Source organism: Moschus berezovskii, chromosome 14 (assembly GCF_049115385.1).
Source record: "Moschus berezovskii isolate FMDL1 chromosome 14, NW_MosBer_1.0, whole genome shotgun sequence".
Classification (NCBI taxonomy): domain Eukaryota; kingdom Metazoa; phylum Chordata; class Mammalia; order Artiodactyla; family Moschidae; genus Moschus; species Moschus berezovskii.
The window spans coordinates 88,455,660-88,737,242 of NC_142473.1; the positions used below are offsets into that span (position 1 = coordinate 88,455,660).

The 281,583-nt window shown below is 48.0% G+C and overlaps 8 protein-coding genes across 20 annotated transcripts; 6 read left to right on the forward strand and 2 right to left on the reverse strand.

The window, feature by feature from the left end:
- The first annotated feature begins 15,761 nt into the window (after nucleotides 1-15,761).
- Nucleotides 15,762-60,476, forward strand: MS4A13 (membrane spanning 4-domains A13). Of its 3 annotated transcripts, XM_055424203.2 has the most exons (7): nucleotides 15,762-16,018; nucleotides 19,588-19,709; nucleotides 20,870-21,010; nucleotides 24,636-24,692; nucleotides 25,954-26,073; nucleotides 38,357-38,452; nucleotides 43,108-45,604. In XM_055424203.2, the coding sequence occupies exons 2-7, from the start codon at nucleotides 19,653-19,655 to the stop codon at nucleotides 43,165-43,167; spliced, it is 531 nt and encodes a 176-aa protein (XP_055280178.1). In that variant the 5' UTR covers nucleotides 15,762-16,018; nucleotides 19,588-19,652; the 3' UTR covers nucleotides 43,168-45,604. The 3 variants fall into 3 exon arrangements, with proteins under 3 accessions (XP_055280178.1, XP_055280177.1, XP_088699485.1); XM_055424202.2 differs by lacking the exons at nucleotides 25,954-26,073; nucleotides 43,108-45,604 and adding an exon at nucleotides 59,219-60,476; XM_088843359.1 differs by lacking the exons at nucleotides 15,762-16,018; nucleotides 25,954-26,073; nucleotides 43,108-45,604 and adding an exon at nucleotides 59,219-60,476 and having other exon boundaries at nucleotides 16,190-19,709.
- A 10,283-nt stretch (nucleotides 60,477-70,759) lies between these two features.
- Nucleotides 70,760-93,217, forward strand: LOC148775790 (membrane-spanning 4-domains subfamily A member 12-like). The gene is made up of 4 exons (XM_088843598.1): nucleotides 70,760-70,891; nucleotides 78,386-78,442; nucleotides 86,931-87,047; nucleotides 93,110-93,217. The coding sequence occupies exons 1-4, from the start codon at nucleotides 70,760-70,762 to the stop codon at nucleotides 93,215-93,217; spliced, it is 414 nt and encodes a 137-aa protein (XP_088699724.1).
- Nucleotides 93,218-105,676: 12,459 nt separating this feature from the next.
- Nucleotides 105,677-136,774, forward strand: LOC148775791 (membrane-spanning 4-domains subfamily A member 12-like). Its single transcript, XM_088843434.1, has 8 exons — nucleotides 105,677-105,724; nucleotides 106,816-106,959; nucleotides 110,947-111,003; nucleotides 116,470-116,582; nucleotides 117,780-117,786; nucleotides 127,412-127,529; nucleotides 136,475-136,564; nucleotides 136,653-136,774. Exons 1-8 carry the CDS (start codon nucleotides 105,677-105,679, stop codon nucleotides 136,772-136,774), a joined length of 699 nt encoding a protein of 232 aa, XP_088699560.1.
- A 2,222-nt stretch (nucleotides 136,775-138,996) lies between these two features.
- On the reverse strand, nucleotides 138,997-198,391 carry NCAPD3 (non-SMC condensin II complex subunit D3). 3 transcript variants are annotated; one of them, XM_055424207.2, is made up of 34 exons: nucleotides 197,800-198,391; nucleotides 196,731-196,885; nucleotides 192,618-192,780; nucleotides 191,088-191,272; nucleotides 190,362-190,529; nucleotides 190,194-190,255; nucleotides 189,932-190,019; nucleotides 187,810-187,943; nucleotides 185,630-185,702; nucleotides 184,776-184,901; nucleotides 184,396-184,648; nucleotides 183,968-184,024; nucleotides 183,623-183,712; nucleotides 173,179-173,252; nucleotides 172,521-172,655; nucleotides 171,554-171,774; nucleotides 165,281-165,472; nucleotides 164,868-164,965; nucleotides 164,665-164,780; nucleotides 157,088-157,195; nucleotides 154,899-155,013; nucleotides 154,703-154,813; nucleotides 153,779-154,017; nucleotides 153,607-153,686; nucleotides 146,833-146,970; nucleotides 146,555-146,688; nucleotides 145,938-146,137; nucleotides 144,440-144,550; nucleotides 142,900-143,022; nucleotides 142,314-142,450; nucleotides 142,071-142,192; nucleotides 141,120-141,218; nucleotides 139,513-139,681; nucleotides 138,997-139,436 (listed from the first exon to the last, which is right to left on the reverse strand). In XM_055424207.2, exons 1-34 carry the CDS (start codon nucleotides 197,861-197,863, stop codon nucleotides 139,331-139,333), a joined length of 4,446 nt encoding a protein of 1,481 aa, XP_055280182.2. In that variant the 5' UTR covers nucleotides 197,864-198,391; the 3' UTR covers nucleotides 138,997-139,330. The 3 variants fall into 3 exon arrangements, with proteins under 3 accessions (XP_055280182.2, XP_055280181.2, XP_055280183.2); XM_055424206.2 differs by having other exon boundaries at nucleotides 173,179-173,255; XM_055424208.2 differs by lacking the exon at nucleotides 197,800-198,391 and having other exon boundaries at nucleotides 173,179-173,255; nucleotides 192,618-192,867; nucleotides 196,731-196,868.
- A 151-nt stretch (nucleotides 198,392-198,542) lies between these two features.
- Nucleotides 198,543-213,655, forward strand: VPS26B (VPS26 retromer complex component B). Its single transcript, XM_055424209.2, has 6 exons — nucleotides 198,543-198,962; nucleotides 206,024-206,180; nucleotides 208,682-208,846; nucleotides 210,429-210,604; nucleotides 211,635-211,777; nucleotides 212,138-213,655. Exons 1-6 carry the CDS (start codon nucleotides 198,740-198,742, stop codon nucleotides 212,282-212,284), a joined length of 1,011 nt encoding a protein of 336 aa, XP_055280184.1. The 5' UTR covers nucleotides 198,543-198,739; the 3' UTR covers nucleotides 212,285-213,655.
- Nucleotides 213,656-213,983: 328 nt separating this feature from the next.
- Nucleotides 213,984-218,486, reverse strand: THYN1 (thymocyte nuclear protein 1). Its single transcript, XM_055424210.2, has 7 exons — nucleotides 218,327-218,486; nucleotides 216,983-217,164; nucleotides 216,072-216,140; nucleotides 215,641-215,733; nucleotides 215,103-215,198; nucleotides 214,675-214,825; nucleotides 213,984-214,172 (listed from the first exon to the last, which is right to left on the reverse strand). Exons 1-7 carry the CDS (start codon nucleotides 218,358-218,360, stop codon nucleotides 214,126-214,128), a joined length of 672 nt encoding a protein of 223 aa, XP_055280185.2. The 5' UTR covers nucleotides 218,361-218,486; the 3' UTR covers nucleotides 213,984-214,125.
- Nucleotides 218,487-218,636: 150 nt separating this feature from the next.
- ACAD8 (acyl-CoA dehydrogenase family member 8) lies at nucleotides 218,637-234,198 on the forward strand. 9 transcript variants are annotated; one of them, XM_088843362.1, is made up of 12 exons: nucleotides 218,639-218,828; nucleotides 222,638-222,738; nucleotides 223,138-223,307; nucleotides 223,809-223,969; nucleotides 224,239-224,315; nucleotides 224,617-224,754; nucleotides 227,805-227,940; nucleotides 228,022-228,119; nucleotides 231,384-231,536; nucleotides 231,703-231,805; nucleotides 233,463-233,538; nucleotides 233,777-234,198. In XM_088843362.1, the coding sequence occupies exons 1-11, from the start codon at nucleotides 218,720-218,722 to the stop codon at nucleotides 233,513-233,515; spliced, it is 1,299 nt and encodes a 432-aa protein (XP_088699488.1). In that variant the 5' UTR covers nucleotides 218,639-218,719; the 3' UTR covers nucleotides 233,516-233,538; nucleotides 233,777-234,198. The 9 variants fall into 9 exon arrangements, with proteins under 9 accessions (XP_088699486.1, XP_088699488.1, XP_088699487.1 ...); XM_088843364.1 differs by lacking the exon at nucleotides 233,777-234,198 and adding an exon at nucleotides 219,755-221,540 and having other exon boundaries at nucleotides 218,694-218,828; nucleotides 233,376-233,511; XM_088843365.1 differs by lacking the exon at nucleotides 233,777-234,198 and adding an exon at nucleotides 219,779-221,540 and having other exon boundaries at nucleotides 218,697-218,828; nucleotides 233,376-233,511.
- Nucleotides 234,199-243,594: 9,396 nt separating this feature from the next.
- LOC129553754 (beta-galactosidase-1-like protein 2) lies at nucleotides 243,595-276,721 on the forward strand. The gene is made up of 21 exons (XM_088843599.1): nucleotides 243,595-243,677; nucleotides 244,582-244,680; nucleotides 244,767-244,964; nucleotides 251,132-251,200; nucleotides 253,592-253,687; nucleotides 255,037-255,145; nucleotides 258,112-258,204; nucleotides 259,090-259,171; nucleotides 259,801-259,865; nucleotides 266,989-267,073; nucleotides 268,711-268,848; nucleotides 269,780-269,860; nucleotides 270,299-270,405; nucleotides 270,918-271,067; nucleotides 272,683-272,751; nucleotides 273,128-273,215; nucleotides 274,839-274,926; nucleotides 275,250-275,361; nucleotides 275,764-275,880; nucleotides 275,983-276,046; nucleotides 276,501-276,721. Exons 1-21 carry the CDS (start codon nucleotides 243,595-243,597, stop codon nucleotides 276,506-276,508), a joined length of 2,001 nt encoding a protein of 666 aa, XP_088699725.1. The 3' UTR covers nucleotides 276,509-276,721.
- The last annotated feature ends 4,862 nt before the right edge of the window (nucleotides 276,722-281,583 follow it).

Below are 281,583 nucleotides of genomic sequence, written 5' to 3' on the forward strand. Positions count from 1 at the left end.
GGCTTCCCAGGTAGCTCCGTGGTAATCGGCCTGTCAAGTCAAGAGATGCAGGTTCGATCCCTGGGTTAGGAAGATCACCTGGAGAATGAAATAGTCACTTCAGTATTCTTGCCTGGGAAGTCCCTTGGACAGAGGAGCCTTGCAGGGGTCACAAAAGAGTTGGTTACGACTTAACGACCGAATAACAACAAAATAAGGACCTACTGAATAGCACAGGGAACTCTGCTTGATACTCCATAATGACCCATATGGGAAAAGAACTTTTAAAAGAGTGAATATATGTATAACTTATTCACTGTGCTGTACAGCAGAAACACGACTTTGTAAATCACCTATATTCCAACAAAAATTTAAGGATAAAAATACAGTGTTTAAATAAACTTTATTCTTTAAGAGCTCAGTGAAATCACCTCTGACACAGCTTCCATCAGCGATACTGACGGCTCGAGGCACAGGAGTCAGAACAAAAGTAAGTGTCTCTTCATATTCTACACTACTTTCTTCCAAATATTCCAGAGATCAGCACCAAGCACTTCGGCTTTGATTCTGTTGGCTCCAAACTTTGTTCCAATCACCACTTTCAGGAAACCGTCTTCTCTGCATCTTCTGGAGTCCTGTCCCCAGGCCAACCAGGAAGGCCCACGTGTCTTCCACGGGTCCCACAACCTCCCCAAGGACAGCGCCCCCGCCCGCGGCTGTCCGTAATGACTCTGCCGCCGTGCTGGCATCTGCCCTGGTCCCTTCTCCCACGCCTCGGAACCCAAGCCGTGATGGTTCTTTCCCCACATCTAAGCAAATGAGGAAAGTTTTTTTAGTCTTCCCCATACATCAAACACTGCACAGAGTGTTTCACATACATATGTGCATGTGCCCTTCACAATGGCCCTTTCTTTTGTCTAGAAGATGCTATTTCCCTGTTTCAAACACAAGTTGACTAAAGCACAGAGGTTAACAATCCACCCAGGGTCTCCTGTAGTGAGAGGCGGAGTAGAAGTCTGAGCCAGCGTGTAGATTCCATCACGCTGTTAACCTCTATGGGCTTTGCCTCCATTTCTCTTTTTCAAACACCATCTTTGATCCTTACATTTACATCCTCACATCTGCCTAAGTTTGTTCTGTGGTTGGTTGGGTTTTTTTGTTGTTGTTGTTTGTTTGCTTTTTATTTTGAAATGATTTTACATTCACATAGAAGTTGCTAACATAGTACAAAATCTCCTGGGTACCCTTCTTCCAGTTTCCCTGATATCTGTATCTTACATAATCATAATACAGTTACCAAAACCACAATTCTGCTATCCCCCAAAATACTCCCTTGATAATACAGAATGCTTCTATAACCGCAATGAAATCCCCTCGGATTACCCCCTTCGTAGTTGCGGCCCCGTATCTGACCTCTGGCAAGCACCGTCATGCATCTCCTCACTTTAAGAATAGCCAAGGGACTTCCCTGGTGGTCCAGTGCTTAAGACTCTGCAACCCTAGTGCAGGGGGTCCCTCGTCAGAGAACTAGATCTCCCACGCCACACTAGATCTCCTGTGTGCCACACTAAGGCCCTGTGTGCAGGAAGGGAGGACAGAAGAAAGGAATGGGAGGGGGAGGGAGGAAGGAAAAGGAAAGAAAGGATAATCAGCAGATAGAACTGTACAGTGTGTAACCTTCTGAGACTGGCTTTGTTCTCTCAACCTAGTGCCCTTGCGATCCATCACGCTATCTGTAGATCGCTGTTACTTTCGATTGCTGTGTAGTATTCCACTGAGTGAGTACACAGTTTGTCTACTTGCCACTATAATTCTTTTCCAGACGCCTCTGCTTCTACTTGAATAATCTAGTGATTCTCAAAATATGGTGGGAGGCCTTTCTTAAACTGGATATGATTGCCAAAAATGCAATTATGGACCCCACTTAAGACCCATTCTATCTGCGTGTCTGTGAGTAAGGCCTAGGGTTACAATATCTTCAACAAATATCTATTTGTTGAAGTTCAAATACTTCAACAGAGCATAATTCTGGTTACTTTTCAGTTGCATTAAGTTCAAACCAATGTTCAGTTCAGTTCAGCCGCTTGCAACCCCATGAACCGCAGCACGCCAGGCCTCCCTGTCCATCACCAACTCCCGGAGTTCACTCAAACTCATGTCCATTGAGTTGGTGATGCCATCCAGCCATCTCATCCATTGTCGTCCCCTTCTCCTCCTTCCAGCAGTCTTTCCCAGCATCAGGGTCTTTTCCAGTGAGTCAGCTCTTCACATCATGTGGCCAAGATATTGGAGTTTCAGCTTCAACACTAGTCCTTCCAATGAACACCCAGGACTGAACTCCTTTAGAATGGACTGGTTGGTTCTCCTTACAAGGGACTCTCAAGAGTCTTCTCTAACACCACAGTTCAAAAGCATCAATCCTTCAGTGCTTAGCTTTCTTTATAGTCCAACTCTCACATCCATACATGACTACTGGTGTAGTGACCATTTAAATTAGGAGTGGTGATGGTTAACTGGTCTTCTAATTATAAACCATTCTCCAGAGGCAATTAGTTTCAGACCCTTGGCTAATGAGAATAATAAAAATCAGAATTTGTCTTGAAAATGAGTGGCTTATTACATAGCATGGTCATATTAGAAATGGAACCCACTGGTGACATGGAATGTATTAGCATTTTAGGAACATCCTCTGCCCCCGCATGTACAGGATGTAAGTATCTCACAGCGTCTATAGCCTTTACCCTTATGTGCTGAACTAATGCCAAGTCTTCTGCCCACCCATGAACTTGGAAGACTGATGACAAGACCTTACCTTGGAAGACTTGGCTTGCCTGCTCAGTTGAGACTTTCACACACAACAGCAGGAAGAGGGGCATCTAAAGAGCATAGAACCTCTGGCTGTGATGCGCACCTTCCGTCATGGTCACGCGTCACAGCCCAGGGCAGCACTTAACACCAAGCTGGGCCTCCGTAAATATTCAGTGGGTTTTAAAATGTTCTCTGTTCTTTTGTACTTTCCTTGTGCTGACTAGGGTCACAAAACCAGTTAGTCCTTAATTCAAGGTCTTCAGTAAACAAACCTTTTTTTTTTTTTCTCTTTTTATGAATTGTGCTTTTGGTATCTAATCTGAGAATTCTCCACTAACCCTAGATTCTTAAGGTCTGTGCCTGTGTTTTGAAAACATAAATTTACAGTAAATTTATTTTTAAAGTAATATGTTATACACATTTACAGTTTTACATTACAGTCTATGACTAATTTTCAGTTACATTTTTATATAAGGTGTGAGACTTAGGTTTGAGCCTTTCCTTTTTTTAATATATGTTGCCACTAGAATTCCCTGGTGGCTCAGACGGTAAAGAATCTGCCTGCAATGTGGGAGACCTGGGTTTGATCCCTCGGTTGGAAAGATCCCCTGGCGGAGGAAACGGCAAGCCACTCCAGTGTTCTTGCCTGGGGAACCGCATGGACAGAGGAGCCTGGTGGGCTGCAGTCAGACACGACCGAGCGAATGAGACTGTCACTTTCACTTTCAGGTGCCTCTTGCTCCAGCGCCTTTTGTTTAACAGGCTACCTTTCCTCCGCCGAGTTGCTCTTGCACCTTCATGAAATCTTAGGGATACCTGTGTGCTTCTGCAGCTGGGTTCTCCATTCTGCTCCACTGACCTATGTGTCCCCCTCCAACACCACACCGTCCTCGTCACTGTACCTACAGGAGAAAAGCCGCTCTGTCATGTCCAGCTCTTTGCGACCCCATGTACTGTAGCCTTGTCAGGCTCCACTGTTCATGGAATTCTCCAGGAAAGAACACTGGAGTGGGTGGCCATTCCCTTCTCCAAGGGGATCTTCCTGATCCAGGGATCAAACTGGGTCTCCTGCATCGCAGGCAGATTCTTTACCACCTGAGCCACCAGGGAAGTCCTGTAGCTACATCAGTTCAGTTCAGTCACTCAGTCATGTCCGACTCTTTGCGACCCCATGAACTGCAGCACAACAGGCCTCCCTGTCCATCACCAACTCCCGGAGTTCACTCAGACTCATGTCCATCGAGTCAGTGATGCCATCCAACCATCTCATCCTCTGCCCTCCCCTTCTCCTCCTGCCTTCAATGTTTCCCAGCATCAGGGTCTTTTCTAACGAGTCAGTTTTTTGCATCAGGTGGCCAAAGTATTGGAGCTTCAGCTTCAGCATCAGTCCTGCCAATGAATATTCAGGACTGACTTCCTGTAGCTACACAGTGAACCTTAACACTGCACAGAGAGTGTCCTTCTACTTTATTCTTTTATAGGATTGTTTCAGGTGTTCTTTATCCGGTGCCATTCCACAGAAATTTTAGAGTAAGTCTGTGCCTGTTTAACAAAAACCTCCTTGGGATTTTGGTAGGAATTTTATTAAACCTTTCTGTCACTTTGGGTAGCATCAACATCCTCACCATATCATGTTGCTTTTAAAGCACTTTCTCCTCAACTTCCGCAACAGTTCACCCTTCTTGTCTCTCCTTTGCTGCTGACTTTATCCTGTCTCTCAGGTTCATCTTCCTCTGCCTAGACATTAAATATTCGACAAACACTTCCTTTAGGTTCAAGTCACTTGACCCACAGACACATACTGTCCAAGCAATATTATGCGATCCCCAACTATCTGTCGCTCTCTAGAGATGCACAGTGCTGGGAGGAGAAAAGGCACACGTTTTCTCTTGCCTCTCCAAGATTTCAAGGTAACTTCTTGGTACCTCATAAAAAGAATTAAAAGTGTCCTTGCTCAAAACAGGCAAGGAATTTAAAGGGGATTAAAAAAAAAAAAAAAAAAAGGCAAAGATTAACCATGAAGGACATCTGGTGGTGGAATCTGTCACCATCCTGTCAAGGTTGCGTCTCTGGACCACACAGGCCACTAGAGGGCACGACTCAGGCGTAGCTGCCATGCAGAATTCCCAGTCTTGGGGAAAGCTCCATCAGGGAAGCCCTGCGCCTTCATTCATTCTGGAGCGCCCTCTGCCTCTGTCTGACGCCACTTTTCCTCCTTGGCTCACGGGAGCCTGCAGACCCAGTGAGACCCGGCTCCCTGCAGGTGCCCTGCTTCAAGACAGCCTGGCACCTGCGGACACAGAGCCAGGAGCCCTGACACATAGTCCCTAACTGTGACCTCAATCAGATTGCTTCCACGCTTCAACACACTGTCCCCGTGTTCAAAGCGGCAGTTACACTTATTACGGGGTTTTCATGAGAATAAATAATGGAGCTGAATGTAAGACAGATAGCGTCAGACAAACAGCATGTGATGTTATTTCTAAACTAATTTGTGTGTGTGTGTGTGAAGTTGTTCAGGGATGTCTGGCTTTTTGTGACCCCGTGGACTGTAGCCCGCCAGGCTCCTCTGTCCATGGGATTCTCCAGGCAAGAACACTGGAGAGGGTTGCCATTCCCTTCTCTAGTATCAAATACACTACCGTCCTTTGACCACTAGAGACTGAGGTTTAGAATCTGCCTTCATTCCACATACTTTCTCCGCGCCCGAGGCATCTTTTGCCTCCTCCTCCCCTTATTCTTGGCCAGTTTATATCACTGGGCCTTGGTTTCTTTACTGAGACCTCCAGCCCCAAGAGACCAATCCCTCACCATGTCCCTTCCCAGGAAACTGGGTCTGGCTCCCTGTGCTTCTGGTTACAAGACGGAGTCTGCCTGCAAACATGGAGCCATCACGCCTGAATAGGCTGGCACCCCTCAAACCACAGGACGCAGGCCAGTGCTGGAGCCCTCTTTAAAAAACAAACAAAAATCAGTGAGAAGATAAATACAGGAAAAAAAAGACGGTAAAGCATTTAGTGATTCTCACCTCACTGGATAAGGTGCAGGCCCTTCTGGTTATTTTCAAACCTGCGTATGTAGCTGCATGTGGTGTGGTCACGTGGATCGTGCCCTGCAGGCACACGGCACGGCATCTCTTACAGGAGCCATAGCACTCTTCCGGTTGTTTCTGAGGAATCAAGTGGGCACAGATCAACGCACTTCTCCTCCATTAACTGGTGAAGTAAGTAATGTGGCCGCCCCAGGTCTTAGTTGCCGTGCTCGGCTGGGCAGTGACTCAGGGGCTCGGTTGCCACGTGGCAGTTACGATCTTGGTTCCCCGACAAGGGATCAAATCCACATCCCCTGCACTGTAAGGCAGATTCTTAACCACTGGACCATGAGGGAAGTCCTAGGTTAATGTACTTCTAAAATGATCATTCAGTGACAAAGACGCCAGTGAAATACTATGTATAATCACAACAGTGATCTGGCAAGAAAAATTAAACGCAACCACCATCTACTGGTTTGAGAAATGGAGCCGGAGTTGACTGAGAAATTCATATGACTGATGTAAAAGACATGAGAATACTTGAAATCCTGCTGAATATTCATTGCAAAAAGTGTGTTATGTTTTCGATAAAAAGAAAGTATCTCTTTTAAAAAGGCGTGTTAGTCTTTGATTTGAGAATGAATATTCACAAAACATAACTCAGCAGTTCATGAATCAGCATCTTAATTTCCTTCTAGAAAACAAAGGGATGTGACTGGTGGAGGAAGTCAAGTCCAATGCTGTAAAGAATCATATTGCATAGGGACCTGGAATGTTAGGTCCATGAATCAAGGTAAATTAGAAATGGTCAAACAGGAGATGGCAAGAGTGAACATTGACATTTTAGAAATCAGTGAACTAAAATGGACCAGAATGGACGAATTTAATTCAGATGACCATTATAACTACAACTGTGGGCAAGAATCCGTTAGAAGAAATGGAGTAGCCCTCATAGTCAACAAAAGAGTCCAAAATGTAGTACTCGGGTGCAATCTCAAAAACAACAGAATTATCTCTGTTCATTTCCAAGGCAAATCATTTAATATCACAGTAATCCAAGTCTATGCCCCAACCATTAATGCAGAAGAAGCTGAAGTTGAATGGTTCTATGAAGACCAACAAGACCTTCTAGAATTAACACACAAAAAAGATGTCCTTTTCATCATAGGGGACTGTAATACAAAAATAGGAAGTTAAGAGATCCCTGGAGTAACATGAAAGTTTGGCCTTGAAGTACAAAACAAAGAAGGGCCAAGGCTAACAGAGTTTTGCCAAGAACACACTGGTCATAGCAAACACCCTCTTCCAACAACAAAAGTAAAGACTCTACACATGGACATCACCAGATGGTCAATACCGAAATCAGATTGATTATATTCTTTGCAGCCAAAGATGGAGAAGCTCTATACAGTCAGCAAAAACAAGACCAGGAGCTGACTGTGGCTCAGATCATGAACTTTTTCTTGTAAAATTCAGTCTTAAATTGAAGAAGTAGGGAAAACCAATACACCATTCAGATATGAGTTAAATAAAATCTTTTACGATTATACACTGGAGTGACAAACAGATTCATGGAATTAGAGCTGACAGAGTGCCTGAAGAATTATGGATGGAAGTTGGTAAAATTGTACAGGAGGCTGTGATCAAGACCATCCCCAAGAAAAAGAAATGCAAAAAGACAAAATGGTTGTCTGAGGAGACCTTACAAAGATCCGAAAAAGAGAGAGAAGCAAAAGGCAAAGGAGGAAAGGAAAGCCATATCCACCTGAATGCAGTGTTCCAAAGAACAGCAAGGAGTGATAAGAAAGCCTTCCTCAGTGATCCATGCAAAGAAATAGAGAAAAACAATAGAATGGGAAAGACTAGAGATCTCTTCAAGAAAATCAGAGATACCAAGGGAACATTTCGTGCAAAGAGGGTAAAATGAAAGACTGAAACAGTATGAACCTAACAGAAGCAGAAGAGATTAAGACATGGCAAGAATACACAGACGTATACAAAAGAGATCTTTATGACCCAATAACCACAACGGCGGGATGACTCATGGAGAGCCAGACATTGTGGAGTGCGAGGTCAGCTCGGCCTTAGGAAGCATCACTATGAACAAACCTAGTGGAGGTGATGGAATTCCAGTTGAGCTATTTCAAATCCTGAAAGATGATGCTGTGGAAGTCAGTCAAGCAGTCACTTCAGTCACTCAGTCGTGTCTGACTCTTTGCAACCCCATGGACTGCAGCGCGCCAGGCCTCCCTGTCCATCACCAACTCCCAGAGTTCACTCAGACTCATGCCCATTGAGCTGGTGATGCCATCCAACCATCTCATCCTCTGTCGTCCCCGTCTCCTCCTGCCCTCAATCTTTCCCAGCATCAGAGTTTTTTCCAATGAGTCAATTATTTGTATCAGGTGGCCAAATTACTGGAGGTTCAGCTTCAACATCAGTCCTTTCAATTAATATTCAGGACTGATTTCCTTTAGGATGGACTGGTTGGATCTCCTAACAGTCCAAGGGACTCTCAAGAGTCTTCTCCAACACCACAGTTCAAAACCACCAATTCTTCGGTGCTCAGACTTCTTTACAGTCCAACTCTCACATCCATACATGATTATAAAAAACCATAACTTGACTAGACAGACCTTTGTTGGCAAAGTAATGTCTATGCTTTTTAAAATGCTGTCTAGGTTGGTCATAACTTTTCTTCCAAGGAGTAAGCGTCTGTTAATTTCATGGCTGCAGTCACCATCTACAGTGATTTTGAAGCCCCAAAAAATAAAGTCAGCCACTGTTTTCACTATTTCTCCAACTATTTGCCATGAAGTGATGGGATGGATGTCCTGATCTTTGTTTTCTGAATGTTGAGCTTTAAGTCAATTGCACTCAATATGCCAGAAAATTTGGAAAACTTGGCAGCTGCCAAAGGACTGGAAAAGGTCAATTTTCATTCCAATCCCAAAGAAAGACATTGACAAAGAATGTTCAAACTAGCGCACAATTGCACTCATCTCACATGCCAGCCAAAAATGCTCAAAATTATCAAGCTAGGCTTCAACAGTACGTGAACCATAAACTTCCAGATGTTCAAGCTGGATTTAGAAAAGGCTGAGGAACCAGAGGTCAAGTTGCCACCATCCGTTGGATCACAGGAAAAGCAAGAGAGTTCCAGAAAAAACATCTATTTCTGCTTTACTGTCTACGCCAAAGCCTTTGACTGTGTGGGCCAAAACAAACTGAAGAAAACCCTTAAAGACAGGGGAATAGCAGACCACCTTACTGCCTCCTGAGAAATGTGTATGCAGGTCAAGAAGCAACAGTTAGAACCAGACAACGGACTGGTTCAAAATCGGGAAAGGAGTACGTCAAGGCCATATATTGTCACCCTGATTATTTAACTTACATGCAGAGTACATCATGAGAAGTGCTGGGCTGGATGAAGCACAAGCTGGAATCAAGATTGCTGGGAGAAATATCAATAAACTCAGATATGCAAATGACACCTGCCTTATGGCAGAAAGCAAAGAAGAACTAAAGAGCCTCTTGATGAAAGTGAAAGAGGAGCATCAAAACGTTGGCTTAAAGCTCAACATCTAGAAAACTAAGATCATGGAATCTAGTCCCATCACTTCATGGCAAGTCGATGGGGAAATAATGGAAACAGTGAGAGACTTTATTTTCTTGGGCTCCAAAATCACTGCAGATGGTGACTGCAGCCATGAAATTAAAAGACACTTTACTCCCTGGGAGAAAATCCATGACCAACCTAGACAGCATATTAAAAAGCAGAGACATTATTTTGCCAACAAAGATCTGTCTAGTCAAGGCTATAGTTAATCCAGTAGTCATGTAAGGATGTGAGAGTTGGACTATGAAGAAAGCTGAGTGCCAAAGAACTGATGCTTTTGAACTGTGGTGTTGGAGAAGACTCTTGAGAGTCCTTTGAACTGCAAGGAGATCCAACCAGTCCATCCTAAAGGAGGTCAGTCCTGGGTGTTCATTGGAAGGACTAATGCTGAAGCTGAAGCTCCAATACTTTGGCCACCTGATGCGAAGAACTGATTCATTAGAAAAGATCCTGATGCTGGGAAAGATTGAAGTGGGAGGAGAAGGGGATGACAGAGGATGAGATGGTTAGATGGCATCACCAATTTGATGGACGTGAGCTTGTGCAAACTCTGGGAGTTGGTGATGGACAGAGGAGCCTGGCATGCTGCAGTCATTGGGTCACAAAGAGTCGGCCAGGTCTAGCAACTGAACTGAGCTGAATGCAAATATAAGGAATCGAGAAAAACGGTGCTGATGAAGCTATCTGCAGGACAGCAGCAGAGATGCAGATACAGAGGACAGACTTGTGGGCACAGCGGGGGCGCAGAGGGCGGGACAAATGGAGACAGCAGCACTGACACATTCCCATCGCCGAAGGGAGACAGAGAACCAGTGAGAATCTGATGCTGATGCAGGGGCTCAACCTGGTGCTCTGGGGCAACCTGGAGCTGGGTGACGCGGGAGGTTCAGGAGGGGGGACATACGTGTACCCCTGGTTGAGCCATGTGGATGTGCGGTAGACAGCAACACAGCTTGCAAAGCAATTATCCTCCAATTTAAAATAAATAACATGTAAAAACCCAGAAAAAAAAAAAGAAATACCACATGATCCAGGAATTCCAAGCCTGGGCATATACCCCCCCACAAACAAACAACCCAAAACACTAAACTGAAAGGATACATGTGACAGCTTATGGTGAACGGGGCTGAGTTTGTGGTCTCTGAAAGAGAAACTTTCACTCCAGAGCCAAAGACGCGGCCTCTGTCGCTCAGAGCTTTGTAAAGCAGCGATTTCATTAAAGTGAAAGTAACAGAAAAACTTTCCAGCCCAAAGCACTTGAAACAGGTCGTTGGGAAAGGAGGTAGAAGTGCACTTGCCTGACTAGTTTGAGCAGAATGTTTTATACTTTCCAATTAGCTGATAAGAAGAGACAAAAAGAACACCTCAAGGTTGTGAAAGTTTTACCAGACCTTTTCCCACAACATATAATTAGAGATAATATCAGCATAAGATAAGCCAGAAACGGCTCTGGGCACATGAGAAAGCAGTGATTTGGAAAACGGACTCCCAGGCAAGACGTGTTACAATTATAATCATTAACATGAAGCCTAAGAAAAGCATTTTCCATGAGTAAGATACATCATGTTTAAAGAAAGGCCAGTTTTCAAATGAAATAGTTGTTTAAAATGAGCACAGAGCCTAGGAAAACATGCCCTATGTGACCAAGGCAAAGGAAGGTTGAAGAAAAAGAATGCTGCCTCCTCCTCCTTAGGGGGCCATGCACTCCCCATCAACCTGCCTCAGCTTTAGCTCACTCACATGCACCCCAGTGTTCACAGCAGCACGATTTACAGTAGCCAGGACAAGGAAGCAACCTAAACATTCATCAACAGATGAACGTATAAGGAAGATATGGTATATATCTACAATGAAATACTCCGCCATGAAAACCAAACTTGCAGCAACACGCATGGACTTGGAGAGTGTTATGCTAAGTGAAATAAGACAAAGAAAGATAAATACTATATGACATGTACAGTATTGAAAGATAAATACATCATTTACACATGGAATTGAAAAAATACAACGAAACTAGTAAATGGAATCAAAAGGAAGCAAACTCACAGATATAGAGAACAAACTGCTGGTTACCAGTGTTGGGGGGGTGGGGGTGTCACAAAATACCTGTGCGGGAATGAGAGGTCCAAACTGCTGGGCATAAGACGGGCTCAAGGATGTGTGACAAAACAAGGGGGCCAGAGCCATAACCGTGTACTGACCGTAAAGGGAAAGTGACCTTTAAAACTGTACACACATGAAAACTTTTTATAAAAGTATACTTAAGCCAGAAAACAACAACAACAAAAGAATTACCTTTCTAAAATCCATAAATGTATCTTCAGTTCAGTTCAGTCACTCAGTCGTGTCCGACTCTTTGCGACCCCATGAATCACAGCATGCCAGGCCTCCCTGTCCATCACCAACTCCCAGAGTTCACTCAAACTCATGTCCATCGAGTCGGTGATGCCATCCAGCCATCTCATTCTCTGTCATCCCCTTCTCCTCCTGCCCCCAATCCCTCCCAGCATCAGAGTCTTTTCCAGTGAGTCAATTCATCGCATGAGGTGGCCAAAGTATTGGAGTTTCAGTTTTAGCATCAGTCCTTCCAATGAACACCCAGGATTGATCTCCTCTAGAATGGACTGGTTGGATCTCCTTGCAGTCCAAGGGACTCTCAAGAGTCTTCTTCAGCACCACAGTTCAAAAGCATCGATTCATCGGCAATCAGCTTTCTTCACAGTCCAACTCTCACATCCATATATCATTCCTTCATGCCAGGCCTACACAACATTCCAGGAAACTCTTTTTCCCAGAGCGTGGGATGGATTTATCTCCCTGGAGAAAGGGTATTCTCCTTATTTGTGCACAGACTATAACCAGGCTCCTGCTCTGTAAGAAGGATTGAAGAAAACACAAGACTATCTGAACAACTTCAGGACTTGGAGCTTGGGGAAGAACTTGGAGGCAATATTTGGGGCCAAGTGGCCTCCTCCCAGAGAAGCAACAGCAAGCTGGAGCAGCCTAAGACACGGACAGAATGTGGGTGCCCCGAACATGCAGCAAAGGCTCAAAAGAGGCCTGATATGCTAGAGAACAATGCGGAAATTCTGGGGACTCCCAGAAATACTTTGCAAGTGGGGATGTGCAAAGGGCTGAGGTGTACCTGGCAGCTTTGTTCATCTGACAGTCTTAAATAGGACTGTGTGTGTGTGTCAGTTTGCTGTGACCAGTGCGTTCTCTTGGCAAAACTCTGCTAGACTTGTCCTGCTTCATTTTGTACTCCAAGGCCAAATTTGCCTGTTCCTCCAGACCAGAAAACAAACTGCTCATAGCAAACACCCTCTTCCAAAAACACAAGAGAAGACTCTACACAGGGACATCACCAGATGGTCAATACCGAAATCAGATAACCATGATGGTGTGATCACCCACCCAATGCCAGACATCCTGGAATGCGAAGTCAAGTGGGCCTTAGGAAGCATCGCTACAAACAAAGCTAGTGGAGGTGATAAAATTCCAGTTGAGCTATTTCACATCCTGAAAGATGATGCTGTGAAAGTGCTGCACTCAATATGACAGCAAATTTGGAAAACTCAGCAGTGGCCACAGGACTGGAAAAGGTCCATTTTCATTCCAATCCCAAAGAAAGGCAATGCCAAAGAATGCTCAAACTACCACACAATTGCACTCATCTCACACGCTGGTAAAGTCATGCTCAAAATTCTCCAAGCCAGGCTTCAGCAATACGTGAACCGTGAACTTCCAGATGTTCAGCTGGATTTAGAAAAGGCAGAGAAACCAGAGATCAAATAGTCAACATATGTTGGATCACAGAAAAAGCAAGAGAGTTCCAGAAAAAAATATATTTCTGCTTTATTGACTCTTCCAAAACCTTTGACTGTGTGGATTAAAACAAACTGGAAAATTTTGAAAGAGATGGAAATACCAGACCATGTGACCTGCCTCTTGAGAAATCTGTAAGCAGGTCAGGAAGCAACAGTTAGAACTGGACATGGAACAAGAGACTGGTTCCAAATTGGCAAAGGAGCACGTCACGGCTGTATATTGTCACCCTGCTTACTTAACTTATATGCAGAGGACATCATGAGAAACGCTGGGCTGGATGAAGCATAAGCTGGAATCAAGACTGCTGAGAGAAATATCAATAATCTGAGATATGCAGATGACACCTGTCTTATGGGAGAAAGCGAAGAAGAACTAAAGAGCCTCTTGATGAAAGTGAAAGAGGGGAGTCAGAACGTTGGCTTAAAGCTCAACATTCAGAAAACTAAGATCACGGCATCTGGTCCCATCACTTCATGGCAAACAGATAGTGAAACAGTGGAAACAGTGTAGGACTTTATTTTTTTTTTGGCTCTAATAACTGCAGATGGTGATTACAGCCATGAAATCAAAAGACGCTTACTCCTTGGAAGGAAAGTTATGACATACCTAGACAGCATATTAAAAAGCAGAGACATTACTCTGTCAACAAAGGTTCATCTAGTCAAGGCTGTGGTTTTTCCAGTGGTCATGTATGGATGTGAAAGTTGGACTATAAAGAAAGCTGAACTCCGAAGAATTGATGCTTTTGAACTGCGGTGTTGGAGAAGACTCTTGAGAATCCCTTGGACAGCAAGGAGATCCAACCAGTCCATCCTAAAGGAGGTCAGTCCTGGGTGTTCATTGGAAGGACTGATGTTGAAGCTGAAACTCCAATACTTTGGCCACATGATGCGAAAGGCTGACTCATTTGAAAAGACCCTGATGCTGGGAAAGATTAAGGGCAGGAAGAGAAGGGGATAACAGAGGATGAGATTGTTGGATGGCATCACCAACTCAATGGACATGGATTTGGGTGGACTCTGGGAGTTGGTGATGGACAGGGAGGCCTGGTGTGCTGTGGTTCATGGGGTCACAAAGAGTTGGACATGACTGAGCGACTGAACTGAACTAAAAATACCCTCAATGACATACCGACCAAAAGAAAATGTAAAGGTTTTAGGAAATGGCTGCAATATGTTTTTCTTTTAAATGAGGAGACTTTAGAGTCACAATGTAAGAAAGCCAGCCATGGGTGAAAGGGAAAGTTATTGAGTTTATAATCAATTTTCAGGCTATACAATAATCATAAAAGATCTTACCAGCTTTAAGACATACCTTTTGAGGTTTGGCAAAGAGTACTAGTGGCACTTAACAATTTCTGTGTAAAAGAAAAGTCAGTTTCTCTTTCTGACTGTTTTGCTCACTGGCTGTATCTTTCACTAAATATTTACACCCCAAACCTGAATTTTAACTTCCAAAATGCCAAGATAAACTTTCCTGGATTATATCACAGTTCTTAACATTCAGAAGTTGCAGGCCATCTGCTCTCCAGGTATTCTAATGCCTCGGTAAGTCCTAATGGTTTCATAACAGGGTTATTTGTACTTGTCAGTTAATTCAAGATGACTGCCCTTTTTCTTTCCACTTCCTCATCCACCTTTCCAGAAGTTCTCTATTTTCGAGCTGCTACCCCCTACTTCTTCACGTGGTGGTAGTCAGTCACTCAGTCGTGTCCGACTCTTGGGACCCCACGGACTGTAGTCCACCAGGCTTCTCTGTGCACGCGATTCTCGACAAGAATACTGGAGTGGGTCGCCATTTCCTTCTCCAACTTCTTTACGTGTCTCTTCATAGACACTGTTTTAAGTACTGCCCACACAGAGAGAGCTGATGCCAGGAATAACCTGAAAGCTAAAGTCACCTCAGCCAGTCAATCAAAGAGCGTTTCCAGTGTCTCCCTAAATATTCTCTCAATGGAATTTCCTTCTTTAGCTACTTACATTTCATGAGTCAGTGCCTCAGCTATTCACCTTTTTCAATATGTTTGTGACCAAAATTATTATTTGACACGAGAGCAGGTGAAAGACGGGCTTTTCCTCAGAGATTCTGGTTGTACATATGAGATGTACATATGAGAAACACCGCAGAAGGGAGAGGGTCACAAACGGAGGCGTGGAGAAGCCCTCTCTGGAGAAGCCCTCCCTCGAGGAGCAGCCCTCCCTGGAGGAGCAGCCCTCCCTGGAGGAGATGCCCTCCGTGGAGGAGACGCCGTCACTGAAGCAGCAGCCCTCCCGGGAGGAGACGCCCTCACTGGGGGAGACGCCCTCCATGGAGGAGCAGCCCTCCCTGCAGGAGCAGCCCTCCCTGGAAGAGACGCCGTCAGTGGAGCAGCAGCCCTCCCGGGGAGTACCGAGAGGCAGTTCAGCAGCCAGCACGTGGCCGGCCGGCGCCGGGGAGTCTGCGCGTGCGCCGTCCCCGCCCGCGCGCGGCTCTCGAGCAGGCGCAGGAGGGCCCAGGGCCCGCGCAGCTACCGTTGGAGCCCCGCGCCGCCTGCGGAGCCTGAGGGCCGGCGGGGTCCCGGGCCCCTCCATCTTCGCAGGATGCCGACTCGGAGGGGTCTGCGGACCTGGCGCTGAGGGCGCGGCTGGCGGAGACCCGCCCGCAGAGCCGGGCCAGGGCGCTGGCGGGAGGACCCGTCTGGACGGCCGCTCCGGAGCAGGGTGGCCTGGGCCGCGCCGGCCGGGCGAAAGGACCGTGAGCACGGGCAATGCGGGGTAATGAGGCCGCCCTGCTTCTGAGCCGGTCCCGCGTCAAAGGCCCGCGTTAAAGGCCCGGAGAGGCCGGGGCGGGCGTTAAAGGCCCCGCGTTAAAGGCCGGGGACGGGCGTTAAAGGCCCCGCGTCAAAGGCCCGCGGCGGCCGGGGCGGGCGTTAAAGGCCCCGCGTTAAAGGCCGGGGCGGGCGTTAAAGGCCCCGCGTTAAAGGCCGGGGGCAGTCGTCCGCGCCGCCCCTCGCGTGTCCGCTCCCCGCCGTCTGGTCCGCGGCGCACGCCCTCCGCGCCCGCAGGGCCCGTCTCTGCTTCGTCCGTTTCACTGTAGCCGCTTTACGACGTGTGTCAGGTTCACGTGAAGGAGCCACTGCCCTTCGTGCCCTTTGCTGGAACGTGACTCCGCTTCCTCTGTTTTGTGTGCGGTGGCAGCTGTCTGTCCGTCCTGCACTCCTCACCTAACCTTCTCGCGCCCTTTCCCCCCGCCCCCATGTCTGTGACTTTGTTTTGTAAATAAGTTGATTTGTGTTATTTTCTTTAAGATTCCCCTGCTGCTGCTGCTAAGTCACTTCAGTCGTATCCGATTCTTTGTGACCCCATAGACGGCAGCCCACCAGGCTCCCCCGTCCCTGGGATTCTCCAGGCAAGAACACTGGAGTGGGTTGCCATTTCCTTCTCCAATGTGTGAAAGTGAAAAGTGAAAGCGAAGTCACTCGGTCGTGTCCGACTCGTAGCGACCCTATGGACTGCAGCCTACCAGGCTCCTCCGTCCATGGGATTTGAAGTGATATATATGTCTTTCTTTATCTGACTTGCTTAACTTAGACCGGTAATCTCTAGGGCTTCCATGTTGCTGAAGATGCATTTTATTATTATTTTTATGGGTGAGTACTATTCCACTGCATATATATACATATATATGTGTGTGTATAACATCTTCTTTATCCATTTTTTTGTTGATGAACACTTAGATTGTTTCCATGTCTTGGCTACTGTAAATAGTGCTGCTATGAACATCTTTATGCATTAGTTTTTTCTCCAGATACATGCCAAGGAATGGGATTGCTGGATCATATGATATCTCTGTTCTTAGTTTTTTAAGGGAAGTTTAGACTGTTCTAATAGTGGCTGCACCAGTTTACATTCCCACCAACAGTGTAACAGGGCTCCCTCTGGAACTGAGTTTCTCCACACCCTCTCCAACATCTATTATTTGTAGATTTTTTGATGATGGTCATTCTGACTGGAAGGAGGTGATTAATATCTCATTGTAGCTTATTTAATAAAGTCTGCAGGACTGGCCCTGGACAGACAGCAATGAATTCCTGGACTTCTGGGAGCTCACACTGACCTTGGGAACCAGTCCTGAAAATCAAAAGTGAAGACTACACGGTGATAGGAAGTATGCACAGAATGTTAGGGAATCAAGAAGAAGATTATCTTAACAGACTCATGAAGCAGAGGAGGCTTCCCAGAGAATATTGCTGCCACCACTGTTAGGGCTCAAACTAAGGGAGTGGCCAGGATGAGGCTGAGAAGGTGGGCAGAGAGCAATTCATGAAGAGCTGTATGAGCCCTGCCAAAGAATTTGAACTTTCTTCTGAAGACCGTTAGGAGGTGCAGCCCTGCTCAAGGCACTGAAGATGGAGAAATGGTTTCACCACATGAGCTCTCTGTAACTGTTCCAGAATCTCTGTGTAGCACTCATTTAAGGGGTGAGGATGGGGTTGAGAATAATGGCTAGGGGCTTTCCCATAGCTGCTGTTTGGTGATGGGTCACCAGAAGACTGAAATGAATAAGTCATTAATTTGCTCTTTATATTCTGCTTTTAGTTTTTGACTGGGTTCTAGAGTAACCACATATCGAATTTTTTCTTTAATTTCTAACCATCATGTATTGCAGGACTACATTGCAGCATTTCTTACCCCTTCCTTCGGTCAGTTAAGCTGAGGATGTTTAACACACGTAATGTTTTTCTTGGTATTTTAATGAATCCTTCATTTGGAGTGGTTTTGGCGGGACCTGATTGTAGTTATAATGATGCTAAATGTTCTGTTCCCCGAGTCACTCACGGTGCTTCCACTGTGAGCTGAGAAAAGACTTTTTTCTATACAGTCAAAAAGGATTCCTATTTTTATTACCTTTCTTTTATCTAAAATGTGGCAAATAACAGCAGTCTAGATATGACTTTTCATTACTCTATACATGAATTCTATAATTCTTTGTCTTTAAGCATGATAGTGATTGATCTTCATTGCCTATAGGCCTATACTCTTTAACATTTCTCAAAAGTGACATTTTAATATATAAAGCTTAGTAGCCGTAATTCACTTATTAAAATATTATTTTCTCTATTTGCTCTCAGAGTTCTTGTATTCTTACCTAGCTTTTTCTGTTTCTGTACTTTATAGAATTAAGAGACATTCAGGAAATCAAATTTAGAAACCAGAGTTTCATTAAAATAATCAATTCATGAGGTTTTAAGGGTACAGGGAATGACAGATCATTTAATCAAGCTCTTCTTTCATTTCTGGAAGGTCCAAGGAAAGTTTTGAGATCATCTGTTAGGTGATCACCTGAGTGGCTAAGTGACATAACTCATGTTTTTGACCTAAGTATGCCATGTTAGAAGATATTAAGCAGTGTTATTCCAGATGTTCAAGTGGGTGAAATCTCAGAAGGAGATGCATTTAGCCAGGTTTTTAATGTTCATATGAGTAAGAAAGTGATTTAAGCACAAGGGGAAGCTGCAGGAATAATAGTAAGAGCGTTTAGGATTGTGGAAGCAACTTTAATCAGTTGTCTGATGGAAGAAATATCCATCTTATAGAAATAAGAACTAGGTAGCAAATATATGTCAGAGAAAATAGTCACAAGCCCATGATGAATTTAAGTCCAAGAATTTGGTTATAAAAATTCAAACATGGCATTATGAGTTACATTCAATTTATTATGAATTGCAAATGAACTATTAAAAGCTTTACTAAGATCCTCTAGTACTCGTCCTATTCCCTGCTGCTGCTAAGTCGCTTCAGTCATGTCCGATTCTGTGCAACCCCATAGACGGCAGCCCACCAGGCTCCCCCGTCCCTGGGATTCTCTAGGCAAGATCACTGGAGTGGGTTGCCATTTCCTTCTCCAATGCATGGAAGTAAGAAGTGAAAGTGAAGTCGCTCAGTCAAGTCCAACTCTCAGCAACCCCATGGACTGCAGCCTACCAGACTCCTCTGTCCATGGGATTGTCCAGGCAATAGTACTGGAGTGGGTGGTCATTGCCTTCTCCAGTCCTATTCCCTAAGGTTTTCTTTATACTTCATAATCCAGAGATGCTGTTCACCACTCAGAAAAAATATGTGTAATATTTTATATATCAAAATTTTTAGTCAAAGGGAGGCTTTTCAATTCTGGAGACCTAACTCAAAACAGGTGAATGCAAATTCCTTCTAAAAAAGCAAGGAGAGAAGAAAGTGATTGCTTCAGAGTTTGGGAAAGTAATTGCAAAACAGTAAGAAAAGAAGTGACCTTAAGTATTTTCTTTTGAGCAAAGTTTGTATTTGTGTTTTGTACTGTTTTGTAGAAATTTCCTACTAGAGATATCACCAGAGATTAGAGACATAATCATCTAGAGGAAATGCTGGTAGTATGGCTGTATGTGCATGTTGTTCAAAAGTCTCTGCAGCAGATTCTCTTGTTGTAGCGGTAAGTAAGACTTACTTTAACTAAATTCAAGATCATGCACTATTTCTATTTAGTAATGGTGAAGAATCTGCCTGCAATGCAGAAGACCAAAATCTCAAGGATTTGAGATCTAGTAAAGGATTTTCTCCCAGTCAAATCCTAAGAATCTTTGAAAATGATGTTCTTCCAAATCTGATGCAGAGGAAACCTTGAAGTCTGACTGTAAATGCATAAGATTGTTATCCCCCAAAAGTGGGTTTTCTATGCAAAAATTTTTCTCTAAAACACATCTTTAATATTAATCAGTTGCATTTATGTGCTTCATAGATCACTTGCTTTACAAAGAAACAAAGAACTGAAACTACCAAACTTAAAACATTAAATAGCTTCCTATTAATATTAGGAATATTAGCTCCTTTAACATTAACCAGCTGCATTATGTGTTTCCTAGATCACGTGCTTTGCAAAGAACTGAAACGACCAAACTTAAAACATAAAATAGCTTCCTATTAAAGTTTATATGGAAGTGAAAGTTTATATGAAAGTGAAAATAGTGTAGCCTCTGAAATTTTTAAAGAGTGATTAAAAATGTGATTTAGTATTTGAAATATTAAGTTTACATATAAATTCAGAAATTTACTGGTACATATTTACTAGGATTATAATGCCTTTTTACAAACTGAAGTTGAGTAATAATTCTCCCCGACCTTAACCTATCCCCTATCCAACAGAAAAACCTTGGGCAAGTAAGTCTGCTTTGGGTATTCTTTGTATCTCTGTGTTGACTCTACCTCATCTCAGCATGCTTCTGAAAAAGATCCATATCAAGTGTGCCTTGAATGAAAAGAAGTACCCTCAGTATTCTCCTGACATGTCATTACTTGATAGAGAGGATATCCAGCAGTAGAGTCAGATTGTCATCTTTCTTATGGGAGAATTCACCAGAATTCCTATTGAACAGTCTGATGCTCCAAGTATGGCTCATTCCTGTTGGGTAAACCTCAGTACTTCCTGGTTAGGGCCCTCTTTTTAGACTAACCAATCCAGGAATTTCATGGTTACAGGCATTTCTATTTCATTACCATCTTTTGTAAAAACTTTGATTTTTTTTTATAGTTAACACTTATTGGAATTGTTATAAATTACATGGTTTCAATACTAATGGCATTCTCTTCCCATAGGCTATCCAGATTATGATTGGCATCTTTTGTGTTTTCATGTGGTATCTCCTAATGATTTTATATATGGGACAAATTAAAGGAGTCTTTGGGACATACGAACCTATAACTTACAAAACAGGATGTTCTTTGTGGGGAATTATTGTGAGTAGAATACATTTTTTATTTAATCATTCAGTAAATAATATTAATGCCACTAGCAGAACATAGGAAGAGTTTCTGAAGTTTTCAGGAGAGTTAAGTAAGTAAATCCCACATTGATAACTCCAAGTCAGATCCCCCTTTTTTTTTCACCAGTGCTGTTATAAGAGATATTGTTCTAGGACTGCATGTGCGATGACAGCCATAGGCTGGATTGTCCTTAGATGTGTTAACATATCTGTACAGTTACAGAATTGTAAGCATAATCTCCCATTAGTGTGGTTAATTTTCATGTTGGGGGCTTTGCCTTAAGGTCCTCACACAATGAGTCTATATTCACACATTTTTTTAAATTTGTCATCACCTGCACTCTTCTGTGGTTTCCTATAGCCATAAAGTAATAGGAAAGTCTGGAGAGTGTGACATCCTGGAAGTCAAATAAACAAATAGGGAAAGACCAAATATATTAATTCTGTTATGTTGTCCAATCAGAGAAGGGCTGAGAATTGACCATTGGATTTAGCGATATGAAGGCCAATGATAAGCTTGAGAAATAGTTTCAGTGGAAGGTGGGGCAAAAGCCTAACTGGAATTGATGTAAAAAATAATGAAAGGAGAGGAATTAGAGACAGCAAATATAGACAGTTAGTTTAAGGGTTTCGGTGTAATGTGGTGTAGAGTAATGAGGCTCTTGAGGGAAGCTTGAGTCAGGGGAGGGTTAGCCGACCTGCTTCAGTGAGTTGTCCCGTGTCTTTTGCTGAGGGAGCCGAACCAGAAGAAAGTTGGTGATACGTGAGGTAAGTGACGGGGAGATTATTAGAATCATGGACTTACACATAAGAAACGAGTGCCTTTTAATCCACAAACAGGAGCAGAGATAGTTCTCCTCTAGCAGTGGTTCTCAGCTAGAGTTGATGTTTCCCCTCAGAGGACATTTGGTGGTAACATTTTTCGTTTTCATAGCTAAGGGGTATACATCCAGTGGGCAAATCAAGGATGCTGCTGAACATCCCTGAAAAGGACAGCCCCCAACAAAGGGTTATCCACCTTTAATGCAAATAGTGTCAAGGCAGGTAACAGGAAGGAAGGTAGAAGAACAGAGAAAAAGGACAGCTTTCAGGCCATTGGGTACTAGGAGCTTGTGGAACTTTCCTTCTGATGGCTTCAACTGTTTCAGTAAATTAGAAAGCAGGATCATGCTCTAAGAGTGTGAATGGAGAAGGGATTGGTTAGTTGAGGTGAGAGAAGAGAATGAGGAAATGGTCACCTGGGAAAAGTGAGAATGTGCATGGATTGTGGAAAAGTAGTCTGACTTCCGTGCGGCATTAAAGACTCAAGCTTTTGGAACATGATTACATAGTGAGATGCATCAAGATAGTTACGTACATCTGTCTCAGGTCATGTTCAGCCGCATGGGTGCAGGCATGTAATAAGAAGAACTGTGTTGAATCAAGATTTTGGCCTATTCAAGAATCCCAGGGAGGGGGGAGCCTGGTGGGCTTCCGTCTGTGGGGTCACACAGAGTCTGACAGGACTGAAGTGACTTAGCAGCAGCATAAACTGTGATCAAGAAAGGTACAGAGGAGTTGAGAATGTAAAAAAGTGACCATTTTTAATAGCTGGTCATAGAATTTAAACTGGTAAAGGAGAGAATGTAACAAAGAAGTAAGGGGCACAGATTATAGATCCACATGGGGTCAGTGGATTGTTGGAATCGTAAAACTGCAGGGCATGAGTTGGTGGACAAAGTGGGATAATTAACATGGAGATTTGAAAGGTGTTACTATTCCCAGGTGGCGCTAGTGGTAAAGAATCCACCTGCCAGTGTAAGGGATGCGGGTTGGATCACTGGTTTGGGAAGATCCTCTGGAGGAGGGCATGGCAACTCACTCCAGTATTCTTGGATTCTCCTGGAGAATCCCTATGGACAAAGGAGCCTAGCGGGCTGCAGTCCATGGGGTCGCAAAGAGCTGGACACGACTGAGTGACTAAGCACGCAGAAAGAAAAGGGTGACCAAGGTGGGGGATCAGTAGATGACTTCAGCCAGAAGGGACAGTGGGCGATAGCATCTGATGACATCTGACTCAAAGCTGGAGGAGAGAGCATGGTTGGAAGGAACAAGGGAACCGCTTACCCGTGCTCAGAACCGATGATGGAAGGGCAGTAGGAGCTCAGATGCCACCATTTGATAGGGTTGTAAAGGAGCAAGCCGCCTTGAGGAGAGCCTCTGCTTTTGTGTGTTGGCTTACAGATGTCAAAGCATTGCTTTGGAAAACAGTAGGAGAAAAACAGTGAATTTGCAGGTAAAATCCAGATAAATGATTGCTGTCCTTCAGTGTTTCTAATCATCATGTTTTAAAAAATCGTAGTTATCACCTATATTAAGTTATCTAAAATTTCAATTAAGTATAGTTTAATTCAAAATTTCTCATTTAGGTCATAAACTTTGAAAGGCCTTTGGTAAAGCACATCGTTTGGTAATCTAGTTAGCACTAGTTTAAAATTCACAAGGGGTTTTCACTTTGTATTCTGAACTAGTTGTTACCTGTACTTTGTCTTCTTGGAAATCTGAATTTTGCTACAGAATGAAGTGCTGAGTATGTGCACTTAAGTGATCCTCCAGTAGTTAGTAAACCTCAAGTGTGGGCTTCCTGTATATGGGGTATAGGATGAATACTGTTTTTCTACAAATTAACCTTTAACTTAGATCTTTGTCAAAGTCATTAAAACAGATAAGACAAAAGGAATATTTCAAAGGGATTGTGCAGCCCACTTTCAAACAATATGGCATAACTTTACACTCCTGGGAAATAGACAAAGTGGCCTGGTATGAAATAATGGAAATTATTTTTAGAAAATAAAGGCAAAAATAGGAATAACATCTGTTACCTTAATAATGGCTACAATCTCAGATATATTTTGTACAAACACAAGTTGGAATATAGATTCATGGACTACTTTTTCACATCTGATATATACACAGTAATCGTAACCAGTAATAGCGTCTCAGTCAGAAGTGCAGCATGAGGAGTAAGAACTGAATGAGTTTAGAAAGCATGTGCAGATGCAAGCAGACATGGTCCCTGACTCAGGACGGCAGGTTCTACGTCCCACCGCCTGGGTTACGCACATTTCCCCTATACGTTTCCTCAGGACGGCATGTTCTACGTCCCACTGTCTGGGTTATGCACACATCCCCTATACGTTTCCTCAGGACGGCACGTTCTACGTCCCACCGTCTGGGTTACGCACATTTCCCCTATACGTTTCCTCAGGACGGCACGTTCTACGTCCCACCGCCTGGGTTATGCACATTTCCCCTATACGTTTCCTCAGGACGGCACGTTCTACGTCCCACCGCCTGGGTTACGCACACATCCCCTATACGTTTCCCCAGGACGGCACGTTCTACGTCCCACCGTCTGGGTTACGCACATTTCCCCTATACGTTTCTTCATTACTGTAGATGCAAACGTGCCCTAACTCCTTCTCCTGAAACTTATTTATATTATTCTACTCTGACTATTCTAAAAATCATTGACTTAGAAGAGCGCATTGTTTAAAATATATTTTAAGTTTTCTGAGCATTATCAATGAGTATTTATAAATATATGTTTTTATATTCAGTTTATCACTTCAGGAGTCTCCATAATAAGAGTAACAAGGCATCCATCTCACCGCCAGGTAAGTTAAAATGTTTAGTGTACCCTAGAAATCACTTGTCACAAAGCTAAGTAGGTTTTAATGAAAACATAGTGGGCATCTAAACAATAAAGGAATCTACCCTATCTGTAAAATAAATGAAGGAGTTAAATGAAAATCTAGGACATATAATTTAATGTAGACAGATATGCTATATTAGAGTCATATTATATAAAGGTTTCTAAGTTTAAATATAGAGGATTTTGTTTTTTTGATTTGGTGTTGCACCTTTTTTTAACCTTATATGAATTGTACTGTTAGAAAAAAAATTAATAGAACTCAATGAGTTTATAAATAGACATAATACTGTTGTAAAACTTCATTTTCCTAACTCTAATTTGGGAACACAACTGTATCTTGTAACAAAATAGAAAATATTTTCAAAATAAAGATCCATTTATATTATAGGTAGAAAGATATTGGGAAGGAAAATAATCTTAGAATCTCAGAGCTAAAAGATACCTTGCTGCTGCTGCTGCTAAGTCACTTCAGTCGTGTCCAACTCTGTGCGACCCCATGGACGGCAGCCCACCAGGCTCCCTCATCCCTGGGATTCTCCAGGCAAGAACACTGGAGTGGGTTGCCATTTCCTTCTCCAATGTGTGAAAGTGAAAAGTGAAAGTGAAGTCGCTCAGTCGTGTCCGACCCTTAGTGACCCCACGGACTGCAGCCTACCAGGCTCCTCCATCCATGGGATTTTCTAGGCAAGAGTACTGGAGTGGCTTGCCATTGCCTTTTCCGGAAAGATACCTTAGAGATGAATTAATCTACTCTTGTGATTGTAGAGATAAAAAACTAATATCTGAACATGTTGATGGATTTCCATAGAGAATTAAAACCCTGGATTAAAATTCATTGAATCTTATTCGGCCTGTTTCTACAAGCAGTTATTTTTCATCTTTTTTCTCTTTTTTTCTTTTTGATGTGGAACTCCTTTTGTTCAAATCATATATTATAACGCTTTCTTCCAAATGACTCAGAAGATTATAAAATATAATATTTTTGAGCCCAAATGGAAGATTTACGCTTATTAGTATGAAGATGTTTTGATATTTACTCCAAATTAATCAGGTTTCATATAAACCAGAGAAGGGTTTCACTCTAATGGCAAGCATACCAACACTTCTAAAGCTTCAGAAGCTAGATCAAAGTTTTAACTAGATTTCCTTTTTCAGTAATACAAACTATTTAACAAAATTGTTTATTCTGAGTATAATAAATTTACTCTATATCTTCTTTTTAGCTTACCTGTGCTATGCTTATGAACATCTTAAGCATAATTGTCACAATTATTTCAATGGTCCTAACAGTAGTTGAGTTGTCTACTTTTGAGTCTGTATCATACAGGAATTACGGACAAGCGGTAAGTGACCAATTCTGTGGGAACATCTTAATTTCAAAATTATTCTTTTCAGAGGTTTTAAGACCTTCGGTTCCGTTCCGTCGCTCAGTCGTGTCCGACTCTACGTGACCCCGTGGATTGTAGCCTACCAGGCTTCTCCGTCCATGGGATTCTCCAGGCAAGAATACTGGAGTGGGTTACCATTTCCTTCTCCAGGGGATCTTCCCGACCCAGGGATCGAACCCAGGTCTCCCGCATTGGGGGCAGACGCTTTAACCTCTGAGCCACCAGGGAAGCCCTTAGGAGGTAAAATAAAGCTTTAATTCATATCCATGAAATTCTTTGATTTAGTAGTAAGCTCTCGACTGAAAGTCTTAATTAAAAAATTACTCTAAACATAATTTTTTGTAAATACTAGCGCAAAGAGTCGGACACGACTGAGCGACTGAACTGAACTGAACTGAATGGGATGTTTGAATTCCTGACATGCCCAATGAAAATTAAGTAAAAATTTTGAGACTTAAGTGATATACACACACACACGTGTTAGGATGTTTCTCTTAAAGAAGAAAAGTATAATCCAAGACTTAAAACCTTTCCCAAAATCAGCAAAAGAATTCTGCTATTGATGCATATTGTTGGAATTGTATAAAGCTACTCATTTCTAGTTTAATGTAGATATTTTTATTTATAGTCTGTTTTTTGTATCTTACATGAATTTTACTTTAGGCCCTCAAATGCCAAATGTGCATGAATCTGCATTGCTTCCATTTAATTAACTGTCTCATCACATACTTTGTACTAGAGAAATAACCGTATAAAGAGTCGGACACGACTGAGCAACTGAACTGAACTGAACATTCTCCAATGAATGTGAATATCTTTACTGATACTATAATAGATTTATTTCAGTTGTGTTGACTTTAGATTCAGAATCACAGAGTATTAGTGCTGCAAAAGACTTTAGTAATAATCATAGAAATATTCTATTTAAAATGAGAACATTGGAGTGGAGCTCCTTTGTAATTTAACAATGGGACAAAACAGATAACAATTTGGAAATTTTAATTTAAGATAATCTGAGTAGAAGGCTCATTACAGATAAGGGATAAACTTCCTCCTCCCCAATATACCCTCTCTCCATACCCGCAGTATATCGTCAAGGAAGAATGGAGGAATCAGGTGAAAGAATCCAAACATGGAATACAAAAGTCTCGAAGACAGTGAGACAGTGAGAGGAGACACAGTAACACCTCCACGTAGATTGTCAGTCAAGCGTGCATTAGATTTCCCCTGAAAACTGTAAGGAAATTTCCACTGGCCCGGGAAATCCAAACGTATGAATCTTCCATTCTAACTTCAGGGGCAGAGATGGGGCAGGGATAGAATTGGTAAGTGTAGGATTGTTTCGGGTTATTTCAACTTACGCCTCCTACTCATAAGCTTAAATCTTAGTTTAAGATATGGCATAATTGCCAAGACTAAGAGAATCCGCCTTCAATACTGGAGACCTGGGTTCGATCCCTGGGTTGGGAAGATCCCCTGGAGAAGGGAACGGCTACCCACTCCAGTGTTCTGGCCTGGAGAATTCCATGGACTGTATAGTCCATGGGGTTGAAAGGAATCGGACACGATGAGTGACTTTCACTCACTCACTCACTACCATTTGCGAACAATATTACAAACTGTTGTATACCGAATTTATCTGACATGAACTCAATACTAATGATCAGTTTCACAATCTCCCAAACATAAAAATTTCAATTTTATTTGCTGTGATTAATTACACAAAATGAACTTATATACAGTATCTTTTCCTAGAAGCATTATAGAATTATATACCTACATTTTCATGGAAAAGAAATGCAAAAAAGCAAAATGGCTGTCTGAGGAGGCCTTACAAATAGCTGTGAAAAGAAGAGAAGTGAAAAGCAGAGGAGAAAAGGAAAAATATAAGCATCTGAGTGCACAGTTCCAAAGAATAGCAAGGAGAGATAAGAAAGCCTTCCTCAACGATCAATGCGAAGAAATAGAGGAAAACAATAGAATGGGAAAGACTAGAGATCTCTCCTAGAAAATTAGAGATACCAAGGCAACATTTCATACAAAGATGGGCTCGATAAAGGACAGAAATGGTATGGACCCAACAGAAGAAGAAGATATTAAGAAGAGGTGGCAAGAATACACAGAAGAACTGTACAAAAAAAGATCTTCATGACCCAGATAATCACGATGGTGTGATCACTCACCTAGAGCCAGACATCCTGGAATGTGAAGTCAAGTGGGCCTTAGAAAGCATCACTATGAACAAAGCTAGTGGAGGTGATGGAATTCCAGTTGAACTATTTCAAATCCTAAAAGATGATGCTGTGAAAGTGCTGCATTCAATATGCCGGCAAATTTGGAAAACTCAGCAGTGGCCACAGGACTGGAAAAGGTCAGTTTTCATTCCAATCCCAAAGAAAGGGAATGCCAAAGAATGCTCAAACTACCGCACAATTGCACTCATCTCACACGCTACTAAAGGAATGCTCAAAATTCTTCAAGCCAGGCTTCAGCAATATGTGAACCGTGAGCTTCCAGATGTTCAAGCTGGTTTTAAGAAAAGGCAGAGGAACCAGAGATAAAATTGCCAACATCCACTGGCTCTTCGAAAAAGCAAGAGACTTCTAGAAACACATCTGTTTCTGCTTTATTGACTATGCCAAAGCCTTTGACTGTGTGGATCACAATAAACTGTGGAAAATTCTTCAAGAGATGGGAATACCAGACCACATGACCTGCCTCTTGAGAAACCTATATGCAGGTCAGGAAGAAACAGTTAGAACTGGACATGGAACAACAGACTGGTTCCAAATAGGAAAAGGAGTACATCAAGGCTGTATATTGTCACCCTGCTTATTTAACTTATATGCATGAGAAACACTGGGCTGGAAGAAGCTCAAGCTGGAATTAAGATTGCTGGGAGAAATATCAATAACCTCAGATATGCAGATGACACCACCCTTATGGCAGAAAGTGAAGAGGAACTAAAAAGTCTCTTGATGAAAGGGAAAGAGGAGAGTGAAAAGTTGGCTTAAAGTTCAACATTCAGAAAACTAAGATCATGGCATCCGGTGCCATCACTTCATGGTAAATAGATGGGGAAACAGTGGAAACAGTGTCAGACTTTATTTTTTGGGGTTCCAAAATCACTGCAGATGGTGATTGCAGCCAGGAAATTAAAAGACACTTACTCCTTGGAAGAAAGTCATGACTAACCTAGACAGCATATTAAAAAGCAGAGATACTACTTTGCCAACAAAGGTCCATCTAGTCAAGGGTATGGTTTTTCCAGTAGTCATGTACAGATGTAAGAGTTGGACTATAAAGAAAGCTGAGCGCCAAAGAATTGATGCTTTTGAACTGTGTTGTTGGAGAAGACCCTTGAGAGTCCATTGGACTGCAAGGAGATCCAACCAGTCCATCCTAATGGAGATCAGTCCTGGGTGTTCATTGGAAGGACAGATGTTGAAGTTGAAATTCCAATACTTTGGCCACCTATGCGAAGAGCTGACTCATTTGAAAAGACCCTGACTCTGGGAAAGATTGAAGGCAGGAGGAGATGGGGACAACGGAGGATGAGATTGTTGGATGGAATCACCGACTCACTGGACATGGATTTGGGTGGACTCCGGAAGTTGGTGATGGTAAGGGAGGCCTGGCATGCCGTGGTTCATGGGGTCCCAAAGACTTGGACACAACTGAGTGACTGAATTGAACTGAACTGAACTGAACATTTTCTAAGGCAGCCAACATTTCACAAGATTTTCTAAATGCCAGCTCTTCTCACATAAACCAGTGGCTTGACTAGGTTCACACATTCAACAAGTTATCAGTGTTCTCATGTAGGTTCAGCTGTCCCCAAAAGTTCATGCCTCTGAAAAATACTTCTTGTACGATAAATCCAAAACCAATAAACTGCCTTTATTCAGAGACTGCCTCTCATACTCACTGTGTGTAACCCCTTGAACAAGTTTAACTTCCCTGTTCCTTGATGTGTGAGTGGAGAAAATGCTATCACATACCTGTTAGTTAACTGCTCAGTCTCCCCCAGACGCCAAGCCTGTTGTTCTAATGTTCTAATGACTTTTCTAAACTTGGATTTGTTTCTGTTGCCATCATCTCAAACTCTTCATACATAAAATTGAAAATATTTTTCTCCTCAAAAATACTGTATTGCAAGACTCCCTTATTTTGATATCCTAGTGTCAGAACCTTAAAATAAACCTCACCCGTAGCTTTACACTGTCTTCCCAGTTACCAACTACTGTGTATCATTTACTTAAATTTTTATTAATTAATGATCACTTGGTTGAGACAAGAAATACAACCCAAATTGACTTCCAGAAAAGGGACACTTACTGACTTAAGCTGAATTTAGAGGCTTAAATCATATGTTGAGAACTCAGTTATGCTTCCTGTTGTTTTTCTCAGATACACAACTTTCCACTTTTAGAAGACTTTGTCTGAAATTAAGAAGTGAGGGCAAAATTACTTTCTACAGTCTTGCCAGCTAATAGGTTACAAGTACTTTCCAGCTAAAATGCTATGACTATGTTTCTGTCAATAAAATTAGAATTCTTTACTTTGCTATTTCAAACCCACTACAGCCTCTTCTTTATTTTCCTGTTAATATCATCTTTAATGAACACTTTACTTCTGTTAAACTTGTTTTATAATTTTCTCAAAAAATGTTATGTTCATTCTTGCATTTAGTTTTTGCTCACATTATCAAAATGTAGGTCATATGATATATAGTTTGGGTTTATTTTTTAATGTCTCCATTTGTTAATTATTTTTGTCCCAATTTATGTTATTAAATTCTGTCTTAAACAAAATAGGTTACAGATAAACAAGTGAATTAGAGTTGCAGGGGCTACTGCTTTCCTCCATTTTCCTTGTCCTTATTTCAGATGCCCTCACTCTTTATGAAGCCTTACTAGATGTGAATGACTTTAAGATGAGTCTCCTATCCCCTGTAATTACTGATCGAGTTTTTAGTCCATTTTGACATCTTTAACCTTATCATATATAACCTTATATTATCCTTCTGTATTTTCTGTTGGAATATAAACTGAGAAATCAGGAATTTTGTCATTTCATTCTTACCATCTAACGGCTGCTACCCAGTAATTTCTTGCATATAAAAGGTATTAAATAAACCCAGAAAAAGCGAAGGGGAAAGGTGAAGGAATTGAAGGAGAGAGAATTGTGACGTTATTTTATCTAGATCGGTATTTCATTCTTGTCTTTTCACAGCCAGCACAAGCACTATGTTTATTTTCAGGCTTAGTACCAAATCATTCATCCTCATATGTAGCCGAAAGTATCTTTCCAGTAGCAACAAAAGGGATCTGCTCTATTTATCTCAGAAATCACAGTCACCTTATACTTCTAAGTGAAATGTTCTCTTTTTGAATTTACTCATTCTTCTATCTATGGGAAAGACTGAAGGCAGGAGGAGAAGGGGATGACAGAGGATGAGATAGTTGGATGGCATCACTGACTCGATGGACATGATTTTGGGCAAGGTCTGGGAGTTGGTGATGGGTAGGGAAGCCTGACATGCTGCAGTCCATGGGGTCGCAAAGAATCAGACATGATTGAGCAGCTGAACTGAACTGATTCTTCTGTCTGATACTCTAGAAATTTCTATGTGAGATTTTTTACACATATAAATTTAAGTGTTTGTAATAATAGCTGTTTTAGTAATGAGAATTGCTTGATGTTCAGTAAAATCTCTTGGTAGTCTTATCATTGGAGACATGCGCCACGTCTTGTTGACTGATGAGTTTGGATAGTGAGCTGTACCAAAGACTGTAGTGAATAGACTCAGAGTGAAGAGCTGCGAGAGTTGAGACAAGACTGCGGAGTGACGAAGATGAAGAATTAAAGCTGTGGGTGACTGGCCGGGGCAGCGAGAGCTGGGAGAGTGAACCGGACGCACAGGAGTAGGAACGCCTAGGGAAACCAGATAGTGAAAGAAGCTTGCTTATTCTGCTGTTTCCCTTCTTTTCCTTGACTGTCATATTAGGAGCTCCTTCTATGAACATATCTGCACTTACTAAAGATAATAATGCAAGTAAAGCCATTGCATCCACTAGGCTTTTCTGTGACTTGAGCAAAGTGCCAGTCTTGTGCTTCCTCTCTGCTTCTTGAGGTTTGCCCAGATTCTTAGCCAAGAAAACCACAAGAGGACGGAGCACTTCTCTGGTGCTGCGACTTGGCTCAAGACTAGATCTCACTGCAGATCTCTGCCCTTCCTACACATTTAAACACAGTTTTCAAGATCTGTTAGGTATCTTAAAACTTTAAACTTGAAGGAGACAAGACGGCAGAGGAGAAGGAACTTGAGCTCACTTCCTCTCAAAAGCACACCAAAATCACTACTGAACAACTATGGATAAAAAAAAGACTAATGCCTACTAAAAAAGATACTCTGCATCCAAAGACATACGGAAGAAACCTCAACTAGACAGTAGGAGGGGCATACTCATGATGTAATCAGAGCTCACACCTCCACGGTGAGCAGCCCACAGACTGGAGAATATATCACAAGTTCTCCACCGGAGTCAGAGCTCTAGGCCTCATATCAGGCTAACCAGCCTAGAGGAGGAGGAGCCCTCAGAGTATTTGGCTTTCAAGCCCAGCAGGGCTGCTTACAGGAGCTTCACTGGACTGGGGAAAACAGAGTCCTCTCTGGGGGGAACACGCAAGGCCTTGCAAGCACCAGGACCCAGGACAAAAGCAATGATTTCCTAGAAACCTGGGTCAGACCTACATGCTGGTCTTAACAGGTCTCCTAGGGAAGCAAGGAGTAGCTGTTCCCTCAGGTCATAAAAGTGGGTGGCAGACATCTCGAAGTGTTCATCTGTATGAACTCTCCTTGAGGCAGACATCTTGCTTGGGTCTTTAGCACCAAGACCTGGCCCCACTAAACAGCCTGTAGGCTCCAGTGCTGGCAAACCTCTGGCCAAACAGCTAAGTAGGCTGACACATAATCCCAGGCTTCCTAAAGACATTCTGAGCCCGTAGCCCTTTGACACAGTCCTACACAGAGGGCCAAAACTTAGCTCCACCAACCAGTGGGTAGACACCAACTCATCCTGCCAGGAAGGCTGCATGAGCCTGTAAACCAGCTTAACCCACCAAAGGGCAGACACCAGAAGCAAGGAAACTGTTTCCACAGCCTGCAGAAATGAGTCCACAAACAGATCAGAAACTATCTTGGGACCAGCTGGTCCCTTGCCCTTGGATGATGAGAGAGGGATGTTCTTCTGGGATACATAAACTGTCCCCTACAGAGGATCTCGAAGATTGAGGAATGTAGCCTACCACGTTCATAAAAACAAAAGAAGTTTAAACAAATTGAGACGGCCAAGGAACATGTTCCAGATGAAAAACAAAACCTCAGAAGAACAACTAAGTGAAGTGTAGATGGGCAGCCTACCCAAGAAAATTCAAAATAGTGATTGTGAAAATGATTCAGGAACTCAGGAAAAGAACGCACGCACAGAGGGAAAAGCTTTTAACAAAGAGTTAGAAAACACAAAGAACAACCAAAAATGGTTGAAGAATACAATAACTGAAATGAAAAATATAAGAAATCAAAAGCAAAATAAATGAGGCAAAAGAATGGATCAGTGAGCTGGAAGACAGAGTAGTAGAAATCAGTGCCATAGAAAAGAAGAAAAAAATGAAAAAAAATGAGGACATGCTAACATAGCTCTGAGACAACATCAAATGCACCAACATTTGCATTATAGGGGTCCCATCAAAGAAAGAAAGGGCCTGAGAAAATACTCTGAAAAATTCCCCAAACTGGGAAAGAGAACTGTCACCCAAGACCAGGAAGGGCGGAGTCCCAAGGAGGAACATGCCAAGACACATAGTAATCAAATTGACAAAAAGTAAAGAGAAGATATTAAAAGCCACAAATTATACACAAGGGAATCCCCATAAAGCTATCAACTGAGCAGGACACGATATTTTTTAAGTGATGAAAGGGAAAAACCTACAACCAGGAATACTCTACCCAGCAAGCCTCATGTTAAGATTTGAGGATGGAGATATCAAAAACTTTACAGAAAACCAAAAGTAAAAGAATTCAACACTGCCAAACCAATTTTTGCAACAAATGCTCAAGGAATCTGTCCAGGCAGAAAAGAAAAGGCCACAACTGGAAACAAGAAAATTACAAAATGGGGAAGTTCATGGTAAAGTCAAACATAGAGTAAAGGTAGGAAACAATCCACACACAAATATGGTATCAAAACCAGTAACTGTAAGAGGAAGAAAGTATTAATACAAATGAAGGATATTTAACACGCATTGGGAATAAAGAGATCAGCAACTTCAACCATGTATAATGTAAGCAGATTAAATGATCCTAACCAAAAGAAATAGACTGGCTGAATGGATGAAAAACAAGATCCATAGATAAGCTGTCTGTAAGAGACCCACTGACCTAGAGACACACGCAGACTGAAAGTGAGAGGATGAAAAAGGGGATTGCCTGCCAGCGGGCATCAAAGGAAAGCTGGAGTAGCCATACTTCCATCAGTCAAAGTAGACTTTAAAATGAAGTATTCTGAGAGACAAGGGCACTACATAATGATCAAGGGGTCAGTCCAAGCAGATATAATTGTAAATATGTTTGCACCCAACATAGAGCAAGCACCTCAACATATAAGGCAAGTGTAAACAGACATAAAAGGAGAAATTGACTGTAACACAGTGATAACGGGGGACTTAATACCCTACTTTCATCAGTGGACAGAGCATCTAGACAGAAAACCAATAAGGAAACACAGGCTTTAAAATGACACATTAGGCCAGATGGACTTAATTGATATTTACACAGTATTCCACTCAAAGGCAGGAGAATACACATTCTTTTCAAGTACACATGGAATATTCTTCAGGAAAGATCATACGCTGGGCCACAAAGCAAGCCTCGGTAAATTTAAGAAAACCGAAATCATATCAATCAACCATCTATTCCAGCTATAAGGTTAGAAATAAGCTACAAGAAGAAACAGAACCAGACATAGAGCAACGTGGTGGTTAAAGTTTGGAAAGGAGTATGACAAGGCTGTGTATTGTCACCCTGCTTATCTAACTCACATGAAGACTACATCATGTGAAATGTCAGGCTGAATGAACCCCAAGCTGGAATCAGGATTGCTGGGAGAAGTATCAACAACCTCAGACATGCAGATGTTTCCACCCTTATGGCAGAAAGTGGAGAGAAACTAAAGAGCCTCCTGATGAGGGTGGAAGAGGAGAGTGAAAAAGCTGGCTCAAAGCTCAACATTCAGAAAACTAAGATCGTGGCATCCAGTCCCATCACTTCATGGCAAATAGAAGGGGGGAAAGTGGAAGTAGTGACAGACTTGATTTTCTTGGTCTCCAAAATCACTGCAGATGGTGACTGCAGCCATGAAATTAAAAGATGCTTGCTCTTGGGAAGGAAAGCTATGACAAACCTAGGCAGTATATTAAAAAGCAGAGACATCACTTTGCTGACCAAGATCTGTATAGCTAAAGCTCTGGGTATCCCAGTAGTCAGGTACAGATGTGAGAGCTGGACCATAAAGAACTGAGAGTCTGTTGGACTGCACGGCAGTCCAACCAGTCAGCCCTAAAAGAAATCACCCCGAATATTCATTGGAAGGACTGATGCTAAAGGTGAGGACCCAGTACTTTGGCCACCTGATGCAAACAGCCGACTCTGGGAAAGATGGAAAGCACAAGGAGAAGGGGATGTCAGAGGAGAGATGGTTAGATGGCATCACAGAGCTCAGTGGACATAAACTTGAGCAAACTCTGGGAGACAGTGAAGGATAGGAGCATGGCTTGTGGTCCATGGGGTCACAGAGAGTCAGACATGACTTCGAGACTGAACAACAAGAAAAAACTGCAAAAAACACAAATGTGGCAGCTAAACAACACTCTGTTGAATAACCAGTAGATCACCGAAGAAATAAAAATACCTAAGACACAAATGAAAACAAAATCATGATAATCCAGAAAACCTATGGGACAAAGCAAAAGTAGTTAAAGAGGGAAGCTCATAGTGAAACAAGATTGCCTCAGGAAATGAGAAGAATCTCAAACAACTAACCTTATGCCTAAAGCAACTAGAGAAAGAAGAGCAAATAAAAACCAAAGGTAGTAGAAGGGAGGAAATCATAAACATCAGAGCAGAAATAAATGAAGTAGAGACTAAGAAAGCAATAGAAAAGATCCATGAAAAGATCCATGCAAAGCTAGTTCTTTGAAAATATAACCAAAATAATTGATAAAGCTTTAGCCAAACACAACAAGAAAAAAAGGGAGAGGGCCCAAATCAATAAAATTAAAAAGAAGTTACAACTGATACCACAGACATACAGAGGCCCATAAGAGACTACTGCAAGCGACTATATGCCAATAAAATGGACAACCAAGAAGAAATGGACAAATTCTTAGAAAGGCGCAATCCCCCAAGACTGAAAGAAAAATAGAAAATATGAACAGACCAGTTAAAAGAACTGAAATTGATTCTGTGATTTAAAAACTTGCAATAACCAGTCGTCCAAGACCAGACGACTTCACAAGTGAATTCTGACATTTAGAGAAGAGTTAACACCTAGTCCTCTGAAACTATTACAAAAATTGCAGGGGAAGGAACGCTTTCAAACTCATTCTATGAGGCCATCATCACCCTGATACCAAATCCAGACAAAGAGACCACAGAAAAGAAAATTACAGGCCAGTATGACTGATGAAACTAGATGCAAAAATCCTCAACAAAATACTAGCAAACCAAATCCAACAATACATTAAGCAGATCATACACCATGATCAAGTGGAATTTGTCGCAAGGATGCAAGGATTTTTGAATATCTGCAAATCAATCAGTATAAGACAGTACATTTAAAAATTGAAGAGGAAAAATTGTATGATCATCTCAAAGATGCAAATGAAGTTATTTAAAAAGCAGACATAGACTTAGAGACATCAGAAAAAAACTTTGACTGCCGAGGTACCAAAGGGAGGAGTGCAGAATAAATTAGGGGTTTGGGGTTGATATGTATTCACTGCTGTACGTAAAGCAGGTGACCAACAGGGACCTGCTGTGTAGCATGGCAACTATTCAGTATTTGTGATAACCTATAAGGGAAAGAAGCTGAAGAAGAATACATATATATGTACATCATTTCCCAGGGTGCTGGTGGTAAAGAATCTGCCTGCCAGTGCAGGAGTTGCAAAACATGGGTTCAATCCTTGGGTTAGGAAGATCCCCTAGAGTAGGAAATGGCAACCGGCTCCAGTATACTTGCCTGGAAAATTCCATGGAGGGAGGAGCCTGGCAGGCTGCAGTCCATGGAGTTGCATAGAGTCGGACACCACTGAGCACACACGTGTAGTACATCAGTTCAGTTCAGTTCAGTCGCTCATTCGTGTCCGGCTCTTTGCGACCCCATGAATCACAGCATGCCAGGCCTCCCTGTCCATCACCAGCTCCCGGAGTTCACTCAAACTCATGTCCATCGAGTCGGTGATGCCATCCAGCCATCTCATCCTTTGCCATCCCCTTCTCCTGCTGCCCTCAATCCCTCCCAGCTTCAGAGTCTTTTCCAGTGTGTCAGCTCTCCGCATCACGTGGCCAAAGTATTGGAGTTTCAACTTCAACATCCGTCCTTCCAATGAACACCCAGGACTGACCTCCTTTAGGATGGACTGGTTGGATCTCCTTGCAGTCCAAGGGACTCTCAAGAGTCTTCTCCAGCACCACAGTTCAAAAGCATCAATTCTTCGGCGATCAGCTTTCTTTATAGTCCAACTCTCACATCCATACATGACCACTGAAAAACCATAGCCTTGACTAGACAGACCTTTGTTCGCAAAGTAATGTCTCTGGTTTTTAATATGCTGTCTAGGTTGGTCATACCTTTCCTTCCAAGGAGTAAGCGTCTTTTAATTTCATGGCTGCAGTCACCATCTGCAGTGATTTTGGAGCCCAAAAAAATAAGGTCAGCCACAGTTTCCACTGTTTCTCCATCTGTTTCCCATGAAGTGATGGGACCAGCTGCCATGATCTTAGTTTTCTGAATGTTGAGCTTCAAGCCAGCTCTGACTCTCCTCTTGTGTGTATAATTGAATCACTGCTGTACACCTCAAACTACCACAACATTGTAAATTAACTTCAGTCAAAATTTTTCTAAGTTTTTAAAAAGATAATAATGCAAAATGTCTCTCTATTTTCTGATTTCAGAAACTTGGGAGAGAAATTTCACGTGTTTTACTGAGCTTCTACCCATTGGAATTGTCTGTTGCATTCACATACACAATCTTCGGCTGTGTTGGCTTGGTAAGTGTTTTATCTAACTTGCTGGCAAAACTAGAGATGTAATTTCTAGTAAGTACACTTTATAAGGAGATAAAGTGTTCTGATATAATGTTTGATACTAATAAAAATAAAATAATATTTCACTTTCTATTTTTATCTGTTTATAAAATTAGAAAAATAATACATGAAACAGTATTAAAAGAAAAACAAGATCAAGCCAGTTAATCCTAAAGGAAATCAGTTCTGAATACTCACTGGAAGGACTGATGCTGAATCTGAAGCTCTAATACTCTGGCCACCTGATGCAAAGAGGTGACTCATTGGAAAAGACCCAGATGCTGGGAAAGCTCAAGGGCAGGAAGAGAAGGGGGTAGCAGAAGATGAGATGGTTGGACGGCGTCACTGACTCACTGGACATGAGTTTGAGCAATGGTGGTGAAGGACAAGGAAGTCTGGTGTGCTACGACAGTCCATGGGGTCACAAAGAGTCAGACATGACTTAGTGACTAAACAACAACACAACAAATTGAGAAGTGTTTATTTAAAAAAACTTACTAAACCTCGGGTAAGAGCAGTGGATGTCTGTGACAGTTTAACTTGGGGCTGCTCCAGTTGCTTACAACTTGCTCCCTCAACTCCAGGTTCCATTTTGCAGAAATTTACCTGGGTGAGTCAGACTGTGAGGACCAGCAGTCTCACTGCTGCAGAGGACTGGTTTTATTTGGAGTAGAGCAAAGAAATTTTTATGACTAAGGGTATTATTAAAACAATGGTGATCTCAGTTGCAAACAATCTGGAAAAGCCAATCTAACACCTGGCCTAACTAAGATTACAATACTATTGGGGCAAGAAAGTGACAACCAGCCAGACCTGAAGATGCACAATTCAGTTCAGTTACTCAGTTGTGTCCGACTCTTTGAGACCCCATGGACTGCAGCATGCCAGGCCTCCCTGTCCATCACCAACTCCCACAGTTTATTCAAACTCATGTCCATTGAGTCAGTGATGCCGTCCAACCATCTCATCCTCTGTCGTCCTCTTCTCTTCCCACCTTCAATCTTTCCCAGCATCAGGGTCTTTTCCGATGAGTCAGTTCTTCGCATCAGGTGGCCAAAGTATTGAAGTTTCAGCTTCAGCATCAGTCCTTCTAATGAATATTCAGGACTGACATCCTTTCTGAAATGAAAAACCCAAGGGCAAATCTGAGTCAACAGAAGACAAAATCTGCAAACATGATAGAACAGTATAGATCATCCAGTCTGAAGAACTGAAAAAAAATAAACAGCTTCAGAGATTTTGGGGGGACCCCATCTACTGCACTCACATATGCATAATAATAATACCGGAAAGGCGGGAATGAGGGAAAAAATTGAAAAATAATGGCCCCAAATTTCCCACATTTGAGGGAAAATATTATTCTGTCTATCTAAGACACAGGTTCAACCCCTGGGTTGGGAAGATCCCCTGGAGAAGGAAACGGCAATCCATTCCAATATTCTTGCCTGGAGAACCCCCATGGACAGAGAAGCCTGGCAGGCTATAGTTCATAGGATTATAGAGTCAGACACAACTGAAGCCACTTAGCATGCATCCATCTAAGAGGCTGAGTGATCTTAGAATAAACACAAAGAGATGCAATCCTAGATGCTTCAGAAATAAACTAATAAAGTCTTGAAAGCAGCAAGAAAAAATGACTTCATGTGCAGTGTAAGTGTAATCCATAATAAGATTAACTGCTAACTCATGGAGAAGGAAATGGCAACCCACTCCGCTGTTCTTGCCTGGAGAATCCCAGGGACGGGGGAGCCTGGTGGGCTTCTGTCTGTGGGGTCGCACAGAGTCGGACACGACTGAAGCGACTTAGCAGTAGCAGCAACTCATGAAAAACAATGGAGGCCTTAAAACAGTAGGAAAGCATATTACAGTGTGGGAAGGAAAAAACAGTCAAGCGTGAATTCTATGTCCTTTAAAACTATCCTTCAGAAATGACTGTGAAATAAAGACATACAGATGGACAGTGACTGTGAATGTGTGGCTAGAGAACTTCCTTACAAGAAACGCCAGAGGAAGCTCTTAAGACCGAAAGGAAATAATACCAGGTGGAGCTCAAATACACATGAAGAAATAGCATCAGTAAAGGTAATTATGCAGATAACTGTTTAAACAGTAGTCTAAATATGTCATTTGTTCTTTCTTAACTAACTTGAAAGACAATTGCATAAGTCACATTGAGCTCACCCAGTTAATCCAAGATAATCTCCTTATTTTTAATTCATGTTTATTATCAACATTAATTCCATTTGTCCCAGCTACTCAGTTTTACTTAATAACATGAAAGCAGCCATGGACAGTGTTTAAATGAATAGATATGGTTTGTTTCAATGAAACTTTATAAAACAGGTAATGGATCAGATTTGGTTTATGTGCTATAGCTTGCCAACCGTTGGTCTATAGATATATATTTTTTCATTTTTTATATGAAATTTTAAAAGAGATAAGATTATAAAAGCAAGAATTATAACACAATATCATTGGTTGCACAACATGTGCTCGTGTCTGACACTTTGCAACCCTGTGGACTATAGCCCTCCAGGCTTGTCTATCCATGGAATTTTCCGGGCAAGAATGTTGAAGTGGGTTGTCATTTCCTTCTCCATGTCGCGTATGTAGATGTAATGCATGTGGCAATAATAGCACAAAGGAAGGGGAAGGAATATAGCCACATTAGAATACAGTTTCTGTGTTTTCCTGGGATTAAACTAGCATCCATCTGAAGCAGATGGTGATAAGGTAAAATGCATGCTGTAACCCCTGACCAATGACTAAGAAAATTCCCAGAATTATAGTAAAATAAAATTAACAAATTAAAGCAATGCATCAGTTCAGTTCAGTTCAGTCACTCAGTCGTGTCCGACTCTCTACGACCCCATGAATCACAGCACGCCAGGCCTCCCTGTCCATCACCAACTCCCGCAGTTCACTCAAACTCACCTCCATCGAGTCGGTGATGCCATCCAGCCATCTCATTCTCTGTCGTCCCCGTCTCCTCCTACCCCAATCCCTCCCAGCATCAGAGTCTTTTCCAGTGAGTCAACTCGTCGCATGAGGTGGCCAAAGTATTGCAGTTCCAGCTTTAGCATCAGTCCTTCCAATGAACACCCAGGATTGATCTCCTTTAGAATGGACTGGTTGGATTTCCTTGCAGTCCAAGGGACTCTCAAGAGTCTTCTCCAGCACCACAGTTCAAAAGCATCAATTCTTCGGCGATCAGCTTTCTTCACAGTCCAACTCTCACATTCATACATGACCACGGGAAAAACCATAGCCTTGACTAGACGGACCTTTGTTGGCAAAGTAATGTCTCTGCTCTTTAATATGCTATCTAGGCTGGTCATAACTTTCCTTCCATGGAGCAAGCGTCTTTTAATTTCCTGGCTGCAATCAGCATCTGAAGTGATTTTGGAGCCCAAAAAAATAAAGTCTGACACTGTTTCCACTGTTTCCCCATCTATTTCCCATGAAGTGATGGGACCAGATGCCATGATCTTCGTTTTCTGAATGTTGAGCTTCAAGCCAACCTTTTCACTCTCCTCTTTCACTTTCATCAAAAGGCCTTTGAGTTCCTCTTCACTTTCTGCCATAAGGGTGGTGTCATCTGATGCATAGAAAGTATTTTATTTCGAAAAACAAGTAAAGGAGGACTATAAAACCCATGAGACATATAGAAAATACACAGCAAGCAGTCAGACATAAATCCAACCATTTCAATAACAACATTAAAATAAAACTACAATGAGATATTAAGTACCTAACAGAATGACTAAATTTCAGAGTACAGTTTTAAGTGATGGTAATGACTGTGTATAAATGAAATTTCTCACTCCTAGTTGGAGTATAAATTACTGCAACAACTTTGAAAATCTTTGGGGCATTATTTACTGAAGTTTAAGATATGCATACCCTATCGGTAACTCATTATGTACCCAACAGAAATGTGTGTACACATGTAGCAAGACAAACTTCTTGTGAAAAAGGTAAACATATATATAAGTATTATGCATAATGGTCCTGAAGTGGAAATGCATTCAGTGAATGGTGAATATATTGAGAATAAAATTCTACATGGTGATTAAAATGAGGAATAACTACACTTAATAACATAGATCAATCTCATATAATATCTTGACTATTAAAAGGTAAATTCAAAAGAATGCATACTTTTTTATTCTACTCGCAGAATATTTGAAATCAGGCAAAACTAAAGCTAAACTGTAATGTTTAGAGGGAGGGCTGGAAGCTATTGGTAAAATTAGAAAGAAAAGAAAGGATGGATTACCTGTAAGTGAAAAGGGCATTAGTTTCAGAGGAAAGGAATGGGTAATAATCGGGAATGTCATGACAGGGTGACTTTTGGAGTGCTGGCATTTGTTGATGTTATAGAAGACCATGAATATTTTATTTCAGAAGTCTGGGAGTATACCAAAAGTTATATGTGATTCAGTAGCAATTAAGAGAGTGGGTTGAGATAGAGATGAAACCAAAAGAGGACAAATGGCACTTTAACATTTTGTTCTATAAACATCACTATTGCTTGTATTTTTAAAAAACTCAGTATTTACTACATGTATGATTTTAGGAATCATAATGTGATATTTAAGATGTTAATTTTTTTTCAGTGTCGCAAAAATGAAGATATTCAGACAGCTGTCACAGAGGAAGTTGAGGATGCTTTTTAGAAACCTTCGAAATGTGAGAATTTTCCTGGCGCTCTTACCTGATGTAGGCCCTAATGATATATCTGTGTGACAAAGCTGCTACAAAGTCCACAGATTTTGTGCAAAAGAAAACATGAAACGAGTTGAATTTTCCTTTTCAGTATTCAAGAAAGTTCTTTGCACATATTTTTGTAGGCTCCAATTGGAAAGCTAAATTAAATACAATAGTATCACAAGGAAAAATTTACTTTCTAGGTACACTCAACTCTTCCTAATTGAGCTTTTGTAAGAGACCATTAAAATGATTTGCAATTGTCTCTAGAGCACAAGCTACACAGACTTAGAGCTTGATATTGTATAACTCTCAGGGAAATTTTAAATAGCTTAAGATTCCGATTCTCTGCGTAAAGAGTACATTTCAGTCTGAGTTCTTCTACCTGAGCTAGCTACCTGAACAAAGTACAAATCAAAAGGCATCCAGTCCAGTCCCTTCATTGATGCTCCTCTCCTCATTAAAATTCCTTTCTGCCCTAGAAGTCTCTGCTGTCTTTCTTCCTTTTTGTTCCCCCTTGCTTATTTCTTTTCATTGTTTGGATCACCTGTTCAATTGCTCTTCGAAGCAACAGGCTACTCTTCCATACTAAGGAAAATTTCCCAAGGATCTGTTGTGACTTCAGAGTCATTCTTCCTTCAGATATGGAAAAGAACTTCAGAAAGCCTTGCTCAGCAATATTAATCATGCCAGTGAGTATATGTAGCTCTCTTTTAAATGTGCTGCTGTTTTTTTTGTTTGTTTTCCACCTTGTCTCTCAAGAAGTTTCATCGATGGTTATCTAATAATACAAATGAAGATTCTGTTGTTCTAAGAATTTTAGTGCTTATCTTACACACATTAATTGAGTGATTACAATGTACCAACAGATACATTAAACTTTGTAGTATCAAAAATTAAAGAGGAACCTCATCACAAAGAGTTTTTATTTTAAGGAAGGAAACAAACAGTTAACAAATCAATACTGTAGTGTGACATATTATTAACATAAGTATGAGAAAAACATAAGAAAAAAGATAATGATTCTTTTATTGGGAAGTAGGAAGGAATAAAGTTGAAGAACATGACCTCTGAGCAGGGGATTAATCATAGTTTACCAAGCAGATTGAAAGGTGACAGACATTTGAAGTGAAAAGATTAGCTCATGCAAAAAAAAAAGAGAGATGTGAAAAAGATCACAGCATATTCTAATAGCTGAAATAAGTATGTATCATTAAAACATAATGACAGGGAGAAATAGGTGAAGAGTAGAAGTTGAAAGAGTAGGAAGAGACCAGATGACAGAGTCAGACTACCGAAGATGTACAACTGAAGTGTTGGAGTGTGTCTTGACGATAAGACAGTGCAAAAGCACTGCAGAGTTTTTAAGGAGGAAATAATAAGCTTGAGACTACACCTGAGAAAAAAGTAGTCAATGGAGATGCATTAAACAGGGGGATTTTGGTAAGAACAAGCAGACTCTGGGTACGAGTAATGGATAATTACTGCAATGACTCAAACTAAGCAGAGAATAAAGGACAAGTTTTAGTTTTGTTGACTGATTAAAAATAAGGTTAAGGGGAAAAATAATCTAAAATGACCCTCAGTTTTTGCATAAAAAATGCAGAAGACACAGCAGGATTGGATAAAGTGATAAGTTCCATTTTGGATAGTTGTGTTTGAGATTGATATGAGATATTAAAAGTGGTGATGTCTCTTGGGCGGTTGAAAATACACAATTGGAGGCTGGGGAAAAGGTTAGCTAGCTATATAGAAGGAGAATGATTTTGATGGAAATATGGAAATAGGGTTTCCATTTCCAGCAGTTAAAAACTTAGTTCTTGAAGTCCAAGCCTCCTACAAAGAATAAACAGAAGCAAGCCAACATTTTAAAACATCATCTGTTTGAAGGTACTGGAAATTTAGGACTTAAGGAGGCTGGGATTTAAGGAACCAAGATTCCAGAATTGAAACCAAGAGATAATACAGACTTTTAGCATAGCTTTTCCTGCAGATGCATTTTCTGAATTGTAAACAACAGATAAGTGTTAAGAAACTTAAGAGCTTCTCATATTCTTAAAGAATTATGAAAGCAATAATTGGAATTCATGCCCACCAGAAGCTCACAGACACCCAGGACTTCCTATCATGATCCTTGTAAAAGCTATATCCTATTTATGGCTGAGTAATATTCCACTGTATATTAGCTCATATATGTGGAATCTAGAAGAACAGTACTGATAAACCTATTTACAGAGAGGAAATGGAGACTCGGATGTAGAGAACTGTCTGATGGACACAGCGAAGGAAGGAGTGGGTAGGACAAATTGAGAGAGCAGCGTTGACACAGACACACTATCATGTGTAAAACAGAACTAGCAGGAAACTGCTGTGTAAAACGGGCGCAGTCTGGTGCTCGGTGGTTACTTAGAGGGTGGAATGGTGGGGGAGCGGGGAGACTCAAGAGGGAGGGGACATCGGTATAATTAGACTGATTCTCACTGATGTACGGCAGAGATCACCACAACATTGTAAAGCAGTTATTCTCACATTTTTTAAAAAAAGTTAAATTTGCAAAAAAACACAAAAAAGAACTATATCCTGACAGTAAAGGTGAACAAAAATGAGCCATCCCTCTCATAGACTGATGCTCAGTTCAATTGCAGATTGTATGAAAATGAGCTTCCCCAAATCTAACATTTTACCAAAGCAAATATAAATCATTTCAAGAGGAAGACAGCCTTATCCAAAGCATCAAGTTATCACTACAGCTTTTTCATACCCAATGTCTGGAATTCAATCAAAGGAAAACAAGAATTAATTGAAATCCAATAAAAAAATACAGACCCACAATAGATCGAACATCAAAACTATAAAACCTTAAATGACAAGATTTCAGCAGAGAAATGAAAATATAAAAAATGGAAATGAGAAATAGCACTACAACTGAAATTAATATATAAATATATGAATGTAACAGCAATATGTGAACCGTGAACCCCCAGATGTTCAAGCAGGTTTTAGAAAAGGCAGAGGCACCAGAGATCAAATTGCCAACATCCGCTGGATCATGGAGAAAGCAAGAGAGTTCCAGAAGAACATCTATTTCTGCTTCATTGACTATGCCAAAGCCTTTGACTGTGTGGATCACAATAAACTGTGGAAAATTCTGAAAGAGATGGGAATCCCAGACCACCTGACCTGCCTCTTGAGAAACCTGTATGCAGGTCAGGAAGCAACAGTCAGAACTGTACATGGAACAACAGACTGGTTCCAAATAGGAAAAGGAGTACGTCAAAGCTGTATATTGTCACCTTGCTTATTTAACTTATATGCAGAGTACATCATGAGGAACGCTGGGCTGGAAGAAGCACAAGCTGGAATCAAGATTGCTGGGAGAAATATCAATAATCTCAGATATGCAGATGACACTACCCTTATGGCAGAAAGTGAAGAGGAACTCAAAAGCCTCTTGATGAAAGTGAAAGAGGAGAGTGAAAAGGTTGGCTTGAAGCTCAACATTCAGAAAACAAAGATCATGGCATCTGGTCCCATCACTTCATGGGAAATAGATGGAAAAACAGTGGAAACCGTGTCAGACTTTATTTTTTTGGGCTCCAAAATCACTGCAGATGCTGATTGCAGCCATGAAATTAAAAGACGCTTACTCCTTGGAAGGAAAGTTATGACCAACCTTGATAATATATTAAAAAGCAGAGATATTACTTTGCCAACAAAGGTCCATCTAGTCAAGACTATGGTTTTTCCCGTGGTCATGTATGGATGTGAGAGTTGGACTGTGAAGAAAGCTGATTGCCGAAGAATTGATGCTTTTGAACTGTGGTGCTGGAGAAGACTCTTGAGAGTCCCTTGTACTGCAAGGTGATCCAACCAGTCCATTCTGAGGGAGATCGATCCTGGGTGTTCATTGGAAGGACTGATGCTAAAGCTGAAACTGAAATACTTTGGCCACCTCATCCGATGAGTTGTCTCACTGGAAAAGACTCTGATGCTGGGAAAGGTTGGGGGCGGGAGGAGAAGGGGACGACGGAGAATGAGATGTCTGGATGGCATCACCGACTCTGTGGACATGAGTTTGAGTGAACTCCGGGAGTTGGTGATGGACAGTGAGGCCTGGCGTGCTGTGATTCATGGGGTCGCGGAGAGTCGGACACGACTGAGCGACTGAACTGAACAGCAAGTAGATATAACTGACAAGAAATTAGTAAGCTGGAAGAAAAAGCAAAAGGAAAAATAAAACTGAAGCATTGATAAAATGTTGGAAAATGCAATAATGGACAAGGTATGAGACATGATACTGGTGAAAAGTCCAATAGCATGTCTTTGGAAGTAGAGAAGGAGAGTAGAGATAAGAGAGAACAAGTAATTATATCTTGGGAATTTTCCCATTTATTTTTTAAAATGACTAGCTATAGATTCAAGAAGAGTTACAATCTTAAGCTAAGTAAATATATAGAAACCCACATCTAAGTACAGTATAGTAAAACTGCATAAAACCAGCCACAAAGAGAAAAGTCGTAAAAGTAGACAAGGTAAAAAGACATTTTACCTTCAAAGAACAATGATAAAAAGAATGATGGCTGACTTGTTAGCCAAAAGCCTTCAACACTGAATTAAAATTTCAGTAAGTGTTCTTTAGACAAATGGGTAATGTCTCAGATGGAAAGCTGAATAGGCAGAAGAGGAAAAGATGCACAAACTTAAAAGGATCGGATTGGGAGGGAGAGAGGAGGAGGCTCAGGATGGGGAGCATGTGTACACCCGGGTCGGACTCATGTCAGTGTATGGCAAAGCCAGTACAATATTGTAAAGTGATTAGCCTCCAATTAAATAAACTAAAAAGAAAAGAGAAAAAAGGATAAATGTCTAAGTAAATATAGTGACCATATAAATGGTCATTGCTCGGCATACTAAAATATCTTTAAAGAGAGTGAAATAGCCCAAGGCAGCTGATAAATGGAGCTAAAGTGTTATAAGGTTTTGCCTTGTCTGTAAAGCAGTAAAGAACTAATTTACAATAGCCCTTAATAAATTGAGGTGCATGTCATAACATCTAAGGCAAACACTGAAAGAATAATAAAAGACTATAATAACCAAATAAAATTAAATAAAAATATGTGAAAAATTCAAAAGAAGGCAAGAAAAGAAACAGAAGAGAGGTAAACAAAGTAGTTTTAGAGAAAATATTAAGGCAAGAAAGACTAAGATGTAAAGGGAATTCAATCGAAAGTGTCACTCTATTAGGGAGATATAATTCTATATCTGTATGTGAGTAATATTAAAATACATGAAACAAGTTGAAAGAGCTAAAGTACTCATCCCTGATTATACTGGAAAATTTAGCAACTTTTCTCAATAACTGATGGAATAAGCAGACAAAAATCATTAAAATGTTGAAGATGTTAGTAAGACATAACACTACTCACACCTGAATGGCAAAAAAAATTTAGCAGTGATAATACCAAGTCTAAGGGAGATCGATCCTGGGTGTTCATTGGAAGGACTGATGCTAAAGCTGAAACTGCAATACTTTGGCCACCTCATGCGACGAGTTGACTCACTGGAAAAGACTCTGATGCTGGGAAGGGTTGGGGGTGGGAGGAGAAGGGGACGACAGAGAATGAGATGGCTGGATGGCATCACCGACTCTGTGGACATGAGTTTGAGTGAACTCCGGGAGTTGGTGATGGACAGGGAGGCCTGGCGTGCTGTGATTCATGGGGTCGCGGAGAGTTGGACACGACTGAGCGACTGAACTGAACTGAACTGAATACCAAGTCTTTGGAATCATGTGTAGAATCTGTAATTTACATACCCTCCTGGTAGAATTATATAAATTGCTTAAACCACTTTGGATACCAATTTGAGAATATCCAATGTGGAAACTTCATTCCTAGATTCACAGTGTAAAAGTTAGCATATATGCTCTTCACAAAAGACAAGAATATTCATAGAATAGTCCTAGAATCTGTATTCCAAACCCCAGCTGGAAAAAAAAAATCTAAAATTCCAAATCCAAGTGCTCATCAGTGGTAGAATAATTTCACTAAATAAATTTAGTGTTGAGCAAAAGTATCAAGCATGAAGTATTACATACTTTATGATTCAATTTGTTTAATGATTAAAAACCAACAAAATACCTACTGGAAGTCAAGATTGTGGTAACTTTTCAGAAGAAAATATGGAAATTAAACAACATAATTCTAAATAATTTCCACGTTAAAGAGGATGACTCAAGGGAATTTTTTAAAATGTTTCACAGCAACCCTCTCCAGTATTCTTGCCTGGAGAATCCCGTAGACAGAGGAGCATAGCGGGCTCCAGTCCAGTGGGTCACAAAGAGTCGAACATGACTGAAGTGACTTAGCATGCATGCAAACAGCATGATAATGAAAAGGCAATGTACCGAATTTATTGTGATACAGCGAAGACAGTGAAACTCATAGCATTTAATGTTTACATTAGAAAATAGGAAATGCCTTAAATCAGTCTAACCTGTGAACTCAAGAAACAAAAAAAAGGAACCAGAAGCAAGCAGAAGCAACCAGAAAAATCAATAAAACTGAAAACAGAAAACTAGAAAAATCAAAACCAGAAAAAAAAAAACTTAATTCTTGAAAAGATTAATGATGAAACTGACTAAACTTTAGGAAGACTAAGGAAGAGAAGAAACACATTACTAACATGAGGTATGAAATGAGAGACATCAGACATCAAAAGGATGGTAAGGAGTCCCAAAGAAAGCAAACTCAACCTATGAAGGCTGCATCAACCAGACACATGCTTACCTACACTTTGCAGATTTGGACAAACACGTCCTGATCTTAGTGGCCTATGACTGCTTCATGGCCATCCGGAAGCCCCAGTACCTGGTCACCTGAACTCTAGCTCTGTAGACTGCTGGTTCTGGTGTTTGGAATCATGAGAGCCCTGTATTCCCTGATACAGAGATGAATGGTATTGCAGCCGTCCCCCCATATAGACTTGAAAATCCCCCATTTTTTCTGTAAATCAAACAGATGACACGTTTCATAATCACATGGTGATATTTTTTGAAGCTGTAGTACTCCTGGGTGCTGATCTCTCAATTGGGATCCTTTACTCGTACTCTTAAGTTTCCACCATGTGTAGAATATCATCTGTTCAAGGGAAATATAAAGCATTTTCCACCTGTGGTGAGGGGAAGTGATGGTAAGGGAACACTACAAACAACTCTATGCATAAATTTGACAATTTACTTGAAATGGATCAATTCCTTGACAAGTGCAAGCTACCACAACTTGCTAAAATGAAATAGAACTTTTAAATATTCCTATAGATATTTTTCAAATCTGATTTATACTTTAAAACTACCTGCAAATAATTTTCCAAGCCTACTTTTCACTGGAGAATTCTATGGAATATTTTAAGAAAAAGATCCTACATAATCTCTTCCTGAAAATAGAACAGGCAAAACACTGTCACCATGATGGAAAACAATAAAAAAGCAATATCAAAAGAAGAAAATTACAGGCCATATCCTTCATGAGGGATGGGGAGGGAGGGGGGAGGGGAGTTCAAGATGGGGAACACATGTACACCCAGGGCAGATTCATGTCAATGTATGGCAAAGCCAATACAATAATGTAGAAAAAAAATAAAAAGAATGCAAAAAAAAATTCTTAATAAATTTGCCATTAGCAAATATAGTAACTTGAATGGATCCCAAGAGCATTACTCTGAGTGAAAGCCAATCTTAAAAAGGTCACGTATTGTATCATTCCACATTTTTTTTTGTTTTTGGACTTCCCTGGTTGCTGAGACGGTAAAGAATTGGCTTGCAATGCGAAAGACCTGGGTTTGATCCCTGGGTTGGGATGATCCCCTGGAGGAGGGCATGGCAACCCACTCCAGTATTCTTGCGTGGAGAATCCCCATGGAGAAAGGAGCCTGGCAAGCTACAGTTTTTGGGGTTGCAAAGAATCAGACCCAACTAAGCACAGCACAGCACAGCACATACAGTTGACCCTTGAATAATACAACTTTGAACTGCATAGATCCACTTATACATGGATTTTTTTTTCAATAAATGCTACAGTACCGCATGACCTGTGGTTAGTTGAATTCATGGATGCAGAGCCACAAAGAGAGTCAACTGTGTGATTTGAACATCTGTGGATTTTGGTGTCCCTGGTGGGTCCTGAAACCAGTCCCTGACGTTGTTCAAGGGTCTACTGTATAAGTATTCTTGAATGACAAACACGGAGATGCAGGAAATAGATTACTGATTTAAGGATGGTGGAGCTGGGTGTGACTGCAAAGGAGCAGCATGAGGGCCATCTTTGTGGTAATGGAATAGTTCTGTATCTTGATTACTTTAGACATCACATGACTCTGCAGGCATCCCCCAGTTTTTAAAAGTTCACTTTATGTTCACTTTTATGAAAGACTTACACTAGAACCTGTTTTCACCTAATTGAAAGAAATCTGAAGAGTGTTTTCTATTTTATGAAAGGGAAAAAAAAAGGCAAAAAGCAAAAATAGCATCCAGTGTTTATTTTGCAGCAAGCTTTTATAGAGGCAGCAAGTGCTTCAAGCAGCAAGAGTGGTACTGCCAAGCTCCTTGTCCAGAACTACACTCAGCATCTCAGCATCAAGTCACCATAGCTTTGAATTGTGTCTCTGAGCATTTGTGCTTTATCTAGATTTATTTTGTGCATCTGTTAGTAAGATGTATCCTAAGGTAACTGAGTCTTCACTTGACGCCGTTTCAGCTTTCAAAAGGTTTCACAGGAACACTCTGCTTTCAGGTGGCAGAGGAAATCTGTACACACCTGATAAAATGGCACAGGACTATACTCACACATAGTCCCAACATGAAATGCCTGGTTTGAATATTGTACTGCACTACATAAGACGCAACCACTGGGGACACTGGGTAAAGACCACATGGGACCTGTCTGCACTGTGTAAGCCTTGTAGAAGTTAAACACAGGAAAGGTGTGGGTTGTGATACCACAGAGCCAGTGAGTGATTCTCAAGAGATACTACATCTTCTTTATTAAACTGGGTGAAGGCTACATGGATTTTCAATTTGCCTAATTCATCTAACTGTATACTTGATATGGATGGCCTCTGGTGTATTTAATTCAGCCCAATTATTTTTAAGGGCTTCGCTGGTGACTCAGACAGTAAAGAATCTGCCTGCAATGCAGGAGACCCGAGTTTGGTCCTTCAGTTGGGAAGATCCCCTGAAGAAGGAAGTGGCAACCCACTCCAGTATTGTTGCCTGGAGAATTCTATGGACAGAGGAGCCCGGGGGGTACAGTCCATGGGGTCACAAAGAGTTGAGCATGATTGAGGCGACTAACAGTTTCAGTTGTTTTTAAAAGTATGAGGATGGATGAAACCAAACAGGTTGAAAGTATTGAGTGAACAGTTAAGAGTACTAAGGGAAGAACTCTGAAAAAAACTAAGATCATGACCAGCAAGAAGAGGCAGCAGAATCTGGGAAGTAGTCTTAGGGGAAAAAAAGAAAATTAAGGAATTATAGTATCAGGAAACCAAGGGAGTTCCAAGATAGGGATTCAAGTTAGTCAAATAAGTCAGTAATGGAAATGGCAAATAATAGTCTCAGTACTTATATCTTGGGCCAAATTGCAGGAAGTTAAAAATACTTAACAGGATATTAAAATGTAGACACTAGAGCATATGTTAATGTATGCGATTTATGCTGTTAGGGGAAAGTTAAGTTTGCATACAGGCCAAGAGAAAGAATATAGAGAGAACTGATAAGTGGTACATTGCACAATGATCACAAATTCTTCACATCCCTATTTGCATGCTCCTCTGAAGTGTGACTTTGAAGTTCCTGAATATATTGAACATTATTAACAGATCTCAAGGCAAAAATAGACATCAATGAAATTAATAGCAATAATGGATAGATTATCCAGACAGAAAGGCAGTAAGGAAATAATGCACTTGAACTATACTTTAGAACAGTTGAACCTAACATATATACAGAAGATCATATCCAACAGCAGCAGAATACATATATTTCAAGGGGACATAGAATATTTTCCAGGATAGATCATATACTGGGTCAAAAAAACTAGTCTTCACAAACTTAAGAAGATTGAAACATACCAAATATGTTTTCTAATCACAATGGTATAAAACTACAAAGAAATTGAGGAAAGCTGGAAATTTTACAAAAGAAGAAAAAATTCTTCTGAACAAAATGTCAAGAAATCAAAAAATATTTTGAGAGAAATAGAAGTGTAAATGCAACATGTTAAAATGGATGCAGTGAAATCTGTTGTAAGAGGGAAGTTTATAGAAATGAATGCCTACATTAAAAAGATCTCAAAGAAAAAAGAAAGAAAGTGAAGTTGTTCAGTCGTGTCCGACTCTTTGCGACCCAGTGGACTGTAGCCTACCAGGCTCCTCCGTTCATGGGATTCTCCAGACAAGAGTACTGGAGTGGGTTGCCATTTCCTTCTCCAGGGATCTTCCCAACCCAGGGATCGAACCCGGGTCTCCCGCATTGAAGGCAGACGCTTTAACCTCTGAGCCACCAGGGAAGTCCAAAAGATCTCAAGTACACGTCTAATTTTACAACTCAAGGACAGAAAAAGAACAAACTAAACCCAAAGTTAATAAAAAGAATATAGTAAAGATTAGAGCAGAAATAAATAAGAGGCTAGAAAAGATGAACAAGACTAAGATTTTTGAAAAAACTGACAATTTTTCTTAGCCTTAGCTGAACTAAGAAAAAAATAGATGCTTCAAATTAATAAAATTATAAAAAGAGACATTGCAGCTAATACCAATTATAAAAGATTAAAGAGAATACTATGAACAATCACATGCCAACAAATTAGATAGCTTAGAAGAAATGGATAAAGTCCCAGAAACCTACAGATTACTAAGACTGAATCATGAAGTAATAGAATATCTGAGCAGACCAGTAACAGGCAAGGACGTTGAATCAGTAATCAAAAATCTCCCAAAAAACCAAAAATCTCAGGACCAGATAGCTTCATTGATGAATTCTACCCTGTAGCTCGGACGTAAAGAATCTGCCTGCAATGCAGGAGACCTGGGTTCGATCCCTGGGTTGGAAAGATCCTCTGGAGAAGGGAATGCCAACCCACGCCAGTATTCTGGCCTGGAGAATGCCATGGACAGAGGAACCTGGCGGCCGCAGTCCATGGGGTCACAGAGTCGGACAGGACAGAGTGACACTACTGCCACTACCCCACAGTTAATTTCCATGCCAACTGTTTTTAAGGCTCCTGTCACAGACGCACACTTACGAACAATCCAAAGGCAATACTAGGGTCCAGCAGAGAGAGCATATCTTTTCTTCAAGGGAGTATGGGGGCTAGGAATTTATGAGAAAAATTCTGGCACCTGGGAACATTGGAACTGAAGGAAGGAAGGGCTGAGGGTTGGGACTTTGGGCAGCAAGAGGGGATTAGGAACCAGGTGATAAAAGAGGCCTACTTTTAGGCAGTGCCTGTGTGTCTGGATCAAGCCACAGTTCCCGCAGATAATCACTATTTCTAATCCTAGGTTCTCACGGGAATAGACTAATAGTAGTCCCAAGTCTGAGATTCATTCATATAAAAGCACAAATAAAGAATACTAGGCTATCCATTCCAGTGTTCTTGGGCTTCCCTTGTGGCTCAGCTGGTAAAGAATCTGCCTGCAATGTGGGAGACCTGGGTTTGATCCCTGGGTTGGGAAGATCCCCTGGAGAAGGGAAAGGCTACCCACTCCAGTATTCTGGCCTGGAGAATTCCATGGACTATATAGTCCATGGGGTCGCAAAGAGTCGGGAGTGACTTTCACTTTCACTTCAAAGCACAGTGATTTGATAGAAGATAGGATGTAAAAACAGAGTTCACATTTTGTGAAGAAATAAAATTATGAGTTTTAGTCTAGAAGAATAAGATATCACACTCACCATGATAGGCCTAAGACTTTTCAGTTTTACTCATAACAAATGTGCCAGATAACAGGGATAGTCATCAATAAAGATGATAGTATCTAGAATATGAAAAAACTTCCCAGAGAGACAATTCTATAGAAGAAACCAATAAGGGAAAAGAAAACACACAGATAATTTGACCGTAATGCCTCAGTTTTATTAATCAACCAACCAGACTATCTGAACTGACATTAAGCTCACACATTTTAAGAAAACAAAATGTTTTCAGTCATTAAAAATTATGAGCCAGCCCCTGAAATTGAGTGAAAAAGGAAAATAATGCTACACACACATACACACACACACACACACACACAAGTTCTAATCTCTGATAATGGTATCTCCCTACTTACTAGACTTAATCAGATTCATTCAAAACTAGAGATTTGATCAAAATGAGTTCATATTCAACGGCTACTTGACCTGCTCTGACCAAAGGAAGAAGGCATGGCATATTTGTAGCATGGGAAGTAGTTTGATACATGAACCACGGTGTCCATGGAGAGAAGGTGGGAAGTGAGGCTGTACGGTCGACAAGGGGAAAATGTGATTTGAATGACACGCGAAGGCGCTGGAATCCCAGCCGGTCCATGATGGAGCGCTGTGGAAACAGACGTCTGGTTAGTTCCTGCAGTGGGAATGTGAAGACTGTAGTTGAGGTGGCTGCTGTACTAAAAATGGTATATCTAGGTTAGACAGTTACTGCAGTTTTCTAGAGGAGAGATGATACATATTACAGCTAGAATATGGGAGATGAAGACAAGGAGCAAAAAGTTCACGATGTATATGAAAGAAAAAAATCGAAAGAATTTGGAGATTGGTTATATTTGCAAGTGATACCAGTGCTGGGGCTTGGGAGTTAGCTGGAATCGATGGGAAAGAAAAGGTTTATCATGGGCAGATGATGCATTCAGACTGTATCGTTTTTTATCTGAGGTGTTTTTGGAAAATCTGTGTAGAAGCATTTATTAGGAAGTTGGAAATATGAGACTAGGAATTCAGTAGAGAATTTAGATGGTAATTCAGCTTTGGAAGTTATTTATAGGATTATGGTGCACTCCACATATGCAAATGGCATTTCTAATCAAGAAAGCAAGATGGGGAACAGATGTACACCCAGGGCAGATTCATGTCAATATATGGCAAAACCAATACAATCATGTAAAGTAATTAGCCGCCAATTAAAATAAATAAATTGAAAGAAAGAAAACCCAGATTCAGCAATCAAATGTCCACAAGAAACCAGGTATGAAATGTTTCAAAGTAATGACCAGATGGTCTCTTAGAGGATCCAGACTTCATCGAATGGCCTTAAAATCCGAGACAAAGGTCTTTTCTAATTATGATTTTTGACAAGAGTAAAAATGGAAGAGATCCTAAGGAAGAATTTCACTTAAGGCCAAAATATAAGGCCATGGAAAGGAGTCCACAAAGAGTCCTAGGAGAGAGTCAAGTGTTGGAAACTAAAGGAAAAGACAGTGGTGAAAAAGCAAGTTGTTTCAGCCATAATTACTTAAATTAGCTTTAATCACTTATTTTTAACTTCTAGAATTTCCAGTAACATACTACCCAACCAGACATGTACCAAATTTGACTAAAACATTTAAGTATTCCTATGGTATCTTACATATAGTCAATTTTTATTGCTTGTGCTCATGTAACATCTGTTTAGATATCCACCCTTGTTTTAGATCCTGGGTGTAAATAAGACAGACAAGATCCCTCTTCTAATAGAGTCAAGAAGATAAACAATACATATTTTGTTTGCTTGTTTGTTTTAATGACTTTGCAAGAGAAGTTTAGGAAGCATGGCACCAGAAGATGCTTTTTAGGAAGTGACTAGGATAGTGGGAAGAGAGACGGTGTGGACGGCTGGCACTATTTTAGATAGAAAATAAGTGCTTATCTAAGAAGCTGGTTTTTCAAGCCATTTTCCAAGTCAGAAGACAAGCACTCCAAGCAGAGGAAATAGAATAAAATCCTGAAAAAGGAAAGAGATTGGCTGGTCTGAGAGGATAGTATGTCTAGAATGCATTGATTAAAAAAGAAGGTGATTACGGTATTGGTGTTTTTCTTTCTGGCTTACTTCACTCTGTATAATAGGCTCCAGTTTCATCCACCTCATAAGAACTGATTCAAATGTATGGCAAAACCAATACAATATTGTAAAGTAATTAGCCTCCAATTAAAATAAATTTTAAAAAGAGGAAGGTGATTAAGGACAAAGTTAGAAAGACAGGCAGAGCCAGCTCACATGGTGCCTTTTGGGCCTTGTTAAGATTTCATGTAAATGTAGGCAGAAGAAATCAAGAAGAGATGAACTGAAAGAAAGAAGAGGTTTATAGGAGAGTGAAAAGATCTAGAGTGCCTCTATCCAACAGAAAAATAATGTGAGCTACATGTGTGACTTAAAATTTTCTGTCAGCCACACTAAGAAAGTGAACAGAAACAGGTAAAATTAAGTTTAATAATATATTTCATTAACCATATATTGCAAACATATTTAGATATTTTACACTCTTTTTTATCATATCCAGTCTTCAAAAATTTTGTGTGCATTTTACACATCAGCTCAGATGAACTACATTCCAAAGGCTTAACTGCCACATGTGGCTACTGAATTGGGCAGTGTGGGTCTTGAAGTTTCAGGAGAATTCACAGAAAGTGTATTCATTATTCACCCTACCTAAGGACTCTTGGTTCCAGAAAGTGAGCAAATGCTTAGAAAAGTCTTGCCCTCAAAAGAAAGGTAGGTTTTTCAGGCAAAGGAGATATAGAATGTTTCCTGAGAAGAGATTAAAGATATACAGATTTCTGTGCCCAATAAAATGCAGATTCCAGGAGACATGGTCAGAATGACTTCCCACTCCATCCTCACTTCATTTAATGACTTCAGGTCTTCCCTCTCTTCTGGAACATTCTCACAAATATATAAAGGATGTTATTGTTTCTCCTGTTTAAAACAAAAACCTCCTGACCACTTTCCTTTCTTTGAAAACATTTCTTTCCTTTGTTTAAAAACAAACCTCAAAAACACTTTCCGTTTTGACTATTCCCAAACTATCTCCTCTCACCCATTCTCTCTTGAATCCATTCCAGTTATGGTTTGGCCTCTACTTTGCAGATATGCAGATGACACCACCCTTATGGCAGAAAGTAAAGAAGAACTAAAGAGCCTCTTGATGAAAGTGAAAGAAGAGAGTGAAAAAGTTGGCTTAAAGCTCAACATTCAGAAAACTAAGGTCATGGCATCTGGTCCCATCACTTCATGGGAAATTGATGGGGAAACAGTGGAAAGAGTGGCTCACTTTACTTTTCTGGGCTCCAAAATCACTGCAGATGGTGATTGCAGCCATGAATTAAAAGACACTTACTCCTTGGAAGGAAAGTTATGACCAACCTAGACAGCATACTAAAAAGCAGAGATGTTACTCTGCCAACAAAGGTCCATCTAGTCAAGGCTATGGTTTTTCCAGTGGTCATGTATGGGTGTGAGAGTTGGACTAGAAAGAAAGCTGAGTGCCGAAGAATTGATGCTTTTGAACTGTGATGTTGGAGAAGACTCTTGAGAGTCCCTTGGACTGCAAGGAGATCCAACCAGTCCATCCTACAGGAGATCAGTCCTGGGTGTTCATTGGAAGGACTGATGCTGAAGCTGAAACCCCAATACTTTGGCCACCTGATGCGAACAGCTGACTCATTGGAAAAGACCCTGATGCTGGGAAAGATTGAGGGCAGGAGGAGAAGGGGACGACAGAGGATGAGATGGTTGGATGGCATCACCGACTCAATGGACATGGGTTTGGGTGGACTCTGGGAGTTGGTGAGGGACAGGGAGCCCTGGCGTAGTGCGGTTCATGGGGTCGCAAAGAGTCAGACACAACTGAGTGAATGAATTGAACTGAACTGAACTTGCCCCTATAACTACTCTTGGCAAGGACAGCCATGACCTCCATATTGCAAAGTCTAATGAGCGATGCTCAGTCCTCATCAATTAACCATCCAGGAGGCTCTTAGCATAATTTTACATTTTCTTCTCTTAGATTCCAGGGCTCTTCAGGTACCTTTCTGGTCACTCTTCACCTCCTACGCTGGATCCAGTTCACCTCCATGACTTCCTAACACTAACACTCATCCCTTCCCTTCACCCTGAACTGTCCCACAAGGTAAGCTCCATAAGGTGCAGGAATATATTTTTTTCACTACCTTTATCCCCAATATGTAGGATCGTACCTAACATTTATTGATGCTAAGTATTCATAATTTGTTCAATAAATTATATAATATGTAAAATATCAAGCACCTAAAGCCTTAACAAATGTTAATTACACTCCCTACCATAATGTTATCTTTCGTTAGCCATCAAAGCAAGTCATTTATATTCTTAAGCTGGAACTCAGCATAAAATGAGGCAGTTTGAATGGAAAACGTTTTGGTTCATTTATTTATTTCTACTATGGCCTTTACAGAGTGCTGAGTTTTGTGTGTGTGTTTTCTTTTAAGTTCTCCATGGTACCATCTTGTTGGTAGAAAAGTTATGACCAACCTAGACAGCATATTAAAAAGAGACATTACTTTGCCAACAAAGGTCCATCTAGTCAAAGCTATGGTTTTTCCGGTGGTCATGTATGGATGTGAGGGTTGGACTGTGAAGAAAGCTGAGCGCCAAAGAATTGATGCTTTTGAACTGTGGTGCTGGAGAAGACTCTTGAGAGTCCCTTGGACTGCAAGGAGATACAACCCAGTCCATTCTAAAGGAGATCAATCCTGGGTGTTCATTGGAAGGACTGATGCTGAAGCTGAAACTCCAATACTTGGGCCACCTCATGCGAAGAGTTGACTCACTGGAAAAGACTCTGATGCTGGGAGGGATTGGGGGCGGGAGGAGAAGGGGTCGACAGAGAATGAGATGGCTGGATGGCATCGCCGACTCAGTGGACATGAGTTTGAGTGAACTCCGGGAGTTGGTGATGGACAGGGAGGCCTGGTGTGCTGATTCATGGGGTCGCAAAGAGTCGGTCACGACTGAGCGACTGAACTGAACTGAACCCGATTTCAGTTCTCAGAGTAACTCAGTGTGAACACGGGAGGTCCACAGAAAATATATTATCTCATTGTACAGAAAAGCAACTGAAGGAACAGGAAAGATAAATATTTTGCTGAAACGCCCATGCATCTAATAAAACCTAGAACCCAGCTTTGCTGAGCAGTTCTCTTCCCGGTACAACTTGTGAAGATTAAAAGCAGAAAGACTGTTGCTGACACAAACCTAGCAGAAGCGGGGAGGAGACCACGTGTTTGACGGAGACCACTCTGCTCAAGCAGCCAGGGAACCATCAGGCGTGGCCCAGGCTGCGGTGCTCACGAACGCAGAGTGTGAGGCCCACGCAGGCGGGCAGGGGCTTGTCTCCGTTCACCGCCCCGAAGCCTGCTTAGCCACCCCGGCGGTGTCCGCCCCTGCGGCCCCGCGGACCACAGCCCGCCGGGCTCCTCCATCCGTGGCTCCTCCGTCCGCGGGCTCCTCCATCCGTGGCTCCTCCGTCCGCGGGCTCCTCCGTCCGCGGGCTCCTCTGGGCAGCGGGCTCGTCCGTCCGCGGGCTCCTCCATCCGTGGCTCCTCCGTCCGCGGGCTCCTCCGTCCGTGGCTCCTCCGTCCGTGGGCGCCTCCAGGCTGCGGGCTCCTCCGTCCGCGGGCTCCTCCGTCCGCGGGCTCCTCCGGGCAGCGGGCTCCTCCATCCGTGGCTCCTCCGTCCGCGGGCTCCTCCGTCCGTGGCTCCTCCGGGCAGCGGGCTCGTCCGTCCACGGGCTCCTCCATCCGTGGCTCCTCCGGGCAGCGGGCTCCTCCGTCCGTGGCTCCTCCGTCCGTGGCTCCTCCGGGCAGCGGGCTGCGGCCGCCCGTCCTCCGCTGCTCCAGCGCATCCTCTTCCGCGTCCCGGGCCCCGCGCGCGGCCGCCGGAGCCGCCGGCTCGGCCGCAACCGCTGCTTGGGCCGCGCGAGGCCCCGCCGAGGAGGCCCAGCCGCCCGGCCAGAGCTGCCGGCCGGGCCCGGGGTCCGGCCGGGGCGCCGCCTGCGAGGCCGTGAGCGGCCCACGCCCGGGGCGCACTGCCGGCGCGAGGTCTGCTCGGTCTCCGATCTCTGCCAGCTGCTCCGACTCGCCCAGCGGCCCGTCCTGGAGGGCTTTGCTGCTGAGAGCCGCCCTGTGGAAGAGTAAAGGACGTGGGTAAGACGATCTGAACTCAAAGCTGGCTCTTTCTGCGAAGAGCCGGACACGACTGAGCCCGCCCTTTCCCTTTCCGCTTCCCTGCGCTGCAGAAGGAAATGGCAGCCCCCACAGCGTTCTTGCCTGGAGAGTCCCGGGGCCGGGCGCCTGGTGGGCTGCCGTCTCTGGACTCACACGACTGGCGTGACTCAGCAGCAGCTATACTTTCCTACCTCTTCTCCGTTTCACGCTTCAGCAGGCCAGCTAACAGAGCTCAAACCTTAAGGGTTCCTGTAACTGGAAGGAAAATTTTATTAGTGAAGAATTTAAAGACAGAGTCTTATATTTCTGATATGGCTATAAAATAAAGAGGTTGAAGGGGGAGAAAAGGTGCCAGACACTGGAGATTCGGGAGATTAGATTGTGAGAATAGATCGCCATGTGACAAAAATTAGAGGACAAGGCGATTAAAAAAAAAAAAGACAGTTTGGTTGCAAGAAAAAAAAACATCTCTTACTAGCATTAGCAAAACGAAGGTACATGTGTACATTTATTGTATTGTATGAACAGATACGATTACATAATCTAAAGGCAAGGAGTTAACCCGGTGCCATGAGAAACTCCGCAAGACAAAAAAAAAAATATCCAACTTTTTTGACCCCGTAAATGTGGGGATATGGGAAATATCTAGAGGGACTGATGAGTTGGAGCAACCACCATAAACTGTTTTTTACAGTCCTATTTGGGTTTCCCTGGTGGCTCACATTGTAAAGAATCTGCCAGCAATGCAGGAGACGTGGGTTCAGTCCCTGGGTTGGCAAGATCCCCTGGAGAAGGGAATGGCAGCCCACTCCAGTATTCATGCCTGGAGAATTCCATGGACAGAAGAATAGACCTGGTGGGCTATACTCCATAGGGTTGCAAAGAGTTGGACACAACTAAACAACTAACACACACAAACAGTCCTATTTAAGGTTGTTAAATCAACAAAAGTATTTGAGAACTAATTATTGGATTTTTCAAGATAGTGATATTGGTGGTTTGATGAAAAACATCTCTCAGGGAATTATGAAACAGTGAAAAATGAGCAGCTGTAGGATTAAATTTCCCTCAATTTTAAGCATCTTACTCAAGGACATAATTAGTATTTATTTGTCTCCGTATTTTCCTATAGAAAAGAAGCATTTATCTTCTCATTTCTCTCTTGTATCCTAGTGAAAAATGCCACAAAATCGTCTGTGGATAAGACAGGAAGCAAGAATGTTGGGGGTAAGAACTAAAGGCTACTTAAGCAAATAAATGACTAAAATGTTGCAATTTTTTAATTATTTTTTAATTGAAGGATAATTGCTTTATAGAATTTGTTGTTTTCTGTCAAACATCAGTATGAATCAAAATATAAAATAGGTATCTAAATATAAAAAAGAGAGGACTTTAACCACCTCCATTATGAACTCCCCAAATGAAAGAGAGTAATGAAAGTGTCCTGAAATGATTATGTAATAATATCTGCATTCTCCACATGCCACCTGAAAGTATCAACTATATTAAAGTTAAATAAAGCAAAAATTATGAATCTATCAACTATATTTAAATAAGCCCAAACCACTGCAACCTAGTCATACTCCCAAGAAATATACTCTGAGTCTGGAACTAGGTATAAAATTCCCTTTTTGGCATCTATAAATTATTTTAAACTGAGCTGATGATGACAACCTTGACGTACTCCTTTTCCTATTTGGAACCAGTCTCTTGTTCCATGTCCAGTTCTAACTGTTGCTTCCTGACCTGCATACAGGTTTCTCAAGAGGCAGGTCAGGTGGTCTGGGATTCCCATCTCTTTCAGAATTTTCCACAGTTTGTTGTGATCCACACAGTCAAAGGCTTTAGCATAGTCAATGAAGCAGAAATAGATGTTTTTCTGGAACTCTCTTGCTTTCTCCATGATCCAGCGGATGTTGGCAATTTGATCTCTGGTTCCTCTCCTTTTTCTAAAACCAGCTTGAACATATGGAAGTTCACGGTTCACGTATTGCTGAAGCCTGGCTTGGACTGATGCTAAAGCTGAAACTCCAATACTTTGGCCACCTCATGTGAAGAGTTGACTCACTGGAAAAGACTCTGATGCTGGGAGGGATTGGGGGCAGGAGGAGAAGGGGACAACAGAGAATGAGATGGCTGGATGGCATCACCAACTTGATGGACATGAGTATGAGTGAACTCCGGGAGCTGGTGATGGACAGGGAGGCCTGGGGTGCTGCAATTCATGGGGTCGCAGAGTCGGACACGACTGAGCGACTGAACTGAACTGAACTGATGATGACAGTGGTCCCAAATGAAATGGTCCGATTGTGGGAACAATATTCAGGAAAATCTGCAGACCGTACAGCATTGTGGACAGTAATCATAATGGCACTATGTTCTTGAAATCATCCTACAGACATGGCACTGTTATCCCAATCAATTCATCTAATCTAGCAGGTTACATCCTGTTTCATTAGTCACTCATATTTTTGGATGATGGAACCAGATTAGGAATTAAACCAACAGGATTAAAGCTTGGTCCAGGAATGTTTCTGACACCTCAATTCTATTATTGCCTTCGCTTATTGAAGATCTACCTGACCTCAACAAGAATTGTACTAAGAGCCTTGCGTAAAGCAGACAATGAACCCAAGTTTCCACTCCCCATTCCCATTTTTATGATGTTAAGATCTAGATCCCTAACCCCCTTTTCCGCCGATATGATATGGTTATTGAGAAGGAATAAAGTGTTTCTGAGAATACATCTGTTACTGGTCACATTACTGTCCCGCTAATGAGAGCTACCATCATCTAAGGGTTTCAGTTCAGTTCAGTTCAGTTCAGTTGCTCAGTCGTGTCCGACTCTCCGCGACCCCATGAATCACAGCACGCCAGGCCTCCCTGTCCATCACCAACTCCCGGAGTTCACCCAAACCCATGTCCACAGAGTCGGTGATGCCATCCAGCCATCTCATTCTCTGTCATCCCCTTCTCCTCCCGCCCCCAACCTTTCACATTTAATTCTACTTTCCAGTTTCAGACAAGGTGAAGTAGATAGACTTTTCTCTATTCCTGCCACTAGTTACAGGTAAAACTTTGGACAAAGAAGACTGAAAGATTCACAGGAGGCAGACGAGCTAGGGACCTTGAAATCCAAAGAATGACATGGTGGTGAGTTTCCTGGGGCATTTTGTTTGTTTTTGTTTTTCTTCAAATCTCCAGAACTGGGTGCTCAAGAAGCCTGTAACCCAAAAACACCATTAATCACAGACACAAAAAAAGAAAACAAAGCCTATTTTCTCAGCCAGGTTGTTGTTCAGTTGCTAAGCTGTGTCTGACTGTTTGCAACCCCATGGACTGCAGCACGCCAGGCTCCACTGTCATCCTCTATCCCCCGGAGTTTGCTCAAATTCATGTCCATTGAGTCAGTGATGCCGTCCAACCATCTCATCCTCTGCCGCCCTCTTCTTTTGCCTTCAGTCTTTCCCAGCATCGGGGTCTTTTCCAATGAGTCAGCTCTTCACATCAGGTGGCCAAAGTATTGGACCTTCAACTTCAGCATCGGTCCTTCCAATGAACATTCAGGGATGATTTCCTTTAAGACTGAATAGTTTGATCTCCTTGTAGTCCAAGGGACTCTTAAGAGTCTTCTCCAACACCACAGTTAAAAGCATCAGTTCTTCAGTGCTCAGCCTTCTTTATGGTCCAACTCCCATCTGTACATGACTACTAGAAAAACCATAACTTTGACTGTATGGACCTTTATTTGCAAAGTGGTATCCACAGTACAACTGAAAATCACTCATCCAAGAAGTAACCAGGAAAATCTCAATCTGCATGGGAAAAGACAACGAATAGATGGCAATACCAGAATTATACTGCTGCTAGAATTATCTGATAAGAATTTTTAAGTAACTGGTAGAAAAATGTAACAACAAGCAATTATGACCATGCTTAAAACAAGTTTATAGATAAAAATTCAAAGAAAAGAGGTAGAAGAAATAGAGAAAACCAAAGGGAAATTTTAGAACTGAAAAATGCAATAACTGGAAGAAAAACTCACTGGATGAGTTCAACGAGGATATGGACAGGACACAGAAAAGAATCAGTAAACTTTAAGTATAACAATAAAAATTATTCCGTGTGAGAGGAGATCCAGATGGCAGAGCAGAAGCACATGCAGCTCTTGGCCCCCAACAACCACACCAAAAATACACCTGCATGTGGAGCACTTCTCAGTGAAAGCAAGCTGAAACTGGCAGGAAACTCTTACACAGCCGAGGCTATAAGAGCCACACAAAGGCAGGCTTGACGGGAGGAGAAGAGGTCAGGTCAGGGTCCATGTCTCCAGGAGGCCGACACAGAGACGGAGGGGATCACGCAGGCTCAGAGGGCCTCTCTGGGAAATGAACAACTGAAACCACGTACTGGGCACTCCAGACCGGGGGTCCAGCACGGGGAGGACAAGTTCCATTTGCATGTTTGAGAACCAGCCCCAGACTGACGGTAGAGCTGTGGAAAACCTCTCCTCTGCGGGCACTCCAGACCGGGGGTCCAGCACGGGGAGGGCAAGTTCCCTTAACATGTTTGAAAACCAGCCCCAGACTGACGGTAGAGCTGTGGAAAACCTCTCCTCTGCGGGCACTCCAGACCGGGGGTCCAGCACGGGGAGGGCAAGTTCCCTTAACATGTTTGAAAACCAGCCCCAGACTGACGGTAGAGCTGTGGAAAACCCCTCCTCTGCGGGCACTCCAGACCAGGGGTCCAGCACGGGGAGGGCAAGTTCCATTTGCATGTTTGAAAACCAGCCCCAGACTGACGGTAGAGCTGTGGAAAACCTCTCCTCTGCGGGCACTCCAGACCAGGGGTCCAGCACGGGGAGGGCAAGTTCCCTTTACATGTTTGAAAACCAGCCCCAGACTGATGGTAGAGCTGTGGAAAACCTCTCCTCTGCGGGCACTCCAGACCGGGGGTCCAGCACGGGGAGGGCAAGTTCCCTTAACATGTTTGAAAACCAGCCCCAGACTGATGGTAGAGCTGTGGAAAACCTCTCCTCTGCGGGCACTCCAGACCGGGAGTCCAGCACGGGGAGGGCAAGTTCCCTTAACATGTTTGAGAACCAGCCCCAGACTGACGGTAGAGCTGTGGAAAACCCCTCCTCTGCGGGCACTCCAGACCAGGGGTCCAGCACGGGGAGGGCAAGTTCCATTTGCATGTTTGAAAACCAGCCCCAGACTGACGGTAGAGCTGTGGAAAACCTCTCCTCTGCGGGCACTCCAGACCGGGGGTCCAGCACGGGGAGGGCAAGTTCCATTTGCATGTTTGAGAACCAGCCCCAGACTGACGGTAGAGCTGTGGAAAACCTCTCCTCTGCGGGCACTCCAGACCGGGGGTCCAGCACGGGGAGGGCAAGTTCCCTTAACATGTTTGAAAACCAGCCCCAGACTGACGGTAGAGCTGTGGAAAACCTCTCCTCTGCGGGCACTCCAGACCGGGGGTCCAGCACGGGGAGGGCAAGTTCCCTTAACATGTTTGAAAACCAGCCCCAGACTGACGGTAGAGCTGTGGAAAACCCCTCCTCTGCGGGCACTCCAGACCAGGGGTCCAGCACGGGGAGGGCAAGTTCCCTTTACATGTTTGAAAACCAGCCCCAGACTGATGGTAGAGCTGTGGAAAACCTCTCCTCTGCGGGCACTCCAGACCGGGGGTCCAGCACGGGGAGGGCAAGTTCCCTTAACATGTTTGAAAACCAGCCCCAGACTGATGGTAGAGCTGTGGAAAACCTCTCCTCTGCGGGCACTCCAGACCGGGAGTCCAGCACGGGGAGGGCAAGTTCCCTTAACATGTTTGAGAACCAGCCCCAGACTGACGGTAGAGCTGTGGAAAACCCCTCCTCTGCGGGCACTCCAGACCAGGGGTCCAGCACGGGGAGGGCAAGTTCCATTTGCATGTTTGAAAACCAGCCCCAGACTGACGGTAGAGCTGTGGAAAACCTCTCCTCTGCGGGCACTCCAGACCGGGGGTCCAGCACGGGGAGGGCAAGTTCCATTTGCATGTTTGAAAACCAGCCCCAGACTGACGGTAGAGCTGTGGAAAACCTCTCCTCTGCGGGCACTCCAGACCAGGGGTCCAGCACGGGGAGGGCAAGTTCCCTTTACATGTTTGAAAACCAGCCCCAGACTGATGGTAGAGCTGTGGAAAACCTCTCCTCTGCAGGCACTCCAGACCGGGGGTCCAGCACGGGGAGGGCAAGTTCCCTTAACATGTTTGAAAACCAGCCCCAGACTGACAGTAGAGCTGTGGAAAACCCCTCCTCTGCTGGTGAAGGGTGTTCACATGCTTACTTAATCACAAAACAAGGCAAACCAAGCAACTGAAGCTGCCCGGGACCCTGACTGCCGTCCCACAACTACCCCAGTGTACACACTGACCTAAGCCAGGCTCCTCACTCTGACCCCTCTTGTACTGCTCCACGCTAGGGCAAAGGCCGCTGCTGCCAAGGAGAGAGTGCAGTTGTGGGAGGATCATACCCTGGGGTGAAGTAGGATGTACTCCAGGGAGGCAAGGGTGGTTCGATATCTGCAAATCAACCAGTATGATACCCTGCAATTTTAAAAAGGATAATTGCAATATACATAGAAGAAGCATTTAACAACATTTAACACGCATTCATGATAAAAATTATCAAAATGGGTATAAAGGGAACATAGCTGAACATAATAAGGGCCATTTTTGACAAACCCACAGCTAACATCATACATTATAGTGAAAAGCTAAAAGCTTACCCTCTAAAATCAGGAATAAGACAAGGATATCCATTTTTACCACTTCTATTTAACATGGTATTGGAGGTCCTAGCCACAGAAATCATCCAAGAAACAGAAAGAAAATGCACCATAGTTGGAAAGGAAGAAGTAAAACTCACTATTTGCAGATGACATGATGCTATATAGGGAAAACCCTAAATCTGCACCCAAAAACTATTAAAAATACTAAATGGTTTCAGTAAAGTTGCAGGATATAAGATTAATATACAGAAATCTAATTCTTTTTTGTGTGTTAATAATGAACTATGAAAAAAGAAAGGTAGAAAAATACATCAAAAAGAATATCTAGGAATAAACTTAACCAAGAAGGTGAAAGACCTATACTCTGAAAACTGTAAAATGTTGATAAAAGAAATTGAAAATGATGCAGAGAAATGGAAAGATATAAAATGCTCTTGAATTTGTAATTTAAAAACTCCCAAAAAAGAAACTGCCAGGCCTGGATATTTCACCAAAGAATTCTGCCGAATGCTTTAAGAATGCTTAACACCGGTTCTTCGTAATCTTTTGCGGAAAACAGCAGAGGAGGGAACACTTCTTGAATTACTTGAATAGGCCAGTATTACTCTGATGCTGTAGCCAAAGACAGTACAGAAGAAGAAGGCAACGGTTTTATTTGTAACAGCCCCCAGGGTGGACATTAGCGAAGTGGGTATCACCGCAGTAGGTGAATCACTGAATAAACTCTAGTCACCCACAGGATGTATGGAAGAAAACACGCTGAGACCCACAGCAACTTAGCTGGATTCCAAGGGCATTGAGCTGAATGAAAAGAGTCAGCCTCAAAAGTTACATGCCGAATTATTCAATTTATTTAACATTCTCAGAATGACGCAAGTGTAGGAAAACAGACTAGTGACTTCTAGACATTAAGGAAGTTGGAAGAAGGCTGATTATAGAGGTGTGGGATGAAGGGTACCTCTGCAGCAATTTTAAAGTTCTGTTTCTTGACTATGGTGGAGGGAGACAGAAAAGTATACACGACGAAGCGGCCGAGAACTCTAAGCACACACCGTGCCAAGCTCTGCCTCCGCATCCCGGTGCTGTAATACTTACGCAGCCATGGGGGCCTCCAGGTTCAGGACACACAGGCCCTCTCTGTACCCTTTGTGCAATCTACAATTATTTGGAAATGAAAGTTTTGGTTTTTTTTAAATCCTTCGATCTTCTAAACTCAGACTTTAGAAAACATCAGTGTATTCCAGCTTCAGCAAGGAGCTAAAACTGTGCCCCTGCAGTGGTGGGAAAAGCCCTGTCGAATGCCGTGTCCCCTTGCTGCCTCCCGCCGCTGCCTGCCGGACGTGCCGCTACATGCACAGCTTCGTGTCGGGGAGCTGTCAGCGTGCTCTGCAGGTGAGGGGAGTATCGCACCAACTAGCCGCTTCTTAGCTTTGCTCATCGTCACATGACCAGAACAGAAGCCTACTGCAGACTTCAAGCTGAAGTTATCCTGCTTAAGAGGATATGTTTTTTGAGGAAAAGGATATCAGTTTACCCAGACATTCTGGACATATGAGTCGCACAGACTTTCCTGGCGATGTAGCCTTTAAGCCTCTGAGTTCCGACACTGCAGGTGGCGCAGGTTTGGTCCCTGGTTGGAGAACTAAGATCCTTCATGCCACACAGGTGTGGCCAAAAAAAAGAAAGAAGTTAAATTATTTTTTAAAAATATGAGATATAGTAAGGGAAGAGATTTTAGGTTCTGAATGCCAGTATAGCTCCTTTAGTTTTTTTTTTTTTAAGCTGAATTCCTATGTTTGGTGGGTGAACAGGAGCAGGGAGGGGTCGCTTATTCAGCTGTGACAGAAGCAGGCACAAACCAACTGAAAGGCCCGACAGCGAGATGTTAGGGGGCTCTCCATAGCAAGCTGAGAGTTGTCCTTCTCCTGAGGCTCTGAAGCTGTCGTATTTAGCCTGACTTCAGTGGGCAGAAATCATCCACAATCCCCACACCAGGTAACAGGCCCCCAGAAGAGCTGTAGAAAACCAGGTAACTCAAGGGGTCGCTGCTTCTTTAGCTTTTATTTATACAGGACCCAGGACTCTGATATAAACCACCGTCACAAGCCAGCATGACGGGTGGGCAAAACAGAAGGAGTCAAAGTCCAAGTCCCAGTTTTGGGACCATGAGCGAAAGGCAGGTAAGGTCAGCAATGCCAGGTCTAGTGGCCTGTAAAACCGACGAGCCACCTCTGCGTGTGAGGATCGCTGACCATGCTCAGGGACTGAGGAGCTTTGAGATCAGTGCACTCAGGGCCCCAAGGCTTGTGCCCTACAGCCTCTCAAATGCAGCAGATAAACAAGCTCTTAGTACAGTTTTATTGGACATGTATATAGTCACTGTATCTGGAAACTGTTCTGAAATATTAACAAACCCTCTTCATCTGAGTTAAACGTTGAAAATCCTAAAATTATGTTAGGTTGTCGCTTTCCTTCTCCACCTTGGTGTTTTCGTGATGTGTGTTCCTTTCAAAGGTTGGACTGGAATAGAAGTAAGTAATTAATGGTGTTCTTTTCTCTCAGGCCTTGCAAATAATGACTGGTCTGTTTGTTCACTCCCTGGGACTGCTCTGGACATATTTGTTAGCCACACAGATTCTAGCGTTTCAAAAAGGATATATTCCTGTTACGGTACTGACAGGATTCCCGTTCTGGGCAGCAACTTTTGTGAGTAAATAATCTACTCCTTCATTGTTCTTTATTAATGTATTAATTTGATGATTGTTTCTGAGCTGTGCGGCATACCAGCTACGCTAAAAATGCACAATCACTGTTTTCAAAGAATTTATTCTTATATCTAGTTGAAAGGCATATGTCAATGTGGAAAAAACCCTTAGATCATACCAGTGAACTTCTTGCATAATGAGAGTCTGTTTTGTTAAAGGTCCGCTTTTTCCATGCTCTTGTATGGGGAGAGATAGTGGTGAGATGCACAGGGGACATTTTGGGAAAACAGGAAACGGTAGTAACCGCTCCACCGCTCACAGGGCATTTATTTTTTCCAGTGGGGCAAACAAGATGAGAGAACATTATTGCCATGGAAATAGTGGAATATATAGAATTTGTACAGGGAAATAAACATGAAATCTTCTGTTTTACTGTCCAAGAAGCCTTTGGTAGAATTGGACGGAAGTTTATAAAGTAAATTTTATTATGTCTGATAGTAGGGTGAGTGATATGCTATTATCCCCACAAAATGCTGAGTGATAATACACTTGAAATTTGGTCATTCAAGCAATACATACTAATACTATGTACCACGTGTCTGTTCTCGGTGTATGAAATACATCAGTAAACAAAGCAAAGATCCCAGCCCTTTAGAGCTCTATTCTAGCCAGGAGTCGAATGTTAGAAGGTAATGAAGCTATAGAAGGAAAGAAAGAAAATGCTGGGTAGGGTGAGACAAAACGTTCATCAGGTCTTATGGAAAAACCCAAATGAACTTTTTGGCCACTATAATAATCAATTATCAACAATAACTTTTTCAGTGAGGCCTACCTGAAGCATTCGGTTTAAAAGAATAATTTCCCTTTGGTACCGGAAATTCCATTTTGTCTTACCCTACCCAGCTTCTTTCTTTCTTTTTAGTTCTATAGCTTTGCTCACTTTCACACCCAGGTCAGATAAAAATATTCCAGCACTTCAGAAATTCCTCTCGTGTCCCTTCCGATCAATAACCTCTCCCTCCTATCTTAACCAGTAACCTGACTTCTGATAGCATACCCTACTCTTATGTGCTTTTAAACTTTATGTAAGTAGAATCAGACAGCATGTATTATTTTGTATTTGGCTGCTTTGCTTAACTTAGGATTGTGAGATCCATCCTTGTTATTAACGTAGCTGTGACATAGCTGTAGTTCACTCATTATTATTGCTGATCAACATTTCATTGTATTCATCTGCTGTAGTTTATATAGTCTAATGAGTGGACATTTAGGTCGCTTCCAGTTTGAAGTGTTACAGAACTTCCAGTGTGGGCTGTTAGTAACTTTCTTGTACATGCCTTTAGCTGCACATGTGCAGGTGTCACTTTTAAGTATATATACAAAAGCAAAATTGCAACGTCTTAGGTTTACAGACATACTCAACTTTAGTATTTAATGCTAAACTTTTCCCAGGTAGTTTTACCAATTTACATCCTTTTTCAGTTCAGTTCAGTTGCTCAGTCGTGTCCGACTCTTTGCAACCCCATGAATCACAGCACGCCAGGCCTCCCTGTCCATCACCAACTCCCAGAGTTCACTCAAACTCACGTCCATCAAGTCGGTGATGCCATCCAGCCATCTCATTCTCTGTCATCCCCTTCTCCTCCCGCCCCCAATCCCTCCCAGCATCAGAGTCTTTTCCAGTGAGTCAGCTCTTCGCATGAGGTGGCCAAAGTACTGGAGTTTCAGCTTTAGCATCAGTCCTTCCAGTGAACACCCAGGACTGATCTCCTTTAGAATGGACTGGTTGGATCTCCTTGCAGTCCAAGGGACTCTCAAGAGTCTTCTCCAACACCACAGGTCAAAAGCATCAATTCTTCGGCGATCAGCTTTCTTCACAGTCCAACTCTCACATCCATACCTGACCACTGGAAAAACCATAGCCTACGTCCTTTTTAGCAGGCAGTAAATTACTGTCATTCTGTATGCTCCACGGGCTTCCTCGTAGAGTCTCAGGGCTTCCCTCTGTGGTAAAGAATCCACCTGCAGCGCAGGAGACGCAGGAGATATGGGTTTGATCCCTGGGTCAGGAAGATCCCCTGAAGGAGGAAACGGCAACCCACTCCAGTATCCTTGCCGGGAAACTTCCATGGACAGAGGCACCTGGCAGGCTGCAGTCCATAGGGTCGCACGGAGTGGACACACTGAGCTCCCATGCACACAAGCACGCGCACCTCAGCAGCGCTTTGCGTGGTCAGCTTTCCTGATTTTGTCCATTCTGGTTAGTGCTTTTAAAGGTGTGGTTTTAGCTTGCATTGCTAACTAATGAGGCAGAGAAGGTTTTTATTTATTGTCTATTTTGACATCCTCTATTAAAAGTACCTATACAAGTTTCTTCACATTTTTTAATTGGGTTTTCTCTCTGTCTTATACTTATTTGCTGTAATTCTTTATATATTCTGGACACAAACCCTTTATCAGTTTATGTATGCTAATCGCCATTTCTGCTCTGTGGCTTAAGGATGTCTTTCAATTAAATAATTTATTAATTTCAGTGTTACCCACTATGATAATTTTCCCTCTATAGGTAGTACTTTTTATACCTAATTTAATAATTTTTTCTGCTTTTAGATTTGGAAGTTATTTTTATGTTATGTACTAGAATCTAAACTGTTTTACCTTTTTACATTTGGATTTCCAGTGTACCTTGAATTTATTTTTCTTCATGATATACGTTAGGGATCAAATTTTGTTTTTATAGAATATGAATTTTCAAAAATGTCATTAATTGGGAAGAAGATTCTTTTGCTTCTGTAAATCAAATGTCCACATAGGGTTGAATCCATTTCTGAGCCTATTTTTCTGTAATTGTGATGATACCGCAGTGTCTTCACTACGTGTCTTTAAATAGGTTTTAATGTCAGTACAGGTCCTCGCGTTGTTCTTCGGGATCGTCGTGCTGTCCTTGTGTCACTCACCATACATTGTGGAAACAGTTTGTAAGTTACACGCACACCAAAGAAGCCTGGAGGGACCGTGATTGGCACTTCACAGGATGCTGTGTTTCATGGTCTCTATCGTTGAAGATGAACTCTGTAGAGGGAATCAGAAGACATGGAATCTATTGAAAGTGCTTTTCACTTGATTGTTTGACTTCATTTTTAAAATGAATTACATTGTTTAAATTATATTTTCATTCATTCAGTAAAGAAACATACTGGACAACCACGATTTGTAAGAACTGTTCTAGGGACTTGAATGAAGCAATGGACAAGACGCACACCTAAGTTGAAGTAAGATAAGAAGTACCTCTCCTTTCATAGATGAAAAGTGGAAGTTGCTCAGTTGTGACCAACTCTTTGAAACCCCATGGACTATATATACAGCCCATGGAATTCTCCAGGCCAGAATACTGGAGTGGGTAGCCTTTCCCTTCTCCAGGAGATCTTCCCAACCCAGGGATTGAACCCAGATCTCCCGCATTGCAGGAGGATTCTTTACCAGCTGAGCCATAAGGGAAGCCCAAGAGTACTGGAGTGGGTAGCCTATCCCTTCTCCAGCGGATCTCCTGCATCGCAGGCGGATTCTTTACCAACGGAGCTGTCAAGGACACCACCCTAATGGCAGAAAGTGAAGAGGAGCTAAAAAGCCTCTTGAGAATGACGAAAGAGGAGAGTGAAAAAGCTGGCTTGAAACTCAACACTTAAAATACTAAGATCATGGCATCTGGTCCCATCACTTCATGGCAAATAGATGGGGAAACAGTGGAAATAGTGGCAGATTTTATTTTCTTGGGCTCCAAAATCACTGTGGACGATGACTGCAGCCATGAAATTAAAAGACGCTTACTCCTTGAAAAGAAAGCTATGACAAATCTAGACAGCATACTAAAAAGCAGAGACATCACTTTGCTGACAAAGGTCCATATACTCAAAGCTATGGTTTTTCCAGTGGTCATGTATGGATGTGAAAGCTGGACCGTAGAGAAGGCAGAATGCCCAAGAACTGATGCTTTTGAACTGTGCTGCTGGAGAAGACTCTTGAGAGTCCCTTGGACTGCAAGGAGATTAAACCAGTCCATCCTAAAGGAAATCAACCCTGAATATTCACTGGAAAGACTGATGCTGAAGCTGAAGCTCCAGTACTTTGGCTACCGGATGCGAAGAGCTGACTCATTGGAAAAGACCCTGAATATGGGAGAGATTGGGGGCGGGAGGAGAAGGGGACGGCAGAGGATGAGACGGCTGGATGGCATCACCGACTCAGTGGACGTGAGTTTGAGCGAACTCTGGGAGGCAGTGAAAGACAGAGGAGCCTGGTGTGCTGTATTTCATGTGGTCGCAAAGAGTTGGTCACGACTTGGCAGAAAACCAACAACAACACTGTCATAGATCTCACTGTCAGTTGAGGAGACAAAAGTTGACAAGAAAGCAATTATTTTTAAATCCCTAAATGTTAGTATTGGAAAGAAAATAAACAGCATACTTTCTGCAAGATAACAGTTGATCCTAGAGCAGTCTTATAGGAGTGATGATCCTCTTTATGTTCCAGACATACTGGTCTTTGTTCTATTCCTTAAACTAGTAAAGATTTCTCCTCTGTAAGTGTTTTTATTTCCTCTCCCTGGAAAACTCCTCTAGTCTTCAAGACTTCAGGTTACTCTTTTCTCAGCTTTGATGTTTCTCTTTCAAGAGAGCTTCTTAGGCCCATCTATTTAAGGTGTCCCCCAACTATTCTCCTATATATCACTAGTCCTTACCTGACAAATGTACTAACAGAAGGAACAGAAATGCCATAAATCAATTACGTCCCATAAAGTCAAGATTTTCCTGTTGCCGTACTGCATCCCATTAACTGGTCTCCATGCCATAAGCTCTCCTTCACAGCCCCACTAAACTGGGAATCAACCTATAGATCACCTGGCATTCACTATTGCTCATATACCCTTTAGATGTCTTAATTTCTCACTGATCAGAAACAGAGCTATAGGAGAGAATGAGCATGCATGCTTCCGTCCTTCAGAAGAAGCCTCGGCAACATGTGATAAATAGCTACAATGATTTCCTTTATGAGTTTGGTTTTGCCGGAGATTAAAAAAGAAAACACTGCTCTAGTGGTTGTTTTCCTTTTTGATGACTTTGTTGTATGTTTTGATTTTCTGAGAGACACTTTGGAATGAGCACCCCAAATGGAGGAAGCCCAGGATGCTGAGAACAGAGTGTTCTCTTTCTCTGTGTAAAATGGCTAAGATGAGTAGCTGGAAGACAAAGGTAGCACCCATTTCAAAATACTAGAAAGAATCCTGAGGAAGGTATGTGGATGTAGAAATGTCCTAATAGAGGGAAATAAAAATTAATACTGTCTACCATTTGTCCAAATGTGGGGGTTTATTTCAGTGCAGGGTTTTGTAAAGAAAAACGGGCTACCATAATATTTATGGGAATATAGAAACTGGGCTTCTCTGGTGGCTCAGAGGTTAAAGCATCTGCCTGCAATGCGGGAGACCTGGGTCCGATCCCTGGGTTGAGAAGATCCCCTGGAGAAGGAAATGGCAGCCCACTCCAGTATTCTTGCCTGGAGAATCCCATGGACAGAGGAGCCTGGTGGGCTACAGTCCACGGGGTCGCAAAGAGTTGGACACAACTGAGCGACTTTACTCACTCACTCACTCATAGAAACTGGAATAAGAATTGGAGCCTTTGTAAATGTGGGAGTTCCTGCAGATGAGATGTGGAAAGAAAGGTTAGAGGATCATAAAAAAAGATCACTAATTGCTCCTGCCTAAGGCACCAGCTCCTTTGGTGGCTCAGACAGTAAAGAATCTTCCTGCAATGCAGAATACCTGGGTTTGATCCCTGGTTGAGAAGATCCCCTGGAGAAGGAAATGGCAAGCCACTCCAGTATTCCTGCCTGGAGAATTCCGTGCACAGAGGAGCCTGGCGGGCGACAGTCCACGGGGTCACAGAGTCAGACACAACTGAGCGACTCACACCCACTTTCACAAGGTGCCAGCATGAATGGACAAGTTGAAAGTGAAAGCCGCTCAGTCGTGTCCGACTCTGCAACCCCGTGGACTGTATAGTCCGTGGAATTCTCCAGGCCGGAATACTGGAGTGGGCAGCCTATACCTTCTCCAGCGGCTCTTCCCCACCCAGGAATCGAGCCAGGGTCTCTTGCATTGCAGGCAGGTTGTCTGTACTTAAAGCTTGAGCCAGAATGGGGCTGCAAAGGGAAGATCATGAATCCATCTAGAAATTGCTTTCTCTGGAAGATAATGTGAAAATATAATAGAGGAGGGGGAGAAAAAAGAGGCCATGGCTGCCACGTCTGATCACTATGATCTTCTGAGAGTTACAGTTTCTGCTTCCCTTCTACCTTCCAAATATTGCTTGAGATTTTCTCTTACACTATTGTAACTGAAAATAACAGAAGTTAATTCTGGAAAATGTAGTTCTGAGTCATAGGTGAAAACTGTAGGACCAAGTTGACTACAAATAATTCAGCAAATTACTTCATATATAACTGCTACAATGCCACTTAGTAACACAAGTTAGAAAATATTATTCTCACTTTACCAATGAAAAAGGAAAAACTTAATGACAAGCCATGTAATTTCTCTTGAGTGTCATAGAAAGCACAGTTCAAAGAATTCAAACTCATATCCTTCTGACCCCAAAATGCTCTTTAGTACTGACATGTTGGGCCTCCCAGGTGACTCACTGGTAAAGAATCCAGCTGCCAGTGCAGGAGACACGGGGGATGTGGATTTGATCCCTGCGGCAGGAAGATCCCGTGGAGTAGGAGCTGGCAACCCCCTCCACTACTCTTGCTGGAGGGTCCCGTGGACAGAGGAGCCAGGCAGCCTAGAGTCCGTGGTCAGACCCGACCGAGTACACATGCGTGCACTGGCACGTTAGTGGTGCCATTCTGGGGGGAGAATATTCCTTTTCCTTCACTACTAACTGAATAGTCACTCTTTAAATGCTGTCCACAGTTTCCATGCATACATTAAAGTTGCTCCAGTGGAAAAAATAAATTTCTGATGCACCGTAACTGCCATCTTTCTAACAAGTGTTAGGATTGATGGAAGGTCACAGAACAAGCTACTCATTGAAGACATTATGTCGTTCTTACATTTAAATATATATAATGAATCAAATACTTTCTAAATGTGATGTTTTCTATTAATAAAATATTTCAGCATTATATTTAAAGTATTTGCATGTGATATCACTAAGGTATAGCATTGTTTAGTAGTAAGTTCATCAACTAGATGCATTTTCTTGTAATTCACCTCATGGACTCAATAAACTGTGATTAAAAAAAAAAATCTAAGTAAAAGTTGACAGTCTTTTTGCCACATAAAGTCACCTCAAGGGGTCTATGATTTTCTCAATAGTCCCACAAAATAGTGAATATGATACTTGTTATGGCATTCCATAATTCTCTTGCTTTTAAAGTTTATTACATGGACATGTAATGACAGGGTATTAATAAATATGATTTTTGTTTCCAGTTTTTGCTGTCAGGAATCTTTACAGTATCGTTTGAGAGGAAGCGTTCAAGGTCTTTGGTAAGTCAGAATGCTTGTAGCAACTCTAAAGATGAGTTTTACCTGACAAAACGAGAGTCCAAAAGGAAGTAGCATTGTCTCTGAATCACTAGAAACCTACCCAAATTTTTGGAGGATAGATTGTTAAGATATAAGAACTTTAATTTTCTACTGAATCTTTATCAAAAGGAAAAGGATATACTCCAATTACTAAAATCGTTGTTACATTTCATTAGCCATAAAAATAATTCAAGATGTATGAAGTTAATCATGGAATTAAATTTCTATTATGATAAATCATTTAGTGTAAGTTAAAATGTTGCTTATCACACCTGGATTTGGATTTCTTGAAATGATCCAGTGTCTGTTGTAACCTGTTCCTCGCTTCTTTTTCACGTTTCTAGGAACGTTTGATTGTATGATGGGAAATGTCTGCGACATTGTAAAGAGTCTGGAATATGTTGATTTCCCATAGTGTTTAGTTTTATGTCGATGGGTGGTAAAATGGAAAGATAAGAAACTGGAGTAACTATAAATATTAGTGCTGGCAGGTTGCCTTCTGGGATGGTAGCACGAGCAGCTCTATGCTGTCATTCTTCCATTCTGCCCACCCCCAGTCATGGGCTGTGGTCTGAACCACGGCTCAGCTTTCACCCTCCCACCTGGAACCACATACCTCCAAGTTAAGGTCCCTGAGTCTCCCCAAAACAAGGAAAATGTCAGCAAAAAGAAGAGAAAAAGACCCAAGATTAATAGTTTCAAAGTGCACGCATGTGCCTACAAAGTCACTTCAGTCATGTCGACTCTTTGTGACCCTATGCACTGAGCCTACCTAGCTCCTCTGTCCATGGGATTCTCCAGGCAGAATCCTGGAGTGGGTTGCCATGCCCTCCTCCAGGGACTCTTCCCAATTCAGGGATCAAACCCGCGTCTCTTATATCTCCTGCATTGGCTGGCGGGTTCTTTACTGCTAGCGCCACCTGGGGTGGACATTAACCAAACTCGAAGTAAAAACTGAAAATCGTCTATCCAGGTGACACTATTGAGTGTCAAGAAACAGAGATCTGTGATGTTTTAACCTGGAGGTATTCCCACTTCCACCTCAATCCCCGGCTCATTGGCACAGTAGCCAGGAAAAGCCTAGTCTTGCAGCCAGCTGAGAGGACTGACATCGTCCGATGCTCTCTTAAAATCATCACTCTCTGGGCACAGTTGACATTTTCTTAACTTACGGCAATCTGAAAGATCTCTGTCCCCAGGCTGCTGTGGCTATTTGTGTAGATACAAAGTGAAAACAAAGTCCTATCACAAGGAAAGGACTGAAATAATATCACTGCACTGACTACAGTGCATAAAGCTGTGAGTTCAGTTGTAACGAACCAAAGCTTGGTCAGAAATTTAAAAGAAAATCTTTGATAACTAGAAAACCACAGGGAGCTTTGAGAAGCCTCAGCGTATTCTTAGAGATCAAAAATACTATATACATGTGGAAGACTGCATGTCTAAGAGGAAAGACTTAGGAAAGGAGAAATACCCATTCTGGCTGGCTCTGAAACCCTGGACAAGCAAAAAGTGGAAGCTAAAACTGTGTTCTAAACTTACTGAAATTTTAAAGTGTTTTCACACAGGTTCCCCTTGGTAAAGGCATTAAATTATACTGACCCAGAGGTAACCCCTAGGAAGCCAGTTCATTTTGTCTTGTTTTGCAGTATAGTTGATTTACAATATTGTGTTAATTTCAGGTATACAGTAAAGTGAATCAATTATCCATATACATATAAGGATTTTTAAAAGGAACTTCTTCAAAAAATAAGAGAATTCAGAGACCCCAAATCAAAACTTTAGGAAATGAATTTTGGAAAGTCACTAAACAAACAAGCAAGAACAAGAAAACAACAACCAAAAATAGAGCAAAAATAATGAGTTCTGGATGGGAAAGGAAGAATATAATGCCAAATTTGTTACAATACGTGATGTTAAATGTCCGTTTAAAGTAGAAAGCATGCAAAGACTCTGAAATATATTTCACATATTCGAGGGGAAAAAACAACCAACACACAATGTCCCTAATGAGGCACAGACTTTGGACCTTATAGTCAATGATATTAAATCATCTGTTAAAAGCATCTTCAAAGAACTAAAGAAAATGATGCTTAAAGAAGTAAAAGAAAGGATAAAAGTGATGTCTCACCAAATAGATACCAATAATGAGACAGAAACTGTTAAAAAAGAAAAAACAGATACTCTGTGATTAAAAAGGGCAAGCACTAAATAAACGAAGAATTCACTAAAGGAAATAACCAACAGACTAGAGCTGCCAGAATAAGGATTCAGAAAACTTGAAGATAGGTCAGTAGACATTATTTAATAAGAAGGGCATAAAGACGGAAAAATGAAGAAAAACGAACGCAGACTCAGGAAACCATCAGACACCATCAGCCACGTGTGTGCTCAGTTGCTCTGCCATGTCCAGCTCCTTGTGACCTCATGGACTGTACCCACCAGCTCCTCTGTCCATAGAATTCTCCTGGCAAGAATACTGAGGTGGGTTGCCATTTCCTACTCCAAGGGATCTTCCCGACCCAAGAATCAAACCTGCATCTCCTGCACTGGCAAGTGAATTCTTTAGCACTGAGACGCCTGGGAAGTTCACTATCAGGCGTATGAATGTATGTGTATAATACAGATTCCCCCAAAGAGAAGAGAAAGTAAGAGGGACAGAACGCATATTTGAAGAAATACTGGCAGAAAATTTTCCAACTTGATGAAAAAACAATAAATGTTAAACATGATCAATAGACTCCAAGTAGAATAAGCTTGAAAAAATCCACATATAGTCTTACCAAATTGAACTGATGAAACTCAAGAATAAAGAGAAAAATCTCAAAAGCAGCAAATGAAAAAGTGATTTACAGTGTACAAGAGATCCTCAATAATATTATCGCTGGCTTTATCAGAACTCATAGAAAGCTGAGGCAGTAGGATGGCATTGTCAGTGTTTGGGGGAGTGGGGGAAATGTCAGAAGACCTTCATCCAGGCAGACTGTCCCTCAGGAATAAAGGAGAGTAGCTTCCACCACCACCTCTTCTACCTGCATCTCTTCCTTTTCCAGTCTCTTCGCTGACGTTCAGGGGGACGCTCACCATAGTGTGTGGGGGGGGGGGCGGCGTTAACATGACTCTGCATCAAAGAAAGGAGGGCTCGAAGACGCCTGCGCACTTGCAGGACGATGGCACTTCTGAGTTGCTTGCCTTTAGGTGAGAGCTTCTGACTTTTCATACAGATCCCCAGGCCTCTCCACTGACTTCCTTCTGGATGCTGTCACTGAAGGATGAATCCAGGACCACTCTGGAGGACGGACTGTTGCGACCTCTGACCCCTCCTCCTCTTTGTTTCCTGAAGTCTCCAACGTATTAATGTGAAATTGAGAGAGGTCGTCTTCCTGGAGACAATTTAGACATGCAAAGACTATTGTGTACCAATAATATTAGACAAGATAAGAGTTTGCTGCGACTTTTTGCTGGTCTCTGGCACCACAGGCACTTCACGCACACTCCTGGGTTGTGGCCACTGCACCCAAACCTGTCTTGAGCGAGTATCCGTCATGATGCCAAGACCTGGCTCCACCCACGGCCTTCAGGCTCCAGGGCCAGACACCTCGCACAAACAGCAAGACAGGCACATAACCCTGCCTGTCAGCAGACAGGCTGCCTAAAGCCGTACAAAGCTCACAGACACCTCAAAACACACACCTGTTGTGGCCCTGCCTACCAGAGGGAAAAGACTCAGCACCACCCACCAGACTGCAGGCACCAGTCCCTCCCACTCAGAAGACTACACAAGCTCCTGGGCCAGTCTTTCTCAACAGGGAACAGAAAACAGAAGCAAGAGGAACTGTGGCCACAGAGAGTAACTTAGACAAAGTGAGAGGGCAAAGGGTACGCTGCAGATGGAGCTGCAAGGTGAAACCCACAAGAGCAAATAAATGAAGAGGAAAGAGGCAATCTACCTGAAAAAGAATTCAGAGTAATATTAGTAAAGAAGATCCAAGATCTCAGAAATACAGTGGAGGCGCAGACTGAGATGATACAAGAAATGTTTAACAAGGACCTGGAAGAACGAAAGAACAAACAAACAGTGATGTATAGTGCGATAACCGAAATGAACAATACACTAGAAGGGATCAATAGCAGAATAACTTAGGTAAAAATAATGGTAAGTGAGCTGCGAGATGTAATGGTGGAGCAGGTTAAAACAAAAAGAAATGAGGACAGTCTCAGAGACCTCTGGGACAACATTAACTGCACCAACATTAGAATTATAGGGGTCCCAGAAGGAGAAGAGAAAGAGAAATAGTCTGAGAAAACACTTGAAGTGGTTATAGTCAAAAACTTCCCTAACATGGGAAAGGAAATAGTCAACCCAAGTCCTGGAAGTGCGGAGAGTCCCATATAGGATAACCCTAAGGAGAAACACATCGAGGCAAATATTAATCAAACAAACAAAAGTTAAATACAATGAAAAATATTAAAAGCAGCCAAGGAAAAGCAAAAAATACCATACAAGGGACTCCCCATAGGTTGTCAGCTGATTTTTCAGCAGAAACTCTGCAGACCAGAGGGGATGGCATGATATATTTAAAGTGATTAGAGGGGAAAATCTACAATCAAGATTACTCTACCCAGCAAGGATCTCATTCATATTCAACGGAGAAATCAAAAGCTTTACAGATAAGCAAAAGCTTAGAGAATTCAGCATCACCAAACCAGCTCTCCAACAAATGGTAAAGGAACTTCTCTAGGTGGGAAACATGAGAGAAGGAAAACACCTACAAGAACAAACCCAAAACAATTAAGAAAATTCTAATAGGAAAATACATACTGATAATTACCTTAAATGGATTAAATGTTCCAACCAAAAGACAGATTGGCTCAGTGGATACAAGAATAAGACCCATTTATGTATACTGTCACCCTGCTTATTTAACTTATATGCAGAGTACATCATGAGAAACGCTGGGCTGGAAGAAGCACAAGCTGGAATCAAGATTGCCGGGAGAAATATCAATAACCTCAGATATGCAGATGACACCACCCTTATGGCAAAGAGTGAAGAACTAAAGAGCCTCTTGATGAAAGTGAAAGAGGAGAGTGAAAAGGTTGGCTTGAAGCTCAACATTCAGAAAACAAAGATCATGGCATCTGGTCCCATCACTTCATGAGAAATAGATGGAGAAACAGTGGAAACAGTGTCAGACTTTATTTTTTGGGGCTCCAAAATCACTGCAGATGCTGATTGCAACCATGAAATTAAAAGACACTTACTCCTTGGAAGGAAAGTTATGACTAACCTAGATATCTTATTAAAGAGCAGAGACATTACTTTGCCAACAAACGTCCGTCTAGTCACGGCTATGGTTTTTCCAATGGTCATGTATGGATGTGAGAGTTGGACTGTGAAGAAAGCTGATCGCCGAAGAATTGATGCTTTTGAACTGTGGTACTGGAGAAGACTCTTGAGAGTCCCTTGTACTGCAAGGAGATCCAACCAGTCCATTCTAGAGGAGATCAATCCTGGGTGTTCATTGGAAGGACTGATGCTAAAGCTGAAATTCCAATACTTTGGCCACCTCATGTGAAGAGTTGACTCACTGGAAAAGACTCTGATGCTGGGAGGGATTGGGGGTGGGAGGAGAAGGGGACGACAGAGAGTGAGATGGCTGGATGGCATCACCAACTCGATGGAGATGAGTTTGAGTAAACTCCGGGAGTTGGTGATGGACGGGGAGACCTGGCGTGCTGTGATTCATGGGGTCACAGAGAGTCGGACATGACTGAGCGACTGAACTGAACTGAACTGAGCCAAAGTAATCTTGATAAAGATAAAAGAGCTGGAGAATTTAGGCTCCTTGACTTCAGGCTATACTACAAAGCTACAGTAATCAAGACAGTATGGCACTGGCACAAAAACAGAAATACAGATCAATATAACAGGACAGAAAGCCCAGTGATAAACCCACACACACAGCCACCTAATCTATGACAAAGAAGTCAATGATATACAATGGAGAAAAGATAGCCTCTTCAATACAAAGTGCTGGGGAAACTGCACAGCTACATGTAAAAAGTGAAATTAGAACACTACCTAACACCATACACAAAAATAACTTGAAATGGATTAAAGACCTAAATGTAAGACCAGACACTTTAAAACTCTTAGAGAGTTTTATGCCGCCTATGCTTTATAGGCAGAACATCCTTGGACATAAATCCCAGCAAGATCCTTTTTGACCCACCTCCTGGAGTAATGAAAATAAAAACAAAAATGAACAAAGGGGGCATAATTAAACTTAACAGCCTTTACACAGCCAAGAAAACCATAAGCATTACTTAAAAGACAGTGCTCAGAATGGGAGAAAATATTTGCAAACAAAGGATTAATCTCCAAAATATACAAGCAGTTCATGTAGTTCAATAGCAAAAAATAACAAACATCCTAGTCAAAAAAAATAGGTGGAAGACCTAAACAGACATTTATTCAAAGAAGACATACAGATAGCCAACAAACACATGAAAAGATGACCAACGCTGCTCATTCTGAGAGAAATGGAAATCACAACTCCAATGAGATATCAGCTCACACCAGTCAGAATGGCCATCATCAAAAAGTCTGCAGACAGTAAATGCTGGAGAAGATATGAAGATAATGGGAGCCCTCTTGTAAATGTAAATTCCTCTTGGGAAGGTGAATTGATAAAACCACTATGGAGAACAGTATGGGGGTTCTTTAAAAAGAAAACTAAAAACTGTCTTATGACCCAGCAGTCCCACCACTGGGCATATACCTTGAGAAAACCATAATTCAAAAAGACCACATGTACCTCAGTGTTCATTGCAGCATTATTTACAATGGCCAAGACATGGAAGCAACCTAAATGTCCACTGACAGATGACCGGATAAAGAAGATGTGGAGCATATATACAGTGGAATATTATTCAGCCGTAAAAAGAGCAAAATGGGGTCATTTGTAGTGATGTGGATGAACCTAGGGTCTTTCACCCAGAGTGAAGAGGTCACAGAAGAACAAACGTTGTGTATTAAAGCATATACACGGAATCTAAAGAAAATGGTACCTGCAGGACAGGAATAGACTCACCCCTGGAGGACAGGCTGCAAACAGTGGAGGAAGGAGAGCAGGGCGGATGAAGAGAGCAGCGCTGACGCACGTGCGCGGCCCCGCGTGAAACGCTGCTGGGAGCCTGCTGCGCGGCCCGGGGAGCTCAGCCCGGGGCTCTGCGATGGCTTAGTGGGTGTGATGGGAGGTGGCGAGAGCCGAGCGAGCGGATGGATGTGCACATGGAACTGACTCACGTTGTTGTACAGCAGAAACTAATACAACATCGTAAAGCAAGTATAGCCCAATTTTTAAAAATCAAGATTGAATTATATATCTATACTATAATTTACTAAGCAATGATTTTGAATATCTAGATTATAACAATGAAATAATGAATATATTATTTCAATGTGATTGTCTTTTTAAAAGCAATTTTTTTTTTCCAAAAGAATAAACTGAGATTGCTGTATAACCATGGACAGCAACACAGATAAACGTATGATCTATCTGGTGAAATAAGTTTCAGAATCCATTAGTTTATCCTGCTCATTATCTAATGTAATGTAATTTCCCACTACTTTTCAAGATTAAACCCTAAATCTCTATCTAGATAGCATCTGTGTCTCTAACAATTTCTCTCAGCTCCCCTTTTTTGCACTATAAAATGAATCATGGCAAACTCCTGGAATATTAACCCTCTGGTAATCTGACCCTTGGAGGCACTCTGGATTTGCTTACAGAGTGAACCTCTTTCTAATATTCTATTCACATTTAACATGCACTTGTTTGTCTTCCTCATTAGTCTGAAAGCTCTTGGAGTTCAGGGACCATGTCTTTTCTGCCTCTTTATTCACGAAGAGCACAGTTTGCATGGTTCAGATAAGACATTCAATAGTTATTTGTCCTTGAAGGAATAAATATATAAATACTACAAAATCTGCCTGCAATGCAGGAGCCCCTGGCTCGATTCCTGACTTGGGAAGATCCCCTACAGAAGGGACAGGCAACACACTCCAGTTTTCTTGGGCTTCCCTGGTGGCTTAGACAGTAAAGAATCCGCCTGCAATGTGGGAGGCCTGGATTTGATCCCTGGGTTGGGAAGATGCCCCGGAGAAGGGAAAGGCTCCCCTCTCCAGTTTTCTTGCCTGGAGAACTCCATGGACAGAGGAGCCTGGCAGGCTCTAGTCCATGGGGCCGCAAAGAGTCAGACAGGACTGAGCGACTTTCACTTTCACATCAAAAGTTCATTCTTATTGATATTCTGAAAAATCTGCAGTTTTGACTGTCCTTTTAATGACCTTACCATTCTGGAAAGATCAGAGTTTATATAACTCTTCCACCTGAATATACTTAACTTCCAATGACCTAGTGATTCTTTTTATCTATTTCAGATGACCTGTTCTATGGTATTGAACATCTTGAGTGCCTGCAGTGCAGTGATTGGTCTGCTTTTACTGTGTCTTGAATTCTTAGTCTTTAGTTTAGCTAAAAAGTCTGTTTGGCCACATGTAAGTACCAGGTTTCTACGAGCATTTCATCACAAATTTACAGTTGCGTTTCAAATCCGTTAGTGATTTACCACAGTAAGCACCACGCAAGGTGTGGAGGCGACTTTCGTTATTGGCCCCTCTGCTGCAGGTGCACCCACTGTCCGCACAGCTCAGACTGTGGCCTGCGTCCCCACCCTGCTGCTGCGATTCAGTCACCGAGTCGCACCGGACTCTGGTGCCCTGTGAACTGTAGCCCACCAGGCTCCTCTGTCCATGGGATTTCCCAGGCAAGAATGCTTGAGTGGGTTGCCATTTTCTTCTCCAGGGGATCGTCCCAGTCCAGGGATTGAACCTGCATCTCCTGAACTGGCAAGTGGATAATTTGCCACTGAGCCACCAGGGATGCCCACATTCCTAACCCTCAGTTCAGTTCAGTTCAGTTCAGTCGCTCAGTCGTGTCCGACTCTCCGCGACCCCATGAATCACAGCACGCCAGGCCTCCCTGTCCATCCTCAGTTCACCCCAAACCTCGAGTAACCACGTGGAATGTATCATAAACATTAATAGATATACTTCGAGTGACTTAGCGTTGTACTGAATTTCAGCCCCACCTTGTAACCAAGATAGTTTTATGACAGGTAGTTCTGTTCCTCTCAGTTACCTGCATCTCTGAGGCCAACTTTCTGAGGCCTCAGAAGATCAAGGTAATTATAGCAAGATTTGATCTTCAGTGAAGGAAATAATATCCTATGTACTTGTAATATCCAAGAATTTATGTTCAGTATCAGGGCTGTATATATTTTGTCAATATAGTCTGTAGACAGAATAAAGCTAAATTCTATAGATGCAAGTAGTCTGGAATGCAGGTGTGCTCAGTTCTGTATGCACACGACTGTGGACATTTTTGCATTGCCTGCTTTGTGTCTGTCTGTCAGCAGGTCTGTGTGAGTCTGTCTAAGTGTGTTTGGGTTTGCAGTTCAGTATCCGTGTATATCTGTTTCGATGCGTGTGGGACGCTGGGCAGACACACATGCTCTTATCTGTATAGGTTTGTTGCTATGCAGAGGAGAAGCTAAGAGGGGAAAGGAGATGGAAGTCAGTCCTAAGCAAGTTGTGTAGGAACTGAAGCCTTCTCTGTGGATTCCCTCTTCTGCTCTATCCCATCTACCCAGGGCTTGACAGAGGTTGAAACAACTGAGCCTTTAACCAAGACCTAAAAACCAACTTTTCTGAATAGAGCCCATTGGATATTGCCTGTTTTTTCAGCATGCTTTCCTTACTTCAAAATCCCAAACTCTTGAGTAATTAACTAGTTCCAAAGCTTATGGTAGTTTGCTTTTTGCTGAATTTTTATTTCTACATAATGAAAATGGCTACAGTAATTGGGATAGCAGACTTCCTCAGGGAATGACTTATGTCTGATTCACTTTAAGAAACAACTTTAAGAAATGTTAAACTACTTGCTAAGGGCCACAGGGCTGGTCCCTTGCTGAACTTGTCAGGATGGCCATCCTGATGAACTAATCAGGATGGCTTAAATTCCAAATTATTTCACTACACGAAATTGAGCCTTAAGAGAAATCAATTAAATGACACATCAAAGAACTGTCTTATTGATGTACAGTATGTTAATATTTTATGACGCTTACCCTGAAGGAAAACTTAAAATGAAATTGTAAATAAATGTAAACGTCTAGATATTGCTTCAGATTATTTTTGCATAATAAGAATGTTCATTTTACTGGATTGGAGTACAATCGCAATCTTAATTGTTTCATTTTTCCAATTCATCTCTTGAACCTCCATTGTTCATATTAGCAATAAATCTGAGATCCTATTGAGGTCCCATCCCTGTTTATACTCTCAAGTTATTCAAGAACATTTGGAGCCTTAAATTCAATGCTGACTCTATACCTCTAGTTGATACAATCCTGGAACATCTTAGGAGTCCCCCAGCATACCTGTAATTTCCACTGCCATGGCTTCAGTTCAGTTCAGTCCCTTAGTCGTGTCTGACTCTTTGCAACTCCATGGACTGCAGCACGCCAGGCTTCCCTGTCCATCACCAACTCCTGGAGCTTGCTCAAACTCATGTCCATCGAGTCGGTGATGCCATCCAGCCATCTCATCCTCTGTCGTCCCCTTCTCCTCCTGCCTTCAATCTTTCCCACCATCAGGGACTTTTCCAATGAGTCAGCCCTTCACATCAACTAGCCAAAATATTACAGCTTCAGCTTCAACATCAGTCCTTCCAATGACCATTCAGGACTGATCTCCTTTAGGATGGACTGGTTGGATCTCCTGCTGCCCAAGGACTCTTAAGAGTCTTCTCCAACACCACAGTTCTTCAGCACTCAGCTTTCTTTATAGTCCAACTCTCACATCCATACATGACTAATGGAAAAACCATACCTTTGATTATACGGACCTTTGTCAATAAAGAAATGTCTCTGCTTTTCCATATGCAGTCTAGTGTGTCATAGCTTTTCTTCCTAGGAGCAAGTGTCTTTAAATTTCACAGCTGCAGTTACCAACTGAAGTGATTTTAGAGCCCAAGAAAATGAAATCTGTCACTATTTCCATTGTTTCCCCATCTATTTGCCATGAAGTGATCTGACCAGAAGCCATGAGTCTTAGTTTTTTGAATGTTGAGTTTTAAGCCAGCTTTTTCACTCTCCTTTTTCACTTTCATCAAGATGCCCTTTAGTTCTTCTTCACTTTCTGCTATAAGGGTGGTGTCATCTGCATATCTGAGGGTATTAGTATTTCTCCCAGCAATCTTGATTCCAGCTTGTGCTTCATCCAGCCCAGCATTTCGCATGATGTACTCTGCATATAAGTTAAATAAGGGGGGTGACAATATTCAACCCTGAATATTGTCCTTTCCCGATTTGGAACCAGTCTGTTGTTCCATGTCTGGTTCTAACTGCTGCATCTTGACCTGCCGACAGATTTCTCAGGAGGCAGGTAAGGTGGTCTGGTATTCCCATCTCTTCAAGGATTTTCCACAGTTTGTTGTGATCCACACAGTCAAAGACTTTAGCATAAAGGCTTTCAATGAAGAAGCAGTAGATGTTCTTCTGGAATTCTCTTGCTGTATCTATGATCCAACAGATGTTGGCAATTTGATCTCTGAGTCCTCTGCCTTTTCTAAATCCTGCTTGAACATCTGGAAGTTCTCAGTTCACGTACTATAGAAACCTAGTTTTGAGAATTTTGAGCACTGCTCAGCTAGTGTGTGAGATGAGTGCAATTGTGCAGTAGTTTGAGCATTCTTTGGCATTGCCTTTCTTTGGGACTGGAATGAAAATGACCTTTTCCAGTCCTGTGGCCACTGCTGAGTTTTCCAAATTTGCCGGCATATTGAGTGCAGCATTTTCACAGCATCATCTTTTAGGATTTGAAATAGCTCAACTGGAATTCCATCACCTCCACTAGCTTTGTAGGTCCACCTGACTTCACATTCCAGGATGTCTGGCTCTAGCTGGGTGATCACACCATCGTGGTTATCTGTGTCATGAAGATCATTTTTGTACAGTTCTTCTGTGTATTCTTGCCACCTCTTCTTAATATCTTCTGCTTCTGTTGGGTCCACACCATTTCTGTCCTTTATTGTGCCCGTCTTTGCATGAAATGTTCCCTTGGTATGTCTGTCTTTCTAGAAGAGATCTCTAGTCTTTCCCATTCTGTTGTTTTCCTCTATTTCTTCGCACTGATCCCTGAGGAAGGCGTTCTTCTCTCTCCCTGCTGTTCTCTGGAACTCTGCACTCAGATGGGAATATCTTTCCTTTTCCCCTTTGCCTTTCACTTCTCTTCTTTTCACAGCTATATGTAAGGCCTCCTCAGACAGCCATTTTGCCTTTCATACTGTATTTCTTTTTCTTGGGGATAGTCTCGATCTCTGTCTCCTGTACAATGTCACAAACCTCCGTGCATAGTTCTTCAGGCACTCTATCTATCAGATCTAGTCCCTTAAATCTATTTCTCATTTCCACTGAATAATCGTAAGGGATTTGATTTAGGTCATACCTGAATGGTCTAGTGGTTTTCCCTACTTTCTTCAATTTAAGTCTGAATTTGCAATAAGGAGTTCATGATCTGAGCCACAGTCAGCTCCTGGTCTTGTTTTTGCTGACTGTATAGAGCTTCTCCATCTTTGGCTGCAAAAAATATAATCATCTGATTTCGGTGTTGACCGTCTGGTGGTGTCCCTGTGCAGAGTCTTCTCTTGTGTGTTGGACGATGGTGTTTGCTGTGACCAGTGTGTTCTCTTGGCAAAACTCTCTTGCCTTTGTCCCGCTTCATTTTGTTCTCCAAGGTCAAACTTGCCTGTTACTCCAGGGATCTCTCGACTTCCTAGTTTGCGTTCCAGTCCGCTATGATGAAAGTGAAGTCTTTTCTTGGTTATAGTTCTAGAAGATCTTGTAGATCTTCATAGAACCGTTCAACTTCAGCTTCTTCAGCTTTACTGGTTGGGGCATAGGCTTGGATTACTGTGATATTGAATAGTTTGCCTTGCAAAGAAACAGAGATCATTCTGTCATGTTTGAGATTGCACCCAAGTACTGCATTTCGGACTCTCTTGTTGACCATGATGGCTACTCCATTTCTTCTAAGGGATTCTTGCCCACAGTAGTAGATATAATGGTCATCTGAGTTAAATCCACCCATTCCGGTCCATTTAGTTCCCTGATTCCTAAAACATCAGTGTTCACTCTTGCCGTCTTCTGTTTGACCACTTCCAATTTACCTTCATCTGAAGTCATGGGTTCAGATACTATTAAATGGTGTCAATATTGAAAACTGATCCCCATAACCCATGGTGGCCTTGTCACAAGGGTCCTTCAGGTTTTGGTTTTCAGAATTACAGATTCTACATTCTTGTTTCCAACCCAAATATCTTGCAAGGATATGGGTCTATTCCACCTACCCCCAACACATAAGTCCTTGTGTTGAGCCTAAGTCACAAATCCAAACCTCCTCTTCCTTCACTGTGATTTCCTCCTTATGACCCTTTTCTAACAAGAGGCCTGATTTTAAACATCTCTCCATTAAATAAATTCTGTAACACTGAACCTCAAATGTCTCAATTCCATCTTCTTCAGAAGTCCATTAGCCTCAGTGAAAATGTACTGATAATATACCCAACAGGAGAGGAAAACACAATGATTCTTACTATTCATTTGGTGAAATTTATCACCTTAAAATCATCCTCAATAATTATCAGTTATCATTAATATATATGTATATATGTTCAGTTTAGTCACTCAGTAGTGTCCGACTCTGCAACCCCATGGACTGCAGCACGCCAGGCCTCCCTGTCCATCACCAACTCCCAGAGCCTACCCAAACTCATGTCCATTGAGTCGGTGATGCCATCCAACCATCTCATCCTTTGTCATGCCCTTCTCCTCCCACCTTCAATCTTTCCCAGTGTCAGAGTCTTTTCTAGTGAGTCAGCTATTCGCATCAGGTGGCCAAAGTATTGGAGTTTCAGCTTCAACATCAGTCCTTCCAATGAACACCCAGGACTGATCTCCTTTAGGATGGAGTGGTTGGATCTCCTTGCAGTCCAAGGGACTCTCAAGAGTCTTCTCCAACACCACAGTTCAAAAGCATCAATTCTTTGGTGCTCAGCTTTCTTTATAGTCCAACTCTCACATCCATACATGACGACTGGAAAAACCATAGCCTTGACCAGACACGTATATATGTAACCATGTATTGATATGGGTATGGTATACATGGTATACTATATATCCCAGTTACAATAAAGTCATTTTCATTATGTAGAAATAAGAAAAATTCAGCAAAATGGAAGCTAATATATGCTGTGGAACTAGTTAATTAACTAGTAACCATAGTATGGTATATATATGTAACCATATATATGTGTAACCATATATAATTATATGTAATTTTATATATATATATATAAAACCATAGTGGTTGAGGGTGGGAGAATATAATGAGCGGTTTTTCTATTCTCTTTTTCATCTTTCTGAAATTTTATTATATTTTTATTTTTTTAAGTTAACATATAAAGATATGTAAAAATGACATTTTCTTTTTGAAAACAGAGAGCTGGTAAAATCCTTTCAAACTATTTGTTCCTATTCACCCTTTTGGAGTTGTGTGTGACGTCGACATTGATCAATTGGATGTACAAAGCAAAATATAACAGATGATAAAGATGTGGTACGTGTCTCACTTCTCCCCTGGTGAATCAGAAAATGTTGTCTTCTGTTATGAGTCCTGTTGGAAGGACTAAGGTTTTGATCAGAAGCAAGTGTAAATGGTGTCACCCCTAAGCTGCGACTGTAGGGGAGTGAGTACACTCAGCTCTAACTGTGGTTTACACATGGGTTTCTGTGCAAATGTAAATAACCTTCTGTAGCAAAGGTGTTTTATATTACAGGATATTTTTATATTCACACCTCATAAGAGAATAAGATAAAAGATATATGATTTTCTGGCTCAGGTCTGTTTAATTCAATAGATAGTCCCCTGAAAAACAACAACAACAACAACAAAACTGTAAAGATTGTTATCAGGCATAAGGACATTCAAATACTGAAGCTCGTAACTTTACTTCTCAAAATTTTAGAGAAGTTGAATCTTAAAGCTCAGGACCTTTAGTATTTTCAGTGGTTCAGAAACCAAGATTTGGGAGTGATAACTGGGAAGTTGGAAAAGTAAAACTTTTAAATAAAGCTATGTTCTTATTTCTTGTATACCTACTACTTTACGTCTAAAGGCAAACTTTATCTCCAGCTGAACTCAGCATCACAGAATCAGAGAACTTTCATGGAGTAGCACAGGTCCAGGCTTAAGGATCAATGGAGTCATAAGAACAACTCAGAAGAAATACAAAGTTAACATTAAGGAGACAGTGAGTCATCCATGTGTCTTAGAACAGAGACATAGAGATATTTAGGAAATAGCAAGAATGGAATGGCTAGGACTTGCAATCTTGGAGTGAAGGAAGGAAAAGGAGAGTTGAGAAAAAAAGAGGAAAGCAGATCCTAGTCTCAAATATTTCTGGTTCGAGGACATCATGGATACTTGGATGAAAACACTGATACCTAGTTAATACTTTCCTCAACTTCAGGCATCTGTTGAGAATAGACATTGCTAACTAAATACTGAAGCACAAATAGCTGAGATCAAGTCAGCCGCTGTTCTGACCAGATAATGGAAATGAGAACAAAATGCCCACATAATGTAAAGAAATGAAAGAAAACCAAGGAAGCCTTAGGTCTAAGCTATGAAGCAGTGGGAATAACAGAGGTAAATCTCCAAGCTGAAAGTTATACCCAACAACTACTGATTTTTTTTCCCAAGCAGAAGTGTCACTGTATGAGAAGTATAATGGTAGAAATTATAGGATATCAGAACATGGGGAACCTTCCCCAAATAACATCCTGTTGAGGATCTCAAAGACTAGTAATGGGAAGGGAAATTTTACAGAAAATTTACTGAAAGGCAACCAGTGATCAAGAGGTATTAGGCTTTCAAAACCCGAATTTCTCTTGAGTAACACCCAACTCATATATGCTTAAAAGGAAATGCCTTTGCAATACAAATGGAGATGCAGCCCTTGAGTATCAAGAGAAACCGTAAAATCCAAGGGAAAATTTTTTTCTGATGATTCCTTCTCTACTGCTAATTAATTTTATCAGACTGATTCAAAATAAAGATTAGTTAAGCAAGGCGCTCTGCAGATTAAGATGGTAAACAGAGCATCCTTATGAAATGGTGAGTACATTAGTGAGGCTAACATCCAATCTCTGTGGGGGTGAGTGGTGGGAAATGGGGGTCAAGAAATTAGATTGGGCTGAATTATTTCAGAAATAAATGTTATGCTATATCAGGCTCTCGTGAAAAGAGAAAAAAAAAAGAGCATATGAGAAGTAGAGTTTTCTATTCAAACAGATAAACTGGTATATAACCAACACTGTGCTAAATAATAATGTAATTTAGCCTGAGTAGAAAAATGTATGTTCTTAATATTTGCAAACGATGTGAACGACAAAGGATTAGTCTGCAAAATTTACAAGCAGCTGACATGGCTCAATACCATAGAAACAAACAACAGCATCAAAAAACGGGAAGAAGACCCAAATAGACATTTCTCCAAAGAAGACACACGGATGGCCAAGAAGCACACAGAAAGGTGTTCAAAAGCACTAACTTTTAGGGGAATGCAAATCAAAACTACAATGAGATACCACCTCACACTAAGAATGGCCACCATCAAAAAGTCTACAAACAATAAGTGCTGGAGAGGGTGTGGAGAAATGAGAGCCCTCCTATGCTGTTGGTGGGAGTGTAACTGGTACAGCCCCTGTGGGGAGCAAGGTGGAGGCGCCTTACAAACTAAAAACGGAGCTACCACATGATGTAGCACAGCCACTCTTGGGTGTATTGCCACAGAAAATCTTGGTTTGAAAGTGTACATGCAACCCAGCATTCACTGCAGCACTGCTTACAGTAGCCAAGACATGGAGGCAACCTAAATGTCCACCAACAGAGAAATGGATGAAGAAAATGCGGTACACATATACGGTGAAATATTATTCAGCCATAAAAAATGAAACAACGCCATTTGTAGTAACATGGATGGACCTAGAGATTGTCATACTCAATGAAGTAAGTCAGACAGACAAAGAAAAATATATCACTTACATGTGGGATCTAAACAATGGATACAAATGAACTTATCTACAAAACAGAAACAGACTCATAGAGAATGAATTTATGGTTCCCAGGAGGGAAGTGTGGATAGAAGGGATAGACATAAGTTTGTGGTTGACATGTAGATAACCAACACAGACCTACTGTATAGCACAGGAAACTTGCTCAATATTCTTTAATAGCCCAAATGGGAAAATAATTTGAAAAATAATGGAAAAGTTTTTTTTTAATTTGAGAACATTCATAGTTTTAAAAATGAAAAATATGTGTTCTTATGTGACCACCCTGTGTTTTGGAATCTCTCTGCACTGCATGGTCCTTGGCTTTCAAGCTAGAGATGCAAAAGGGAAGGAAGGAAACCAAAAAAGAAGGCATTCTTTTGAGATCTCAATGTGGAGAATATTCCAGCTAGAACTCTGTCCAAATTTCTACCCCCAATTCTGTAGTTCTTTATTTCAGAGTATATTAACTATCAATTTACTAACACGTAACTTACCTCAGGTACACGGCAGAAGAAGCTCCTTTACCTACAATTAAAGAACCATCATGACCTCAGTCGAGGAGGAAAGTTTAGTGGCGAATGAAGAACTTCATTTTATTCAAGAGGCTTGTGGGAAAATACATTTTAATTAAATTCATCTCAGCATTTCCTTTCCCCCATTAATAAAAGCTTAAATTGATAAGCATGGCTATTTTTTCTGTGTGGAGAGGTGCTGGGGTAGCACATGTTTTAATCCGTTCATCTGTCATCGGACACTTAGACGACCCGAGTCTTGGCTCTTTTTCACATTATTTGGTGCTCTTTGGCTGAATACTCAGAAGCAGAACTGCTGGGTCGCGTGGACCCTCCATATTGCTTTTTACAGCGGCCGCACCAACCTGCATTCCCCCCAACAGTGCACAAAAGATCGTTTGTCATTTTTGGTAACAGCCATTCTAACAGGTGTGAAAGGATAGCTCAGTATGGTTTTGATTATCATCAGGTTTTATTTCCCTGATGATCAGTGATGTTGAGCCCCTTTTAATGTGCCATTACCAAGTTTTTAATTAGATTTTGGGGTCTTTTTATTGTCCCATTTAAGAATTCTTTACATATTCTCAGTACAAGTCCCTTATTGGATATGAGTGTGTTAGTCTCTCAGTCGTGTCCGGCTCTTTGTGACCCCATGGACTATAGCCCTCCAGGCTTCTCTGTCCATAGAATTCTCTGGGCAAGAATACTAGAGTGGGTAGCCATTCCCTTCTCCAGGGGATCTTCCCAACCCAGGGGTTAAACCCCAGTCTTCTACATTGCAGGCAGATTCTTTACTGTCTGAGCCACCAAGGAAGCTTCTGTTATTCAATGTATGATGTGCAAATATTTTCTTCTGTTATGTGAGTTGTCTTTTCACTTTCCTGATGGTTCCCTTTGCCACACAAAAAGTTTTTAATTTGATGAAGTCTGATTTATTTTTTTCTTTTGTCACTTCTGAGTTTGGTATCATATCTAATAAGTTGTTGATCAATTCAAGGTCATGAATATTAACATTTTTTGGCATTTTGGGATTTCAACTTTTCCATTTATGTCCTTAACCAATTCTGTGTTAACTTTTCATATGTTGTGAGGTAGGGATCTAAATTCATTCTTTTGCATATAAATATTCGGCCACCCCAGCACCATTTTTTGAAAAGCCTATCCTTTTCCCCATTGAATTGCCTAAGTAACCTTGTCAAAAATCAATTGGATGAGTTGTGATAGTCCCCCTCCATTTAAACTTTTTTTAAAATTTTACATTGGAGTGTAGTTGACTCTCAGCGTTGTGTTAGTACAGCAAAGTGGCTCGGTTACACATATACATATATCATGTGATTTTTGACCACCTGTATGTCTTCTTTGGAGAAATCCCTATTTAGATCTTCGCCTATTTTTGATTGGGTTTTTAAAATGTATATATAAATATATGAATTTCATGAGCTGTTTGTATACTGTGGAGGTTAATCCCTTGTTGATTTCTTTATTTGCAAATATTCTCTCCCATTCTGTGGGTTATCTTTTCATTTTGTTTATGGTTTCCTCTGCTGTGCAAAGCTTCTAAGTGTAGTCAAGTTTTATTTGTATATTTTTATCTTTATTTTCATTACTCTAGGAATATTCTCCCTCCTTTTAATTATTGCTTTATAAAATTATCTTTAAAATCATATGAGAAGAAGTTATGAACAAAAATATATTTATACTGACTTTTATATTTATCTTTTTTATGTAAATGTTATTTATTTATTTTTTTTAATTTATTTTATTGGAGGCAAATTACCTTACATTAATATATTGATTGGTTTTGCCATACATTGACACGAATCCACCCCAGGTGTACATGTGTTCCCTTTCTTGAACCCCCCTCCCACCTCCCTCTTTCCCATATCCTCCCTCCAGGTCATCCCCGTGCACCAGCCCCAAGCATCCTGTGTCATGCGTCGAACCTGGACTGGTGATTCATTTCACATATGATAATATACATGCTACAATGCCGTTGGGGAGAACGGCATTGTGGCATTGTAGTATATTTATTTATCTAATAACCTTTATAAATGATTTTTATTTCCTCAAATGGAGTTAATTTTGTGTCTAGAGTTTTTTTTCTGCCCAAAGTACTCTATTTATTCTAAGACAGATCTGCTAGCAATAAATTCTGTTTTTATATGCGTTAAGTTCAGTTCAGTTGCTCAGTTGTGTCTGACTCTTTGCGACCCCATGAATCACAGCACGCTAGGCCTCCCTGTCCATCACCAACTCCCGGAGTTCACTCAAACTCACCTCCATCGAGTCGGTGATGCCATCCAGCCATCTCATTCTCTGTCATCCCCTTCTCCTTCTGCCCCCAATCCCTCTCAGCATCAGAGTCTTTTCCAGTGATTCAGCTTTTCGCATGAGGTGGCCAAAGTACTGGAGTAGGAATGTCTAATTTCTCCAGTTTCTAAGGGCTGTTTTTACTTTTGCTGGATATAAAATTCATTTTTATATTCCCTTCCTTTCAGCACTTTGAAGATATTATTCCATTATCTTCTGACCCCAGTGGTTTGTGATGAGAACAGTTATTTAATCTCATTTTTATATTCCCTTTGTTTCAGCACCATGAAGATATCATTCCAGTATCTGCTGATCTCCACGGTTTATGATGAGAGCAGCTATTTAATCTCATTTTGGATCTCTTGCACATAACTTGCTTTTCTCTTCCTATTTTTAAGATTCTTTCTTTGATGTAGATGACTTTCATTATTTTGAATCTGATGTGTGTCTAGAGATGAATCTCCTTGGGTTACTCTGCTTGGAATTTGCTGAGATTCTTGGCTTAGCGTTTCCATCAAACTTGGGAAATTCTGGCGGCGTGTTTTCAGCTCTTCCGAGTGCCCTTGCCTCTCTCCCCCGTCCCGGCTCCCCACCGTGCTCCAGGCGGCGCCCCTAAGAGCGCCGAGACGCTGTCCTTTCTTCTTCACCCTGTTTGCTTCTCTTCACCACCCCATATCGTCCCAGTTAGCCCAGCTTCAAGACTTCTAATTCTTTCTTCCAGCAGGTCAAATCTGCTATTGAGCCCCCTCTTGTGAATTTTTCATTGCAGTCATTGTACTTTTCAACTCCAGAGTTTCTATTTGGTTCTGTTTTTATAATTTTAGTCTCCTTACTGACATTCTTCTCTACTTCTTGTACATTTCCTTTTATTCTTCAGACATAGATTTTGTGTTTTTTTTTTTTTTGGCTCTTTGAATATATCCCTAATAGCTAATTTAAACTCTTTGTTAGATTTGTTATCTGAACTTCCTCAGGTATACTTTTTGTTAATGCCTTTTTTCCTCTGTATGGGCTATATTTTCCTGATTTTTTGTATGTCTCATAATTTTGTTGTTGTTGTTTAAAACTGAACATTCTGAATAATAAGGCAGCTTTGGAAGTCAGACCCTGACAGTTTTCACTAGATCGCTAATATTTCCTGTCGCTGTTTGTTTACTGGCTTGCCTGGGCTGGTTGTAAAGTCTGTACCCTTCCTCAGGTGACAACACTGACGTTCCTGCCTGATTAACTTGGCGGTCAGCTAATGGCTGGAATGAGACGTACTTAAGTGGCTGAACCTACAAGTTTTCCACCCATTGCTGAAGGGATGTGTAAGTGTGCCGGTTCATTCCTTCAAGATTTTGAGAGTTTAAAACTCCGCCTTAGCCTGTGCTTTCTGCTCACACAGAGCCTCAAGGTCAGCCAGAAATTAGGGCTTTCCCAGCTCTTTCCTTGGCACACACACAACCCTGATCGTGTGTGAGGCTGAGTGATTTCAAGGGGTACGTCAGAACTCTGCAGGGCACTTGTGAACACATTATTCCCTAAAGTTTCACTGTAGATTTTTTGTCCAGCATCGTTTTTGTTAATATTGCTACTGGTATTGCTTCCTCAGTAACCTGGCAGCTGGTATTCTTAAAAAGCCTCCCACTGGATTCCACAGATAACCTTGGATTAGGGCTTTGTCATTGAATGAGCTCTGAGTCAAATCACACTGAGATAATCCCCGTGATTAGGGCTTTTCCAAGGAGGTGCCATACTGGTGAAAGAGTGACAGCTGTCTGGCAGAAAGGCTTTGGGGGGAGTTTAACTCTTGCTTTGCCCCCTCCAGTGACTGGCTAGGCTGCTGGTTTTCACAGCTACCGTTCTTCTCAGGTGGTGGTTATAAAGGCTACCAGGAAGGAGGTAGTCTTTAAGAAACTACTGTTTTATTAGGTTTGATAATGATGTTGTTTAAAAGAAACAAGAAGTCTTTACAGTGTGTTTCAGAGCACATACTGAACTATTTAAAGGTGAAACGATGTGTTGCCCAGTCCAGAAACATACGAAGAAGGGGGCGATTGATAAGACAAGGTCGCCAAGTGTCATCGTTGAGGCTGCGGGATGACTCCATGGGATCCGCAGTATTCTCCCTGCACGTGTGGGATGGCCCCTGATAACATGTTAAACGCAAACCTTCCCAATGCACCGCATCCCAGTCACGGGTAAAGCCGACGTGCCCGGAAGGCCGGGTGTGGCCGGGCTTCCGCGCCGCGCCCCCCGCCCCCCGGCCTGCTGTCCGCCTCGCGGCCTCGTCCTCCCGCCGGCGGGCTGCCCTCTCCTCGTCTGCGCCTCTCTTGCAGCAAACGTCCTCCGGAGGAACGACTTTCCTGACTGCCGTCATTTGCGTGTGTGCGCGTGTGTGTGTGCGCGCGAGAGCGTGTGCATGCGTGCGTGTGTGCGCGTCTGTGTGCATGCGTGTGTGTGCGCGCGCATGTGTGTGTGTGCGGGTGTGTGCGCGCGCGCGCGTGTGTGCGTCTGTGTGCATGCGTGTGTGTGTGTGCGCGCGTGTGTGCGCGGGTCCCTGGCTGCGTGGGAGCGGCGGAATGTGTAAAACCTGCCCTCGTCGAAGCTCCGCCGCAGGGGCCTGTGCGCTTTCGGCGCTGCCGCCGCCTCGGCGCCGCAGAAGGCTGAGCTGCGCGCCGAATGCCGTCAGCGGACCTCATTGGAATCCCGTCAGACGCGCCCTCTCCGAACGCGCATTCCCGGGGCGCCGGCCCCGCGCAGCCGGCCCTCAGTTGGGGGGTCGCGGGGACCGGGCAGTTGGCGGCGGTGAGGGCACGCGGCCCGTGCCCCCCGCGCGGGCCCGGGGTGAGGCTGCCCGCCCGCCACCCCAGCCTGGGCCTGCAGCCCGAGGCCCGCGGGAGGCCGCGGGGCCCCCTCGCGCTGCGCGCCCCGCAGCCGGGCGCCGCCGGGGCGCAACCGCAGAGTTGCGCCGGGAGGGGATGAGGAAGCTGCGCCCCCCGGCATCCGGCTGCCAGGCCCGCCGGGCGCAGCCTGCCGCGCCGCGCCGCTGGGGGCCTGCGTGTGAGCTTCGGGAGCCGTGGTCGGTGGGTGGCTGACGCCGGGAATAAACTTACAATGCTGGGGGTGCGGGTCGGGATTGGGGAGTGCCAGGGTGTTCCCGGTAACCGCCCGGCCAGAGTGCTTCCCAAACCACCTAGTATTCATTTGCCACTTTTTGTTTACTCCTTTCAATATCCCCTCTTCAAAGCGTGTTTTCAGTAACTCAACCGTTTTACACACACAGCATCCTCAAACATACAGGCAAGTTGGCTAATTTACAGAATAGTCTAGTGACTTGGGGATCCCAGGGTCATGGGGCAAGGAGTGGCAATAGTGACTCTTGCTTTCCACCTTTCGACCACACTCCCATGTATTTTGTGGTTTTAGGAGATAGGTGTTCAATTTTGCAAGCAAAAATAGATGAACAGAAACTCATATTCCTGATGATAGGAATGGTTGATTTCCAAACACAGCAAGTTAAGAGTTTTCTCTGACTGTGTGCTCTCTTTCATAAGCATTGCTTGGGAGGATCTTTTTTGCTTTTTTTAATTGGAGGATAATTGCTTTACAATGTTTGTTTCTGCTGAAAACGGGAATCAGCTATTAGTGTGTGTGTATACACACACATATATATACATGTCCATATATATCTCCTCCCTCGTGAGCAACCCCCACCTGCACCCACCCCTGTAGGTGGTCACAGAGCACCGGGCTGGGCTTCCTATGTTATATAGCAGCTTCCCACTAGCTATGTAAATGGGCCACAGAGAATTGAAAAGTGGTTCTTCTGGAAATTACTTATTGCAGATCAGCTGACCTGCCATAGACTTTCAGTTTGACACTAGATATAAAACCAAAGTTTGTTTTCTCTGCCCCAGGCTCTTAGTACATTCCGTATGCCCCAGTCAGTCTGTTCTTTTTTTCTTGAATCCGGTTGCTCCAGAGAATGGCTGTACTTGTCTTTGTGGTAATCTCCCGGGATGCCCAAACTTAATTCAATAAATGCCAGAGAAACTACACTGTAAGGGTGACCTTCCCAAACATAGGTTACGTGACCAGTGTAAACAAATCTATCTACTTGTGGTAACGGATTAACAGAGAGAATTTTGTTTTGTCAGGTTGATTTACCAAGCAATTATCAAATTCCAACAATTTACAAATACATTGCTAGAGCCAGCCACTGCAACACTGTGAAGCTTCGCAGCAGCAAAGATGTATATAAGAAGATGCTTAAAAATGTGAGTGTGATAATACTTGGTAGTGAAAATGTCCACGGTCAGGAATGGACAGGGTGCCATGTAGGGAGAAGAGAGCAGAGGTCAAATCGTACCCTGCTCTACCGAGCCACACAGCGCAAAGAGCCCCCGGGCCTGAGGGACCAGGAGCCACTGCTTTTAAGTGAGCAGTTTCCACATTTGATCCCCAGTTTAGAAATGCCATTGTGGTCACAGGCCAGAGACTGGATTTAAGGCTTTAGGTCTCTCCCCTGTGGTCACTGGGTTATTGTATTTGCCTGTTCTTCAGTGTTATAATTGAGGGGTGTAGCCAGTTTGGACCATCAGACAGTTGGGGGTCGTGAAGCTGCGCTGTTGCAATGAAGCACCTTGTTGGAGTCGTAGGGCAGACACAGGCAGGGGGACCTCAGTCTCCCGGCCTCATGGAGTCATAAACATGGCAGCAGCCACTGTCGTATTGGATGTATGGTCTACAGACAACTTTTTGTGAGTTGAATTAATATGGGAGCACACTAGGTTTGCTGCTGTGGTAACCTGGGAGTAAATTCATGACGGCAGATAATAAATTCAAGGGAATAATTTAAAATAATTACGTGAAATAATCAATGAACTTGTTTCTAACAAGATAGAGAATAGGTATTGAAAAAAATATCCAAAACTGTCACAGGTGAGTGGGCTCTCACTCATGTAACCAGAGAAGGGTTGAAGGGAAATAGGAAAGAACACTTAACTGTGAATTCATTCTCATTTCCAAGTACGTGCCAGTTCCTGTTATCTGCCCCTCAAACCAACTCTGTGGGATCAGAAAACTAATTCTCGGAAATATTTGAGTAGGATTTGGGTCAATTAGTAATTGACATAAGGGCTTCCCAGGTGGCTCGTTGGTAAAGAATCCACCTGCCAATCCAGGGGATGCAGTTTCAATCCCTGGGTTGAGACGATCCCTTTGAGTAGGGGATCCCACTTCTACTCAAATGACAACCCACTCCAGTACTCTTACCTGAAAAGTTTTATGGACAGAGGAGCCTGACAGGCTATAATCCATGGGATCGCAAAGAGACAAAACTGAGCCACTGAGCACACACTAGTAATTGATATAAGATTTGAACTCAAACGTGTGTCACTTGTTCCACAATAATATATTCCATTTTCTCTGATTCACATGTCTTTGGTACATCTATTTGATAATTTATCCTTGAGAACTGATGGGTGATGTAAATTGGAAGAGAAATAAATGTAAGTAAAGACTTTGAAATCAAGAACTTAGGTAAAGAGTTGGCTATTGACAAAAGATTGAGGAAAATATCTAAACCGGGGAGAGAATGAAGATCCATCAGATTTTGGATAACCAAAAAGTGAATTCTCAAAGTCATAGGATGATAGCTATAGGAAAGACAAAGCACAGATAAAAAAATTACTTTGATTGCAAGTGACAGAAACACTCATGTTAGCTTAAGCAAAACAAAGGAAACTATATTTTAAGGATATGTATATGTCATCCAGCACCCAAGAGGAAAAAGGCCTCTAAGTTTCAAGAAAGGATTGGAATTAGGAAGGTGAAAGTCGTCAGTTTTCTTGTTCTTTTTCCACATTTCTGATTCTTCTGGATTTCCTTCCAGCCCATATAGTAGAGCATGTCAGTGATCCTGAAGAGTTTATATATTCTTATCAAGAGACAATCCCAGATTAAATTGTATGTTTAGAACAAACTAGCTTTGTTCTAAACATACAATTTCTGGGAAAGAGGCACTGGTGGATCCAACCAGATTCCACTGCCCCCTCCGCTCAGATGTGATCAGGGAATGGTTCCTCCAGATGTGGAGGATGAACCTGCAATGAGTGGACCATATACCCACATAGGCGTCCATCAGAGACCAGTCATTCGTGGCTGCCACCTCTTCTGAACATCTTTTCTTTTTTATTGGTTGAAGGACTGATGCTAAAGCTGAAACTGCAATACTTTGGCCACCTCATGCAACGAGTTGACTCACTGGAAAAGACGCTGATGCTAGGAAAGGTTGGGGGCGGGAGGAGAAGGGGACGACCGAGAATGAGAGGGCTGGATGGCATCACCGACTCTGTGGACATGAGTTTGAGTGAACTCCAGGAGTTGGTGATAGACAGGGAGGCCTGGCGTGCTGTGATTCACGGGGTCGCGGAGAGTCGGACATGACTGAGCGACTGAACTGAACTGAACTGAAATTGTGAAAGCTGTCTTTCCGAAAGCTGAATCAAAAAAGTAAACAAATAAATTCCGCTGCCTCCCCTGTAGTGAGAGTGAAGGCATTTTATTGAGGTTCTTCCAATCACATTCTCATGCCCTGAAATCTAATTTGGGAGAGAAAAACAAAAGCTGCTCTACACTGGGCATCAGTTCTGCTTGCACAGATGATGGCCCAGGGAGCAGGGAAGGTTCGACCTCTGCAGCAGAGTCCTGCAGAGGGATTTAACAAGGGTGTTAGTCACCTCAGTCTAGCTTGGCGCTTTGGCTCTGGGCCGTGTTCTACTCGTTTTATCCTCCCAGTGATCCTCTGAGCTCACTAGTACCTAATACCCTGTCTTGCTTAAGCCAGTCAGATTAAATTCTGTTGTCTGCATCTAAGAATCCTAAGGACTCTTACAGTGTCTTTAAGGTTGGTGAAAAGTGGATAAAATCTAACAGGACAATTAAAACTTTTTAGCTTTGTCCAAGAGAACATACTAATAAGTTGATTTTTAATTGTGAAAAATTAGAGAAAGCAAGAATAAATTTCTCAGTGACTTTAAAGTGGCTTATACCAGAAAATTGTTACATTGGTTTTTTACATTTTCTTCTAGAAATAGATTTCATTCCGTCTCTCTAATGCCTGTGTTCCGTTTTGGATAAGATGCCACCAGGCCACCTTGTGTTGAAAAAAGAAACCAGAATGTTGGGGGTAAGGACTAAATGCTACTTGAGTGGATAAATGATGGTGATGTTGCAAGTTCCAACGATTTTAAAAAAGAGGCAGTGACTCCTCTGTCTCAGTTACCCAGTGGAAGAGAGTTGATGGAATGAGTGGCAGCAATCATACCTCTATCATTTTCTCTTGTCTATCTGTCTACGTCTGTTTATAAAGAGTCTGAAGTAAATCTGAGACTGTGAGTCCTAGAGATGAGGAGGTCTGGGGTTATAATCAAGAGAGAAGCTGGATCACAGGGCTTTGTGGACACTGATCGCCTCACAGCTCTGTGTTCTCAACATACTCCTTATACATTTATTTCGGGGAAGATGAATTTCTAGGCCACTCTTTCTACTCCTTTGTCCCAACAGAACCTAGCATGCTGTGTCTTTCTTCATCACACCCCCTAATTACTGGGGCCTTGAGTCAGATCAGAAACCAGGACTGTAAGATGATACATCACACCTCAGGAAAGTGTCTAAGATCACTGGGGCTGGGATCTTAAGATTCAGCAGGTCTGGTTTTGAGTGGGCGCCCCCCCACCTCATAGTGCTGAAAGTCAGAACTGCTACCGGAAGGAAAGCGTTGTCCCATTAACTGGCTGAAGGGCGTGGAGATGGTGGAAAGGTATCAGAGAAAAGAACTGGAACTGAGAATGGTGATGCAGCGTCAGACAGGCAGGAGGAAGAAGAGGCAGGAGGGCCTTTAGAGCCTCAGCTCTCCTCTCAGCGCCCGAGGGCCCCCGGCCAGCGGCCTTCTGGCCTGGACTGTGAGTAAGTCCCTTGACACCTTCATGTGCCTGAAAACAACCACACTTGTACATATCACTAACAACTCTTGTGACTGATCCCTGTCTGAGCTGCAGACAGAGATCCCGAGTGCTTTGATGGCTGCCACCATCCTCCATCCCCTTGGATTCTCTCCAGCTTTTGATAATTTCTAAGGCCAAGTAAGAATAGTAGTGGAGACCCTTATGATTCAGAAACATGGCAACTATACCCCCCTAAGCCCTTCGTAGCACCCAAATTGTAACTTTCTTGGCATTTTATGTCTGGGTAATTGATTATGATATTCTTTTCTTGTAGGCTGTCCAAGTAATGATTGGCCTGATCAACGGTGCTCTGGGACGTGTCTGGCTGTATTTTTATACCAGACAACTTGAAGAACTTTCAGTAGAGTATAAGCCTGTAACCTTGCTATCAGGATACCCATTTTGGACATGCTTGTTTGTAAGTAAATCATATCACCGGTGAGCGTTCATTTCTTAAAGATGCTCAGTGACTGCTTCCGTGGCCAGGCAACACGAGAGAGGTGCCGTCAGTGGAGACAGACAGTCCCTGCTGTTGGTTCGTTCTTGTGTCTGTTGAAGTCATTTTTAAATGATACATTTATATATAAAATTCTTGCATACAAATATTCTATTTAATTAAGTGGATGTTGAGCCCAAGGAATGGCAAGTTTCTTAAAGAGCATGTTAGTCAAGAAGGAAATGTCTGGCGACTGCTGGGCTTCTCTACAAGGTTCATGTTTGCAGATGAAATAGGCAAGCTAACAGCCAGAGCTTAACTGCTCAGGCAACAGAAGGGACTTTTAAAAGTAGTTCATCAAAAGAGCAAAGACGAGAAAGCAGGGTGTTACTGGCATAAGAGAAGCTTGGAAGGGTTCCACAGGCGTCACCAGGGAATCTGTGTGGTCTTGTTGTTGCTTACTCGCTAAATGATGTCCAAATCTCTGTGACCCCTTGGACTGTGGCCCGCTGGAATCCTCTGTCCTCCCAGGACAAAATCCTGGAGTGGTTTGCCATTTCCTTCTCCAGGGGATCTTCCCAACCCAGGGATCAAACCCGCACCTCCGGCATTACTAGCAGATTGTCTTACAGCAGAGTAAAATATTCCATCTTCTTGACCTTCCCCCAAATTTCTCAATAGTATCTATCTCACAAAAATATCGTCAGTTCATTGGCTTTGCAAATGTCTATCAAATACCTGATGTAGGCCAGGCTCTGTTCTAAGTGCCTCAGTTATTAGACACACCTAGGTCCTTACCTTAGATCAAAAGTATTGTGGGGGCGGCGGATGAAATGTAGGGGAAGGTAAGGAGGTATGAGGTGAGTGCGGGTTGCAGTTTTTTACAGCATATTCAAGCTTCGTTGAGAAGAGACATTTGAGCAAAGACCTGGAGGAGGAGTGAACCCTGTGAGCCCCACGGATATCCGGGGGCAGAGTGTGCAAGGGGAGCAGGGCCTGGACTGGCAGCCACCCTGTAGGGCTCACTGGACACTAGGGAGGCCGGTGTAGTCAGGGCAGACCGAGCTGAGAGAGGACGGGAAGAGAGGAGGCCAGGTCTCAGGAGAGGATGAGCTGAGAGAAGACCGGTTAGAGAGGTCAGCTCTATATGAGAGGAGGTACTTGGCTGGCCAAAAAGTTCCTTCATGTTTTTAAGTAAAAATAAAACACACATTTTTCACTTTCACTAAGAACTTGGTTGAGCAATGTCTTCACCGTCTTCTTCCACTACCTTCTGCCATTTTTTAAAGCAACTTCATGATTCCATCTTCCCAAAACCTTTTTATCTTTTTGAGAAGAGAATTGTTCCAGGTGCCTTTTGCAGTCTTCCAGAGAACTGAATTTTTTCCCATGAAGAGAATTTTGTAAAGACCGACCTAAATGGGCATTCGCAGGTGCAGTGCCTGGAGAACACAGCAGGTGAAACGGAGCTTCGCAGCCGCGTTGAAAGTTTCCCCCTGGTCATCACAGCACCGTGGTGTTGCAGTGTCCCAGTGAGGGACTGAGCGTCTTCTGCTGACTCTTTCTGGACACTTGTCATCCAGCGCTGCTTTCAGCTGGTCTGATTCCATGCTTTGCAGTAGCAATTTCCTCTGCCAGAGGGCTCGCTCACTAAGCCTTCATGCTCATCATGCAGATCTCAGCTTAAACACCACATTCTCTGAGAGACCTTTTTGAAAAACCTCATAAAATTCACCCGCATGGTGTCCTCTATCATATCATGCCTTTCTGTTTTCTTCATACTTTAATATGGCACGAAACCCTAGTAGAGGCCCCATGTATCTGGGGAAGGCTCCTGCACTGTGGACAGTCTTTTTTTTTAAATGTCATACATGCAGTTTTTACCAATGGATAAAACATCTGTTCTTTATTGAAGGATAATTGCTTTACAGAGCTTTGCTGTTTTCTGTCAAACCTCAACTTGAATCAGCCGTAGGTATACACATATCCCCTCCCTTTTGAACCTCCCTCCCGTCTCCCGCCCCACCCCACCCCTCTAGGTTGATACAGAGCCATACACCAAATTCCCAGTGGCTATCTACTTTGATGCACCAAAAACAAGTGTCTTTAACTAATTTCAGAAAATAATAAAATATTCAGGATAGGTTCCTTTGTAAGTCAATGTGTGATTCTTACTTTTCAAAAACTAAACTGCAGATTAGATGTTTGAAAATACTATTTTCTGTTCATAAATTGTTTTCAATAGCATATTGAATATTCATTGAAAAGACTCACTAAATTATAACTCTGTATTTTCTAGTGATAAAGCTGGTAGATTCGAGAAGAAGTTATTAAATGAAACTAATACAATTTTATTTACCCTCCATGTCAGAGAGTCATGTTAAAAATGTGTACAAGACAGCAAGAGACACAGATGTATAGAACAGTCTTTTGGACTCTGTGGGAGAGGGCGAGGGTGGGACGATTTGGGAGAATGGCATTGAAACATGTATATTATCATATGTGAAACGAATCACCAGTCCAGGTTCAATGCATGATACAGGATGCTTGGGGCTGGTGCACTGGGATGAACCAGAGGGATGGGATGGGGATGGAGGTGGGAGGGGGGGGTCAAGATGGGGAACACATGTACACCCGGGGCAGATTCATGTCAATGTATGGCAAAACCAATGCAATAATGTAAAGTAATTAGCCTCCAATTAAATAAATTTTTAAAATTAATTTTTTAAAAAATTTAAAAAAAAATCGAAACACCAGTGTGACATAAATCCAGTAATGGTTTTCTCCATCTCTGTAAAAGAAAACCTTGGGATTTGTTATTAATACTAGATAATTTTTCCAAGGGCCGTTACAGAACTACAATAGGAATTTTGGTATTTCATGCAAATTCCTCTCAAACTTCTGTTACCCTTTGAAGAAACTTCAAAAAAGAAAAGAAATTAGAACTTCAAAAAGTATTAAAAGTTGGAATACTCTTTTGGGGAACCCAGAAAAGTAATTGTGATACAAGAAAGAAAGCCCTAACTTATTTCAGTGAGTAAGACATATGTAGCTTTCTGATGTGTAATAAAGAACTTAACTCCCTGGTTTCTGGAGGTAGCCTCTAAATTCCTTGGAATTCCCCGAGTGATCAGAATATCTTTGTTATTCAGGGTGGGCCTCTCATGTGATAGCTGAGTTCTGGGGGCTGGCCTGGCCAGAAAGACAAACCTTGTATATGTGACGAAGCCCCGTAATGAAACTGAACAGGTGAGTTTCCTGGTTGATGACACGCATCGATGTGCCTCAAGGGCGTTGCATGCTGACGACCATCCCAGAGGTCATCTGATGCACCTCTTCATTTGGCTGGCCCGGATTTGTATCCTTTGTGATGAAATTATAATCATAAGTATACTGCTTTCCTGAGTTCTATGAATGAAATCATCAAATCTGAGATGATAGTGGGAACTTACATATTTGTTGAGGGCTCCCCTGGTGGCTCAGTGGTAAAGAGCTTGCCAGTGCAGGAGACTCAGATTCGATCCCTGGTCTGGGACGATCCCCTGAGAAGGAAATAGTAACCCACTCCAGTATTCTTGCCAGGAGAATCCCATGGAGAGAAGAGCCTGGAGGACTACAGTCCATGAGATCACAAAGAGCTGGACGTGACTTAGCAACTGAACGCGATATTTGTAGCCACCCGGTGAGAAGTACATGTCGTCTGGGGCTCCCTGAGCTTGTAGCTGGTGTTTGAAATGAGGACAGCCTCACTAAGGGAAAATAAAAACCTAACGTATAAACTATTTTCAAATGTAATAAAATTTTATGATTCTAAATTTAGCAATTAATGAAGTTGATATGATGTTATATTTTATGGACTTTTCATTAAACTTATTAATTTTTCTAAAAAAGGGTTGTTATTGAAGTTGTGAGAAGAATTCCTTGGATGATAATGAAAAAGTACTTATGTGTGCCTCTTTTCATCCTCAGTTTATCATATCAGGAGTTTTAGCAATAGAAACAGAGAAGAAGCGTTCCCCAAATTTGGTAAGTCAAAATAATTGAAGGAATTTTTTTAAATTTAATTTCTCAAAAGCAAGAGTATCATAAAGAGTAGATACCAGTGCATTCTTAAACAGTAGATATCTATCCAAAATACTAAAATACAAAATATTGTTTTATAATATTTACAATTATTTTTAATAGATGTACCCAACAGAATTCTTTGCTAATTTCACAAAATATTAAAATGTAGAATGCTTGAAACAAACCAGAAAATCAGATGTGAAGTTTTAAATAAGGTATGTCATCCTCTCAAGCTCGTATGTCAGCTACGGTGGGAAACGTGTACAGGGGTATACTGAAGCAGTGGGAGGAAACGTTTGTGTGAACAGCATACTGACAGCAAATCAAGTTAAGATCTATTGGATATGTACTGGATGCCTCAGGACGAGTGTTTGCACACTATCTCACACACATGCACACAAAATGCTATCAGAGTGGGTAATATTATATACCCATTTTAATTGTTTTTTAAATTGAGATATAGTTGATTTCCTCTTCATGGATCACAGCCTTGTACTCAAAGAAGCTATGAGCCATGCCGTGTAGGGCTACCCAAGACAGACAGATCATAGTGGAGAGTGCTGACAAAACGTGGTCCACCGGAGGAGGGAATGACAAACCACTCCTGTGTTCTTGCTGTGAGAACCCCCTGAACAGTATGAAAAGGCAAAAAGATACGACACCAGAATATGAATCCCCAATATCAGGAGGTGTTAAATGCGCTGTTGAGGAAGAGCAGAGGGCAATTACTAATAGCTCCAGAAAGAATGAAGCAGTTGGGACAAAGCAGAAATATACTCAGTTGTGGATACGTGTGGTGGTGGAAGTCAAGTCCAATGGAGTAAACAATATTGCATAGGAACCTGAAATGTTAGGTCCACGAGTCAGAGTAAATTGGACGGGCTCAAGCAGATGCAAGAGTGAACATCTACATCTCAGGAGTCATTGGAACGAAAATGGACCGGAAAGGGCAAATTCAATTCAGATGACCATTATATCTACCACTGTGGGCAAGATCCCCGTCGAAGAAACGGAGTAGCCCTCACAGTCAACAAACGAGTCTGAAATGCACTACTTGGGTGCAGCCTCAGAAACGACAGAATTATCTCAGTTCCTTTCCAAGGCAAACCATTCAGTATGGTTGACTGGTTCTGTGAAGACCTACAAGACATTCAAAAGCTCGCACCAAAAAAGGTTGTCCTTTTCATTGTAGGGGACTGGAATGCAAAAGTAAGAAGTCCAGATATAACTGGAAAAACTGGCAGGTTTGGCCTTGGAGTACAAAATGAAGGAGGGCAAAGGCTAACAGAATTTTGCCAAGAGAACACAGTGGTCACAGCAAACACCCTCTTCCAACAACACAGGAGATGACTCCACACATGGACGTAACCAGATGGTCAACAGTGAAACCAGACTGATACGTCCTTTGCTGCCAAAGATGGAGAAGCTCTATATAGTCAGCAAAAACAAGACTTGGAGCTGACTGTGGCTCAGATCCTGACTTCCTTATTGCCAAATTCAGGCTTAAACTGAAGAAAGTAGGGGAAAACTCAAGGCCATTCAGGTATGACATAGTAGCTCAGACAGTAAAGAATCTGCCTGCAATGCAGGAGACTGGTTCAATCCCAGGGTTGGGAAGATCCCTGGAGAAGGGAATGGCAACCCACTCCAGTATTCTTTCCTGGAAAATCGCATGAACAGAGAGCCTGGTGGACTAAGGTCCAGGGGGTCGCAAAGAGTCAGACATGACGGAGTGACTGCTACTGCTGCTATGAATATACAGTGGTGGTGACAAATAGGTTTAAGGAGTTAGATCTGATAGACAGAGTGCCTGGAGAACTACGGACCAAGGTTTATAACACTGCGCAAGAGACAATGTTGAAAACCATCCCAAAGACAAAGAAATACAAGAAGGCAAAGCCACTGTCTGAGGAGGCTTTGCAAATAGCTGAGGAAAGAAGAGTGAAAGGCAGGGAGAAAGGTAAAGATGTCCCCAAGTGAACGCAGAACTCCAGAGATTCGCAGGGCTAAGAAGGCCTTCGTACACAAACAATGCAGAGAAATAGAAGAAGACAATAGAATGGGAAAGATTAGAGATCTCTTCAAGAAAATTGGCGCTATCAACATTTCATGCAAGGATGGGCAAGATAAAGGACAGAAATGGTATGGACCTAACAGAAGCTGAAGAGATTAAGAAGAGGTGGCAAGAATACACAAAAAAACTGTACAGAGAAGACCTTCACGATCCAGATAATCACGATGGTGTGGTCACTCATCTAGAGCCAGACATCCTGGACTGTGAAGTCAAGTGGGGCTTAGGAAGCATCACTACGAACAAAGCTAGTGGAGTTGATGGAATTTCAGCTGAGCTATTTCAAATCCTAAAACATGCTACTGTTAAAGTGCTGCACTCAGTTTGTCAGCAAGTTTGGAAATCTTAGCAGTGGTCCCACGACTGGAGAAAGTTTTCATTCCAATCCCAAAGAAGGGAAATGCCAAAGAATGTTCGAATGACCGTACAGTTGAGCTCATCTCATATGCTAGCAAGATTAAGCTCAAAATCCTTCAAGCCAGGCTTCAGCAGTCTGTGAACCCAGAACTTCCAGATGCTCAAGCTGGTTTTAGAAAAGTCAGAGGAATCAGAGATCAGATTACCCACATTCATTGGATCATAGAGAAAGGAAGGGAATTCCAGAAAAACACCATCTTCTGCATCATTGACTACACTAAAGCCTTTGACTTTGTGTGGATCACAACAAACTGTGGAAAATCCTTAAAGAGATGGGATTACCAGACCACCAGGAAGCAACAGTTAGAACTGGACATGGAACAATACACTGGTTCCAAATTGGGAAAGGAGTATGTCAAGGCTATACATTGTCACCCTGCTTATTTAACTTATATGCAGAGTACATCATGAGAAATGCTGGGCTGGATGAAGCATGAGCTGGAATCAAGATTGCCAGGAGAAATATCAAGAGTTGGACATGACTGAGCCACTGAACTGAACTGAACTGTGGGCTTCTTAGTCGTTAGGCAGCCCTTGTGTTGATGGGTATGACTGTGTCCTGACTCTGTTTGTTGTTTGGCCTTAGGCATCTCAGCACTGGAGCCTACAGGCTGTTCTTGGCACTAATGAGCCAAGATGGCAACCAGCAGCAGCAGCATTTGCACAGTTGAATGTTCCCCGGTATGTGTGACACCAGTATCTGTGTCATCAGAATCAGCTGCAGCCACCCCCTGCCTCTCCAAGAGACTCCGCAAGACCAGAGATAGGTCTGGCCTAGGCTCCTAGCAAATTCCTGCTTTTCCCATGGATCCTGGTACATGTGAGATTCTGTGTGCCCTTTACAGTGAAGTCTTTACTTTCCCCAGTCCTGTGAAGCTACTACAATTAAGCCCTGCCAGTCTTCAAACCTAATCAAACTGATCACTTGGATCACAGCCTTGTCTAACTCAATGAAATTATGAGCCATGCTAGGTAGGACCACCCAAGACAGAAGGGTCATGGTGAAATTTTGAAAAAATGTGGCCCACTGGAGAAGGAAATGGCAACCACTTCAGTATTTTTGCCTTGAGAACCCCATGAACAGTATGAAAAGGCAAAAAGATATAACACTGAAGGACAAACTCCCCAGGTTGGTAGGAGCCAAATGTGCTACTGGAGAAGAGTGCAGAAACAGCTCCAGAAAGAATGAAGAGGCTGAGCCAAAGAAAAAGAAATGGGGAAAGGAGTGCGTCAGAGCTGTACATTGTCGCCTTGCTTATTTAACTTCTGTGCAGAGTACATCATGCGAAATGCCAGAATAGATGAAGCACACGCTGGAATCAAGACTGCCGAGAGAAATATCAATAACCTCAGATATGCAGATGACGCCATCCTTATGGCAGACAGTGAAGAGGAACTAAAAAGCCTCTTGATGAAAGTGAAAGAGGAAGTGAAAAAGTTGGCTTGAAGCTCAACATTCAGAAAACTAAAGATTATGGCATCTGGTCCCATCACTTCATGGGAAATAGATGGGGAAACAGTGGAAACAGTGGCTGACTTTATTTTGAGGGGCTGAAAAATCACTGCAGATGGTGACTGCAGCCATGAAATTAAAAGACGCTTGCTCCTTGGAAGAAAAGCTATGACCAACCTAGACAGCATATTAAAAAGCAGAGACATTACTTTGCCGACGAAGGTCCATCTAGTTAAGGCCATGATTGTTTCAGTGGTCATGTATGGATGTGAGAGTTGGACCATAAAGAAGCTGATCGCCGAAGAATTGATGCTTTAGAACTGTGGTGTTGGAGAAGACTCTTGAGAGTCCCTTGGATTGCAAGGAGATCCAACCAGTCCATTCTGAAGGAAATCAGTCCTGAATATTCACTGGAAGGACTGATGCTGAAGCTCCAATACTTTGGTCACCTGATGCGAAGAATGGACTCGTTGGAAAAGACCCTGATGCTGGGAAAGATAGAAGGTGGGAGGAGAAGGGGACGGCAGAGGATGAGATGGCTGGATGGCATCATCGACTCAATGCAGATGAGTCTGAGTAAACGCCAGGAGTTGGCGATGGACAGGGAGGCCTGGTGTGCTGCAGTCCCTGGGGTCACAAAGAGTCGGACACGACTGAGCGACTGGACTGAACTTACCCTCCTTTCTTCCCTGAGGGAAACATTGTTTATGATTTACTAAATTGTGGCATATAAATACAACCCTGCTGTGGAGCAATGACAAGAAGAAAACTATGGTGAAGAGTGACAGACAGCGAGAATGGATCTGGCAGTGTTGAGTGAGGGAAGCCAAAACAAGAGCAATTAATACACATTGTGTTACACATATATTTTAATTGTACTTGCATAAAAATAATTGTATACCCATTGTATAATTTTTAAGGCCAAAATTCACCTCATTGCCATTGGAAATTGTTATGGGATTCCTAAAATTTGTTTTTATGCTTATGACTTTAATGTTTTCAGAATAGCATGTCTTCAACAATGAAAAATCAAAGGAATTGGTAGATATGTAGGTAAATATAAATGAATATTGACTCCATGAGACAACAGAGATAATACTTTGCAATTTTCAAAATACATGAAGAAGCCAAGATACTCGACAGCAGTGTGAAGGCTGCAGTAGCCATAGAGTGACGTGCTCTAAGGTCGCTGCGTTGTCTGGGCAATGATTAAAGCATCAGTATTATGCTTCTGCGTTTAAGAATTTTCTGTTAAAGGAGTAAACGAAATGCATATATCCAACATCCAAAACAAAAACCAGAGAGACCTATTGGGATCTGGATAAATTTGGAGGTTGGGGAACCCATAGAATAACTTTGATTCTGGAAACGTCAGGTATTATAACAAATCATCCACTTTAACATGTGTGCCGGGGGGGAAACTGATACCTTCATCCCAGCTTATTTCTTTTACGTATGACTAGTTGACATTTCGTGTCTGTTCCAGTTGAAGTATGCCATAAGGATGAACATGAACAGTTTTTTCCTTGCAGTGGTTGGTCTAATTCTAACTGGAGTTGAAATTACACTCTTTTTATTTAAAGGACAAAGGATTTTTTGGCAAGAAATAAGTACATATTATCTATATTTATTTTTTCTTTTACAATTAGCAACTTTAAATTTGAAAATAAGCTGAGAGAGTTTTGGTGCTGCCCTAATTTGGAAGTGGTAGAGACTGTTAATGCCCATTTGGCATGGCCGCAAACAGTGGCTCCAAATGCCTGAACAGATCCTGAAACTTGCGGCAGCCAGAACTGCAAGAAAGGGCCTCACATGAGACAACTGACACGACAGACAACACGTGTGTGACACGTGTCCTACACGTGTGTTGCTGTTGTGCAGTCGCTCAGTCATGCCCGACTCTGTGCAACCCCGTGGACCGCAGCACGCCAGGCCTCCCTGTCCATCGCCAACTCCTGGAGCTCGCTCAAACTCATGTCCACAGAGTTGGTGATGCCATACAACCATCTCATTCTCTGCCGTCCCCTTCTCCTCCCACCTTCAATCTTTCCCAGCATCAGGGTCTTTTCCAATGAGTCAGCTCTTCGCATCAGGTGGCCAAAGTATTGGCGTTTCAGCTTCAGCTTCAGCCCTTCCAATGAATATTCAGGACTGATCTCCTTTAGAATGGACTGGTTGGATCTCCTTGCAGTCCAAGGGACGCTCAAGAGTCTTCTCCAACACCACAGTTCAAAAGCATCAGTTCTTCAGCGACCAGCCTTCTTTATGGTCCACCTCTCACATCCATACATGACTACGGGAAAAACCACAGCTTTGCTTCCGGATTGTGACTCATCCAGCCAAACATTTCCTATGATACGCTCTGCATATAAGTTAAATAAGGAAGGTGACAATATACAGCCTTGACGCACTCCTTTCCCAATTTGGAACCAGTCTGTTGTCCGGTGCTAATTATTGCTTTTTGTCATGCATACAAGTTCCTCAAGGGCAGGTAAGGTGGTCTGGTATTTCACTCTCTTTAAGAATATTCCACAGTTTGTTGTGTTCCACATGGTCAAAGGCTTTATTTAGCGTAGCTAATCTCAGTGTTCATTGGAAGGACTGATGCGAAAGCTGAAACTCCAATACTTTGCCCACCTCGTGCAAAAAGTTGACTCACTGGAAAAGACTCTGATGCTGGGAGGGATTGAGGGCAGGAGGAGACGGGGACAACAGAGAATGAGATGGCTGGATGGCATCACCCAATCGATGGACATGAGTTTGAGTGAAGTCCGGGAGTTGGTGATGGACAGGGAGGCCTGGTGTGCTGTGATTCATGGGGTCGCAGAGAGTCGGACACGACTGAGCGCCTGGACTGAACTGAACTGAATGAGGCAGAAGGAGATTTATTTTGGAATTCCCTTGGACGGAGGTTCGTGACCTTGTACAGGAGGCAGGGGTCAAGACCATCCCCAAGAAAAAGAAATGCAAAAAGGCAAAGTGGTTGTCTGAGGAGGCCTTACAAATAGCTTTGAATAGAAGAGAAGTGAAAAGCATTTACCCATTTAAATGCAGAGTTCTAAAGAATAGCAAGGAGAGATAAGAACGCCTTCCTCGGTGATCAATGCAAAGAAATAGAGGAAAACAATAGAATGGGAAAGACTAGAGATATCAACAAGAAAATTAGAGATACCAAGGGAAAATTTCATGCAAAGATGGGCACAATAAAGGACAGAAATGGTATGGACCCAACAGAAGCAGAAGAGATTAAGAAGACGTGGCAAGAATACACAGAAGAACTGTACAAAAAACCCTTCACGATCCAGATAATCATGATGGTGTGATCACCAGCCTAGAGCCAGACATCCTGGAATGTGAAGTCAAGTGGGCCTTAGGAAGCATCACCATGAACAAACCTAGTGAAGGTGATGGAATTCCAGTTGAGCTATTTCAAATCCTAAAAAATGATGCTGTTAAAGTACTGTACTCAATATGCCAGCAAATTCTGAAAACTCAGCAATGGCCACAGGACTGGAAAAGGTCAGTTTTCACTCCAATCCTAAAGAAAGGCAATGTCAAAGAATGCTCAAACTACCACACAGTTGCACTCATCTCACATGCGAGCAAAGTAATGCTCAAAATTCTCCAAGCCAGGCTTCAACAGTATGTGAACCGTGAACTTCCAGATGTTCAAGCTGGATTTAGAAAAGGCAGAGGCACCAGAGATCAAATTGCCAACATTGGATCATCAAAAAAGCAAGAGAGTTCCAGAAAAATATCTACTTCTTCTTATTGACTATGCCATAGCCTTTGATTGTGTGGACCACAAGAAACTCTGGAAAATTCTTAAAAAGATGGGAATACCAGACCACCTGACCTGCCTCTAGAGAAGCCTGTATGCAGGTCAGGAAGCAACAGTTAGAATTGGACATGAAACAACAGACTGGTTCCAAATAGGAAAAGGAATATGTCAAGGCTGTATATTGTCACCCTGCTTATTTAACTTATATGCTGAGTACATCATGAGAAACGCTGGGCTGGATGAAGCACAAGTTGGAATCAAGATTGCCGGGAGAAATATCAATAACCTCAGATATGCAGATGACACCACTCTCATGGCAGAAAGCAAGGAAGAACTAAAGAGCCTCTTGATGAAATTGAAAGAGGAGAGTGAAAAAGTTGTCTTAAAGCTCAACATTCAGAAAACTAAGATCATGGCATCTGGTCTGATCACTTCATGGCAAATAGATGGGGAAACAATGGAAACAGTGAGAGACTTTATTTTCTTGGGCTGAAAATCAGTGCAGACGGTGATTGCAGCCATGAAATTAAAAGACACTTGCTCCTCGGAAGAAAAGTTATGACCAACCTCGACAGCATATTAAAAAGCAGAGACATTACATTGCCAACAAAGGTTCGTCTAGTCAAAGCTATGGTTTTTCCAGTAGTCATGGAACATAAAGAAAGTTGCACGCCGAAGAACTGATGGTTTTGAACTGTGGTGTTGGAGAAGACTCTTGAGAGTCCTTGGACTGCAAGAAGATCCAACCAGTCCATCCTAAAGGAAATCAGTCCTGAATATTCATTGGAAGGACTGATGCTGAAGCTGAAGCTCCAATACTTTGGCAACCTGATGAGAAGAACTGACTCATCTGAAAAACCCCTGATGCTGGGAAAGATTGAAGGCGGGAGGAGAAGGGGACGACAGAGGGTGAGATGGTTGGATAGCATCACCGACTCAATGGACATGAGTTTGAGTAAACTCCGGGAGTTGGTGGTAGACAGGGAGGCCTGGCATGCTGCAGTCCATGGGGTCACAAAGAGTTGAACTCGGCTGAGCAACTGAACTGAACTGAATTACACTGCTCTCTCTCTGATCCAGCAGATGTTGGTTCTTCTGCCTTTTCTAAACCCAGCTTTTACATCTCAACTTTGTTGGGTTCATGTACTGTTGAAGACTTTTGAGCATTAGTTGGCTAGCGTATGAAATGAGTGCAATTGTATGGTAATTTGAACATTCTTTGGCATTTCCTTTCTTTGGGACTGGAATGAAAACTAACCTTTTCTAGTCCTGTGGCCACTTTTGAGTTTTTCAAATTTGCTAGCATATTGAGTGCTACACTTTAACAGCATCATCTTATAGGATATGAAGTAGCTCAGCTGGAATTCCATCACCTCCACTAGCTTTGTTCATAGGAATGCTTCCTAAGGCCCACTTGACTTCACACTCCAGCATGTCTGCCTCTAGATGAGTGACCACACCATCATCATTTTGGCCATTAAGACCTTTTTTTTTTTTACAGTTCTTCTGTGTCTTCTTAATCTCCTCTGCTTCTGTTAGGTCCTTGCTGTTTTTGCCCTTTATTGTGCCCATCATTGCAGAAAATGATCCCTTGGTATCTCCAGTTTCCTTAAAAAGATTTCTAGTCTTTCCCATTCTGTACCTATATAATAAAATACCAAAATCTAGATTATTGAGATTCAGATGATGGATAGGCCTCAAATGAAGAGTATTACGTAAAATCCCCTTTATAGAAAATACCCTTACGTAAAGGCCTCAAATAAAGGGCATTACATTAAATAAGTGATGGACAGGGAGGCCTGGCGTGCTGTGATTCATGGGGTCGCGGAGAGTCGGACACGACTGAGCGACTGAACTGAACTGATAATAAACTAATTATCTAGATCATTGAGATTCAGATGAAGGATAGGGTGAAGACACAAAAACCTTCAAAAGGACACCTCTTCGAAACAGACACAGCCCCGAGGTTGGCAAGCACGCTGAGACATTGTGCTGCTATCCCTGTCTCCATGAAGCCTGTTACCGTGCCTGGAAATTAACGTGCATCTAATGTGTTAATTGAATGAATGAATGTTCTTAATCAAAAATCCATCAGATAATATTTCCATTAGCATAGGAAATACTCCTGAGAGTTGGTAATCAGAAATTCTCTGGATGCCATAAATAGTTAAATTCTAAGTCCCCTGAATATGCCATGAATTCACCTTATCTTAACATGCCACTAACCATTTGGTTTTAAACTAAATATATGGAATCCAGAAGTTGAAATGGAAGAAAAACAAGCTTTTTGGTACTTGGTTAAATTTACAGAAGGTTCCCAATTTCTTAAAGTTATGAAAGCGTGTATGTTAGTCCACTAATGCTTCAGGATCTCAAAAACCTGGTAGAATTAGGACAAAGAAGTTGAATTCTTTTCCAGCGAATTTTCAGGACAAATTAGGACAAATATTCACAGTCCAGGTATTTTACTATCATAAACATCATTGGCATCTTTGTCATCTTGTTGCTTAGTCACTTAGTCGTGTCGAACTCTTTGCGACTCCATGGACTACCGCCTGCTAGGCTCCCCTGTCCATGGAATTCTCCAGGCAAGGATACTGGAATGGGTTGCCATTCCCTTCTCCATCTGTCATCTGAGTGCTGCACTTATATTTTATGACACCATGTGCATGGCATGCCTTACGGAGCAGAGGCAAAGCCTTAAACATTCTACGTGAGACCCATCAGATGTTCATATCTCTTTTTCAGTGTCCTAATGCTTTATTGATGTGATGTTTATTATAACACATATGTGAAGGTTCTGCTTTTGTCTGTAATAGGAATAAATAAATAAAAACACTTTAAATTACTTCAGTGAGCAGCTAGCTTCTAGGCCTTAGAAAGTATCACTCACATGTGCACAGACACAAAGAGGTACAAAACAAAGGCCTAACGAATCACAGGCTATGCACAGGTCTGCCTGCCACACTTCTAAAAGCTCATTTTGTTATACAGTGTGACAGAACTTCCTATCAAGCAAATGTAATGACAAGAGTATTTTGAAGAGTGATGGCTCCTCATGACAAAAGCTGTTGATATTAATGAGATATAGTGAGAACTGAAACACTGTCGGGTCAGATAAAGTATGGAAAAGCGTGTAGAATAAGTTTGATCATGTTAATTCCCAAAAGCCATTTTTCATGACTGTTACTGGGACAAGCCATACTCTGTGTTCCCAGTTGCTAGCGTGATCATTTGTGCATAACAGGTTCATTCCCAGATGCCAGAGGTCTGAAGCTCCATGAATATGTTGTTCAGGGCTCCGTATCAGACACAGCAAGCTCTAAGACCAGGAACTCGTCACCACAGCCTCTTCTTGACGGTATACCAATTTGGAAATTACAGGGTCTAAGCTTCTTTCCTTCTGGGAGGCTTCTCTATGAAAATTTGCCCACATGATCCCCAACAACCAGCTCTGTCAAAAACCAGTTCTGTTTACCAAAGAGCATCTTTGTTCAGGCTCTCAGTACCTGTTCTTCTAAGTGAAAGTCACTCAGTCATGTCTGACTCTTTGCAACCGCATGGATCATACAGTCGATGGGATTCTCCAGACCAGAATACTGGAGTAGGAAGCCTTTCCTTTCTCCAGGGGTCTTCCCAACCCAGGGATCGAACCCAGGTCTCCCGAATTGCAGGTGGCTTCTTTACCAACTGAGCCACAAGGGAAGCCGAAGAATACTGGAGAGGGTAGCCTGTCCCTTCTCCAGCAGATCTTCCTGACCCAGGAATCAAACCACGGTCTCCTGCATTGCAGGAAGATTCTTTACCAACTGAGCCACCAGGGCAGCCCGTAAGTGTTCAAGAAAGAGTCAGAAAAGATCTGCCCAAGTAACTTTCTGAATCTTTCCAGGCAAAGAAATGCAGCAACTTCTTGATAAAAACAGTTATTTTTTCTCCATTGGCACTCAGCTACATATTTTAATACTAAATCTGTTTTCATGATAAATGTTGACTAAAGATACATGTATACATAATATAAGATGTAATAAATTATAAATGAATTATTTTTTAATATTGTATCTTATTCCACATAAGTTTGAAAGAGGTTAAATATCTATAAATTATAACACAATTGAAATTAATTTAAAATGAGCAAGTATTAAGGAAATGTTTATTAGCTTCCATTTTTACAAATATATAGTATGGTTTTGTAATTAGTTTGAAAGAAAATTGCTAGACCATTTCTTATCTACAAAAAAAATTAATTCAGGGTGGTTCAATCCTACATATTAAATTATTTCAACATATGCAGTTTGAAGTATGTTCCTTACAAAATCATTAGGAAAATAATAATGTAAATATTTAGGTTTTAAGATCCTATGAATTTTCAAATTTGAGTCACCTTGCTATAAGCTCCCTGATAGGCAAAGTGAAAATGAGACTCAGTCATTACGCCCAGCCCACCCTCTCTGTCCATGAAAATGGGCTTCCCAGGTGGCTTAGCAGTAAAGAATCCTCCTGCAACCCCATGAATCACAGCACGCCAGGCCTCCCTGTCCATCACCAACTCCCGGAGTTCACTCAAACTCACCTCCATCGAGTCGGTGATGCCATCCAGCCATCTCACTCTCTGTCATCCCCTTCTCCTCCTGCCCCCAATCCCTCCCAGCATCAGAGTCTTTTCCAGTGAGTCAACTCTTCACATGAGGTGACCATAGTATTGGAGTTTCAGCTTCAACATCAGTCCTTCCAATGAACACCGAGGACTGATCTCCTTTAGAATTGACTGGTTGGATATCCTCGCAGTCCAAGGGACTCTCAAGAGTCTTCCCCAGCACCACAGTTCAAAAGCATCAATTCTTTGGCTATCAGCTTTCTTCACAGTCCAATTCTCACATCCATACATGACCATGGGAAAAACCATAGCCTTGACTAGGCTGGACCTTTCTTGACAAAGTAATGTCTCTGCTTTTTAATATGCTATCTAGGTTGGTCATAACTTTCCTTCCACGGAGTAAGCGTCTTTTAATTTCATGGCTGCAGTCACCATCTGCAGTGATTTTGGAGTCCCCCAAAATAAAGTCTATCACTGTTTCCATTTTTTCCCCATCTATTTCCCATGAAGTGATGGGACTGGATGCCATGAGCTTAGTTTTCTGAATATTGAGCTTCAAGCCAACCTTTTCACTCTCCTCTTTCAATTTCATCAAGAGGCTCTTCAGTTCTTCTTCACTTTCTGCCATAAGGGTGGTGTCATCTGCATATCTGAGGTTATTGATATTTCTCCCGGCAATCTTGATTCCAGCTTGTGCTTCTTCCAGCCCAGCATTCCTCATGATGTACTCTGCATATAAGTTAAATAAGCAGGGTGACAATATACAGCCTTGACCTACTCCTTTTCTTATTTGGAACCAGTCTGTTGTTCCACGTCCAATTCTAACTGTTGCTTCCTGACCTGCATACAGGTTTCTCAAGAGGCAGGTCAGGTGGTCTGGTATTCCCATCTCTTAAGTTAGTTCAGTTCAGTTCAGTCGCTCAGTCGTGTCCGACTCTTTGCGACCCCATGAATCACACAGCACGCCAGGCCTCCCTGTCCATCACTTTCAGAGTTTCCATCTCTTTAGCAAGCTGCTAATCAGATAAAAGAAATGCCTCAAGACAGAGAGCTGCTCCAGAGCCCTCTCCCACAACGTGCATTTTGAGATAGAATGGCAGAGGGGAGTCTTCTCCGGTCATAAAACAATTGACTTGAATCTTGAAGAAAAGCAGATTTTCAAGCAAATACAAATTTTCATTAACATAGTTTAAGAAAAACATTTCCATGAGTAAGCATACTGGTTTGCTGAGCCATTATCAGCTCAAGGTTTGAGAAAAAGGTTAGTTTTAGGCAGAACTGATTTTGAGGAAAAGCAGATTCCAAAGCAAATACATAGTTTCATTAACATAGTTTAGGAAAAACATTTCCATAAGAAAAACGCATTAGTTTAGTGAGCCATTAGCTTCTCAAAGTTAAGTTCTATCCTAGTCAAGGCTATGGTTTTTCCCGTGGTCATGTATCGATGTGAGAGTTGGAGTGTGAAGAAAGCTGATCGCCGAAGAATTGATGCTTTTGAACTGTGGTGCTGGAGAAAACTCTTGAGAGTCCCTTGGACTGCAAGGAAATCCAACCAGTCCATTCTAAAGGAGATCAATCCTGGGTGTTCATTGGAAGGACTGATGCTAAAGCTGAAACTCCAATACTTTGGCCACCTCATGTGACGAGTTGACTCACTGGTAAAGATTCTGATGCTGGGAAGGATTGGGGGCGGGAGGAGAAGGGGACGACAGAGAGTGAGATGGCTGGATGGCGTCACCGACTCGATGGACATGAGTTTGAGTGAACTCCGGGAGTTGCTGATGGACAGGGAGGCCTGGCGTGCTGTGATTCATGGGGTCGCAAAGAGTCGGACACGACTGAGCGACTGAACTGAACTGAAGTGTCGTCATGGCAACACAGGGTTAGAGGAGCCTCCTTTAATCTGGTGTAAAGAAAATGAACGTCTGCCACTTGTAGTGTATTCCTCCTGCTGCTTGGGGACCCCTGTTCTTCCTACCTGAGTGTTAACTCTTTTAAAACTTTTGCATAAAGTGCCTAGAAATTGTGAACCAACAATGCTGCTTCTTAGTGGTCTAGTTTGATCAAAAGATAAAGCCTGGAGAGCTGGAGAATTAATGAGATTATATACTCCAAGTATTTCATAAATAAATCTTGGATCATTGATAAGAATTGGTTGTTAGGCCATTCTCAGGTATATGTTATTCTGGAATAACTCAAACATGAAGATACTTGTAATGGCCTGAAAGTTGTAAAAATTAGAAAAGATGATAGGAAGTTTTATGTTTTTTAATGTAATTTGAAGAGCAATGTTTTCATACAGATGAATGGTGAGCCTTGATTAACTCTGAAATATTTATAGTTATAGCTGAGACTTTTTTAAGCCCACATTCCAGCATATAAATGAAGTTTCAAATATGTTACACCATAAATCATGTGCAAAAATATTTTAACTGAAATTTGGAGGGGAGGATTACATCACTCAAGTCAGGCTTAAGGAAACAATAACACTATTTTTAAAAATAGATTCAAGGATCCTAACTTTCTAGTCATCTTGCTGGGAAAATTAGTGGTAAAATTAATCTAAAATAACTAAAGAGTATTCATTCAGCAACACATAATGCTAAAAAAATAAAGTGGACACAGGAAATGCATGAAATTATTAGGCAAGACAGTGAAATTGAGGGACATTCACCCAAATCGTTGTTTAAAAACAACTGATATCAAATATTCTTAGTGGTAATCATTAACATGACCAGTTATCAGTGTAGACCACTCCTACTTTGTGACAATTAAACAATGTCTTTAGCATTTAGAACACCTATCCTCTGCTCCATGTAAAGTATGCCTACATATCTTCCAAAAGGTATTCCAACTATTAGAATATCGTTTCAAACCTAAGAGAGACCATACATAGACCGCTTTATGCTACTGCTTATCAGATCTTTATTACCTGTCAGAAAATCGATTTCCGCTCATCCCAATCCTGTCATATTCATAAAGATCACCAATTCTGATAAATACATGCAGTATAATCCAGTTTGCTCCAGTCTGCAAAGAATGAAAAGAGGCCTAAGTGGTTTTCTTGAATATTGTTACTAACAGGGTAGGGTGGAAAAGTGCACACGGAAAATAATCTGGTAGTACTTACCATGAACCAGTTTTCTTGAAATCCATTTCAATCATTCAAAAGATGAAAAGACTTCTATGAGCCAAAAATGTGTAGCAAACTTGAATGAACTATATTTCTATATATTCAGTTCATTTCAGTCGCTCAGTCGTGTCCGACTCTTTGCGACCCCGTGAATCACAGCACGCCAGGCCTCCCTGTCCATCACCAGCTCCCAAGTTCACTCAAACTCATGTCCATCTATATATATTAGGTTGGTACAAAAGTAATGACGGTTTAACATTGAACTTCACTGATTGATATTGGAATATATTCTTAAATATTATAAACATTATATAGATACTAAGTATCTAAACCATAAAGATTTTAAATAAATGAAAATAAAGTTTAGGGCATAATATTAAATGGAACAAATGGGATAATATACCATTTACAACTACACCAATGTGATGGAAACACAGAAATGAGATACAGAAAGTTTGAACCTGGGATTCTGGGAGCCATCAGAACTAGGGTGGGAGACACCGCATAGCAGGGGTGGGGTGAGGAGAGAAGGGGGCCTGGAAGCAAGCTCTCAGTCCCTCCACTCTTCAGGACTACTGACCTTGCCATGCTAACCCCTTCAGGTCACATTTTCCTCTAAGATGAGACTAATGCTTCCAATCACAAAAAGTTGATGAGTGAACTCAACGATAATGCATATAAAATGCATAGCATAAATGTCTAGCCATATAGTATTCAAAAAACAAAACAAAACATCTGTTGTTACAATTATTATCATGTAAGCAGGTCAAAACCATCATAATTTTATTAAGATGGTAGAATATTACAGGTAAAGTTTTCTATTTGGTAAACATTTTACAATTGTGTATTACCTTGATGATGTGAAAATTTTTAAAAATGTAAAGGTCTGTGAAGAATATAGAATTGTTTTTTGTATTTAGAAAACTGCAATGATTCTTTCTCTGTATTTGTGGATATTCTCCATCATGGAATTGATCATGGCAAGGAAAGTGGTCAAATGGGGGAATGAAGCATTTTATCATCACAGATATGTAATATGTAAGTATTTATCTGGTGAATTAGGAAGTACTGGCTTCTGTTATGAACCCATCAAGGGGATTAAGGTTTCAGCAGGAATTGTTTGACTTGCTGTTGTCTCTGAATAGTGAATATGAGCTGCAGCTTTCTGGATTCCATATGTCTAGAGAGCAACGAAGATAAACAGTTCTCTTCAGATAAAATTTTAGGATTGGGGTGTATGTGTGTCTTCATGAGAAAGTAGAGTAGGAGATGCGTCCTTTTCTGCCTGGAGCCTGTTTTATTTGAAGTACAGTCCTAAGGAGAGAGATCCGCTGGGTGTGTGGCCTCTAATTATCAAGTAAAGTTTAGATCCCTGAGAGTCGGGTGCCTCCGAGCAGAAGGAAGATACGAGCGAGAAGTGGGTAGTGACAGGTCCCTTTGTCAAGCACGGCAGGTCCTGGGAAAACAGTGATAGCAGACCATCCACCTCTCTGCTCCAGTGTCTCCTGGGGATCAGCCAACAGCAGCCTTGGCTTTCAGACTCATTCACAACTCACTGAAAGTGGGTCAGCCTTCGATGGGAGAGAAGGAATGGAAACAATGAACTCAAATTATGTGATGGTAGAGCAAGACAACCTCAGGTCAGAGCTGTGGACTGGCAGCTGGGAAAGCTGCAAGCCCTGGCTAGTCAGCATTCACAAAGCTCTGCTCTGCCGGGACAGTTGGGATTTGCATGATGCATTTTAAAATAATCCTAAATAAAGGAAAGCCTCTCAGAAGGATATTTAGCATATGGCTGGACACCTATCAATAGTGAGGCTAAAGATTTAGGTAACATTTTAAAGGCATCAGCTACCAAGAGACCTGGACATGGAACAACAGACTGGTTCCAAACTGGGAAAGGAGTACGTCAAGGTTGTATATTGTCACCCTGCTTATTTATCTTATATGCAGAGTACATCATCCGAAATGCTGGGCTGGATGAAGCACAAGCTGGAATCAAGATTGCCAGGAGAAATACCAATAACCTCAGATATGCAGATGACAACACCCTTATGGCAGAAAGCGAAGAACTAAAGAGCCTCTTGATGAAAGTGAGGAAGTTGGCTTAAACCTCAACATTCAGAAAACTAAGATCATGGCATCCAATCCCATCACTTCATGGCAAATAGATGGGGAAACAATGGAAACAGTGACAGACTTTATTTTGGGGGCTCCAAAGTCACTGCAGATGGTGATGCAGCCATGAAACTAAAAGACACGTGCTCCTTGCAAGAAAAGCTATGACAACCTAGACAGCATATTAAAAAGCAGAGGCAGTACTTTGCCAACAAAGGTCTATCTAGTTAAAGCTGTGGTTTTTCCAGTGGTCATGTGTGGATGTGAGAATTGGACTATAGAGAAGGCTGAGTGTGAAAGAATTGATGCTTTTGAACTGTGGTGCTGGAGAAGACTCTTGAGAGTCCCTTGGACTGCAAGGAGATCCAACCAGTGCATCCTAAAGGAGATCAGTCCTGGGTGTTCATTGGAAGGACTGAGGCTGAAGCTGAAACTCCAATACTTTGGCCACCTGATGCGAAGAGCTGATTCATTTGAAAAGACCCTGATGCTGGGAAAGATTGAAGGCAGGAGGAGAAGGGGATGACAGAGGATGAGATGGTTGCATGGCATCACCAACTCGATAGACATGAGTTTGAATAAACTCCAGGAGTTGGTGATGGACAGGGAGGCCTGGCGTGCTGCAGTCCATGGGGTCACAAAGAGTTGGACACAACTAAGCAACTGAACTGAACTGACCAAGAGACCAAGATCTCTAAGATCTGTATTTTTCAGAATGAAATTCAGTCCGCATGCTGAGATAAAATATATCTGGGGCTGTATCAATAAAGATATAGCCACAGAACAGGAAGGAAAAGAAGGAAATAGCTAAGTCCCTACCCAAGAACACAGATGTTAACATCTATCATTTCAGTTCCCTACATACATTTACGCAATGTATCAGGTTAATTCAGAACAGAAATAATTTAACTTTGAAAACCTTCATAAGGAGAAGACAAATCTAACCAGGGCGGGGAGCCTGGTGAGGCTGAGATGCAGTGTTGGGGAGGCATGGGCCCAGCAGCGGCCACTGGGTAGGTCCCAGGTCCTCAGGCGGTGAGTGACGCTGGCTGAAGCTGGAATCGCGGGGCGTGGTGAAGAGGAAAACAGAAGTGAGAGATGTTGAGGAGACAGTAACACAAGAATCCTCTATTTGGACTTGAGAGTGGCTCTCAAGCTCCCTCATCCATGCAATCAAACGGGTGATGGGAGGTGCTCCATTTTTAAGTGAAAATGTTTTACCATATAGCCTTGTGTAAGATCACACTGCACAACATGTGGATTTGAAACACTTGTGTATTGTCATATGATGATTGGCATAAATAAGATCTAGTCTCTTCATAAGTTTGATGATTAGGATGTAATACTGTTGTCTGTATCCAGTGCACCGTGCCAAAGTTTGCAAGCTAATTTCAGTCCCTGGGTCCCTAAGTCTTGACCCTATTGTGGAGAGCTGGTTTATGGGAAAGAGAGGATCAATCGACCATGGAATATGAGGAACAAGGGAGAGTCATCAGGAAAATTCTGGATGTAAAAGTGCGTTTTGTGTGTCGTTTACGCTTATACCACAACAAATGCCACTGGACAAAGTACAATTTTGTGCTGACTGCAATGAAGTAATCAACTACTTTCCATTTATTCTAAATTCTTTTATTGCATAGTAACCATGAAGCATAGCATTAAGTTCTTAATAGTTTAAATTTGATTTGTTTGATCAGAAAAAATAAATAAAAAATAAATAGATAATAAAATAAATAATAAAAAAATAAACATCCTTGTGTGTCTAGTGTAGAGGTTTAGTGTTTATAAAGCATGGTCACTGGTTTCTAACCCAAAAGAAAAGAAAAACATCAAAAGCAAAATGTGTTGATTCCTGAGGGGAGAAACCTTCAACGGTGAGGCAGTTCCCATCCACATCCCTTCCAGAATGACCCCCAAAATCCTGTAGTCCTACATAGACAGTCCTCTCTAATCAGTTTTTCAGATGTGAGCCTATCTGTTCAGAGACGAGATGACTCAGGAAGAGGCTTAGAGTCTCTCAGAGTCCAAGTGAGAACTGCCATTCTTAGTCAGGAGCAAGCCAAGAAGGACAGAGGTGAGTTAGACTTACCTGACACAACTGAGTCCTCCCTGTGGGTCCCTGTGTGCTATGTCTCTGAATCACCGTACAAAACCGGGAAGAACTTGAAAGGTTATTTAGTAGGAAAATTCAATGACTTAGAATAAGACCATTTAAAAAAATGTATTAACGATCAATCCACTAACACTTCGCTTATCAGGTCCTTGATACAAGAAGTTCCTTTTATTACATACTAAAGAACAGAACCATCAGGGCCTCGGTCCAGAGTGAAAAAGTTTAATGTCACCAAAAGTACAAGCGGCTTTCTTAAAACCTTTTTAATAAAGTTTGTCCTGTTGTTTCTTTTTCACCATCCTGTAAATAAACATTAAAATGGATGACTCGGTTTGTATTCTCTGTGGGGGATGTTGAATGTAACGCTTTCTCGGTTTGGATCTGGTCATCTTGAGTTAAAGAGTTATTTCATCCAGTAACCCACAGCCTGGACCTTCTTTCCCCAGCAGAGATCCCAGAGCAAAAAGAAGCAAAACCTATTTGAAAGTAATACACTTCGAAGACACCACCAGATTCCAAAGGAAGAAGGAGAAAGTGAACAGACATGTTTCAGGAGCAAACCCCAGAAAGACCAGAAAGGGAGGAGCTCAACTGGTGAAGATTCCTGTGACCCTTGGGGCTAGTCGGGGACATCAGAGCGTCCCCATTTCCAGATCTGAGGTCCAGTGGATCAGAATACAGGGGAAAAACTACTGAGACTCCTTCAGTGGATCCTTCACCCACCAAACGAGACTTCAGAAACCCAGCTTGCTCTGGCAAGTGACCTTGACCAAGGAACATGTGTGAAAGCAGTTAAAGCGGTATTGTCGAGTGGTAAGATGATGATTTTATACACATATAGATATGCCTGAGGAAAACTAATATAAATACTTACATAGGAAACTAAATCCACATTAGCCTATGATTGAGAGCTAGCTTTTTGAACCTCAATTTTGGGAAAAGGGAAAAGAAGACTTTTCACAGCATTACAGAAAAACAAATTTGGAGAAAAATAAACATAACAAAAACTTCCACCTTGAAGTCATTCCCTCAGGATAATATTGAGCATGTTCATATTTAATACTGATGTGAATTTTATGCTTGCTAGACATCTAGCTTATTAACTCTTCCCCGTGTTCTTAGCCTGATACACACTGTTAGCTGTCAGATCGGTCTTGCCATACGCCTTCCCCAAACCCAGAGGCAAAACCTCATATCCCTTAAGGCAAAGAATCAACTAACAAAATTGTGTTTTAGATGTAGCAAATCTGAGCCATGGAGAAGTTGTGCTTAAACCATGATACAGATGGTTCAAGGCTTAGAGACTCATTGATCTCCCAGCAGAAAGAGAGCCTTGAAAGTAGTATTCCTCTTGTTCGACATTATGAAAATCCGTGTGGGGAACAGGGATTCATTTTCCCTTGTGGGTTGCTCTGGAGAGGGAAACAGTCCAGAGTCTGTGTTTTATTGAATACTCAGGATTCAGAGATCCACTAATGATCCCAAGTGTCTCACACACTCATGACCAGATGGACTGGCAAAAAAGCACCAGTTTAGCCATAGACTCTTAAAAAAGATTTTCTTCAGCCTGGAAAGAAAGTGGCAAGAACATTAATGCTCTGATGGCTCACACACAGTGGTTACTGCAAGCACCAGCTCAGAGTGAAAACTTAGAGCCGGCAGTCCCTTTTTCTGTTTTCCAGAAATAAGTTGTAAAGAAGCAAAGTTCTTCCAACTCAGAGGGATCGCTGTGCTGAGGCTTGCCTGGCTATGGGGTAGTATATAAAATATGCTTGATTTCCACATGGGAAAAAGAAAGAATGAAGGGGGAAAAGGCCCCAGGGAGAGGGACAAGTTCAAAGTAGGCATGATAACAACAAGATGGAGTCAGGGAGGAAGCATAATGTTGATGGGATAAAATTTTAAATCCCGACTCAAAATCATTATTTCATCGTTAACAGTAAAATAAGCATAAACTATAAGATCCCCATAGTCTTCAGTAGTCTTTCTGGGGTCAACGATAGTACTAAGCATGTTGTATTCTAAATACATGTTTCTGAGTGTTACTCCTCAGGGAACATGTGGAAAGTTGCTTAGCTTGCCTTGAGGGAGAAAGCATGTCTCAATCCCCTGTGTCTTTATCAAGTTAAGAAAGACTGCAAGAGACCATGCCCTCCGGGTCAACATCAAATCCTCTGTTAACAACAGCATAGCCTGCAGTGGGAATTCCTAATAATGTACTTTCACAGCCTTGAGAAATCCCACAGAAGTAGCACCTGGAAAAACAGCATGTATTAAGAAAATCTCCTTGTTACAAATCCCAAGGCCAGACCTGGAAGGGAGCATGCCTGGGCTCAGGGAAGCATGGACCTTGGAACACCGGTTCGACACCAGGCGTGAGCGCTGCTTGCTGACTGTCCCCGAAACCAGCCCAGAAGGGAAGGACCTGGGTAAACACAGGAGATCTGGGCCCCGGCAGTGTCGGCCCTGACACTTAGGAGGAGGTGATTAACGCAGCACGTATCTTGAGAAAGACAAGATCTGAGACAGTCTCATAGCCTGCCATCAGGAGCACAGGCGGAGCTGAGCGGACTCCGCCCCTTGGCCCAGCAGAGGCTGCAGGCTTCCTGGCCCCGTGCACCAGCTTTCCTGCTCTATCTTTCTTCTCCTCACTCCCGGACCATTAGGGCCGACCCCCCGAGGCAAACAAAGCACTGTGAGGGTCTCGCTCACCCCTACACTGTCCCGGTGAGGGAAACATTGCTAGGCAGTCAGTGTAGAAGTCAGAGCCTCGTTTCTTTTTTCTAGTTTCCATTTTAATTCTCTCATATTGGCTCTGCTAGCCTAAAGCTGTGTTTGTTCCAGTTTCCAGGCATTCAGAAGAATGCCTCCCTGGTTTGGAGGGTCATAAAACATTCAGACCCAGTACAATCATTAACTGCTGTTCAGTTTATCACCAAGTAAAACTCCAGGTAGACAATTAGCTCCTAGGCTCCATTTAGAAAACGCAGAGGAACCAGAAAGCAAATTGCCAACATCCACTGGATCATCAGAAAAGCAAGAGCGTTCCATAAAAATACCTACTTCTGCCTCATTGACTACACTAAAACCTTTGACTGTGTGGATCACAAGAAACTGTGGAAAATTCTTACACAGGAATACCAGACCACCTGACCTGCCTCCTGAGAAATCTGCATACAGGCTAAGAATAAACACTTAGAACCAGACTTGGAACAACAGATGGGTTCCAAATCAGGAAAGGAATACGTCAACTGAACTGATGATATCACAGGTATAGCTTTTTAAGAAACCACCAAACTGTTTCCCACGGTGGCTGTGCAATTTTGCTTTTCCTTGGCCATGTGTTTCCCCAAATCCTCACTAACACTTGTGATTATCCATCATTTTCATTCCAGTCTTCCTCAGGGATGTGGAGTGGATTCTCACTGTGGTTTTTGATTTGCATTTCCCTGACAACTAACGATGTTGAGCATCTTCTCATGTTTAGTTCAGTTCAGTCGCTCAGTTGTGTCCGACTCTTTGCGACCCCATGAACCGCAGCACACCAGGCCTCCCTGTCCATCATCAGCTCCCGGAGTCCACCCAAACCAATGTCCATTGAGTCAGTGATGCCATCCAAACATCTCATCCACTGTCGCCCCCTTCTCCTGCCCTCAATCGGCTAATGGTGTATCTTTTCAGAGAAATGTCTATTCAAATTCTTTGTCCATTTTATTTGTCGATTCACTGAATTGCAAGTTTTCATACATTTTATATCCTAGACCTTTGTCAGAGATGTATGATTTTCTTCCAGTCAATGGATTGTCTTCTCACTTGCCTGTGTCCTTTGAAGCACAAGGTTTTCATTTTTTATGAAAGTCTGTTGTTCAGTCACTGTGTCTGAGTCTTGGCAACCCCATGGACTACGGCATGCCAGGTTGCTCTGTCCTACACAATCTCCCAGTTTGCTCAGATCCATGTCCACTCTGTTGGTGATGCTATCTGTCTTTTCCTCTGCCACCCCCTTCTCCTTTTGCCTTCAATTTTTCCCAGCATCAGGGTCTTTCCCAATGAGTCAGCTCTTCAAAGTATAGTGAATATTCAGTGTTGACTTCCTTTAGGATGAACTGGTTTGATCTCTGTGCAGTCCAAGGGACTCTCAAGAGGCTTCTCCAACACCACAATTTGAGAACCAATTCTTTGGCACTCAGCCTTCTTTATGGTCCAACTCTCATGTCTTGTGACTACTGGAAAAAACCATAGCTTTGACTATATAGATCTTTGTCGGCAAAATAACGTCTCTGCTTTTTAATAAGCAGTCTAGGTTTGTCATAGCTTACCTTCCATGGAGCAAACATCTTTTAATTTCATTCTCTACAGTCACCGTCCATGTGATTTTGGTGCCCAAGAAAATAAAGTCTGTCGGGGCTTCCACTTTTTCCTCTTCTATTTGCCATGAAGTGATGGTACCATTAGCCATGATCTTAGTTTTTTAATATTATGTTTTGTCCCAGCCTTTTCACCCTTGTGGGAAACTGAGGCGGGCCCTCTGGTGAAAGCCCCGGGAAGAGGGCAGGTACGGGAGTCCATGCTGCAGCGAAGCGCCCGTGGGCAGACAGCAACCTTCATTGAGACAGGAGCCTCGGACCTCACGTCGGGGCCCCTCCCTCTGTGGACGGGAGAGTCTGGGGGTGCGCTCCATCTGGGCACAGGGACTGCCTGCCGGCCACGCAGTGACACTGAGGTGCTGCTGGTGCCCTCGGGGCTCCAGTGGGTCGTGGGCAGGACTGAACCACAGGTGCTCGGGGACAGCCCCTGGGGGTGGCAGGGTGGCACCGGACGACCCCAAGCCCTAGCCAGGGTTCAGCGCTGTCCATGAGGAGGACTCGGCCCGCTGCAAGGACAGGACACGCCAGCGTGAGTCCACTGCATCCCGGGCCGGTTGGCCAGCCACGCCTCCCGATGCCCTGGAGCTCAGCGCCCTCGGTGCAGGCTGCCCACTGGAGTCCACCGCGTCTGGCGGGAGGACCTTCTGAAGGACGGACCGCAGGTTCTCTCCTCACCCTGAAACTTTTGACAAAGAATCATGAGCTCCATTTCTTTGGTAACTGACGGAATCATGGAAACGTAAGGTTACATAATGTCTCCAGGAATTTATCCACTCCGACCATCTTGCAGTAAGTGGAAACTAGGACTCACCCCAGTAATTTACGCTGTTGGGGTGCTTCCTCCTCTGGGTGTCAGGGCTCAGTGGAGGCTGAGGCAGGATGGAGGCGGGTGCAGGGCCCACCCCACCTGTGCAGTCAGCCCCTGGAACTCCTCAGCTGCTGTCAGATTCAGGGAGCTGCTCTAGGGCAGGAGGATGATTCCTGGGCTGTGCCCCGGAGTTCCTGACCCAAGAGACAGAGCTTGGGAACTGAAGTTATGAAATCAGAATTCACATGCACCTTTAAGGAACAGTGTGCTCACAATCAAGGACCCTGCACCCAACAAAGGAGGACGGTAACAGCTCCCAGCGCAGGTTGCTACACCCCTGCGTGGTTTCCTGCACTTTCATCTGCACACAGGGCAGCCCCGCGCCCACCCTGAAGCATGAGAGTGCAGCTGAGGGTCTCCTGAGGGTTGGCTGGGGGCTGCAAGGCCATGTTCTCACCTCCTATTTGCCCTTTTAATCCACTTGAAACTAAATAATCTGCGGCAAGCCCTCGAGACTCAGGGGTTTTCTTCCTTGGGCTCTGGCGCCTAGTTCTCTCTGTGGGGAACCATTTCCCAGTAAGAAAGCTGCCGACGTGCCCGGAGGCTGCTCAGCGCAGGTGGTACTCTGTGGCTCCGGTGGCGACGGTGCCCGCAGGCGGGTGCTACAGTGGGTGGGTGTCACCACTGCTGGGCAGAGCCACTCCAGGCCTGGGGAGGGTGGGGGACAGCATCCTCTCACCCCTCACCTTCTCCAGATGACCCCAACAATGGTGGCACCGCTGGGGGTCCTGGCCATTCTGACCCTCATCACAGGGGCGTCCGCTGTGCCTACAGACGGGGCTACTTCGTCAGCCACGATTGGAACGGGGAACGCTGAGCCTGTCAGGCATGAGCAGCGTGCCCCGAGCACCGCTGGGGCCTGTCAGGCCTCACTCGGCTCCGCTACTTGGCTTCAGCTGCAAGAACCCAGGGAAGCCAGACAGTTAACGACGTCAGGACAGGTGAAGAGGCAAGGAAGCCTAAAGACCTCGGTGTCACCAGCAGGGAAGGTGATGTCCCCCGAAAAACCCAGTGGATCCCAGGAGAGAGAGAGGTGTGTGCTCCGGGGACATCTGGTCCGCATGCCTTGTGGCCATTCCCGACCAAGAGCTTGCTGTGCGGAGTGGGTGGTGTCAGGCTCCCTCCCTCCTACTGGGCCCTGCAGTCACCTTCTAAGGCCCACTCAGAGTTGCGGGCTCCCAAGCGCCCAGACCAGCTCGCCCACCCCGGTCCTCCTGATACCCAATGCAGGCAAGGGCGGACCAGCCCTGCCTGTGCCATTCACAGGCCACGTGGGTCTGCCCGGATAGCACCAAGGGGGCTGGGAGGGGAAGGGTCCTCTGTGTGGCCCCTCAGACTGGCTTCCCCGGGACCGAGCTCTGTGGCTCTGACTCAGAAAACACAGCAGCCTGCTCTCTGGCCTCTAAATGCCTTCCACTTCCTCGTGGGGTTCATGAGACGGTCCAGGGCCAAAGGCACTTCTGAAATCGAATCTGTCAACTGCATTTACGTCTGCTTGAAGACAGTGACCCCCGTTCTCTCTCTGCCATGAGACAGGGCAGTCTTCGCCTCACCTCCTGGGAGGCTGCTCTGCGGGCCGCAAGGCTGCCCCCAATGGTGGCAGGAGCGGGGTCGGGTGGTGGCCCAGCTGACAGTGGGCAAAGTGTGAGGCCGAGTCCAAGGCAGTTTCCTGACGCTGATGAAGTTCTTGTTACCTGCTTCGAGGGCGTCAGGAACACGTTCCTTGCGAGCAGGCGCCCCCGGCCTCAGACACGCCGCTGTATTCACCCCTGATGGGAAGTCCTCTGGAAGAGGGGCTTCACAGAAGGATGCTCCCATGCCTCTGTGTCACCGGCTCTCAGAGGGAAGGGCACAGTCTTCATTATGGTCAGTGTCGCCATCTTTTATGCTTTGGTTTTTAATTCAACACTAGAGACAATGCTGACCTTTCTTTCCTGAGCGTGTGGGCACTCTGCCACAAGAACTGGCAGCAGTGGAGGACAGCCTCTCATGGTGCTGGGGACGCATCTTCTCCGAGTTTGTGACTCGAAAGCACAGACCTGAGACGATCCTTCCTCCTCGGCTCTGCTCGGTGGGGATGGAGGTGCCCTCTGTCTTGGGGGCAGCTCCGTGATGAGGTGGCCTTCGTGGACCCTAAAGCCTCCACCCAGTGCCCCAGCTCTGACAGAGGAGAGGGCAGTGCCGTGGGTCGGGGAGGTCGCTGCAGACAGAAAAGCAGCCTTGTGAGACTACGCTGTGGACGTGGCCGCTGCTGAGCCGGCCGCCGCAGGTGTGTGCTCACAGACAGAAAAGCAGCCTTGTGAGACTGCGCTGTGGACGTGGCTGCAGCCGAGCGGCCGCCGCAGGCGTGCGATCAACACACCTGGACTCGGTGTTTGCTCAACCTCATTCATGAAAGCTTTACGAAAACAGCGGGAGCAGGGCCTCTTCACATGCCTCCTTCTTGCGTCGTGGCGGGCGTGCCCTGGGTCGCAAGCGCTGGACGGGGGCAAGGGCATCCCTTGGGGGCTGCCCTCTGATCCCGCCGTGCACACACGCAGTGTGCTCTGCAGACGTGTGCACACGCATCTGCTCACACACGAGAAGCCGGGGTTAGGACAGCACCCACAGTCAGCCCACCAGCAGTCCACGTGCAGCACAGAAAGAAAGTCTGTGCGTTTGCTTCCGCAGATCCGGGATGAACCTGAGCCAACCCCGTTTCTTTCTGCGCGTTCTTGGACAGAGCACATGCCCACCAGTGTTTTAAGTGGGCCCAGAACCTAAGGCCCCTCCACCGCAGGGACAGCCCTCAGGGGACTGGACGTAAAGCAGTGCTCCTGTTGCTCTGGGTAAGAAACGCAGAGATTTTCTCTAAGCAGGGACTGCAGTCTATGCTAAGACATCTGCTGTGAGGAGGCAGACGACATGAAACTTAAAGAAAGCTTGGGTCCCTTTTCCCTAACAGGAGAGATTTGGTTTTATTCTCCTCCAACACTTTGTCAGTTAAATGACTACCGATAAAACCCCTGTGCTAAAAACACTCAGAGGCTGGACTCATGCTTAACCTTTGTACATTGGAAGAAGCTTTAAAAAGTTTGCAATTTAATAACAATAGACAGAATATGACAGTCAGGATAACAGATATGGGAAGCGATGCCCCTACTGTAAGGGCCTGGAAAGCAGCCAGTAGAAGTAGGGCTTCTGAGGCAGCATTCTGGACTGGGGCCAGAACAGCGCTTATTACAATGAGCGGGGTGTTTTCGGATATTTCAGTCTGTATTAAATACCTAAGCTGTTTCCCTGGTGTGTTGCAGTTCGGAACCAGGTGTTGGCCAGCCACAGCGGTGAACAGGCAGGGGGCCCCGAGGCACCCACGAACTCCCGGGGGAGGTGGTCACTTAGCCCTCTTCTTGGAAGCCTGGCGGCGTGGCCTCCTGGAGGAGGTGCAGTCCTCGCTTCTGGAGGGAGATGTCACGTTCCACTGGGAAGTCTGTGGGGGCCTGCGGGGGAGTGTACATGTCACGTGGGGCCCCAGCCCTCAGATGGGACCGTTCTGGGCAGGGACTGGGGACTTACGGCATGTCGGGCAGTGACAGACACAAAACGTTGTCCCCCTGGCCTGTGGCTCTCAAGCCCCGCCGGCTTCCTGGGGTGCGCCTCCTGTTCCTGCTCTGGAGGGGAAGCGACTGGCCTGGTGACACAATATAGCTGATTTCCGAGCCAAAAGTGACATTTGGGATGGTCTCTGGAGGGGAAAATGTTTAGTGGAAGGTTAGCAAAGGCCTCGGAGAAGGCAATGGCAAGCCACTCCAGTACTCTTGCCTAGGAAATCCCATGGACAGAGGAGCCTGGTAAGGTTGCAGTCCGTGGGGTCGCTGGGGGTCGGACACGACTGAGCGACTTCACTTTCACTTTTCACTTTCACACATTGGAGAAGGAAATGGCAACCCACTCCAGTGTTCTTGCCTGGAGAATCCCAGGGACGGGGGAGCCGGGTGGGCTTCCGTCTATGGGGTCAGAGTCGGACGTGACTGAAGTGACTTAGCAGCAGCAGCAAAGGCCTACGGGGGAGAAGCTGAGCAAGGGCAGGCGGATGTCCAGCTGCGGGTCCACCAGGCGCAGGGCGGGGCCAGGGCCTGCCTCCCTTCCCGGGTTCCCAGCCCTGACCGCCTTCCGAGAGCCGCTGCTCAGGGCTCCTCCCTGGCCCCCCAAGGCCCCACTGCACTCAGAGCCCCCCAAACCCCATGAAGATGCCGCCCTGCTGGCTGTCCCATACTCACTGCCACCCACCCTCCCGCCTGGGCCAAGCTGGGCTTTGCATCCCAGCATGAGCTAAACTGAGAACCTCTGTCTCTAGAGGGGAGACAGGCACCGCCCTCAGGGGAGTGGCTGAGTTTAAAGGAGATCACTGGGGTTAAGTCCTCACTCGGTGCTCGGTCAGGACAACACGTGAGTGCTGTGGAAACGGAGCCTCCCACTGTCGTACACTGGCAGGGCTCCCTCCCCCACAGGGCCGTCTGTGTCCAGAGCCCTGTGCGCCCCTCGGCCTGGGCCACATCTGAGAGCGGGTGCCGCTGCCCTGGGACACCCCCGCCCCTCCACGGGATGCCCCACCCCCAGTGCCCCGGCACGCCCCTGCCCCGGGACACCCCGCCCCCACCCCAGGACTCCCTGCCCCCCCAGGATGCCCCGCCCTGTCCCCATTAACTGTGCTCTCACCACACCCGCCAGACGGCCAGGCTCCATGCGCTCCCTGTGCTGCGACCACTGGGGTCTGGGGAGACCTCCCTGGCCCGGGGTCAGGTCTGCTGGTGCGAACGCAGCGCCACAGGCCTGGGAGCCCCTCCTGCCCCTCATCGCTGCTGTGCAGACCCCGGACAGGGCTCAGGAGCCCCCCGCACAGCCCAGCATGGCCAGGTGGGGGCACTTCTGCAGCCGACTCACCACCGAAGAGGGACCTGCTAACCCACTGCCACCTGCTCAGTTGAATCTAGCTCTGAAACCCCTCACACCCACTGGCAGCGCCTGGAGGGCCGCGGTCAGCTGTGACCCGTCACAGTCCCTCAGGGGCGTTCAGCGTGCCCACACGCCCCGCGGCCTGCAGGGGGAGCTGTGCTGGGACCTTGCACACACGGTACCCGCTGCAGAGTCAAGACACTTGCTCGTGCCCGCAGACTACTTACGCTCAGGGGTGCTGATCCCTCGCTTCGTTTCGAGGTCAACAGCTCCACTGGACTCTGGGTCAGCTCCACTGGGCTCCAGCTCCAAGACCCGCACGGGCACTGGGATGAAAGAGAACAGCATTACCTCTCCAAAAACCCAAACAGCCCCAGAGACAAAACATGCCAATGAGAAAAAACATTTGCAAGATACACAGTACACTCAATGTCCCAAATAAAGTTTTTATAAAGAGGTAATTCAGAAAGATACAAATGATAAGCATGAGAAACCATGGCCGTTCTCATAGGATTCAAACAAATAAAATTAAAGTTAAAATTTTTGGCCTACAGCTCAGCAGAGAAAATAGGATATTATGAACCCAGTTCTCTGTAGGATGTGGGCTCTCGTGGGCCAAGGTGGGAATTCACCTGAAGGGAACAAGAAACAACGGTCTAGACACCATCAAAAGCTCTAAAAATACTCATGGAAATTAATCTTGAAGATAATACACATACAAGACTACATTCCAACGTTTACTGTGACGTGACTGGTTTCGAAAAGTTGAAAAACACCTACGTTTTCAGGGACAGGCAGGTGAGCCCTGCTCCACAGCCACCAAGGCCCGGGTGAGGCCAACGAGAGGCCCCAGGCCCCTCCCCACCGAGCGTGGAGACCACAGGACAGCCGCGCTCACACCCTCCTCCCGCAACCACACAGGGTCAACCATGCCCCTCGCTGCCGCGGCTGCGCTCAAACCCTCCTCCCCACGCCCCTCGCTGACATGGCCGCATCGGCCTCCTCCCGTCCTCCAGACCTCAGACTGTCCACTGGAAGCAGGGCTGCTGGACACCCTCCGACCCCAGGCCTGGCCCAGTGGCTCGTTTAGACTACAGACAGAAGCGCCCTGACAGGGACAGAGGAGGGCCCAGGTCTCGTGAACTCCGGGGCCGCCAGTGGGCGCATGCGGGGCTCACCTGGGCTCTCAGGACGACTGTCCGAGGGCGGCGGCCCCGTGGTCTGGCTACTATGCCAGCGGCGCGACTCGACAACTTTCTTGACGGAACTCAGGATGTCCATGGTGCTCGCTGACATGGGCCTGTTGGCGCAAAGACACCATGAAGCACGGAGGCAGACCTGCCCTCCTGCTCCCTGAAGCCCGGTCCCCACCCACGTGAGCTGGGGCTACCCCTGCAGCGAGCTGAGCCGGTGCCACACACCTGTCCTTGGGCACCAGAGACAGGGCTGCGGCTGTGTGGGCAGCGTGGGGCCTGGGCGTGGATGGTTGGTCTGCGGCAGCAGCTGTGGTATCTTTTTCTCGGCCAGCAGGAGCTGGAATTGCTTCCAAGCTCAGAACCTGCCACAGAAGAGAATTACAGAGCACATCTCCCAGCACTTAGCATAAAGGGCATCTTACACGCTCTGCGCAGGCCCAGAGGAACTCACTTCAAAACCATGTCAGACCCGGGCTCCCGGCACTGCCTCGCACAGAGCCCGTGGGGCTGTCCAGGCTTCCGGGGGAGCAGCCACCCCAAGGAGGGGATCGGGGGGACTCCGCTCTCTGCCACCAAAGGAGCCAGAACCCCATCAGGGTCAGCGCTGTCTGGGAACAGGCACATCTCCCTCCCCTACTGGGACGCGGCAACTTTCCAGCGGGGCAGGGGTGACAAGGCAGGCCCTCGCTGACGGTGCCCCCGAGATAGGAGGCCGCCAAGGTGGGTGTGGGGCGACACCGGGCAGACAGGGGCAAGGCCGCCTCCCACTGGCCGCTCTGCGCCCTGTGGCCCCCAGGGCCACCTGCCTCACCGGCTGCTGCCGCTCAGCCAGCTGCTCCTGGTAGCGCCTCATGTCGTACTCGAGTTCTGCGGCCAACTGCTTGTCAACTGTGAAGAAGTCCTTGACTTCATCTCCGTAATCCTGCATCACCTCCTAGAACAGACCGCAGCATCGCTGAGCCCCTGCTGGGCCGGTGCACAGGCTCTTCCCAACAACATGATCACGACGGGAACATGGCAGGACACACGCTCAGAGCAGACGGTTTTCGCTCCATCAACCGACCAGCAAACCTGACGCCACTTTCCCAGGAAGTGCCAACTGCACCTGTGCTGACCACAGGGGCCTGATCTCCTGGAAGCTTCCCGAACACTTGCTAGGCACCGTGGACCCCTAGAACCTTGGCTGGAAGCAGCCCCCAGCGGGGATCAGAACTGTCCGCAGCCGCAGGGCTGTGGGACCTATCTTAGGAATCCCAGCGGGAGGCTGGCAGGCGGGCAGCACAGGGCATCCTGGCTAGACCAGGCACGGGGAGCCGTCCACACCAGCTTTCTCAGGACGCAGCTGAGGCTTGGGGCCATCTGTGTGTCTCCTCACGACGTGACAGAGGCTGTGAGCACACCAGGGCTAAGGTTGGAGGCGAGGACCTGGCCTCTGTGCCATGAGGAAGAAGCCACTTTTCCTAACTGCTGGAGGCAGGGAAGATCTACCTGGCCCAACCACTAGGGAGGAGCCTCCCCCCAGGCCTTGAGCAACCAGTGGGCTCCCAGGTACAGGCAAGAACCGCGGCGGCTGCTCCAACAGGGTCCAGACAAAGCCGGGCGCACAGCCCTGCTAGAGCATGCCCAGACACGGTGTCTCCCCGTCCGCGTATGTTTCAGGGGCTACCCAAGATTTTATTCCTTTCTGAGGTTCACCGGGGCAAGGACAGTGTGAGTGACCTGAAGTCCTCATTTTCTCCACAGTCAGCCTGTAGGAGTCACTTCTGTAGGATGAAGATGTATTTGAAAACCATATTTGATGTAATCCTGCCACAGCCCTTCTTGGGAAATAAGAAATCTGAACATTTTTTGAGGAAGAAAACCACAGCATAAACGGGAAAGGGAAATGCTGTGTTTCTGACTGAAAGACTCTATAGGAAGGTCTGAGACCTCATTTCTGTGCACTCCTGGTCTGCACATGCCCCTGCCAGGAGGCAGAAAGGCTGCTGCTCTGAGCAGCAGCCCCCGACTGGAACCCAGACACAGAGCCGGGGGTGAGCTCCCAACGTCAGCAATGAGCACCTCCACTTCACCCCATGCAGAGTGAACCGAGACGGAGGCCTGTTTGTGGCCGCAGCTGAGAAACTTCAAACCCGAACCTAACGGTCAGTAAGGACACAGACCCAACTCCCCAGGAAAGGCAGAAACAGCTTCTGGGGGACCTATGGTCCCTCTGCCTTCTCTCCCAGTCAAAGGCCAGCCTGGGGTGCTTCTCTGAGCCAGGCTGGACCCACGGTCAGGACTGCGGGGTCCTGAGTGACCAGTGGGGGCTGGGGGGGGGGTGGCAACCACACAGCCCGAGGCCTCCTTACCCTGAGGTAGAGCATGAGTTCTCGCAGAGCTGGGATCTTGTTCTTTTCTAGGGCAGACTTCAGGGAGGTAATAATTGGAATAATCATTTCTATTAAATTCCTCTTTTGAACCTGTGGCAACAAAAGAAGGTTGTTTCAGATGCATGAAGTTCTGAAAGACAAACGTGTTCCCTTCATCTAGTTCTTCTTGCATGGCCGATCTCAAACATGAGGTCAAGTTTACTTTTTATTTTTGATGTCATTCTGAGGACTGGAGAAGTTACCTCGGCTGGGGAGACTAGGAAACCATCACTGCAAAATGGTGTAAAGCAGGAGGCAGACACGTACTAGTCTTATTACTAAACAAGAAAAAGAAACTAGAAATACAATAGAGCTTTGAACAGCCCCGTCTGTAAGTACAGAGCCTCACCTGTGTGGGACGGAGGGAGCTGGCACCCCCCCACCCCCTGCTCAAGGGTCAACTGAATGGACTGAAAACGAGCTCCGACCCTTCCCACGAGCCCATCACGCAGTCTGGCTCCACCCACAAGGTGAGAGGCAGCTCGGCCCTGCTGCAAAAGCACACCCGTGTCCCTGCAGGTGGGGCGGCACAGGAGGGGCCAGGCCTGGAGAGGGTGTGGGTCTCTCTCTGAAACTCTGCACACAGGAGAAAATCTGGCGGGCAGTCACACAGTGCCTTCACCAAGAATGAGCGCTAAGCACAGATGTCTGCGGCAAACCTCTGAGAATTAGAAACAAAGTACTGCACTAGCCCATGCATGCCAGACTGTCATTCAGGATCTGAAAATTATTCTTTTCTCATTTAAAGTCACTACTGTATGTTCTTGACTTGTAATCCACTCATTTCTAAAGACTTACCAGAGTTCTTGAAACAGGAGGGCCAAGACTAAAGAAATAATTTAATAAAGATGAGTCTGAGCGGAGGCTAAGTTAGGGAGAGCCTTAAAAAGTGTCTTAAATGCATTCACTCCACAAATATCATCCAATACCTTCTCTGCACTGGACACCAGGCTAACCTCCCAGGCGACAGAAATGGGGCCAATCAGGCCTTCAAGCTACTTCCAGACCAGGCTGCGGGTCACGACGTGAGGCTGGCAAGGTGTGAGGGGCTGTGGGGGTGCCTGGGAGTGAAGGGGCAGGGCAGAGTGTGTGTCTGGGGGACTCTGGCTGGGTGGGTGGCACAGGGTAGGCTCGGGGGGGAGAGGACCCTCGGAGACCAGAGCCAGCGGGCTGCAGGGCAGGGGGCATGGGCCAGGGCACACAGGGGCATCCAGAGTTTACCCAGAAGGGGACAGGAAGCCTCCAACCCACTTAGTACAGACGCCGTCAGTGGGTGTAACTCCCACACGTACACCAGCAGGACCAGGCACGCACGAGCCGCCGGAGCCGCAGGCGCAGGGGGGAGAGCCCCAGGCAGGGTGGGTGCTCAGGTGAGGCTGGAGGGGCCTTGGGAGACCCCGGGACAGCGCGCGCGGGCCTCCGGGAGCAGCACACTCACCTGCGAGAGGAGCTTCTTCTGCGACTCCTGCAAGGCCGCTCTGGCCTGGGCCAGCTCCTCCTCCTCCCCCAGCTGCTCCCTGTCTGCTCTGGCCCTGAGCGCCTGCAGCCTGATCTCCTTTGAGCTGAGCACTTCAAACGTGTCCGAGAGCAGCTCACTGGCTTCCATGTCCAGGGGTAGGTCGCCATCAGCGAAGCAGGCTGGAGGAAGCAGAGGTGGACCCTGAGAACTGCTGCCCACGGTCGAAGGTGGTGGTGCTGGGCATGGATGGAGGCAGTGGCCTGCCAGCCTGAGGGCAGGGCTGATGGCTGAGGGCGATGGGGTAAGGACATCGGGGTTGGGACATCAGGCCGATGGCAGAGGACGCCAGGGACGTCGGGTTGGGACGTCAGGCCGACGGCAGATGGTGTCGGGGTTAGGACATTGGGCTGACGGCGGAGGACACCAGGGTCAGGATGTCGGGGTTGGGGCGTCAGGGCTGACGGCAAAGGAGGTCAGACCGATGGCCGAGCACACCAGGGTCGGGGTGTCAGGGCCCCTGGGCTGCAGGGCGGCTGGGCCCCTGGCCACTCAGCAGTTCCCTCCACACGCTTTATCCCCGCTCTGGCCGGTCCTACCCAGGACATTTTCGAAGATTCTGGAAGTGATGTTGAACCGCTGCTCGTCCGTGAAGTGTTCCAGGAGGAACTTGTATATCCTCATCCTTCTCTCCCTGTTCTTACCCCCCTTCAGGGAGAAAAGCCGCTTCTCTCTGGGGCAGAGCAGGAGCGTCTCAGCACAGCCCCTCAGCGAGGCTGGAGGATCTCTCTCCCCTGGGCCACCCACCAGGGGGCCTCCGTGCCTGGCGGGGATGCTGCCCCTAGGCCCTCCACACCACCCCCGCTTCAGCACTGACCTCTCCGACTGGGGGAACCTATTGAAACTTTCGTGCTTCTCATAGCTGGTGAAATGGAAGATGCACTCGATGAAGTGCTGGTAGAATATGGTCGGGTTCCTCTTCAGGAGCAGATGTACCAGGCAGACCTCCCCGGTGCTGCAGAGAAGGGACGGGGCCAGGTGACGCCACGGACGCCTCGCAGGCCCCCAGGTGCCTTCCCGCAGAGTCCGCGATGGGGCGGGCATCAGCTCTCTGGTGCACGCGGCTCCAGGGCCGGGCCTGCCCTGTGAACCCAGGCTCCCCAGCTATGCTTACAAGCTCACATTCTACCGTCACTCAGCCACACCTCACGTGCAGGAGCCCCCAAGCCACCCCTTCAGGTGGACCCGCCGGTCATGACCACCCGAGGCCTCCTGCCTCAGCCTGAACTCTCCTGAGGACCAACACAAAACCCACGAGCGGGGCAGACAGGACCGTCCACAGGCGGCGACCACCCAACCCAGGCAGCAAAGGGCCACAGGGTCCAGCACCCACGGCCCCTGGAACAGATGCTCGAGGACAGGATGGGAGCGCCCAGGCTGGGCCAACCCAGGAGCAGGCTGGCTCTGACCCAGTGCCCTGGCCAGACCCACATTTCCTCACATCTTGAGCTGACTGCAATCTCCAGCTGCCAGAGGCCCACCCCCCAGGGGGAGGACGGGGGACAAGAGAAGTCTGAATGTGCTGCTCTTGGCCGTGGGATGCACAAGACCCCTGAGAGCCCTCCCGGCAGCTCTCCTCCAGGCTCAGGACACAGTCAGCCTGCTCAGAGCTCACACTGCAGCCAGTCAGAGGTGGCCACTCAGAGACCCCAACGGGGCACTGACCTGTTGCCAACGGTGACCTCGGACTGTTCACAAGAGGCACCCTCAAGCACACAACCGCTAAAGCACCATCTGCTCAGGGGAGTCCCCCGGGAGACCTGCCGCCCTGAGTCCACTCCACACAGACCTGCCCGACAAAGCAGGCTGGTGGCAAGGGCACAGCATCAGAGGGCTTTCCTGACAAGGCCCCTCGGCTGCACCAGCAGTGACACAGGAGAGCGAGCCACTGAATAAACACAGACGCTCCCAAGGAGCACCCCGACTGACCCTGAGGTAAGTGCTGAGGGCTAACCCTTCACGGGCTAACTTCACACATTTCCACAGCGGCCCGAATTTTATCCCCAGACTTGCAGTCATTCCTACGAAAATGGACCACCAGAAAGAATCCAGCGATGCTTCTGCAAGAAGACAGGTGCTTTAGGGTACAACTCTGTCAAACAGTTTGGCAATTCCTCAAAACGTTAAACAAAGAGTTGCCACCTGATCCAGCAATTTCATACCTAAGTGTAATACCATGAGAAAAGAAAACACGTGTCCACACGCACACCTGCACACAGGCGCTCACAGCAGCATTGTTCACCACAGCCAACAAGTGGAGACAATGCAAATCTCCATGGACTGGTGAGTGAGTCAACAAAACTGGACTTCCCTGGTGGCTCAGACAGTAAAGAATCCCTGCAGTCTGCAGTGCAGGAGACTCGAGTCGGATCCCTGGGTTGGAGAAGGGCATGGCAACCCACTCCAGCATTCTGGCCTGGAGAATCCCATGGACAGAGGAGCCTGGCGGACCGCGGTCCACAGGGTCACACAGAGCGGGACATGACTAAGCGACTTAGACTTTGAGACGTTCAACGGCAGATGCTGGTCCATTCACATTAGGTCAAAAGTAGGTACAGGTGGGGGCGCACGGGCAAGCACCCTGGTGAATCACCGGCTTAACCAGCTGAACAAGTCAACTCCACAGGAATGTAAACAACACGAGGGATCTGGGCACAGGCTGAGGGTGCGTCCAGAGCAGGGAGGACACCCGGCCGCAAGGACAGGGCCCCACAGGGAGAGACTCCGCCTTGAATGCATGAGGACACACATATGCTACCAGCTAGAACAACCTTCCAAGAGGGACAGTTTGGTATCCGTCAGCTGAAAAGTTACAAGAAAACAGCGTCCTCCGCGGTGCCTGCTGGGGCCGGCCCCTTCTCCTGCCCTCCTCACCCCCAGGACCCTGAACTGGGACCACATGCAACACACCACCAAGTCAGGGACACTGCAGGCTTCACACAGCAGAACCGTCTCACGTGAAAAACAGAGGGAAGGGCAGTCACCCCGAGGAACACTAAGAACCCGAATCTCTGTTTCATCACACCGACAGGCCCCAGGGCCAAGCAGGGTGGTCACTTCCTCCTTAGATCCTGCAGGAAACACACACGTCCCTCTTCTTTTGGATGTCTTCCTACACACATGCCACTCTGAAGCTGGTTTCTGCTCGGTGGAGGCAACGTGGATGACTCAGAGTCCCGACCCATACGTCCTGGGCCTGGGCCTGGGATGGACCCCGCCCCGCGCTGACCATGGCCGTGACTGGGATGGGGATGGACCCCACCCTGCACTGACCTCCGCTGTGAGAGGATGGGGTGGGCCCCCGCCCCACGCTGACCGCAGCCGTGATGGGGGTGGACCCCGCCCCTGGGCCGACCGTGGCCATAATGGGGATAGACACCTGCCCTGTGCTGACCTTGGTGGTGATGGGGATGGACCCCCGCCCTGTGCTGACTGCCGCCGTGAGCGGGATAGACCCATGCCCCGCGCTGACTGCCGCCATGAGCAGACAGGGATGGACACCGCCCCGTGCTGACTGCGGCGGTGATGGGGGTGGACCCCGACCCGACGCTGACCACGGCTGTGAGCAGGACCCACGGCCCTGCAGCTCCAGCCCTCCCTGCTGTCACCTGCGCTCACGACCCAGGTCTGCTTTGCCGCCTGCATCTTGTCGTGTGTGCTGCGGTCCTGCTCCCACAACATGCTGACCGCTCCCCATTTGGCCCTGCCTCTTCTCAGCAAGCAGGCTGTCCTCCAAGGACCCAGGGAATGAGGCCCACCCTCCGCCTCGATCATTTTCACTCACTGACTTGTCAAATGTCCCGAGTGTCTCCTCGGCTTCAGGTCCTTTCAGATAGGAAGGACGCCAGTAAATGAGACTGCCCCTGACTCCAGGATGCCTGTGTCCCACCAGGTGGACAGGTGTTAGCAAAACCACACACACGTGTTGACAAAAGTGATCTGAAGCAAAAGGCGGCTGGGAGGGCGTGGGAGAAATGGAGGTGCTAGCTGCTGGGGAGAACCCACATCTTCCCCTAGCGTCACCAGGTTCAGCCTTTCCTCTGGACACTCCTGAACGCATCTGTTTCACCCTCACCTGCTTGCGAAGTGCTTCCTGATTTTCTCCATTCCAAGCCCCAACATCACTGCTAGGGCATGTGTACCAGTTTGTGTACCCCAAATTCCTGCGCTGGAAACCGGGCCCCCAAGGGGGTGCTATCAGGAGGTGAACATCTGGGAGGAGACCGGCCCATGAAGGCCAGGCTCTCGCGAACGGGGTGATTATCTTATAAACAAAGTCCTGGAGTTCTTCCCTCCCTCCCACCTTGTGAGGACACGGGGCCATGTTGACAGGGTGGGGGTCTGGCTCCCTGGAAACTGCTTTGCTGGTAACCACCTCTGACTTCCCACCTCAAGCAGGGAGGGGGCAGTGTCTGCTGCTCATCAGCTGCCCAGGCTGTGAGGCTTGTTCCAGGAGCCTGGCCAGCCTGCAACAGTCTCTCAGAGCACCTTCAGTTCCACACAGCCTCCTGTCCTCCCAGTTTCATCAACTCCAGGGACCCAGACTCTGTGTCACAACACTGGAGCCCCTGTTGAGGTCGGACAAACTGCCCACTGCTCCGACAGCTCTCTGAGCCCCTCCGCTCCTCCCTTGTCCCGCACAGAGCCCTCTGGATCCTCAGTTACTCACTTTTCTCCCAAATCGAGCCCTCTCTGCTTTTCTTTCTTTTCTCCGTCACCGGCCCATCACTGCAGTCCCCCTCCAGGCCTGCCTTCCTGCAGAGCTGCAGCATCTGCCCTGCCCCCGAGACAGCCGACCTGTTGCCTGGCCTCATCCTGACTGCTGTCTGCGGGCTCACCTAGTGGGCAGACAGGGTACATCTCATACAAGCTTGTAGCCTCCACACTGGGGGTTTACATTTTAAGGCCAATCCAAAATGCCATGCAAAGAAACCACAATCTGAAAAGATACATGCACCCCAGTGTTCACTGCAGTACTAGGTACAACAGCCGGGACATGGAAGTAACTTAAATGTTCATCAACAGAGGAATAGATAATGTGGTACGTATATATTATGGAATATTACTCAGCCAGAAAGAAGGAAATAATGCCATGTGTAACAACATCATACCTGGTGAGGGAAGCCAGACAGAACGACAAATATCATGATACCACTTACAGGCGGAGTCTAATGAACTGATTTACAAAAACGAAGAGCCACAGATAGAGAAAACAAACTTACGGCTACCAAGGGAGAACGGAGGGGAGGGATACACTGGGAGGTTGGGATTGACACTGGAAAGACCCTGATGCTGGGAAAGACTGAGGGTGGGAGGAGAAGGGGACGGCAGAGGATGAGATGGCTGGATGGCATCACTGACTCGATGGACAGGAGTTTGAGTAAGCTCCAGGAGTTGGTGATGGACAGGGAGGCCTGGCGTGCTGCGGTCCATGGGGTTGCAAAGAATCAGACATGACTGAGCGAGTGAACTGAACTGGGATTGACATATACATACTACTATGTATAATGACATATACATACTACTATGTATAAAATGGGGCTTCCCTGGTGGCTCAGCTGGTAAAGAATCCATCTGCAATGCGGGAGACCTGGGTTCGATCCCTGGGTTGGGAAGATCCCCTGGAGAAGGGAAAGGCTGCTCACTCCAGTATTCTGACCTGCAGAATTCCATGGACTGTATAGTCCATGGGTCGCAAAGAGTCGGTTACGACTGAGTGACTTTCACTTTCACTATGTATAAAATAAGGACCTGCTGCATAGCACAGGGAACATACTCTTTAATGACCTATATGGGAAAAGAATCTAAAAAAAAGAGTGGATGCATGTATAATATAACTGAGTCACTTTGCTGTACAGCAGAAACACAACATTGTCAATCAACTATACTCCAATAAAAACTGATTTTAAAAAAAGTAATGCAATTTTGCTCATGCTGGAATCATCAGGAAATCCACCTAGACCAAAAGCAAATTCACAGGGCTCTGCCTCTACAGTCTCTTGTGAAGATCTGTCCTAGCAGACATATATGGAAAAATTAACATGTATAAAGGAAGCAGATAGGCCTGACCTTTGGCCTAAAAATAGATGAACAGGTTAATTTAAATTAGCTTTCCAAAGCTCTTCAAATCACACTCCACATTTTGCAATGGTTCAAACCAACTCAGAAGGCAGGGCTAAAATAGGCAAACCTAAGGCGGCGAGAGGCACTCTGTGGGGACACCTGCCTGTCCTCTAGTGTCCCTCTGACTTGTGACAGCATCACTGCATGCCCCACACAGCCATCGAGGCTGTAACACACACGGGAGGGGCTCGCGCACTGAGCTCCTCTCTGTTCCTGGGCCCCCCACGGCACACGGGGCCTGGGGTTGGCCTGGCAGGGGAGGTGAGAGGGCACCGCACAGCGGCCGAACACCTTCCCCACTTACACAGAGAGAAAGGAAGCACAGGAGCCTCAGCCTCCGACTGTGGCTCTAGACATGCTGATCACCAGGCCAGCCTACTCCCAGCTCGTCAGGTAAAGGCTCCTCCTTGCAGAGACATACACAAAGGAGACTGAACAGAAATTCTTCCACGGAACCCGGAGTAAACCACTGGTGACAATATTTAGAACAAGTAAAAGTGAAAAGTGTTAGTTGCTGAGTCCTGTCTGACTCTTTATGACCCCATGGACTGTAGCCTGCCAGGCTCCTCTGTCCATGGAATCCTCCAGGCAAAAATACTGGAGTGGGTAGCCATTCGCTTCTCCAGGGGATCTTCCTGACTCAGGCATCAAACTGGGTCTCCTGCATTTCAGGCAGATACTTTACTGTCTGAGCAACCAGGGAAGCCGATTTAGAACCAGAGGGACCCATTATTACATGCTATTTAGAGTTAATGGATTTGTAAAGACCTCTTTTCAACTGTGGGAGCTCTTGCCATGCATTCAACACTTTATTTTCCAACTATAGACTTGCTTTAAACAGCATTATTCATGTAACACAACTGAGGTTAGCAAATTCTGAGAGATCACTTCTCAACCCCTTGAAAAGAAATCTTTAAGAAAATTCCAGAAGGACAGGAATGAACAAGTGGCAAGGCAACTCTCTTGCCTTCTAATACTCAGGAAATACCCGTTTCGAAGGAGCCCTGTGAACTGTACACTCTCACTCCACACTGAGCAATTCTGTCTTAACTCCTAGAATGCCTTCCTTAGTTTCTGCACTTAGAAGAAAGTCTGAAGTCTTATGTTACTGGCCTAGAAGTTGACTGTAAGTCATGCTGTAAGCACAGCTTCTGCTCCAGCAGCTGACGTGGCAGAGGCTCGCCCTGCTCTAAACGCCTGTTTGGGACAAGCAGTGTCAGCAGATGTGCTTGGTGCTGGGATTCTCCCGAGGTCACCTGGACCATGGTGCTTTTGTTCTTAAACTTACATGAAAACTAAAGTTTTGTTGTACAGTCCAGTACTTTAAAAGTTGACTGATTATCTGGCAACTGCCAAAACCTCACTAAATCCTACAATCCTACACGACGCAAGTCCAAAGCAATTTTAAAGAGAACTTTCCAGAAACTAGGTCAACACTCGGCTGCCTGGTGCGAGGCAAGAGGCTCACCTAGCGACCTCTGGGTTCGGGTCCACGACTGTGACGACAAAACGGAAGAACAGGCAGCCCTTCCACCTCACGAAGTCCTCCTGCAGAGAGGGGGAGGACGCACACTTACTCCGCTGCTCAGACCCCGCCCCCGGCCCCACCCGCCACCAGGGGCCTCGGCCGCCCGACAAACCTGCAGGAGGCCTGTGAGCAGCAGCAGCGCCTGCTTCCTGACGAACGGGTTCGGGTCCTTCAGACACGTGCAGACGGTGGGCACGTACTTGTCCACCAGGGCCGTGTAGCGGACGCAGAGGTCACACAGGACGATGACAATGTTGTTGAGGACGTTCCCGTCTATGCCCACCTCCAGCTCCCGCACCAGGACAGGGACGCTCTCCTTTGCGAGATCCTCGTGCTGTAAGCACAGCTTCCCTGTCCCCGAGAGAGGCAGACCCTAACTCTACTGTCATTCTCCGCCCCACAGGTTCTCCAGCTAGATCTTGCCAGGGATCTTATTTAGTTACAGTTAAAACATCACATCAACAACCACAAACAAAGAAGCCAAAGGCAAACAGACCCATACTAAATAGTAAGAAGCTCAAATACATATACTCCCCACTCCCAGGTTACAGGAGAAAGACACACTGAAATACTCCTCTATGGCAGTACAAATGCCTTCTTCTAAGGTCAACATATGAATTTTGGAGTTTTCGACTTACCTGGAAAATGACCAATAAAATGTAAGTGATGATACTTCTTACTTTTGATTATATGTATAATCAATATAAGTAAAAAGTTTAGTAATGAACTTGAAACCTGAGCCAGGTAAACACGATTGTGTCCTTCCCTTCACTTCTCGTTCACAGAAGAGGAAAGGATGTTGCTGAGTTTTGTGTCTGCACCTTTTTTTTTTGGCCTGGAGAACACTTTGCTCTTATTTAGTTCTGAGATTTTTGAAAAATCGGATGGACAGACTGAGTGTCAGAGCACCATGGGAACCTCAGTGTGCTGACGGGAGCCGCAGGGAGGGCCCTGCAGAGCTGCGGCCCCAGGTGGAGATCACTGGCTCACTGAAGACCCAGAGCACACGCAGAGGCTGCCCGTGCTCCTCACTCACCCAGGGTGATGACGGCATGTGCTCTGATCACCGAGGGCATGACCACGCCCTGGACCTGGGAGAGGGGCTGGGAGGCTGGAGCCGCACTGCTGCCTGGGGGTGCCCGGGGCCCTGCAGGAGGGAGGGGGGGCTTACTGCACCGCTCAGGGTGAGGCCAGCCCTGGGCAGTGGGCATGGGGTGCGTCAAGGGCCTTACAAGGCTCTCTGCTGGGGGACGCGGCCAGGATAGACAGGATCAGGAGGGTGGCCCTCTGGTCCACTCTGGCTGGACAGAGCTGGGCGACGTCTCCTAGGGTGAAAACATACTTCACCTGCAAAGAGAGTTGGTTCTGCAGTAAGAGTACGGCAGAGGAAAACGAACTCTAGAAGGATGAAGGCCGTGTCAGCGGAGTTCTCTTTTTTGTCCCGTCAATTAAATGACTGTCTTTTTCCTCCAACAAGACACAGCCATTGGAAAAACTAAGCCACTGCCTAAACTAGGGTGACCATATAGTTTTATCATCTACACCCAGATACTCCTGCAAGTCAAAGGGGCGCTGGCTAGCAGGTACACTGTGATAACAATGGTGACCTCGGTGCTCCCGAGTAAACGGGAACACAGAACACCCGACTCACAATCCCACCACCCACAAGATACCGTCCTTGTTTTTTCTGGATAACTTTCTTTTCAAAGTATTTTTACAGTCACAGGGCTTCATGCTTGCGTTTCTCCCACACTTACCAATCACACTAGGTTGAAGGTCGCAATTCTAAATTTCAACATCAGGCATCCTTTCATGTCAATGTAGACAACAAATATGTTTGACAACTACACAAAAGTATGCTAAAAATCAAGAATGTCGTCAAAGCTAACGACACTATCACCGTGCGTCTACAGGACCGAATCCTTTCCTGTTTGCATCATCTCAGATGCACAGCCCTGCACCCTGGGATAGCGCTCTGCCTCCTCAGGAGGGCCGTGCAGGACGAGGGGGCATAGAGCCTGCTACACACTTTAAATGCACTTTCAAATCATCCTCTTGGTTAGCTTACTAGTAAGATTCCTACCGGAACTCATTAAAACCTCAAGGCACCATTACTGTGTCTTTATTGAGGATGTTCAGCTTAATAGTTAAGCAACACCGTTTTAATTATTCAATCATAAAAATACAAGGGTAATACTAACTAAACAGTAAAATGTTAAATAAAGATTTTTTAGAATAAGAAAGCTAATAATATGTGTGCTTAGAGAGACCTGAACATACTGTGCCTCAGTGGACTGAGGGAATATTTGAATTATATTTAAATAAGAGTGAAGTGGTCGCAAAGAGTCGGACACGACTGAGCAACTGAACTGAACTGAAACAATATATATAAGGGAAACTTCTCCATGTATTTTGACTGAAGGGTAGATTTTGGTGACATATTGAACAGAAAAAAAAGTCTTACTAAGGAAAACTCCCTGGCCATATTACGCATTTTTCTTAGACTGGGTAGGGAATCCCAGACCCATCAACAGAGAAAGACCCTCCAGAGAAGCCCTGGGTCAGGGCCACTCTACACACTGCAGCCTCTGACCCAAAACACCAGGGTTCCTATTGATTAGGATAATTCTAATTACTGAACTGGGAGAGTATTGATGTCTCAGCACAAAGGTTCTTCTCTTCCGAAATATCCAAACTATCATCGACCCCCAGCTTCAAGTGCAAGGGGGAACTGAACTGAACGGGGGGAGCAGGAACTGAACAAACAGATGAGGAAAATGGCCAGTTTCAGCTACGTGATGGCCTAGCCTAAAAGGCTCTTACTGGACTGTGCCAGATGCCAGAATCAGAATCACCAATGTTTTGCTGACAGCCAGCCACTCGGATGAGAAAATCGGCCCTGTGTGCACAGACTCAAAGGCACCTCTTCAAGACACACTTTCTAAAGTGGGTGCATGTCACACAATCTCGCTGCTCCCAGGGCAGAAATTTCTCCAGCTTTCAAACATCTCTTCTTGTTTCACATGTGACCTGGGAACTGTTCTATAGTCTGATGTTCAAACCCCTCAGCAGGCACAGTAGACAATTTTACAAAACATGAAACTCAAGCCCAAAGAAGCAAGAGTACACTCACTTTACTCTCTTCTGACCTGTCGCTTCTGAGCTCACAACACACACCGTGTTCTCCCTATTGGATCAGGAATCCCACAGGACCCAACTGGGAGAAGCATTTGCCATCATTTCTCCCAGGTAGTAAGTGAGAAGAAAATGAATAGGTCACTAGTAAAAAGTTCTAGAAAAGAAGAGTAAGCACCAGGCTAGGAACACCCTTCTCCCGTGCACGGTGTTGGAGACACGCACCACAAAGGCACTCGCGGCGCTGCCGGCACGGGAGGCGGGCAGCGAATCGGCGGCCACTCACCATCAGGTCCTCCCTCATCCGGCCCGGCCCGTCTTCCTTCAGGATGATGTCGGAAAGGCAGCGCACGCAGGTGGCAAGCACGTCCCCAGACGCCTGCGCCAGTAACTCCTGTGGCAAGTCAAAGGTCACCTCTGAGGGGCACCATGCATCCAGCAGACACGGCACACCACTCGCGCAGAAGGAACGCTGTGGCCTCCAAACACATTAACTGGAAGCAACGAGCAATCCTAGCCTTCATGCTCTTGCATCTCTGCTTTCTTCTGGCAGCCTGGCGACGCACGCCGGCTGGGTGGAATTCACAGAGAGCACTGCATGCGCCTCCTTCCAGACGCTCCACCTGCTGCAGGGTGGACATGTGCACGCAGTTTGTATCTAAACATCTTTTGTATATGGACAGTCTCTACATTTCCTCTATGAGAGGGAAAGACAGCGACTCAGGAAGGTCTAGAGCCCTAATTTCTAAGAGATCTGTAACAGCAATGCTCCTCCAGTAACAAACACATTGCAATTCTTCGGGCATGTGTAGATGGTGAATTAACTGCTGTACTAAAGAGTATACTTTAAATAAACAGACTTAAAAAAATACTTCTTATCCTCCTGGAATGTATTCATTGGAGACAAGTTTTCAGAGTCTCTTGTTAGTGAAAGTGGCGTCCCATCTCCAGCCCATGCACCTCACCACACACAGCCAGCCGCAGAGGGTCTCAGCTGCTCCCTATGACCTGGACGTCACTAAACACCCAGGCAGAGCTGAGCGGCTCCACACCGTGATGGGCCACCACACTGTCAAGACAGTCGCTATCTTTTATATCTTTATTTTATTTTTAATTGGAGGACAATTACTTTACGGTACTGTGATGGTTTGTGCCATATATCAACATGAATCAGCCACAGGTACACATATATCCCCTTCCCTCTTAAACCTCCCCTGCACTTCCCTTTCCATCCCACCCCTCTAGGTTGCCACAGAGCACCAGCTTCGGGTTCCCCGCATCACAGAGCAAGTTCTCCAGCTATCTGTTTTACACACGGTAATCCATATGCCTCGGTGCTGTGCTCTCCAGCCCCCGCCCTCTCCCGTCCTCAGCGTCTGCACGCCTGCTCTTCATGCCTGCCTCTCCTCTGCCGCCCTGTGAATGGGACCCTCAGCTCCATCGTCCAAGAGGTTACTTGTTTTCTCAATTGCACACAGAACAGTCTCCGGGATGGATCACATCCTGGGCCATGAATTAAACACTGGTAAATTTTTAAAAAGTGAAATCATTTCAAGCATCTTTCCTGACAATGCTATGAGATTAGATACCAATTACAGAGGGAAAAAAAACTATAAAAAATATAAACACATGGAGGTTAAACAGTATGCTTCTAAATAACCAACAGATCACTAAAATAATTTTTAAAAAAATCAAAATATGCTTAGAAACAAATGACATGAAAACACGACGACTCAAACCTGTGGGACGCAGCAAAAGCAGGGCTAGGAAGGCAGTTTACAGCAGCACAAGCCCACCCCAAGAAACAAGACAGACTTCAAACAAGTAACCTAACTTCACACCTACAGCAACTAGAAACAGAACGAAAAAAACTCCCAAAGTTACTAGAAGAAAGACATCATAAAGATCAGAGCAGAAAGAAATGAAAAAGACTGAAGGAGACTATAGCAAAGATCAATAAAACTAAAAGCTGGTGCTTTGAGAAGATAAAACTGACAAACAGCAAGGCTCATCAAAAAAAAAAAGGAGAAGTATCAAATGAATAAAATTAGAAATGAAAAATTTACGACAACAGAGAAATACAAAAGATCATAGGAGACTACTATGAGCAACTACATGCCAATAAAATGGAAAATCTGAAAGAAATGGACAAACTCTTAAAATGGAACCAGGAAAAAATAGAAAATATGAACAGATCAATCACAAACATGGAAATCAAAACTGTAATAAAAAAAATCTTCCAATAAATAAAAGACCAGGACCAGATGGCTTCACAGGTGAATTTTATCAAAAGTTTAGAGAAGAGTTAGCACCTATCCTGCTCAAACTCTTCCAGTAAATTGCAGAGGAAGGAAAACTCCCAAACTCACTCTATGACATCAAAACCAGATAAAGATACCACAAAACAAACAAAGTTACAGGTCAGTATCACTAATGAACATAGATGCAAAAATCCTCAACAAAATTCTAGCTAACAGAATAAAACAAAACATTAAAAGGGTCATATATCATGATCAAGTGGACATTATCCCAGGGATGCAAGGATCCTTCAATACATGCAAATCAATCAATGTGATACAGGATATTAACAAATTTAAAGATAAAAACCATATGATCATCTCAACAGATTCAGAGAAAGCTGCTGACAAAATTCACCACCCATTTATGATAAAACTTCTCCAGAAATTAGGTGTGGTGGTGGTGGTTTAGCCACTCAGCTGTGTCTGAGTCTTGAGATCCCATGGACTGTAGCCCACCAGGCTCCTCTGTCCATGGGATTCTCCAGGCCAGAATACTGGAATGGGTTGCTGTTTCCTTCTCCCTGGGATCTTCCCAACCCAGGAATCAAACCTGTGTCTCCTGCATCTGCAGGCAGATTCTTTACCAACTGAGCTACAAGGGAAGCCCGAAAGTAAGCACAGAAGGAACACACATCAACATAATAAAGGCCAGATATGATAAACCCACAGAAAATACTATTCTCGATGATGAAAAATAAGCATTTCATCTAGAATCAGGAACAAGACAAGGGTGCCCACTCTGCCACTATTATTCAACATACTTTTGGAAGTCCTAGCCACAGCAGTCAGAGAAAAAAAAAAGAAATAAAAGGAATCTAGATTGGAAAAGAAGTAAAAAGTTTACAGAGGACATGATTCTTTACGTAAAAAACCCTAAAGATGCCAGCACAAAATTACTAGCGCTAATCAGTGAACACAGTAAAGTCGCAGAATACAAAATTAATATACAAATCCCTTGCACTCCTATACACTAACAGTAAAAAATCAGGATACTCACTTCTGTTTCAGGACTTACTCCACCACGGAATTACCTGTTAACATGTGGGTCTCCCCCATTGCGCGGCAGGGGCCTTAGGAACGGGCAGTCTGACCCTCACCCCAGGTAGCGCCCAGCAGCTCAACCACAAGGCGGCACTCAGTTTGCCAAACTGCTGGCAAACCACCGTCACAACCCAGACTTCTGCGGCCGACTTGGCCTAAACCGTGTGTACGCTCCTGCTGCGTTTTACAGAGCAACAGCACACCCTGGAGCTTCTGGAACGAGTGTGCTCTGTCCCAGTCGTCTGGGTCCCCAGGCCCCCGGCTGCTAGTGAGAGGAAGACTCCAGAGGCTGGGTGAGCTGCCGGTTAGCCCGCCCACCCATCCGCCTTGGGCTCTCTCCCCACAGGCGCTCCCACCCTGCCTCCAGCTCTGCCCTGAGCACTCCCGCTGACCAGAGCCGTGTCCAGAGGCAAGTCTGTCCCGTCTAGGCAGACCTCAGAACGCTTTATCTTCAGTTTCCCAAAATCTGTCTCCTTGCAACTTCCACCTACTGGTCCAAACCGGTCCTAAGTGACACTGAGTCACTCTGACTGTCGTCCGGGTCTCTGGTCGTGTGTGCACGCAGCCAGGACGACTGCTGCCACGCGCTTCCTCCTCCCACGCACTTCCTCCTCCAGCTGCACAGCCAGGCCCCTCAGCCGCCCTGGCTAGCCTGCTCTGACCCCTCGCTGCCGCTCACCCGGTCTCACCCACCCTGCTCTGAAGGCTGTCCTGAGACAGAGGACGGGGCACTGGTCTCAGACTCAACCGGTGCAGACAGCAAGCCCAAACCTCTGCTGCAGACCCCAGAGCCACCTACAGCATCCACGCCTGCACCCACTGCTGACCACGGCTCTAAAGCACAGTCAGCTCACAGCCGCCGACAGAGCAGCGACGCCCACAGGCCCAGCCTGCGGCTCAGTGGTCATGTCTTTGGTACAGGTTTTTCTCCATAAAACACAGGGTGTTCATTTACAGAAAAAGAAGAAACAGAGGCCTGTCTTTGGTCACGTGGATGGAAATCACCCCCAGCTTCTGGGACGTATCAGGCCTCAGTTCCCTGTCCACCTCACTGTGGGGGTAGAGCCAAAACCCTGCCTTTTCCTAACACAGCAGTGAGCTCCACACTCTTCCAGTCTTGTTTCTATGTGAGAAGAGAACTCAGCCTCCCCCACAGACGAACAAGGACCAAGCTTACGTTCTGAGCACCGGGGCCTGGGGCGGGCAGACAGTGCGTCCTCTTGGCCTGGCTCCCCCCAAGTGTAGACCCTCCTCCAGTCAGGGCTGGGGACCTGGGGTCCAAGCCACAGGCCTGGCTTTGCACCAACAAGCACCGCGCCTCAGACGCCAGCGGGCTGGCACCCTCGGCACTGACCGCAAGCCCCCACCATCCCTGTGGCCCCTTCCCTCATCATCAGCTGTGTGTTTTGCTTTTACCTGTTTTCTGCTAGTCACACATGCTCCCTACTTAGGGAATGTTCCTTATTTAAAAGGTTTGCACATACTTTCTTGAATTGGAGATAAATGGTTAGAAAATCAAATAAAACAAGTATCCCTTTCACCAAGAAGTGCCAAAAGTTTAGTAAGGAAAATCCCAGACACAGAAAGAGCTGGGCATTTTTAATTAAGTAAATTTGAACCTGCTCATACCCTAAGCAAAAAAGTTACACTATGCTGTCTTACTACACCTGTTAACTTATGAGGGAAGGACTTTTTAAAAGGAACTCATACAAGGAAGCACAGGAAGGTGGCAGGTGGCTCAGGTGAAGCAATAATGTTTTTATTCTAGGAAATGTAAATATATTGGTTGGCCATAAAATTCGTTTGGGTTTTTCCATAAGATGTTACATAAAAACAAGAGCAAACTCTCTGGCCAACTCAATATTTTGGCAGTTATCTAATTTTTGACTTCTAAAATCATTATTAATAACCCCCAGTCCTATACTATTTCATTGTGATTAGCACTGTTTGGAAGTATAATTCAGGCATACCTGGTGGCTCAGATGGTAAAGAATCTACCTAAAATGTGGGAGATCCGGGTGCGATCCCTGGGTTAGGAAGATCACCTGGAGAGGGAATGGCTACTCACTCCAGTATTGTTCCCCAGAGATTTCCATGGACAGAGGAGCCTGGCAGGCTACAGTCCCTGGGATCGCAGAGAGCCGGACACGACTGAGCAACTAATGCTTTCACTTTCTTCACTTTCAGGAGTATATTTCATGACAGAAACTGAATACACGGTAATAAAATGACTCATCATTAGAGACGCTGAAACGAAGAGCACTTCGAAGTCAAACTAACCCCCGTCCCCTACAAAACACTGCTCTGTGAGGCAGCTTCCAGAGGGCGTGTCAGCAGGAGGCACTGGAACCAGAGACATTAGAGGGAATAGCACAAACATCTACCAAAACCTTCTGGCCTGGGTGGGGAGCCCCGACCAGGAGGAGAGCGCTTACATACCCTGGGAGGGAGGGAGGAATTGAGGCAGGAGGGACCACCAGCCTACTGTGAGCACCCAGCCTACGAGGATGAAAAGAAAACCTTGCAGATTCCGTTTTGGGACCAAGGGCCCAGCAGGCGTGCTTCCTAGAAGAACACACAGAAGAGCCGCACAAAAAGATCTCAGTGACTCAGATGACAGTGATGGTATCATCACTCACCCAGAGCCAGACACCCTGGAAGGTAAAGTCAAGTGGACCTGAGGAAGCATCACTACAAACAAAGCTAGCGGAGGTGATGGAGTTTGGGTTGAGCTATTTCAAATCCTGAAAGATGATGCTGTGAAAGTGCTGCACTCAATATGCCAGCAAATTTGGAAAACTCAGCAGTGGCCACAGAACTGGAAAAGGTCAACTTTCATTCCAATCCCAAAGAAAGGCAAGGCTAAAGAATGTTCAAACTATTGCACAATTGCACTCATCACACACGCTGGCAAAGTAATGCTCAAAATTCTCCAAGGTAGCCTTCAACAGTAGGTGAACCAAGAACTTCCAGATGTTCAAGCTGGATTTAGAAAAGGAAGAGCAACTGGAGATCAAATTGTCAACATCTCTTGAATCATAGAAAAAGCAAGAGAATTCCAGAAAAACATCTACTTATGCTTACTGGAGAAGGAAATGGCAACCCACTCCAGTATTCTTGCCTGGAGAGTCCCATGGACAGAGCAGGCTGGTAGGCTACAGTCCATGGGGTTGCAAAGAGTCAGACACGACTAAGCGACTTCACTCACTCATGCTTTATTGATTACGCTAAAGCCTTTGACTGTGTGGATCACAACAAACTGTGGAAAACTCTTAAAGAGATGGGGCTACCAGACTACCTAACCTGTCTCCTGAGAAACCTGTATACAGGTCAAAAGGCAACAGAACTGGACATGGAACAACAGATTGGTTCCAAATTGGGGAAGGAGTACACCAAGGCTGTATATTGCCACCCGGCTTATTTATATGCAGAGTACACCATGCGAAATGCTGGGCTGGATGAAGCACAAGCTGGAATCAAGATTGCTGGGAGAAATATCAATAACCGCAGATATGCAGATGATACCACCCTTACAGTAGAAATTGAAGAAAATCTAAAGAGCTTCTTGATGAAGGTGAAAGAGGAGAGTGAAAAATTGGCTTAAAATTCGACATTCAAAAAACTAAGATCATGGCATTTGGTCCCATCACTTCATGGCAAACAGGGAAACAATGGCAACAGTAACCGACTTTATTTTCTTGGGCTCCAAAATCACTGCAGATGCTGATTGCAGCCATGAAATTAAAAGACGCTTGCTCCTCGGAAGAAAAGCTATGACGAACCTAGACAGCGTATTAAAGAGCAGAGACATTACTTTGCCCACAAAGGTCCGAATAGTAAAGCTATGGTTTTTCCAGTAGTCATGTAGGGATGTGAGAGCTGGACTGTAAAGAAAGCTGAGAGCCAAAGAATTGATGCTTTTGAACTGCGGTGTTGGAGAAGACTCTTGAGAGTCCCTTGGACTGCAAGGAGATCCAACTAGTCCATCCTAAAGGAAATCAGTCCTGAATATTCATTGGAAGGACTGATGCTGAAGCTGAAACTCCAATACTTTGACTACCTGATGTGAAGAGCCGACACATTTGAAAAGACCCTGATGCTAGGAAAGATTGAAGGTGGGAGGAGAGGGAACGACAGAGGATCAATGGTTGGATGGCATCACCGACTCAATGGACATGAGTTTGAGCAAGCTCTGGGAGCTGGTGAAGGACAGGGAAGCCTGGCGTGCTGCAGTCCATGGGTTTGCAAAGAGTCGGACACGACTGAGTGACTGAAGTGCCCAGAATGCATGCTTCCTAGAAGACGTGGTGCCCAGAACCAAGGAGGTGACCTCATAAAGGTGCTGTGTCTTTAGCAGCCAAGGTCTTCCTGGGGAATGTCAACTGCTTGTCAGATGGGCGCTTCCTTAAAGACGTAACTGCCCTTCCAGGCTCGTAAAGGATAACACATCCCCAGCCTAAGAGCAGAGCGTTCTGTTTCTGCATAGACAAGCAACAGTTGTGCCCATGAGTCTGTAGTGTACCTGCTCCTCCGCTGGTGTCTCTGCAGTTACCCGGCACAGGCTTTGTAAAGTGTCAACAGCTGGGGTGATCAACACTGTCGACCAGCAGAATCCATTCAGCTTTTTCTTGAGAACATCTAAAAAGAGTCAATTCCCTCCAGGTTTTTAACTCTCAAAATAAAGTGAGAGGCAAGCCTTTTCACGATTCTCCAGTAGACACTCACCTGCCACCATGTCCCGGGTGCTCTGAGGAAGATGCTTGGCGATATGCCGGATGACACACAGGATGTGTCCCAAGGTGTCCTCACTGGGGTTCTGCTGGCTGGGGAGAGGGCAGAGGAAGCGTCAGTGCAGAAGCCCTGGACGCGAGGCTGCCGACGCAGCGCTCTTCTTCCAGATTCTAGGACTGGAAGGAGGAGGGAGCCCGGCCCACAGCTGGGGAACGCGACGGCACTTCCTGTACTTGGACAATCAAAGCTTAACAGTGACTCTACTTTCCCTCTTGGTTTTTACACCAGAATTTAAACAAAGACCCATGTACACAAACAGCTATGAGAGGGCCCATTTCCTCAAGACACAAGCCCTGTGTCCAGGACTCCCTCGTGTCTGGTGGCAGCTCCGTGACAAGCGTGCGAACCTGGTCATCCTCTCCCAGGCCTCGATGACGGTGGAGTAGTCCAGCGCGGGCGACGCGCCAGTCACCTTGGCGAGCAGCATCCAGGCGGGCGCAGAATGCTCCTTTTCAGTGTGGGAGAGCACGTTGTTTACAAAAGTGGGGGAGAATCTATCTTTCCGGGACCAGATGTGAAAAGCCTTGTTTAAATAGCAGCTGGAAAAGAGATGGAAAGCAGGATTGTGACTGTGAGTGCACAAGCCTCGGACCGCCCCTCAGTCCAGGGTGAGGGCTTCTGCAGCAGCCCCTCCAACAGTCCAGCAGCCAAACAGGGGTTCCCGCCCGGGGGCACATCTGACATCAGCTGAGGTGTCCTTCCAAACACTACGACACCAAATAAGGTATATTAACCCGCCTCCTCCCCGGAGTTTTTACTTTTAAAGCGAAGAATAAAGTTTCAGAATACACGTGAGGCCCTCTAAAACTTGTATGTACACATATGTGGTAGGATGCCAATAACACACACATCCAGAGCTTATGAGGTTTTAGTGACAAAATACGTAGACAATGTCCTTTTCCAATGGAAGGACTGGAGAGAAATAACACCCCAGAGGTGAAATATGGTGGTATTAAAGGAGCTCAACTTTGCTATGACCTGTCAAAACCACTCAGAATTACATATTTCAAACTTTTATAAAATAAAACAAAAAATTATTCTGATATATTAAAGTGTCTGTATGAAGTCACTGCTATTTTTAGACCATTTCTTATTTTATTTTTTCCTATAGCAGTGAATGACATCCTATGACTCATGAGACAAATGTAACATTTCATATTTAAGGGGAAAAACAAATAGATTCCTTCCCCAAGTAATTTCTTCTACTGCTAGGAACACACACACACACACACATACTCAGATTAGCAAAACTTTTTCATTAAATGAAAAAAAGAATTCTCAAAGTGTGCAGAAGGTGACTACAAGAAGATAACACACCCATACACAGTAAGCAGTAAGCATATGCATATAAATGAATGGTTTGCATTAATAAATTAGCTTTTATCTAAAAAAATCTATCTAGAGTTTTACTGCAAATGACTAACATGAATCAAACCTGACTGCTGTCCAAAACCAAGATACAGTGAATTGACAAATATTTTAAGTATTTAAAAATTTACCTGCAAGAATCACACAGAATATTAAACGACAGGACGCCAACAGAAGGGGAAGACGTGTCCTCTGAACTTAGGGGTTTTGAGAGCTCAAATGCAGCTCCTCTGAAGGGTGGTCACACACACCCTCCACCAACGCCCAGCTGTCCCCACGGGCCCCCTGACTGGACCCGGTCAGTATCAACCCACTGCGGTCACAAGAATGCAGCTCAGCCAACACCACCTGGGCTTCCTGAAAAGCATGGCTGACCGCTAGCTTTTGAGACCCACTCAATGCCCCTCGGGGCCCCCACAGTGACCCCTGCGGGACAGAACTGGCCCCTCTCCCTTACACTGAAGCCCACTGTCTGACCATTACAATGATTCCTGTTTCACGCCAGATGCTGACTCTGAGAAGGTCTGGTCCACATCCTCAGCTCCAACCTACAGCCTAGCCTGGTGACTCCCTCCACCACCTCCACCACATGAAGTCCCAAAAGCAGGCATTTAAAGCGGGGCTCCACGCACAGCACCCCCCTGTGCTGGCTGGCCCCAACTCTGCTTCCCGGGCCAGAAACCCCTCAGCCACCCTGTCATTTAGGACCCAAGAGGGTCAGGCCTCTCGGTCTCTGCACTGCCACTCCTGCCTGGAGACCCTCACCATCACGCTGGTCTAGCTCATCTCAACTTTTTCCACCTCCAGAGACGACTGCAGTCACGCCACATCAATAGGAAGCCACTCTAAGCCAGAGAAAGAAAAGAAGACACAAAACCTACAGGAGAAAGAAAAAAAAAAACGTCTAGGAAATTATCCAGGAAAACATCTACATAACCTACAGGACATCTATAGGAAAAGATCTATAGGAAAAACCTATATAACATCTATAGGAAAAGAAGTCTCAAAAAAATCCATGAACCATAAAGAAAACCGCTAACAAACTGAACTCATCAAGACACCATTAAGAGACTAAAGAGGCAAACAGTGGGCTGGGGGAGAGGAATCTGTAATGCACACAACAGTGTTTCTACACGTTTGAATGCTTCTGGGTGAACAAGCAAAAGAGCGACAGACAGCCTGATTTGAAGTCGGGGCACGATATCTGGGCAGGTAAGACACAATGTGAATATCTAGATGCTAATCCACCTATGAAAGGGGCTCAATTGCATCAGTTGCCATGGCAGTGCAGATTAAGACCACCAAGAAATACAAGCAGCGGCCGCCAAAATGACTCAGAGAAAGGCCGAGGGCACAAAGACAGGGAGCAACGCAAGCTCCCAGAAGGGCTGCAGCCTGGCGCCACCGCGCTGGGGCGCTGTCTGCACGACGTAAGGGAGGCTAAGGGCACGCCCAACAGCACCGCTCCTGGGGACACGCGACAGAGATGCGCGCCACAGACGCGCCCCGAAGCATTCACAGCATTCCCTCACAATAAGAAACCGGAAACGACCCAGCGCCAGCCGACAGTCGACAGGATGCACCAACACACGCGCGTGCAACAAGAGTGAGCGAGCCGCGCTGCACAGCCACCTGAGTGGACCGGCGCTTCTCTGAGTGGAAGCAGGCGGACCCACAGAGAGGAGGCCACGTAATTCCGCTCACGAGAGGAGGGGGCACAGAGAAGCCGCGCCTGGCGCGAGGGCCAGCGGCACCGCCCCGGAGGCGAGGAGAACCGCTGGAAGGAAGAGGTGCGCTGCGCCTCAGGCCCCGCCAGGCTCTGGCTCTGGACTCGGGGATCACACCCGCACAGGCTGTGTCTCTGCGCTGCAGGGGATTCTTTACCCACTGAGCCATAAAGAACAGAAGTGAAAGGCAAGGGAGTGAAAGGTTGTTGCTGAACCACAAAACATGCCAGGATTCTTGGCTTCTGGAGAAGAATTCAATCCGGGGCCAGAGACAAGGCTTGATCGCTCAGAGCTTTTGTGTAATAAAGTTTTATTAAAGTATAAAAGAGACAGAGAAAGCTTCTGACACAGGCATCAGAAGGGGGCAGAAAGAGTACCCCCCTCTAGTCTTCAGCTGGATGTTATATAGTCACTAGCAGTCTGTTAATGAAAGAAAGGAATGTGTTAAAACTCAGAGTGGCACCAGGCCCCTCATCCATAAGATGTATTTTGGGATAATCTCGGCACCAGACAAGTCATCCTGGGCTATAAAACGATTGACTTGAATCTTGTATAGAGACAAATTACCATGCAAATAGTTCTGTTTACATAGATTAGGGGAACAATGTCTGAGTATAACATACTGGTTTGTCAAGTCAGTTCTGAGCCATTAGGCTGAACCAACTTGAAGACAGATTTTGGGGTAAATGCACAGTACATTAACATAACTTAAGACAAACATTTCCGTAAGAAAAATGCATTGCTTAACTCAAGGTTTGAGAAAAGTGAAGTTCAGGTGGAACCAGGTGTCATTATGGCAGCACAGTATTTTAAGAGAAACATCTTTTTAAATTTGTACAGAGAAGGGAAAAAAAAATAAGATATATATATATATATCTCACTAGTTTGTTTCCTCCTGCCGCTTAAGAGAGCGATAAAAAAATGTCTGACACTTGCAGCCTATTTCTTTCATTTGGAGACCCCTGGCCTTCCTGCCTGTTACCCTCTCAGGAGAAAGGGAAAGATATATCCAATTGAATGCAGAGTTCCAGAGAATATCAAGGAGAGATAAGAAAGTCTTCTTAATTGAACAATGCAAAGAAAGAGAGGATAAAAACAGAATGGGAGAGACTAGAGATCTCTTCAAAAAACTGGAGATACGGAGGAAATATTTCATGCAAAGATGGGCACGATAAAGGGCAGAAATGATGAGGACCTAATGGAAGCAGAAGAGATTAAGAAAAGGTGGCAAAAATACACAGAAGAACTATACAAAAAAGGTCTTAATGATCCGGATAACCATGAAGGTGTGGTCACTCACCTAGAGTCAGACATCCTGAAGTCAGCTGGGCCTTAGGAAGCATCACTGCGAACAAACCTAGTGAAGTGATGGAATTCCAGCTGAGCTGTTTCAAACCCTAAAAGATGATGTTCTGAAATGCTGCACTCAATATGCCAGCCGGCTTGGAGAACTCAGCAGTGGCCACAGGACTGGAAAAGGTCAGTATTCATTCCAATCCCAGAGAAGGGCGACACCAAAGAATGTTCAAACTACCATACAATTGCGCTCACTTCACGTGCTAACACGGTAACGCTCAAAATACTTCAAGCTAGGCTTCAGCAGTACGTGAACCAAGAACTTACAGATGTACAAGTTGGGTTTAGAAAAGGCAGAGGAACCAGAGATCAAATTGTCAGCATTTGTTGGATCATAGAGAAAAAAGCTAGGAATTCCAGAAAAACATCTGCTTCTGCTTCACTGACATTGCAAAAGCCTTTGACTGTGTTGCTGCTGCTGCTGAGTCACTTCAGTCGTGTCCGACTCTGTGTGACCCCCAAGACGGAAGCCCACCAGGCTCCCCCATCCCTGGGATTTGACTGTGTAGATCACAACAAACTGTGGAAAATTCTTAAAGAGATGGGAACACCAGACCACCTTACCTGTCTCCTGAGAAACATGTACACAAGTCAAAAAGCAACACTTAGAACCTTACATGGAAAAAAAGAATGGTTCAAAACTGGGAAAAAGAGTACGACAAGGCTGTGTATTGCCACCCTGCTCATTTAACTGCTACGCAGAGCACATCATGCGAAACGCTGGGCTGGATGAACCCCAAGCTGGAATCAAGACTGCAGGAGAAATATCAACAACCTCAGATATGTAGATGGTACCACTCTAATGGCAGAAGATGAAGAGGAACCAAAGAAGAGCCTCTTGATGAAGGTGAAAGAGGACAGTGAAAAAGCTGGCTTGAAATTCAACATTCAAAAACCTAAGATCATGGCATCTGGTCCTATCACTTCATGGTAAACAGAAAAGGGAAAAGAGGAAGCAGTGACAGATTTTATTTTCTTGGGCTCCAAAATCACTGCAAATGGTGACTGCAGCCATGAGATTAATAGACCCTTGCTCCTTGGAAGGAGAGCTATGATAAACCTAGACAGTGTATTAAAAACCAAAGAAATCATTTTGCTGACAAAGGTCCATATAGTCAAAGCTATGGTTTTTCCAGTAGTCATGTGTAGATGTGAGAGTTGGACCATAAAGAAGGCTGAGCACCAAAGAATTGATGCTTTTGAACTGTGCTGCTGGAGAATGCTCTTGAGAGTCCCTTGGACTACAAGGAGATCAAACCAGTCAATCCTGAAGGAAATCAACCCTGAATATTCACTGGAAAGACTGATGCTGAAGCTGAAGCTCCAATACTTTGGCTACCTGATGCGAAGAGTGGATTTATTAGAAAAGACCCTGATGCTGGAAAAGACTGAAGGCAAGAGGAAAAGGGGACGACAGAAGATGAGATGGCTGGATGGCATCACAACTTGACGGATGTGAATTTGAGTAAGCTCCGGGAGAGGGTGAAGGACAGGTAGCCTTGTGCACTGCCATCCATGTGTTTGCTAAGAGTCAGACATGACTTAGTGACTGAACAACAACATTATGATACTAAACCTATTACTCTTTCCATTGGATGCTAATTCCTCCATAACCAGACATAAACAAGTAGGGAGGTACTTCCTGTAAAGAAAAAAAGAAAGGGGAACACAGTCAAAGGAGCACAAACACAGGCCAGCTGCTAGGGTCCTGTAGGAGAAATTAACACTGATCAGTGCAGGTGCCAACTCATCACTGCATTGCTCCCTGCACAGCGAACACCCAACAAATATCAAACGGAAAGAACACTGTGGTGTGATTAAGTCATCAATCCAACAAACGTCAGAAAAAGTCTAATGTGTCCTGATCAGGAAGTCATCTATCACAACCAGTACTGTGGAAAGTTAATGTCAATACAGTAAATCCATTAATGCTTTCTACTACACATTAAGACATCAATTTGAAGCTGGGGAACATTCAAACAGGCAAAGGAAGGCTTCACAAAAACAGCCACCACTAAAGCGAAGAGATTTGAACTAGGTCAAGAGAAAGACACTAAGATTAAGTCTCTGTGTGTCAGCAATTTGGGGAGCTGAGTTTCCAGCATCAACCCGGGAACTGATAACCAGGGCTCGTGCAGGAGGACACGCAGCTGCCTGGGAAAAGCGTACCCCAGTTTCCGGCTGTCCGTGTCCAGCAGCGCCAGCAGCGCCCAGGTGAGCGCCTGGCCGTCGTCCACATCACAGCCCTCACTGTGGTGCTGGATGCTCTGCAGCAGGAGCCGGTCCAGGCACTCCAAGGCCTTGTCCTGCACGCTGCTCTCGTCATCCGTCACAGCTGGGACCACACCCCCCAGCCAGGCCTTCTGTATCTGCACACACTGCGGCTGGGCCTGAGGAGTCCAAGTCAGGAAGTCATGAAGGTGCGAGCACAGATCGGGGCAGCTGTGAACCACGCTTTAGGATGTGTTATTAGTAGTTCCAACACAATTACAAACAAAGCTTAACAATGGAAAAATGTCAACTTCCAAATACAAGTGAAAACCAAGTTCAAGCTCCAGTTACTATAAAGCAGAGCATGCTGAAATTTTAGACTTAAAGTGATTTATCTTATCACTGTTAGTAAAGCAGCATTTTGGGGGAACAATTCAAGATTGAGAGAAAAAATATCTATCTCAAAGAGGAATCAGAAAAGATGCTAATGAACAAAGTCAAACCAGGCATTGCTTAAAGTCTTCTACTGTGAAATAAGAAAAAACACTTTAAACATTCTTCAAAAACTAACTAGCTGGCAGAAGTAAATTGCATACAAGATTACTGGATCTGCTCCTTTGGCAATATCACCTATACAGGTTTCAATGGATAAAAAATAACGTAGGCCTTGGGCCTAACCAAACTGATTTTAAACTTCACATTTCTGTGTGAGATGTATGCTGACTATTAGCGTTTTCCAGCACTAGTCCGCATGATACATGCATATTTAACAGGAAATGCAATCCAGCACAAGCGGTGGAAAGATTCCTCTCTGTACACTGCTGGGCCCACGGCAGTTCGGGAGGGTTTCTAACGGGCGCACCACCATTAGGCTGGGTTATCCTGATGGAGAAGGGTGCCTCAGACACACCGCTGCCGGCCTCACCAGGAGCAGCTCGGTGAGAGACTGCAGGGCCTGCTTGCGGACGGACACCGCGACGTCCCGGCAGCGGTCCTGCAGGATGCTGAGCTCGTCCTGCAGACCCGCAATGTCGCAGTGCTTCAGGAGGTTCACCAGGACCTAGAAGGTGAGCAGGTCACACTGAGGGGTGACACAGGCGTCGGTCAGCACAGACTGCAGACACAACAACTCCTTCAAGTTCCTGACTCTCTCATTTATGAGATCACAGATCCGTCCCTCCTCCCAGTAACACCCCACCTCTCAGAATCTGAGGAAATTTAAGATCTCTCTGGAGAAAATCTGACATATATTTTACATCAACATGTACTCAGAAACCATTTCAGGGGTTTGGTGAATCCTATCAAAATCCATCTGTGGTCCCCAGGTTAAGAATTCCTACTCTAAAAAAAGAAATTAAGGAAAATTAAGGATCTAAAACTGTGGTTCCTAGGAAGCCAGCAATCCAGCAGCCCACTTAAGAACAGAGGATCCTTCAGTTCATCTGTGTAATTTACATTTAACAGGGACAAGGTGAACTAACCTCAAGTGAAATGTGAATACTGAATATGACAGAACAGTTTTTAAAACAGTCTCTTGAACCTTCAAGCTGTTAGTGCTTAAAAAGAGGGTACAAAAAACACACCTGGACCGCAGACTTCCTGACGCTGGTCTTCTCGTCACCAACCCTATTCCTCAGTGACACCAGGAAACCCATTTCTGCTGAGGAAATGCCAAGAAGTCATTACAGCCTGAGGACAGCAGAGCCCCAGCTTCTCACTGCACACTCCTGAGAGCATGCAGTCGTTACAGCCTGAGGACACCAGAGCCCCAGACTCTCAGCACACACTGAACATGTACCAGTCCAAAACTGGCCAGTTAGCTGGTTTTAAATCATAAGAAACCACAGCAATAAATCATGTAGAAAAAGAAGAAAATTAAAATAATTACCTATTCATAATAATGCAGAAGTAGTCATAGGCAGAGTAGTAACATTTCAAAAGGGTATAAATTCTGTAAAATTAAGTTTTAAACTGGGCTCCTAAGACTAAAATTCTGAATGAATTTATTTAGATTTTTCATTCTGTTTACTACAAATGGGAAAATGTAAACAACTGGGTGTTTTAAAGACTAAGTAAGACAATATATAAACAGGAGCTTTAAATCCTTCCCATCAAGAGTCCCGTTACACTATTAGATATTACTGAAGACTCATAAGAGTTTTTCTTTTTTAAATAAATATGCATTATAGCTTTTAACATAAATTAGAAACTTAAAATAATAATTATAAAAAGATTTAATAATTCATCTTAAGATACCAAATAAACGGCATACTTTTTAACTGAAAAATAAAAAAGTAGTGAAGAGAACAGCACTGATTTACATTTTGCAAACTCTTTAATGTCAGACTTAAAAGACAGCTGGGTTGTCGTCTCGGCTTCTACCCGCTTCTGCCCGTCTGGGACCTCTGTCTACAAAACTCCAGAGTACACTTCTGAGAACACCAGAGAGTAGAAGCTAACTGCTGTGTTAATCTTACTATGAAAACTGTACTAACTTCAAGGGCCCACCAAAGGCGGCTTAGGGACCCCAAACCACACTTGGGAAATGCTGATGCACAAGAACAGTGAAAAATAAAACAATATGGAAAACAATACAGACAATCAATGAAATCAAAGTAGGTTATTTAAGATCGACAAAACTAACATTTTCCTAGACAGAAAATAACAGAAGAGTCTAATTGCTAAAATCAGGAATGAAGGAGGGAAAAGGTTATGAATACTATGAACAGTTTTATGCTAACATATTTAAGTAACCTGGATTAAATATCTACATATTATTAAAGATATACATTAGGAAAAGTAACTCAACAAGAAATAAAGACTGAATACACCTTAACAAGTCAAGGGATTGAACTAGTAAGCAAAACACTTCCCACACATGCACAAGGGTCAGGACCAGATGGCTCCACTGGAGTCTGTCAACTGTTAACAAAAACACCAATTAACAAAAATTAGTAACAATGTTTCCTAAACTCTTTCAAAAAACAGAATCCCTGTATCACTTTCCACCTCCTTCTATGAAGCCAGTATTACCCTGAGAGCAAAACAAGACAAAATAGCTCAAGAAAACAACAGACCAAAATCTCTTGTGAATACAGACATAAAATCCTCAGCAAGGGCCTTCCCTTGGGTCCAGTGGTGCAGACTCCGAGCTTCCAAGGCAGGGGACACAGGTTTGTTCCCTGGTCAAGGAGCCATATGCCCCGTGGTGCAGCCAAAAAATAAAAAAAAAATCTTCAGCAAAATATTAGCAAATTAACCCAGCAAGATACAAAAGGGATTATACTCCATGCTTGGGACTTATCTGAGGACATGGGAAAATCATTCACTGTGATATGCCATCATAGAACAGAGGACCAAGGCCACCTGATCACCTCCATAGATGTAGAAGTAGTACATGAAAAATCCTACACCCATTCATGATAAAAACAGTCAACAAAGTCAGAAAACAGAAAACTTCCTCACAGTGATAAAGGCCATCCTGAAGCAACGCAGAGCTAACACCACACTCAACAGGAAAGACAAAGAACAGAAGACATGGATGTCTACTTTCCCCACTTCAACTCTACTAGAAGTTCCAGCTGGGGAAAATAGGCAAGAAAAAGAAACAAAGGCATTCAGATTAGAAAAAAGAAATAACTATTCTCACAGATGGCAAGATCTGATAGGTAGAAAATCTTAAGGAATCACACACACACACAAAACCTTTTAATGCTAGTAACTAATTTAGCAACCTTGCAGGATACAAGATCAATCATTAAAATCAGCTGTATAAACTATCAATAAACAATCAAACATGAAATTAAGAAAGCAATTTCACTTATAATAAAGAGTTAAAGAGAATAAAATACTTAGGAATAAGTGTAAACAGCAAGAATTACACACTGAAAACTATAAAACATCACTGAAATGAATTAGAGGAGACCTAAATACAGAAAGGCATCCCTGTTCATGGGCTGGAAAGCTCAGTATTTTTACAGTGGCAATATATCCCACATTGGCATTCCCTGATAGCTCAGGGATCCGCCTGTAATGCAGTGGATTCCTGGGTTGGGAAGATCCCTTGGAGAAGGGATAGGCTACCCACTCCAGTATTCTTGGGCTTCCCTTGTGGCTCAGCTAGTAAAGAATCTTCCTGCAATGTGGGAGACCTGAGTTCGATCCGTGGGTTGGGAAGATCCCCTGGAGAAAGGAAGGGCTAACTCACTCCAGTATTCTGGCCTGGAGAATTCCATGGACTGTATAGTCCAAAGGGTTGGAAAGAGTTGGACAATTTGATATTCACATTGAAAGCTGGATCCCTAACTCACATCATAAGCAAAAATTAACTCAAAATTGAACCAAGACCAAAATGTTAAGAGCTAAAACTATAAAACTCTTAGAACACCATCAAGAAAGTGAAAAGATAACCCAAAGAATGAGAAAAACAGGTGTGGAAATCATATCTGAAAAGGATCTGGATGTAGAAAATATGAACTTCTACCTCAAAAATAAAAAGATAAATGGACATTTGGGTTGTTTCCATTTTTTGGCAACTGTGAAGGATGCTTCTACAAACATTGTTACACCGTGTTGCGTATGAGCGCGGGCGCTGCGCATGAGGGAGGATGCTGCGCATGAGCGCGGGCGCTGCGCATGAGCGCGGGCGCTGCGCATGAGCGCGGGCGCTGCGCATGAGGGAGGACGCTGCGCATGAGGGAGGACGCTGCGCATGAGCGCGGGCGCTGCGCATGAGGGAGGACGCTGCGCATGAGCGCGGGCGCTGCGCATGAGTGTGGACATGGAGTCACTCTTTTCTTCCCTTGCGGTTGCACACCAAGGAGTGGAACTGCTGGGTCACGTGATGACTGTATGTCTAACATTTTGAGGAACTGCCAGAATGAATGAACACACAAAATGTGGTCCGTCCATACAATGGACTCTATTCAGCCATAAAAAGGAACAGAGCACTGATAGAGTAGTGCATGCCTCAACGTGGATGAACCCTGAAAACAGATGGCAAAGAAGCTGTCTGCACAAGGCCCCATGTCCCAGGGCTCCCCTTGTCTGAGACGCCCAGAGCAGGAGGACCCACAGACAGGGGGGCACACAGACTGACCACGCGTGGGGATGGGGTTTCCTTCTCAGCTAATGAGGAGCTTCTGGAGGTTGATTATACAGATTTATGAACCACTAACAATCTCTGGATTCAACACACTTTAAATGGTGACTTTTATGAATTACCTCTCAAAAGAAAAAACACCAACAACAGAACTTATAGTATCTGGCACATAGTAACTATACAAAATTTTTAATGTACAGTTAATGCCAACAACACAAGTCATTTTAGTTTATCAAAAATAAGGTGGGAACATGGGCTCTTTACATCTGGCAAGCTCTCATAATTTAGAAGCATCATTAAAGCAATACAGTAGTGTTTGGAGGCATCTGTACAACAGTGAGAATCTACTGTTGGATTCTGAGGCAGAGGAGAAAGACTTGCGCTCGTCTGCTCCTCCGAGAACGCCAGAATTGCAACTGGCCGCTGAACAGCCCATAGACAGGAGAGTGCTGGATCTCACCAGAAACAGACACCGCCACGTCCCAGGGCAAAGGGGAGCCCTAACAGGGCGGCAGGAGGGGAAAAGCGGCTTTCGAATCAAACCTCACACCCGCCAGAGCTGCTCAGAGGGTGCAAACAAAACCCTGTCTGCACCAGGACCCAGGAAAAGGAGCAGTGACCCCGACAAGAGACTCAGACCTGCCCGAGAGTGTCTTGAGTGTCTCCTGCAGAGGCACGGGTCAGCGGTGGCCTGCCCTGGGGATGGAGCTCTGGCTGCAGCAGGCCGGGGGGGGCGTGGCACCTGGCCCACGTCCTCTTAGAGGAGGTCGCCATTAGATCCAGCACAGAGCCGCCAAGTAGAGAACGCACAGGCTGGACAACAATTACACCAAAGAGGTTCTCACACTGTTGCAAAGGCTACAGGGCCCACAACAGACTTCCCAACCTGGGGATCCGGCAAACGGACTGAGAGCCCCCAGGGAATCTGACTTTGGAGGCCAGCTGATTATAGAACTTCCACACGACAAGGAAATAGACTCTCAGAGGGTGAGAACAAAACCTTGTGCCCACCAGGACCCAGGAGAAAGCAGCAGTGACCCCACAACAGACTAAGCCAGACTTGCCTGTGAGTGTCCAGGAGTCTCCAGTGGAAGCATGGCTCGACAATGGCCTGCCAGGGGGTCAGGGGCACTGAATACAACAGTCCTGGGAGCCAAGGCGTGCTGGCCTAAGTCCTTTTGAAGGAGGTTGTCATCACCGCCATTAACCCCACCACAGTTTGGCCTCAGCCAAAGCCAAACTACAGGGGGCTTCCCTGATAGCTCAGTTGGTAAAGAATCCACCTGCAGTGCAGAGACCCTGGTTCAATTCCTGGGTTGGGAAGATGTCGTGGAGAAGGGACAGGCTACCCACTCCAGTATTCTGGCCTGGAGAACTCCATGGACTGACCATGGGGTCACAAAGAGTCAGAGAGGACTGAGCAACTTTCACAAACTATAGGGAAGGAACACAGCCCCACACATCAGCAGAAAACTGGACTAAAGATTTACTGAGCGCCGTCTCCCCCAGCAAAGCCGGACTCAATCTACCCCCCAGTCAGTCACCCCACCAGGAAGGTTCCGTAAGCCTCGTATCCTCATCTGTCACAGGGCAAAGAGAGTGAAAACCACAGTCACAGAAAATTAAACTAGCCAAACTGATCACGGGGACCACAGCCTGTCTAACCCTATGAGACTGAGCCGTGCCATGTGGGGCCACCCAAGACGGACGGGTCGTGGTGGAGAGTTCTGACAGAATGTGGTCCACTGCAGAAGGGAATGCAAACCACTTCAGTATTCTTGCCTTGAGAACCCCATGAACAGCATGAAAAGACAAAAAGATACGACACTAAAAGATGAACTCCCCAGGTCAGTAGGTGCCCAATATGCTACTGGAGTTCAGTGGAGAAATAGCTCCAGGAGGAATGAAGAGGCTGAGGCAAAGCAGAAACAACCCCCAGTTGTGGATGTGTCTGATGATGGAAGTAAAGTCCGATGCTGTTAAGAAAAATATTGCATAGGAACCTGGAATGTTAAGTCCATGAATTAAGGCAAATTGGAAGTGGTCAAACAGGAGATGGCAAGAGTGAACATTGACATTTTAGGAACCAGCGAACTAAAATGGGCTGAAATGGGTGAATTTAACTCAGATGACCATTATATCTACTACTGTGGGCAGGAATCCCTTAGAAGAAATGGAGTAGCCATCACAGTCAACAAGAGTCTGAAACGCAGTACTTGGATGCAATCTCAAAAACGACAGAATGATCTCTGTTCGTTTCCAAGGCAAACCATTCAATATCACGGTAATCCAAGTCTATGCCCCGACCAGTAACGCTGAAGAAACTGAAGTTGAACGGTTCTATGAAGACCTACAAGACCTTCTAGAACAAAGAGCAAAAAGAGATGTCCTTTTCGTCATAGGGGACTGGAATGCAAAAGCAGGAAGTCAAGAAACACCTGGATGACAGGCAAGTGTGGCCTTGGAGCACAGGATGAAGCAGGGCAGAGACTAAGAGACCTCTGCCAGGAGAATCACTGGTCGCAGCAAACACCTGCTTCCAATAACACAAGACGGCTCTACACACGGACGTCGCAAGATGGCCAATATCGAAATCAAACCGATTATGTTCTTTGCACCGGAAGATGGAGAAGCTCTATATGGTCAGCAAAAAAGAAGACCAGGACCTGACTGTGGCTCAGATCACAAACTGCTTATTGTCAAATTCAGATTTAAACTGAAGAAAGTACGGACATCCACAAGGCCATTCAGGTATGACCTAAATCATATCCCTGACGACCACACAGTGGAAATGAGAAACAGATTCAAGGGATAAGATCTGATAGACAGAGTGCCTGAGGAACTATGGATGGAGGTTAATACATTGTACAGGAGTCCAGTTCAGTTCAGATCAGTCGCTCAGTCGTCTCTGACCCTTTGCGACCCCTTGGACAGCAGCACGCCAGGCCTCCCTGTCCATCATCAACTCCCAGAGCTTGCTCAAACTCATGTCCATCGAGTCGGTGATGCCATCCAACCATCTCATCCTCTGTCGTCCCCTTCTCCTCCTGTCCTCAATCTTTCCCAGCATCAGGGTCTTTTCCAATGAGTCAGCTCTTTGCATCAGGTGGTCAAAGTATTGGAATTTCAGCTTTAGCATTAGTCCTTCCAATGAATATTCAGGACTGATTTCCTTTAGGATTGACTGGTTGCATCTCTGCAGTCCAAGGGACTCTCAAGAGTCATCTCCAACACCACTGTTCAAAAGCATCAATTTTTCAGCACTCAGCTTTCTTTACAGTCCAACTCTCACATCCATTCATGACTACTGGAAAAACCAAAGTTTTCACTAGATGGACCTTTGTCGGCAAAGTAATGTCTCTGCTCTTTAATATGGTATCTAGGTTGGTCATAGCTTTCCTTCCAAGGAGCAAGTGTCTTTTACTTTCATGACTGCAGTCACCATCTGCAGTGATTTTGGAGCCAAGAAAATAAGGTCTGTCACTGTTTCCATTGTTTCTCCATTTATTTGTCATGGAGTGATGGGACCAGATGCCGTGATCTTAGTTGTCTGAATGTTGAGTTTTAAGCCAGCTTTTTCACTCTCTTTCACTTTCAACAGGCTCTTAGTTCCTCTTCACTTTCTGACATAAGGGTGGTGTCATCTGCATATCTGAGGTTATTGATATTTCTCCCAACAATCTTGATTCCAGCTTGTGCTTCTTCCAGCCCAGCGTTCCTCATGATGTACTCTGCATATAAGTTAAATAAGCAGAGTGACAATATACAGCCTTGACGTACTCCTTTTCCTATTTGGAACCAGTCTGTCCAGTTCTAACTGATGCTTCTTGACCTCCATACATATTTCTCAAGAGGCAGGTAAGTATTCTGGTATTCTCATCTCTTGAAGAATTTTCCACAGTTCGTTGGGATTCACGCAGTCAAAGGCTTTGGCATAGTCAATAAAGCAATAGTAGATGTTTTCCTGGAACTCTCCTGCTTTTTATGATTCAACGGATGTTGGCAATTTGATCTCTGGTTCCTCTGCCTTTTCTAAATCCAGCTTGAATATCTGGAAGTTCACGGTTCACTTACTGTTGAAGCCTGGTTTGGAGAATTTTGAGTATTACTTTTGCTAGCATGTAAAGTGAGTGCAATTGTGCAGCAGCCTGAACATTCTTTGGCATTGCCCTTCTTTAGGATTGGAATGAAAACTGACCTTTTCCAGTTTTGTGGCCACTGCTGAGTTTTCCAAATTTTCTGTCATATTGAGTGCAGCACTTTCATAGCATCATCTTTTAGGATTTGAAATAGCTCAACTGGAATTCCATCATCTGCACTAGCTATGTTCGTAGTGATGCTTTCTAAGGCCCACTTGACTTCACATTCCAGGATGTCTGGCTCTAGGTGAGTGATCACACCATCGTGATTATCTGGGTCGTGAAGATCTTTTTTGTACAGTTCTTCTGTGTATTCTTGCCACCTCTTCTTAATCTCTTCTGCTTCTGTTAGGTCCATATCATTTGTGTCCTTTATCGAGCCCATCTATGCATGAAATGTTCCCTTGGTATCTCTAATTTTCTTGAAGAGATCTCTAGTCTTTACCATTCTATTGTTTTCCTCGATTTCTTTGCACTGATCACTGAGGAAGGCTTTCTTATCTCTCCCTGCTATTCTGTGGAACTCTGAACTCAAATGAATAGATCTTTCCTTTTCTCCTTTGTCTTGCACTTCTCTTCTTTTCTCACCTATTTGTAAGGCCTCCTGAGACAACCATTTTGCCTTTTTGCATTTCATTTTCTTGAGGGTGGTTTTGATCAGTACCTCCTGTTCACAGTGTCTGAGGAAGCCTTACCAATAGCTGAGAAAAGAAGTGAAAGGCAAAGGAGAAAAGGAAAGATATATACCCATCAGAATGCAGAGTTCCAAAGAATAGCAAGAAGAGATAAGAAAGCTTTCCTAAGTGAACAATGCAAAGATATAGAGAAAAACAACAGAATGGGAAAGACTAGAGATCCCTTCAAGAAAATTAGATATACCAAGAGAACATTTCATGCAAAGATGGGCACAATAAAGGACAGAAATGGGATGGACTTAGCAGAAGCAGAAGAGATTAAGAAGAGGTGGTAAGAATACACAGAAGAACTATACCAAAAAGACAAGATGGTTGGATGACATCACTGACTCAACAGACATGAGTTTACGCAAGCTCTGGGAGACAGTGAAGAACAGGGAAGTCTGGCTTGCTGCAGTCCATGGGGTCTCAGTGAGTTGGACACGACTGAGCAACTGCATGACAATGTACAACAGTGAATCTGTAACTTGCTCAGACTGGAGTTAACGCAAACATTAGACATTTTTCCATATTAAATTGTTTTAGTTATTTTAGGGAATCTTAGTACATCCTGAGTTACTACTCTGAATTTGAGTAACATAGACTAATGCCTAGTCACTTAAATGTAGTCTTTCAGACTGCGATGATAAGTACTGATTCTCACGGCACTTTACTGCACCTCAGCACCCATCTCACAGCATTATGATTTTAGGTACACACATACCTGCCTCTCCCCCTGCTCCTTAAGACATGGAACTATTTTTGTTAGGGTTTGTACCTGCAGTGCCTTGCACAGATTGGGAGGAATGATATCCATGTTTATCATATAAACTGATAGATCTCATTATATCATTTATTCTCTGCACATGTTCTCTCTTCTGTCTTTTAAAGTCACTTCACTAAATATGACTTCTGCAGACCTGACAAAAGCCCTCTGTGAAGGACAGACAAGGTTTCAGGATCAGAAGTGACAAGCAGTCAAGGAGGTCTGCTGACTCCCGTGTCTTGGGTCATCCAGCTCTTTAGTAACAGAACTGGCCTAGGTATTCAGACTGCCTCTCAATTCTAACGCAGGTTTTCTCTACTACAGTATGCCATGTCATCATATAGGTGAAGGGAGAGCCCGTAACAGTGACTCTCACAGATCGCACAGCTAGACAGAGGCAGAATCTGAGAGTAGCTCCAGGTCTTTCTGCTGCCTAGCGAGGTGTGTCTCTGCCCTCCTCAATCACAGACACTCTACCTTCCCAGATTATTCCGGTTCAGTAAGTCACCGAAAGAGTACAAACATCATTTGTGTTTTCAGAATCAAGTACAGGGTTCATGGGAGAGAGGACCCCAGAATCTCCACATGGTATGTGTGACCTGTTAAGACAGTTCATATTACTGGTATAGAGAAACTATAACCCAGATTCTGCACTTTCCCACGGAAGCCAGGACTCACAGTTCCCTACCATGTATTAGAAGTGGATTCTGGGATGGCATGATCACAGTCAAGATGCCACGTGGAAAAAGTAATAAGGAATAAAAAGTAAACAAGGGCCATGCTGCTGCTGCTGCTAAGTCGCTTCAGTCATGTCCAACTCTGTGCGACCCCATAGACGGCAGCCCACCAGGCTCCTCCATCCATGGGATTTTCCAGGCAAGAGTACTGGAGTGGGTTGTCAGTGCCTTCTCCGAAACAAGGGCCATGGTATTGTGCATTTTTTCCCCTCTTCTGTGATGACTTTTCTCTAAATTAAATTTAATTTCTACCGCACTTTCCCTAGTAACTGGTCCTTTCTGGTCAGCAAGCCCAAGTGTTCGTAACAACTGACTTCAGTGAGCAAATAAAATATTTGTAACATTCTTTGAAGTGTGACAGAAATATGTGAAATACAGAAATACATGACAAGTGAAATGTATCTTTTTCTTTACCTTGAAATGAAATACAGAATAGTGCAAGGACATCAATTAAGGAAATAAAACAGAAATTACTTTTAAGGGAAAACAAAAGATCTTCCAATAGTAAGGGTGAATTTGAAAAAAGATTCCCACGTTTTGAGGCGCTACCTACAGTTGTCTCAAATCTACTGGTTACTGCTCATCTAATAAGGTATAAGATCTGACATACCCATAGATCCGGCTGCTTCACCACTGCTGTCTGTGTGGATCACCTCTGAACCTGCAGAAGGGTTAAGTATCTGCCTCTGATAGGAAAAAGCTTAAAAATAAATTTTAAAAAGGCTCTGTCAGTACACTAAAAAATTGTTATACTTTTCATTAACATAATCATGTCATATTACACATTTAAGTTACTATGAATCATTACTGAAATAAATCTTAACTTCTTTGAAGAAAAAAGTGCAGTATTAAATCAGGTAGTATGCAGACAGAAAACATTACAAATATTCATCAAGTCCTTTAATTAAAAAGACGATTATTCAATATCTGACAGTATATTGACCCATTTTCTTACCTGATGAAGTTGTCAATGGACTCTGTTGGTGGCTCTGTACTCCTGGAACTTCAGGAGCTGTAAGTGAGCAGACAGGTCAGAGGAGAAAAGTCACAGTATCAAAAACCGCATGTAAATATTTACAGAAGAACCCAAATCAAGATAATCACGCCTAGAGATGAGACAGATTCTAAATACTGACAATTCACTGTGTGCATTAAACAGGCCCAATACAGCCATTACCCAATGACACAAAGTAACACTGACTGCAGCCAACGGCCTCAACCTGAGGACAAGACTGTGAAACCGCTCATGTGAGAGCTATCCCAGAGCACGGCCGGCCGGAAGGGGACTGAGGGCCACAGTCTATCACAGCGCTCCGATTACTTCTGCCACCCAGTCTGGACCAGCAGACGTGAGGCCAGGCTCGGGGTGCTCAGCACACTCACTGTGCTGCAAAAGCTCCTGGATGCTGTCTGAGGAGCCTGCGGCAGAGGAATCCAGGCAGTGTGCAAAACTGGACAGCGCCTTGCTGCGCACCGTCGGGGCCTTGTCTTTACAGCGGGCGACCAGGACTTCCTGGACCAAGAACTTATGCTTCAGGAACTTCTCGTGCTCCGGGGTCAGCGGGCCATCCACCTCTCGTTCAGGCAGCTCCAGGAGGGCCAAGGCTACATCAAGAGTGAACACCCGGTAGGAGACCTGGGAAAGCAAAACCGCATGCGTCTCCATCATAGAGGAAGAACACAAAGCATCACTCCATTTTCAGACCTGCAGTCACCAGAGCCACAGAGCCGGGAGCCAAGAGCTCACGCAGGTGAACACCTACCTTGGCATTTCGTGTTAATCCATAAAGCCACGCCATGAAAGAAGCATATTCTGCACAGGGAAGCCTGTTGAGCAGCTGGACCAGGGACTGAGCTGCGTAAGTCCGGTACTCAGATTTGTCAACCACCTGAAACACAGACCCTGAGAAGCTGCCCCGCCAGTCCCCACGCAGAACAACAGAGACACATGCACTGGTGCAAGCAGACAACCGCTGAGTGCACCCAGCTCAGCAACAGTGCCGAGTGTCTACATTTTACAGAAGTGACTACCCAGTTTTATGTCTCAGACCTACTGGGAAATTAGCCTAGAAGAAATCTCCAAGCCTAATTTCAGAGTGTTTATAGATCTCTAGGATTCACAGAGTTCAACTGATGGATCATCTGTCCAAATTGTTAAAAATTTTAAGAGATATTCACAGAATTTTGAATACTAACTTGATATTGGATGATATTAAGGCATTATTGTGAATTTTTAGGTGTGTTAATATTTTGTGGATATGCTTTAAAAGAGTTCTTATGCTGTACAGAGATGCATGCAATGTTTCTGTCTGAAGGGATATGATGAAATCTGCTTCCTAAGAAAATCCAGTGTGCCTATGTGCTTGCAGAGTTTCTCCTTATACAAAATCACTGAACATTCTGTTCATTACTCTGTTCTATATCTTTATATATTTGAAGTTTTCTAAAAAAGGAAAAAGAGTTGTTTTATCCCCCAAAAAATACTCAAAGAGAACAGCGAATATACTAAATAAAAAATACAACGCTTGGTAATGATCTAGACTCCTTTCTAAGAACACTCACACATGCATTTACTTTCACATGTTTTTCATACTCTTAATGATACAGCAAACAGTACCTCGACACAGATGTGCTGCAGTAGAGTACGAAGGACTGGATACATGCTTTCTTTAAGTTCATCCACCAGCAAACTTTAAAAAAGAAAAGAAACAGTCACTGTTTATAATACATCTATAATAAAAATAAAATAACAACTTTCCCTAAACCTATTCTCAAAAACAGTGACATTCCTACATTTCAGAAACCCTAACTATTAAGAACAATCTACGCCTGTGCTGCCAGCAAGGTCGGAGCGTGTGGCGTGTGAAGACGGCATCATGATGGAGCACCGTCCCCCACGCCCGGGTGGTCTTGACTGCGTCCAGCGGCCAGTCCGGGGGGACAGGGCCCAGACCTCACAAGATCCTGCGTCCAGCGGCCAGTCCGGGGGGACAGGGCCCAGACCTCACAAGATCCTGCGTCCAGCGGCCAGTCCGGGGGGACAGGGCCCAGACCTCACAAGATCCTGCTTCCAGCGGCCAGTCAGGGGGGACAGGGCCCAGACCTCACAAGATCCTGCTTCTAGCGGCCAGTCCGGGAGGGACAGGGCCCAGACCTCACAAGATCCTGCTTCCAGCGGCCAGTCAGGGAGGGACAGGGCCCAGACCTCACAAGATCCTGCGTCCAGCGGCCAGTCAGGGAGGGACAGGGCCCAGACCTCACAAGATCCTTGGACTGCTTACGATGGTTCTTATCAAGACTGAAATAGGCTTCCCTGGTGACTCAGCGGTAAAGAATCCACCTCCCAATGCAGTAGATGTGGATTCAATCCCTGACCCAGGAAGAACCCACAGGCAGAGGAGCAATTAAGCCCGTGAGCTACACCTCCTGAGCCCACGGCCCACAACCCCTGAAGCCTGGGAGCCCTCAAGTCCACCCTCTGTAGCCAGACACTTGCACACTGCTATTAAAGTAGCCCCCAGTCATCACAGCTAGAGAGGCCCGTGCAGCAATTAAGACCCAGAACAGCCATAAATAAATAAATAAATAAATAATTTTCAAAAAATTTGGCAAGCTTTCTCTGTAAAGGGCCTTTTTTTTTAAAGGCTCCAATATAGCCTTTTGAAGGAAGTGATAGATTGAGACATAGTACTACCTCATGGTAGCTCAGCAAAATGAATTTCTAACAGTACTTCTCCAAAGTTAACCCTCAAAGAAGCTATTAGAATGCCCACATTCAACCCATTTCCAAGTGTCAAGTTTATTTACGCCATTATAGAAATATATTACTACAATTGCTGACATCATGAATACATGGAAAATTTAAAACAACTGCTTCTACTTAAAACATCTTATTTACCGTTCAAAAAAAATCCTTAAGGAGAGAGGCTCCCTCAGGGGTCAGACAGCACCTGTACCTGGATGCCCACACCCCATACCTGCACCCACACCCGCACCCCATACCGGCACCTGCACCCACACCTGCACCCACACACTGTACCCCATACCTACACCCACATCCCATACCTGCACCCACACCCACACCCCACACCTGCACCCATGCCCTGCGCCCACACCCACCCCTGCACCCCGCGCCCACACCCTGCACCCCATAGCTACACCCGCACTCGGCACCCGCACCCCACGCCCGCACCCACCCCTGCACCCCGCACCTGCACCCACACCCACCCCTGCACCCCGTGCCCACACCTGCCCGGCACGGCATCTGCTCACAGGCATGCTCTCCACTGTCCCCACCACCTCCGTGCTGCTGCCAGACCGACAAAACTGAGGACAGAACAGCTTGTGACGCAGCAGCATCTTCCCAGTAAAGCCCAGACACGGGACTTTGTAGGCAAAGCCTACTGACTCATGATGGGAAGATTAGTCTATCAATTATTGATAAAAGAAGTTAAAAAAAAAAGTTGCAAGGAACCTAAGGAAAGGAACTCAGAGGAGAGCCAAAAAAGGCAGAGACAGACTTGAAGCAGCAGACACGGAGACCGCTGTCGGGACTCAGAGCTGGCCTCACCAACGGGCCCATGGACAGTGGGCTCCTCACCGCCCCCAACACCACCCCCGACACCACCCCTTACCACACAAGCCAGATGAGCTGCTATGTGCTTTATTCCGAACCACAAAGCACACACAGCCCAGACATATGTCAGTTCCACAGGCGTCAGAAGTCCTGGCTAGCACAGGGCCCGGGAGACGGAGGGCTAGTGACAGAGACAGAGACCTGAGCTGTGCGCCCTTTACCTTACAAACTGGATGGCCAGCTTCCTACTGCTGACAACCGGAGGCGTGATGGCAAGGGGGGCGTGATGGGAGCCTTTACCCACTTCTACCATCAGGATCATGTAGAGCATTTGATGCACAACGTATCTGAGAACCTGGGGGAGGAAGGAAAGGCAACTGAAGGCACGACACAGAACCGCAGGGCCCTGGAAGCCGTGACACGGGCCCCAGTGACTATTTCAAGTGCCAGCAGCTGAAGGACGCTGACACAGGTTCCGGCTGCCTTGAAGGACGCGCCTGCTGGACGATGATTGGGTGTCAGCACAAAATGAACACTGCGCAGGCGCTGCCTACAGACCGGGGCGCCGGGCTCCCCCAGCTTCTCTTCTTGCCTCACACGCCAGCCCAGAAGTCAGGGCTCAGAGAATCGGCCGCAACGGAGCAAGGGCAAAGAATGCAACGGGCAAAGAGAGAGGTTATGATTCTCCACCTACATTGCACCTGAAGCTTACAGAGCACCTTCCCACATATCACCTCACATAATCTACTCAGGAGTTAACTCACGCATCCAGTGAGTGAAATAACTTACTGGCAACCCAGGACGTGGCAGGTACTGCATTAAGCATGTCTCTGCATTACAAGATCCGACCGTATTTACTCTGAGGTCTCTCAACCCAATGAAGTCAGCAAGGCATTTCCATTTTATACTTGATACTATCATCATCTCCACTTTATACATAATAAAAGGCTTTGAAGATGAGTAGTCCCAAGTCAAGTAATCAAAGGTCAGGCTACAACCAGGATCACCCAACATCAGGCCAACACTCTTGCAATGGAAAACAACCTGTCCTTAGAGACGCTGCCACCTGAAAGGGTAATTTCCCATCCTCTGCACCCACTCCAGTGTTCTTGCCTGGAGAATCCCAGGGATGGGGTAGCCTGGTGGGCTGCCGTCTATGGGGTCACACAGAGTCGGACACGACTGAAGTGACTTAGCAGCAGAAGCACTTTCTACAATGTTAAAAAGGGCACAGAAATTAAAAGTCTTACTGTGAATGCTATCACATATTCCAAACACAGGGAAGAGATAATGACATCAAAAATTAAAGAAATATGGGGTGTTTTCTAAACAGCAGGCATTATGCCGAGGCACTCTTCCCTGAGTCCTCCTGAGAAATCCACAGGAAGGGAAGCCCCTCATCCTCCTTGTCCAGGTGGGGAAACCAAGGACTCATGGAGGACACACAGGGCTTCTCCCGTGGCTCAGTGGTAAGGACTCCCTCTGCCAACGCAGGGGACACCTGGAATGGGAGGATCCCACATGCCTGAGACCAACTAAGCCCATGCTCCATAATGAGAAGCCACTGCACCACAGAGAGTAGCCCCACTTTCAGCAACTGAGAGAAAGCCTGCTCACAGCCACAAAGACCCAGCAAAAAGCCAAAAATAAGTAATATTTTTTTTCTTTTAAAGGGAGACACACAGCAGTGAGGGGTACGACCCAAGTGCAGAGCCCGCGTGTCCAGGGCCTCCTCATCCCGCTGCCCCTGGAAATGAGGGGCACTGCAGGCACTGAAGGCCAAGGACCTTGGTCAGCCGCGTTTTCTGCAAACTCCTGTTGCATTAACGACATTCGGGTTGAGTAACACCCCAGGGCTTAAAAAGCCCTAACCCCAGTGTCTAGGGCTGTGTGGCTTTGAAGGTCACCGCAGGCAAATCTAGATATGAATGCTGACCAGGACAGTCAGCAGAATTATCCACTAAGGCACAAGCGCTAACAGAAACACAGGGGAACGGGGACCTGCGAGGGAGCTGCAAGGTCCTGTGACTGCCCTTCTCCCAGAGGACTCTGGGGAACACCTGTGTAAAAGTACTGCTCAGCAGCTTTCCTGCTCCTCTACCCAGGCCACACTGGAGCCTTCTCTACGCCTTCACTCAACAAGAGCACCCTGTGGCACCAGGGACCTGGGTATGAGTCTGGAATGATCAGCGGCCACCACGTGGCGACGGGGCACTTTTCATCACACAAACATCAATGACCCAGTGAGTTCACACAGCATCACACCAAGTCCTTCCAGCATTTTCAGTCACACGACCCATACGCTTTCAACTCAGCCAGTAACTCAGGTCCTGTCTCCTTTACCTTGTCTCCTTCTCTGTGAAGAGGGGAACAAAGCAAATACAATCCATGATAGGCCAGTTCTGGTATATATTTCATTTCTCTGAGAATTCTAAAATAAAAGGCAAAAGATTAATTAATGGGTAAACTCCTAACCTTATCCGCCATATTTAAATGAATAATTTCTACCTGTGTCCCAATTAGGATAAAATGACATTTACATCTCTGCTGCAGCAAAACATCGTACCAAAATTAAATGTTAGCACTGGAAGATTTAATTGCTCACCTGGCTTGCGTAACCTGGAATTTGTAACCAACTGGTTCAAAACTAGTTAATGCAACAAAGACCTGGAAAACAGATACCAAGAAAAGGCCTGGTTTTTCCCACTCTTTAAGTCTGAGCCATTGTCCTCGCTCTTTGGACTTGCCCAAGGTCCCTGGCATTCTCACTTACCTCCACACAATTCTGTATACACTCTGGCTTTTCTTTTAAAGAGAATTTAGAAAGAAGCCTTATAAAGTTCTTCAAAACTTGAAAGATGACATTTCGAATTTGACGACGATCTTCAGAAGAAAAAAAAATATTCTCTTCATCCTCTTCTTCTTGAGTAATTTCATCCATCTAGATTATGAAGAAATACACAGCTGACTGTACGGCACTGCCTTGCAGCTTGTCCCGAGGTTTGCAATGTCCCCGAGTCAAGGCCAGTGGAACTCTAGGTGGCCACCCTGGGCCCCATGGCCACAAGCTCAGTCTGGACCAGATGAAGGCTACCACAGCTTCTGAGTCCAGATTTTCACATCAGTGAGACTGCCTGGGTTTCTTACCAGTTCTGGTGTCAATGAACCTCTACCCCAGTCACACAAGAATTTGGAATTAATGCTATTCTATTATGTTCTTGAGGACATGAGTCCTCTGGACACTTCAACTGTGGTCTCTAATGACAACAGGGTGACACCTGCTGGCCTGCGGCAAGGCACACCTGGGAACAGACTGGAGGGAGGTGACAGGGCGGCTGAAGACGGCACGGGGAACGGAGGCTCAGCAGCCACGCGGCTACTCCTAAGGGAGGCAAGGCGGACAGCACACGAGGGTTTTGGTACAGTCATGACCCCGACACCCTAACTTAATATAAACTCTTACAGGAATCAGATGCGCTTTGCGACCACCCCCTCTTACCTCTACCTCCTCTCTCCTGTGGGGTCTTGTTCTCTTACTGCTCTCCTGTGAGCTGCCCTGAGTGCTCTTCGGTTGCTCTTTCTTTCTTTTCTGATTCAAGCTGGATTCCTGAGGCCAGCACTTCTTCAGAATCTGAATGCATTTGTCAAATATCACTGGATGGAAAACTTGATTGACTACGCTGCCTATTTGTAAAGAACGAAGAGTAAGCAAGGTAGGTTTAATTGCTTTGAAATATATCTGCTACAACAATGAAATATTAAAAAACAAACACAGGCTTTATTTAACTAACAAGGAACCTTTAGCAAAAAAGTTTCATTCAACTACCACCCTAGGCAATGAGCAGTCAGTTCAGTTCAGTCGCTCAGTTCTGACTCTGCAACCCCAAGGACTGCAGCACGCCAGGCCTCCCTGTCCATCTCCAACTACTAGAGCTTGCTCAAACTCATGTCCATCGAGTTGGTGATGCCATCCAACCATCTCATCCTCTGCCATCCCCTTGTCCTCCCACCTTCAATCTTTCCCAGCATCAGGGTCTTTTCAAACGAATCAGTTCTTCACATCAGGTAGCCAAAGTATTGGCATTTCAGCATCAGTCCTTCCAATGAATATTCAGGACTGATCTCCTTTAGGATGGACTGGTTGGGTCTCCTCGCAGTCCAAGGGGCTCTCAAGAGTCTTCTCCAGCACCACAGTTCAAAAGCATCAGTTCTTCAGTGGCCAGCTTTCATTACAGTCCAACTCTCACATCCATACATGACTACTGGAAAATCCACAGCTTTGACTAAACAGATCTTTGTCAGCAAAGTAATGTCTCTGCTTTTTAATATGCTGTCTGGGTTGGTCATAGCTTTCCTTCCAATTCTCAAATCACATGGAGTAGGTCCCTAACATTTACTACAAAGCACTGACACAACCAACAACAAGCAGCAAGTTGACTGAACCTGATTTTCTCTCCCTAGTGAACTCGTGGTCCCACAGCTGCAGCTGCCTCCTCAGCCCCACCCTCTCCTGCCCTGGGCTCAGCGTGGGGTGGGGGGAGGACTCCTTCATGGCTCCCGCCTGAAGGAGGTGGGGCAGCATCACAGACACACTCCTCCCTGAGCTTCCTCAATGTGACTAGCTTTGCTCAGCCCTGCAGGTGAGAACAGTCCCACCGACTGTCCACACCCCACGGCGGAAACAACAGTACCCCTCCAGCTGGCACTTTTCTCAGGCTGGACAGGAGTCAGAAGGCAGGGATGTCATGATGGCACACAGAGTGGGGATGGAGCTCTCAGAGCTCAGCACGCCCCCTCCAGCCTTACCCCTCTGGAACTGTGTGCTGGGTTATAGACTTAGCACAGTAACATCCAAAACCACATTTACAGGAAACAGGAGAGCTTTCTCAACACCTGTGACAGACCATCTGCTTCACGGGTTCACTGTCACCCAACCTCCCAGTGAGGACAAAGCACTGATATAACAGTTCAAAACCAACCAGACAGATTACAAACAAAAGGCCTGCCCCATCACACCAAACATGCATACCTGGTACTTCCAACAGCAGAAAATACAGCCCAGCGGCATGAAGGCCGAATTCCTGCTGCTGAGCACTGACGTTTTTCTTAAGGACCTTATAAACGAAGTGGTGAAACAAGGCCATCAGCGCGTTGTGGGAAATTCTGTTCTCCATGAAGAAGGTCCAAATGCTCTAGGAGAGGGCAAACGGTAAGCACCAGTTGTTAGAGCACTGTGAGTCTCCTCTTGCTGTATCTGATTCTTCTGAGTGCATAGTGCCCTATAAAAAAACGAATAGACCATTCTGCCTCCTAATCATAAACGTCTGCCATTTTCAAAGGGACTAAAACAGAAAATTTTAAAGTGTATTATTCAAAATTTACAAAGTTGAGGAGTTTCCTGGTGGTCCAGTGGTTAGGACTCCATACTTTCACTGGGGAGAGTCTGGGTTCCATTACTGGTTGGGAACTTAGATCTCACAAGCTGAGTGGCTCAGCCAATAAAATAAAAAATAAAGTGAAAGTCACAAAGGTAAGAAACTACACAAGAATCTTAATTAAACTTTCGAAATAACTTTGGGTAAGTCTGAGGCACGTGTATTTCTGAAGGGGACGCCCACATCAGTGACGACTCAGACGGGTCACCCTCCGTCTATGCCGAATGCACCTCAAACCACTTATCACTCCAATTACTAACTGAAAACACCAGAGCAGTTTTTTTAAGTTGAAATGTTCTGTGGGCAATGGAAGCAGAAGAGGAAAACCTGAAAGTATCTCACTCAGCAGACTGCAGAAATAGCCGCGGTAGGCGAGGAAATAAATCCTAGAGCATAAACCGTAATTTCATTAGTTTGATCACTGTTCTATGCTTTCTCCTCTTATAGCATGATAAGAAAATAGGTTATTTGTATAAAGCAAACAATAGATCGAAATACAGTTTACTATGGACCACCTTAAAAAAACAGAAGCCCACAAAAGTTCAAGAAATCAGACCTCTACCACCTCTTTCCTTCACCAGGAAGCTTGTGGAAGAAAGCAGTTACATCTTCATTTCTAAGGCCACCTCAGCTCCCCTCCCCTCCCTGGAGCTGTGACCCTGGGACCCGATCACCTGGCAGCATTTCACACCTGACAAAGACCAGGTTCACAAAACTCTATTAACTCCTTTTGAAAAGAGAGTCCCCAATTTTTAGCCCTCCCCCCAATCTCCACAGCCTAACCCAGACCACACCACAACACACGCTTTTTAAACAATCAGTGAGCAAAGCACAGCTGACTGTTGAACAACGCGGGGCGACTGGAAAGTCCTCACGCACTTCACAGCCGGCCCTCCACAGACACGCTCCTTCATGTCTATGGTTCCGCTTCCGCTTCACAGCCGGCCCTCCACAGACACGCTCCTCCACGTCCACGGCTCCGCTTCACAGCCGGCCCTCCACGGACACGCTCCTTCATGTCTATGGTTCCGCTTCACAGCCGGCCCTCCAGGGACACGCTCCTCCATGTCTATGGTTCCTCTTCACAGCCGGCCCTCCACGGACACGCTCCTTCATGTCTATGGTTCCTCTTCACAGCCGGCCCTCCACAGACACGCTCCTCCACGTCCACGGCTCCGCTTCACAGCCGGCCCTCCAGACACGCTCCTTCATGTCTATGGTTCCGCTTCACAGCCGGCCCTCCACGGACACGCTCCTCCACGTCTCCGCTTCACAGCCGGCCCTCCACGGACATGCTCCTTCATGTCCACGGTTCCTCTTCACAGCCGGCCCTCCACGGACACGCTCCTTCACGTCCACGGTTCCTCTTCACAGCCGGCCCTCCACGGACACGCTCCTCCACGTCCACGGCTCCGCTTCACAGCCGGCCCTCCACGGACACGCTCCTCCACGTCCACGGCTCCGCTTCACAGCCGGCCCTCCACGGACACGCTCCTCCACGTCCACGGCTCCTCTTCACAGCCGGCCCTCCACGGACACGCTCCTCCACGTCCACGGCTCCTCTTCACAGCCGGCCCTCCACGGACACGCTCCTCCACGTCCACGGCTCCGCTTCACAGCCGGCCCTCCACGGACACGCTCCTCCACGTCCACGGCTCCGCTTCACAGCCGGCCCTCCACGGACACGCTCCTCCACGTCCACGGCTCCTCTTCACAGCCGGCCCTCCACGGACACGCTCCTCCACGTCCACGGTTCCTCTTCACAGCCGGCCCTCCACGGACACGCTCCTCCACGTCCACGGCTCCGCTTCACAGCCGGCCCTCCACGGACACGTTCCTCCAGGTCCACGGCTCTGCTTCACAGCCGGCCCTCCACGGACACGCTCCTTCATGACTATGGTTCCGCTTCACAGCCAGCCCTCCATAGACACACTCCTTCACATCTATGGTTCTGTATCCGGGGACTGAAACGCCCGGGACCAGGCAGTCCTGCTGAGAGCTCTGCATATACGTGGGCCTGTGCAGCCAAAACCCATGTGATTCAGGGTCAGTCATAATGTCCCCAGGGAGCTCCCTGGGTGCAGCATTCCCCCTTATGTCTGTGTTTGGTTAAGAACACCCATCTGAAACAGTGCTCTTCACGTTCCCAGGTCTACTGCGCACTAGAACCCCTTCCTCTGAGAGGCAGATGTGAGGACAAGTGGTTTAGTCTACGGATGACGCTGAGACCTGAACCTTGTGGACAGCAAACACCTCACTCTGGAAGCCTACCATGGCCCCCACCCTGCCCCATCCCCTCAGACTTGCTGAACATCCCCACTGTGAGGATCCCTCTCAAGGCTGCCCTGGAATCCTCATTCAGTTCAGTTCAGTTCAGTTCAGTCGCTCAGTCGTGTCCGACTCTCCGCGACCCCATGAATCACAGCACGCCAGGCCTCCCTGTCCATCACCAACTCCCGGAGTTCACTCAAACTCATGTCCATAGAGTCAGTGATGCCATCCAGCCATCTCATTCTCCATCGTCCCCTTCTCCTCCCGCCCCCAACCTTTCCCAGCTTCAGAGTCTTTTCCAGTGAGTCAACTCGTCGCATGAGGTGGCCAAAGTATTGCAGTTTCAGCTTTAGCATCAGTCCCTCCAATGAACACCTGGGACTGACTGCCTTTAGAATGGACTGGTTGGATCTCCTTGCAGTCCAAGGGACTCTCAAGAGTCTTCTCCAGCACCACAGTTCAAAAGCATCAATTCTTCGGCGATCATTCTTCTTCATAGTCCAACTCTCACATCCTCATTACTGGTCAGCATTCCAGCCATTTGTGAAGATGTGCCTCGAGCTGGCTACCTTCTTTCTGGGACCTTCCCAACCTCAACCTCAGCAAGCTGCCCTTTCCACGCCCCTGCAAGATGGCATTTAACACGTCCTACAGCAGTTTCTAACACACAGAGCTGGTGGCCCGCCCTTCTTCATGCCCGTGGATGTGGTCACTGCACAGGCTCCAGCCAGAGCAATGACAGTGCACGCTCCCAGAGCTTAATTTTCCCCTCTCCCGCATCCTCCTGTAGGGAGAGGCTCTGTACCCTCACTAAGTTACCCTCCTAGGTATTGCATGTGTTACTCAGCATTATGCTCAATGAGTATTTAACAGATCAATTTAATTTTGAACAGTTACCTGAAACTAATATCAGAAATATTTTGTGTTAATTTAAATTTTTCAGAGATATTAACATCTAAGTATTCTTTGTTCTGCTTTCTAGTCCTTTAGTTTTTTGAAAAAAAGTTTATGACCTAAAGAGTAACAGCCCCACTATGTAGAACTCCATTTAAAGCAACTCTTTTTTCCTTTCTTAGTTCAACTAATCACTTCTCAGATTAACAATTTCCTTAAAGCGAAGGCATCCTGAGCTGTTACTGCATTGTCCTCGGCCATCTTTTCTTATTTTCCTCATTGGTTTTCATCCTTGCCTTGGCCTTTACTCTTTTCCTTTAATTTGCTCTTGTTAACAATGCTCATGACACAAAAAGAATCACAGACTAATAACTTGGGAGGACGGTTATGAGGCCATCCCAGTAAGTGAACCCCATTCTTTACACCACTCTTCCTTCCTTCTGAACTGCACACCAAAGAGACCAAGCTCTAGATGATACCGGGTTTTCACCCGACACTTCTAACAACGAAATGGCTAGTTTGGTTTTTTGGGTTTTTTTTACCTCAGCAGCTTCACGTTTTTCAGTAGCAAAAGGTAACATTGCGCTGTAAAGCTCTGTGAATGCGCTCAGTCCAGTATGCACGATCTCTGCTTCTATGCTGGCATCCAGAGGCTCGGTCTCCGTGAATTCCAGTTCCCATACTCCATCCACCCATTCTAGTAGGAAAATGCAAGTACAGTCAACTAATATTCTGTAAAATTAACTTTAGACTCTAAATACATTCAAGAACAGAACAGTTTTCTGGGCACAAGTCATACCACACAGGTGAGGCAGAATAAAGAGAAGCAGAAAGGGTTAGAAAAATCCGTTTAAACTGACAGCTGGCGCTTAGGTTGGCCATCCTCTAAAAACATGAAGTAGAAAAACACTTTACAGATGTTAACAGTGTGGGGGAAGACCCAGCCTCCCCATACGTTCAAGCTAGAGAAGAGACAATACAATAAAAAGCTGTCTTGGCTATCCCTTTGTGAATGTCTTATAACTAAGCTAAAGTCGCTCAGTCGCGTCCGACTCTCTGTGACCCCAAGGACTGTAGCCCGCCAGGCTCCTCTGTCTGTGGGATTCTCCAGAGAAGAATACTGGAGTGGGTTGCCGTTCCCTCCTCCAGAGGATCTTGGCGACTCAGGGGTCGAACCCGTGTCTCCCACACTGCAAGCAGATTCTTTACTGTCTGAGTCACTAGCTAATAGACCCAAATAAAGCGTACAGTGGAAAGGGACAGGTGAGGCAAACAAAATGAAAGGACTCAAAGAAAATATGAGCCAAAAAAAATGACTGCCGGCTACAGAGATGCCGCGGGATGGAACGCAGCCTCGAAACTGCGGCGGGTGGGGACACCCACTGCCCTTCAGTGACGACGGGCGCCCGGAGGCTCAGGCCGCACCCCGGGCCCCTGGCTCAGAAGGTCAGCTCAGGCCAACAAACAGCCGCGCGGCCGAAGCCCTGGCAGCTGCGAAGATGTCCGCGCAGACCCGGGGGCAAGGCCGAGAGGCAGGAGTACAGGGCGGAAGGAGGACGCGGCCCTTGCCCAGCAGCCCCGGGAGCTCCCGGGCCCCGGGCGCGTCCTCACCTTGGCTGAGGTCCAGTGGGCACCAGGGTTGCAGGGCGCACGCCAGATTCCCGCAAGCCTCCATGACTGCCGCTCTCCTCACTTTCAAAGTCGCTCCGGCGCGCGCGCCCAGAAGGCCCCGCCGACGTCAAGGGTCAGCACCGACCAATCACCGCGCCCCGCCGGCAGGACGGCAGCCAATCAGCAGGGCCTTCCGCCGGATGCTCAACAGGAGCGGGCGCCCGCCCCCGCAACTGAACTTGGGGGTGGTTTTCAGCGGTCGCTTCAAAGCGGGGCCAAAGAAACGAGCCAAGTATACTGCCTTCCGGCTCCTTTTCCCTACGTGGCGGACGTCCTGAAGAGAAGCCGAAGCAGGGCACTTCCTGTTGTAACTGCCACTTCTGCCCCCTGCCAGGCGGCCTGTCCCCGGCCAGTCGAACGGCCGCGTTTACCCGTCAGTCAGCAAGCGGAGGTGTACACGTCCGAGAGGGGGAGCTCCCTACCGGTCAACGGATTAAACACCGGAAGGGCAGAAAAGGCAGTCAGAAAGGACTCGTTTTTGTAGAAAGGATACCGTTAGGTCTGAACTTTACTGGACTGGTGTTTGACAGGTCTGGCAGGAGACCGGAAGGAGCCGCCGCCGTCTGCCGAGCGTGGGGCGGTGCTCGCGGCGCGCAGGCGCAGTGCGAACTCCCGGGGCGGGGGCGCGGCGGCCGCGCCGGGGGCGGGCCGTGCGCATGCGCGCAGCCACTCCGGCGCGTCCGGCTGAGCGGTGGACGCAAAGCGCGCTGCTTCGGGGCCGGGCCGCTGCCTCCGAGGTGGGCTCCGCAGGCCGCGGCCGGCGGGTGCCTCGCGCGCCCGCTCTGCTCTGCCCTCTGAACCGCGCCGGCCCGGCGGGCGCGGGCGTCGGCGTCGTGCCCAGCCCGCCGGCCTCCCCAGGCCCGGCCGGCCCGGCGGGGCCATGAGCTTCTTTGGCTTCGGGCAGAGCGTGGATGTGGACATCCTGCTGAACGACGCGGATAGCAGGCGGCGGGCCGAGCACAAGACCGAGGATGGGAAGAAAGACAAGTACTTCCTCTTCTACGACGGCGAGACGGTGTCCGGGAAGGTGAGCCTGGCGCTCAAGAACCCCAACAAGCGGCTGGAGCACCAGGGCATCAAGGTCGAGTTCATCGGGCAGATCGGTGAGTGCGGGGTCCGCCCCGCCCGGGCCCACCCCGCTCCCGCCCTCGATCCTGACCCCTGACCCCTGACCCAGCCTCTGACCTCCCTCTCCAGACCCCTGGCGCGACCCGAGCCCCTGTCCCCGCCCCCTAGCCCCCGCACCCCCACCTGCAATTCCAGACCCCTGCCCCTCTCCAGCCCCTGGCGCGACCCGAAGCCCTCCCCTAACCCCCCGCACGCACGGCTGCAATTCCAGATCCCCTGTCCCCCACTCCACCTCAGTCCCTGTGACCTGTTGTCTGCCGCCCTGGGTCCGAGCTCCGCGGGCCCGCCTCGGCTTCCGTGCCAGCTGGGCCCGCCTGCAGGTCGTGACAACCACTCCGAGCCCCGCGTGGCCCGCCCACCTATGTCTGTGGCCCACCAGCCTCTTACTGCACCTTCGCTGGGAACTGTTTGAGAAAGCATCCCCACAGGCTCCGGCATCAGCCTTGTGTCCACACACGCTGCATCCCTAAGACTTCTTGATTAGAAGAGAGTCTGCGCCACTCTTCTCCTTAACGAAAGGATGCTCCCAAGCCCCAGATTTAAGTGGTCAAAATTTCCCAAGCTCTAACAGTTTTCAAACTCGATTGTTAGCAGTTACAGCTAGATAATAAAAGATAGTAGCAATACAGAAGATTTGGGGGCTGCCAGTCAACACAGGGTTGTCTCCAGTTCTGTTTGGACTCTCCTGTTTACTAAAACTCACAGGTACTTCTGAAATAGTTTGTGTCAGTAGTTCAGGAGTAGGGTCACAGTAAACACCACAGTTGACTGAAAAGACACCGAGCAGAGAAATGGTGCCCCATGCCACCGCCCGCTCTGGCCCTGTGTGGGGGATTTCCTGGGAACGCTCCTCAGAGGCCCTCTGTCACTCCCTGTGATCCCAGCACAGAATCTGTTCTCCATTTTACAAAGACAGAAAACACAGGAGCCCTGGGGAAAGGCTGTGTACTCAGCACTTCAGTGCCCAGCCTGAAGTATTGGTTTCTGCTATTTAAGTTAACGGAAATCAGGTCGAAGGCTAGCTGATCCCGTAGGAATCCATCCGTTGTTATTTTAAACCCAGAATAAGAGTGGCCTGAAGCTGAAGAGTGAGTTTCAGACCCTTTGCTCACCTGCTTCCATCTGAGATAGTGTCCCCACAACAGCAGTGCTATTGACACTGTGGACCTGCTCATTCTTTGTTGTTGGGGAGTGCATTTCACAGCCTCTACCAGCCAGATGTCAGACCACAGAAATGTCTTACGTCCATGGAAGCTAAAATCACTCCTAGCAAAGAGCTCCTGGGGACACAGGGTGAACCCACAGCATTCTGTGCTGGGCGTGAGTAAGGCGATGAAGTTCAGGCCTCCTTAGATTTAGTGTTTTCACATCATAGCTTTAAGGTTGTCACTGGATTCCGTGGCTCTGCGTTAGGAGTGCAGAGGGGCACGTCTCGCCAGCAACTATGCCATCATTCCCGGGGTGACACCTGCCCCGTACGTGAGAGGTAACCAGAGCACCCCCTGCCTCAGCAGTTGTGGAATGGGCTGTTCAGGGATGCTGGCAAGGTCTCCCTCCAGCCCGACTGAAAGGGAGTTGGCTGCCCTGCCTGGTTTCCTGTCCACTTCCATCCCAGGACAGTATCCTTTCTCAGATTTCTCAGAGCCTCTTCTGCCTCCATCAACAGCACTTCCTGGGCCCCTGAGTTCACCCTGTGGCCTTGGGGAAGCTGTCCCCTCCCTGGGCCTTGGCGCTCTAACCTGTAAGGTTGCTGTCGCAACCGAATTCCCTTGGGAGAACGGTTAGGGGTCTAGGGCCCAGACTTTGTGCAGTGTGGGGTGTGTGTGCTGGACCTGAGAGACTGTTGTGACCCAGCCTCAGAGCACTGGAGCGAGGCTGGTGAGTGAGGTCCCCACGCTGCAGTCGGTCGCGTGGTTTCTGCTTCCTTGCTTTCCTGACGCTGCATGCAGCGGGCGGGGCTTCGTTCCGCTGTGCCGGTGACGTGCCGGGTGGTCCTGTCCTGTCCTGTGAGAATGCTGACGTCATTGTGCTCCAGCCACCTTCCCCGTTCGTTTCACTCAGAATGTTTCTTCTTATAAACCATCGTCTGTCCGGTTTGGAAGTGTGGACGTCCTGCCTGTGCATTCGGTAGAAGGACAGCCTGGTGTGTGACCAAGGCTGAAACAGAGGGTTACTTTGGTTACATAAGGCTCTGTAACGGGCAGACGTCGCTAAGGTCTCGTGAGGACTAGAGATCGTCAATGTGTGTGAAGTGCAGGCTCTGGCACTTGTCAACCAAATGCTTATAACCCCTGTTAGGCTGGATCTGGGGGCTGGACCTTTGAAGAGTCAGTTCTGGTTGCCTTGCTGACTGCCCCCAGGATCTCCATGCCAGGCCAGCCTCACCTGCTGCCTGCCCTGCATCTCCTCCCAGCAGAAGGGGTCGCCCAAGTTCTTGCAGGGATGGCTTTCTGGTGGCCATTGCATGGGTCCTATTCAGACCGCAGTCCTCACGGCAGGCCGGCCTGTTCGCACCGCAGCCCTCTCCAGCAGCCCCATCTGCACCCACTACTGCCCCGTCTGCTTGGACTCAAGTCTCCCGAGCCTTTCTCCTCACCTGAGCTCACCCCTGAGTTCCGTGCCTGGGTCTCTGCCTGCCTGCTGAACGCCCGTGGAGACACCACAGGTTGCCCAAGGACACATCCGAGCCAGAATGCTCCTCCTCTCTCTCCCTGCCCCAGCCCCCGCGCTGCGGCTCCTCCCATCTCCCCCGCTCCACACATCCCCTGGGTCGCATCAGCCTCTGGAACTGGGGGACCCCGGAGCGCTCCTGCCTCCCCCCGCCCGCCCAGCGGCTCCGGGGGCGGCTCGCCTCGGCGCCCCCTCACCCTCCTCAGTGCCACCACCCCTGACGCCTCTGTGTGGAGCAGCCTCCTGAGCGGCCTTCCTGCCTCGGTTTGCCTGTTCTTTCAGTTCAGTTTCTGTAAGAGCGAACTTTCTGAAAGGCAGTTCAGATGCTTTCAGCCCCTCCCGTAAACTCCTCCTTGACCCCCAGGGGGCTGAAGGGGGCAGTCGTCCAGCTCTTTCCTGAGCTGCCCCTGGTTTTCTCCAGACGTTCCTCTCTGACCCCTCACCCAGGCTTGCGTTATTGACTGTACCCGTCAGATGTCTGCGAGATACTCTGCACCTTCTGGAAGAAGAAGGGGCAAAGACAGGCATGAATAAGTGTCCCCTGGGTTCGTGAGGCTGAGATGCACTTTGTTGGGAAGTCTGTGATTTTCCATCCTAGACATTGGGTTCACAGTGTCACCACACACGATGTTCTGTGGCTTCTTGTCCCTCTGACACCTGCCAGGACTGGTCCAGTGTGGACCCCACTCTGATCTGCACAGAGAGAACCATACTGAAGAGGGACCATCAAATACTGCTGCTCTTATTTTTATGACTCAGTCGCTCAGTCATGTCCAACTCTTTGCAACTCCATAAACTTCAGCATGCCAGGCTTCCCTGTCCATCACCACCTCCTGGAGGTTGCCCAAGTTCATTTCCATTGAGTCAGTAATGCTGTACAACCATCTCATTCTCTGTCGTCCCCTTCTCCTCTTGCCTTCTACCTTTCCCAGCATCAGGGTCTTTTCCAGTGAGTCGGCTGTTCACATCAGGTGGCCAAAGTATTGGAGTTTCAGCTTCAGCATCAATCCTTCCAATGAATATTCAGGACTGATTTCCTTAAGGATGGACTGGTTGGATCTCCTTGCAGTCTCAAGGGTCTTCTCTAGCACCACAGTTCAAAAGCATCAGTTCTTCGGTGCTCAGATTTCTTTATATGGTCAAACTCTCAAATCTCTACATGACTACTGTGAAGATCATAGCTTTGACTAGACAAATCTTTGTAGCAAAATGATGTCTTTACTTTTTCACATGCTGTCTAGGATTGTCATAACTTTTCTTCCAAGGAGCAAATGTTTTCTATTTTCATGGCTGCAGTCACCATCTGCAGTGATTTTGGAACACATGAAGAGAAAATCTGTCACTGTTTCCACTGTTTCCCCATCTAGTTGCCATGAAGTGATGGGACTGGATGCCATGATCTTAGTTTTTTGAAAGTTGAACTTTAAGCCAACTTTTTCACTATTCCTCTTTCACTTTCATCAAGAGGCTCTTTAGTTCCTATTCACTCTCTGCCATAAGGTTGGTGTCATCTGCATATCTGAGGGTATTGCTGTTTCTCCTGGCAGTCTCGATTCCAGCTTGTGGTTCATCCAGCCTTGCATTTCGCATGCTGTACTCTGCATAGAAGTTAAGTAAGCAGGGTGACAATATACAGCCTTGACGTACTCCTTTCCCAGTTTAGAACCAGTCTGTTGTTCCATGTCTGGTTCTAATTGTTGCTTCCTGACCTGCATACGGGTTTCTCAGGAGGCAGGTCAGGTGATCTGGTATTCCCATCTCTTTCAGAATTTTCCACAGTTTATTGTGATCCACACAGTCAAAGGCTTTGGCATACTCAGTGAAGCAGAAGTAGATGTTTTTCTGGAACTCTTTGCTTTCTTTATGATCCAGTGAATGTTGACAGTTTGATCTTTGGTTCTTTTACCTTTTCTAAACCTTGTATATCTGGAAGATTTCAGTTCAAGTACCGTTAAAGCCTAGCTTGAAGGATTTTAAGCATAACTTTACTAGCATGGGAAATGAGCACAATTGTCCAGTAGTTTGAACATTATTTGGCACTGCCCTTCTTTGGGATTGGAATGAACACGAGCCTTTTTCAGCCCTGTGGCCACTGCTGAGTATTCCAAATTTGTTGATGTACTGAGTGCAGCTCTTCAACAGCAGCATCACCAACAGCATTTAGGATCTGAAGTAGTTCAGCCTGAACTTCATCACCTGCACTAACTTCTTTGGTAGCAGTGTTTCCAAGGGCTCACTTGACTTCACATTCCAGGATGTCAGGCTCTAGGTGAGTGATCACACCATCGTAATTATTTGGGTCATTGAGACCTTCTCTGTTGAGTTCTTCTGTGTATTGTTGCCACCTCTTCTTAATCTCTTCTCCCTCTGTTGGGTCCATACCGTTTCTGTCCTTTATTGAGCCCATCTTTGCATGAAATGTTCCCTTGGTATCTCTAATGTTCTCAAAGAATGTTACACTCCAAAGTAGAGAGCTAGCCTCGGGATCTAAGTTTTTAAGAGTAAAGCCCCCGGCTGAGCCAAAGCCCATCAGCCCAGCATTTCCCACTTACGGTCCTCGGACACTGGGCTTTGCTCCACCTGCTGCTGTCACCTGAAAGCACAGCAGAGCTCAGAGCTCGGCACCCGAGACACCCAGCTCCCCAGTTAAGGGCTCCACCCATTCCGGTCAGCAGAGGCTCCTGTAGCAAAGGACCAGCACGAGGCAGAGGACAGGCCCCTGTCCCGACTGGCTGGTGGCCCCTTTCCCCCCGGCCCCTGTGTGGACCGCCACCCCCACCCTACCCCCCTGTCAAGGGCATCTTGCCCCCACAGCCACGCCCCGATCATCTGTGTTGCCCCCCATGTGGCAGGCTTGCTGCCCACTGCTGACACTGCCTGGCCTGGGGGAGCAGGTGGGTTGTTGGTGACCTAAGGTGGATCCAGGTATAACGATCAGCAGCAAACTGATCACAGGGCGCTTCATGCGGAAGCAGTGGTGCTGGCTGGGCCTGACCTCTCTGCAACTCACCGTGACTTGGGCGCCGCCCTGCTGCCTGGGAGAACAAGCTCCACGGGGCGGGTCTGTCGGGGCCAGGGCCCAGGGCAGCCAGCCCCAGAGCTCCCTGGAAGCTGTGCTTTCCCCCCAAGGGCCCCCGTGGCAGGCCTGGTTGCAGTGTTGGCTCTGGGAGGCAGGAGATCTGGCTTCTCGACTCCAAGAAGGCTTCAATCGTCAGGGGCTTCAGACCTTTGCTGTGTGGAGTCTGCCCAGCCCCTCATGCTCTGGCTGTCCCTGAGAGAGGCAGCTGAGAGGTGCGGGCCAGGCCTGGCAGGTAGTGGTCCCAGCCGTACCGCCCTGTGGCCCTTCCCCCGTGTCCAGCAGCAGATGCGGTGATAGCACACCGCCTCCCACCGACCCGTCCTGTCCTGCTCAGGCCGCTGCGGGGCAGGGGTGCAGATTTGCCTGCGCTGGGGCCACGTGGAGTCAGTCGGTAGTAAGTGTCCCCGTTGCACAGCTAGGGACTGGGAGCACCGGGAAGCTGGGGTCCGGGGTCTTGTCTCCAGCAGCCATCCTGGAGCACAGTTCACCACTTCAGCAGCAGTGTGATGCGGGCACAGACAACCCAGGACACACGAGTGGCCTGACTCAGAACAGCCAGCCAGCAGGATTGTCTGAGAGGAGGGTGGGTATGCAGGAGGCCTTCTCAGAGGGAGGTCCCGGGACAAGCAAGAGTCTGTTGGGATGTCCATCCTGAGTCCCACCCAGGCCCCGGAATTGGAGGTATTGGGGGGTAGTGCCAGCCATCTGTGCCTCAGCACAGCCTCGGGGGTCCTGGTTCTCACAGGAGTCCGGGGAGTGTGGCCTAGACTGGGGTAGCCTGACAGCCCCTCCATCAGAGGGCCGCATGGACCCGTCTCCAAGTCCTCACCTGCCTCCCGCCTCGTGCTCATCCCTGATCTCCCAGGGCCCAGGAGCATACGCGGCCCAGTAGGAGACCTGGGGCGCTGGGCCTGTCCCCGCCCCGCGGCGCCTCAGTTTCCTTGTCTGGTAAACGGCTGACGGGCCCACCCAGCCGCTCAGGTTTCCGTGAGGATGTGACAGAGTGACGGAGTCGAGCAGCTTCTCACAGTTAGGACTCGCTTTACTGCGTAAAGAGACAGGTGTTTTGATGGCGGTTCCCCGACTGTCCCCTGGGTGCTGCCCCGGGACAGGATCTCCACGGAGCGCAGCGTGTTTGGGTGCAGGGCTGCCGTGCTGCTGTGCGGGCGGGGAGAGGGGACCGAGAGCCGGCGTGCGGCTCCGCGGCTGGGAGGGCACCTCCGCAGCGGGCCCCGCCGCCCTCTGCGGGCCAGGCTCCGGTAGCGGCGGTCTCCACCCTCCCTGCAGAGCTCTACTACGACCGCGGCAACCACCACGAGTTCGTGTCCCTGGTGAAGGACCTGGCCCGGCCTGGGGAGGTCACCCAGTCGCAGGCCTTTGACTTCGAGTTCACCCACGTGGAGAAGCCCTACGAGTCCTACACCGGGCAGAACGTGAAGCTGCGGTGAGTGACGTGACGCCGCCTCCTCCGGCTCCGCACACCCCGCGACGTGGGCCTGTGTTGTGTCACGTGAGAAGGGGGTCACAGATTTGGACTCTTTTAAATTTATGTTTGACTGCACCGGGCTTCACTGTTGCCAGCAGGCTTTCTCTTGCTGCGGGGAGCAGGGGCTTCTCATTGCAGTGACTTCTGTGGTGGTGCAGGGGCTTAGTTGCCCTGAGGCGTGTGGACTCTTCCTGGACCAGGAATTGAACCCATGTCCCCTGCAGTGGCAGGCAGATTCTTAACCACTGGACCACCAGGGCAGTCCCAGATTTGAATTCTGATCCCAGACCCGTTGTCTGCATCTTTTGGGACAGGAGAGAATAAAACGTAGGACAGTGTGGGACGCTTTAGAACAGGGATACACACCTTTTAAGGACAGGCGATTGTTTTCCTTGTTTCAGTCTTGAAAACTGAAGGTGGGCACTGATTCCAGGGCCTCTGGGCCGTGTGACGTCACCTGGACTTCTGGCTCCAAGTTGTGGTCATCACCTGGGGCCTGCGTGGGGAAGCACATGGGTCCTGGGGAGGTCTCCCCTCTCCCGTGAGAAGACGGACCGCAGGCTCTTCTTTTCCAACCTTTGCAGGGAGGTCCAGGCGCTGACGTGCCCCAGTCAGCAGCGCTCTGACCGCTCCTGGAGGAGGCAGCAACAGCAGGCACTGTCTGGTGGTCAGTTAAGCTGGGCCAGGGGCTTGTGGTTTAATGTGACGCTCTGCAGTGGGTTCCTCAGGTGTTCCGATGTCAGAAAACTGTTGAACACAGGACGTCAGCTCCTCAAAATGTTAAAACTACCAAATGATTCATCAATTCCACATCTATGTATAAATCCAAAAGAAGTGAAAGCGAGGACTCAAACAGATATAAATGCTCCCACGTTTGGCAGCAGCATTCCCAGTAGCCACAAAGTGGACATGACCCCAGCGTCCATCAGTAGCTGAGTGGTTGAGCACCATGTGTGTCCACATGGTAGAATGGTGCTCGGCCTTGAAGGGGAAGCAGACCCTGACCCCTGCTACGGCCCGGCAGAGCCTTGAGAACCTCATGTACAGTGAAAGGTGCCTGTGTTCCCTTGGCGGGCAGCTCCTGCATGGTGGTGAAGACAGCCAGGCCAGGCAAGGTGAGGGGCTGGGGAGGAAGCTGCAGGCTCGAGCAGGACCCTGGACAGCGGTCTCTGGGGCGTGCTCTGGGGACTGACGACTCCGGGACTGGTTAGAAGCTCTGGAGGAAGGCATAGCTGGAGAGAGAAGGCGAGAAGTTGCAGGATCGAGATGTCGGACAATGGTTCTCTACCAACGGTCCTGTGTTAGATTCAGTGGTAGGGGTGGAAATTATTAGAAACGTGGAGGTTCCTATGTTGTCCTCCAGGGCAGTTTCATGCTCAGGGTGAGTCCCGGGCACCTCCAGACGCTGGAGCAGGAGATGCGAGCCTCGGGCGGGCGCAGAGGAGGCCAAGGGCTGCTGGCTTCCACCTCTGATGGCTGCTCTGAGGCCTCGCCCACAGGGGCAGGGCTTGCGGGCCTGAGCTTAGTGGGGGCTGCGTGGGGGACAGGAGGCAGGAGGGCGACCAGAGAGCGGCGAGAGCCGCCCAGGACGGCCTGTCTGCCGCGAGGCTGCAGCCCAGCATCCCAAGACAGTGGAGACCAACTGACCGCCTGTCCTCATGTCCCGGGGCTGCGGTGCCCGGGAGGCCTCCCTGCAGAGCTGGCCCATGGCCCAGCATGGCTCGGCCCTTCACGGCCCCGTCTCCTCTCTCACGCAGGCCGGGCACCTTGGTGCAGCCGGACGCCGTTTGGGTTCAGGCCTCTCCTCCTCTGCTGCTCCACTTCTGAGGCCAGTTCTCCTTGAAGGCCCCTCTCCCTGGAGCACCGGGTTGCGGCCTCTGGCTGACATTCTACATGCGCTCTAGTTTCCTGTCGATTGGCGGTCTCCCCGGGCGGTGGGGGTGGTGGGGGGGTAGGGGGGTCAGTACCGTGAGTCGCCTGCGACTCCATCTCTGCGTCCTAGGTCTGGTAATAAACGCTGTGGGGACTTGCTGACCTGGTTTCTTCATCACCTCTTCCTGTCACTTAACTGTGGGGGACTTGAAACGTGCTCACTCATGGAGTGCTGTCAGATAGACAGCATGCAGACCTAAGAGTACATGGTCCCTATGTCCAAAGAGCCAGGAGGAGCTGCAGAAATAAAAGCTGCACACAGTGCCTGGCAGGTGGCGGTGAGGCTGCTGTTGGGGTACAGCCCCCCTGGTCCCCGGGCCGGGCTCAGGGAGCGGCTGGGGAAGGGCCTCTGAGCTCCCTGCAGCTATAATGGCAGGAATGTCTCGGTGCGTCTCTGCTGGGAGGGGGTGCCCAGAGGCGACTACTCAGAGGAATCAAAGCCGCAGAGGCTGACTCAACCAGGGGTTCTCGGGGCGGCGGGGGGTGAGTAAACCCAGGTCCCTTCGCTGCTTGCCCGCCTCCCACAGGTACTTCCTCCGGGCCACCATCAGCCGCCGCCTCAACGACGTTGTCAAGGAGATGGACATCGTGGTGCACACGCTGAGCACATACCCCGAGCTGAACTCGTCCATCAAGATGGAGGTCGGCATCGAGGACTGTCTGCACATCGAGTTTGAGTATAACAAGTCCAAGTGAGTGGCGGACGGCTGGCACCTGAAGGGGAGGGCGTGCAGGCCTTGATTTTAACTGGTCAGAACATTTTAGACCATGCCTGCTATTACAGCCTCAAAATACCTCAGTGCTTGTAAATTGCACAACTTACTGACCATTCAAAAACTACCACGAGCATCTTTCTTTTTAGTATAATACATTCCTGAAAACGCTCGAACATCAAATATGCAAAGTAAATGTATGTTCAACTCACAGAACTAAAAAAGCCCCCGCGTTGCTAAGGAGGGTCTCCGGGTGGGGCAGCCTCGCCTCAGACCTGCTGGCCTCCAGAGGCTCAGGGCGGGGGCTGCCTGGGCGGCCCTCCTGAGGGACTGGGGACACGGGGCTTCCTCGGACTGGTCGTGGACAACTGTGCTTCCCCCGCCCCTGGCCTGGAGCCAGCGCAGCCCCATGGGCCCCGCCCGTGGGAGCCACCCCGCCCCTGGGAGGGGCCCTTTGCCTTCTTGCAGTCCTGGGGCTCGCAGGCCTTCCCAGGAAGGAGCCCCCGGAGTACTGCCCACCAGCACCCCAGCCACCTGGTGTAGAGGGAGCCACCTCATAGAAACGCAAGCAGCCTCCAGTCAGCAGTACGGTGAAGACCAAGCTGAGCAGGAGACAGGCCTGTTTGAGGCTGGACGGGCACGCCGGGCCCTGGCTGCAGAGTAGGCTGCGCCCAGCACACGTGCTGCCGTCCCACCCACAGGAGGAGCCCGCAGCCGAGGGCGGCGTTCCGTTCTGACCCCACGGGCTCGGGTGGGGCTTACCAGCACTTCAGCTCCTGTACCTGGGTTTCCTGTCTGAAAATGAGGGGCTTGGGTCAGGTGAGTGGAAAGGTGCCAGGAAGGAGGAGGAGCCCAGCCCCCCAGAGCGGCTCCCTTGTGTCTCTCTTGGGTCAGAGCCCACTGAGCGTGGAGGGGCGTCCGGGTTGCAGCCCTGTGAGAGCTGGGTGAGCGTGTGCTCCAGCATCCCTCCCGGAGGCTGCTCTTCAATGCCCGCAATGCCGTGGGGAAGCGGGGCAGACGGGGCTGGATGCAGGCAGGCCCCCAGCCTGGGGACAGGCCCCAGCCCGCACCCTGCATCTGTCAGTGATCTGTCCTCCCCTGTGGTCAGAGCCTGCGTCCTCAGCCCCCGCCCCCAGCTCCCATCCCCTTCCTGAGCTTCACTCGGAACATTTGCTCTTCGAGGCTACACCGGGTGCAGACCAGCCCTGCTGCTGACTCACCGGGGAGGGCCTAGCTCCCAGACGCCGGAGGAAGACTGGGGCCTGGTCCCCACTCCTGGTGGGTCAGCCTCTCGCCCCAGAGCCTCTAAAGTACATGCTGGTTACAGCTCTGGGCAAGGGTGACAGGGACCCACTCTCTGAGGCGTGTGTGGGACAGCAGTGGGAGCGATGCTGGTTCCAGTGCAGGGCGTCGGAATTTGCTCCGCGGGGCAGCCTGGAGGGTATGTGGGCCCGCGTGGCCGCAACTCTCCTGGCCCACCACCCCCAGGCGGGCTGCACCCTCTCCAGATCCAGGAGGCCTGTCTGGTCTGGAGCCGCACCTCTTGGCTTCCTCTCTGCAGGTACCACCTGAAGGACGTCATCGTGGGGAAGATCTACTTTCTGCTGGTGCGGATCAAGATCAAGCACATGGAGATAGACATCATCAAGCGGGAGACGACCGGCACAGGCCCCAACGTGTACCACGAGAACGACACCCTCGCCAAGTACGAAATCATGGACGGCGCGCCCGTGAGAGGTGAGCCCACCAGGCTGGGGCACCGGGCTACTGTCGTGGCCAGTGGCCCTGAGCCTGTGCTGTCTTCACTCGCACCATCCTTGCCGCTGGGGGAGCGAAGTGGTCCTCCCTCCTAGTTCCCGCACCAGGCTGACAAGTCAGGCTCTGGGCTGCCTGGCCAAGTGGACACTCTGACCAACCTCCCTTCTGCTGTGCATGGTGCTGGCGTGACCTCTAGGATGAGTGAAGCTCGAGTTGGTGGGACCCTGGTGGTTACTGGGAGGAGCGATCGTTCCAGGTCTTTGTTGGCGCTGCAGCTGCCAACGATGTGCGTTTTCACGTGGATGTGCTCGGTACAGCCAGGGCCTCACTCAGCTCTTCCCCAGTCCACGCCACGCGGGATGAGGGGGTTGTGGCTTCCCAGGTCCTTGGCCTCCCAAGCAGGGTCTTTGGGGCAGGACTGGGCCATCCTGCCTGCTGGCTCCATCATGTCCCCAGCCACACAGCCAGGCCAGGCTTGCCCTCCCTGGGGCACCATGGGGCCTGTGAGCCACGCAGGGTGACGCGGGCTCCGTGTGTGACTTTGGGCTGCTCCATGTCTTTGCGCTTGCTCAGTGGAGCTGTGTCCTGAGATTGTTCCGCTTAGCTGAGGAGGGCACCGTGTTAGAGGCAGAAGGGATCTGAGATACCATATAGCCTGAATCCCTCACTTTCCACGTGAGAACACGAGGGTCCAGGGACAGTAGCAGACCCACCGAGTTCAGTGGAGAGAGCTGGGGCCGCCAGTCTCAGGGGGCATGGGGTGGGGGAGCTGACACTGGAATCACTGGGGAAGACAGTGCGCTAGCTAGGGTGGGACAGCTGGCTCTTAGAACCCAGCCACTGGACTCTTACACTGGTAAGAGTCAGAGCTGCTCACCTGCCATCCTGTGGTTGGCACTCTGCCACTCCGGTCCTGCCGGGCATCAGCCAGGAGACGGAGCGGGCCTCCTGGAAGCAGGAAGCGGGCAGGGCGCCTGCCCTGCCCCCCTGACCCCTCCTGGCCCTGCAGGAGAGTCCATCCCCATCCGCCTCTTCCTGGCGGGCTACGAGCTCACACCCACCATGCGGGACATCAACAAGAAGTTCTCGGTGCGCTACTACCTCAACCTGGTGCTCATTGATGACGAGGAGCGGCGCTACTTCAAGCAGCAGGTGGGGCCGCGGCCTCGGGGGCGGGGGAGGCCGTCGGAGGGGCGGGGCCGCGGGGGGCGAGCTGGTGGGTGTCTGCGCTGCTTGGTGCACCCCGAGCGGCGGGGAAGGGGTCTGTGCTGCTTGGTTCACCCCGAGCCCTTTGGCCCAGACTGGGTCCCGGTTGACACCAGCCCCCGTGGCTGCTCCGCCCTCCCTCCCCCAGGGGATGGACAGCTGCTTGTTGGCGGGAGACCAGGGGGGGCTTTGCCTAAGAGTCCCTGGGACCCTCCCCAGGCCTCACCTCACACGCCCCTCCCCATGTGCCGCCCGCCCCCTAAGACTCCCCAGGTCCCTCTCACGTGCCGTCCCGCCCCCCTGCAGGAGGTGGTGCTGTGGCGGAAGGGCGACATCGTCCGGAAGAGCATGTCCCACCAGGCAGCCATCGCCTCCCAGCGCTTCGAGGGCACGACGCCCCTGGTGGAGGCACGGACCCCCGGCCCACTGTCCGACGGGGGCAGCAGACAGTAGGCCCAGGGCGGGGAGGTGGCTGGAGCGGGAGATCTGCTGCTGACCTGCGCTCGCAGCCTGGAAACAAACCATGTCTTTGACGTAAATCCTTTTTCCTGAAGAACCTGAGGGGCTGGGGTTGGGAGGCAGGGTGTCCGGGACTCTGTGCCCCACAGGGGCGCGGGGAGAGGAGGGGTGTCCCCGGGGAGCTGTCTGTGGGGCTGCAGAAGGCTCGGCTGGCGGAGGGGGCTCAGGCCAGGAGCTGCCGCGGGAGTCTAGACAGGGTACTCTGGCGCCTTCACAGGCCGCCATGGTCATTCTCCGACTCCCAAGCATGGTCCTGGACGGGGTCTGCGGCGCCTCTGGCCACCGACCCAGGCACAGAGACACGGGCATCCGCGTGGCACGCGGACGGCGACAGGGAGAACTCAGCGGTCGCGCGCGGCATGGTGGCCCTGGGCGCCCAGGAGTCGAGGCCCTTGCTCCCTGCTGTCCCCCTCGTTCCCTGAACCCGGGCTTGATCTGACGCCTGGAAGCTCTGCGCTCACCGCGGGGGGGTGGGGGGGCGGGCCTCCCTAGCTGCTGTGCTCCCCCCACAGCTTGGGACCAGCGGCGTTCTGTGTATGTGGGTGCTTGCCACGCCAGAGGGGGTGTCCCACGGCCACACTGCGCCTGGGCCTGTCGTGGTAAGGGTGTGGCTGTCCATCCTGCCCTCTGGTCTCTTCTAGAATAGGCAGACCCCGGGGTCAGCAGGTACCATGCATTCGGGGGTCTGGTTTCTCTGTCTTGCGGGAAGCAGACGGTTTGTTCTGTGTCATCTTTATAGGGACCCCTTTTCTCCTTGGAAGTCGGGGTAGCTGTGGGCCTCGGACTGGGCAGGGCTTGTGGGTCAGAGCTCAACTGCAGAGAGGGGCGTTCAGGCGGCGTCAGGAAGAGCGCCGGCACTGGGGGCAGGAGAGCCGGGCAAGGGCAGGTGGTCCCTCGGCTGGACCACAGCTCCGGAGGGCGGAGCAGCGCCCCTCAGCTTTTCCAGCGCGAGAGCCGAGCCCTGGGCCCCCCAGGGCAGCCTGCACCGTTACCACAAGGACTGCCCACCCACCCTCCGCCCCAGCCAGCCGCGCCCGACACCGGTCCTCTGAAGGGGCCGGAGCGCAGCCGCCGCTGTACTCTGCCTGCCCGTTCTCCGCCTCTTTGCCAGACAAGTGTGGGAAGGTAGCTGGGGCACCAGCAGAGCAGAGGGGCCGGATAGGCAGCGTGGCCTGCGGTTGAGCCGCTGCACGTTTACAGGTTTCTCGATGTGTGTCTTAGTGGCGTGTCTTAAACCAAGCTCTGTTCCAGCTGTGTGTCTGATTAAAGCAAGCCCCTGGGCTCGGAGGCTTCGTGCCCACGGTCCGCCAGGCTCTGTGGTGTCTTTATTGCCCCGCCACACGCACCACTCCAGCCCACGACACCTGCCCTCCCCACGCCTGCGGTTCTTGGTGAACAGCAATGGCCATGTTGTTAATGCTGGTTTCATATAAGCACATGGCTGAGAAAGAAATTTCGGATTGATTCCAGCCTGGCAACTTGTCCTGAAACTGCTGGTTTAACCTCTGGGGTACCAGACACTTGAGGGGCGGGGAGGGAAGGGTATAGACAGTCGTGTCACCAGACTGGGCCCTGCACCCAGCCAAGGGGCTGTGAAATCTGTTCTACCCGCGATGCTGACTGAAAGAAATGCTTCCAACTTAAGCATGGGTGTTTATTAGAAAGGACCAGGCCCTGCCCCCGCTCACAACTGGCATGCTTCCCACACTGCCTCTTGTTTTGTGGTAGCTTGACTTTGAGGCAACGTCTTGTCCATTTTAGCAGCCACATTTCCATTAACTCGGTTCCTTTTCCTCCAGGCTCAGGATAAAATCAAACTCCTCTGCCAAAAAGGGCACGAAGAGGAAGAATTAAGTCTGTATCACCTCCTGAATGGGCTTCCCAGGTGGTGTCAGTGGTAAAGAACCTCCCCTGCCAATGCAGGACGCGTAAGAGACATGGGTTCGATCCCTGGGTCGGGAAGATCCCCTGGAGGAGGGCATGCAGCCCGGTCCAGTGTTCTTGCCGGAGAGTCCCATGGACAGAGGGGCCTGGGGAGGTATGGTCAGTGGAGTCGGATGACTCAGTGACTTAGCTTGCGTGCTCCTGAATGGAGGGAGCCGGCAGGCGGGTCTTGGCTTGAGGCCAGCAGCCACTCGGGAACAAGGAGGGGTTCTGGCTGCCACAGCACACGGCATCCTGGGCAGCCCAGGGAGCTCCTCTTGTGGGAATTACGGGGGGCAGGGACACTTGGCCCTTAACCGCTGTGCTTAGGCTTCACTAGCGAGTACGAGTGAATTCACAGTCATTCTGGCATGTGGTCCAAAGACAAGGGCCATCCTTACCTCGGGTCAGGCGCTGAACGGACAGCCTCTGGCGAGTGAAGAGAGCCATGTTTTTTAAAGGGCCGCCAGAGGCTTTGTGTGCTTGGTGATGGGCTCTGAGCTCAGCCAGGGGAATGAAACGCTTCATCATCCGCACAAACTGTACGTCCACCTACAGGGCAGTGGTGCGTGGGACAGAAAGCACGTCTGTGAGACGCGTCATCATCCACACAAAGTACATCCACCCACAGGGCACTGGCACGTGGGACAGAAAGCACGTCCAGCTGTGTCAGCTGAGGGTAGGAGGCCCTGCGGGCAGGGTGCCCGCGCCCATCCTCCGCTCCAGGGGCAGGGTGACCTCACTGACTGGAGCGGGGCTCTGTGCCCTGCCCTAGAGACCCCCAGAGCCTCTGCCCACCGTGAACTCGGAAGAGGAGGAGTAACTCTACCATGGACCACTTGGGGTTGTCTTCTTTGCTGGACGAATCATAGTGGGGACTGTTCTTGTCAAACTGTGTGTGGTCCGGGTAAGCCTCCTTCACAATCTGAAATCAGATCCGAGTCTCTCGTCATTTGTCCAGTCAGCTCCACAGCCAGACTTCAGTCCGAGTGAAGCTTCCATTTCTTGGCCTACATGGTCTCGCCCCGTCTGCCTGCCACAGAGCCAGCGAGGGCTCAGACATCTGAGAATACTGCAGTCTGAGGCAACCCTGACGGTGGGCTCTCAACCAAGCAGAGCTCGCTGCTGGCACCGGTTTCCCCCCCACAGTCGCGTGTCCACTGGCTGCCAGCCTGCCTGAGTGCAAGGCCACGGTGTGGACCACGAGAAGCCTGTGCCCGGGGGGCCTGGGATGCAGGCCTGCCTTGCTGTAGTCCTTCCTGCCATCCACTCCTGACTGGGGCGGGGGGGCGCAGATGACCCACCTAAGCTCTGTCCCCAGACCCACGTGAAGGGAGCCAGCTCAGCCCTCAGCCTGGATGCCTGACCTTCACGAGGCCCGCGATGCCTGGCTCTCTGCAGTTGCTGTGGTAGAAGAAGGCTTCCTCGTCCAGCCTCATGGCCCTCAGGAAGTTCCGGGCCTGTTGCAGCAGACAAGGAACAAGCGCTGTCCTCCCACTGGTGGGAAGCCCCAGCCGGCGGAAATCGAGCCCGCCTTTGTTAGCTGACACTGCTTTCTGCAGCTTCCCCCCGGTTCAGCTCCACCCTTGCCTTTTACCCAGAGGTGCATCAGGACACTGGCTGGAACACAGGCAGTTTCAATACTGCAGAAAGCCAGAGAAATTAAGGTATTTGTCGTGTATCTTCAGGTTTGGGTTCAGGGAAAAAGCAGCCTCGACCGAGACAGCTTCCCTGCTGAGTAGGTCAGAGGGAAGCAGGCTTTGCCCCCCAAGCCTGACGGTCCCACCAGCTCGCCCACCTGGTAGTTGCGAACACCATCCCAGCACGTCGTCTGCCTGGGCTGTGCCTGGAGATCCTCAATGCTGAACTGGGCCAGAAACAAGCTCATTCGGTGAACTCGCCTGGGCCGGCTGGTCAGGACGCATGGAAGCAGACACGTTCCTCCCCGTTTAGTGTGAGCACTGCCAGCAGCAGGGCCCAGGAGCCTCTGGGATAGTACCCCACAGAGCCGCGCACGCCAGGCACGCAGACGGCAGCCCGGTGCCACCCTGTCATCCTCACAGTCCAGAGGACTAGGGGAGTGGGTAGTTAATCTGCTAATCCGGTTATTTCTATTTCTCTATTATTAAAATATTATATATCCCTTCTATAGCATCTCCAACTGTGTTGTCTCTGGGCTGTCGTGAGAACTGACTCACACTCACCCCCTGGTTATCGGCTGTTGGCAGGGAGATACCTAAGGGCACGGCGGGTGGCCACAGAAAGGCAGCCCAAGGCCAAGTGTGGCCTGGCTTGGGGCTGGCAGACCAGCCTTCGGGCTGCATCCGGTCCGTGCCTGACTCGCAGAGTTTCACTGGACTCAGTCGTTTGTTTACTGGAACAGAGACAGGTGGCCTATGGCCAGTTTTTTTTTGTTGTTGTTACTGTTTATCTTGCATGGGCGTATAGCTGACGTGGTGACAGCTTCAGGTGGACAGTGAAGGGACTCAGCCATACGACCACATGGATCCATTCTCCCCCAAACTCCCCTCCCACGCAGGCTGCGTGGCCACTTCTGGTGACGACAGCAGCACTGCAACCACAACCACCTCGCCCTTTAGAGAAAAGGCAGAGGTTCACAGAGCAGACAGCAGATGGCAGTGCGTCCTGCTGGCCACATTCCATACCATCTCCTCCCTGCTCCCCGTGGCATCCCCTGTGGGGCCTCACCTTCACATCCACGCCTTTCTCCAGTCGGCTTTCTGGCTCTGACTTCATCAGCCAGTAGCTGCTGAGAGTCTCCCCACCGTCTTCAGAGACTGGAGTCTTCTGGAGGCTGGAGTTCTCCACTGGGGCTGATGCCCCCTCCAGGTTCTTAGTTTTGGTGCGTTTTCCTTCTGGCCCCTTCATGTCTGCAGTAGAAGCAAAAAGGGAACTTTCGTACTTGCTGAGAAAGTTCTGATGCAGGAAAAACAGCTGCTCTGGAGTCAGCGCTTCCCAGGTGGTGCCAGTGGTAAAGAACCCCCCTGCCAACATAGGAAATAGATATGGGGTTCAGTCCCCAGGGTTGGGAAGATCCCCTGGAGGAGAGCTTGGCAACCCACTTAAGTATCCTTGCCTGGGGAATCCCATGGACAGAGGAGCCTGGCGGGCTACAGTCCATAGGGTCACAGAGAGCAACTGAGCACAAGCACAATACAAACAGTGGGCTGAGGCAGTGCCTGTCGTTACCATCAGAGTTCAGGAACATGAGTTTCTAGGTCACCTCAGACTCCTTCCTTGCTCACTGTGCTCTGAGCCTGCCTCCTTTCCACTCCTGGAAGGTGCTCAGGGAAGCTGGACAAAGCCGCCACTGAGGAGTTTGCAGACACGGATAAGACAGTTTTGCCCTCCAGTGAGGGAAACGTGCCTGAAGCAGAGTGGGCACCTGGTAACTAAGAGCTGTTTTTACCTGTGCTCCGTGGTCACTCAGCCTAAAGCAGTCAGTCCACACCGTCCACCTGGAGGGTACGCGCCAGCTTATATACCAGCCTGCCACGCTGGCCTGAACCCACCTGACCCTCCTGCACAGCCTCTGAACTAAGTGGAAGCTCCTACGTGAGCCATCCTGACGGCCGTCTAGCACGCGGCAGCCTCCTGGTGTGCCGGGGGTCCCCCTGGACAGTGATCGGGACACTGTGCACACCGTGTGCGCTGATAATCAACAACCCGCAACCCTCGCCCGTCTCCGGGAAGCACGTCCTCTGCCCCTGAATGCTCTGCTGCTGCTGCTCTTCCACTGGGAATGCCACTCACCCTTGTGAACACGAGAGACGCCCCGCTTTCCTACCCATTCTCGACGCTAGACTCAAAGCCCCGGCCCCCCGACCCGCTCCCTTCCGCGTGTGGCTCCCCTCGGGCTGGGGGCCGCGCGCCGGCCCTCGTCCCAGCGCCCTCCTCGGACCGTCAGCGCTCGGACGGACGAGCGGCAGAGAAGCGCCCAGGACAGAAGCCGGGGGCGGCTCGGGGCCCCGGATCGCAGAACCAGCCTCCCGGCCTCTCCGCGCGCGCTGAGCGGGGGCCCGGCGCGCTCACCCGGCTCCGCCGGCCGCCTCCGGGCTCGCGGCATGCTGTCCCGCGAGTCGGGACGGCCGCCGCCTCCGGCGCTCGCTGGAACCCCCGCGGCGCCCCGCGAAGCCCGCGGCGCGCGCCTCGGGGCTCCCCTCTCCCCGCGCGCTCGGGCCCGCCGCGCCACCCCCGCCGGCGCCCCGCGGCGCTCTCCGGGCCTGGCACGCGCGCCGCGGCCCCGCGGCCGCTGGGAGTTGTAGTCCGGCCCCTCCCACAGGCACCCCGAGCGCGCCCGCGGGCCGCGGAGCGCACTACAGCTCCCGGCGTGCAGCGCGGCGCGGCGCCCGCTGCCGGTAGGCCGGCAGAGGTCGTGGGCGCTCAGACAGCGGCCGCAGCTGCGGGGAGAGGACCGCTGGCGTGATGTTGCGAGGAGGTTGCCAGCGCGTCGGGGCGCGGCTGAGGGGGCTGCGCCGCGGGCCCCGGGGCCCCGCCGAGATCGCCCGGCGGGGCGTGGTCTCCTGCATCGACCGTAAGGCCCGCCGAAGGCAGGCTCCGTCCAGCCGGCCGGCCCGGGCGCCCCCTGCCCCGCGTCGGCGCGTGCGGAGCCCGGGGGCGCGCGGGCGGGCGGGGGCCTTCGGCGGCCGCCGCCGGCCCGTCCCGGCTCTTTGCGGTGGGGGACCGGCGGGGCGGCCCGGGGCTGCGGTTCCCTTCTCTCCCAGCGCTCGGAGCTGCCTTGTTACCTCTTCTTGCTGATAAGGGCGGGCTTCGCCGCGGGGACTCGTGAGCTTTGTTTTATTAGTCTTACACTTAAGTCCTAAAGGTAGTGAGGACGTGCAAAGCCCGCTGCTGGTTGTGATCGTTAAACAAACCTCCGGTGACCCAAGACTCGCTCATATAAATAAACTACGTAACAATGTCTCTGGTTGTGAAACAGCCGTTGGAACTTGGTTAGGGCCTAGTGCGGCCCTTTCATTTTACAGTGGGGGCCTGAGGCTGAGAGGGAAGCCTTCCCTCCTGAAAGCTGTGTCATTTCCTGGTTTCTTGTCCACTGCAATTTGCTGCAGCTGCCCACGTGCTCTCTCAGCGCCAGCATTCTCAGAACTGTTGAGCTCTGGTTAGGTGTGGGCTTTGGATGCATTCAGAGGCTCTGTCTTCAGTGTTTTGGCCTCTTGTTTACCCTTGACCTACTGTACAATCAAGGTTTTCCTCTAATGTGGGCTCTTGTTCTCTTTAGCTTTACTACTTCCATGTGTATTTGTGTGTGTGTGTCCCTGTGTGTATGTGCTGACTTCTTGAACTCTGCCAATAGCTCCAGCAAACTTCATGTGGCCTGGTTTTTGTTGTGTTTTTTTCGCTCGTGTTTTCTGGAAACTGGGGTATTTATACTCAATAGCCATGCTTTCTTGTGTGTTATTTACTTTTTGACTTGACTTTTTGCTTGTTTACTCCAAGCAGTGTTCTCCTCTTGTTGTTGTTCAGTCGTGTCCGACTCTTTGCGACCCCATGGACTGCAGCACACCAGGCCTCCCTGTCCATCACCAGCTCCTGGAGTTTGCTCAAACTCAGGTCCATCGAGTCAGTGATGCCATCCAGCCATCTCATCCTCCTTCGTCCCCTTCTCCTCCCACCCTCAGTGACTCTTCACATCAGGTGGCCAAAGTATTGGAGCTCCTTTTGTTGGCATTTCATTCCCTAGAGTTGACTATTACCGATCTTAAATAAACATGTGACCATGCTGTATCTGTGCAGGCACCCTCAGAGACGCTGTAGGTCTGGTTCGCTGTAGTGAAGCAAATATGCGGTAACGGGTTTGTTGTTGGCCTCGTGCTGACAACGGTTATAGTCACACTTCACTGTAGTCTGTGGCATGTGCAGAGGCACTGGGTCTAAGAAAACAGCTTTCACACCTTAATTTAAAAACACTGCCTTGCTAACAAAAACAAGGCTAATCATCATGCGACAGTGCAGGGTTGCTGCAGACCTTTGATTGGTTAAAAAAAAAAAACAGATTTTTCAGAGTGAAATGAACGACAGTAAGACAACGTGTGCCTTTATGTCTGACTTGTCTGAACTTGGATGCACTTTCAGTTCAGTTCAGTCGCTCAGTTGTGTCCGACTCTTTGCAACCCCATGAACCACAGCACGCCAGGCCTCCCTGTTCATCACCAACTCACTCCTAGAGCCTACCTGATGTCCATCGAGTCGGTGATGCCATCCAACCTTGTTATCCTCTGTCATCCCCTTCTCCTCCCGCCTTCAATCTTTCCCAGCATCAGGGTCTTTTCCAATGAGTCAGCTAGCTCTTCGCATCAGGTGACCAAAGTATTGGAGTTTCAGCTTCAGCATCAGTCCTTCCAATGAACACCCAGGACTGATCTCCTGTAGGATGGACTGGTTGGATCTCCTTGCAGTTTAGATGTACTTAAACCTTTTATACCTTGAACTACTTGTTTGAATCTGTCAATACTAATAATAGCATCTATAAATATGTATTGAGCTGTTGCTCAGACTGAAGTTCTGCAGCCCATATACACTTCAGGTATTTGTTTCCTTAGCACTTACGACATCCTGCCCCAGCATTGCCCCGGGGTAGACCTTCTGTCCGAAATCTTTTGTGAGTGGAAAATGGCCTGAGTCCTGAGTAGGGATCCATGAATTGTTTATCCCTCACCGGAGTTGGTGATGGACAGGGAGGCCTTACATGCTGTGATTCATGGGGTCACAAAGAGTTGGACACGACTGAGCGACTGAACTGAACCATATTTCTGAGAGTACCGCCCAATGCAGTTTTCTCCCTTGGATTTCTGAAGATAACACCACCTTTAATCTTCACAGCTCCCATCTTAACGAGAGTCCAGATGGGGACACACAGCTCTCTTCTGGCTCACAGGCAGCTGCTCCCAAGGGCCGGGTTCGCCCAGATTCTCTGAGAGAATGGCTGCGGGGCAGTCGGGCGCTGAAGGGGGTCATCCCCTGAGACTCCACGCCTCCTGTGCTCTGTACCGCCGCCCCTAGGACCTTGTATAACACGGAAGGATGGAGTCTTAGGTCACGCGGAGCCCTCACCTTCCACTTTTCCCTCGACATTTTCACAGCCACCACTGTGCCTCCCAGAGTGAGAAACACTCCTTGATGCTTCTTAGCACATCTGAGGCAGGGGGTCCTTTCCAAGGGGCAGCACCAAGAAAATGAAGGAGAAATAACTGTGATTGGCCCTGTGCAGGTTGCTGACCATTCTGAGGTGCGGCTCCCAGGATTCCTGGTCCTGTCTTTTGTATATTCTCTACACCACTCCCAACAGGTTGTGGTCTTCTCATGAGAGCTTTACTTAGCTTCTTTCCTCTTAGCTTCCAGCCTGCCCTGAGCAGAATGCCTGTCACCTTGCAAAATGGGGAAAATGATAAGTGTGTGAGGCATGGGACTGGCTGGTGGTCCCGTAGCTGTGTTTGACAGTTCAGTACTGTCCTGCATTCACAAAAAAAATTCATAGAAAAAGAACAGTGTTCACGTCATTCAGAGAATTGGCTATGTGCTGTAAAGTAATGACACTGAACTGGGTGGGCAGTGTGTCAGGCTGATGCAGGGGTCTTTCTCCTAAAGAGTGTCACCTGTCGTGAGATGCTGTAGTAGTATCATCTCTTTCAAAACGTGTATGGTTCTAAAAAAACTTACCCTGATGAAGCTGGACTGATGGAACCGCTCAGTCAGTTCCTTAGCTTTTAAGTAGCTTACAGCCGGAAGTGAAGGAATTACGCAAAGCACTAATGGGGAAGAAAACACTCTAAAATTTCTGAATGCATTTGGTGAAGACAGATTTAGGAGGCCCTTAGCCATGTTCTCAGCACTGGAAGACTCAGTATCCGTGCTAATCAGTGACTATCAAATGCACAGCTTTGCTGCAGGACCTTTATCCTCAGTTTGGAAAGTAAGCCAAAGTACACCTACTTTCCTTTCCTGGTTGAGGTTTTAAAATGACTCTGTTGATGCATAAAGACACATGGGCACAGATTCCGATGCAGAAAACGTAGGGCATCCTAAAGGAAAAAAAAACATTTTACCATAATAGGAGGGTCAATGTGTGTTTATTATTCTTTTAATGTGGTTTTACGAGGAGGAAAAGAGAAAGATGAGTAATGGAAGAAGTAGTAACAGGGTGAAAGAAGTCGGCTAGTGTGTCTGGGAGTGCCGAAGGGAGGCGCGGGTTCATGGGCACGCGCGGCGGAGCTCCCATGTGGGGCTCTCGAAGGTCGTCTGCCCGCCATGCTGCACAGGGCTTCTGGCCTGCTGTCCTCTCCCAAGCCCCGACCCAGTTCTGAGTAAATGCTGCCTTGCCCACAGCTTCCATGGGACTAAATGAAGAGCAGAAAGAGTTCCAGAAAGTGGCCTTCAACTTTGCTGCCCGGGAAATGGCACCGCACATGGCAGAGTGGGACCAGAAGGTGCGGGTGTTCAGCTGCACGATGCCTCCCGCCGTGATCCCGCCTCCTCCCGAGCACCCAGCTCGTTCTGTGTTGAAAATGCACAGCAAATGCGAGGTCCTATAGGGGCGCGAGTCCTCCTCCTCCAGATGCCACTGCTTTAATTTGTAGATGAAAATTAAGATCTGGGCACTCTTAAAACCCGGGCAGTACTGGAATGATAAAAAGAAACCTGAGTGCCAGGAAGCAGTCCTCGTAGAATGCATTTTAACTGGTACCACTGTGTGGGTGCCAAGAGCAGCGCTGAGTTGAGACACTCTGTCCCCTCCTGAGTGCACACGTCTGGGTCCCTCTTCACGCCCCCTGAAGAGAAGCCCGCCTGTGAGGCCCTCTCCAATGACCCTACCCTTTTCTTCACAGGAGCTGTTCCCTGTGGACACGATGCGGAAGGCAGCGCAGCTGGGCTTCGGGGGGGTGTACGTTCGGACAGACGTTGGAGGGGCGGGCCTCTCACGGCTGGACACCTCCATCATCTTTGAAGCCTTGGCCACAGGCTGCACCAGCACCACGGCCTACATGAGCATCCACAAGTAAGTGCCGGCCCGGCGGGCGCAGCGCGTGCTTGCGTGGGTCAGCAAGCACCTTGTGTGTGGACGGAGAGGGTTTTGCTGTGTAGGTCGCCTGCCCCTGAGGAGCAGTTCACACGAGGTCTGCGGCTGCCTCTTGCGCTTGAATCTGTCATCTTGTGTGTTGCTTAGAGAAGGCTGGCCTTCTCCCAAATGCCATCTGCCCTGGTTCCAGACAAGAGTTGTGCATTATGGAAGGGCCTCCCTTTTCCTCAACCCAGAGATGCAGCCTCCACTAATTTGGGAGAGTACGTAGGACAGCTTGATTTTTAGGGAGCTCAGTTAACCTAATGGAGATAGAGTGGCCAGCACCCAGGTGACCTTGGCCCTGGGTCCCTCCGGGTGCTGTGCTCCCAGACTATGTACTAATCCAGGCCTTTGCTTGAAAGCTGAACCGTCTCAGCTGTGGCTTCTCCCCGCCATGCTCTTGTGTCTTGCTCCCCTCCGCGTGTGCCCTCCCCTCAGGCTGCCTTTCCCTTCTGTCTGTCTCTGCCCTCACCTTCTGGGTGCGCGCAGCATGTGTGTCTGGATGATCGACCACTTCGGGAGCGAGGAGCAGCGGCACCGGCTGTGCCCACCACTCTGCACCATGGAGAAGTTTGCCTCCTACTGCCTCACCGAGCCAGGTGGGTGTGCATGTGGCCGGCTGGCCTGCGGAGCCTGGTGCTGGCCGCCCATCTGCCCCTGGCTCATGTCTCCATCCCGACAGAGTGGTCTCACAAGGCTCAGGGCTCCCCGGAGTGGGGGTACAGAGGGGGAGTGGGGGGCTCTCCCTGAGCACGGAGCGCTTCAGGCGTCTGTCATTAGGGGCGGTCTCTCGGGAGCTGGGTCCTCGCGGGGGCTCCCTCCCCTCCCCAGCACCCCCACCTCTCAGCTCCCCTTCATCCTGCCCTAGGGAGTGGGAGTGATGCCGCCTCCCTCATGACCTCTGCCGTGCGACAACACGATCATTACGTACTCAATGGCTCCAAGGTACACGGCCAGCAGCCACGGCCCTCCCAGGCAGCGTGGCAGCCCTCCCTCGCTGCCCACCTGGCCTGGCCCATGTGTTTGCAAGTGAACCTTCCCAAAAACAGTGCGTGGGGCGAGGACCTCAGGCCTACTTCCCTGTGCTCACCATTGCTGTTTGTCCTCTGGTCTGAGCCCACTTGGGCCCGTCCTGGGACCCCTTCCCCCTGCCCCTCACCTCCCACTGCTTCTCACCTCCACTGCCCCTCACCTCCCACTGCCCCATCACCGGGGCACCCGCTGTCTTCCCCCTGCGACCCCACAGGCCTTCATCAGCGGTGGCGGCGAGGCTGACATCTATGTAGTCATGTGCCGCACAGGAGGGCCAGGCCCCAGAGGCATCTCCTGCATAGTGGTGGAGAAGGGGACCCCCGGCCTCAGCTTCGGCAAGAAGGAGAAAAAGGTGAGTGCGGCTGGGCAGGGGGCGTCGGGGGGACCCCGCCCCCGCTCAGCAAGCGGGTCCACCCTGGTGCCCCAACCTTGCAGGCTGTTGCTTCAGCAAGGGTTTCGACAGCCCAGGGAGCGGGGGCAGGCCTCACTGCATCGCGTGGCGCTGCTAGCAGGGTACCTGCGTTTGCCGGTGGCTTACATCAGCGGAGGGATTTCTCCACCGGCTCCTGCTGCCACTTCTGGCCTCTATTTCTTACTTCCTACGTCTCCACCCCCTTGTTATCCAGGAAGAAATGCTGACAGAAGACTAGAGGTCTTGGCAGTGAAATGCCTTTGGCCCACTTTTCTTCTTTAGCTCAGCAAAGCTCACTGGAGGTAACCGGGCCCCTCAGTGACATAAGAGGAGGGTGTTTCCCTGGGCCTCAAGAGGACATCTCCAGGACGGACAGGCCCCACAGCCAGGCCGTGAGCCATAGGCCTGTGGCTGCGTTACTGCCCCCGGTCATGAGCTGGGGTCTGCTTAGCTGGGCCGGCCCGGCGAGTCCTCAGCTCCAGCAGGTGCCCTTAGAGCTGGGCCTGGGGAGCAGTCCGCGAGGAGATGGCCCCCCCTCTGCCTCTTGCCATCTCTGCTGGCTGCCAGGGCTTGAGAGGCTCAGCACCCCCTCTCTCGTGCAGCAAAGCTGGACCCTCTTAACACCAAGTGTGCAAAGCCTTATGCTCGCTCCTGCCTGCGATTGTAAGACATGAGCCCTCTTACCTTTGTAAACGCTGAGCTGCGTGCACCTGGCGTGGGAGACAGGCGGGATGTCTGTCTGGTTTTGAGACAGGACTGACACGTTGTATTACAGAATCAGGTTATGCTGATTCTGGTGTTTGTGCTCGTAAAGCTAGTGTTGGCTGAGTCAACACATTCATATTTCTGGTATCTGTTGCCAGTATCACCAAAGCTAGCCAGCTTGGGGCTTGGAAAAAAATTGTAAACAAATCTGGTATACAGAAAGTTTCTCTTTTTCTCCTTACGCTCTGTCTCCTCTCACTTTCAAGCATACATTATTTTCTTCTTTTGCTTTTTGGTTTTCTTCTTGATTATTAGTTGTGCTTTGCGTCTGTCTTGACGAATGGGAAGTTCGGAAGGCCAGACCGGCACGCTGGGCTGTAGGGCTGCCTGTGAGCAGTGAGCGGGCCGGTGGACTCAGATAAATGCATGCCTTCTGTCAGCACAAGGGAGGGGACCCAGCCGGGGTGTGATGCAGGCAGAGGAGAGTTGCTCGGTGTAGGGACAGCGAGGCCCTCCGAAGATAATGTATCACTTGATGCGATCTGCCAGGTCAGGAGCCCGCTGCCAGCCAGCCCTGAAGAGGGATCTGAGCAGAGGCAGCAGTGGTTGCGAAGAGCCTGATGTGGAAACAAGGTTAATGTGTTTGAAGAAGCCAGAATTTCTCAGTGTGGCTGGAAGGTCATAAGCAGAGGGCTCCGTGTGAGTGAGGGCGGACAGCTTGCAGGCCGGGTTGAGGGGTCATCTGGTTGCTCCGGTGGCCTGAGCAGCTGACTTTCTCCCCTGCCCATCTTTCCTGCAAGCACGTGCTTCCACTTGGTGTACTGAGTGCCTTCTACAGCTGAGAACTTGAAACAGAAAAGGAGTGTGGAATTGCTTTCGCTTGGATTTAGTTGTCAAAAGATTTTGTAGGGGTAGCGGGGGGGAGGACTCGATGGCAGTGGGAAGGTGGTCTTTGGAATGAAAGACCGACGGACAGGAAGGGACTCCCTGTTCTGGGCTGGGACCGGGGAATCTGTTCTTTCTGGCTGCAGCTTCTCAGGGACTCTGGGCGGTGTGCAGGCTTCTCTGCCCTAGGGAGGAGGGAGACGTTTTCACCGGAACGGGCTGGGAGGTGGCGGCCTTGTGTCTGTGGTTCTCTTACAACTCAGGGTTAAGGTCGCCCGAGCTGCCCCACCCAGGGGTGTGTGTCCTGGACGGGAGGCGAGTGTCCAGGGAGACCCACGGCCAGGGTGGGAGGGTTCAGACTCGGGGTCTGGAAGACAAGAGGTCAGGGCAGGCCCTGCTAGCCTTGGGAGGCTCCACGGGGAGGTGGGGGTGGGGGGGTGTTCCCAGGGAGGGGCAGAGGCAGCAGAAGTGCGGTGTGGGAAGGCCTGCAGGGGGTGGTATGGCAGGAAGGGCTCAGGAGAGGGCACGGGGGAGGAATACAGGGGCTGAGCCAGGGCTGGCAGAGGAAGGGCGGCGGGCGGGCGCCGTTTCCCAGGCAGGGCGCCCTGAAGGGGTCGGTGGGCGGAGGGCTGCCCGCCCCCGGGCCGGGGGCTCGTCTGGCCCCGTGCGCTCAGGATCCGACAGCGTGGGGCTCCTGGAGCGGAAAGGACGGCGGCCAGTGTACGGCTGCGGGGCGCCTAACTCCGGGTCTTCGTGAGGAAGGGGGCCCTGCCGGCCTCGTGGTGAAGCCGCCTCTGGGGACACCGGGGCCCCAGAAGGCACGCGGGCCTCCCGCCAGGGCCCGGGCTGCGTCCTCGGGGTGGGGGACTGCCCCCGGGCTCGAGGCTGACGTCCGGAGGGCTGTCCTGAACCAGCCCCCTGGGGGCAGAGACCAGGCGGGCCTCGCGGGCGGCCGTCCGGGGCCCGCGGCGCGCTCACCCCCACTTCCGGCCGCCGGAAGCGGCGCGGCGTGTGCGTGGCTCCCGCGCCCGGCGTGTGCGTGGCTCCCGCGCCCGGCGTGTGCGTGGCTCCCGCGCCCGGCGTGTGCGTGGCTCCCGCGCCCGGCGTGTGCGTGGCTCCCGCGCCCGGCGTGTGCGTGGCTCCCGCGCCCGGCGCGCGTCCCGGCAGGCGGCCGTGCGGCGCGCGTGCGCAGAGCGGGCGTCCCGGCGTGCGTAAGCGCTGCGCGCAGAGGGAAGTCAGTCACAGCGACTCTCTGAGCTGCGGCCTTCCTGTTTCTCCGCAGCTGCGTTCGCGGGAGCCTGAGCCCCGGGACGGAGCGCTCACCTCGCGCCCGGGTGTACGGCGGACGCCGCGCTGCGTGGGGATTGTCGGGCCGCCACACAGCCCCTGATTTTTGCCAGGTGGGGTGGAACTCACAGCCGACCAGAGCGGTGATCTTTGAAGACTGTGCCGTCCCGGTGGCCAACAGGATCGGGGACGAGGGCCAGGGCTTCCTCATCGCCATGAAGGGCCTGAATGGCGGGAGGATCAATGTCGGTGAGGACCGCGGGGTCTGCGGGCGGGGAGCGGGCTCGATGGCCCCCTCCTCACGGGCCGCCCTGGTCCCCTCCCTCCCAGCCTCCTGCTCCCTGGGCGCCGCTCACGCCTCCGTCGTCCTCGCTCGAGACTACCTCAAGGTCCGGAAGCAGTTTGGAAAGCCTCTGGCCAATAACCAGGTAACTCCCCACGTGTCCCTTCATTTGCTCCTGTCTCCAGAACGTCTTCTGGAACAGTGGGGCCCTAATGTCTCTTACTGGTTCTGCCCTCATTGCAGCCAGAACTTGGGCTTTTTTTCTGTCCAGTTTATAATAGTTTTTGTTTATAGTCGAAGGAAGATTCGTGAAGTATTACATGGCAAGAGAAACATGATATTTTAGGAGAGTGTGCTAGTTTGTTTATGAAATACATAAATACATGTAGGCACTAATAAAACGTTTTCAAAGATACGGCTGAAAATGCAAAAAGTAGTTATTTCAGGGAACTGGGATTGGAGTGATTGCTTGTTTGTGACCCAGTTTTTCATTCTTTTTTCTTTATTGAGGTAACGCTGGTTTCAGTTCAGTTCAGTTCAGTCACTCAGTCGTGTCGGACTCTTTGCGACCCCATGAATCACAGCATGCCAGGCCTCCCTGTCCATCACCAACTCCCGGAGTTCACTCAAACTCACCGTCCATCGAGTTGGTGATGCCATCCAGCCATCTCATTCTCTGTCCTCCCCGTCTCCTCCTGCCCCCAATCCCTCCCAGCATCAGAGTCTTTTCCAGTGAGTCAACTCGTCGCATGAGGTGGTCAAAGTATTGAAGTTTCAGCTTTAGCATCAGTCCTTCCAATGAACACCCAGGACTGATCTTTAGAATGGACTGGTTGGATCTCCTTGTAGTCCAAGGGACTCTCAAGAGTCTTCTCCAGCACCACAGTTCAAAAGCATCAACTCTTCAGCAACCACTGGAAAAACCATAGCCTTGACTAGACAGACTTTTGTTGGCAAAGTAATGACTCTGCTTTTTAATATGCTATCTAGGTTGGTCATAACTTTCCTTCCAAGGAGTAAGCGTCTTTTAATTTCATGGCTGTAGTCACCATCCGCAGTGATTTTGGAGCCCCCAGAAATGAAGTCTGACACTGTTTCCCCATCTATTTCCCATGAAGTGATGGGACCAGATGCCATGATCTTAGTTTTCTGAATGTTGAGCTTTAAGCCAACGTTTTCACTCTCCTCTTTCACTTTCATCAAGAGACTTTTTAGTTCCTCTTCACTTTCTGCCATAAGGGTGCTGTCATCTGCATATCTGAGGTTATTGATATTTCTCCCGGCAATCTTGATTCCACTTGTGCTTCTTCCAGCCCAGCGTTTCTCATGACGTACGCTGCATTTAAGTTAAATAAGCAGGGTGACAATATACAGCCTTGACATACTCCTTTTCTGATTTGGAACCAGTCTGTTGTTCCATGTCCAGTTCTAACTGTTGTAACTGTTCTGACACTGGTTTACAACATCATTAAAGTTTCCCGCGTACATTATAATTGGACTTCTTGTCCACGATAGCGAGCTCACCACCAGAAGTCTGATTCCATCCATCACCGTTCAGCTGACCCCCTTTACCCATTTCATCCTCCTTCCCTCTTCCTCTGGTAACCGCTAGTCTGTTCTCTGTATCTGTGAGGTTGTTTTGTGTCTTCGTGTACTGTGTGATTTTTAGATTCTTCGTGTGAGTGAAGTCACATGGTATTGGTCTTTTTCTGTCTTGACTTCACTTAACATAACACTCTAGGTCCATCCCTGTTGTCACAAATGGCAGAATTCCATTCTTTTTATGGCTGAGTAGGAGTCCATCGTATGCATATATTCCATCTTCTTTGTCCTTTTCTCTTGTTGGACACTTAGGTTGCTTCCATGTCTTAGCTGTTTCAAATAATGCTGCAGTGAACTTAAGGACGCATGTATCTTTTTGAATTAGTGTTTTCAAATTTTTTGGAAAAATACCAGAAGTGGAATAGCCAGATCGTTAGATAGTTCTGTTCAGCTCTTAGCTTATTGGGGTCCTTTTGTAGGTTATGGTCTTTTTTCTGACCGACCTTAAGATTCTTTGTCATTGACGTTGGACAGGTTTAGTGTGTGTCTGGGAGAAGGTCTTCTTGCCTTGAGGTAATCAGGTGTCCTCTTTACCTTGTGGACATGTATATCCAGTTCCTTCCCCAGGTTTGGGACGTTCTTAGCTCCTCTGTAAGTGCTTAGCTCCTCTGTAAGGACGTTCTTAGCTCCTCTGTACCCCCGTCCCCTGTCTTCTCCTTCTGGGATACTTACTATCCTTACACGGCTCTTTCTGATGGAGTAGGATAGCTCCGGTAGGGTTGATTTTGTTTTAATCTTAGCTCTCCTCTTCTACCTGAATCATTTCCAGGTTTCTGTCTCCAGGCTCTCTAATTATATGGTCTGCTGTATTTCCATAGTTTTCTAATGCATTCTCCATCACGTTTATTGAGTTCTTCAGCTCCAGGATTTTGGTTTGATTTTTTCTTGGAATGTCAGTGTCCTTGGCAAAATATTCCTCCTGTTCATTACATTTATTCCTGAGTTATCTCGTATGTCATTGAATTTCCTCACAATGGCTCTTTTGAATTATCCACCAGTTAGAGCCAGTGTCCAAGACTGGTTTTTTTCTGGAGAGTTGTCATCTTTTTGTGATACCCTGTGTTACTGGTGAGTTACTCCTCTTCAGCTGGCTCATTAGAAGTAGCCAGTCCGTTCTTAGGTAAAGCTTTTTTCTGCCTGGTTCTAACAACCTCACGGGTTGGAAGTTAGAGGCTTTTCCTCTGGTTTCCAGTAGGTGGTTCTGCAGCCCGGGCTTTGATTTCTCTTGCCTGTGCAGCCTCTCCCTGAGGTGTTGCCCGGACTCCCTGCTGCTCCCTGTGCCCAGGCTTCTGGCTGTGGCTGGTATCCCACTGGAGGTACCCGGATGGTGGGCACCTCTGCCTTGTCCAGGGTCGCCTGGGGTAAGGCATCGGGGGTGGAGCTGGGGTCTCAAGTACCTCGCCTGTCTTGACTTGTTGGGTCCTGGGCGCTGCTGTGGGCTCAGCTGCCGGGCCAGGAGCCGAGGTCTGGGGTCTCAGGTCCTCGGGTCCTGCTCCTCCAGGTCCTAGCCCACTGCCGTGAAGTGCAGAGGTGTGGGCCACCAGGGCACCCTGGTGTGCTGGGCAGAGGCACCTGTGTGGAGCTGTGGGCGTTTTCGAGGCTGTAGGTTGAAGGGGTAGACAGAGAGGGTATCTCCTTGAGGAGGTGGTAACTGCAGTGCAGGAGTGGAGTGGACTTGGAGCTTACCAGGCACGTTCTTGGTGGGACCCGTGGGCCCATGACGGAGGCCTTTCCTTGGAGGGGGCTCTTAGGGCCCCGGGCAGTGCTGAGCCGTCTGTGTGTGTGGTTCTTTCCCCTCTCACTGCAGTACCTTCAGTTCCAACTGGCCGAGATGGCGGCCAGGCTGGTGGCCTCACGGCTGATGATCCGCACTGCGGCCATGGCTCTGCAGGAGGAGCGGGAGGATGCGGTGGTCCTGTGCTCCATGGCCAAACTCTTCGCTACGGATGAATGCTTTGTGGTAAGTGCTGGTGCTCCAGCTCTCCTGGGCGCCCAGGGTATGGTGGGTTCTGTTCGCCCCTGGGGTGCTAGTTGAGGCACCAGTTACTCGGGAGAGGCCCACCTGGGTGCTCGTGGGGAGGAGCGCCTTCCCGGGACCCGAGGTTCCTGACCCCACCTCCGTGCAGATCTGCAACCAGGCCCTGCAGATGCACGGCGGCTATGGCTACCTGAAAGACTATGCTGTCCAGCAGTACGTGCGGGACTCCCGGGTCCACCAGATCCTCGAAGGTAAATGCGCCCAACGTGCTTTCCTCCCAGTCGGGGCGTCTAGCCTGGCATCTGTCCCTGTGCTGCCTGGGCCCCGCCTGCCTTCCTCCTCCCCGCCTTTGGAGGGGAGGGCACTGGCCTGGGGATCAGGGAGTTCTGCTCTGTTCCCTATGAGGTCACCCTCCCCCTGCTCTTGGCCTGTGTCAGTTTTATTTTTTATTTATATATTATTTTTGATTGCGCTGGGTCTTTATTGCTGCACAGCTTTTCTCTGGCTGTAGCAAGCAGGGGCTGCTCTTTTTTGCCGGCTTCTCATGGCAGGGGCTTCTCTCATTGCAGAGCACGGGCTCCAGTCGTTGCAGCATATGGGCTCAGTGGCTGTGGCTCCCAGGTTCCAGAGTGCAGACTCGGTGGCCATGGCTCCTGGGTTCAAGGGCCCAGGCTCAGCGGCCGTGGCTCCCAGGTTCTAAAGCACAGGCTCAGCCACCGTGGCTCCTGGGTTCTCGAGCGCAGACTTGGTCAGCCTGTGGCTCTAGGCTCAGTGGCCGTGGCTCCCAGGTTCTAAAGTGCAGACTCAGCTGCTGTGGCTCCTGAGTTCTAGAGTGCAGACTTGGCAGCCGTGGCTCCTGGGTTCTAGAGCACAGGCTCAGTGGCCGTGGCTTCTGGGTTCTAGGATGCAGACTCGGTGGTCATGGCTCCCGGGTTCTAGAGAGCAGGTTCAGTAGCCATGGTTCCTGGGTTCTAGAGCACAGGTTTGGTAGCCGTGGTTCCCAGGTTCTAGGGCATAGGCTCAGTAGCCATGGTTCCTGGGTTCCAGAGAGCAGACTTGGCAGCCGTGACTCCCAGGTTCTAGAGCACAGATGCAGTGACTGTGGCTCCCACGTTCTAGAGCATTTTTTGCATCAGAAAGAATGTAAAAATGAAGCAAGTAACTCATCTCCTCCCCCCAGCAATTGATTCCACCCCTTTTCAGGGAAAATGTTTTGTTCTTTTGAAATTCAGTTTTCTGATTACCAACGATGCTGGTATATTTATTGTTGAAAAATTACAAAACACAAGAAAAGTTTAAAAAGATCATTCAGGTTTTGACATCTGAATTAATATTTTGGGTTCCTTTTATATTTTAGACAAAAAATACTTTTTTGGGGCTTTTTCTGTGCTTGTAGATACACTTTCGGAGAAGGCAATGGCAAGCCACTCCAGTACGATTGCCTAGAAAATCCCATGGATGGAGGAGCCTGGTGGGCTGCAGTCCGTGGGGTCGCTAAGGGTCGAACACGACTGAGCGACTTCACTTTCACTTTTCACTTTCACACATTGGAGAAGGAAATGGCAACCCACTCCAGTGTTCTTGCCTGGAGAATCCCAGGGATGGGGGAGCCTGGTGGGCTTCCGTCTATGGGGTCGCACAGAGTCGGACACGACTGAAGTGACTTAGCAGCTTAGCAGCGGCAGATACACTTTTAAAGAATAGAATTATACTACATATATGTTCTGCTGTTTTGTTTGTTTTTTACCTAATGAAAGCAGTTTTACCATCAGGAGAGGTTTTATACAAGTAAATTTTTCCTTCTTCCTGACATCTGTCAAGATGAAAAGTACTGCTGTTTACAGTCCTGGTCAGACTGGTCAGAGCCTGCCTGTCCCTGAGGCCCGGCCTGCCCTCTCCCTCTCGCAGGCAGCAATGAAGTGATGCGGATGCTGATCTCGAGGAGCCTGCTGCAGGAGTAGCCCGCCCCAGGCTCTGACAGCAGGTTGGTGGTGGGTGGCCCCCGTGGAGGCACGGTGACAAGTGTGGGGGCCGCTGGAGGGGCCGACATCTCCACAGCAGCTTCACAGCATTAGCTGGAGGATGGCAGGGCCCCCGGACTGGAGCTCCCCAGAGGACATGCCACCTAGTCTTCCTGGCACTCAGGGTGGCGGGGAACTCCTCGCCCAGCCCAGAGTCCTGGCGTGCCTACTTTCTGCCGGTTTCCTGGATCCGCCCCCCAGGGCCCTGGACGCCCCAAGGAGGGCTTCCCACCTGCAGCAGAGGTGTGGGAAAGGAGCAGGGCAGAGATGGTTCCTGTCGGTTCTGCTCCGCCTGCCCACGAAGACGAGACCGTCCCTGCGGCCTCCCTCGAGCGCCTCCTCTGAACACAAGTCATGATGAGAGGGATGTGCGAGGCCTCCTCCCAAGCCACGAGTGGGGCACGCCTGCACCTCCACCGCTCAAGTATCATGGGCTCAGGCGGTCTGGGACTGGTTGTTTAGAAGCATATGGTCTGGGAATGGTCCTCAAAGCTCCTGCAACCTTTCCTGATAAATGCTTTGAGTATGTTTCTTTTCTGAGTTTTTGTTTCTCTTCTTCGCTCTTCTTTTTAAATGTTTTTAATCACTACATTGATAAATAAAATCTACCACTGTCTACCTTTTCTGGGTCTGTTGGTTTTTTTCTTTCAAACAAATCCTTCACAACTGTTTTTTGTAATTTTATTATATGTAATTAAACATTTATTTAGACTTGGGGATTATAAACAAAATATTCCTTGACTAAGTTGACTTTTTAAAAATAGGTTACTTGGGACTTCCCTGGTGGTCCAGTGGCTAAGACTCTCTGCTCCCAGCGCAGGGGCCCTGTTTCGATCCCTGGTCAGGGAACCAGGTCCCACACGTTCCAACTGAAGAGCCCGCACACCACAGCTAGGACCAGGTGCAGTCAAATAAATATTTTTTAAAAAAACTTAAAAAAGGTCCCTTAAATTTCTAAAGCTTTGTAAACTCAGTACTGTTTATGATTTATGACAACAGATTTAAATTCCTAAAGATCTAGACTTTTTAGAGAATGCTGTTATAAATGATCATCACATTAATTCATCTCATCCCTACAGAAAAAAATACCTAGAATATTTTTAACTGCATGTCAACATTTTGAGAAACCAATACATGCACCATTAGTTATACCGAGTTTTGAATGTGTCATCTGAGGCCTGTGCTGAGTACAGCTGAGGAGCAGAGTGTAGGTGTTCTGCAACGTTGAAGCTTCAGCCTCCGGAAGCCTGATTCTGCAACTGTAGCGCACGGGGCTTCAGAAGAGAGAGCAATCTGGCGCAAGTGCTTCAGAATTTGTGGAGAAGGTAGGAATTCAAATTAAGCTCTGATGATGTGGTACTTAAAGATAACCAAGAAAGTCAGCTTCAGGCAGGAAACGTGTGAGCTTTGTGTGGGAGCTGTTTGCACTTTTGTTTCAGTGGAAGGGAAGTGTAAGTTGAGTTTGGGTGCAGTGTTATGTGAGCCAAGTGGAAGTGGCTCAGGCATGTCCGACTCTCTGTGACCCCGTGGACTATACATTCCATGGAATTCTCCAGGCCAGAATACTGGAGTGGATTGCCTTTCCCTTGTCCAGGGGACCTTCCCAACCCAGGGATGGAACCCAGGTCTCCCATATTGCAGGCGGATTCTTTACCAGCTGAGCCACAAGTGGGTGGGTTTTATTTTGCAAGCAGTGGAGAGGGAGGAGGGTTTTACTGGGGAAGATCTGATGAGATTAACCCATTAGAGGAACATTCTGAGAAGGAATTCGAGTGGGGCAAGACAGGGCATGGGGCATGGCAGTCTGGGCTCTTGAAGCCGTCCAAGCGACGTTGAGCCTGAACCTGGCAGATGAAGACAGAGTGTGTTGCAGCCATGGGGCTTAGACAGCCTCCTGGGTGGTCCAATGCTTGCTGGCACTCAGTTCTGACCTGAGGCCAGAGGATGTGTGAGGATCCAGCAGTTTGTGCACGGGGGCCGAGCTGCTGGGATCTCACATGTAACTCGTGCTTTCCCTCCGGTTGTTTTCTGGAGCCCAGCCTCCCACCAGGGCTTCCCTGGTGGCTCAGCTGGTGAAGAATCCACCTGCACTGTGGGAGACTTGGGCTCGATCCCTGGGTTGGGAAGATCCCCTGGAGAAGGAAAAGGCTGCCCACTCCAGTATTCTGGCCTGGAGAATCCTCATGGACTGTATAGTCCATGGTGTGACAAAGTTGGACACGATTGAGCAACTTTGACTATCACTGTCAAATTCCCAACAGCCTGGCTGTGGGCCCTGTGGCGAGAGCACAGTGAACTGGGAGCTCACCTCTGTCAGTGTCCTTTCAGCTGCTCCATAAATGAAACCAACAGAACAGGACGGATGGGTCCTGAGGATCCGCGCTGCCAGGGGCTCTGGGGGCGTGCATGAGACGCACAGGGAACCGCACGCCCCACCTTGGCTGGACCTGCCAGGCTGGGAGGTGCTCAGGCTGTGGCCGGGGCACTGAAGCCTCCATAGAGCACCGGGTCTTCAGGTTCCTGAGTGGGTGACACGGTGGCCTCAGTCACAGCCGCCTCTCCCAGTGGTCTGAGCCCTTCCACGCCCCCTCAGGCTGCTCCCTTCTGACCCTCCGAGCCCCTGTCCTAAGGGAGGGAAGTCCAACCACTCCTGTGTATGGATGTTTAAGCAGAGGAAGGTTTCGGTCACCTGTTAAAAATGCCTCCTTTATAGATTAGATAAACCTAAAACCCTGCCATGCCCAAGTCTGCTGCACCCAGAGCCCCTGCCCCTGCGGCAGTCCACTGCTGACTTGCACCTCCACAGGAGACACTCAAACACAGTTCTGTCTCAGTCTCTGTGGGGTCTCTGGGTATAAGCCCTCTTGGAGCAGGTCACCACTAACCCCACCATACAGCTGCCAGAACTTACACAAGATGGGGAAACAGACTTTTGGAGGGCACAAACAACCTTGTGTGTACCAGGATCCAGGGGAAAGGAGCAGTGACCCCACAAAAGACTGACCCAGACTTGCCCATGAGTGTCCAGGAGGCTCCGATGGAGGCGTGGGTCAGCGGTGGCCTGCTGCAGAGTTGGGGACACTGAGTACAGCAGTGCCTGCATGGAGCCTTTGGAAGGAGATTGCCATTATCCTCATTACCTCCACCATAGTTTGGCCCCAGCCATCAACAGAAAATTGGATTAAAGGTTTACTGTGAATGGCCTCGCCCATCAGAACAAGACCCAGTTTCCCCCTCACTCTCTCTCCCATCAGGAAGCTTCCATGAGCCTCTTATCCTTCTCCGTCAGAGGGCAGACAGAATGAAAACCACAGTCACAGAACTAACCAATCTGATCACATGGACCACAGCTTGTCTGACTCAATGAAACTATGAGCCACGCCGTGTGGGGCCACCCAAGACGGATGGGTCTTGGTGGAGAGTTCTGACAAAACGTGGTCCACTGGAGAAGGGAATGGCAAACCACTTCAGTATTCGTGCTTTGAGAACCCCATGAACAGTATGAAAAAGCAAAAAGAACACTGAAAGATGAACTGCCCAGGTCAGTAGGTGCCCAATATGCTACTGGAGATCAGTGGAGAAGTACCTCCATGAAGAATAAAGAGATGGAGCCAAAGCAAAAACAACACCCAGTTGTGGATGTGACTGTGATGGAAGTAAAGTTCGATGCTATAAAGAGCAATATCGCATAGGAACCCTGAATGTTAGGTCCATGAATCAAGGCAAATTGGAAGTGGTCAAACAGGAGATGGCAAGAGTGAACATCGACATTTTAGGAATCAGCGAACTAAAATGGACTGGAATGGATAAATTTAACTTAGATGACCATTATATCTACTACTGTGGGCAAGAATCCCTTAGAAGAAATGGAGTAGCCATCATAGTCAACAAAAGAGTCCAAAATGCAGTAGTTGGATGTAATCTCAAAAATGATAGAATGATCTCTGTTTGTTTCCAAGGCAAACCATTCAATATCACAGTAATCCAAGTCTATGCCCCAACCAGTAATGCTGAAGATGCTGAAGTTGAACGGTTCTATGAAGACCTACAAGACCTTCTAGAATTAACACCCAAAAAAGATGTCCTTTTCATCATAGGGGACTCGAATGCAAAAGTAAGAAGTCAAGAAATACATAATAATTTGCCTGTTACTCCAGGAGTACAGAATGGAGCAGGGCAAAGGCTAATAGAGTTTTGCCAAGAAAGCACACTGGTCATAGCAAACACCCACTTCTAACAACACAAGAGAAGACTCTACACATGGACATCACCAGATGGTCAATACTGAAATCAGACTGATTATATTCTTTGCAGCCAAAGATGGAGAAGCTCTATACAGTCAGCAAAAACAAGACCGGGAACTGACTGTGGCTCAGATCATGAATTCTGTATTGCTAGATTCAATTAAATTTAAGAAAATAGCAAAAACCACTAGACCATTCAGGTATGACCTAAATCAAATCCATTATAATTATACAGTGGAAGTGAGAAATAGATTCAAGGGATTAGATCTGATAGAGTGCCTGAAAAACTATGGACAGAAGTTTGTGACGTTGTACAGGAGGCAGTGATCAAGACCATCCCCAAGAAAAAGAAATGCAAAAAGGCAAAATGGTTCTCTGAGGAGGCCTTACAAATAGCTGAGGAAAAAAGAGATGCGAAAGGCAAAGGAGAAAAGGAAAAATATACCCATTTGAATGCAGAGTTCCAAAGAATAACAAGGAGAAATAAGAAAGCCTTCCTCAGTGATCAATGGAAAGAAATAGAGGAAAACAACAGAATGGGAAAGACTAGAGATCACTTCAAGAAGATTAGAGATACCAAGGGAACGTTTCATGCAAAGATGGGCTCAATAAAGGACAGAAATGGTATGGACCTAACAGAAGCCATTAATAAAAAGTGGCAGGAATACACAGAAGAACGGTACAAAAGAGACCTTCACGACCCAGATAACCACGATGGTGTGATCACTCACCTAGAGCCAGACATCTTGGAATGTGAAGTCAAGTGGGCCTTAGAAAGCATCACGACGAAGAAAGCTAGTGGAGGTGATGGAATTCCAGGTGAGTTTTTTCAAATCCTGAAAGATGATGCTGTGTAAGTGCTGCAACTCAATATGCCAGCAAATTTGCAAAACTCAGTAGTGGCCACAGGACTGGAAAAGGTCAGTTTTCACTCCAATCCCAAAGAAAGGCAATGCCAAAGAATGCTCAAACTACTGCACAGTTGCACTCATCTCACATGCTAGTAAAGTCATGCTCAAAATTCTCCAAGCCAGGCTTCAACAGTAACTGTTGAACTTCCAGACGTTCAAGTTCACTGAACCGTGAACTTCCAGATGTTCAAGCTGGATTTAGAAAAGGCAGAGGAACCAGAGATCAAATTGCCAACATCTGTTGGATCATCGAAAAAGCAAGAGAGTTCCAGAAAAACATCTGCTTTATTGACTTTGCCAAAGTCTTTGTGTGGATCACAACAAACTGAGGAATATTTTTAGAGAGATGGAAATACCAGACCACTGACCTGCCTCCTGAGAAATCTGTATGCAGGTCAAGAAGCAACAGTTAAAACTGGACATGGAACAACAGACTGGTTCCAAATCGGGAAAGGAGTACGTCAAGGCTGTATATTTTCACCCTGTTTATTTAACTTATATGCTGAGAACATAATGAGAAATGCTGGGCTGGATGAAGCACAAGCTGGAATCCAGATTGCCGGGAGAAATATCAATAACCTCAGATATGCAGATGACGGCACCCTTATGTCAGAAAGTGAAGAGAACTGAAGAGCCTCTTGATGAAAGTGAAAGAGGAGTGTGAAAAAACTGGCTTAAAACTCAACATTCAGAAAACGAAAATCATGGCATCTGGTCCCATCACTTTATGGCAAATGAAGAAACAGTGGAAACAGTGACAGACTTTATTTTGGGGGGATCCAAAGTCACTGCAGATGGTGATTGCAGCCATGAAATTAAAAGGCACTTGCTCCTTGGAAGAAAAGTTATGACCAGCCTATACAGCATATTAAAAAGAGACATTGCTTTGCCAACGAAGGCCTGTCTGGTTGCAGTGTTGACACAACTGAACGACTGAGCTGAACTGACCTCCTCTTGGGCACATTTTGATAAGAGAAGGACATGACTAAGCTGAATGCCATCAATGTCCCATTAAAACAGTTCTGCTCATTTCGCCTAAGGGAAGAGGAGTCATTTCACAAGGATCAAAGTTTGCCTTTGTAACTGTAATTTCTTTAAGCCCCTGGCCACTCGCTGGTCCCCAGGCTGCACCTGGGCTCCCGACGCCCCGGACTCTCCTCATCTTCACCACTGATATTTCTGTCTCCCTTGATTCAGGAGGACTCTCCTCCACCAGATGGCTCCCTAAATCATGTGTCCTCTCAACAAACACTAAGTGCCTGTCATAAAATGAGAGTCTGTAAGAAGAACAAAACAAGGATTTTTATATAGACTCCTCCTGACCTAACAATTACTTCATTACAAGCAGTTATTTTCCACCAATGGCAAGTTGATTGAGAATAGAGTTTTCTGTCACATACAAACTATTGTTCAGGGAGACTAATGCTTGCATCTTCAACTAAGTCTATTCCTTGCTGATGGCCGAACAAGTGCTGGGTGCACTGGTCGTGGCCTGGCCAAAGCTGGGCCTGGGACACAGCTTCACTCAGATTACTGTTCTTGCCTGAAAGCACTCGCTTATCAGTCACCCGCCTCCACTGAGGGTCAGCTCATCGGGCTGGGACTGGAGCCTCTGGCGTGGGTGCCCTGTGCTGGCCCAGAGGCCCACCCGACCCGCTGCCCACAGGGCCCCGCCGGGAGGATCACAGGCTCCAGAGGGTGCCGTCCCCTGGTGGAGATGCCCCCCATTACCTGCCCTCCCCGAGCTGGCCCAGCTCCCAGCCCTTTCTGAATGGCAGCGGACATCCCTGCTGGAGACAGCCCCCCGGCCCGCTGGCTCTCAGAACCCACGTCAGCCTCGGAGGTAACTGAGTCCATTCCCTCAAAACACGGGTACAAGCCATGTGAAGGTTTGCTCGCTCCTCATGAGCAGATCTGACGCCCCTTCCAACACGGGCCTTTTCCAGCGTCACCAGGCCTTTGGTGGCCGCTTGCTCCTCCAGCCAGGCCTGACGTCGGTCCCATCACGTGGGGACCTCCACCTGTCCAGGTCTGGGCTCCAGACCTGCGGGGGGTCACTGGCGTGGGAGCTGAGCCTTCCTTGGTCTGGTAGTCACTTTTAAGTCCCAGTCCATGCCCTGAGAAAAAAGTTCCAGTAGCCACTGTCCTTCACATCAGTGTCCCGAGGACAGATGGTTTAGACCTGCCTGTGGCAACTGGTTATCTTTTTAAAAACATAATGTTTTTATTAGAGTGTAATTGCTTTACAAGCTTGTGTTAGTTTCTGCTGTACAACAAAGTGAGTCAGCTATAAGCATACACATGTCCCCTCCCTCTTGAGTCTCCCTCCCACCCCACAACCCCATCCCACCTGCCTCGGTCATCGCGAGCAGAGCTCCCTGTGCTATACAGCAGCTCCCACTAGCTGTCCGTGTAACACATGGCCATGCATGTGTGTCAGCCCCAACCCCCCAGTTCACCCCACCGTCCCCTTCCCTCCTGGGTCCGCATGTCCGCTCCCTACACCCGTGTCTCCATTCCTGCCCTGCAAACGGGTTCATCTGTACCGTTTTTTTCTGGAGTCCACATATATGCATGAATATACGATGTTTTTCCGACCACTCTGTGTCAGATTCCAGGTCTATGCACACCTCTGCAGATGACCCAGCTTCATTCCTTTATATGGCCCAGTAACATTCCACTGTATGTATGTACCGCATCCTCTGTCCTTCCATGTCAGTGGACGTCTAGGTTGCTTCCATGTTCTGGCTGCTGTAAATAGCGCTGCGGTGAACATTGGGGTGCATGTTAAAAAATAACTTTTATCTTATGGAAGTTACTTATGTAACACAGGACAGTGTTTGGAATACAGTGAGTGTGTGTTAGTCACTCAGTGTGTCCAACTGTATGTGAGCCCATGGACTATAGCCCGCCAGGCTCCTCTGTCCATGGCAGTCTCCAGGCAAGAATATTGGAGCGAGTTGCCATCCCCTTCTCCAGGGGATCCTCCCGATCCAGGGACTGAACCCAGATCTCCTGCACTGCAGGCAGTCTCTTCACCATCTGAGCCGCTATAGGGGAAGCTACTATATTGGAATACAGTGGGTTCTCAATAAATATTCTTTAATGAATAAATAAAATTGGAAGTACGGTGTTGTCCAGAAAGGAAAATTCTCTAATTTTTTCAGGCCCCCGAAGAGAGATAGTGAACAATAATTGAAATACCTTGTGTTTAAGTGGGACCTAATTATAACATGATGAACTGTGGCCACAGGACTGGAAAAGGTCAATTTTCATTCCAACCCCAAAGAAAGGCAATGGCAAAGAATGCTTAGACTCCTGTACAGCTGTGCTCATTTCACATACTAGCAAGGTAACGCTCAAAGTCCTTCCAGTCAGGCTTCAACAATATGTGAACTAAGAAATTCCACATATACAAGTGGATTTCGACAAGGCAGAAGAACCAGAGATCAAATTGCCAGCATCCACTGGATCATAGAAAAAGCAAGAGAATTCCAGAAAAACATCTACTTCTGCTTCATTGACTACACTAAAGCCTTTGACTATGTGAATCACAAGGAATTGTGGAACATTCTTAAAGAGATGGAAATACCAGACCACCTTACCTGCCTCTTGAGAAATCTGTATGCAGGTCAAGAAACAACAGTTAGAATGGGACATGGAACAACAAACTGGTTCCAAATTGGGAACAAGACTGTGTCCTGTCACCCTGCTTTTGTAACTTATATGCAGAGGACATCATTCAATATGCTGGGCTGGATGAAGCACAGCTGGAATCAAGATTCCTGGGAGAAATATCAATAGCCTCAGATATGCAGATGACACCACCCTTATAGCAGAAAGTGAAGAACTAAAGAGCCTCTTGATGAAAGTGAAAGAGGAGAGTGAAAAACCTGGCTTAAAACTCAACATTCAGAAAACTAAGATCATGGCATCTGGTCCCATCACTTCATGGCAAATAGATGGAGGGAGAATGAAAACATGACTTTATTTTCTTGGGCTCCAAAATCACTGGAGATGGTGACTGCAGCCATGAAATTCAAAGATGCTTGCTCCCTGGAAAAAAAGCTATGACCAGCCTAGACAGCATATTAAAGAGACATTGCTTTGCCAACGAAGGTCTGTCTAGTGAAAGCTATGTATGGTTTTCCCAGTAGTCATGTATGGATGTGAGAGCTGGGCTATAAAGAAAGCTGAGCACCGAAGAATTGATGCTTTTGAACTGTGGTGTTGGAGAAGACTCTTGAGAGTCCCTTGGACTCCAAGGAGATCCAACCAGTCCATCCTAAAGGAAATCAGTCCTGAATATTCATTGGAAGGACTGATGCTGAAACTGAAACTCCAATCCTTTGGCCACCTGATGCGAAGAACTGACTCACTGGAAAAGACCCTGATGCTGGGAAAGATTGAAGGCGGGAGGACACGGGGACGACAGAGGATGAGATGGTTGGATGGCATCACCGACTCAATGGACATGAGTTTGAGTGAACTCTGGGAGTTGGTGATGGACAGGGAGGCCTGGCGTGCTGCAGTCCATGGGGTCCCGAAGAGTCGGCAGGGGCACGCTGAGCGACTGAAAAACAAAGCTGCTCTCAGAGCCTGAATCCGATCAGCACAGACTAGCCTGGAGGGCTGTAGCCCCGCGGTGGGGAGGGCGGGTCCGCGCTGGTGTTTCCAGGCGAGTGAGCGCTCAGCGCCGGCCCCGCCCCGCGCCCCGGCCCTCGCTCCCGACTCTGCTCTGGCGCCAGCCTTGCAGGTCCCGCTGGTCTGCAGCCAGTAGAGCTCCGTGCTTGAGGTTCGCCGGCGCGGCCAGGGACTTGCCGGTTTCAGGGTCGGTCTGGCAAGAGCCCGACCTGCTCCGGGGATGTTGCCGGGCCTGAAAGGCACTCCGGCTGGACCCCAAGTCCAGGAAAGGACCATCCTGTTCTCAGAGCCTCGCGCAGGGATGTGCGGCGACCGTGCCGAGGGGATGGCCGCTACCGCGCGGGGTCCTGGGGTGGGGGGGCGGTGCAGACAGGGGAGGCGTGCAGGAGGCGGAGGGTGCAGGAGGGGCAGGGGTCCTGGTGGTGGGGGCGGGTCTCGGAGGGAGACGGGTGGGTGCGGGCCGCCCAGAGTCCGCAGCGGGATGGGCACCGCTGGGCACCGCTCAGGTCCTGAGAGAGGCTGCGGTGGGCCATTGGTCTACAGGGAGCTCCGGAGGAAGCCCAGGGGCGGGTCCCTGGCAGTTTTGGGGTCCCTCTCCTTATGCGCTCCCCTGGGATGGCCTGTTGGGGGAGCGGGTCTATGGCGGTGGTCATCTGCACTGTGAGTCTGGGGCCTGTCACTTGGAGCTGGGTCCACCCTCCCCGCAACCTCCCTGCCACACCCGCCCCCCACCGCCAGGTCCCCAGGGACACCCCTCATTGCTAGGTGGGCCGCATGGCGACCCCTGTTCCCTGAAGAAAGTCATGGGCCACCAGCCGCAGTGTGGGGGAGGGGTTGGGGGTGGTGGGCGGAGATGACGGGGCCCAAGCCCTTGTTCTCTGCTGGACACTGACCCCTGAGAGTCACTCAGCTGGAAAATGTCTCTGGCAAATTACCCGAGATGATTTTGTTTATAAAGCTTCCTTTGAGGGAGGCTTGGTCTTCTCTAAAAAGTCAGGCATGTCTGAAGACCCCATGGTTCAGCAGGAGCTTGTCTGCGCAGCCCACCTCCCTCCTGGCAGGAGACCTGGCCTTGGTGTGTCTGGAACCCAGGATAGCTGTGCAGGCCTGCCCACACCCGGCCCCCTGTCCTCCAAGGCTGGGCCTCTCCCGGCAGCCACTCCTTCCCGGCCCGGGGCCTTGACCTCTGTCCACCCCATTTGTCTAGAATGCAGGCCTTCTTGTTCTTGCTGAGGCTGGTGGGCCTCCTGAGCCCGACTTCCAGATTTCTGGTAACGTCCACGTTGCAAAAAGGCCTCCCAGAGAGGTAGGTCTGAGGGCAGGGCCCTGGAGGAGAGACCCTGGCGATGGGCCCACCTCTGTGGGAGTCACACGCCCCCTGTGTCCCTGCAGCGTGGTCCAGGCTCTCCTGAGGCCCTCGCACGTCAGTGAGCGGCTTGTGGGCCTGCAGGTGAGGGGCTCCAACTTCACGCTGGGGAACACGCCTTTCCTCATCCTGTCGGGAACCATCCACTACTTCCGCGTGCCGCGGAACTACTGGAAGGACAGCCTCCTGAAGCTGAAGGCCTGCGGCTTCAACACCGTCACCACGTAAGTGCGGGCTGCCCCACCGGCCTCTGCCTGGCGCCGCAGGCTACCTGGGCCCGCCGCGAGTGGAGCCCGCTCCCACGGCCGTCTGTCTCAGCAGGCTTGCTCCGGCCTGCACACCGTGGTCTCCTGCCCCAGGCGGCTGCAGCCCAGCGTCCCCTCGGTCCTAGGGGTCTAGGCAGCGACGCCCATCCTCCGTGGAGAGCTGCCCTGTGGTCAGAGTCGGCCCAGGGATGGGTGCCAGGGCAAGTCCTGTCTCACTGAGAGGCAGGCCTGGAGAATCCATTCTGTCCACTGAAGCAAAGAAAGAACAGACAGAGTGGGTGTCTCGTCCGCCTTCTAAGCTTAGAAAGCGCCCATCCGTTATTGTTTGGGTGCTTCTATTTGTGTCCTTTTCAGTGACTTGATTTTTAAAGTGTGAGGTTAGGAAAAAAGAAACAAACCTGTATTTTAAATATTTTGAATTTAATTTGGAAAATGATGGGAAATGAGGTTTTACAGCATTTTCCCCAAAACTGTCATGAAACCGTCGACACATCTCGTGGTTTTCCTTCTTTGTTTCCTCATCGTGCTGTTGCTTTTGTTTAGCGGTGATTCGGGCATTGAAACTTCATGAACTGTTACATTCTGTACAAACAGGGAATCGCTGTGCTTCTCACCTGAAAATAATATACCACTGAAATCAATGAGGCTTCCGTAGAGAATGTCATGACCTAGGAAAAATCTTAAAACATGTGGTTGAAATGAGACTGCCAAGTTTTGTCTGTTTTAGTATCCTTGCTTAGAAATATAAAAAATATCACCATTGTTTCATAAACTATAAGATGCTCTGAGTCACTCAAAGCAGAACATTATCTCAGAATACAGCAGCAGCACAGCGCATGCATTTTGTAGAAAAGATTGCACTGTCTTTACATATAAATATACATTTTTTAAATTGAAGTGTGGTTGATTTACAAAAGTTTTTGTGGAAAGTGTTAATCGCTCACTCATGTCCGACTCTTTGCGACCCCATGGATTGTAACCTGCCAGGCTGCTCTGTGCATGGGATTCTCCAGGCAAGAATACTGGAGTGGGTTGCCATTCCCTTCTCCAGGGGATCTTCCCAACCAGGAATCGAACCAGGGTCTCCTGCATTGCAGGCAGATTCTTTACCAACTGAGCTACCAGGGAAGCCCTGTGCTATAGAGTAGGACCTTATTTTTATCTATTCTAAATGTGATAGTTTGCATCTACTAACCCCAAACTCCCAGTTCATCCCTCTCCTTCCCTCCCCCCTTTTTAATTGGAGTATATTTGCTTTACGATGTTGTGTCAGTTTCTGCTGTGCAACAACGTGAATCTACTGTATGTATACATATATCCCTCCCTCTTGAGCCTCCCTCCCACGCCCCATCCCGGCCCTCTCGGTCATCACAGAGCCCCAAGCTGAGCTCCTTGTGCTATGCAGCAGCTTCCCATTAGATGTCTGTTTAACACATAGTCATGTAAATATTGGGGTTTCTCTTGTGGCTCGGATGGTAAAGTATATACCTGCAATGTGGGAGACCTGAGTTCCATCCCTGGGTCAGGGAGATCCCCTGGAGAAAGGAATGGCAACCCACTCCAGTATTCTCGCCTAGAGAATTCCATGGACAGAGGAGCCTGGCAGGATACAGTCCATGGGGTCGAAAAGAGTAGGACACAACTGAGTGACTGACACGTTGCCTTTCTTCATTGTAATATGTCCGTCCCAGCCTCTCCTTGCCCCCACGCAGCCTCGTGCCCGAGAGTCCCTTCTCATTGTCTGCCTCTGCCCCGCAGTCTCAGTTTCCGGACCCCATATCTTCGTGCTAATCGACCATATTGATCTTCTCTCTGACTTCCTCCACTGTGTGCGACACACACTGACAACCAGTCATTGGCCAAAGTATTGCAGGAAGAAACCTGCAGTCTGACAGTCAGATCTACTGACTCAGGGGGGTGTGAGCACAGAGCAGGGTGGTGCCCGTCTTGGCAAGCGGCATGGGGGGCCTTCTGTACGGTGGGGGGCCAGCCTGAGAACCCCGAGGGGTCTGGGAAGAGCAGGCACACGTTCTGGATTGGGCGTTGTGTCTGAGGCAGGGCCAGCAGTGGGGGTAACTCGGGGTGGGGCTGGCACAGGGTTGGGGCATTTTAGCAGGTGCGTAGCTGGGCACAGCAAGGAGCCTGTGGACAAGGAGCCAGCGTTCACTCCCAAGGGCCGCATTTTACAGCTGAAGGCTACTCTTCGTTCTTTCAGCCTTAAACAGGTCTTCAGTCATGGGATAGTAATGTCACTGTAGACTCACAGGTGCTCTGCCCCAGGGCAGAGGGTCTTGGCGCTTTGAGGACGCAGAGGCGGGCGTGGGTCCAGCCCATTTTCGGTGGCACCCTGTGACCCACTCTCCTTGTGCCATCACAGCACTTTGGGTTTATGACATCCTTGCATACAGGTTTCTAAGTGTGTTTACCCTGCTCTGTGTTTGTGGAACTTCCTGGATCTGTGGTTGGACAGCTGCCTTCGCTTGGGGAGCTGCTGGGACGTTATTTCTTGGACTGTCTCTTCTCTCCTTTCTCCCTTGGCTCTCCTCTGGCACTTCTGCCACAGCCGTGCTGCCCACGGGACTTGGAGACTGCCCTCCTTCCTGCTGTGTTCTTTCCTCTTTGCGCTTCAGCCTGGAGGGTGCTCCCGCCCTGCCTCAAGCTCACGCCTTCTTCCCATGGCGCTGTGACAGCTGAGCCCAGCCAGGCGCTAGCCCCTCGTGCTCTAGTGCTTCCTTTCTATTCTCAGAGTTTCCGTCTCTGCTCATGTTGCCCACCTTGCCCACTGTCCACTTCCTTCTTTGGCACCTGAGGCAGAGTTGTTTTAAATTCCCGGTCTAGTAATTCCACAGTGTCTCCCATGTCGAAGCCTGGTTCTCATCTGCCTTGCCTCCGAGCAGTGGTCTTTGTTTTTGCCTGTCTTAAAGCTTTCTGTCAAAAGCTGGGCATGCTGGCATGGGCGAGAGGGCCTGGCACAGCAGGCCTGTGTGTGAGCTGTTACGTCTGTCTGGCGTGCAGGGGTGCTGCTGTAACTGGTTTCAAAATAACTCCCCTTGCGTCCTTGCTGCTGTTTCCCTGCCATCTTTGGCTTTCCCTGGAGATTCCCCCTAAGCAGAGCCTGAGTCCTAGAGCGCCTCTGGCTGAAACCCCTTCTGTCTATGGGAGCCTGTAGACAGGCTGCGAGGGGAGGGCCGAGGCCGAGTGCCGTCGGCCTCGGTGGGTCTCTGCGCCGAGCTGACCGCGCAAGGCCAGCTCTGCATGCTTCTCTTTCTCCCCGTGGTCGTCTGGGGAACATCCCCTGCAGCTCTGGCAGCAGCACTCTCGGCTGAGGGCAGGCGTTTGTCAAGGACAGAAGAGCCTGGACATGCTTTAAAATGCCCACTCTCCCCTAACCCCGGGGGAAGCAAGAGGGGTTTGTCTTAGACCTTCGCAGTGAGAACCCTGGGGCTCCTGCAGGTTTTGACTCTCGAGCTCATCAATACAGAGCCTCCGGTGAGCCGTCACTTACAGATTAAGTGTTGCTACCAACCCCGGCTCTGGCAGCCGGCTTCAGCCCTGGCCATGTGCTCTGAATGAATGTGATCGGCTGTGTTAGGAGTCTTCTGAGAGAAGCAGGGCCAGCAGTGTGTGTGTGTGTGTGAGCGATGAGAAATCCCAGGATCTGCGGTTGGCGAGCTGGAGCCCCAGAGCTAGAATGGTGAGGATTCCAGCCCGAGAGATGGCAGGTGTTGGGGGAGGGGGTGGTGAGACCTGAATCCAAGCTTAGCAGTCTGGTGTTGTCGGGGTTGGGGGCAGGGGCACAGGGTGTGGAATGTTTGGTCCAAGTTACCTAGCACACCTTCACTGGTAATGTTCAGTTCAGTCATTCAGTCACGTCTGACTCTTTGCGACCCCATGGACTGCAGCACGCCAGGCCTCCCTGTCCATCACTAACTCCCAGAGTTTGCCCAAACTCATGTCCATCGAGTCGGTGATGCCATCCAACCATCTGATCCTCTGTCGTCCCCTTTTCGTCCTGCCTCCTCCTGGAAGAATTTTCCACAGTTTGTTGTGATCCACACAGTCAAAGGCTTTTTGGCATAATCAATAAAGCAGATGTTTTTCTGGAACTCTCTTGCTTTTTTGATGATCCAGCAGATGTTGGCAGTTTGAGCTCTGGTTCCTCTGCCTTTTCTAAATCCAGCTTGAATATCTGGAAGTTCACGGCTCACGTACTGCTGAAGCCTGGCTTCATCGCTGTCTTGTATTCGTTTTCATAGTCGCATTTTATTGAAGTTCGGCATGTGTCCAATATGTAAGCTCTGAGCTCCATGAGCTTAGTCACACGAACTTGCTCCTGTAGCCTGGCCATGTGCCCACGTCTCAGCAGCTCTCCTGTGGCCTGCAGTCAGGACCACCCAGCAGAGGAGTGTCAGAGCTTGTGTCTCCGACACGTACATCACTTTGGCCTCTTTTGAACTTTATGCACCTGGAATCATACAGTCTTTACTCTTGTGTCTGATCTGCTCAAGATCATGTTTGTGAGATTCCTCCATGATCCGCCATATTTTAGCTTGTTCATTCCCATCACTGTGTGTGATTCCATCAAAACCCACACCAACACGTGTTCTTCTGGTCTAACGTGTAATTCGGCTCCAGTTTTCCTTATTGATTTTCTGTCTGGATGATGTGTCCATTGTTAAAAGTGGGATATTGAATCATTTTTTAAAGGATCTTGGATTTGTTCCCTAAGTTCTTGTATAAAGTTCTTTATCTAAATTCCTAAATTCTAACTCGTTCTCCTTTCTAAAAGTGGCGCTAGGGCTTCAGAATCTCACTGTTATATATCACATCTCACTGTTCTTTGTGCTGTGCTGTGTCGTGTCTTATTTTCATAAACTATGAAATTCATGATGCATTTTTTACCTGGTTTGAACATCTAATTATATTTGGGATTAACTTAAAGGTGACAAAAATGTATTTCTTATTTACCCATATATTTACCTTTTTTGACACTCTTCATTCCTTTGTACAGATGACTGTTTCTACCAGGTGTCATTTCTTTCTGTTGAGAGACTTCCCGAAGTCAGTTGATCATGAATTATCTTAGATTTCGTTTCTTTGAAAAATATTTCTCTCTCATCTTAAATTTCGAGGGATAATTTCACGGGGTGTAGAATTTCAGGCTGATGTTTCTGTCCTTGTTTCGGGCTTTATTTTCAGTACCTTAAATATGTCTCTCTGTTGTCTCCTGACTTACACATTATCTGGTGGCACGTCTTCTGCAGTTCTTATATTTTTAAAAAACTGTTTGTGTAATTTCTTGTTTTCCTCTCTCTGGCTTTTAAGACTTTTTCTTTGTCACTGTTTTTCAGCTATTTGCTTCTGATGCACTGTGGTGTAGATCCCCCCCCTCCGCCCCCGCCACTTGTGGTTCATTGAAATTCTTGGGTCTGTAGGTTTATGGTTTTCATCAATTTACCAAAATTTGGTAGAACTTCCTATTTCTTCTAGTAATTTTATCTCCCCTTTCCCCCTGGGACTTCTTGATAAGATCCCACATATTACTGATGGTTTGTTCATTTTAACTTTTAGTGTTTTTTCCTGTTTTCCAGTTTGGGTAATTTCTTTTGCTCTGTCTTAAAACATCTGGGATTCTATTCCTATTTCTGTTCTGTTGTTAGATATTTTTCATTTCCTGCTCTTAATTGCACCTAGAGTATTTTTGATTTCAGATATTATATTTTTTAAAATTTAGACGTTCCTTTGGGATCCTTTTTATATCTTCCATTTTCTTCATTATGGCCATGCTTTTATTTACTTATTAAAGATATGGTATACGTTTGTTATACCTTTTTAATATTTTTTTGCCAGTTTCAACCTATATGTCATTTTTGGGTTTTTTTCTGTTGCTCAATTTTTTTTTCTGGCTTATGCGTCATATTTTTCGGGATTTCTTTGTTTGTTTTGGAGAGTGAGTTTGGCATAACTAGTAAACTTTAAATGGATATACTGGGTATTGTCAATGCTATACTATTGGTTGCTGGATTTCATTTTGTATGCATTTAAATAATATTGTATAATCTAATATTACAGAATTTATAATTGTAAAATATGAAGTTTTTACATTTCTCTTTTTTCTCTTTCAGGCATGTTCCTTGGAACCTTCATGAACCAAGAAGAGGCCAGTTTCAGTTTAGTGGAAACCTGGATTTGGTGTATGTTTCCTGTTTAAGTTGCTGTTTCTCTGGCTTCCAGACAAGGGTTTGACTGTGTAGGGTCAGATGAAGCAAGAGTTGCCCGCCTTGCTTTCCCCTTGAGAACCCCCAGGAAGCGCTGACAGCTCTGTTCCCCAGACGGCAGCCCCTTGAGCAGGAAGCTGTTGTCAGCAGTGGAGCCTGGACCTCAGTGTCCGCCGTGCATTTTACCACGTGTGGCTCAGAGAGCATCCCTGCGGCTCCAACCAATCGTGGGCGCCCCCCCCCCCCGTTTCACTTATAGGAGGAAATCTCTGAACTATAGTTTATAGGAGTTTTGAGACATGATACAGTAAGAGTAACTGTTCAAAAGTATGTGTCTTCCATCCGCTGTAGTTCATGACTGTCTGTGATGCTGGGGATATAAAGACTATGTGCTATGCTGTGGAGTAAGACTGTCCGTCAGTCAGTTCAGTTCAGTCGCTCAGTCGTGTCCGACCCTCCGCGACCCCATGAGTCATAGCACGCCAGGCCTCCCTGTATTCAGTTCAGTTCAGTTCAGCTCAGTCGCTCAGTTGTGTCCGACTCCTCGCGACCCCATGAATCACAGCACGCCAGGCCTCCCTGTCCATCACCAGCTCCCGGAGTTCACTCAAACTCATGTCCACAGAATCGGTGATGCCATCCAGCCATCTCACTCTCCGTCGTCCCCGTCTCCTCCCGCCCCCAATCCCTCCCAGCATCAGGGTCTTTTCCAGTGAGTCAACTCGTCACATGAGGTGGCCAAAGTATTGGAGTTTCAGCTTTAGCATCAGTCCTTCCAGTGAACACCCAGGACTGATCTCCTTTAGAATGGACTGGTTGGATCTCCTTGCAGTCTATAGAGGGAGGCAAATAGCAGCTGAGGACTCGTAACCCAAACTAGGGGAACAGCCCGGGGCGGGTAACAGCAGAGGGATAGCGCCAGTACATTAGGACCCCGAGCAGGAGTTTGTTAGAGGGGTCAGGCGTGATTTCAGGCAGAAGGTCCAGCAAGGCCACAGTTGGAGCAGTCAGAGGTGTGGGAGGACCCTGATGTGAGTGACCCTGGCGTTCCTGCTGCAGTGAGGGAAGCCCGACACCGTCTGCCAGCAAAGATCTGTTTTCATTAAAGAAGGTTAAAAATAGATGTTCACCGTGAGTGTGCAGAGCTCTTCCACGAGAGAGCCCAGGGCTTCAGGGTCTTTCCCTCTCGTAGCTTAACAGTCGCCAGCACCTAGCTTTCAAGCCACCGCGCCCACCTGCACTGCGCCCACAGCAGGGAGCGGGCGGAGGGCGGTTTCTGGCAGCAGGATCACTCGCTTCTGCTTCTGTCCTGGTGGCTTGGGATCAGCCCGCTAAATGCAAGGCAGCAGGATGCGTAGGTGAGCACGTGCCAGGGAGGAAAGGAGCAGGTCCTGTGACTAACTTCATATTTTCCTGAAACGGCAGTAACGCCATCTGACTCTCCTGCTGGTAGAGGAAACGTCAGAAAATAGAGCTGGAGAGATAGTCAAGCTTATCTTGGCCCGTTTCGGATGCTATGCTGCAAAATTTGAAATCTGTTCTGAAGGGGCTATGAAGTAAGCCACTGGGAGAATTTTAATTCGGGAAATTCAGGAAGTTCATGTTTGCATGCTGGTGGTGTTTTTAAGAGGTAGAATAACATGCTTACGATTTCTTTTCTGGAGGCAGCTTGTCTTTTAACTCTTCCAGTTTCCCAAGAATGTGACCTCTGACTCCTTAAGTGCCTTTTCTCTTAGCTGTAAAATGGAGGTGATGCTGATACCTATGTCATAGGGTTGGCAGAGAAAACGATCCACTCGCAGAACTGATGCTGACACTCGGGACACATTCCTCCTGTGTGTGTCGCCTATGGTTATGCTCTGCCGACAGTGCCTGGAGCGGCATGGGAAGACAGAAGGGAAGGCGGGAGGGAGGAAGCCATTGGAAGAACTCAGGTGGACAAGAGTTCTTTACGCAGGGTGGTAGTCGTGAAAATTAAGAGGACTTTCACGTTTAGAAATATTAACTGCAAGGAATAAACCTGGCTAGAGGCAGGCTGAAAGTGGGAGGTGAGGAAGGGGGAGCCAGCGTGGTTCGTGAAGGCACGTCCTGGGGGTGCCCTCGCGGGGACAGGAGGCTCAGCGCTGGCCCAGGGGGCAGCCGGCGTCTGGCCGGGGTTCCTGCAAGTCGTCTGCGTCCTGCCCTCGGGGCCTCTGGACTGAGGCCTCTGTGTGGAAGGAGGCCCCGTCCCCGGGTCCTGTCTCCAGCAGGGACTTCTGTGAGCAGGCTGGGAGTTGGTTCCACCACAGGAGAGGCCTCGGGGAGACACAGGGCGGCAGGTCCAGGGGCTCCGCTCTTGGTGACTGCCGCCACTGCCTCCCTTCTCAGCGCTTTCATATCCCTGGCGTCAGAGGTGGACCTGTGGGTCATCCTGTGTGTCGGCCCCTACGTCGGGAGCGACCTGGACCTCGGAGGCTTGCCCAGGTGAGCCGTGCTCGTGCGCCGAGCCTGTTCGCTGGCAAGTCGGGTCAGAGAGTTTTGCTTGATTGCCTAGGTGCACTTTTAGTCGATGCCCGCCCGTTCCCCGTTTCATGACCTAGAAAATGCACTTTAAAACACCAGCAATGAGACAGTGTTCGCTCGTTTGTTTGTTTTTTATAAATCTCCGTCTCATCCTTGTAGTGCAGAATCCTTCTTTTCCTTAATGAAAGCTACTGGCTAATCAGTATCATGTAATCAGTATCTTTATAAGTTCTAACTTTTGTGATGATACTAATAATAGCACAAAGTTAGATTGATTATCTCTTTTCAAAAAGGGTCTTTTTTCTTATCATTTTTAAATGGTAGTAAAATGTACATAATATGAAATTTACCTTTCAAAGCTATGCAATTTTGTGGCAATTGAGTGAGTCAAAATGTTGAACAACCATCACACTCTCTTGTTCCCGAATGTTTTTTTTACTCAAAGAGAAATCCCTTGCCCAGTCACCCCCACCCTGCTTACCCCCAGCCCCTGGCAACCATTACGTTCCTTTCAGTTTCTGTGGATTTGCCTAGTCTGTACCCTTCATATAAATGGAATTATACCTTATGTGACCCTTTGTGCCTGGCTTCTTTCTCTTGGCATAATTTTTTTTTTCCTGCTGTGCCACGCCGCTTACAGGATCTTAGTGACTGAGCCCAGCACACAGCCCTAACCACTGGGCTGCCAGGGAAGTCCCTCCCTTGGCATAATGTTGTCAAAGTCTGTACATGCTTTAACATGAACCAATTCCTCATTTTTTAAATGACCAAATAATATTCCATTAAAAAACATTTTTAAAAAAACTCTGAAATATTTTTTATAAAAATCTCATACCAGACTAAGGTTTGGTGAGCTTTTTTTGAAAAAGGCCAGATGATCAATATTTTCAGCTTTCGGGGGCACAGACAGAGTCTGTTGTGAGGTTCGTCTCTGCCGCTGCTCCAGGAGCACAGCTGTGATAATGTGGAAGTGAAGGGTGGACCACGTGCCAATAAAACTTTATTGACAGAACAGTCAGCAGCTCTGACCTGGCCTGTGGGCTGCAACTTGGCAACCCTGCCCTGACCGCTTCCACTTCCACGTCATACAAGCCGCAGTTGCATTTGGGGGAAGAGGTGGCGGTTGAGGTGTTGATCTCTGTGTGACCAAACACAGACAACTTTTTCTTAAAGATGAGTTAGTATCCCAGTGTGCTGCTCCAGTCTGGCCATGTGAATCTGGGCTGTCCATGTTCTCCAACCTCAGACATGTGAACGTTTCTGTCTGCTGTCTCCCACCCCAAGGCTGAGTCTCGCCTTTTCCATCCTAGCTGGTTACTCAAGGATTCTCATATGAAGCTGAGAACAACTTACAAGGGCTTCACAGCGGCAGTGAATCACTATTTTGATGACCTGATTCCCAGGATTAGAGAATTCCAGGTAAAACCTGATTCCCCATCTCTGTGAGCAAGGGAAGTGCTTGCCTGAACTGCCTTCCTGGGCAAGGCTCAGCCTACTTTCTCTCGCGCATAAGCAGGAAGCGTGTACGGCAGCGAATCCAGTTCCTTATTTAAGAAATAAGCTTTCTTCTGCTTTCATGCCTGTTCCTGATCTGCCGTCTTACTGGGGTGCCGTTTCCCGGCAGGATGCTGGGAGCCGCGCTGTGTATATTTTTATGTCTTCTGCATTATTTGTTTGCTCTCCAGCACCGCAAATGGGAATTTAATGACAGCCATCAGAATGTCTTACCTAACCTGCTAAACAGCTACGTGTCAGTCTTTCACAAGTGATAGATGATGCAGATGACCTTAGGTCAGTGATTTTGTAGAAACTGCAATTGTTTTTTTTTAATATCTCTCTCCCAGCAATGAAACCATGGTGTCATACACATTCATTGAGTAGAAATAGTGTGCCAGCATATTGCTGCAAGGTTTGGAAAATACGTGAAGGGCTGTATAAGTAGGTAGCAAGTGAGCAGAGGGAAGGAACAAAAGGTATCTATTAGGTATCAAGCTTTCTACTGGGCTTCCCTGGTGGCTGAGTGGTAAAGAATCGCCATGCAGTGCAGGAGCCATAGGAGACTTGGATTCGTTGCCTGGAGGAGGAAATGGCACCCCACTTCAGCCTTCTTGCCTGGAGAACCCCATGGACAGAGGAGCCTGGCGGGCTACAGTCCGTGGGGCTGCAAAGAGTCGGACACGACTGAAGTGACTTGGCATGCATGCATCGAGCTTTTTATGAGGCGTTTGGTGTTTACGGAGCATATTTTATCCTCACAGCAATCACTGGAAAGGGATGTTACTGTCGGGATAGCAACAGGCCTGGAAATGGCCAGGCAAGGCTTCAAGTGGTGTGGACCTTTTCGGGTCAGAGCTGGCTCCTGACTGAGCATGCCCCGGGGTCAGCAGACAAGGCGACGGTGGCTGCAAGGCCCTTCCATGTGTACCTGGGGACCGGAGATGCAGGGACGGTCCTCTTGCACCCCTGGAGCTGTGCTGGCCAGGGGTAACCTTGGTCGCCGGTGGCTATTTCACTTAAAATCTATTAAAACTAAATAAAGAATTTAGCTCATTATTCACACTAGACACAGTTCAAGTGCTAGGTAGCCACCTGTGGGTGGTCGCTACCACATTGGACAATGAGAACACAGAACATTTTCATCATCAAAGAAAGTTCTAGTGCGAATTAGCACACTCTCTGCACCCCAAATCAGGACATTCCCCATCTTGGAGCGCCTGCAAGACAAAATCAGTAAACAGAAGGTTGCCTGATGATCACAAAACCCGGAGCCGCAGAAGCCAGGGGTCTTACCCTTTGAGCCACCGGGGAAGCACCTAAGAAGCAAAGCTTTTACATATTTTTTGCTGTGCCACACAGTTTGTGGGGTCTCGGTTCCCCAACCAGGGGTCGAACCTGGGCAGCAGCAGGGAAAGCCTGGAATCCTAACCAATAGGCTCCCAGGTAACTCCCAGGATTGTGACTTTGTCCCTACACGTGCTGCTCTGTCACTAAGTCAAGTCCAACTCTTTTGCAATCCTGTGGATCGTAGCCCACCAGGCACCTCTATTCATGGGATCTTCCAGGCAAGAACATTAGGGTGGGTTGCCATTTCCTACTGCAGGGGATCTTCCCGACCCAGGGATCGAATCCACGTCTCTTGCATTGGCAGGCAGACTCTCTACCACTGAGACCCCTGGGAGGCATACAGGTTTGGGGAACTCTTGTCGGCACTTTTCTGCCCACTCAGCTCTAGTGCAGCTGGCTGCGCTCTGCTTGCCGAGCCCTGTCCTGTTTCAGCTCTCCTTGCCAAGGTCCTCCCGGGTCACACGCGCGCACTGTGTGCAGACGCTTCCGCCCACTGGTTTTAGGGTCCTGGGATCGACCCGACTTCTTCCTTTCATTGTTGGTGTGTTGTCTAATTCTGAGGGAGCAACGTTCTTTCCCTCAGTCCTGCATGCCAGGAGGAGACCTTCTGGCGGCACGTGTCTCCAAGGGCAGATTGAAAAGGGCAGAGCTGAGTGTAGTGAAACTGACCAGGACATGGCAGGTGCAAGGAACAGAGAGAAGACACGCCCGCGGGGCCGGCAAGAGCTGTAAGGACAGGGCTGACCGAGCATGTTCACATCACAGAGGGAGTCGGCAGGGAAGGGGAAGGAGGGCGTAACTGAGAGGGCAGAAGGGACGCAGTCCCTCACGATCCTGGGACTGGGAGAGAGCTGGCGGGGGAGAGGAGCTCAAGGAGGAGGCTGAGGGGTGACTGGCGAGTGCAGGACCCAGGAGGGGTGGTGCAGGAGGGAGGGCTTCCCGGGGGAGGAGAGAAATCAGACCAGGATGAAAAGGGATTGCATCCGTTTAGCAAAGAGAAGGTCAGGGTGGAATGCAAAGGGTGGCCGTGAGACCAGAGCGAGGACAGGGTCATTAGCAGTGGGCTGTCGCAGGGCGTGCAGAGCTGCTGCACCGTTTGTCCACGAAGGGAGACCGCGCAGGAGAGCAGGACCGGGTCTCTGTGGCAGCGACAGGGGAATGAAGACCGGGGTGCAGGGACGGAAGCAGAGCGGGCCCCTGAGGGGGGTGATGTGCGCCTGTGTGGGAGAGGGCCGTGCCCCCGAGGAAGGCTGGGCGGAGGTCTAAGCCTCTGCTTAAGGTGTTGGGTTAGGGGAGTCGGCGGGCACTGCTCCCTGGGGCCACTGGGGAAGGTGGGCTGATGGAGGCTTTGACCCCACGAGGTGGCTGCTGACTTAGTGACAGAAACTGCCCCCACCATCGTGTCCCTGGGGCTGAGTTTAGGAGCAGGTTATTTTCTCTGGCACTCTGAACATGCTTGTGCAGTAGCAAATTGAGAAAGTCAGTCCAGTCTTTCCCCACTGGCTGACTCATCCTCAGACTCTCGTCTCCTTGACCCCCAGTTCCAAGAAGAGGGCCCCGTTATTGCCATGCAGATGGAAAACGAGTATGGTTCCTATAATCTGGATAAGAGATACATGCCGTATATTAAAAATGTAAGTGCCCCTTCTTTTCCTCCGTCTTTACATACTTTTCTCACTTTGCTGATTCCTGGAGCAAACATCCTGAGCAGCTAGAGCTTGCAAGGTACCATTCGGGATGCAGTATTTGTTAGCAATGGATGAAGAACTTTCAAGTGTCAAAGCCTTACACTGCGTACTCTGTAAATCTGCGCCCTCTAAGTTCATGAATTAGTTCTGTGTCCAGTTGGGGGCTTCCCGTGCCTTTTTTTTTTTTTAATATAGGACAGAGAAAAGTTATTTATTCTAAAGGGTTTGTAGTGTTGACTTCCGAACAGTCCAGAGTTTTCGTTTTTGAAAACCAAAGAGAAATCAGGGGACGCCTCGGTTGCGGCGAAAAGACAAAGTCGCAGGCTTTTGTGCTGCTCGTCCGCATGTGGATGAGGCGCGGGAAGTCAGCTGGTGTTTCCACGCTTTTCCCCCAGCCGGGGGCCTGGGACACCTGCATGCCTCTAACGTCAGCACAGAACGAATCACAGCCACGTTTCCTTCTGTGGATATCACAGATCGTTTTTGGTTGGTGTTTGTATAGTGAGGGCTTTTCCACCCTTTCACCTTTTTTTTCTGTATCCACATACTTCAGGTATATACTCTGTATATACTTAGAAGAATTTGTTTTCCTTAATCCATTATGAAAAGTCTTGTCTTTGGAATGTGGTTGGTATCCATTCCAGGTCGTTGCTGATGCTTGCATTTAAGTCCGTTTTGGCTGTTCTCATTGAACAAGTCACCAGCGTGGGGGGCGTGGTGAGGCCTTCCCGCCCCTCAGCTCATTCCTGTGCCCTGGCCCTCGCCTTCTCCTGGGGACGCGCCCCGCGCCAGGGCCGTGGACCGCCGTTCACCTTCCCGACTGTCCCACAGGCGCTGCTGAGCAGAGGGATCACGGCGATGCTCATGACGGCGGACACAGGCCCGGGACTGCTGAAGGGGCGCACACCTGAAGGTAGGCTCGGCGGCTTTGCCCGCCTCCGCCGCCGGCCGAGCCTGAGGGTCCGTGTGAGGCTCCGATGCCCCGCTTCCCAGGCGGGCCGGGCCGTGTCGGGCGCACGCGGCCCCGCGCCACCCTGCGGAGGCGTCTCTGCGCTGCCCCGGCCCGGCCGAACCCCCAGGGGAGAGCCAGGTCCCGGACAAAGTCCTGCCCGAGCCCCGGGCCGGCCGAACCCCCAGGGGAGAGCCGGGTCCCGGACAAAGTCCTGCCCGAGCCCCGGGCCGGCAGCGCGCGGGGCGCAGGGTCCGGGCGTGGGATCCGCGGGGAAACGCGCGGGAGGGCTGCCGCAGAGGACGGAGGGGCCGCGGCCGAGCTGCAGAGCCGTGCTGCTCGGGCTTCTCCAGCCGGCCTGGCCCGCTCCGCCCGGCGCGGCGGCGGGGACAGGCCTGCGCTGGGCCCCGGGCTCGGCCTCCTCGTCCCCGCACCCAGGGCGCTCTCTCCGCCCTTCTCCCGGCCGCGCGCGCGGAAGGCCGAGCAGAGGCGCTGCCCGAGCCCCTCGGGACACACGCGGCCACGTGGTCACCGGCTCAGGCGGCGGCACCCCGCCGGCTGGTGACGCGGCCCGGCCTCCCCTCCCTCCGCAGTGTTTGCCACCCTCCACATGAGGAGCATAAGGCGGGAAACGTACGAGCGCCTCCGCGCAGTTCAGGTGAGGACTAGGCAGAGGCCGCGGGCTGTTTCCCTTCCTCTCAGCTGAGGACTGCTTGGCTCAGATGTTCAGGAACTTCTCCGCTAGGATTCGCTCCGTTAAAACTTGGATCTGTTACACGCTGCAAACACCTGCTCTAGGCGGTTTCAGGAGCAATTGCGTCAAAGTGCCCACAGGGCCTGGCCCACAGCCCCAAGGAGGGTTCAGCATGGCACGGCGAGCTCACCGCAGCACTGAATGTCGTCACCGAGGGCGGGGGCTCCGCTCTCCCACAGTCCAGGGGCTCCCCTCTGTCTTCACCATCCAGGGGCTCTGCTCTCTCCCCACAGTTCGGGAGCAATGCTAGGAACCAGCTGGGGCCTCACGTCATGGCTCCATAGCCTGAGCTTCCGGCTCTGCCAACAGAGCCGCTGGTTTCAGGATACCCTGCACACAGGAAGCCGTGGCCCCACTAGGAGTTTATACATCAGTCATTGTTTCCACTCCAGGTGCAACTTGCTAACCAGATGTCACTTTTTGCCCTAGTAATCTGCCTGATAATATGGGTAACATTCTACAAATAGGAAAAGGTGTACGTCAAGGTTGTATATTGTCACCTTGCTTATTTAACTTATATGCAGAGTACATCATGAGGAACGCTGGGCTGGAAGAAGCACAAGCTGGAATCAAGATTGCTGGGAGAAATATCAATAACCTCAGATATGCAGATGACACTACCCTTATGGCAGAAAGTGAAGAGGAACTAAAAAGCCTCTTGATGAAAGTGAAAGAGGAGAGTGAAAAGGTTGGCTTGAAGCTCAACATTCAGAAAACAAAGATCATGGCATCTGGTCCCATCACTTCATGGGAAATAGATGGAAAAACAGTGGAAACAGTGTCAGACTTTGTTTTTTTGGGCTCCAAAATCACTGCAGATGCTGATTGCAGCCATGAAATTAAAAGACGCTTGCTCCTTGGAAGGAAAGTTATGACCAACCTTGATAGTATATTAAAAAGCAGAGACATTACTTTGCCAACCAAGGTCCGTCTAGTCAAGGCAATGGTTTTTCCCGTGGTCATGTATGGATGTGAGAGTTGGACTGTGAAGAAAGCTGATCGCCGAAGAATCGATGCTTTTGAACTGTGGTGTTGGAGAAGACTCTTGAGAGTCCCTTATACTGCAAGGAGATCCAACCAGGCCATTCTAAAGGAGATCAATCCTGGGTGTTCATTGGAGGGACTGATGTTAAAGCTGAAACTCCAATACTTTGGCCACCTCATGAGACGAGTTGACTCACTGGAAAAGACTCTGATGCTGGGAAAGGTTGGGGGCGGGAGGAGAAGGGGACGACGGAGAATGAGATGGCTGGATGCCATCACCGACTCTGTGGACATGAGTTTGAGTGAACTCCGGGAGTTGGTGATGGACAGGGAGGCCTGGCGTGCTGTGATTCATGGGGTCGCGGAGAGTCGGACACGACTGAGCGACTGAACTGAACTGAACTACCTATATTGAGATTTCTAAACCAAAATGGACCTAAAGTCATTTTGCAAAAGTTTTTACCCTTTGAATGAATAGCCTCATTCACATTTACCTGTGGTCCAATGAGAAAGACAAAAAACAAAATAAACAGAACTCAGTAGGAAGTGCTAGTTCCAACAGAAGCATTAGGGGGACTCAGAGGGTGCATCAATCTCTACCGCCAAAAGAGATCAGTGGCTGGATGCTTGACTCTGCACCAGTCCGAGCTCTGCAGTGTTAGAAGGAAGGGAGCACTCTCCTAATTTCCATCAAGAAAAGACAGTGCCTGGAATTCTAAAAAATAGTTATCTCCCTGATTCTGCCCTCCTTCAGTCTAAAAAAGAACTAAGCTTTGGAGAAGAGAGCAAAGACACAAAGGGCTGAGTATCCAGCCACTTAACGACTGGACCAACACCAAGGGCTGTCGGTCCCTGGCACACAGGAAACGGTGTGCGTAGCACAGAGGTGTGCAAGGAAGGGCCAGTGCATCCCGAGAAAAGATGGAGAGGGAGTGGAACTCTTGGAGCAGAGCAGACACTCAGATAGAACATGATGGTGACTGGTGATGATGATGGTGATGAAGGTGGAGGAAGAATCCGGGACAGTAAGTGGGGATTCAGGAGTTAAAAATGATACCCTAAAAAATGATATAATTCAATTATAAAATATAATTCAGTTCAGTTCAGTCGCTCAGTCGTGTCCGACTCCTCGCGACCCCATGAATCACAGCACGCCAGACCTCCCTGTCCATCACCAACAACCGGAGTTCACTCAAACTTATGTCCACAGAGTCGGTGATGCCATCCAGCCATCTCATTCTCTGTCATCCCCGTCTCCTCCCGCCCCCAGTCCCTCCCAGCATCAGACTCTTTTCCAATGAGTCAACCCTTCCCATGAGGTGGCCAAAGTACTGGAGTTGCAGCTTTAGCATCAGTCCTTCCAATGAACACCCAGGATTGATCTCCTTTAGAATGGACTGGTTGGATCTCCTTGCAGTCCAAGGGACTCTCAAGAGTCTTCTCCAGCACCACAGTTCAAAAGCATCAATTCTTCAGCGATCAGCTTTCTTCACAGTCCAACTCTCACATCCATACACGACCACGGGAAAAACCACAGCCTTGACTAGATGGACCTTGGTTGGCAAAGTAATGTCTCTGCTTTTTAATATGCTATCTAGGTTGGTCATAACTTTCCTTTCAAGGAGTAAACATCTTTTAATTTCATGGCTGCAGTGATTTTGGAGCCCAAAAAAGTAAAGTCTGACACTGTTTCCCCATCTATTTCCCATGAAGTGATGGGACCAGATGCCATGATCTTAGTTTTCTGAATGTTGAGCTTCAAGCCAACCTTTTCACTCTCTTTCACATTCATCAAGAGGCTTTTGAGTTCCTCTTCACTTTCTGCCATAAGGGTGGTGTCATCTGCATATCTGAGGTTGATATTTCTCCCGGCAATCTTGATTCCAGCTTGTGCTTCCTCCAGCCCAGCGTTTCTCCTGATGTACTCTGCATATAAGTTAAATAAGCAGGGTGACAATATACAGCCTTGACGTACTCCTTTTCCTATTTGGAACCAGTCTGTTGTTCCATGTCCAGTTCTAACTGTTGCTTCCTGACCTGCATACAGGTTTCTCAAGAGGCAGGTCAGGTGGTCTGGTATTCCCATCTCTTTCAGAATGTTCCACAGTTTATTGTGATCCACACAGTCAAAGGCTTTGGCATAGTCAATGAAGCAGAAGTAGATGTTTTTCTGGAACTCTCTTGCTTTTTCCATGATCCAGCGGATGTTGGCAATTTGATCTCTGGTGCCTCTGCCTTTTCTAAAACCAGCTTGAACATCTGGAAGTTCACGGTTCACATATTGCTGAAGCCTGGCTTGGAGAATTTTGAGCATGACTTTACTCACGTGTGAGATGAGCAATTGTGCAGTAGTTTGAGCATTCTTTGGCATTGCCTTTCTTTGGGATTGGAATGAAAATTGTCCTTTAATTAATAAAGTCCTAAAACTGAGTTCATTTATTCATTAAATAAATGAGCCAGTAAATGTTTTTAGCACTTGCTGTGTGCCAGTTCTTCCCTGGTGGTGGTGACCTCCCTGGTGGCTCAGATGCTAAAGCATCTGCACATAATGCGGAAGATCTGGGTTCGATCCCTGGGTCGGGAAGATCCCCTGGAGAAGGAAATGGCAACCCACTCTAGTATTCCTGCTGGAAAATCCCATGGACAGAGGAGCCTGGTAGGCTACAGTCCATGGGGTTGCAAAGAGTCAGGCATGACTGAGCGACTTCGCTTTCTTTCTCTCTATGTGCCAGCTGGGCTTCCCAGGTGGCTCGGTGGTAAAGAATCTACCTGCCTAGGAGAAGTTATGGGTTTGATCCCTAGGTCAGGAAGATCCCCTGGAGAAGGAAATGGCCGCTCGCTCTAGTTTCTTGCCTGGAGAATCCTGGTGAGATTATAGTCCATGGAGTCACAAAAGAATTGGACATGACTTAGCAACTAAACAAAGACAGCAAATGTGCCAGTTAGGCATTTATTTGTCAAGGCTTTGTGGACAAAGCAGGGAAGGAAGCCAACAAAACCACCACTTTTGGAACTTGTGTCTTAATGGTTAGAGTCAGCTGGTAAACAGGTCAAGTATGGAGAAAGCTTGTGACACAAGCTGAGACAGCATTCTACGACGATAGTTATACATACAGCTTCTAGTTTCCGCCCCCATTTTCAATGTCTGTTTCTTACATTACCATGGAAGAAGTTATTGGTCCTAGCCTTATCGTGCCTATGAGGAAACCATGATTCAGAAAGGTAAAATTTCTGCTTTGAGATCATCTGTGGTCAGTCATGCAACAGAATAACCCAGGTTCAAATCCAGTCCTTCTGCCTCCAAATCCCGCGCTCTTTCCCTGTTTTATGCCATCTGCCGTCTGAGCTCCTTCGGTGAGGAGAGGGTCAGGGCGGAAGATGAGAACATGCGTCAAAGTGGTTTGGAAAGGCTGAGCCGCACGCTCGCCAAGAACTCCACACCGCACAGCGCCGTGTCACCAGAGGCAGGCCCCAGCTCAGCCGTTGCCACCCCTGGTGCCTAACTCCTGAGCTCCTACCCGAACAGTGGGCTCTCGAACACCCAGCTCTGAAGGCTCACGGGGACTGTGCCCATAAGACCTGCTGCTGCTGCTAAGTCGCTTCAGTCGTGTCCAACTCTGTGTGACCCCATAGACAGCAGCCCACCAGGCTCCCCCGTCCCTGGGATTCTCCAGGCAAGAACACTGGAGTGGGTTGCCATTTCCTTCTCCAATGCATGAGAGTGAAAAGTGAAAGTGAAGTCGCTCAGTTGTGTCCGACTCTTAGCAACCCCATGGACTGCAGCCAACCAGGCTCCTCCACCCATGGGATTTTCCAGGCAAGAGTGCTGGAGTGGGGTGCCATTGCCTTCTCCGATAAGACCTGCTAGACCATAGCAAAGAAGCAACTCTTCAAAGCCACTGTGGAAGTCCATATGGAGGTTTGTGGGGAAATAGAACCAGCTCTGATGCAGCAGTCTCGTCTGCAGATGTTTAGGGAGGAAACAGAATTATCACCCTGAAGAGCTGTGTGTGCTGCCTGTTCACAGCACCACGCCTCACGGCAGCCACCGTGTGGAAGCAATCCCAGTGTATCAGGAGGGATGAACGGATAAAGAGAATATGATACGTGTATCAAGTGGAAAACATTCAGCTTTTACAAAAGAGAAAATCTGTCATTTGTGACCACATGGATGAGCCTGGACAGCGCTGAGCCTGACAGATAAGCCAGACAGTGAGAGATGAATAACGAACGTGGCGCCACTTAGGTGTGGAGTCCCCGGAAGAGAGCAGCAGACTCCCACGACAGCTGCAAAGTGGCTGCCGGAGGCCGCGGGTCGCCAGGGAAAGGGGAGCGCTGGAGAAAGGGCACGAGCTTACCGACAGGGTGAACCAGGCCTCGGATGCGTAACTGACGCTGGTGGCCAGCAGCGCTGAGTCACTTAATTGAAATTTGTTGAAAGAATATAATATAGATGTTCCGACCAAAAAAAAAGAGAACGAAGGAATTGGGAGTGAATCTCACATTAAGGGAAGATTCATTTGGTGGCATATTCAAAATTTTGGAGCATTTTCATGGTAAAGGGGAAATTCTTTCTGGTACTAGGGAACAGAATTAATTTCAGTGGGTAAAAGGAATAACAAAACTTTTATTGGCTGCATGTATGGGCTGTACTTTCTCGCAATCTGAATTCTCCAGAAATGGAATATACTGTCTCGTGATGAATTTGCCATCACCTGAAAAGGTAGGGTGTCTGCAGGGGGCAGTGCCCGCCCGAGGATGGGGTGATGGCCAGAGCCCTCATGTAACACGTGAGGATCCTTCCCCACGTGAGGATCTATAATGTGGGAGTGCTGTGGGGCTGGGAGGAAGGAGACTGCAGGGACTTAAGATGCACAGCTTCCATTTGTGTGCATGTGCTCAGTCGTGTCCAACTCTGTGGCCCGCCAGGCTCCTCTGTCCGTGGGGCTCTCCAGGCAAGAACACTGGAGTGGGTTGCCATGCCCTCCTCCAATGGATCCTCCTGACCTAGGGATCGAACCCATAACTTTTGTGTCTCCAGCAGTGGCAGGTGGATTCTTTTCCTCTAGCACCACCTGGAGCTTGAATCAGTCTTAAAGGAGTGAGCACATTATCTTTGGAATTCAGTAGAATATTTTAAAAATGTTAAATTACAGGATGCCAGGCAGAAATGAACGAAAAGTTCACGTGATTTTGTGGTGCACAAAGTTGGCAGTGGTTTTGTTAGTTTCCTTACTTTCTTTGACGCATTTATCAGCTTAGGTAGGAATGTGAATGCTGCAGGGGGCTGGGGTGGGGTCCCCGCACTGAGAGCAGACATTCCAAGGCTGCAGTAACTCTCAGAGCTCAAAGGAGCAGCGTTGACTTTGACTGTGGAGTGTGTGAGCCTGAATGCGGAGCTCATAGGTCCTGAGGGCCTCGGGCCTTGGGATGGCTCGGGCAAGGACACTGGAGGGCCTTGGGCCTCGGGATGGCTCGGGCTGGGATGGTGGAGGGCCTCAGGACGGCTCGGGCTGCGACAGTGGAGGGCCTCAGGCCTCAGGATGGCTCGGGCTGGGACAGTGGAGGGCCTCAGGCCTCAGGATGGCTCAGGCTGGGACACTGGAGGCCCTCGGGCCTCAGGATGGCTCGGGCTGGGATGCTGGAGGGCCTCGGGCCTCGGAATGGCTCGGGCTGGGATGCTGGAGGGCCTCGGGCCTCAGGCTGGCCAAGGGCAGAGCAGGAGCAGGGGGTTGTGTGGGACTCTCGCTGGGCTCACACTGTTGTCAGTTGGTTCTTGACATCTTCAGGGCCTGCTTTGGGTCAGGTGCTTCCCTACGAGGCCTCTCCTGGGGTTGATCCAGGGCATGAAGAGATTCTGCTGTTCTGGAAACTTAAGGTGCCCACGGCCACTGATTTCTCCAAAGCCGGAACAGTGAGACGACGTGAGGCAGGCCAGGCCAGCCGTGCGCTGTGAGAGCAGTGAGGGCCCGTGAGGATGCCCACGGGCGAGGCAGGCCGGGTGACAGGCCAGCTCGAGTGCGTGGACGCTCTGCCTCCGCAGGGTGCCAGCCCGGTCATGATGATGGTGTACACCGCCAGGTCTCTGGACGGATGGGGCACTTCTCGAAACACTCTGGACCTGCACAGTGAGTTGCATGTCGCCCCTGTTTGTCTCTGAGGGCAGATGTCGGCAGTACTCCAAGGGCACTGGCCCGCCTCCTGCCCGCTGATTGGAGTCCCTGAGGTTAACAGGGCGGGCAGATCCTGTGCGCTTTGTCAGTGAGCTGTGTCTGTGTCTGTGTGTGTGTGTGTGTGTGTCTGTGTGTCTGTCTGTCTGTGTCTGTGTGTCTGTGTCTGTGTCTGTCTGTGTGTCTGTGTGTCTGTCTATGTGTCTCTGTGTCTGTGTCTGTGTGTCTGTCTGTGTGTTTGTGTGTGTGTGTGTCTGTGTCTGTGTGTCTGTCTGTGTGTCTGTCTGTGTGTCTCTGTGTCTGTGTGTCTGTCTGTGTCTGTCTGTGTCTGTCTTTGTGTCTGTGTGTGTGTCTGTCTGTCTGTCTGTCTGTGTCTGTGTGTGTGTGTCTGTGTCTGTCTGTGTGTCTGTGTCTGTGTGTGTCTGTGTCTGTGTGTGTGTGAGTGTCTGTGTCTGTCTGTGTGTCTGTGTGTCTGTCTGTGTGTCTGTGTGTCTGTCTGTGTGTCTCTGTCTGTGTGTCTGTGTCTGTGTCTGTGTGTCTGTCTGTGTGTCTGTGTCTGTGTGTCTGTCTGTGTGTCTGTGTCTGTGTGTCTGTGTGTCTGTCTGTGTGTCTGTGTCTGTGTGTCTGTGTCTGTGTCTGTGTGTCTGCGTCTGTCTGTCTGTCTTTGTGTCTGTGTGTGTGTGTCTGTCTGTGTCTGTGTGTGTGTGTGTCTGTCTGTGTCTGTGTCTGTGTGTGTGTGTCTGTCTGTGTCTGTGTCTGTCTGTGTGTCTGTCTGTGTGTCTGTCTGTCTGTGTGTCTGTCTGTGTGTGTGTGTGTCTGTGTCTGTCTGTCTGTGTGTGTGTGTCTGTGTGTCTGTCTGTCTGTCTGGGTCTGTGTGCTGTGTCTGAGCCACACGCAAGGGTCGGCCCACAGGTCACTGAGGTCTGGTGATTATTGTGTCTGGAGTGACTGTCTGTTGCACTGAAGCGCTAAAATCAGGAGAGCCAGCTGTTCTGGGAGCGGTGCAGGGACAGCTAGTGGGGCTCCCCCCGGAGCGGGTGCTGGGGGCCCCAGACCCTCTGCCAGCCCCGCCTTCCGGGAGGAGCCAACAGCAGGAGGCAGTTGGAGGGTCGGTGCTCCTCCGGCGGCGACTTCCGACCATCAGGGACAGGTCGCTCCGTGCTTCAGAGGCATGAGCTGGACACCCGGAGACAGAGACGTCGGGGAGATCAGACCCGGGGGGCCCTGATGGCACCTCGGGGCGCCCCCCTCATCCCCGCGGCCTCCTCCCTCCCCCCTCCCGCTGACACCTGCAGTCCTGAGGGCGGGGAGGCTGCGGTCCCCTCCCCTCCCCCCTCCCCCTCCCCTCCTTTCCCCTCCCCCCTCCCCCCCGCCCCCGCCCCCCACGAGTGGTCCTGAAGTCAGGGAGGCTCCGCTCCCTGCTCCCTCCCCCCACCAGCCCCCGCAACCCCCACCCCCGTAATGGTCCTGAAGTCCCCGAGGCTCCGCTTCCCCCTCCCCGCCCCCTCCCTCCCCCTCCCCACTCCCCACCCCCAGCCCCCATGTGCAGACCTGAAGTCACCGAGGCTCCGCTTCCCCCTCCCCGCCCCCTGCAGTGCTGATGAAGGGGGTCCGGGAGATGCTGCAGCTCAGGTTCTCCCTCAACTTCTACATGTTCCACGGCGGCACCAACTTCGGCTTCATGGGCGGGGCCGCGTTCCCCGGCTATCGCCTCCCTATGGTCACCAGCTACGGCAAGTACCCGTCGGTCCCGCGCCGTCTGCCCACGGCTGCCCTACCTCTGCAGCTTCGGGTCGGGTCCTTTGCAAGCAGAGAAGCTGGTAGCTTAGCTCTGTCCACCCACTGTGCAGCCTTTGTTAAAATCTTAGTTTTAATTGGCGGGTGGTTGCTTTACAGTGTTGGGTTGGTCTTCACCATCCATTAGCGTGAATCAGCCCCAGGTATCCTCATATCCCAGACCACCCTTCAGGTGGGCACACAGTGCTGCCTGAGCTCCCGCTGCGAGAGGCACCTTCCCACGAGCCACGGCCCCACCCACGGTCGTGCGTCCTTGGAGACGCGGCTCTCAGCCCGCCGCGCTCCCTTCCCGCCTGGCCGCCAGCTCGGCCTTCTCTGCGTCTGCACCTCTGTTCCTCCTGCGGCTGGTTCATCGGTACCCTTTCTCTAGGTTCCGTGTGTGTGCGTTAGCGTATGAGATCTCTTTTTCTCCTTCCGACTTACTTCACGCTCTGTAACAGGCTCTAGGTTCATCTACCTTAGCTCAACTGACTCAGGTTCACTCCACAAGCCTTTGTTCTTTGGGGCTCACTGTGAAACCCATTCCCTGATCCCCTATCCTGGGTGTTGGGTTTGATGACTAGGTCTCCCCCAGTCTGCGACTCTGTTCAGAGAATAAGCAGGCAGCGAGGCTGAGAAGCGGGAAGGGGTCTGGTTGGAAACACCAGGTCCTGACGCTGGGCTCCAGCCTGGGCTCCTGACCCCCAACGGTTGCCGTCTGTCCCTCCCAGGGGACCGTGGGAAGCTGGCATCGGGCATTTTCCTGCCTCAAGGTCTTCCTCCCAGAGCTGCTGCATGAAGGGCCCTTTGACTCAGCACCAAGTGCTGAAGTCCCTTCCGAAGTTGGGCCATTTTAGGGACAGTGACAAATTTGTTTTTATTTCTCAGACTATGGGGCGCTGCTGACAGAAGATGGAGACTATACACCTGAGTATCTCGTATTTCAAGAGTTGTTTTGCCCTGATGCAGGTACCCGCCCAGCCCTCCAGAGGGCTCTGGGCTATGGGGGTTGGTGCAGACGTGGTCCCTGGGGGAGTCCAGCTTGCCCCAGCCTGTTTTATCCTCAGGGGCTGGGGACTCGGGCTGCACGAGACATGATCCGCCCAGCCCCGCCATCGGTGGAAACCAGAGGGGCCAGGCTTCCCTAGAGCCACAAGATGTGCGTGTCTGGGTGGAAGTAGGGAGAGGGGCAGAATCTGAGCACGCATGTTCCCCCGCTGGCTTTCAGGAGATTCTGATCAGCAGGGCGCCCGGGCCAGGCCTCTGGGTGCAGGAGGACTCCATCCCTTCGGTCCCTACCCCCGTGGACCGACCGTGGTGCCGGGCAGGGTGGCTGGGGGCAGCAGAGGGTGCTGCACCCTTGGACGGGGCTGGGGAATGAGCCAGCTCCCTGCTTGTGGTTTGCAGATGTTCCCAGGTTCCGGCGTCAAGGCCGCAGACCTAAGGACACATACACGCCCCTGGCCGCAGGCCACTTCATATCCCTGTGGGACACCCTGATGCACCAGGACGACGTGAGTCCCCTGCACATGGACATGAGCTCAGGACTCAGCAGGGGAGGGAACGAACACGGGGGACAGAAAGCAGTCTTCGAAGTTTCAGTCCCTTCTACTTCTACAGTTCAGATTAGGAGACCTAGATTATTGCTGAGTCGCTTAGTCGTGTCCCACTCTTTGCGACCCCATGGACTGTCGCCAGTCAGTCTCCTCTGTCCGTGGGATTTTCCAGGCGAGAGTAGTGGAGTGGGTTGCCATTTCCTCCTCCAGGGAATCTTCCTGACCAAGAGATGGAACCTCCTGAGTCTCCCGCACTGCCAGCGTGTTCTTTACCATGGAGCCACCTGGGAGCCCAATACATCCGTTCCCTCCCTCAGGGACATCCCCTCCCCGCCCCCTCGGTCACCATTGAGCCCAGCGGCTGCTGCAGACTCGTCATCACAGGGCGTTCACTTGGCCCCGTGCTCCCTGAGCTTCCTGGCCTGTGATGAGGCCGCCCCTCAGCCTGGTTTCCGCTCCCGTCTCTGCAGCAGCCCGTGAGGTCCACGGAGCCGCTCTCCATGGAACAGCTGTCCGTGAACCAAGGGAGCGGCCAGTCTGCTGGGTACATACTTTACGAAACCGTCATCACCAGAGGAGGCGTCCTAAACTCGGATGGCCATGTGAAAGATCGGGGCCAGGTAGGGGGCGGGGGTGGGCAGAGGGTGCCCTTCTCTGCCGGCGAGACCCCGCCGTGTGGCTGAAATTCTGAACATCAGGCCGGCGTCTTCCTGACCTGTGGGAAGCCGCCCTTGTTTATTACCTCTGGTCCCTTTGGTGAAATGCTTGGTGTTCATATGTAAGCCACTGCTCTCGCGGGTCTAAGGTTGGGTGTCCCGGGGTGCCCACCGAAGCCTGAGTGCACTTGATGCCACTCTTGGAGGAGACCGGGGTGGGGGGCGCCTCGGACACCCCTGTGTGCCTCAGGCAGAGACCCCAGACATTTTCTTGGTGCGTCACGGTCGGATCTGTGTGTTCAGTTCTCGAAACGCCCAGCTTAAGATACCTGTTACCAACGAGGAAGCCGCAGAGAGGTGCAGGGACCTTGCCCAGAAAACAGGAGCGCTGGGCGCTGGGGCCCCTCCTGCCCACCCCGCACAGGGGCTGTTCCAGCCTCCTCCCACCCCTTGTGGTCCCGTCATCCCAGGATCTGTATCCCCCTGCACTCATCATGACCTCTTAGCCACAGACCCTCATTCCCTGCTGTTTGCTGAACGCGTGTCTTCACTTGGATGTACGCTCCTGTGGCTTCTCAGACACATCATGTCCAAACCCATCGTGAACTCCTTAGAGGAACCGCGGCCCCAGCCCCGCACCCAAGCCATGGCCGCGCCTCCGGGCCCGGGCCTCCCCCTCGCTCTGTCTGCCGGGCCCCTGGTGGAGCCTCATCACTTGGCTGCTCTTTGCAAACCCAGGCCGTCGCACGCGGTCTGAGAATTCTGCGGCACAGCGATTAGACCCCGTTCTTGACCTTCCTGTCTCAGAGGGCTCACTGTGGCCCCATCTCGTGGGGCCCCCCGAGTTCCTTCCCGAGGGCGAGTCCCGTCCCAACTGCCCCGACTCCCGGGCCCTCCCCGCCGCCCGCAAGCGCAGGGTGGGCTCTGTCCTCTCAGCCCTGCGCGAGTCTTCGGGGCTGGGACTGCGTGTGCACCGGGGCTGCCGCTGCTGCAGGGAGAACTTTAGTCACCCAGCGGGGGTCACTCGAGCAGTGACGGTCGAGCCTGTAGCTCTCATCTTGGGACCCCAGTATGCGTGAAATGTTAATCCTGTGTTTTGCATACTACTGACATTTTGGATACTTGCAGATTTTGATTTTTACAGTCTCCTAGTCAGATTCCTTTTGGAAAGTTGTGACCTAACTCAGACCCTCTGCGGTGCCCTTTGTATGCCCTTCTCTGTCCTGTGGGGCTCGAGCAGCCTTGTGGGGGTGTCGGGGGCAGACACAGCACGGTGGGCAGTGAGAGGGGTGGGGACACAGTCACGGCATCTCTGCCCCGGAGCCCCCGCTGGCCCTTCCTCGGCATGTGCGTCGTGGTGCCTGCTGCCCTCCACCCCCTCCCCAGTCCCCGTGGCCCCTGCAGGCACTCAGGGCTCTCCTCATGCCCCTGGGCCCAGCTGCCTTCAGGGTCCCTCTCTGTGGACCCGCGTCAGCATGTCGCCTTCCCGGAGGCAGACTTAGTCCTCCCCTGGCACCCTTGCACCTCACCCCCTCCTGCCATATCTGCACCCCACAGTCTTCCCCGCTCTCTTTGGCAGGTGTTTTTGGATGACAAGTATATAGGAGTCCTGGATGACACGCATCAAAAGCTGACTCTTCCCAATGACGTACATACCCCACAGTTCCAGCCCCCTGGGGCCCTGGGCTCTCCCCTTGCAGAGGCCCTGCGGGGCTGAGACGTGAGGTCCTCCTGGGGCGGCAGGATGGTCCCACCCTGGGTGTTTGCTGCTCAGAAAGCCCTGGCTTGAGCACAAGCCTCAGAAGAGTCTCCACTAGAGTGTTCAATGACTTCATTTCTCAACAGGCCCAGTATGGGAGGAGGGTGGAGGAGGAGCTGCAGGGTTTGCCTGGCCCAGGGTGGGGTGCTGAGCCCCACCCTCTGACAGCCCCCAGTTTCTGAGATCATCCCAGTCTTGGGGGGGGGGCCCAGTGGTCTCCAGAAGAGGCCTGAGCAGCCCCCTCCAGCTGGTGTGTGTTGGGCAGCGTTACAAGGAGTTCCTGATGCTGCGGATCCTGGTGGAGAACCAAGGCCGGCTTGCCTCTGGGACCAGCATGAACCAGGAGAGGAAAGGTGGGCCCGGGACCATGAGCTGCCAGGGTGCTCCTGGGGTGCTTCCCCGGCCTGGGCAGCTGTGGTTTGGAGGCAGTGGGGGCTCCTGGTCAGTGAGAGGCCCAGTCCGGGAGCATGATGGAGCGGGCTTCAAGGGGAGGAGGGCCACGTCCTGCTCCAGGCTCCGAAGGTGCTCTCTCAGCACTGAGTGCACGCACTGACCTGACACTTCTGGGAAGAGGCTACAGAAACACCCTCGGAGAACAGAGTGGGCCGAGTGCTGCCCTGGGAGACCTGATTGTCCCTGTCTGGAGCCCATGCCTGTGTCCTGGCCTCCTCCGGCCTCCTCCAGCCTCCCCTGGCCTCCTCTGTCCTCCTCCGTCCTCCCCACCCTCCCTGGGCCTCCTCCATCCTCCCCGGGCCTCCTCCATCCTCCCCACCCTCCCCTGACCTCCTCCGTCCTCCCCATCCTCCCCGGGCCTCCTCCGTCCTCCCCATCCTCCCTGGCCTCCTCCCCGGCCTCCCCAATCTCTTCCGTCCTCCCCTGGCCTCCTCCATCCTCCCCGGGCCTCCTTCGTCCTCCCCACCATCCCCTGACCTCCTGCGTCCTCCTCATCCTCCCTGATCTCCTCTGTCCTCCCCATCCTCCCTGGCCTCCTCCATCCTCCCCTGGCCTCTTCCATCCTCCCTATCCTCCCCTGACCTCCTGCATCCTCCCCATTCTCCCTGGCCTCCTCCATCCTCCCCAGCCTCCCCAATCTCTTCTGTCCTCCCCTGACCTCCTGCGTCCTCCCCATCCTCCCTGACCTCCTCTGTCCTCCCCATCCTCCCTGACTTCCTCCATCCTCCCCATCCTCCCTGGGCCTCCTCCATCCTCTCGGGGCCTCCTCCGTCCTCCCCACCCTCCCCTGACCTCCTGCATCCCCCCCATTCTCCCTGATCTCCTCTGTCCTCCCCGTCCTCCCTGGCCTCCTCCGTCCTCCCTGGGCCTCCTCCGTCCTCCCCATCCTCCCCTGACTTCCTCCATCCTCCACATCCTCCCTGGCCTCCTCCGTCCTCCCTGGCCTCCCCGATCTCTTCTGTCCTCCCCTGACCTCCTGCGTCCTCCCCATCCTCCCTGACTTCCTCCATCCTCCCCATCCTCCCTGGGCCTCCTCCATCCTCTCCGGGCCTCCTCCGTCCTCCCCACCCTCCCCTGACCTCCTGCGTCCCCCCCATCCTCCCTGATCTCCTCTGTCCTCCCCATCCTCCCTGGCCTCCTCCATCCTCCCCATCCTCCCTGACTTCCTCTGTCCTCCCAATCCTCCCTGGGCCTCCTCCATCCTCTCTGGGCCTCCTCCATCCTCCCCATCCTCCGCATCCTCCCTGGCCTCCTCCGGCCTCCCCGGCCTCCTGGATCTCTTCTGTCCTCCCCTGACCTCCTGCGTCCTCCCCATCCTCCCTGACTTCCTCCGTCCTCCCCATCCTCCCTGGGCCTCCTCCGTCCTCCCCTGGCCTCCTCCGTCCTCCCCATCCTCCTTGATCTCCTCCATCCTCCCCGGGCCTCCTCCGTCCTCCTCGGACCTCCTCCGGCCTCCTTCAGGGGGCCAGGGGCACTTCTCTGCAGCTGCCCTGCCTCAGTGTCCTCTCTCCCCTCTTCTGCAGGTCTTACTGGGAACATCTATCTAAACGGTTCTCCACTGAGAAAATTTAAAATCTACAGCCTGGAGATGCAGAATAAATTCATACAGAGGTGGGTGCCCGACCACTGGCTCTAGGTGCCTGATTGCAGATGGGGAGACCAGAGGCCAGCCACCCAGACCTGTTTATGTTCACACAAGAGGCAGAGACCCAGAACACTGGAGGAAGTGACCCCAAGTCTTCTGGTTGTCCAGGGCAGAGTGGTCACTGCCCCACTCCCCAGCCCCGGTCTACTGTTTCACTGCAGCGTTGTGGACCCCAAATGGGCTGTGGGAGGGGACACTAGGCTCAGCACGGAGGAGACAGCCCTCCGAAGCCACAGCTGACATGCTGTCAAGGAGGGTGTAACCTGTCCACTGGGCTGACTCTCCCTAGGAAACTTCCCAACATCTGGAAGCCCAGCTTTCTCCACACTGAGGGCCCTGCGTTCTTCCTTGCCCTCCTGAGAGTCGGCAGTCAACCCACGGACACGTTCGTGAGCCTGCAGGTATGTGGTATTCTTCCCGGCTGTGTTCCCAGCAAGCTTCCGTCCCAGTAGACCCTCGCCACCCCACGGCTGTCCGGAGAGCTGCCCCTTCCCGGTGCTGACTCAGGGTGGGGAGGGAGGCCAAGGGAATGTGCCCAGGCTGCCTACCACCCTGTGTCCCGGGGGGAACGGCAGTGGGGACATGGGGACACGGCAGTACCTGTCCCTGAGGTGGGTGCGCATGGAAGGCTAGTGGGAACCCAGTGCCTCCCCAAGGCCGGGCCGGGGGCAGCAGCGCAGAGTCTCCGGGTTGCTGCCCCCGAGGGCCGCAGCTGGGCCTGTGCGCTGTCTGAGTGTGGCTCTGGCTGCAATCTGTGTCTGGGGTGTGTGTGTGTCTTGCAGCTCTGCTTCAATGTCTTCTAGGGCTGGACGAAAGGAGTGGTCTTCATCAATGGACAGAACCTGGGGCGCTACTGGAACCTCGGGCCCCAGGAGACGCTTTACGTCCCGGGACCCTGGCTCAAGCCCGGGTTAAATGAGGTGACCTCCCGCTCTGCACCTCTCCCCGCCCGGCCGCGCTCACCCCTCCCCACCCGGCCTCAGCTGAGCGCGTGTCTCGGGGGCACCCCTGCCTCTCCTCAGATCATCGTGTTTGAGGAGTTCAAGTCCACCCTGCTGATCTACTTCACCAACACCTCCCAGCTGGGTAAGCAGCTTCCTCCCCATAAGCGGATCCGGCAGCTCTCAGCCTCCCGAGGCGTCTGCGCCCGCTTCCCGGTCCGGTCATACTGTACCCACCCCAGCACCTCCCCTGCTGGCCTTTCCGAGGTTCCCACGGCAGTGTCTGCTGTATCTCCTGCTGCCATGACCCCTGGGCCCTTCCTGGCCGTCACCGGGCGGGGCACGCGCGGCCCAGCCAGGACGGCCTGAGCTGACCCCGCCCGCCTCGCTGCTTCCGTGGGAGTGGGCCAGACGCTACTGCTGAGCGGCCTCCTCCCGGGGGCCTGTGAGGCTGACAGCTTCCTCCACTTGCTCCCCCAGGGCGGGGCGGGGCCAAGGGAGACCACGCCCCTCCACCTCAGGGTACTGAGAGCTAAGTCACACTGCCCAGCCCTCCGCCTCAGGGCACTGAGACAGGTCAGGCCACGCCTCCCTCTCAGGGTACTGAGACTGACGTTAACCAGGACGTGGCTGAGCTGAGCCTCTCGGAACCCTGAGCGCCTGCCAGTCCTCCAGGCATGCCCAGTCGCCTGGACCCCCCCAGAGGCTCCGTGAGTCCTGATCTTGCTCCGGGTCTGCCGTCTGCTTCCCCACCAGCCGGCCCGTTCCTCCTTTGGCATAAGTCAGCTTCCCTGTTAGAGCAGCACAATAAACACAGCTAACCGACGAAAGCCAACCCTCTGTCGTGCTTCTGTAATAAAAGCTGTTGACCCCTGTGGACAGAGGTGCTCTGTGCGCTTGACCGCACAAACGTGAATCTGGAACAGAAGGTGTCTTCCCGAGAAATCAAATAAAATGTGAATGCTGAGTGAGGGACTGGCACCGCGGAGCTGGGCTGAGCGCGCAGCTCTTGTGTGTTTCATATTTTCAGGGTTTAAAAGGGTTTCCCTTTGACCCCCAAGCCTCACTCCATACAGCATTGATTTTCCACACTCCTGTGGAAACCTTGCTTTCTGGAGACTCAAGACTCCAGGTGGCCTGGTCCCGAGCCCCTCCCCCCCACTCCACTTCCCACCCCCCTCCTCCAGCGCCCCTACCCCGCTCCCCTCCCGTGCCCCTGCCCCCACCCCACACCCCTCCCCCGGCCCCTGACTCCCAGCGCCCGTGGACTCCTCTCCTGCTCGGGGTTCCCCTGGGGCGCACACCCCGCTCTGAGCCACAGCAGGGAGCACCAGGGCCGTCTCCACAGTCGGGGGAGGGCAGGCCTGCAGATCCCAGTGCAGATGGGCCCTGGGGAAAGCAGGTCCCCACGAGGTGTGTGGGTGCTGTGTGGCAGGCGGCTGAGGAGTTCTGAGCCACGGACCGAGTGGCCACCGTCGGGCCAGGTAGGGGCTACACTTGCCGCCCCAGGCAACAGTCAGCCAGAGAGTCAGGGTCGCCAGCGCTCGGCCTGCACCCCCGTGTCCAGGCAGCGGCCCGGTGTGGACCGGGGCTCCTGCCGCCCGAAGCGTTCGGGGGCGCTGCCCTCATTGCCCTCGCTTTCGGGAAGTACAGGCGTGAGACCCCAGCAAGGGGGTCAGACGTGCCGCTCCCGCCCCTCTCCACGCCATGGCTCCCCCAGGGGTGCAGCACAGACCCCCAGAGGGCCCGGATGGGCGCTGGGCCGCAGCCCCAGAATGCACGTGCCTAACAGGCCCTCGGGCGCTTCTGGACCGAGGCCGCACCCCGGCCCCCCCGCCCTCCGCGTGCACAGCCTCAGCCTGCACAGCCCTCCTCCTGGCCTCGTGGCTGCGGGGTGGGCACCCTGTGTCCCCCAGGCTGTCGGGCTGCACGCTTGGCATCTGCTCACCGGGTGCCAGGAGCACCCCACCCCCGGGGTGACAGCCGGCATGGACACCGCCATCAGCCTCCGGCCCGTTTCCCTTGTCAAGAGCCCTTCTGGGCACAGTGGCTGCGCTCCAACCAGCTGAGTCCTCTTCCCAAGTCTGGGAGCTGCAGGAAGAGGCCTTCGGAGCCCTTCAGTGCTGTTCCCCACCCCCCCCCCGTAACAGAGGGCAGCGCCTTACGTGGAAACCGGTAACTTGTGAACAAAACACACTCAGCGTTAGGCACGGCGGAGTCACTGCAGTGAGCGGATCGGAGTGGCGTCCAACATTCCCACCTAGATTGTGCCGAAAACCTCAGCAAGGGGACTGGACGCTGCTTGTATATCAGGGGGCCTGGTTTCCCGGCCTCCAGGGCAGGCCGGGAGGCGGGCTCTGGCAGGGGAATGTGGCCTCCGCTGGCTCACGGCAGGTCCCGGGCTCTCCAGGGTGCGTTCACAGGGGGCTGCCCGCTCCAGCCCCTGCCAGAGGAGCCCAGGTCCCAGGCTGGAGGGGAGACCCCTCTGCAACTTGAGAAGCTCAGTCATTTTATATCAGTGGGAGCCCTTCCCCTGGCTCCCCGCTTTGAAACACGTTTACTGACTCAGATGCAGCCCGCAGATGGACTTGTGCTCATTTCTGCGGCCTGCCTGGGGGAAGAGAACGCTCATCAGCTTGGGGGTGGGCGAGGGCTTGGCGCGCGTGACCCCGGGACCTGCTGTCCTTCGGGGAGGCCCGGGTCCCCCCACCACCACCCCTGACTCCCTTGCGGGTGCACGTAATGACAGGAGGCTCCCGCCTCCCAAAGCCCCGCCGGTGGCTTGGCCCGATCCCCAGCGCGCCTGCAGCCCCGGGCGAGCAGGGCCCCTGGGTGGCTGCCCGCAGACGTTAAAGACACCGTGGAGCTGGGCTGAGAGCGCGTGGTGTTCCGGGAATGGGGTTGGTGGGTCCGTTTGTCCCCCAACCGTCGGAGCACCACCCTCTGAAATCACATTCATGTCTGTTCCCGGGGTTGAGCAGATGCAGCTCTGCACAGAGCAGCAGAGGGCAAGGGGCAGACTCCAGTGGCCTCTGGGAGCCGGACATGTCTGGATTCCGTCACGGCCGTGTGCAAAGTGTCCCTCAGCTCAAAGCAGGGCGTTTCCTCATGTTATGCTGTTCCTGAAACCTGTGGAAAGGAAGAGGGAACCGGGACCTTCTGGGAAGGAGGGATGACATCCAACAACAGGCCTGGGCGTGTCCAGAGCCAGCAGAGCATCTGTTCCTGCTGCCTGTTAAGGCAGGGGCTCTTCACCTCAGGTGTGTGGCAGGTCACCCATGGAGCTGACAGGACACACAGCCGCCCATGCTTTCACAGTAACTCGGACTTTACTCACCAGGGTGCTGGATGTAAGCACCAAAACCCGAGAACCAGCTGGCCTAGGGCACAGGCCAGCCTTGAAACCATCTGGGGTGTTTTGATAGGCATGCAGCACCATGGAGGTGTGAAGTTTTTAAAAAATTGTAAATATCTGTTGCTTAATTCATTTAAAAACAATAAACCCACTATCAGCTAGCTAGCTAGACAGATGCCAACTTTCAGTGGACAGCAGTCTTGGAAGTCATCCAGAAGAGAGTAGACCGATCTCACAGAGTTACTATTTCCGGCCACCTCAGAGCCTGCTGGGGCTTCCCTGGTGGCTCAGATGGTCAAGAAACCGCCTGCAATGCAGGAGACCCAATTCAAGCCCTGGGTCGGGAAGATCCCCTAGAGAAGGAAATGGCAACCCACTCCAGTATTCTTGCCGGGGGAATCCCATGGACCGAGGAGTCTGGCGGGCTACAGTCCTTGGGGTCCCAGAGAGTCGGATATGACTCAGCGATGAACATTTCCACTTCAGGGCTGCTGCACTCTTTGGTAATACACTCTTCTGGCCAATGTCCCCGTGCGTTCAGGTGTGAAGACTTTGGCTTTTTTCTGAGAGACCGTGGAAAACAGGTTGCCTCATAGTGAGGAAAGTCATGAGTATCTGATCCAGCATTCTCATCCTGATAAAGGTCCTCTTGTAATCAAATTTCAGTGTTATGAGAGAAATTCCAAAGAGTTCCATCATGACATGAAAGTGATGCCTCCTGCTATGAGCTCTCCCGGGCTGCAAAGACCAGCATCACTTCACACACAGTGGGCTTTCTTCCCACTCTCAGATTATTAATACCTTTGCCTAAGATATCACTGGGGCTTCACTGGTGGCTCAGTGGTAAAGAACCCATCTGCCAATGCAGGAAACCTGAGGTCAGTCCCTTGGTTGGGAAGATCCCCTGAAGAAGGAAATGGCGACCCACTCCAGTATTCTGGCCTGGAGAATCCCATGGACAGAGGAGCCTGCTGGGCTATGGTCCATGGGGTCATAAAGAGCCGGAAACGCCTGAGCAACCGAGCACACACACATGCACAAGATTTCTGGGCTGGGGTCTTGCGCATGAGACTTAGCACCTGGAAAGATGCCTGGTTCCCAGGGGAAACAGCTCGAGTGGAGGGGGGCAGGCCCACTGGGGCGTCGTGGCTGTGCCGCCAGCCTTCACAGTGGGCTGACCCCCCAGGCTGCTCCTGCCAAAGAGCACAGGCCAGCACACTTACTCAGTCCAGGGGACCAGCACCAGCGTATTACCCGTCACCCAGGACTGGACCCTAAAGGCCTTGGCTGGTGCTTTGGCAGAGCCAAGACACCTGGAAAGCCTTGGACACTGACTGCCTTGGGCAGTCCCCGGCCACCCTTGCTGGCCCTGGAGGTGCCTTGTAATGACAGTATAGCAACTGTGGAGCGCACTGCTCTGGAAAACAGGTGGGTGGCGAGCGGGCACACGCACACACACACACACACACACGCATGCACACACGCACGCATAGGTAGGTAGACTGGTGCAGCCCCAGAGGGGATGATCAGTCTCAGGTGGTTGAGCAAACGAAGGCAGAGGATGGAAGGTGGGAGGGGACCAATGGGGACTGAGAAATGCTCCCTCCTCCAGTACGTCTGGGCCAGGCAGCCCCAGGCAGCCTCTACCGGGGTCCCAGGCAGTGACCCATCACGAGAACTCCTCGTCACTTCCATGTGTCCCAGACCAGACGCCGGACTCTTGGCAGGATCACCGTCCTGCACATCAGTCGGGACAGGTGGGGAGAGCTGGAAGTGCCCTGACCCAGGAGACTGGGGGGCCCGGAGGCTCCGGCCACCTCACCTCCGAGGGCTGAGCAGAGAGGGCCTCCACGCGTCCGGTCGGTTCAGCTCAGCTGAGAGCCAGCCGAGCTTTTCCTGAGACAGTCACTTCTTCAAACAGGGAACCTCCATACGTGGACACGGAGCTGCTTCCGACCCAGGGCCCTGTAAGTACACAGGTCCTGCCAGGTTGGGCCGGGGTGCACACTGACCCCCTGGCCGAAGCCCCGGGGTGATCAGAGTTTGGGGTTGTGTAAATGTGCTACTTCCCTCTTGTAAGTTTGTTCCCTTTAACCCCTACTGTGCGTCAGTATCGAATGGCCCCCGTGGTGTGTGCTGCCGTCCTCTACACGGTGCTGGGCAGCGAAGCACACAGAGCACAGCCACAGTGGAGGGTGCACGCACGAACAACGCACACCAGACACTCGGACTCACTCCCGGGGCTGGACGTGCACAGGCAGGGCTCCACCTGCAAAAGGCAAAGCCGCCAGGCGCGTCAGGCGGGGACTTACTGTCTAATGCAGAGG

Bases quoted from the DNA above. Each gene is read 5' to 3' on its own strand.
- ACAD8 (XM_088843360.1), top strand. From the start codon at position 218,720: ATGTTGCGAGGAGGTTGCCAGCGCGTCGGGGCGCGGCTGAGGGGGCTG. The intron at 224,316-224,616 runs GTACACGGCCAG...GCGACCCCACAG, and splicing joins ACGTACTCAATGGCTCCAAG to GCCTTCATCAGCGGTGGCGG. The intron at 228,120-231,383 runs GTAACTCCCCAC...CTCTCACTGCAG, and splicing joins AGCCTCTGGCCAATAACCAG to TACCTTCAGTTCCAACTGGC.
- LOC129553754 (XM_088843599.1), top strand. From the start codon at position 243,595: ATGTTGCCGGGCCTGAAAGGCACTCCGGCTGGACCCCAAGTCCAGGAA. The intron at 255,146-258,111 runs GTAAAACCTGAT...CTTGACCCCCAG, and splicing joins CCAGGATTAGAGAATTCCAG to TTCCAAGAAGAGGGCCCCGT. The intron at 275,881-275,982 runs GTGACCTCCCGC...GCCTCTCCTCAG, and splicing joins TCAAGCCCGGGTTAAATGAG to ATCATCGTGTTTGAGGAGTT.
- THYN1 (XM_055424210.2), bottom strand. From the start codon at position 218,360: ATGCCGCGAGCCCGGAGGCGGCCGGCGGAGCCGG. The intron at 215,734-216,071 runs GTGGGCGAGCTG...CTGCTGCAACAG, and splicing joins ATGGTGTTCGCAACTACCAG to GCCCGGAACTTCCTGAGGGC. The intron at 214,173-214,674 runs GTAAGGATGGCC...CCTTTTTGGCAG, and splicing joins CGTTCAGCGCCTGACCCGAG to AGGAGTTTGATTTTATCCTG.
- NCAPD3 (XM_055424206.2), bottom strand. From the start codon at position 197,863: ATGGAGGCTTGCGGGAATCTGGCGTGCGCCCTGCAACCCTGGTGCCCA. The intron at 164,966-165,280 runs GTTCGCACGCTT...CCCTCTCCCCAG, and splicing joins GCCTGGGAGAGGATGACCAG to CCAGCAGAACCCCAGTGAGG. The intron at 144,551-145,937 runs GTGAGTGTGCTG...TTGTTGCCACAG, and splicing joins AGAAGAAGCTCCTCTCGCAG to GTTCAAAAGAGGAATTTAAT.
- MS4A13 (XM_055424202.2), top strand. From the start codon at position 19,653: ATGGCTGTATGTGCATGTTGTTCAAAAGTCTCTGCAGCAGATTCTCTT. The intron at 19,710-20,869 runs GTAAGTAAGACT...CTCTTCCCATAG, and splicing joins CAGATTCTCTTGTTGTAGCG to GCTATCCAGATTATGATTGG. The intron at 24,693-38,356 runs GTAAGTTAAAAT...TTCTGATTTCAG, and splicing joins GGCATCCATCTCACCGCCAG to AAACTTGGGAGAGAAATTTC.
- LOC148775791 (XM_088843434.1), top strand. From the start codon at position 105,677: ATGCCACCAGGCCACCTTGTGTTGAAAAAAGAAACCAGAATGTTGGGG. The intron at 105,725-106,815 runs GTAAGGACTAAA...CTTTTCTTGTAG, and splicing joins AAGAAACCAGAATGTTGGGG to GCTGTCCAAGTAATGATTGG. The intron at 127,530-136,474 runs GTAAGTATTTAT...ACCATTTCCCAG, and splicing joins TCATCACAGATATGTAATAT to TAAGAAAGCTGCCGACGTGC.
- LOC148775790 (XM_088843598.1), top strand. From the start codon at position 70,760: ATGACTGGTCTGTTTGTTCACTCCCTGGGACTGCTCTGGACATATTTG. The intron at 70,892-78,385 runs GTGAGTAAATAA...TTTTGTTTCCAG, and splicing joins CGTTCTGGGCAGCAACTTTT to TTTTTGCTGTCAGGAATCTT. The intron at 87,048-93,109 runs GTAAGTACCAGG...TTTTGAAAACAG, and splicing joins AAAAGTCTGTTTGGCCACAT to AGAGCTGGTAAAATCCTTTC.
- VPS26B (XM_055424209.2), top strand. From the start codon at position 198,740: ATGAGCTTCTTTGGCTTCGGGCAGAGCGTGGATGTGGACATCCTGCTG. The intron at 206,181-208,681 runs GTGAGTGACGTG...CGCCTCCCACAG, and splicing joins GGGCAGAACGTGAAGCTGCG to GTACTTCCTCCGGGCCACCA. The intron at 208,847-210,428 runs GTGAGTGGCGGA...TCCTCTCTGCAG, and splicing joins TTTGAGTATAACAAGTCCAA to GTACCACCTGAAGGACGTCA.